Source organism: Lynx rufus, unplaced genomic scaffold (genome assembly GCF_022079265.1).
Source record: "Lynx rufus isolate CCGP_SWC_20201006 ecotype Redwood Valley unplaced genomic scaffold, mLynRuf1.p SCAF_15, whole genome shotgun sequence".
In the NCBI taxonomy this organism is placed as follows: Eukaryota; Metazoa; Chordata; class Mammalia; order Carnivora; family Felidae; genus Lynx; species Lynx rufus.
Genome location: NW_025814829.1, coordinates 39864173 through 40126362, shown reverse-complemented (window position 1 = coordinate 40126362; position 262190 = coordinate 39864173). Strand labels below are relative to the sequence as shown.

Below are 262190 nucleotides of genomic sequence, written 5' to 3'. Positions count from 1 at the left end.
CTTTGGTATCTTTTTAAAAATTTTTTTCATCACTCTGCCCTTTAATCTTCACTTTACCCCTGGGGGAGTGAATCTGGGAACAGGTTAAGGTATAGAAACAAACACTGAAGAGCTCCACAACTCAAATAGTGCCAAGGACCCTCAGAGCAGAGTTAGAGTTAGTAATTCACAGTGTCAATACTGGTTACATGTTTATGTTTTGAGTTTACTTATATTGAATAAAGTCAGTTCTTTTGACATTGTCATTTAAAGTAACCCCGAGCCTCTCCTGTTAATTCCAGTGAGGCCATTTCCTTTTAGCAGCCACTTTCAGATATGGTGATACTGTCCTCTTCATCTGTACTGTTCCTGGAGTTTCTGAGCACAGACATCTTGAAAGACCTAATAATAGTCACTAGTATCAATGGGTAATTGCTTTCTTTAAAGACGACCAAGTTGAGACTTGAAGTTCTAAGCATCTTACTCAAAGTTCCGCATTTGGTGACTGGGCAATGGGATGGGAGCCCTGGTCTGTTTCCTGTGCCCATGGTCCTTTCCGTGTACCTTCTCCCTTTCTCTGTCTTTACTCCTTCTCCCACCCCATTCCAGTTTCTGCTCCCCTTTTGCTCAGCCACTACCTTCCCACCTGACCACTTTCTCCTCATTGGGGATTGAAGTGTAGAAATGGTAGCATCCATTCTCAGGTTCTTTGGACATTAAATCTCATCTCAGCCTGCCTCCATTCCCCTAGGACAATGCACCACTATTTCAGGAATAGTTTAAAGGATCCAACAGCATCTCTTGGAAGATTTCAACAGGGAGGTTGCCTTTCTTTCCTGGGTAAAGCAAACTTAAGAGTTCTTTCTACTAAGGGGAGCTAAGTAATGTAAGGGTTGAGAATGGTACGTGTCAGCATCGACCTGCTAGTCAAGTTTCTAATTTCCAAAGCCTTGCTCTTGATTGACTCTAATAAGCCTAGTGGTCTGTAGTGTTCCTCTTCAGTGAAGTAGTAAATGGGAGGCCAGTGATGACCCTTGGGGAGGGATCCTCTTAATTCATAAAAGACTTCACCATCATTCCAGATGACAGAGAAATGCTTAAGTCAGTGGCAAGATGAAGTATAATGCTAAATGAAGAAAAATCTAGAACTGTATGTAAAGTATTAACTCTGTTGTATATGTGGAGACTCTTTATTCAACAAAGACTTAGCACCTCCTGGGTGCTAGACATTATCTGGGGCCTGGGAATGTGAACAACGCATAGTAAAGAAGATAGGAAATAAAATAGTTAAATATGAAAATGAGTTTATGAAGCAAAAGAACTTCCGGTGAGAGGATAGTGATGGAAATCAGCACGATGTAGAATTCTCTTTTAAACAAAATATCAATTACGGTTATCTGTGGATTGTGGGCAATTTCTGTTTCCTTATCTATAACTGTCTCTGTTTTAATAAGTTTCCAAAACAAGCATTATGACTTTAAAAATAAAAACAGTCTAGGTCAGTTAAAGGATGAAAGGGAGAAAGAAGAATATCACACCAGAACCCCTACCATCCTGTGGTTCTGCACAGTTCAAGTCCCTGACGTGCTAGACAGCTCTCACGGACAGAAGCCGTGAAGGAGAGCAGAATACGCCACCCCAAAACACGCCACTTTGGCAAATTGATTATTGTGAATTAAAGTCACTTAAGAAACAGCCAATGCAAAAACCGGACACTCTGACCTTCCTTTGTCCCCCTGAAAAGAGGAAATAAATCTCCCATGGGAAAGGTACCCTCCCTGAACCAGGAGGATAGAAGGCATCCTTATCAGCAGAGATAGCGAAGTTAGGGCTGAGAGGGTTGTCTGAATAAACCTTGTTACTTGCTACACCGGATCCAAACCCTTTTGTCATGCCAATTCTTTACATTTTTATGACTTCCTTCCCTAAAAGGTATAAAAAGCTGCCTGCTCTGGTCATTTCTTTGAGTCTCATATTTTTATGGGCTCCCATACATACAAAATTACATTTGATTTTCTCTTGTTAATCTGTCTTATGTCAATTTAATTATTAGACCAGCCAAAGAACCTAAATGGGATGAAGGGAAAAGCTTTTCTCCTCTGCAGCAGCATATAGCTGGGATTCAAAAGTTTCTCAGGAAGAGTATGTGGATGGAATAGGAAAAAGAAGGGGATCTAAAACAGCCCTGAGATTGCTGGCATTTAAGGCATAGGAGGAAGGGCTTGTATAAAACGGAATGAAAAAGGGCAGGTGGAGAGGGAGGAGGAAAATGAGGACAGAACAGTGTTACAGAAACCAGAAGGAAAGATTATTTCAGGGAAGAAAGCTGGCAAATAATCTAGCCCAAAGAGCTGGTGCGAGCAAACTCGCTACATAAGAATGTAGGTTCAGTGTGGCTCTATCATCTAATGTTTGAGAAAAGCCAGAAAAGTAGGTGAAATTCCACCTTAAACATTGTTCAGGTTGAAATAGATGTGACAACAAAGTCCTTCAGTTTGCAACCGCTGAGCTGGCAGATCCTGAACCTCCAAATGTCTGGGCTCCTCCATTTTCAAGGCACCATTCACCAGTCTCCTGTTCTAGATTTATTATGTGCCCCAGAGGCCTCCTCAACTCTTGAGATTTTCTGGTTTAGTATCCCAAATGGTGATTATGCGGCTTTCCAAATGGAGATTACTGGTTTAATCAGGCGGGTCGATGGGGGAAAAAGTCTCACCCATTCACCTTCCTACAATTCTAATGTCAATCATTGACACCTTCTTTGACCTGAGGCAGTGAAAGTTCCTCTCCTGAGCCCCATTCAGATTTCCACTCCATCAACTGGTATGGCCAGACTGCTGACAGCTTGACCCCAACTTCCTTCTAGGGCTTCCCTGTCTCCCACCCAGGATACATCTATCTGTAAGCCTCTGCTCAGCCCTACAGTGATTCCTTTAAATTCCCGCAATAATCTAAGAGGGCTAGTCCAGTCGGCTCTCCATTCATAGGCAGTATGATGACTAATGCCTTCTTCATAGACCAGATAATAAAAAGAGCTGCCACTTTTTGAATCCTCATGAGGCATAAACAAACACTGGGCACGCTATATTGGTGAGTCCTTACCCTTATAACAACCTTATGACATGTCCATAATTTCATAGGTCAGGAAAAATAAGATTCAGCAAAGTTGAGTGGCTTGCCAACAGGCACAAAGCCAGTTAGATGGATCTGGGATTTGAGTCTCGAGTAATCTAAATTTTTTTTTTTATCTTTATTTATTTTTGAGAGAGAGCGAGAGCACAAGCAGGGGAGGGGGCAGAGAGAGAGGGAGACACGGGATCTGAAGCAGTCCAAGCTGTCAGCATGGAGCCTGATACAGGGCTCAAACTCACAAACTCTGAGATCATGACCGGAGCCGAAGTCAGACACTGAACCAACTGAGCCACCCAGGTGCCCTGAGTCTAGATTAATCTAAATCAGATTACTACACAGGGTGCCTTTCCTAACTATGCACAGTGATCCATTTGAACCAAGGGTTATTATGGCTGCTAAACAAGGTCTAATCAGAGATCCTTATAAACAGTGTTCTACTGCTAACCAGCTAGCCACAGAAGGGATCTGGGAATTGAAGGTACTTTGCATTTACCAAAGGGGTAGGAACAGGAGAAAGGACTGCTTTCACATTCAAGCTTATGGCCTCTGAGACAAAGGATATTTACTTTATTGGAAACCCTTCAAAAGACAGGGGAGGTAGGTCTCCCTCTTTCCAAGGCAACTACCGGTTTCTCAGATCTTTGGCTGAAATATATTATCATCTCCAGCCAGAATGGCCAGACTTAGGAGACATCTATAAGCCATACAACAGTGGGTTTACCAGCTCATCAGGGGACTGGGAGCCCCTGGAGAAAACAGAAAAGTTTCTCCTACTCATCTTTTCCTCACCTCTACCAGTACCTGGCTCTTGGAAGGCACTGACTGAACATTTCTGGAGTAAACGGAATGAAATACCTGGTTGTGAACAAATGGACAGATGAAAGAGCTATGATTTGCAACCACTGAGAAATGTAAAAAAAAAAAAAAAGTGACGTACCAGCTTTGAAGACAGTTGTATGAAGAAATCCCAAACTATTTTTGTTGCTGTTGGAAGTAGACATTGTAGGGAACACAACTCATGTAGTGAGCTCAGCGATTTAGAGCCAAAAGAACTCTGTTTCTATACATCATGGATTCTCCTCATTGGACAGAAAACAGAAACCAGAGGTGGGAAGTGACCTGACCAAGGTCACACATACCCAGGACTGATTAAGTCTTCAGGTTCTGGCGCAATTGTTTTCAAAGTCATTCTCCATGCTTCACAGCCTCGGTACCTTCATTCCTTTGCGAGTTAACATTCAGCCAGTGAGATAATTACTAACTTCAGAGCTGCCTCTGAGGTGCCTTTGGAAAACTCCAGGGCTCCACTGAACACAGTTGAAAAACTACTGACTTAGATAATTTATTGCTCGTTATTTAAACTTTGAGCACGTTCAAGCAAAAACGTCTTTTAATTCCCAGAAAACTGGCTATTCTCATTGCCAGCATTTATTCTTCTCTTCCTTTCCTGATGAATAAACCAATTAATGAAAGAATACGCTGTGTACTTTCTTTTGTTCTGTTATTCATCTGAATTAATGTGTGTGGGCAAAGCTCAAAGATACAGATCTTTTTGCCTGGTGGGCCCTCTTGTGGGTCTTAAACCCAAGGGTTCCCAAGCTTTCTTTGTGGTGATGGCAGAAATGGTTCTCTTTAGACACAAACCATTGAACTGAAATTTCTAAAATTGAAATTCTGGGTAAGATACAGAACCACAAGAATAAACAACCTGTTTGTATTTGTATTGGTAAAGCAATAATGGAGAATTCCAGTCTCATGAACGTCTGGAGATGTCTCATGATTAGCCAGTATTTCTAAACCTCTGTAAAATTCTCTAATAGCTGATAGTAATAATGGTCACATAGTGGATGTTTACCATATGCATAGCACTTATAAAGCTATATGAAACAGGCATCATTATCGTTCCCATTTTATGAAAGAGAAAACTGAAGCCTAGCAGTTGGGGTTTTAACTCAAACAGACTTTGGCTAAATAAAGCAGGGTGGTGGGGAGAATTCTTTGGAGGGTTCTAGTTGTGGCAACAAGGGGGATCTGGGGGAGCGAAGATTTTCTCAATGTGGGAAATCTGAAGACTGAGCCAGACTGCTGAGATTAGAATTCTAGCTTTACCCCTTACTCTGTGTGACCTTGACCCGTGTCTCTCAGTTTCCTCATCTGTAAAGCAATATTATTAGAACCTATTGTTCACTATTGCGTAAAGTGCTATGTAAATATGCATTTAAGTCTCCTCCTGTCTGCAACTGCCCTCCCTTCCCCTCCCCAGAGATTGCTGTCCTTGAGCTTCAACTATAAATTCCAACTATATTAATCAATTTTGTGTTATTATTAGTAGGAGTTTTGGCCATGCGATGTGTCCTTGGACTTCTGATGGGTCCAGGTGGAGATGTGGGGAGAATACCCAACGGAAGAAACAGATCTAATCCCTCATTCTCTCAAAAGACAGCAGAAAAGATCCTTTGGAACAATAGAAGCTTTCAAAAGCCGTATTTGGGGAAGAAACAAAGGAGTGGCCTGGATTATTTTTATAGGTTTTGTGCAACAGGAGACCAGAGTAATAAATTAAATCTCACAATGAAACAAAGTACATACAATTGAGCAGGGCACGTCCTGGGGACTTTGGCTTTTGTTACTACCCCAAGAACTCCCAGGGGCAGGACAGCCATAAGGGGAATGCTCACTAGCTCTCCAACGCAGTCCCTGAAGCTGCCTCTGAATAACACTGGCAGAAATGATCCCGGAACAGCCCTGGAAGCTGTTACAAGAGAGGACCTCCACCACCCAGAATGGGTGCTGGTCTCTGCACAGACACAGAGAAAGAGCCCCTAACTGTCAAAGAGCTGTACTGGAACAGTGATGGAAAGGATTTAAGAAAGAAAGGAAAGGAAGGAAAGGGAAGGAAGGAAGGAAGGAAGACAGTAAGGAAGAAAGGAAGGAAGAAAGAAAAAGAAAGAAAAAAGTCAAGAAAAAGGCAATTATTCTGATAAAGTACCGACTTTACAAGGACAAAAACCACAAAGCCACTTTCCTGGGAATTCTCACATCACATCTTTCACCGTGTGAAAAAAGCACATTGCACAGCACATCTGCCTGGAAAAAGTAGGGGAAAATATCTCCCTCATGTAGCCTTGGGCCACACAGAGATTTATAGATTCAAGCTGGGACGTCATTTTTCTTTGGTTCTAGAGGGTTGCATCTTTTTAGTTGTTCCCCACCCCCGCCCCCCGCCCACACACACAAATTTTCCCTGTCACATATAAGAAACAAAATTCCTTCCTGAAGCCTCTCATTCCCATTACTTGCATTGGAAGTGTCAGATCTTTAATGCAAACCTACTTCCTTGTCCTATGACCTTGGCAAGTTACCTAACTTCTCTGAGACTTGGTTTTCTCCCCCATTGAATATTGGTTTTGTCTACCCAACAGGCCTTCCTCCATTTTCTCTGTTAAGTGGGCCCCACCATGGGATTGACACTCTAGAAATAAAAGCTATCAGATACAATCTTGCTTTGGTCGCCTGTCTGGCAGCCAAGAGGCGAGGTCATAGCTTAAATTCTGTGAGTTGGGACTTTGAATTTGAGGCAGGATCTCCTGGAATCTGTTCACAAGAGAGTGGGGTCAGCCACTACATTCAGTCTCCAGAGACACAATGACAACATTTGGGGCCAGGGACACTGACAGGTCTATCTATGTTGTGTGTGTGTGTGTTGTGAGGGACTTGTTTCCCACCCCTCATGTTTCTGTGGAGTAGGCCCTCTCTCAGGTAACACCCTGGCTTGCCTCTCCATACATTTGTTACCGGATTGGTGAACTAGAAGCCAATTTGTCTGCGGAAAACATTCTTCCTCGTCTACTTTCTACTGTATAGTAAAAGGAATCAGCCTATGAGTGAAAAGGGAAACCTGGGTTTTCCTGCTAAGCCAGTTATGGGGCAGGTCAGTCTGCCTAAATCTGTAATGAGGTATTAGCACTCCTATATTAGTCCACAAATTTATCACTTTTTTAAAACTTAAGTTTATTTCAGAAGGAAATTTTATATGAGCATCTTTAATGGAAGAAAAATTATTTGTAACTTTAAGCATGGGATAATCTTTAAATACTTGATTATTAAAAAATAATCATATTTGTGTAACACTTAAAATCATCTTCACATCAGTAGTATATGACTTTTACTTTGAAAAATGCTTTTATTATGCTTTACTTGCCTCAGTTGTTGTTGTTGTTGTTTTTAATGACAATAGCTGTTCTTGTCCCAAAGTAAGAAATGATCAGTTGCATTGAAATGAGGCTTAAACGATATTTATACAGCTACATCATTTAGTAGGTTTCCATGACAATTATGCAAATTTTACTTTCTCTTTATTACTCTAGCTTTCTAGTAAGTATTGAAATCAGGTAGTGTGAGTCCTCCAACTTTTTTATAGTTGAGATTACCTGAGCTATTCTAGGTCCTTTGCATTTCCCCATAAATTTTAGAATAACTTGTCAATTATTTCAAAATTCTTAGAAGAATCATGGAAAGCAAATGAGATAATGCATAGGGAAACACTTTTGAAAGAATAGCATGATATTTAAGTTATATTTATTATCATTAATGCAACAAAAAGAATCACTCCAGGGGCATGCACCTGTATTTCTACTAAAAGTTAAGAAAAATTCTGAGTCACTTAATTTTCATAGGCTTGCAGATGAGAAAGATAGTTCTTTATCCTCTTCCAAAGTATTCTAACTAAGCTTGTAATTATATGCAGTTTCATATTCAACTGATATTAATTAAATGACAATCATGTATATATTGGCACACAAATATGCCTTATCTTATTCAGTTTATTTCTCATAAAAATAGTGCCCTCCAATGTATCAACATGTGACAATAACTCAACATTTTTCGCACTTAGATTCCACTCTTAAAATTTTATCCTAAGGAAATCATCAGAGACGGCACCCAAACTTACGTGCAAAATACTTTTTGGAGACTTATTCATAATAATGAAAAATTGGGAACAACTAAAATAAACACACCTGAAGGATTTGTCAAATAAACTGTGATGCAGAAACATAATTCAATACTATTTAGTTGCTAAAAACATTTTCAGAGATTGTTTTATCACATGAGAAAATATACATAATATTGTATAAGAATAAGATTATTGGTTAAGCATCACGGTTATTATTTTGTTGAAAAATATGAATTAGAAAAAAGCTAGAAGGGAATACCAAAATGTTAATAATGATTATTTCTGGAGTGATACTATTAGAGATGTCTCTTTCTTCGCAGACTTTGCTGGGTTCTAAATTGTTCACAATGAATATGTAATTTTTGCTTTCAGTTTTCCCTTTGGATGCCAGAACACACTCTGAATTGGATTAATCTTCAACTCAGCAAATACTCTTCTCATTGGCCCGTGCACACTCATTATTTACTAATATGTTTATTATGATCAATATATAAACTAGGATTCAAACAAAAGTTAACATCTAGATATGGATCCTCTCTTAATCCCATTTACCATTTTTCTCTACCCAAAAGAACCACCTTCTCAAATCTCATCATCCCATTGTTTTCTTTTTTAAAAAGTTGTATCTAATTGGTACATAGCCCTAGAAAGCATGTGTTTTTTATTATTATTATTATTGTGGCTTTAATTCTTTTAAGAGGGTAGCGTGCATATGTTACCTTCTAGAAATTTTTTCACTTAATATTGTATTGTTAAGATTCATCCACTGGAGCTCATTTATTTTTATTTTGATGACTATTCAATATTCCATTTTGTGAAGGTATTATTGTTTATTCTGTAGGCTATTTCCAGACATTCTTGTATGTGTCTTCCCAGTGCCCCTTTGGGACAATTTCTCTTGGATATAAACCTAGGAGTAGAAAAGCTTATCATAGGGTATGTGAAAGTCTACCTTTCAAAGATGTTTTCCAAAGGGTGTTTTTCCAAAGTGGTTGCATCAGTCAATATAAATTCGCACCAGCAGTGTATTAAGAGGTCCTCCTACCGATCTGTATTCTTACCAGCATTTGGTACTGTTGATGTATTGCTTTTATATTTTGGAAAAGAAGAATGTTTCTAAAAACAAGAACAAAACCAAAACTGCCTTGCTCTCCTTTCCCCCAAATTCTGGGAAAGATTTGGGGCACAGGGGGTGGTATATAAAACGATTCCTCCACTAACAGCTTTTCAAAACCTTCTAGTTCTAGAAACCCTGCCCTAGCAATGAAGTGGAAAACAGTGCGGGGGTTGTGAGAAGGTAGAGAAACTGCAAAATTTTGTGTCATGGGGACTCTTTCCAACAGATGATGAAATTATTCTGCAGGTCTGAATTAGAAACCTCTCTCCTACTCTCCACCTCTCTCTCTCCTTCTCTCCCTCTCTCCCTCTCCTGAGATACAAACACTGGATCATTTTTTATTCTCTGTAATATGTTCCCAAGACATTCCCTTTGCAACCCTCCTTGCAAATATCAGAGAACTGACCTGCTTATCAAATGTTTTCCTTTTCTTGACTGCAGAGTGAGAACCCACCCGTTATGCTAAGTGGGGCGACGGCTTCCCTGCACAAGCACTGTAAAGAAAAAGAAACTCAGCACTGTACGAGTTTGAAGGCCTATTCCAATAGTGCACACTGCCTGCCTCTCCTTTCAAATCTGAGCCCTAGTTTCTATCACTTTGCAGTAGTCTGGGAAGTGATACAGAGCGCCAGATGGACATGAGGATGTGTGATGTGCCCATCGATTCTGAGAAAGGTAGGCAGCCTATTTTCAAATACACACACACACACACACACACACACACACACACAAACAGGATAAGCTTGAGGGCCAAACTGCTTTGCAGCCTGGGATGATCACTCAGCCCAGAGGGTGACTCCTGGAGGTGGAGCTCCAGGGCAATTTCACAAGGTAAATCAGCCAGCCATGAGACCGATTTTCCCAGTTCAGTTTAGCAAGGTGCTCTCAGTGCTCTAGGGAAAGTAGGGGAGTCAGGGAGGCAGTTAACATGCCACCTTATTTTAGATAGAAATAGAGTAGCTTCAAAATAGTCTATTTAACATATTTGGTTCCACAATTAATTTGCTTATGAGAAAGTTTCCTCTATTTTAAAGAAGGTTTAGAAATCATTGCTAGTGTTTAGACCTTGAGGTCTAAAGGAAACAGAGATATAGATTTGAAATTCACTTTGGAGCAGCAGAATTGCATGGAATGAGGTTAGATGTAGATTCCATGTTGCAGAAGGCAGGTCCATGTGATTTCAAAACCAACCAAGCACAAAACAAGGCTGGAACACTCTGATAAACATTAAGGAGGGAAACCCAAGACTCTTACTCCAATAGGAGGAAGATTAATGAGGGGGAGGAAACAGTGCCAATTTTACTCACCATTGTTATTTTCGTGCCTGGTACAGTGCCTGAAAAATATCGGTGTTGAAAATATTTGATAGAGGAAGAAAAAGAAAGATGGAGGCAAGCATATCATGTGGGCAGGGCCAAGGTCCCTTTACAAAATAGTTTTAAGACTTTTCTAAAAAATAAACATGCACAAACACACATGAACACACACACACACACACACACACACACACACACAGAACCTCTTATTTTTTCACCAGAGGGCACAATGAAGAAAGATCCAGAATAATAGCAAACATTTACTTCCTCTAGAGAAAAAAGCCCAACAACATATCTGTGACACATCCCATTTTAAACAGCATTGGTTCTTTGAACTTTCTAGGAAAAATTGGTGGTGAAGTGAACCTCTAAGAGTTGAATGAGCTCGCCTGCTATCTAGAGCTGTCAATGGAGAAATTACACTTTTAAGAGCAAGTGCCAAAAGTGATTTGGGCTTAGCAGTAATTGATTCTAAGCCATTCGATCTGGAGGTAGAGAAGTAAAAGCTCTGCACTTGGTCCCTGACCATCATCTGAAATCACCAGTGCATAGAAGGGCACTCTCCTTTCTGTTCACAACAGCAGGAACGGCTGAGTAGGTGGAATGCAGGCATTTTTTTTTTTTGCAAGGATCAAAAAAAGCCATAAGTCAGCACATATTTTAAGCAAAGGACATAAAACATTGCTCTATTTGGCATCCTCTTTGACAAAAAAAGAAAACTGTGTATATTTTCAAGAAACCATGCTTAACTGTCTGTAACTCTGAGGCAGTAGAAGATGCTGGTTCATTATAAGGACCAGTTACTGAGCTATTTTGAGGATAAGCAACAAAATCCAAAACTGGGTCTCAATCCACAGAATGAAAGGTTGAGGCAAGCTCAACATAGGGACAAGACCTGGTCTTATTTGCATTCGTGAGAGAATCCCACACGAGTTGACAGAGAGGCTGTGAAGGCTCCATGGGCCTGGAATCGGGCAGAGTGGCTCTGCAAATTTCAGGTTGGCCCTCACCAGGAAGGGAATAAGCACAGCATTGAGGCAATGTGTTTAGTAAACCGGTAGGGCAATAGTTTGAAGGGAATAAACTATATTCGCAGTGCTTTCCAGTGGGTTTAAATTGATAAGTTGCACTGGACCCTACCAGTCAGAGCAAACCACAAACACGCCTTCAGGGAAAAAAACCTTTATTAGATTATTACAAATTTTTGAGGTTTTAAAATAAATTAAACTAGATGAGAAGACATGACCAAAATCCAATCCGAGAGAAGTGGTCTGCAAAACTGAAGATATTTGTGCTGAGGTAGAGACGCTGAAAAAAGAGAGGTGTCAGTCTGGATTTGAGCTCCCGTGGTCACACTCAGCCAGTTCATGCCTGGTTGATTATGTCCCCAAATCTTACCTCATTCATGGTTGTATCTGCCAAACCCTGGGCCTTCCACAAAGATGTGAGTCTTTTGGATGCAGCAGTAAGTTTATATAAGATTTGAAGCCAATAAATTCTAAAGTTGACCCCTTCCAGATTCTATTAATACATGGTCTCGGCAGCTTAGCCAAAGTTTGTGTTCTTGCTAGTTCCCCGGCCTTGACAAGCCAGGAACATGTGGGTATGGCTTGCATCCACCCAAACATGGAACAGATATAACTCCTCGTTCACTATTTATGAGTCCCTAGTCTGTGCCAGGCACTTTGTCGGTCCTGGGGGACAACGATGAGTAAAGTAAAGTTCCAACCTCCTTGAAGCACCCCTTCTAGTTTTAGTCAACAATTCACTGATGGAGATTAGAGAAGAGCAGTGCATTTCTTGAGGGACCAGGCATAGTTTTCAAACATCCAGAGATCAGGTTTTTAAAAAGTCACTAGAAAGATTAGACCTTCTCTTTCCGCATCTTTTCTTCACCATTCAATCCACTAGTTCAGTTGTGGATGCAAGCCCCAGCACAACTATAACAAGGGTAAAGAGGAAGGGGACATTATTTACCTGACCCCAAATCTTCATCTTAAGAGCCATAAGTAGAGAATTTACTATTTTTTTTTTTGAGGGGGGAGAGATAGAGAGTGAAAGCAAGAGCGAGAGAGAGAATCCCAAGCAGGCTCCATGCTGTCAGTGCAGAGCCTGGTCCATCTCAGGAACCGTGAGATCGTGACCTGAGCTGAGAGTCAGATGCTCAACCGACTGAGCCACCTGGGGGCTCCAGAGATGAATTCATCATAATACAATGCTGACACCAACTGCAGTGATAAAATTCCCCCCAGAGAGTCCCCATTCTCAGATTCTCCTTATCCATAGATTTTCTGTGGAAGAAGGATTTAAGCTGTAGAAGTTGCAAATAAGCAAGGCATTTCCCAGAGAGAGTTCAGATTAGAATGGTGCTAAAGATGTGCCTTAAGAACACTGGGACTTCTCAATGGGCAGGGCATGAAAAGTCTGGATCAGAGCAGCAGTCTCCAGAGAACCAGGAGATAAAACAGCAAGAGACTGTGTTTCACAGAAAAGTTTCCAGCTAGAGTTAGTGTCTAACCATGTACGTGGAATCGAGAGGCTTTGGCTAGTAGAAGTTCATTCACGACAGGAAAGAATAGTTTCAGTCAACAGTTGGAGGAAAAACCTGGATGCCATGGGTTGAGGGGGAAAATGGTGGTAAGGCAGCAAGGGCCCTTGAGAGTAGACTCCATGAAGAATAACTGCACTCACCTCCTAACTGGCTTCTTTGCCTCTACTCCCTTCTGCACACCACTTGCTCCTAAGGGAACACTCTCAGGCTTAAAATCCTTTGATAGCACCATTATCACCTGCACAAAAATGTCACACTTCTTTTTTTTTTTTTTATTTATTTTGAGAGAGAGAGAGCCCAAGTGAGCAGGGGAGGGGCAGAGAGAGAAGGAGAGAGAGAGAGAATCCCAAGCAGACCCTGCAGTGTCAGCACAGACTGCAACCTGGGGCTCTATCCCACGAACTGTGAGATCATGACCTGAGCCAAGATCAAGAGTCCGATGCTTAACCGAGTGAGCCACCCAGGAGCCCCTAAATGTCACACTTAGCACAGACATCCCATCTTACCCAAACCTGAGTTTCAGTTATTTGCTTAACTACCCCTCTTTGCCACTGGATTGGTTCCTAACAGATATCATCCCTTAAATGAAGGTACCATCTCTTGTTCGACATTTTACATTACCCCAACTTCTACCCATTCCCATTTGTCACTCAACTCATGTAATTGAATGAATGGAAAAATACGTGAGAGATGAATGGATGAATGAGTGAATGATACCAACACTGACTGTCTTTGTTACAATGGATTTCTGAGTCTCAATATGGCGGTTGAAGATAATTTATAATTTTCCTTTGTGAAATGTCAAGTCGAAAGAAAGAGTTTCTGTATAAATCCAACATCCTGTTGTTACCTAGTCATCACTGAAGTGTTTTATTTTTGTAGTTTCAGTTACCTTGATGCTTCCTCGTTATAATTAGACAAGTTCAATTGGCATGAAGATCTCTGATTGGAGTAGGATTGTCTCGGTGAGATGACAAGGGTGTCTGGAAACACTACCTGATAGCGGGGCACTTAGATACGACACGTGTCCAGTTCTGTCGAACCTCTGAGTCATGCTTGTGGGATGAACCGAGTCACCAGGATGATAATCAACTTTGCTTTGTGATTCCCCTGTCGGCACATCTATTTTAGCTCTTCTGGCAGAGCTGGGGACTTGCTCTACTAATTCACTATGACGTTGCTTTCTAATTAGGTATCTTGACACAGCAGGCATTCTGGTCTTGAACATTTCCTTTGTTTCTTTAATGTGCCAGCAAGCTGTCTGACTTTGAGCTGCCTGATTTCAGATGTTCACCTGCAGTGTAAAATCAGAACACAGATAAGGCACTCAGTCCAGTGTGTGGCACCGGGGTGGGGGTGGGGGGGGTCTTCGAGAAATGTTTGTCACATTCTCCTGTCCGTCTGTGCCTTCTGACCTTCTGGTGTTTTAGTTAACCTCAAAGATAACGTATTAGCTTTGGAAGGCTTAAATTTTTCTGCATCCCCAAAGAGAGTCCAGTAATCCTATAAACAGATACTATGTGGATTTCTTTTTAGCCTCATTTCCTTTTAGCCTCACAGTAACCCTAGGGGGTACGCATTTTTACTTCCTTTGTTTTCTAGAGGGAGAAGCCATAGCCGAGAAGTCAAGTTCTGAGGTTACAGAGTGGGTGAGGAAGGGCGGTGAACAAGAACACACGTACGCCTCTTTCCAAAACTCTTGTGTTCAACCGCCACATATACTGCCCCCCACAAGACGCCCTGAGCGGCCGGCACTGCACTGGAGACTATGCAGGTCACAGATGGAGGAGACTCAGCCTTATCCTTAAATGGCATCCTTCCTGGCCAGAAAGAACTGTGACCCCAGGTGTTAAGTGCCAACACTCTCTGAGCCCGGGGAGATTCCAGTTCCAGAGCCCGGCCCTTCCTAACCCCTTGCTCTGGGCTGTGCCCTCAGAGCCCCATCTGGAATGTGGAGGAGGAACTGCCTGCTTGCCCTCCCTCTCCAGCTCCACCCCTAATATCGGCCAGAGGGGAGACAACAGCAGGTGCTGCTGCCCCCTCCATGTTCTGGGAGCCCATTGTCTAATTTTGCTCAGGCCTGGCCTGCTTCCCTTTCAGCCCCGGGCATGTGGGCAGAGTACAAGCTAATTGGCAGGGCTGCTCCAAATACTAAAGAACACGGAGCTGCCTGTTCACCAGCGGGAAGGCCGTGTTCCCAGCTTGTGCTCTGACATTTTCTGGGGCTTGGGCAAAGCCACCTGCCAACAAAGGTGTAACGGATAAAGGGCAAACGGGGAGAATCAGGTCCTGACGGCTCGGCAGAGATAACCCCCAGGGGAAGGGACGCAGCTGAAATCCAAGCTCAAGATGCTTTGTCCCCAAGGAGGAGGCACGACTTGGGGAGAGGGAAGGGGTCCAGCAGAGCCAAAGGCGAGCTCATCCACTCCAGGCCTAAGGGTTCCCATCCTCCAGGTTCCTGGGGGCACAACGGGGCTGAGGAAGAGGCTGCGGAAATGTCTGGGGCCCTGGTGACTGTCGGGTGCCTGTGCTTCAGCCGAAGGCCAAGTTCCCTGACCTGCACAATGAAACCCCTCACAGACGGGAGCCCTGAGGGAGAAAAGAAGTTTTGCACAGTAGAGAAGGTGTGGACTTTGGAGCCAGACAGATCTATCTCAACTCTCAGCTCTGCGGCTGACTGGAAGTAACAGTACCATGACTCTACTGATAACACTTGCGACAACCCTTTAAGGGAAATCATCTTTTAATCTTTATTTTATAAGAACTAGAAACCCTTGCCCATGGAGACATCCTCAGAGAGTATCGGTGCCTGGCCTGGGACTTGATTCCACCTGACAGAAGTCCACGCTCTTAACCACCAGGCCTCCCGTGCAAAGATGCTTTAAGTGGGAACGTGACATATGAGACAGGCAGTACCTGTCCTCATAGAGAATGAGTTTCTTAGTTTCATCATCTCGAACGTGGGATTAATAATATGCATCTTTGAGTTTTTTGTGAAAATTAGAGCTGATACAAAAAGGCATGGGGGAGAGGTCCTTGAGGGTGGAGGTGGGGCTGGGGAGAGGCCCATCCCTCTCTGGGTGAAGAACTGCAGGGCCCAGGCTTGTTACTGCTGTTCTTTTAAATTAAACATCTTTCAAGAAAAACACGCTTAATCAAAATGGAACAATTGTTGAGTCTGAATGATGAGGTCATGGTTTTGTTTTCATTTTTATGTTTTCCAAATTCAAATCATATGTATTACATTTTCTCCGTATAATTGGAATACATGTTGATGCATTAATTATGCAAAATACAGAAACTGAAAGGAAGAAAAATCTTTACTTCCCATTGTTCAGAGATGACTAGTGTTGAAACATTTTTTCTTCTTTCTTTTTTTCCAGTGTTTTATTATTTGCTTTTTTTTTTTTTTTAGGTTTCTTTATTTATTTTGAGAAAGAGAGGTTGAGAGTGCACATACATGAGAGCAGGGGAGGGGCAGAGAGAGAATCCTAAGCAGGCTCTGTGCCATCAGCTCAGAGTCTGATGTGGGGTTCCATCTCATGAACCCGTGAGATTATAACCTGGGCCTAAATCAAGAGTTGGGTGCTTAACCGACTGAGTCACCCAGGCGCCCCACTTATTTTTTTTACAGAATTGGTTTCATCTTGCACTTTCCTACTTTTAAAATGTAATATATCATGAACATTTTACCATGGCATCAAATACCTCTTAATACATAGGAGAATAAATGGTTGCTTTTAAATTTTCTTTGCAAGGTGGTTCATTACTTTTGTAGCGGGAAAAAAAAATCTACTTAAAAGAACTTTACTGTGTTAAAAATATATTTGTGCGTTGCTCTGGGAGTGCCCTGCTTTGCCCAAAGGTATAGTGTGCTAGGTTTTATGTCTAGCTCAGGCCAAGTGGAGGGTGATAATCCTCCGGTATTAATCATGATGTATGGAATGGAAATAGGAATAGTTGGTTTTGTGAGGACTAAATGAGATCAGGTATGTGATGTTCCCAGGAGACCATGGGCCATATCAAGTGCTCAGTAATGACCAAATTGTGTCAGTCAGCGACAGTGCACAGAGAACAAGATGGGTGTTGGCCGGGAATTGGAGGCCAGCCCTACGTGTGTTGTGCTGGGTCTAGCTCTTATGGGCTCTTACAAGCCAGTTGCTAAATTCTCAAGGACTTTTGAGCTGGTTTGTTAAATAAAGGCTGTGAAGCCATCTGTAGATTGAAATCAGTCTTAATGGGAGAATTTACACCACAGAAATGGCAAAGCAGCAAACGCTACAAATCAGGGCTGTTTCTTTGTTGATTTACTTATCTCTTTAGCCAGCACACCACTGGTAGGGACAATCCAGAGACAGGTTGTGCTATGCCCAGAGTGGTTGGAGGCCTGCAGAAAATGCTTCTGAGGGCCCGTGCAGTTGATTTCATACAAATGGTAAACATGAGCTGAAATCCTGGTCTGACTGCTGCTTTAACTGGCAGGAGGAACAGGGAAATGTACGCATTGGGGAGCCTAAAAGGGCAAACCAGAAGAGTTCTTGTTTATTCTCCCAGAACAGAAATAACTAGATGAACGGAGGAGGCAGCAGGAGATAGGGGGACTTGTCATCCAGAATGACAAGGACTGGTTAGTGTGAGTGAATGGAAAGTTCAGAGTTAGAGAGAAGGCTGTGGGAAGGGGTTGAGGAATGAAGGCACACAGAAAAGATTAAAAAAAAAACAATCAAAAGGAATAGTATAGAAGGGAAAACTTAACATCACAAAAGTGTTATTTTCCTCAATAGTAACATGTATAATTAACAGAATTCTAATTAGAATCTAGGTAGAGTTTTTACTTATTGGATACATAATCTTAAAATTCATGTGGAAGATTAACTGTCCAAGAATAGCCATAAAATTATGAGGAAAGGATAGTAGGGATGACTTCTTTACCAGAAAATAAGTATTTGCTAAGGCCACTGTAATACAAACAGTACATTGTAGCATAGGAATTTTTAAAAATCTATAAAATTCCTGGAACAGCCTAATGAGCCCAGAAATAGATCTCAATAAACATAGCAAGGTACTATACCAAATGAAAAGGTAATATTTGAATCCAGTAGGGAAGGATTGATAAATGTAATAAATGGTGCTGGCACCATGTGCAATCCATCTAGAAAAAAGTAAAGTTGGATCCCTATCTCACACCATATTCAGAAAAGGAAGTTTTGGGGCACGTGGGTGGCTCAGTTGGTTAAGCCTCTGACTCTTGACCTCAGTTCAGGTCACGATCTCGTGGTTTTGTGGGTTCCAGTCCCACATCGGGTTCTGCACTGAACAGTGCAGAGCCTGCTTAAAATCCTGCCTCTCTCCCTTGAGCGCGTGTGCAGGCACATGCATATGTGCGTACGTGTGCTTGTGGGCGCACGTACGTGTGCGTGAGCGTGCCCGTGCACTCTCTCAAAATAAACTTTTTTTAAAAAAGGAAGTTTTGATTGTACAAAGCTCTAAAGTAATAAAAAGACAGTTTAAATAGAAATTTCAGCATGCATATTAAAAACCTGCCTGTTGGGGAGAGTATTTTTATTAAGATAGAAAAACCAGAAGCCATATACCTCTATATATGAACAGTTGACACTGATAAGATAAATTCATATATTGGGATCCACAAAATGGAGGGGCCCCCAGTGGCCCAGCCCACATCACAGATTTAAATCTAAGTCAGCCTGGACTTCTGGGAGACACCCGTCAAGGAAATCTAACACACTAATCACAGTTCTCCAACTTTATGTGGCTTACTTTACCCTAGAAAATAGGACCCGCTAGCCTTTGCAGGACATCTCCTAGCTTCCAGCTAAGCATGCTGTTTCCAAATTTCTTTTCTGATGCTGTCTAAAACTTGCTCCTGCCCAAAATTCCTCAGGAAGAGCACTCCACTTCTTGTGAGGCACTGTACTTGCTTAATCCATGGATTGTTTTCCCTTGAATAAAGCACATCAAACTCGTTGCTAAATTGTTTTTGTTTTGTCATTTGATGGCACAAATTTTTAAAACTTTTGCATGGTAAAAAATACCATAAACAAAATCAAAAAACAAATTATACATTTAAAGGAAAGTATTTGCAAGAAAGATTATAGATACAGAATCTATAGTTAATACCTATGATATCAAAGAGCTCTTCAAATTAAGAGTCAAAAGCCAGTTTAGTAGGAAAGTGGGGAAGAGATACAAATCCGCAGTGTTTGGAAAAGCGATTCCAAATATCCATAAATGCATGAAACACTGGAGCCTAGTGTAGCAACTGGAGTGGTTAATCTTTTCTAGAGACAGACTAGCTTGTGGTGTGGCCTTGACCAAGTTATTGAACTTTCCTGTGCCTCTGTTAGTTATATCATCTTATAAATGGGGATACTCAGAATACCTGTCACACAGGGTCGTTATAAGGATTAAGAGCTACTCTATGTAAAATGTTCCATACAGTGCATGGCAGATAGTAAGCCCAGGGCAGAGTAAAGTATTATGTAAGCACTGACTATTGTTATGAGTTGGGGGAATGCAAATTCGAATAACTCCTTACCCATCAGGCTGGCAAACATTAAAACCGTGACTATATTACTGGTGGGAATTCATCGGAATTCATCAGAAGAGAGTTTTCTACTAGTGGAAATGTAGAATGTCATGATCATTCTTGGAGCACCTTCTGAGAGTATCTCTAAACATTTTAAGTTCATCTACTTGTTGACTTAGCAATTAAACTCTTGGGAGTCTATCCTGTAGAAATAAAGCCACTAGTACAAGGATATTCACTGCAGCCTTGTTTGTATTGGAAAACAAAGTGAAACAAAATGAGAACCTATCGAAAGGGGAAGGATTGAGTAAAATCATGGCATATTCCCAACCTTGTAATATTATGCAATCTTTAAATAGAATGACTTTGAGCTTTGCCAATTGACTTGGAGAGATTTTCACAATATGTTTTTAAGTGATAAAAGCAAACTTTACAGAAAGTATGGGGGAAAGTGTTTTTGTAAAGCAAATATTGGCACCCTTATATATATGTACACGTGTTTGTGTATTGTTATATAAACATGAGAATGTTAGAAAGACCATACAAAGGGTTATTGAGTGTCTGCCTTTATTGCATATTCTGGTCATGAAATATACACATGTAAGTATATATGCAATATATATATATATATATATATATAAGCTCAAAGAAGTATGAGGAAGAGGATTGAAAGGATCTGAAATCCCACCATCTGGAGATAATCACTACCATTAATGTTTTAGAGATCATCTTTCATACATTTCTTTGCACATATTCACAACTTCCTGTAGATGAGGTGTGTGATATCGTGATAGAAGAAATGTATATTTGGTTTATGACCAGGTTTATTGGCACAAGAGCCTCTAAAAGTCTTGGTGTTTCCAGAGTGGCAGGGGTGAGAGGGACAATTTCTGTTATTTATAATAAGCTTCTGTCAACCCCACCTGAGTTTATGCTAATGAGGTGACCTAAGGTACACCCCTACATGGTTTCAGGTCAGGGCTAGTTGCCAGAGGAACTAAGCAGTGATTACAGGTTTGGAACTTTCAACCCTCCCCCCCCCCCACCAACCCTGGGGAGGGGAGAGAGGCTAGAACTGAGTTAATTAACCAATTACCAATGATTTAATTAATCATGCCTAAGTAATGAAACCTCTATAAAAATCCTAAACGATGTGGTTCAGAAAGTTTCTGGATTAGTGAATGCATCCATGTGCCAGGAGTGCGGTATACCCCCAAATCCCACAGAAACAGAAGAAGCTCCTGTACTCAGGGCTCTTCCAGACCCTGTCCTATGTACTCCTTCATCCGGTTGTTTATTTGTATCCTTTATAGTATCCTTTATAATAAACTGATAATACTAAGCAAGGTGTTTCCCTGAGTTCTGTGAGCCACTAATAGCAAATTATCAAGCCTGAGGAGGAAGAGGTCATGGGAACCCCCGATCTGTAGCCAACTTGGACTGGAGTGTGGGTGACCCGGGACCCACCACTTGTGATTGGTGTCTGAAGTTGGGGCAGTCTTGTGGAACTTAACCAGTGGGGTCTGCACTAATTGGGTAGTGTCAGAATGGAGTTTAACTGTAGGATACCAATTAGAATTGGTAGAATTGGAGAATTGCTTGGTGTGGAAACCCCACACATTTAGAAGTGTTATGTGTAGAAACAGATCTTAATAGGGTGAATGCTGTTTTTATCATGTATTCCTTTGTGAGGGGATCCCAACAAAATCACACTGAGTCTTATGGTGAGACCCAGAAGAGACCCAGACGACAAGCCAGGAGATGCTGAAAAGTGATGGCTCTCATCCCCTAATTAACTCCATGCGTGGGAGTTACTTCACTTCTCTGGGCTCCAGTTCCTCCCATAAAATGGCGCTATTTAGTAGATGGTCTCTGAGGTTCCTTTTTGTTTTGGAGTTCAGCACTCCTATACTGTTGGCCATGAGAAAGTCAGCCTGGCGTACAGGAGGCTTCAGAATGAGACAGCCCTAAAGTTCAACACCAAGGTGATATTACTGGTACACTAATAATGAAGTGCTTCACTTGAAAAATGGGGAAATAATCATCACGTTGCAGAATTGTAAAGATTGGAAAATAAACATAAATCAGTAAACACAGCAGCATTCTTTCTCAGATTTAATGCCACTTAAGAGACAACTTATTTTTTAACAAACAAATTAAAATAATGGATGCTATATCATGCCTGAAAGGCTACTTTGTCATTTTTAAGGTGAAACAGTTTAAAATAGTCTATGAACTTCGATGAAGGGAAATGAAGAAATGATGAAACACAATGCCTTTGCAGTTTCTTCAGAGAGCTCATTTCAGAACAGTTTACTGATGGAAACTTTTGGAGGGGTTTGTCCAGGTCTACCCAGACAGGTGCTGCTATAATAAAGCCTTCCTGGGTTTCAGCAAAACGAAGAGAGGTTTGTTAAGTTTAAACAGAGCAAAGAGCCATTTTAGTCAGGATGAAAAATGAGTTTATTTGGGAATAGCAGAGGAATTGCAATTTGGGACGAGAAAGCTATGGTGACCCGCAGGCCAGTCCAACGAGATAAAGGGAAGGTCAGCTTTTTATTAGGTTTTAGGGGGAAACTGGGGAGGGTTGTTTTGAACAAAAGAAACAAGAGTTAGGTTGTGGTGATTTCCCATTAGCTGTAAATGGTGGTTAGTGCTTGCTGTTGCCGGGGGCATTTTCCTTCTTTTTCTTTCTTTCTTTTAACGTTTACTCATCTTTGAGAGACAGAGAGAGACAGAGCATGAGCTGGGAAGGGGCAGAGAGAGGTAGACACAGAATCCAAAGCAGGCTCCAGGCTCTGAGCTGTCAGCACAGAGCCTGACATGGGGCTCGAACTCACGAACTGTGAGATCATGACCTGAGCCAAAGTCAGATGCTCAACCGACTGAGCCACACAGGCACCCCCCTTCTTTTTCTTAAAATCAGGAGAGGAGCACCTGGCTGGCTCAGTCGGAAGAGCATCAATCTTGGGGCCCTGAGTTCGAGACCCACTTGGGTGTACAGATTACCTAAAATAAATAAATAAACTTAGAAAAAAGCAAGAGATAAAATTCCTGTGTGAAAAATGTCCTCCCTCGTTGAAATAATTCTTACCTTTCTTCTGTGCGTGGTTCTGTAGGCACATGGGGGAGAGCTCCCCCTTCAGGGCTTTTGGGATCCATTTTATTTTTTTTTTCAACGTTTTTTTTATTTATTTTTGGGACAGAGAGAGACAGAGCATGAACGGGGGAGGGGCAGAGAGAGAGGGAGACACAGAATCGGAAACAGGCTCCAGGCTCCGAGCCATCAGCCCAGAGCCTGACGCGGGGCTCGAACTCACGGACCGCGAGATCGTGACCTGGCTGAAGTCGGACGCTTAACCGACTGCGCCACCCAGGCGCCCCTGGGATCCATTTTAAATGAGGTTTCCTTTATTTTCACAGGTTACATTTTTCTCCCTGGTGCTAATGCTCATTTTCCACTAAACCGAAAGGAAAAAAAAAAGTTGTAATTGAGATTTCATCAACCAGGACATTTTAGACATGCAGAACCCGGACTTTTGCTCTTACACCGTAAATCTAATAAAATGCAGAAAACCATCATTTCCCACTCATGCTACCAATCACTGTGTACCTATAGGGCCGCCTTGTGCCCTGGGAGGAGGGCTATGGCATTTCATAACCATTATAACACTTCCTCTGAGGAATCTCAGAACCAGCCTGTCCAAGAACGTCCTTTGACGTTAAGTCAATGATTCAGCCAGAATCTGAAATATTCTTACAAAGAAAATCAATTAGAAAGTTGCATCACTGCAAACTCAATATTAAACCTTCAGCTTCTTTGTGTCATTAAAAGTACAATTCTTTAAAAGAAACTAAATGCACTGCACAAATATAAGGTATTATTTTGAACTGGCCAAGAGTCATGATTTGGGCAAGGACCAAGGAGAATAATAAACAAACAGGGTGGAAGAATTTGGGATGTGATTTTTTTCCTGACATAAATTCTTATTATTTATTAAGTGCAGAAGACAGGAAGTGTCATCTGGGCCAGGAGGACTCTGTCTCACCAGGTACCATCATGAGGTGTGAAAAGGCACCATTCTTTCCATTCAGGAAGAGAGCTGGATAGGCCAGGACCATTTTTTTTCTGCTGAAGAGTTGTGTCTTAAGACTGTCTGTACTGGATTTGCAGTAGTGGAATTCAGCTCTCTCTGAGGAATTTCTTCGAAGAGTCTCCCTTTGTCTTGTGTTCTGTTTCCCATTGGACCACCAGCCTTTGGCTCTGAACGAAAAGCTCCAGCCAGAGGGGTTCATCAACCAGCAGGTTGCTGTGTAGAAGAACTCATCATTTGTTTCTTTTTATTTCCCTTCCCGACACACATACTAAATTGAAATGACATTGAACGTATCAATCTGAGGGGCACTTGGGTGGCTCAGTTAAGTGTCTGACTTCAGCTCAGATCGTGATCTCAAGGTTCGTGAGTTCAAGTCCCACATCGGGCTCTCTGCTGTCAGCACGGAGCCCACTTCAGATCCTCTGTCCCCCTCTCTCTCTGCCCCTCCCCCATTCATGCTATCTCTCTCTCTCTCCCGAAAATAAATACATGTTAAAAAAAGATTTAAACAAGAAAGTACCAATCTGAAAAAAAGGAAGGAAGAGAGAATTTGTGGGATTTGCCCTATTTAAACAATATATGTCATTACTCTGGAGTATTAAGAGCAGGCAGGGCCACAGGAAAGCAGTTCCCAGCAGGTGAATAGGTGATAACAAACTGATCAGGTTTGATTTCTAGTTTTGTTTCATTTTTAATTTATAATAGTAATAGCTAACGTGAGCTACATACATGAGTATGAGTATGCCGTGTGCAGTTTATAAATTGCTTTAGCATGCATTCATGACCTAATGTGATTCTCATGGCAGTGTAATGATACAGATACCATCATTATCCCCCATTTTACAGAGAAGAAGACTGAAGCTCTGAGAGACTGACTTTCCCCAGGTATTCCAGGTAACAAGAGGCAGAGCTTGAAATCAAGTTTAGGTATTCTGACTTCAAAGTCTTTGTCCTTCTATTCCGTTTTTTAAAGAAGACCTAAAACTCTGGAATCCTTGAGCTGGAAGAGATCTTGTAGACCTGGTGGGCCAGGCTTTGCTTAGTCCTGCAGGGTGTTAACACAGGTCCCAACAAAGTTTGGGAAATGGCAGATTAAAAGATGTTGAATGGACTTCTTGCCCACAGAATGTCCCAAGGTCTTTGTTAAACTAATGGATCTTGATGCTTTGGCTAATCTTATTTGGTGATGGATTTCTTCTTGGGCAGCATCTACCTAAGACCCACAACCTTAGCCCCTAGCCGGTGAGACTCCTGCGTGGTATTTTGGGTGAGTCCCAGAGCAAACAGAACTAGAGCAACACTATGGTTTTCAACAGAATTGTAAAGAGTGATGGAGTTTCTTCTGACTCTTGGGTCTCTTCTTTGTTAATGCTGGTTTTTATCCTATGGCCCCTCAAACCAAACTGCATGAGCTACTGTCCACAGTCCTCCTGGCCACAGTCGCCATTGGAGGGCTCACCTGGACCTCCCAGGCTTCCTTACTGATACCTGCTCTCAACTTGGTCCCTAGTATTCCAGGCTCCATGGTGAGGTGTGTTGGAGGTCAGGCTCTGGATTGCTCAGGTTTAGATCCTGACTCTCCTGTTCACTATCTGTGTTTGCCAGATAAAAGGAGGCTAAACAGTACCTGTTTCACATGGTCTTATAAAGATTAAGTGAGATCATATAAGTAAAGCACTCAGTTTATTGCCTGGTCCCTAGCAGGTGTTCAAAAAACTCACATTATGATTATTATCATTTAATAATACACTGAACACTAGCTAAGTATTGCCAGAAGACATGTAGGCCACCTTCCATTAATTTCTCCAGATGTACCAAGCAGTTATGACCCCTGTAGAGTTGTCATTATCGAGTGATGTCTTGAGGTCATGCCCTTTGCATGTTTGTGGGATGCTATGGGTTTATAAAAGTCGCTGGACACCTCCCATAGGGATGGTCCTATATCCCTTTGTGCTCTAGGATGACTTCTTCATGAGACACTCCTTTCGGAATCAAGTTCTAGGAAAAATGTTTTGTATCTTCTTGTGACCTTGATGATGGTTCTTTCTTCATTTTGGCCTGGAGACAAATTTTTGCCTCAGCTTAATCTTATTTAACCTCCCTTAATTTAGCATTTTCCCCTTTCTTTTGATTTGTACTTTTCATATTACTGAGTTTCTGTTTGCATTTTAAAAATTTTGTTTTTAATGTCTTCATTTTGTAACTGATATTTTTGTAAGCCATTTGAGTCCTTGGAGAATTAGACAGAGCACATATACATACACATGTATACATAAATATCCCAGAAGGATGAGCTGAGTATCAAACAAAAATCACTGTATTGGATAAGCATTTAGTACCAAATAGGTGGTGTATCCTAAGTAATTATTTTTTAAGCAGTTTGTCCATTTTTTATACCATACAGTATACCAATTCATAATTCTTCAAAAATCAAAGACTCACAGAAGTGTCTCAGCATAATTTAATAACACCTGTCATTTCATGAATATTGACTGTGTGCCCAGAAAGAGACTGACACGCATTTTCTCTATTTTTCTTAGCATGTCAGCACGTTGGGTAACATTATCTCCATTTTAAACAAAAGAAAACTAAAGCTCTGAGAAGGAAAATGTCTTCCTCAAATTCAAATACATTCAGCTGGTAAATGGTGGGTTTGGGATTTAAGTCCTGGAAGGTGTAATTATTGTCCATGATTTCTTCAGTACATTGTGCCCCCTCTCACACAATCAAGAACCTCTCTGGTTGGTAATGGTCGTCATACACATTTCTCCTGCTGAGGCTATTTTGTCCACATCAGATAGTACAGTGGTTTGATTCTCCTAACTTTAGGAGGTGGAGTTTAATTTCTCTTAACTTGAGTGTGGCCTGAACTTAGTGACTTACATCCAACAAACAGAATATGGTGGAAGTAAAAGTGTGTGACAGCAAGATTAGGTCATTGAGCGCATTAGGGCTGCCTTTTTGTTCTTCTCTTGGACCGCTTGTTCTAGAAGAAGCCAGCTAGCATGTCGCACAGACCCTCAAGTGGCCCCATGGAGAGACCCTGCGGTAAAACGGAGGCTTCCCAGACAATGTCTTCACTGCAAGCCCATCAGAGACCTTGAACGAGAACCACCCATCTAAGCTGCTCCCAAATTCCCAACACACAGAAACTGTGAGCTAATAATGTTTGTCATTTTAAGCTAAGTTTTGGGGAGATAATGTATTATATAACAGCAGATAACTGAGATGAAAGATGATATAGAATTTGAACACCTTGCCCCAGGTCTTATGTGGGCCCTTGACAACAATTCACAGTTGTCTTCTACTGGATATACTGGATCTGCCTGTAGCTACTCCTGCAGCCCATGTTTCTGTTAAAGATGGTTGACTTTTCTGCAGATGAGACTCTAAGTCCACTCTCAAAAAAAAAAAATATTTATTTATTTATGAGAGAGAAGGTGCAAGTGAATGAGGGTCAGAGAGAGAGAGCAGTAGGAGAGAGAGAGAGAGAGAAAGAGAGAAAGAAACGGGGCTCACCCAAAGCGGGGCGTGTGCTCACCAGATGTGGGCTCGTGCTCACCCAAAGTGGGGCCCAAGCTCCCCTGATGTGGGACTCGAACTCACAACCCCACAAACCATGAGATCATGACCCTAGCCGAAGTCAGATGTTTAACAACTGAGCCACCCCAGCGCCCTGAGAGTCCAGCTCTTAAATATTTGCAGGTGAATAAGAATTTGCATTATTGTCTGGTAGCCCAGAAGCCCCTCACTTTAGACAAACAAGGACTGTACTAGAATACTTGCTGGAGAGGCCAGTTAGGAATGGACCCTGGGAGTGGTAGGCACCTGTAGTCCCAACTACTTGGGAGGTCGAGGGAGGAGGATCACTTGAGCCCAGGAGCTCTGGGCTGTAGTGTGCTGTGTCAGTTGGGTGTCCACACTAAGACTGGCATCAGTATGGTGATCTTCTAGGAGCAAATGACCACCATGTTGCCTAAGGAGGGGCGGACCAGCCCACACTGGCAACAGAGCAGGTCAAAACTCCTTTGCTAATCAGTAGTGAGATCGTGCCTGTGAATAGTCACTGCACTCCATCCTGGGCAACAGGGTGGGAGCTTTTCTATAAAAAAAAGTATATATATATATATATATATATATGTACGTGTGTGTGTGTGTGTGTGTGTGTGGTATGTGAAAAGAACCAATCTTGAGTGAAGATTTGTTAAAGCCCATTTAGGCCCACTGATGTTTGAGGCAGATGATAGACCCAAGAAGTTGTTAATGTTATCCATATATAGACCCTCCATGTTTTATCCCTGTATTAAATTGTTATAAGAAAGCAAAGAGCCTGGAACATGTTATCTCATGCGTCATCCATAAGAATCTCCTTTTAAAACCATGCTTCTGTGTTTGCCCAAAACCCTGGCTGAGATATGTCTTCGAATGATAATTCAGCCAATACATATTCAGTGCTGGCTAGGTACTAAGTGCTACTTCAGGGGTTTGGGGTACAGCAATGAAGAAAACAGACAAAATCCCTGCCCTCATGAATCTTACAGTCTTGTGAGAGAGACAGAGAGCAAGTAAACAAGCAAATACATAAGATGGTTCCAGAGGGTAAGTGCAATGCAGAGAAATAAAAAAGAGAGTGTGGTGCTGGGCCCAGGGGAGCCCCGGGGGAGAAAAGGCAGGGATGACTGCTCTGAGGGGACACTTCAGCAGAGAGACATGTGTTGAGAAGCTCCGTTGCCAACATTCCAGGCAGAGGCACAAGTCCTGTGGCAGGGATGAGTGTGGCTTCTATGAGGAAGAGCAAAATGACATTTGAGGATTTCTGTGTAAGGATTCACATAACAAATCCCCCTTGAGTTGCAGAGTTTCAGGAAAAGTTGGTCTCTGCTGACCAGTTTGTGTTCTTTTTGGCACAAAAATAACTTACAATGTCTCCCTTTCAGCCTGGGCTTCCAGAAAGCTCATAGCTAAATGCTGTACTGGCTGATGGTGGGTAATCATCTCATCTCAGGGGTCTGGGAGTAGCTGCTCACGCTGCTTCTTTATAGAGATAAATTCTCATTTGTCCTGGGCTTTCTCGGGGTATGCTTATGTTGTCACCCAGATGCCACCTGAAGCAGAGTTGAGAGGGGGTAGAAGAATTAAGGTATTAATATTGTCATTCAACAGATTTTCACTGGAAACAAGGAAGTAGAACAAAGTGGCAGATTTCATTGCCTTATTGATTCCTTGTACATTTATTACTTGTGTACCAGTTTCCAGAAACTGGGTGGGGATCTGTGTGGAAAGACGAGGAGGATGGTTCCTGCCCTCAATGTGTTCCCTCACATTCTAGAATGCAGCACAAACACAACAAGTAATTACAAACATCAGATATGAACTAGCACATGATGGGAGCCCAAAGAGGGAGGCAGCTCGTCCCGGGGAGGACTCTGATGGAGGAGGGGGTCTGTGCATGGGGTCCCTGCCCCTCATGGTAGGAGAAAGGCCACATCAGCCCCTTCACCAGCCCCTGTCCAAGGAGGGTAGTGACTGGCAGAAGATATGGGCACCTTCTGGGATCAATCCTGCCCCAGGGCACTGAGGGTCTGGGCTACACAGCAAGAGCTTTCCTGACAGGAAGAAGAAATAGATTGAAAATGTCTCAGCTCCACAAGTCGTATTTTTAATTGATTTGAACACAGACTCTTCAATCATGGTATTAATATTTAATTGTCCTGTCAGGTCAGATCCTTCCCGGTCAGACAGTTAAAAATGGCCTAAGACTGAGGAGGAAACTAGGTGGTGGGAGAGCATGAAATGAGGGAGGGGAGATACTGGCACAGGGAAGCAGGGGATAAGATATGAGGGCCAAGGAGGAGCAGCCTGGCCCTGGGGTCTTGACAGGAAGAATTTCTAATTCACTGTCGCTCTGTCATTGTCCCTTCATTACATACATCTGTAAGCATAGCAGCACTTGTCTACAAGGCCGTTTGGGGAGCCATGTGAGAGTTCACACAACACAGAGGCCTGTAGGGAAAATGGAGGTTTCTTCAAGGGGAGGAAGCTGAGAGGCTGGTCTTTTTGGAAGGATCCAGAGGAACCAAGCATTCAAGCCCTTCAGTTTTCCTAAATTTGTGGGGGTGCTGACTGGGATTTTGGGCCCCACCCCAGCCCAGGTGAAACCTGATTTACAGGCGTGTTCTTTTGAGAAACAGTGTCCATCTTGGCTGCCTGGCATCACAGCAACATGGAAAAATGACACGAGCACCATTTTAGGTGAACACACCCTCAGGAGCAGTCAGTCAACGTCTCCATACGACTCGTTCCAAGAGGCTATTATCAGGCAGGAGATGAGAGGGATGGGAGAATTGGCTTTCAGTTCAGCCTCTGGCTTTATTTATATGTCCTTTTTAAAAACAGAATCTGGGAGGTAAGGCCTCTCCCCCCAGAACCAGAGGGAAAAGTGAGTGCCCCCAATCGGGAGGGCCCCACAGTCTTTTCTGACCACTGCCAACTCCCTCCCTGAACGAATGTCTAACAAGTCTAGATAGTTGCAGAACATCGAGATGAGGTGATGTCTTATTTTCAACAAGCTAGAGGAAAAACTTGAGTCATCTTTAGGAGGGGCTTTAATATCGCCTTCACCTCTCTGTGTGTCTTCTTGGATTGAGGCAATGGTTCTCATGGGGGAAGAAGCATCTGCTGGAAGGAGCCTTAGGAAATGTGTGGGTGCGTTTGGTTGTCTTAATGGTTGGGTTGGGATGTTCTCAGTGTTCAATGGGGGAAAGGGCAGAGATGCTAGACAGGCTGAATGGCTCTGGGTGATGTCCCCAACCAAGAACGATCCTCTGTCTTGCATGACTCCTGGGTGCCCGTTGTGTGTGTTTGAGTGGAGAATGTGTTTGGGATGATCTGAGCGTAAACCTGAACTCTATTTTACTCATAAAGCATTTGTTGCACATTTTCAAATACACAAAGTTTTCCAGGAAAGCAACTGTTGTGGAAATCAAGGACAGACTGGAGTTGGAGGTGGGGGGGAGTACTTTACCAAGAGCTGTTCACCTTTTAGAAAAATCACATCCCTGATGGCAATGCCACTTGTGGTACCTGAGTTACCAGACTCACATACCTGTACCAGTCTGCATTCACAACTGTCAGATTCACGGGAGCTTCTGTTCCTGCCGGGGGAGCATCTGATACTTTGTGCGGCTCTTAAAGTAATCACAACAAACCTTGATGTATTGAAACACACGCAATTAACATAAGCGATTTTCATTTTATTTCTCCTTTGTATTGCCATTAGGGCATTATACGGAGTTTTACAATTATGTGTAAGGTGGCTAATATTAGTTTAATATCAGGAATATAAAAGGGGAATTGTAGAATATTTGTTTTTGGCAAGAGGCATTGGTTTTGATCTAGGTTCTAAACCAGGCTTGAGGTTACTGGTTTAGGTTTTACAACAGAAAACATCTTGAGAGAAGAATCAAGCAGGTGGTTTGTCAGGTATCAGACTCCCTGAGTCACATGCTACTCTGAGGCTCAGATGTTTCTGAGAACACAACCGTCTGCAAGCATTAGGCAGCTCATGGGAAAGAGTGAAGGGTCGGAGAAGCAAGAGCGCAAGGGTCCCGTGGGGCACCTTGGGGCACCTAAGTCACAAACCGGGACTTAGCTCCTGCTGACTGCTGCCTGCAGGAGTGTAGGCACGGTGTTGCTAGAGGTTTGTTTTTTTTTTTTTTTCCTGTTGGAAGCTGGCAAGCTGACATGTTGGCAGTTGCATTAGGTAGGGTAAGGCTAGTCTGCTCTAACAAAGGGAGCCAATACAATTGTTTTAAGGAACCAGGATGTTGATTTCTTCTGCAGGTCATGGTCAAGGCAAGGCCACAGCCCCCTCTGGGTGTCAGCAAGGAGAAGAGGGAAGAAGGCGTGGAAGAGAGTGTGTGAAGCATTATTAAGGTCCGGGCTCGGAAGTGGCCCACCTCAGTTCCACTGTGCCCATTTGGTGGGCAAATGTACAGCCATTGTCCTGCTATAACACGGCCGGTGACCGCCAGTGTACCTCATTTAAACTTTTTAAGAACACATCATGTGGACCAATGCAGTACGGACCACATGGCTGGACTTGACTCAAAGACTGCCGGTCCTGCCCTGCTGGCATTTATCATTTAGCCGGGGATTTAAGTTCCACACACAATTCACAATAGAGGAGGAAGGAGGAAGGTGGGTGACACAGGGTATTTAAGTTGGTGCAGGAGTGGCAAAGTCAAAGTAAACACTCTTAGATTGGAGGACAAGAATAGACCTTGAATGCTGGCAAGGGAGTTTTTGTTGAGGTTACCTGCCCCGCCTCAGGAAACCTTTCCTGACAAATCCCTCCGGGCCAGCCTCAGTGCTCCTGCGAAACACTCCCGATGAAATGCCAATCGCACTGACTTCTTGTCTGTTTTTGTCTTTCCATCTAGGCTGCAGTTATATTTTTCTCACTGTTATAGCCTCAGGATCTTTCAGAGTCACTGGAATATGGTAGGTGCTCAACAAATACTTGATGAATGACTGAAAAACATCCTCAGAGCAGTGGACAATGAATGCATATTAGAGTCTGTGTGAGGCAACATCACAGTGTTTTGGTAGGAAGATTAATCTTGCTATCTTGCTTAGAAGGCCTGAGTAGCAGGACACAGAAAGACTGGGTTGCTTGCGAAGCACGTGGTGAGCGGGGGCAGAGATGTCCTGTGGGAAGGGATGGGCTTGGAAAGGCTGATGGATTTGGTGGGGGGTGGGGGTGGGGCGCGGTCTGAGTGAGGAGTGGAGAATGAGAAACCCTGATTCTGGTGTTGACCTTCCCTTCTGAAACAGCACCAACAGAGGAGGCCGCTGTACCGGTCAGCCTGGGAAGGCCTGAATGGTGGAGACAGCAGTGAGCAGTGAGCCCTCGAGGGCTCTGTGTCCTACCGAATGGAATTAAAATAGAAATGTTAGGAGAGGCATCTGGTTTAAGGAAGCATTTACGATGGGCTTTGAGGCCCGGCTAACATGAATACTCTGAAAAGGCAGCTCAGCTTCATTAATTGGCCAGGAATACAGTAAGAGTCCAATAAGTATTTTTATGAATGAAAGAATAAATTAAAAATGGATGGCTGGCTGGCTGGCTTTGGTTTGTATTAGACTCTTTGGAAAAATGATGAAGAGGACGATTGAAGATTCTTCCCAAGTTAGAAAGTTTTCGGTTGCTATGTCAGGCCTTGGCCTCTTGAGGCAGTTGAAGAGACACATAATCTCTGAGGAACAGGATTCTGCTGGACGGGATGGGGGGTTCAGGGAAAAGTCAGGTCACCTCTTCCCTGAGCCAGTGATCTAGCTGGATCTCGCCCCTGTGGCCAAGGATCAACCCAACTGCCAACCTTGTCAGTCACACCAGCCAGGCTGGGAAGGCTTCCGCACCACCAAATGTTGGCAGCCGGCCCTAGCATCCGCTGTAACATCCTCACGGTGGTAAAAGACACAGGTCTTCCATTGTGTGCAGGCGAGGGAGGCTGCGGGTGGGGGGCCCCAGACAGAGAGCAGATACATATGAGAGGAGGCAGCCTCCACAATCAAACAAAGGCTTGGCTGTGTTAGAGGATCCCTCAGGGAGTCAGACATTCAGATGATCAGGCTTGAGTTAAGGAAAAAGCTTTCTCTGCAAATAGAGCAGGTGCCCGGAAGTCGGAGCACCAACTCAAGATGCTGTGGGAAGCAAAATTGAAAGGCCCAGGGTGACTGGTAGTCAAGGTCATGGTGCCACCAAGCAGGCCTCGGGAGCTAGGGGTGAGGAAGAATTGGGCTTGGTTTTAGTCCCTGGACAAGGAGGCTATGAATGTGGCTGGAGGTAAAGAAGAGGCAGAGGATAATCGTGTTGAAGGAGAACTTAGAGATGAGAGGTCAGAAGTCTTGGGGTTTAAATTCAAGCTTTACCGATTAGCAGTTGACCGTGAGTACATTTCCTTCTTTGTGCCCTCAGTTTTGCACCTGTTCTGCTCTGGCGCAGGATTGTTGAAGATGGCAGAGGAGAAATGGACGTGCCCAGAAGAGGAGCAGAGCCCCACACCACTGTGAAGGGCTTGGGCATCAGCGATCATGATTTCTCTGCATCTCCTCACGGTGCTCAACGAATATAAAACAGCAGCAGTTCCCAGCTCAGAGACCCCACCCTGAAATATTCCCCACCAAAGTCAAGCAGGCTGCAAATAACCTGAGGGAGCAATGATTTCCCCTCCCGAAGCCCTCGGGATCAATTAGAACTAATCAAAGATTTGGCCCAAGAATTATAAATTGGAATTGATATAAAGTACTTCACTTCCAAACACCTCATTCTTCCCAAAATGATGATTCAAATAATTGACATTCCGAATGAGACTGAAAAATGTGCTTTGGGAAGAAGATGAGATTCCTTTGCCAAACAATAGATTCGGTATTTTTGGAATGACTGAGAACAACAAAGATAAAATACCCAAACCTACCTCCTGAGTCAGTCAAACTAAAAAACCAGACGTTGCCATTATCCAAGTTAAGCGAACAATGCTTTCTTAATTATTTGTTCTACTCAGTCAAAGTTCAGCATGACCTAGGATCTGACTCTAAGTCTGCTGAAGAGAAAACACTTTAAAATTCAACTTTTGGGTTTATGGTAGGTGCTCAACAAATATTTGTAGGATGAATGAGTGTGTAGGCTAAGAAAGCATTCATTGAAATAGGTCCTATAAGATCTAAGAGCAAGGGCTGGGAGGCACCCCTTGGCACCCTTGGCACTTGTCATTGGGCCCTGCACTCACACAAACTCAGGGCATGATGGGTGGGGGAAAGATCAGTTATTATGATCACATTCATCATTTATAAAAATCAGTAATACAAATTTGTCCTGGAAAATAGCTGAATACTTATTTATCTATTTACTTATTTATTTAAAATGTTTATTTATTTTTGAGAGAGAGGGAGAGACAGAAGGACAGAGAGAGAGAGAGAGAGAGAGAGAGAGAGCATGAGCAGGGGAGGGGCAGGGAGAGGGAGACAGAGAATCCCAAGCAGGCTCCGCACTGTCAGCACAGAGCCCGACTTGGTGCTCAACTGTGAGATCGTGACTTGAACAGGAGTTGGATGCTTAACTGACTGAGCCACCCAGGCACCCCCGCTGAGTATTTGAAGCAGGTCTCTCCTGCATCCTGAAATCTTGTTACTGTAATTTCCCAAATCAATTCAACATCTACTGAGAAAGAGTGCAGATTGTTCAAGGATGAGAGGGAGCCATTCCTAATTCCCTAAGAATGGCAGTCTAGGTGGTGGTGGAGTTGGGGCCAGGGGCCCCAGAGGTTGGCAGAAGAGCTGGCTCTGGGCGTCAAACAGGCGTGACACTCCCCCCAGGTTGCTGCGTCTTTCAATTAGCGTAATACTTTCGAGAGTCACCCACGTTGCTTTATCAGTAGCTATCCAACTAGCATTCCATTATATGGATATACCACCATATGTTAAACTGTTTGCCAGTTGATGGGGATTTGAATAGAGCTTCTATGAGCATTAAGAGTATAAGTCTTTGTGGACATATGCTTTCCTTTCTCTTGGATAAATACCTAAGAATGGGATTGCTGAGTGAAATGGTAAATGGATGCTTATCTTTTTAAAATTCTGCCAAGTGTGTGCCATACCATTTTTTGCACCCCCATTGGCTATGTACGGAAGCCCCCATTGTTCCACACTCTTGTCAACACTTGGTGTGGTCGATTTATTTAACTTTATTTATTTATTTATTTATTTATTTTAGTTTTAGCCATTCTGGTAGCTATGTAGTGGTATTTCATTGTGGTTTTAATTTGTATTTCCCTAGTGACTATTGATGTTGAACATATTTATCAAATGTGTACATATATTATATACAGCCTTATCAGATATATGCTTTACACATATTTTATTGCAATCTGTGCTTTATCTTTTCATTTTTCTTACCACTATCGTTTGAAGAGCAGGGTTTAAAATTTTTGATGAAGCCTAATTTATCAATTTTTGCTTTGATGATGCATGATTTTTGTGTTCTGGCTAAATATCTTTACTTAATCCAAAGCTGTAAAAGCTTTACCCTTTGTTTTTCTTTCAGAAGCTTTACTATTTTCTTGCATTTAGTACTAGGATCCATTTCAAGTTCATTTTTGTGTGTGGTCTGCAGTAAAGGTCAAAGTTCATTTCATGAATATGGAGGTCCGATTATACCAGCACAACTTATTAACCATAGATGTGTGGACCCATAGCTGGACTCTTACTCTGTTGCACTAATCTATCTCTACTTGTGTGTCTATACTCTGTGTGTGTCCAGGACCACATTGTCTATTTTTGTAGCATTATGTTAAGCCCTCAAAGTTGAAAAACAACTTTGTTTTTTTTTTTTTGAAATTGTTTTTCCTAGATCCTTTGCATGTCTATATAAATTTTATAATCAGTTTGTGAATTCCTATACAAAAGCCTATCAGGATTTTGATTGAGATTACTTGAACCTATATAGGTATTCATTTTGATAAATTAGATGAATACCATTGCTAACTGCCACTGATTTTTGAAACAAGCTTTGGCATTTCAGTAAACTGGTCAATTTTCAACTAGGCTGAGGGTTGAGGAGCCTATGAGTCTCACCGTCTCTTCCGATCCTAGGATGCAGTGAGATGAGGCATCGCTGTGGTGATAGAAACACCACCCTGGAATGTACCCAAGGCTCCAGGGACCACCATTTTGTCCTGAGAGGAAAGCCAGCCTCCTCCTTCAGGGGAACTGTGTGTCTGCGATGGTGAGGTACAACCTCACAACTCAGGCCCAAGACCAGCTGTTTTAGGCATTTCCAAACAGCCACCCTTCCCTTGTTTGTCCAGAGCAAAGTTCGTGTGGTTTTGGAAAAGTAGTCTTACTCAGGGCCCAAGAACACCACAGGCCCCAGGAAGAGAGTATTCTGGGAAGGGGTTGAGGAGAGGCGCTGAGAAAGCCAGGGCGGAGGCACAATCTTCTGGAAGCATTGCCACCACGAGTGGGAGGTCTTCCAAATGGAATATCCAGAGCTGAGGCCACGATTGCCGCACGGCTCCCCTGGGGCGCACCCTCAGAAAGCTGCAGTTCGGCGGCAGAATTGTTGCCTGTTCTTTATACTGTGAATTGTTAGCAGCTTCTAAATAGACCATTCATTTTTCCTTTTAGCACAGAAGGGTCTCACAACTCCAACTACCACCACAGGCTTGAGTATTTCAAGTCAAAACATTCCCCGAACCACAGCCCTCGGGTGAGATGCAGGGCTGGCCAAGAGTTTGGAGTAAAAACAACCCCCCACCAGCCTGGAAATCACTGGGTACACAAGAGGCTGGGGCACCTTGCTTGCACGGGCTGGGAGCCTGAGCATTTTACCAGAATTAATCTGATAAAGCTACCTTCTCTACCTGCCTCCACTTCCCCTCTGCCCCAGGAAAGAAACCCATTCCAGGACCTGGATCCCAGGGGGAGTGGGGTGTGGGGCACAGAGTGGGACAGCCTAGGGCACCTGGAGAACCTGAGCCATTCCCTCCTTAATTATGGAAAAAAATAAAAGAGGCTTTTGTAACCACCGCCCCCCCCTCTCCCCCGAACCCCCGCGGCTGGGTTTGAATCAGGGAGCTGTGGATCAGTGCCAAGCCTCAGCTCAGAGCCTACTAGGTCCGCTGAGCAACTCCGGGAACAGCAGTGCAGTGGCAGCTGCAGGGAAGCCAGCCCCAGTCAACCGGGCGAAGCCGGGATCCCAGCAGTTTCGGCTCCTGGGGCCTTGGCCGCAGCCCAGCTGGTGAAGGAGATCCAGGAGGTCCTAGTGGACCCTCGCAGTGTGGCGGTTGCTTTGTGGGAAAGGGTGGCTTTATCAAGTGCTTTGAAATCTAGGTCTCAGGCACCAAGAAGGTATTTGCAGGCAAGATCTTGCCGAAGTCGCTGCTGCTGAAGCCACTCCAGAAGGAGAAGACGCCCACGGATATTGGCATTCACCACAGCCTCGTCCACCAACACTTCATGGGCTCCATGGCTTTTTTGACTACAACAACTTGTGTTGGAGCTCTGCTGCTGGAGATCTCGGGGGAGGAAAGCACCGAGCGAGCCCGCGGCCCGCTACTACCTGTGGCAGATGGTCCCTGGCTGCCACCACCTGTACCGAAACTGGGTTAATCACTGGGACCTCAAGCTGGGCTAACTCCTACTCAGTGAAGATCTGGGGGCGAAAATAGGGGATTCTCACTGGCAACCAAAGCCGAGTATGACAGGGATAGAAGGAAAACCCTGCGGTGCTGAGCCAGAGGGCACAGTTTGGAAATGGACACGTGGTCTATTGGATGAGTCGTGTATACCTTGTCAGCGGGCAAACCACCTTTTGAGACTCTTGCCTAACAGAGACCTCACGAGAATGAATACACTATTCCCACGCGCATTGACCCCATGGCCACCTCCTTTGTTCACAAGATGCTTTGGACAGATCCCACTGCCCGTCAGGCCACTCAAGAGCTGCTCCATGATGACTTTTTTTTTTTTTAATGTTTATTTAGTTTGGAGAGAGAGAGACAGAGAGAGAGAGAGAGAGAGAGAAAGAGAGAGCAGGGGAGGGGCAGAGAGAGAGGGAGACACAGAATCCAAAGCAGGCTCCAGGCTCTGAGCTGTCAGCACAGAGCCTGACGTGGGGCTCGAACTCACAAACCTGGAGATCGTGACCTGAGCTGAAGTCGGATGCTTAACCAACTGAGCCACCCAGGCGCCCCTCCATGCCTACTTCTTTACTTCCTGCTACATCCCCACCCTTGTCCACACCTGCCTCCCCATTCCACTGAGGTTTTCAGTTGTTCCCAGCAGCCTGGACCTGAGCAACGGGAAGCCTCTCATAATCCTCAGGGAAGGCGATGAAAACCCCAAGCCCCACCCCCCCGGGAAAGAGGGACGCGTGGTCCGGGGTACCTGTGAGGTGGTAGTCTGCCACCCTGGTGACACGTGTGAACAGCACGACGGCAGAGTGGTTACAAGCCAGGCCGCTGGGTCAGATGCCCTGATCCTGGCACTAGCACTTCCTTGCTGTGTGACCTTGAGCAAGTCACTCAATGTCTCTGAGGCACAGTTTTCCTCGCTGTAAAGTGAAGAATCAGCAGTTACTTTATAGGGGTTATTGGGAGGAGTTGGTGAGGAACATTTTGTCACTGGTCAGTGAGTGGCAGTGACAATTCGAAGGTGGAACACTGGGATCCAAATGACAGCTTTTATGCCCCACTTCCCTGGAACGATGCCGACTCTGCCGGTGTTTGAGAGACTCGGTTTCTACCAGGAAGCCCATCTCACCTGGGACTTGAGGGTGGGAACTCAGTGCTGACCACAGCCAGGTTTTGATGTAGGAAGAGGCTTCATTTTATGCTGGGGTCCTCCTACTTATTGCGATGACCCCATCTATTTGCTTATATATCAGAAGATCCTCAAGCTCTTTCCTTCCAATTGTGTGTCTGTGGTGGAGAGAGGAGAGGCGGGGAGAGGGGAGGTGTTTGAGGCCACCTCTGTGACCCCTGGCAGGAGCCAGAGGGGGCCTGGGGCACCAGAATACCACTGCATCAGCAGAGGCACAAATACCGGACAGATTATCCCAAGGATAAATCCCAAGGATTTAGGGTGACTTGATTTAAAGCTTCCCTTTCTCCTTTTTTGGGCAAAGCCCTGGTAGTTGGGTGGGACTGAAAACAGACAGGGCCTTGTTAGGGACTTGAACTTGCGTGTGTACAATGACAGAGTTTCAGAAAGGGATTTCTCCTTCATATGCCCCTCCGGTCATGTGCCATCCAACCCGATCTTTAAGTGTAAAACTCCATTTGTATTCCAGTGTGATTGTCTCCTGGGGGCTCCAGCCTTGGTTTGCAGCCGATGAGAAACATTCAGGGGGACCATGAGCTGACAACACAAGACTGTGGGGAACCGGCCAGCGTCCCTCTCAGCGTCCTCACCACACGGCTGGGACCCTGGGGGGGGGCAGGGTGATGGCGGATCTGCCTCTACAACCACTTTTCACTGGCTCTTCTCTGTGTTGGTGGTATTCACGGCTGCCAGTCCCTGGTAGGGACAGCAGAGCATGAGAACCTAGCGTCGGGTCAATTACCAAGTGTCCAGCATACCAATGACCAGAACCGTGTGAACAATTGGGGCAAGTGTTTGAAATTCCAGCCGTGAGCCCGGCTGCTCCATGTGGGGACAGGCATATGTCTTGGGTAACATCCCAGCTGGCAGTTTCCAAATTCTCCAGGAATTCAACCCCTGCAGCCCCCAGCTATAATAATGATAACAAGCCCCACCTCCTGCCCCACTAAAGGCACAGGGCATATAAATGCTGCTTTTCTGTTTATTCCGCTCAGGGGCTCCACGGAGAGGGCAGCACTCTTGCCTTCAGTCCCCTGAGACCAGGGACGACTCCTGCACACAAAGGCTTTCCTCCCGGCAGGGATCAGTTTTCCCTGAAGTTTGTCCATTTGGGGGGGAAGGGGTTCGTTTCCCGGATGCTGTGTTCCAGCCTGAATACACCTCCCACAATGAGGGGCGTCCCGAAGGCTAAGTGAGGGGCAGCAGCTCAGGGTCCGGGTAAAGCAGGGGCTGGCTGAGGCTGCTGCTTGAGATTAGCCACGGAGGGTAAACTTCCTGCCCGGGAGGGCCGAGCGGCCAGTGGAGGCGGCAGCTTTCCCATCGGGGTGTCTTCATGAAATTCTCTTTCTTTGGAACAATTGAGCAAAATCGTGCCTGGAAACCAGATGGAACCTGGAGGCCTTTCCCTCGCTTGAGTGCTTCATCGTCCAGGCGTTGACTCATTCTCTTGTCCCATATCAACAAGAGGGACGCCCTTTTTGTGTCATTGGGGAGTCCCCACCCATTCTCCCACTTGCCTTGCTCATTCTCCCCATCCAGAATGATCGCAGAGCTTCCCCCTGCCCCCCCACCCCGAGTGCTCACAGCCTTGGAGTGTGTGTGTACAAACCGGCCCGCTACTGTTGTGTAACCCCTAATGGGCAGGGTTTATTTTGTTCAGTTTTGTTTGCTGGTGCCCAATTTAGTGGCATGCTGTGTAGACACATGGTTCTGGAATCCTCCCTGTACCTCACAGTTGCCTGGGGAGATATTTAAAAATGCTCAGCCCCACTCCCAGAAACCCTGATTTAACCGACCTGAGGTCGGGTGGTGATGGGCTGAAAAGCTCCCCTGGGGTGATTCCAGCGTGCAGCCATTGTTGAGATGTCCCCAGAGTAGAATATCAATAAAAACTAGCCTTAGAATGACCCAGTCAGACAGCTTTGCCCAAGTAGCACTTTCTCTTTTATTTATTAGTTTTTGAGGGAGGGCTGGATTCTCAACCCCTATCACATCTTGCATGTGTTCACTGTTCGTGACATTTATTTGAGCCATAAAACTCTCAGGGAACCAAGTTCTGGAAGGCTACTGGCAGGCATTTGTCCTGTGATGTTTGGAACTGCACTTAATATCTCCCTATGTCTGATGAAATTCCTGCCTCCGACACACAGGATTCTCTCACCTGTCCTCTGGGTTCATTCCATGCCTATCAAATCTCTTCCTCAACGTTTTCTAGACTGCAGGCCACACCTTCTGAGACTTGGTGGCAAGTGGTCATGGGCTATTCTGAGGGGCTATGTGAGAGGTCCCAGGTGGGCCACACAGTCCCGGAGGGAGACCCATGTGGACAGGGTATTTTGTGCCAAATTGGAACACGCCCAAGGCCGGATAGAGTCTCACCCACGGCAAACGTGAGAGAAGTGGAATCAAAAAGTGAGGGTTGAGCCATTGCCAGGAGCTGAGGGGCTTCAAGGGAAGGCACAGTCCGGATCCGCCATCTATATGGGAGGGCTGGAGCGAAGACCATAGAAATGTGAGATGAAGGACACATTTGTCGTGCTACCAGAGCTCCTGGGGAAGGGAGATCCACTCCCTGTCATATCTTGAATGCTCTCACTCGTGTCTGACTGCAGCCTGAGTATAACCTGCTGCAGATGGTCACTGGGCTGAGGTGGCTCCTGGATCACTCATGTGTCCCTTTAAACATGATGAAATATTCCAAGTACACAGAAGAGTCTTTAGAGAATACCGTCCAAATAACACGGATACCCTATCTCCCCAAGTTTGCTTCAGCCATTTTTTTGTTAAGTAGACTCCATGCCAAGGCAGGGCTTAAACTCACGACCCCAAGATGAAGACCTGAACTGAGACCATGAGTTGGACTCTCAACCAACTGAGCCACCCAGGTGCCCCATCTTCAGCCAATTTTTAAAACGTTGTTAACCCTCCTCAGCACCATTTCCTTCCCTCTCTTCATACGCTGTTGCAATTGGTCTTTGTCTCTGCCATGCATGGTACTATACATTTCAGTATCCACACGTAATATACGACATGGTTTTGCAAGCTTTCCAAGTTTATATGCGTGTCATCATATGGTATCCTCTGAATGTTTTTCATTCACTGTTTTTGAGGCTTATCCATGTTGATACAAGATTGACTGCATTACTATTTATTTATCCTTTCTCTTTTTGATGGCCATTTAGGACTGTGTCTAAATCTTTTCGTTAGAAATAATGCTAAACATGATGTGAAATGTCTACTCTGGTACAAGTGTACTTGTGCACAGGCGTTCCACTCTCCCCCTGAATGCCCTTCTCCATGACCATTGCAGCTTTCAGACCCACTGCCCACCCACACTGGGCTCTGCTATGGGCTCAGCCTTTCTCAGCACTGGCGATTTGGCTCTCAGTCAGTGAATGTTTGCACTTGGCCTGGTCGCTGGGCACTTGGTGACCTAGTCTGACACCAGAACTCTCCATGGCTCAAGTCTCAGGGCTTCCACCCCAAACCCCACCACCATCTGGCCCATCCTGTAAGGGAGAGTTCTTTTTGTCAGGAAAGACTGGTGTATCTTGGAGCCATGAGGCAGGCTCTCATGCAAGCAGTCCATTTTAGACGGACCTCAAAGGAAGTTCAGTTTATGGTGATAGGGAAAAATGAAGAGTTTTCCAGACGAGGAGAGAGCGGGAAGCAGAAGAGAATAAACACGACAGGGTAGTGTAGGGGCGAAGACCCGGCAAAGAGCAGACAGCCCTGTGGAAGCTGGTTCTGCTGGGGAGCAGGCAGCTGCATTTGTAATGCAAGGTGAGTGGAAGGAGTTAAAGCTTCATGTCTACCTCCCGATGACTCTGTGTGAGCATTCTGGCAAGAAGTGGTGGATGGGCATTGTCAGTGGCAGGGTGACGGTGGCGGGGAGAACCCTGGGAGAAGCACCCGTCCCCCACAGCCATCCCCTGGACCAGCCCCGAGCTTCAGGATTGCTCACTCCTAGCCTTGTGGTCTGCCGCCTTATTTTCCTCCAGCCCACTGAGAGTTAAGGCTCCGGGAAGCCAGGCCTTCTTCCGGGAAGTTAAGGCTTCCGGGAAGCCGTGGCTCACAGGCCACTTCTCACCCCTCTGGCCTCCATCGGAGAGAACGTGGGCAGCCACACGCGGGGTTCAGCCCGGCAATTACCAGGGACCTGGAAGCTGACGTTGCTACCGAAGGCGTGGAGAGTGGACACCAAGGGGCAGTCTAGAGTCCTGTCAGCTGGACTCCTCTTCGACTTGAGGTTCAAGAGAAGCTCCCAAAGCCCCAATCTGGGGCACAGGAGAGAGACCAGCACATGTGTGGGGAGGGGTGGAGCAGGGTTGGGGTTAGGGTGCTCTTTAAGCTTGGCAGGCCTTGTGATTTCCTTTTTTTTTTTGAAATTAAAAAAATTTTTTAATATTATTTATTTTTGAAAGAGAGAGAGAAACAAAGCACAAGTGGGGTGGGGTCAGAGAAAGAGGGAGACACAGAATTTGAAGCAGGTTCCAGGCTCTGAGCTGTCAGCACAGAGCCCAAGGCAGGGCTCTAACTCATGAACCATGAGATCATGACCTGAGCTGAAGTCAGACACTTAACCGATTGAGCCACCCAGGTGCCCCTTGGCCTTGTGATTTCAAATGAACTTCCGCAGGAAGAAACAGGCTTGTGTTTGAAAGAATTTACCCTGAGCAGAATCTTGGGCTTTTGCCTTGTTTGACAGCCCATAACACTCGCCTGTAAATCTGAACTTCCAGCTCTACTGCTTGCAGGAAAAAACCTGGGAATAGTTATCAACTCCTTCTCCTTGGCAGGCTGTCATCCTCCCACGCACCACCTCCACCCCAACTCGCACCTCCACACCATTAGGAAATCACAAGGCAAATATTCCCAAGGGCAAGGGTGGAGGGCAGAAGGCTGGCTGGGCTGGCTGATGGACCAGCATCAGACGTGAACAGGCTGATGCATCAGGGAGGACAGAGCCAAGGGCAAGTGCTTTTGACTTCATGCTTGGAGGCTGTGTGTATGTGTGTGTGTGTGTATTTCTCTTTGGTAGAGCCTGAAAGGCCAGTGTAGTTGAGAGAATCGATTTTTTTGAGCCTCCCATACGTGACAGGTACTCACCGAGTTGGAGGCGGGCAGGAGAGAGACTGTAAGGTACCTGCCTCATTTTTCGTGCTGCTTCTCCTGCATTTGACTTTGAAGAGGGGCATTCTGTAAGTCCTCATGTCCCTGCCCCCCTATTTGGGAGACCCCAGTGCCTGTCATACACTGTGCAATGAACACACATGGGCTGGCTGAGTGCCTTCATGAAGCAGGTGGTTGTTCATTGAATGTTTACTATGGGATCTCCTCAGATCAAACCTATGAGAAAAGTGTCATTTTTTACTGATGAGGTGCATTGGGCTCAGGAAGGTTAAGTGACTTGTCCAAGGTCTTGCAGCTAGGAAGTCATGTGTGTGCGCATGTATGTGTGTACTGGGGAGAGTGAGTGGAGACGTACAAGAGATTTAAAAGGCTCATGGCATGATTTTTTATTATTGCTCATTCTTGCACCTTCATCAAACCTGTGAATTTGTGCATTTGTAGAAGCTGACGGGATTGAGTGGGCTGTCCCTGGAAACTGGGGGCAATGAAGACAAAGTTGGGGGCTTTCCAAGTGGGTCCTGGATGCAGTACATATCTGCAAAATCAGAACTTGAAAGAATGGATAGGAGAAGCCCTGTGTACCGAGAATAGGGAAGAAGAGAGACGCAGGGAGGGACAACAGGGACGAGATCTGTGACATTTAAATGGCCCCCTCCTGGAGATCCAGGAAAGAAGAAAGGCACAAAAAAAGAACAAAGCCAGGTCAACTGTTAAAAATTATTTAATAGAAAGTCCAATGTCAAAATGTAACAATAAACAAAAATACACATGTATAAATATGTATATATAATTAGACCTGTACACTTTCTCAGACCCTTTTCAAAATGGAACAGAATCATCATTACATCTTGGTGGTCAAATCAACAATAATATTCGAGCGATGTGGCTGCTGAAGCAGTTGGAGGGTTCAAAGAATTCCAATCACGAGAGAGCCGGGGATGTCGCCAAACGTCCTCTTCTGGAGACCCAGAGAGGGAACATGAGCAATCCCACGACTCTGGACAGTGTACCTGATCTTTTCTTAGCACCTGTAGCCACGACTGTCTGGGGATAGCTTTCCGGTCGGGCAGGTTTTTAATTCTTTAAATTATGTTGTGTGAAGAGTTTGCTTGCCCTGTCTCCCAGGTCAGAAGCTCCTGGGGATTTTATCTTAAGACCTTCTTATTCCGCAGGCCAAGCGCCAGCACGGTGGTTTGGCATGGACGCCATCAAGGTGTGCAGCTTTGCTCTTAAAACAGTAGTGTCCAAAGTGGGTGTGCACATCCCAGGGGGGTACTTGAGGTCCCCCTCAGGTGTTCAGAGAGAAAATACCAGAACCTCTGTTTATGATATTTTTTTATCTTATTCTTTTAAGATTTCTATGTTGTATACTTTTTATAATGTGTCTAATATATTAGTACAGGAGTATTATGAATATGCGCTTTAAATAAATTTCTAAACATACAGAGGAGGTGCTTCTCACAGAGTTTTTGCTGATAGGCATGTGCGGTGGAAATAACGGGCACCCACTGCTTTACAGAGTTCATGTGCATGCAGAGAGCTGGGGAGCCTGCCCAGCTGGGCTCCCGTGCCCGCCCGAGGAAGCTTTGCAGGTGCTCAGAAAGGCGATGCCCCGAGTCACCTCTCAGACACAACTGAGAGCTGATGCCTCCTGATCCTGCCACTATTATCTCCCGTGAATGTAAGGCCCTTCTCCCAAATAAAACACAATACGCGGAACAAATACACAGCCACTGACAACCAGCAAGGAGGCATTTGGATCTTTTCCCGGGGACAGTGAGGGAACTAGACCAGAGCTGACAATGGGGAGAGGATGCCCTAAGGCAAACCTCGCCATATCCCATGACCACCCCCTACTGCCACCGAGGGGACCCTCCAGGACCTTGATTTTAAGGTAGGTGAGTGTGAGGCCAAAGGTTCTTCAATTTCCGACGTCATGATAACCGCGGGCCAAATTCTAATTGAAACAGGCCAGGCCTGTGGGACATTTGAGTGGGAACCACAAGACACTGAATTAGAAATTCCTCAGCAAGGAGCCAGAGGAGCATCTGGGAAAAGGGTGGGTGTTTGAGCTCAAATCTTTCCAAGGTTCAGAAGGCTGGTGTTGCTGTAGAATATGCCAAGGCTGCGCCCAGGAGGCAGGTGTGGGGGTTTTGCAAGAGGTCAGTCCCCAGGAATATTCAGAACCCTTTGGGGTCCCTGAGCAGAAGACCAAACCGTACCTTCGGCCCCTAATTCCTCCAGCCTCTTGGGGAAACCAGCACTTGTTCGAGCCTTTTCTTAAGTTTCTAGAAACCGTGCTGCCTCATAGCTAGTATTTTGATTCATCGAATTCTTTCTCTTCTCTTTCTAAAATTTCTAATCATTTGTGGGGATGGGGGAGGGCAGAACCCAATGCTCTGAACTCCGAATGGGTTCTCTGGAAAACCGAGAAGGCACTGTGAATTGTCTCCACAGAGAGACTGCTTCTCCCCAAGCCTCCCTGCCTCATGACCGGAAGGCGCAGAGCTCTGAACTCTGGTGGCTCCTCGGTCCCCGTGAGGTCCATGGCAGCTGTCTAGGCCTGCAGGTATTTTCCATGTGCATACATTCCATTTGTGCTTTTTCTTTTTCTTTTTTTTTTTTTTTTTAATATCCCCTTTCTTTGGCAGGATTCAGGTAGGTACTCCGGACAGAGCAAAGGCTTGGCCACAGGGCGTGACCTAACTCGGTGAAAGGCTGCCCGAGCGCAGCAGCCTTTGGGTAGAATGAATGAAGGGGTCACACTAGGCCAGCCAGCCCTCTGCTGCTTCCCATGTGTTCAGCTTAGGGCACACCCTCATCACAGGGTCTAGGCCAGCCTCCTCCCAAGAGGTATTCTTAACCTTCGTGGCTCCACGGACAGGTCAGGATGGCCAGGCAGTGTGCCCTGTATGCCTCTAAGCAAGATCTAGCCCAGGTTAAAGCCCTTGAATGCAAACAGCTTTTGGCGGGAGGACAAGGTGCTGGGGTGGGGTGGGGGCAGAGGCAGAGGACACCTGGGAATGAATCATCTCAGCGAGCAACTGTGAGCTTTCACAGCAAGAGGGCTGAGCCTGGCCCTCGTGCTGCCCACACTTACCTCTCTGGGTGACCTCAGCAGTGACCTCTGACTCGGAGGGCAGAGCATGGCCTATAGCTCTTCTTTAACCCCCCACCCCAGGTCCACTGTGAAGCCTCTGAGGTCCTCTGGGACCGGCCAGCTGACTGCTTGTCCTCACCGTCTTTCCTCGACTCCTCAGCTCCCAGCTTCAGCGACTTTACCCCGACAGCCTACGCTGTCTCTCCTTTGGGCTGAGACCCACGCTGTTCCCTCAGCGTAGAAGGCCCTTTGCAACGCTCTCCCTCAGTCCTCTAACAAACTTGAGCTTTGATGTCACCTCTTTTGGGGAGCCCCTGATTCTCCAAGCCGGTCGGCTCTTACTCTGAGATGCTCCCGCAGCACCCAGTACTGATCCCACAGTGTCTTCCCAACTAATGGCAGGCTCCTTGAGGGCAGGAGCTATGTTTGGTTCAACCGGGTATTGCTGGCAATTAGCTCAGTGCCTGGAGTATACTGTGCGCTCTATAAACACTGAATGCATGAGTCCTCAACACTGGAGAAGGCAATGCTAAACATGCTACATCTGGGACAACCTGGAGGAAGGGCCCCAAATCCTACAGGAAGGGGCTCCAGCACTGCTGTTGGAGCATCCTAGTGGAACTGCCGAAATGCCAGTCAAGGTCACACTGGATGAACAGGAGAGCGTGTAGGAAACGCTGTAGATGCAAATGGCTGGACGAGGCACATACCCTGAGGGATGAATCCTTTATGCACCACGGATAGGGAAAGGAGGCCAGCCACGATATCCAGGCTAGAAGCCCAGGTAAGTCAAACACGTCAGCGGCAGGGCAGCTGGTCCAGAGGGGGCACAGGGTGAGGTGACCAGCAGACCTCTATCCTCCTGTTTCAGTCTAACTCAAACCTTCACGACAGGGATCACCAGCGTTTCCTGTTTTGTCATTATTAGAGTTACACCAATACTTTCCTAGATGTCATCTTAGAGATTACAAAAAGCAAAATACAGCTTTTCCTTGAAGTATTTCAATGATAAAGTAGTTATATTTTCTTTCTCTATGCATCTTTGTGCATGTGCATGTGAGCGTGTGTGTGTGTGTGTGTTAAGAAAATAGATCCAAATTTAGAGTCCTAATAAGGCAGCTGCCTGATTCTGTTCCAGGGAAATAGATATGAATTTTTAAAAATAAATTTGCATCTTGTTTTGAATGGAAAAGCTGGCTTGAAATCTATTGTGAAGCTTCCCTTCCCTCGCTCACTTGACTGTCAAGAAAGAACAGTCCCTGAAGGTCTGGACGGAAATGCCCAAAACACAGGGGCTGTTCGATCACCTCTGGGTCTAGGCCAAGTGGTCCCTAAGGTGCCAGAGCTATTTTCAATCCTAGGGACCCTAAGGCAGTTCTGGCTGAGTTTATGGAGTTCTTTTTACTGCCTCTAAGTCTTACTCAATCAAGTTCAAAGCCTTGGACTAAAAATAACTCCTAGAAAGGGAAAAACAGAGAATTCTGGGTAGAGGCAGAAGACAGTATTAGAATGAGGCCTTTGGTTTAGGAATGAATCTTGCTGAATTAAAGCCATTTCTCTGGCTTACAAGAGAGAAGAGCCATTTCCCACGTTATCTTGAAGGAATTTGACAGCTGCCGGGTTTGAAGGAGGTGAGATCTTGGGGATAGTTTTCACAGGAAAACTGAACTTAGCACCCCCTCTACACAAGGAAATTCTTTTGATTCTTTCAACCCAAGTGAGGGTAGGGGTGGGTCCCCTCTAGGCAGCACCTTTAACAGTTGCCATGGAGACGTGAGTCATCTTCTATCGAGGATGTGCCTTTAGAAGCAAGGAAAGGAACTCTGGGGAGTTCTTGGGCTCTTCTGACCTTGGACAAGTTATTTAAATGACTATTCAAGTCACTACATGACTATCCAAAACATTAAAGTCTTGAGAGAGATTCACATCTAGTTTCAGTGCTTATACTAGCCTGGAAAATACAGACCCCGGTTCAAACATCAAGAAGAGACATCAAGACCTAGCCCACAAGGAAGGATTGTAAGTCAATGGTTGAGGCCTTTCCTCTACCTTCGGAGCTCAGGTTCTCCCACACTTCTCTGCAAGGTTAAGGCTTTTCACCTTAAAGTGGTGCAGCCTGTGATGAAATAAGCCTGGGGAGCCAGGGAAGGAAATCAAGCATTCAAAGGTCTGTTCTGGCTGCATCTGGCCGCATCTGGTGTTTAACTGCAGAAGGCCCAGGTTCCTTTTCCAGATGCTGTCAGGATTCCAAGAAGAGAGACCTGTGCTTAAATTCCCAAAGCCTTTTTCTTGTGGACCCTACACTCCTGTTAGCCAGTGGCCTCTCCTGTTTGTGGGCAGCTCATCAGATACGGGAAGGCCAAAGAAAACATTCCCCATGGCAAAGCTAGCTGGTGACGAGCCAAAGAGAGAGTCTGGAAGGTAGATACCCTCAAAGGGTTGTTTTCACAGTGTTGCAAAGGGCATAGTAATAATAAAAAATTCGGAAAATACTTGAATGACATCTTTCCTTCTTTCAACATGGGCATTTATGTTGGATAGATGCATTCTGTACTTACGATACACTACTTAGAACACGAGGGGAACAGATTCGCTTCACAGGATTATGGTGAGGATTATACGAGACAATTATACAATGCCTAGCACAGTATCTGGCACAGAGTTGAGTATAATTAATAAATATTAGTTCCTTTTCCTCTTTCCCCAAGATTAGGATTAGATCCCAGATAAGGGACAAGAGTCTCCTGAAAGACGTGGTATAGATAGTCTTCAGGTTTGTCACAAAAGTAAATATATTCACCCACCATCTTCATTTTCTGCTGTAGCCTTTTGACCCTTTCCCAGAGACACACATAAAGGTGACTGAAGGACATATTTTCCCCTTGGAAAAACAGGTCCATTCATTGGCAAAAGGCAACCCATACAACTCATTCACAAAATTCCAAAGGTTTATTGCAAGGACAGTTGCCGCGGCGTGAAAGCCGACAGCCTTATCCAGCTTCACACCAGCGCGTGGGGGTCTAGCAGTCCACACGTGACTTCCAGAAGCCAATGTTCCTGCTTCCTGCCACCTTTTCATCATGCCTCTAAATATATATTCCCTTTCCTCGACCCGGTCTTCTTTTCCTTCTGGCGTTTCAAGCAACTTAACAAAAAGCTTTATTTCTGAGAGGTACAAAGAAATAAAGCTCTGAAAATGCCTTCCAGGGGCAGAAGCATGGAAGGCAGATTTTATGTAAAATCATACAGTGCAATCTAATACGCCTTTTTTTTTTTTTTAATTTGGGAGTTGGGAGGAGGGAGGCTGCCTTAGACACCAATCGTTTTGCCTTTCATATAGAACATACTAGAGTCGCGGAGTCCAAGATTCAGAGTCAGTATTTTCTTGGATTAAGAATTTGATCATTTTTCTTCCTAGGAAACCAACATATTTAACGGAGTTTCTTTTCTAAGGCCAGTAGAGATGGAGCGCTCTTAAAATCCTTGCCTAATGTCTGAGCAGAATTTGTAATCAATATGTTGGCCTGCATCACAGGCTCTGAGGTAAAATTCACGAGAGGTATAATTTCTGCTTTTAGCGGGCTTATGGGAGAGTCTGGCCCTCAGAGGAAGAAAGTCTTGATGAGGTTGGGAGGAGGACAGAGGTGCAACTCAAAGCAGGATGGCATCAAATGGGGCCAGGAAGGGGGCGCCACCGTCCCTGGGCTGCTCCTGGGGGCTCTGAGGTCACAGGCGGGTCACTTCGGACTCTGGGGGCGCCCCTGACTGGCGGCAGCTCCAGTGCAGAGCCCAGACGACCTGAGGCTACTCCTCCACCAGCTCATCTCATCTCTTATTCGAGTCAGAGACGCCCCGTCTCAGACCAGGGGCTCTGCAGAGGGGGAGAGACCTGTCTCCCAGCGGGCCTGTGGGTGGCCACTGAGGGCTGACCTAGTTTCCTCGTCTCTGGACTTTGTACTGTTCTTTGTCCCTAAATAGACCATAACACGGCTCTACGCTCCAGCCTGGGGCTAGCAGGCATTGCTGAGGTAAAAGCTTCTTTTGAGGTTCTCTGCCAGTAACAAATGCGTATTCAGTTATGACAGCAAGGACTCCAGAATCTTGAATCTCCGCCAACCAAAAGAAAGCAGCGCATATACTGCTGAACTTTTACAACTCCACAACTTAGAACACATAAAGCGTGTGTAATCCAGCTGTAAATCTTGTTGGCAGTCGGCCCCACCCACTGGCCGCCAGGCAGCTGGATTTTGAATTGCATCCGGCACTTGGCCATGCTATCGACTCTCTCTGCTAAAAGCTTCTCAGTCCATTTCTCATCCTTCCTTTTTCTACCTCCATCCGCCAGGCAACTCCCTTCCTTCCCTCCCTCCTTCCATCTCCCTGAGTCCTCAGCCAGCTGAAGCACTAGTTTCTGGATGATTCTTTTCATTGTATCTGAGACAATCTGCTTAATGTTCAGATACACTTGGGTGGGGGGGGGGAGGAGGGGAAAGGCAAAATATTTTTGCATTAGACCCTTTCAGAAGGCATAAAAAAAAAATAAAGTACAAACACAAATCACTTGACAATTTTATGATTAAAGCCAACGATGGAAAACAGACAAGCTTTGTGTGCTGCTAACATAGTCAAGCATCTCATGCCAACCCACTCAACCACCCCATTTCCCAGATCTATTTCTAGATACACCGATGTGTATGCAGATTTCATCTGCAGATGAAATCACGTCTGCACATCAAAGAGTTAAACCCAGGAGACAGAACTCCAGGTGAAGAGGCCCTGGTTCATGGGAACAGGCTTCTAGTTTAATGAAACACTCAGAAGTCAAATTCCCAGGACACACTTAGTTCCGTGTACATGTGTCTGATGTCAAATGTTAAAAATGACTGGAAAAAAACGATACGAGCATGTTTTATCTTTGGGTAGAAGGCGGTGATTTTCTGGGAAGACACTCTCTGAGACACCAAACAGAGGAGTCACAGGGAAGATGCTTCGTGTCAGCATCATTGTTGCCTGGTAAGAATAGGAAATCATCTAACAGTAGGCCAAGTCCCGAATGGACAGGTTTCAGGTGGGGCTCAGCAGCTCATTTACGGTGGAGGAAAACTATTTTAGTCACTTGGCCAAAACCGTACAAAGGGAGGGAACTTAGAACCCTAGGCGACTTGACTCTCTCTGCATTTTTCTGCTTGAAGCAGGATAAAAAGCCTTAAATTTTGGCTGCATCTCTATTTATGTAACAACCACAGCTGCTCCCCAAAATAGCTGCTGTCGGCTGAAAGAATTAAGGGCTTTTGTTGCTAACATTTGAGTCCATTTTCTGTAGCACTTGACTGAGTTTCCTCTCCCTCACTGTTGTGCCCCTCGGTCTAAACGGAGATAAGGACTCGCACCATTAGCACATGGATGGATTGTAAAGTCAAGGCTCATCTCCTCAGCAAGTGCAAATTCAGCTTCTGATTCTGTTCCGTGGCAGGTGCTGCTTGGCTACCCAGGACAAATAACTACCCACCTTGGGAGGGTGGCAGTGCGGCTGATAAACCCCACGAGAGAGATACACCCAGTGCTCCTTCTGTGTTTCTGTGGGACAAACCCAAACCTAGCATAGCATTTAATAGGGTGCCCTTCCCTGACAGTAACAAAGAGAACCCTCATCAAAGCTATCAAACGCGTTAAAAAAATACAAAAGTTATTTTCTCCTTTTTGATTGCTATTTACTTGTGACAACATTTGTTAAAAATATTACTTCTGTCTTCGAGAAGAGATCATTCTCTTCATATAATATGGAAAAATAAACTCTACCAAACCCACAGTCAACATTCCCCCACCACTGCCCTGGGGCTTTGGCTTCTGCATCTCCAAATATCATCACCAGTGTCAACGTGCTACATTTCCAGTAGGCAGACGCTTTGCACTGTCCTAGCCAGTGCTGCAGGTAAGAGGAGGAGGAAGTGGTAAGGTTCATGGAACATTCTGAAGGGAGAGAGTGAGGACGGAGGATGGCTTATTTGCTAACGAAATGAAAGGTAACAGGGTGGTTTCAGGCTCTCCTAAAAAGTCGAGGGGTGTCCCCTCATCTCTTCTGACCACTGACAGCCTGCTAATGGGTGGTGGGTGACGGATGGGAGGGCAGGGAGCCACGAAGGTCAATTATCAGTGTCACTGCAAAGGAGGGCTCATCTTCTGCGCCCGGGATCATCGTGAAACACTGAACTGGATGAATGGGAGAAGACAAGGATACATAAAAACAGTAAAATGTTTATTTTCTTAGAAAAAAAAGTGGGGAAGAGGGATTCAAAATGATTGTGATCACACTTCCGTCTGCATCTGAGCAAAGCCAGTGTTGCAAGCTTAATCCTTGATTAAGATCCCTAGTCAATGACACCTGCTGCTCACTCCCACGTCACTCCGGGAGTCACGTCACAACATGCTTTTAATGGATAAGAGCTTCTCTACTTCTTCTTAGCAGAGAAACAAAGCTTGCCATAGCAACCATCCCATCTCCAAAGCGCAACACTGCCAGTGAGAAGCAAGGCTCTGGACCGCTCGGGAGAGACAGGGAGGGAGGGAGGAGAGAGGGAAGGAGACGCTTGTCTTAGAAGCGGAACAGTTCTACAACAGGAGTTTGATATCTGAGTTCACCACTACCTCATCTTATAGAAAATAGGTTGGAGAGCATCTGTAAAACCAACAGTATCTTTAAGGTGAAATTGCAGAATTTTGCTGCATACCTGGACACAAGAGAAGTGAAAAGTTGCAACAAGTTTTAACTAGCAGCAACAAAGAAAGTTCGAGAACGGTTTTCTGTTTGTTTGTTTGTTTGTTTGTTTTTAGCAATATTCCTTTGCAAGTTCATTAAGAAACACTGTAATTTAATGGGGCATACGATATGGAACGATCTTCGTTTGCTATAGTGCTGTTCGTTGAAGAGAACCGACCTTTGCAAAGATTTCAACTGGGGTGTAACTTATTTACACAGTAGTAGCTCCTGGTTTGAGTGGTCGAATTGGTGCTATGTGATATCCTCTTCTTCCGAACAGTAATCTCGACCCTTGAGGGGAAAAGAGAAGAATAGCGTGTGAGTGAGAAATTCAAAGCAGAGTCCGAGACAAGTTACTCACCAGCAATTTTCTCTCAACGAGTCTGTGCCCTTGGAACAGAACTCAGGCTTTATCAGTGACTACTGGGCACAAGGTAGAGAAGGTGCAAATGCTTGTTGGCGGATTTATAAATGAACTATGCCTCGAGGCATGGGAGTTTTACCAAGTCCCAAAAAAGCCCTTACTTTATATTGGTAAGAACTTATGTTAGGCACATACGAGACTCAGTCTTTCACCAAGAAATTACCAAATGGACGAACCATTCAGGACACCAAGTTCTCATGAATAAGAGAAACTGAAATAAACAATGAACAAGCCACTTTTGTCTGGGGCTGGGGCTGCACATATTCTATGGTTACATCTCCATGCCTGGAATTTAGAATTTTACAGAAGGGGATGGTATAATCCAGGGATGTCGTAGTTTTAACCCACTCCCAATTAAAACAGGGGTTAAATCCCTGCCCCCCCCCCCACCCCGCCAAAGATCCACTTAACTATGTATAACAGATCTGGGACTATGCTTGGTATGTGTAGGATGCACAAGAAAGCAAAAATGCTTTTGATTCATTTGCTACCAAAACAGGTTACTTGAGGGCTTGAGGACTACATACAGTCGTTACTTTTGAACATTTTCCTCCTCTCTCTAGTGGGTTATACACTCTATGAAGGCATGGTTAGGACTGGGATTTAGGCTCCACATCTGCCCCAGCTGGGTTGTCCTGGTCAGAGCATTCAGCTTCTCGGTCTGTAATCCCTCGAGACAGCACAGGAACAAAAGTACCTGCCCACCATGAGATCACAATATCATAGATAAGGGCTTTGTAAAAGGTCATGTATTAATAGTATTTGTATCCTTCAACCTTTTTCTTTCTGAATACACACTATGCATTTAAATTCTGAGGGGATACATTCCTTTAAAAACAGATTTCTCTACTTAACTGGAACTTATTCCTGAAAGTATCTAAAACAAAGAAAAAAACAATTTTGCATGAAACTATTTCGCAAACGTATAACAGGATTCTTTATCATAATATCTGGATGCTGCAAATATTTCACATTGTCCTAATGGTTGAGCATCATCATAACCAATGACTGTACCATTTGACAGGGCAGTAATCCTGGCTCTGTGACTAGCTCTGGTGTATTGACGGAGTCACCTCTCTGCGTCTCAGTTTCCCCATCTGTATAGTGAAGACAACTATCCCTACTTCACATGGTTGCTGAAGATTAAACAAGTTAAGAGTAGTACGGTGATGGAATCGTGTCTGGCACATAATTGTAGTTATTATGTGTGTGTGTGTGCGTGCACACGTGTGCACATGTGTTTGATAAATAACAAAATGCTGCCACACAGTGAAATCTTCGGGGCCTGCGAGGCATGGGAGGTTGCCAGCTCCCACGTTAAACGGCCCCAGATTGCTCGTTCTCTTTGAATGTGATTCACGATGTTTGGTTTCCTCCTCCATCAGACTGCCAACTCTCACCCCTGCTACCTGCAGAGCGTCTGAGCCCCGTGTCACCACCACGCTTATTTTAGAAGTGGCATGAAATGTCTCCTGGGCAAAGAAACTGGGTAACCGATCTTCCTGAGAAGAGAGGCATGCACTCAGCCGTCATCGCCCATCAACAGCCTCCCCGGTGACACTGCACAAACAGATACCATCCCTCGCCGGGACCCCGACCACTTAGGAGACACTCTGAACCACGTGTTGGGGAGCTAGGAAGGAGAACCCCTTGGGCCCTGATGGCTGGGAGTTTACTCTCCAAAGTGGGAAACAGGACACATCCAGATGTACCAGCACAGTGCTAGAAACATATCAGGTGATGCTCTCCACAGATCCTCAACTCGTGCGGCTCAGGGAGGGTATTTGGAAATGGACACTGTTGTTTAGCTGGAGGGGAGAGGCAGGGCTCATGCAGTTTTCATCAGGAAAGGAAAGAGGACATTTCCAGTGTATATACGGACGTACACACTGTTGTGTGACAACAGGCAAATTGCTGGGCTTTGGTTTCCTGGGGATAATCATGGTCTCTGTCTCAGGGTTGTGATCAGGATTAAATGGGAAAAACACAGTGCCTGGCAGATAGTCAATAAAGGTTAGCTGCTGCTGCTATCATTGCAATCACTGTTATTACAAATCCCGAGTGTGGTCAGTCTCCTGGCAGGGGAGTGGGGACCTCCTTCCTTGTGGTCATAAACTGTGATCTGATGGGTGTCCCTTCCTCCCACCTCAGCCTCGTACCGCAGGGAGGCCAGAACCTCGTGACCTTGGATACACTTCTGTGGCAGACCCTAAGTCCTTTCCTTTCTTATATCTAAAAGAGGCCTCAAATCAAGGCAAAGCCCCAGCCAGCCAACGTGGTGTGCAGAAGGCACTTCATCCACAAGACAGAACTTGCATGCAATGACAGACAGAGAGCCACACGTATGTGAACGGATGTCCTCACTGACACAGCAGTGTCTCCAACTCTGTAAATGAGTTACAGGGTTAACACAGCAGAAGGAGCCTTTTAGACCCTCCAAGTTTACTGTTACCATAAGGGAGCGCCTCCTTTCGAGGGACAAAACTATATCAACCGTCTGTGTAAACCCAAGACTGCAATGATCACTTCCTGAGCATTTTCTTCTCTGAAATTATAACCACTATGAGGAGGAGGAGGAGAAGGTGGAGGAAAATGGCAACAGTTGTTTTGCTGACATTATTTCCTGACAACTGACACCTGCCAGGTGGGAGAAGCGCCATGTTACCTGCGGGGGAAACCTCAGAGGAGCCCAAGACCACAGACCACAGGGCTCATCCTCATCCTTTTTGTTAGAATTGTAGTGAGTTGACAACTAACTTCAAATTCTAATCAGTTCCACTTTTGTTATTGTCACTTGCCAGCAGCTCTGAGAACCAAATATTTCATGGACAGAAAACTTGGAAATCAAAGGCATGGAGAGTAAGAGCTCCCGGAGGGCCGGCATCATTCTAGAAGGGGAACCTGAGAACGGTTCCTGGCACATCCCACCCCCATGCGGGCAGACCTTCTGTAACATGACTGCACATCTCATTTAAATTTATAAAGAACTGTGCTAAAAAGAGAACCTGAAAACCTTCAGCTGTCAGAAGGCAGAAGTGGGAGTGAGCTGGGTTTAGAAGAATCACGGCAATTCTCCTGACCAAGGAGGCCCTTCCCTTTATGCGGCTACAGAAAGGGATGTCTGTAAAGACTGCTTTCCGCAGTCAGAATTGTGGCCTCGAGACACAATTTCCACCCTTGTGCAAAGGACCCATTGAAAGCTACGGGGAACAAGATCCCTGGGCAGAGGCTGTAAAGTCCCAACGATGCTGACAAGGAAGGCTGTTTCAAGAACCACAGAAGCATCTTGGTGCAGACTCAAAAATCTTCAGGAGCTCTTGCCTCTGGAGATTTCCCCCACTGTGCCCCTACTCTGTATGGGTTTTCTGTGTCCTCTTCAGCTGCATTATTTCCTTGGAACTTCAAGAAGTTTATGTCAACACAGAGCATACATTTCCAAGGTTCCAGGGTAGGGATTCTTTGTTGGTTGAAATGTCTGGGCTAAGAATTGGGGATGTGAAGGAAAAGAGAAGGGAAAGCCATTATCCTAATTTTAAATTCTGCTAGTTTAAAGACGGGCAGCCCAAAGAGTGAGTTCAGACCAAGGAATTGTTCCTCCGAAGTACCTTGGTCCTGAAGTTTAACTAGACAAGTGGTCAAGGGCTGGCCGTCCAGTTTCAGGTTTGATTTTATCATGGAAGTCTCTAGTATCTTTCTGTAGACCTGTGTGCTTTCAGCCTAATACACGCACCTCAAGCACCTAACAATCAGCCACGAACAGAGGATTTTCCCAGCGGGGTAGATGACAACTGGATGGATGTTACTGAGAGGACGCAGCAAGTCTCAGTTTCCCCATCTGTAAAATGGGGAAAGTGACCTAACGTGCAGTGTTGCTGAGGGAATCAGAAAACACATAAGGTGCTTAGCAAAGCTTGGCCCATGGGAGTTTATTTAATACATTAGCGCTCTTTTGATGATATTGAAAAATGAGTTCAACAGACACAGCAGTGAATAAACTGTCTAGGTGAGAAACTGGGCCCATAGCTGAAGGAGTCATTTACACCTAGGTCCTCAAACAAGCCAGGCAGGCATGTGGGTGCTAGCCCCTCCCCCTCCATCCGAGCCCCCCCCCCCCCCCACGCCATCAGCCCTCACCACACCCATCACTTCTCAGTTTCTGGATCTCTGCTCAAATGCCACCTCACTGTCTTCCCTGAACACCCCACCCTATACACAATAGCCCTTCTACCTCGCCTTCATTTTTATTTATATCATTTATCATTTCCTGGCATTATTCATATATTAGTTCCTTTCGCTATTGGCTGTCTTCTTTCTTGAACAGAAGCATCAAGTGGGCAGAAAGCGTTTTACGCAGTGCTGTATCTCCAGGGCTTTCGACCAGCGTCGGCAACGTGTTAGCTGCTCAGTGAATTGTGCCGCATTCCAGACAGGGAGCCTTCTCTTTGGGGATAGTTTTCCAAGCTGCCCATGAAACTGTTCAACAGCTGAACCCAAGCTCTGCCTGTTTGTAATTCCCAAAGGATGGCTTAATCCAGGCCTTTGGAACCAGAGGATAGGCCTTTCCAGACTGACAGCACACCTTGGTCCCTCGTCTGCGAATCACATGGCTCCGTCTAGATCTTCCCCCATTTGTATGGGCGCCACTTCCCCCATGCTCTTATTAAAATGGGCGCATCCAAAAAATCCCCGGCACAGAACAAGATACCCCAGATGTACAGCACAAGATACGTAAGAATCAAGTATCTGACAAGGGGGATCACCAGAAGTGACAGACTCCAAGAGAACTGATGTGCTGAATCTTTTTTTTTTTTTTAATTTTTTTTTTCAACGTTTATTTATTTTTGGGACAGAGAGAGACAGAGCATGAACGGGGGAGGGGCAGAGAGAGAGGGAGACACAGAATCGGAAACAGGCTCCAGGCTCTGAGCCATCAGCCCAGAGCCTGACGCGGGGCTCGAACTCCCGGACCGCGAGATCGTGACCTGGCTGAAGTCGGACGCTTAACCGACTGCGCCACCCAGGCGCCCCTGATGTGCTGAATCTTAACCATAATGTAACAGACCATCAAACTGAACTTCTGTTAAAGTTCTGGAGAGGGAAACAGCTCTCATGGAAAGAGGGAAGTAACTTATACAAAGCAATCGAAAAAGATCACAAGAAAATAAAAACAGGAACACATCTGATCATGTGGAAACAGACTTCTGCATGTCAAAAAATAACACAATGAAAAGGCACATTTCATAATGGGAAAAATACCTGTAGCATACAGTGTGTAAATAAGTTATAGGAGAAGCTCCTACCAATAATAATAAAAAAAGGACAGTAAGAGGAGATCAGTAAGAAGGATGGGTACACACTGGAAACTCATTCAGAATGGAATAAGACCAGTGAACACATAAATAGAAAAGTGGCCTGCTTCAGTCATCAAAAAATACAAATCCAATCATTTGATGGTATTGGAAAACAGTGATGCCCAATTCTTGAGAGTCCACAATGAAACGTAAATCCCAGGTTGCTGGCAGGAATGTAAAATGGTATGGTGGCTTCAAAAGGCAACTTGGTAATGTGTACTATGAGTCCAAAAAATGTTCATACCCCTTATTATAGCAATCATTGAAATCAGTATCAAAGATAAACCCCCAAACATATGTTATTTATTTATTAAAACATTTTTTAATGTTTATTCATTTTTGAGAGAGACAAAGACAGAATGCGAGTGGGTTAGGGGCAGGGAGAGAGGGAGACACAGAATCCGAAGCAGGCTCCAGGCTCTGTCAGCACAGAGCCCAACGGGGGCCCCGGCTTGAACCCACAAACTGTGAGATCATGATCTGAGCCAAAGTCGGTGGCTTAACGGACTGAGCCACCTAGGCGCCCCTCCCAAATATATGTTTTTTTAAAAAATATATGTATTGTTGCCCTGGGGCTGGAGGTGGGAAAGAGGATTGACTATAAGCAGGCAGGGGGGACCTTCCTGAGGTGATAGAGATGTTCTAGAACTGGAGGTTGGTGGTGGTTGCACAATTTGGTAAATTTACTATAAATGATTGCATTGTACATAGAAAATGAGTAAGTTTTATGGTATGTAAATTATAGCTTCATAAAGTTCTTAGGAGTGTATGTATAAATATTTTCATTGCAGCATTTTTACTAGGTGTGAAAAAACCCGCAAATATCCCAAGAAAAAAAAATGGTTACCAAGGTACGGCCCATGAACACTCTGCTACCAAACACACGAACAAAACAACAGGACCAATCACCCACCGCGTCTCACACAGGCAGGTCTTTCTTGTGCACCACTGTACTTTCACACACATTGTTCCCTTCTCTCAGACCGCCTTCCCCAGCTGTCTGCATGCAGCCACTCAGTCTTTACAATGTTGTTTCAACCTTGTATCTACAAGTGACATTTCCCCCAGGGCTCAGGGAGAATGGGTCTCTTCCCCTCTCAGTCGTCCTTCTATCCCACCACCAGGCTTTAGGGTGATTTTAACCCAAATGTTTGCCTCCCTTACTGCAGGCAGCAGGGTGGGTCTCTTATTCACCCTTGTCTTTTTGGTACTTAATGGAATCCTTGTGTGACCCACATCACAATGGTTATGAACACTTAGGCGTTTGGAGGGAGGCCGTGCTGTGTGTGTGTAGGCTGTTAAATGATGTTTTCAGGAAGTGTCTTGGGACTTTAATAAGTGAAGGAAATTGTCAACATTTTGTGAATCCCACAAGAAAAAGCAGTCCTCTTTAACAACACAGCTGAGGGGCACCTGGGTGGCTCAGTTTGTTTAGCGTCCGACTGCAGCTCAGGTTGCGATCTCCTGGTTTGTGAGTTCAAGCCCCATGTTGGGCTCTGTGCTGACAGCTCAGAGCCTGGCGTCTGCTTCGGATCCTGTGTCTCCCTCTCTCTCTCTGTCCCTCTCCTGCTCCCACTCTCTCTCTCTCTCAAAAATAAATAAACATTAAAAAATTAAAAGAGAAACAACACAGCTGACAAAGAGTAAGGTTTGAACACAAGTATCAGCAGAGACTGGGGCACAGTCTGGTTCTAAGAACAGCCTGGAACCTAGCAGAGGGCAGCAGGAATGCATGGAGGGGGAACAAAGGCTGATATCAGAATCTCACTGTTCACTACTCATCATTCTTATTTATATAAATAATACCTATGTATAAACCACAGAAGGAATCATGTCCGGTCCTCGCTCTTTTTTTTGGACAAAGCAAATGCACTTTTATATTTGGATTAAAAAATGTGCATCTGGACAGTTCAATTACAAGTGCCAATAGGAACACCAGCTCTCCTTTTTTAAAAAAAATTAATTCCAGTATAGTTAACATACAGTGTTATGTTAGTTTCAGGTGGTTTGGCAATTCTATCCATTACCCATCATGGTAAGTGTATTCTTACTCCCTTTCACCCATCTCCCTATCTACCTCCCCTCTGGTAACCATCTGTTTGTTCTCCATAATTAAGAGTCTATTTTTTGGTTTGTCTCTTTTTTTTTCCCCTTTGTTCTTTTGTTTTGTTTCTTAAATTCCACATATGAGTGAAATCATATGGTATTTGTCTTTATCTGACTTATTTCACCTAGCATTGTACTCTAGATCCATCCATGTTGTTGCAAATGGCGAGATTTCATTCTTTTTATGGCTGAACAATATTCCAGTGTGTGTGTGTGTGTGTGTGTTCCACATATTCTTTATCCATTCATCTATCCATGGACACTTATGTTGCTTCCCTATCTTGGCTACGGTAAATAATGCTACAATAAACACAGGGATGTATTTATCTGTTTGAATTAATATTTTCGTATTCTTTGGGTAAATACCCAGTAGTGCTATTACTGGATCGTAGGTAGTTATATTTTCCGCAGTGGCTGCACCAGTTTGCATTCCCAGTCTGGTTCTCTTTTTATAATATTTAGTCAGGAGTCGTAAACTCAGTCTTTGCTGTTGTCATGAAGTTCTGATTAGAAAATTTCACAGGGGCCAGGTAACTAAATACCTTAGTGAAGATTCTCATGTTTGTAGAAAGCAAGCATTAAGCTTGGTAAGAAAGGCCCATTATAGAGGTTTGTTTTAAGGAGGTTTATTTCTGTCTGGAACTGTGAGTTACACTTGTCATAAAGCAGGCTCTTGTTTGCTGACTGACTGATTGACTGACTGAGTCTCCTCTCCTTGATCTCTCTGGATGACACCAGGAACCTCTGTTAGTTTCTGGCCTGTATATTATTTTGATTCTCCTACTCCCTGTGTGCTTCCTTTATATGATTCATCTTCCTCCTCTCTTCCTAATTATGGGCATCCTGAGTCTCAGTTTCTTGACTTAGCTTTGCCCCGATAGACTTCTACCCGGCTTTGTGGGACTGGCTTTCAGGTGCCAAAGAACACCTTGATTCGTGAAACATAATTGCTGCAACTGTGTTTTGGGGCAGAAATTCAGTGGGCCATCTCCTTGCTCTGCGCACCGTGTGCCCCCCCCCCCCCCGCCCCACAAGTTTTTTCCCCCAACCTTTTCCTCCAGGCATCACCATCCACAGGCAACCTCAGACTCATGTTTCCATGGGAATTTGGACACTTATGCTCTGTCCCTGCACCAGGAATACAGGGGCAGAAAAGCTCATTCCAAAGCTAGAGCATCTGTGAATGATGAGCTAGAAACCAGAACCCCCATGATGTGGAGGAGGCAGGAGGTGGGAAAGGGAGACAAATGGAATGAAGGCCACCCCCAGGGGCTGTTATTCCAACTTCTCTCTGCGGGGCAGGGGGCGAGAAGCAGGCACCCTCCACCCCTTCCTCAGGGCTGCAAGTGGTGGGACCTCTATCAGTCAGTGTTTCAACAGCATTTTCCCTAACAGCCCAACAACGATTTAACCACACTTTTGAGGAAATGCCAGAGAAAAGCAAGAATAATTAGCTGTGCTGTTAAAGTCTCCTCCTCCGGCTTACCTCCTTAGAAAAATCAGTCAAGGCATTAATGGCCACCTCTGTTTCTAATGAGCTTTATTCTAATTAGACTCACACATTGTGATTTCAGTCGGAAGAAAGGTCTCATTTGTAAAGAGCAGTAGGAGTGTGACAGCTTCTGTTTCTTTGACCATACACAGGAATGATCACCACGATAACAGCAGCAATGACAGCCGTCCCAGTATATCAGCTCTTCATTCCCAAGGGAGGGCGAGTATTAACTAAATGGCTGTAAAACCCCCACCAAGCGTTTGTTACACAGGAATCCTCATTCTACGAACAAAAAAGGAGGACGTTTTAGAAGCTTTAAAGGCACATATTCCTTAAGCTCTTTCTGTCATTGGCACTTGGATGACTTCAGTGACGCCCCTTCCCCATGCAGAGGTGAGTGGGAGTTAGAATAGGGTGGGAGGTTCCTATCTCTAGGCCATTTTGAACTGATGTCCTACAGCAGGTGTTTGGTAACTTTCTCTGTGAAGGGCCAAATAGTAAATATTTTAGGCTTTGCATTCCATACGGTCTCTGTTGCAGCTCAGCCCTACTGTTGTGAGCATGAAGGCAGCCATAGATAAAGTAGAAGAATGAGCATGGCTGTGTTCCAATAAAACTTTATTTGTGGACACTAAAATTGGAATTTCACATACTTTTTCACATGTCAGAAAATATATCCTGCTTTCTTGCTTTTCCAAACCACTGAAATATGTAAAAACCATTGTTTGGTGAACTAGATTTGGCCCATGGGCTATACTTTGCCCACTCCTGTTCCAGAGAATAGAATTACCATCAGTGGCTAACACTGTCAAGGGTTTGGCCTTCTTCCTAGAAGCTCAAGCAACAGAGATAATTTCCATCTTGAGAGAAATGTCTCTCAAGATGGAACCAGAGTTCTCTTCTAAAATGTCATTTTACAAAATTGTTCTTATTTTACAAACAAGAAAAGCATCAAAATAAAAATTTTGCTACAATCTATCTTCCTAATAAATTGGAGACTTTCCAAGTTTCATTTAAATTTCTGTTCATATGTTATTTTTATATAGTTTCAATCCAATGATAGACACATCTTTTTTTGTTTTTTTCCACTTAATGTTATCTTATAAAATTTTTTCCTGTTTTAACTGATTTCTTCTAATGATAAATAGATATAACAAATTTTTGTGGAATTCTTTGTGGAAGATTTCCAGGCCATTTGATGGACTTAATTCAAAGGGATGTCTTAGTCTATTCTCAGGTGTAAGTGTTAAGATTTTTTTTAATGTATATTTTTTTTTTGAGAGAGAGGGAGAGAGAAAAGAGAGAGAGAGCGAGAGAGAGAGCGAGAGCAGGGGAGTTGCAGAGAGAAGGAGACACAGAATCCGAAGCAGGTTCCAGGTTCTGAGCTGTCAACAGAGCCCAACACGGGGCTCAAACTCATCGACCATGAGATCATGACCTGAGCCAAAGTCGTATGCTCAACTGACTGAGCCACCCAGGCTCCCCTGTAAGAGTTAAGATTTAAATACCACCCCCTCACCTCCAGGCCAGGACAACCTATTTGGTAGATTGAGCCTCATGGGTCCCCTCTAAGGTTCACTTCTTCTAGGACATAAAGCCTCATGGCTTCTCTAGGGTTCACTTCCTTGAGGACAATTGCTTTAGCAAGTTTGGGATTTCAATCCTTATGCCTCCTGACAAAGATGTGTCTTCCAGACAAACTCTTTAGAGCTCTCTGTTCAGAACTAATCGCTTATACCCCAGAATGTACATTGAACATGGCTGGGGGTTTGGGGAGACTAAGCACCCACTTCCTTTCCTTACAGCTTTTAACTGAGAACAGTCTGAAGGAGTCAGATGGGACTGAGCTCTCTTGCTGGGTTAGAGAACCCCATCATGCCCCCCACCCCCAACTGTCTCACCCCTGAGGCCCTATGGATGGATGGTGATGGTGACTAACCCAGTCAGTCACAGATGGAGAGAGTGGAGGACGTTTGCCCCTTACTGCTCACAAGCTAGAAGACGAGAGAGAGTGTGAAAGGTGGGTTCCTTTCCTTCCTCCCTACAGAGAGGAGCGACCTTATTTGTTGGATCAGTGCTCACCACCCCTTCCCTTTCTCTTTGCTTTCAGAATAGGAAGCACATGCATTTGGCCAGGAAGGGAACCACGGCTACTGATGGGAGGTCCCTGCCTATAAAAGGCGGAAAAGAGTGGATTAGCCAGATATGAGTGGACCAATGAGGAATGGGTGTCCTGGGCCCAGGGATGGGGAGAACATGTCTGTGTGGCTTCCCTCCTCATTTAGGACATGGCTAAGGTGGCCGAGCTGCACCCTGAAAGAGAAGGAAAAGCAGGGTCCTTGGGACTTCATTATGGATCCTGAGGGTCCCACTGGCGTGATGAACCTAATGCATTTCTTGGGAATGAGCCTTTTGCAAGGATGACAACTGAAGGAGGCCCACAGGACACATGACAGACGGGGGCAAGCAGAATTGACTGGATTTGTAGGGACTGTTTATCCTGATGCAAAGCTCTGATTAAATTAAAGATTGCCACACATTTGGCCAATTGGCCAATAAGCAAAACCATGAACAGAAGTCAACTGCATCTCTGATCATAACTATCAGAATCCTTGGAAGTAGTGATGCCAACTGAAGTCTAAACCAGGAGCATTTCAGGTGACTTAGAGCATTGCTTGGTGCCTGGATCTTAGTGCTTCTTGAAGCTTTTCTTCCACTGGGATGCAGTGGAAGATGTGAGCAAGGCCAGTGACCAGCATGTAATCAGACTTTTTTCCACCACATGTTTTGTCACATATTCCTGTTTTCATAGGCTTCTGTTCATTTTGAGAAATTTAAAGGACACAGAAAAGTAGAAAGAATGTAACAAACACTGTATTTCTATCATGCGGACATAAGAAGCAGTGATAAATTTGGAGCGCTTGGGTGGCTCAGTTGGTTGAGCGTCCGACTTTGGCTCAGGTCATGATCTCACGGTTTGTGGGTTCGAGCCCCGCGTCGGGCTCTGTGCTGACAGCCTGGAGCCTGCTTCGGATTCTGTGTCTCCCTGTCTCTCTGCCCCTCCCCTGCTCATGCTCTGTCTCTCTCTGTCTCAAAAATAAATAAAACATTAAAAAAAATTAAAAAAAAAAGAAGCAGTGATATTTTGTGACATTTGCTGCTGGCTCCCACCCTCCCGGATGGAAGTGCCACCCAGTCCTGGGCTCCTTCCCCATCCCCAGGGGCAAGCAGGGTCATGGGAATAGTATGTGTTCTTCCAGCCCATTTCTGATACTCTAGTGTTCATATCATATTCTTACTATATCAAATAAATTATACTTTATATGTATATGTATGTTTAAACATATAACAGATGTAAATACATTCCAGTTATAAATATATCATGTAAAAATATACCATACTAATGTGTGCATACACACCGTGTGTGTGTGTGTGTGTGTGTGTGTGTATCACTACATGGTATATAGCTGGTGCTTCATAAATACTTGCTTAATGCCCATCTATAAACAACGTACGGTATTTTCACTTTTTTTTTGGTTAAAGTTTATTTATTTTTGAGGGAGAGAGTGTGAGCAGGGGAGGGGCAGAGAGAGAATCCCAAGCAGATTCCGGGATGTCAGCACAGAGCCTGATTCAGGGCTCAAACCCACAAACTGCGATATCATGACCTAAGATGAAATCACGAGTCAGATGCTTAACCGACTGAGCCACCCAGGCACCTTTATTTTTACATTTTTAAATTGGCATCATATCATACCATTTTCATCATTCTGCATATTCCTCTGTTCACTTAATAATACGGTTTCATACTGGCACAAAAACAGACACTCAGATCAATGGAACAAAATAGAGAACCCAGAAATGGACCCACAAACATATGGGCAACTAATCTTTGACAAAGCAGGAAAGAATATCCAATGGAATAAAGACAGTCTCGTCAGCAAGTGGTGCTGGGAAAACTGGACAGCAACATGCAGAAGAATGAACCTGGACCACTTTCTTACACCAGACACAAAAATAAACTCAAAATGGATGAAAGACCTCAATGTAAGAAAGGAAGCCATCGGGGCGCCTGGGTGGCGCAGTCGGTTAAGCGTCCGACTTCAGCCAGGTCACGATCTCGCGGTCCGTGAGTTCGAGCCCCGCGTCGGGCTCTGGGCTGATGGCTCGGAGCCTGGAGCCTGTTTCCGATTCTGTGTCTCCCTCTCTCTCTGCCCCTCCCCCGTTCGTGCTCTGTCTCTCTCTGTCCCGAAAATTAATAAAAGTTGAAAAAAAAAAAAAAAAAAAGAAAGGAAGCCATCAAAATCCTTGCGGAGAAAGCAGGTAAAAACCTCTTTGATCTTGGCTGCAGCAACTTCTTATGCAACACGTCTCCAGAGGCAAAGGAAACAAAAGCAAAAAAGAACTACTGGGACCTCATCAAAATAAAAAGCTTCTGCAGAGTGAAGGAAACAATCAGCAAAACTAAAAGGCAACCGACAGAATGGGAGAAGGTATTTGCAAACGACATATCAGATAAAGAGTTAGTACCCAAAATCTATAAAGAACTTACCAAACTCAACACCCAAAAAACAAATAATCCAGTGAAGAAATGGGCGAAGAATAGACACTTCTCTAAGGAAGACATCCAGATGGCCAACCGACACATGAAAAAATGCCCAACATCACTCATCAGGGAAATACAAATCAAATGAGATACCACAATGAGATACCACCTCACACCTGTCAGAATGTCTAACATTAACAACTCAGGCAACAACAGATGTTGGCAAGGATGTGGAGAAAGAGGATCTCTTTTGCACTGCTTGTGGGAATGCAAACTGGTGCAGCCACTCTGGAAAACAGTATGGAGGCTCCTCAAAAAATTAAAAACAGAACTACCCTACAACCCAGCAATTGCGCTACTAGGTATTTATTCAAGGGGTACAGGTATGCTGTTTCAAAGGGACACATGCACCCCAATGTTTATAGCAGCACTATCCACAATAGCCAAAGTATGGAAAGAGCCCAAATGTCCATCGATGGATGAATGGATAAAGAAGACGTGGTATATATATAATGGAGTATTACTCGGCAATCAAAAAGAATGAAATCTTGCCATTTGCAACTACGTGGATGGAACTAGAGGGTATTATGCTAAGTGAAATTAGTCAGTCAAAGAAAGTCAAATATCATATGACTTCACTCATATGAGGACTTTAAGACACAGAACATATGAACACAAGGGAAGGGAAGCAAAAATAATCCAAAAACAGGGAGGGGGACAAAACATAAGAGACTGTTAAATACAGAGAACAAACAGAGGGTTACCAGAGGGGTTGTGGGAGGGGGGATGGGCTAAATGGATAAGGGTCATTAAGGAATCTACTCCTGAAATCACTGTTGCACTATATGCTAACTTGGATGTAAATTTAAAAAATAAAATAAAATAAAATAAAATAAAATAAAATAAAATAAAATAAAATAATAAAATAAAATAAAATAAAATAAAATAATATGGTTTCAAATCTATCAGTCCATGTATATACCTGATTCATTTCTTTTGAACTGCTGTATAATATTGCACTGTAGATTCCTACAGTTCAGTCTATTCATTCTTCTAGAGGTGGACACTTAGGCTGCTTCCAGTTCATTCATTCTTTTTGCTATCAAACACAGAATGCTGCAGTGAACTTTATTGTACAGATGTAAAAATAATTTCAAGCATGCAGACCCAGAGGTTTCATTGATGGTTTTTACTGGTTTGTATTAATTCTACTTCTTTATATATTCCAGCTACAGATCCTTTCAATGTTTTAAGTGTTACAATTATATTCTAGGGGTGCCTGGGTGGCTCAGTCGGTTGACTCTTGGTTTTGGCTCAGGTCACGATCTCACAGTTTGTGGGTTTGAGCCCCACATCAGGGTCTGCACTGATAGCATGAAGCCTGCTTGGGATTCTCTCTCTTTCTCTCTCTCAAAATAAATAAATAAATTTTAAAAGCAAATATATTCCAAACTAGTTCACTAGACGGTCTGGATTTGGGGATTATGAGGGTCATTCATAAGGGGGGCACTGATCCATGATAATTACCTGGATCCTTGTGCCTATCTTCAGTTTGTTAAGAACCCAGAATGGAGGCAGGGTATGATTAAATATCTTCAAACCTCCAGCAACTAATTTTGGGAATATGAGTTTAAAGAATTTTGGTATTCCTCTTTTGAATCTGTTTAGGGAAATGGGATTAAATGAGGGTAATCTAGAATTGCCTGCTCCAAGAATGCCTTCTCTAGGAATGAAACAGAATATGTTTCCACTCAACAGAACTTCAAAGAGAGGAATAAATATCCATAAATGACAAGATTATCTCAGAATAAAACTTCTCAAGAAATATACAGAACATAGTATGCTTCATAATTCTTTCCCAAATGATATAAATGGACATATGTCATTCTTTGCTGCAGAGGGTTCATAATACTAGTGGGAATTTTAAAGAGTTGGGGGCAATCTAAAGTTCCTCTTAACTTGAAATTTTATGCTTCTAGAAGTTCCCTAAAGGCAAGAATCCAACTTTTAAATTACGCACCTCCTACTGGCCCCTGACTCATTTCTGGATCCAGAGAACACATCCCAGATATGCTCGTCAAGTGAATCAAGAGGAGCCAATCTTATCACTTTAATGATTTCTGGGGAGACCCCTTTTCCTAACTTGTTGTGGTTTTTGTTGCTATCACAAGCATTTTGTGGCAGGTATTACTATTTGCAAAAGCAAGTTTTTAAAAAATCTGTAAGAGTTAAAAAAGAAGGAAACTTCCAGACACGAAAAATATATATAGGGATCCAGCTGTACCCGGGCCACTGACTCACTGACTCATTCTGTAATCACAGCTCAGAAGCTAGCACGAGGCTATTTAATGGCTCTAAAAATGTTCACATGAATCTAATTCCTTAACATGTATATACCACAGGAGGCAGGCTGGTCAGCGCACTGGAGAGTGCACTAACACTCTACCTATAAGGAGAGACATCTCTACCACAGGCAGGCACTTTTGCTCAAGGGAGATTCAAGCTGTTAAATTCTGCATTTTTAGTTTCAGGTTTAGCCCCTCGCAACCCCCCTCAATTTCAACAAATAGCCTTGATGATGAGGATACAAACAACTTCAACCAAAATAAGAGCTACCGATCACAGAGCGCATTTCAAACTCTCTGCTAGAGACTCTTTGGTGAATGATCTTGAATTTCCCAGACAAGTTGGTATTATTATGCAAATTTGTTTGGTGGCGAACCAGAGGTTCAGAAAGCTTAAACAATTAGCCTGGGGTCACACAGCTAAGACTAGAGGTGGCCCTCAGATCTGGCCCAGGTTGGAAGCACAGGTTCTTTCTCTTACCTGGTGCTGCTTCGTTCCTCGACCTCTCTCAGTCCAGGTCTCGGCATTGTCCCCGCTGTCTACCTGCTCTGCTGTTCTTTGTTAAGAACACTTCCAATCTTGCTGAGCCCTCTGCTGGAGGAGTCTGCCTGACCACACCTCCTTCCTTTGTAGGCTTTCACTTCTGCTAAGCCCACTTGTCTTATTTGTGCCATGCTCTCTCTCATTCAACAAGATTAGTAAGTATCTGTTCAGTCCCAGGCCCTGTGCTAGGTTCTGAAGAAACAAAGACAAATGAGACCCAATTCTTATCCTAAGGAAACTCCCTGTTTAATTCTTTGAGTCCTTTTAGAGACTCGTACACAAAAAAGCAGCAGTCATAGAGGTTGGCACCCTCTCTATCTCAGCAAACTCTCTGTAGGGCTAGGACAATGCCCGCGGCTGCTGAACGCAGTGAGTGGAAGGGCCATGGAGAGGAAGGGAAACAGCCTGAGAAGAGGACAGGAAGGAGAAACCGAATGGGCACAAGGGAATGACACACACCAGTGTCACCGTCTTTCTGTTCTGAATGGTACCTCCCCTGGCCTAAGTACTGCACCCACAGCAACATGACACCATCCACGGATCGTGCCCCACATTACCGTGGGGTTCAGAGCACTGCTGGCCACACTTCATTCATTAAAATGGAATGGTTCTTATTTGCATTCCTGTACTACGCTGTTCTGCACTCTGAACTCTTCTCCTCGGCTGCTCCCTAAAGAGCCAGGCCGACAGCACCTCAAGAACTCTCTGGGGGCGCCTGGGTGGCGCAGTCGGTTAAGCGTCCGACTTCAGCCAGGTCACGATCTCACGGTCCGTGAGTTCGAGCCCCGCGTCAGGCTCTGGGCTGATGGCTCAGAGCCTGGAGCCTGCTTCCGATTCTGTGTCTCCCTCTCTCTGCCCCTCCCCCGTTCATGCTCTGTCTCTCTCTGTCCCAAAAAAAATAAATAAACGTTGAAAAAAAAAAAAAAAAAAAGAACTCTCTGAACATCAAGCCCTCCGGAGAAAAGAAAGTGAGCAGAGACTGTGTGTGCTGCACGTCTTCCAGATCTGTCGCCTCCCTTCTCTTCCTTGGCTGCACTGTCTATTACTCTCAGCTACCTGGGAGCGCTAGGATGGGAGCCCAGAGCGTGCGCACCCTTTGCCAGTGGTTCCTACACCAACATCATCACCACGACTCTTCAGTACGGAGAAAAACAAAACAGGACTGAGTCACATCCTTACCCTTGTAATTATAGCTTTACATTGGCTGATGTATGAGGAAAGGTACATACAGGAGAGAGAGCAGAAGAGGCAGAGGGATGAAGGGAAAGGAAACACAAGGAAGGGTCTGGTTATTAGCAAAAGCAAGGCCACACTATGCTTAGCATGGAGCAAGACATTGCTTACTGAAATGCTACTGGCAGCCCAGCCCACTTCCAAAGTATACATGCCAGCAAGGGCCTCTCCGGCAGTGTTGAGGGCTGTTGAGGGTCTTGGTTGTTACCAGAAGAGAAAGCGAGAAGGGAGGTACACCCTATGATTTCCTCTGCACACACGGGCAGGCTGTGCCACATTCCTGAGGATTGGAGACAACAGTCCCATGTTTCTCAAGTATTGGGCACTGAGGAAGCCCTCAAACCCACCACCAAGGAGTAAAACCTGTCATCAGCTGCGCCTCTCAAACATTGTATGTGATTCTACAGTAGCTGTGAGGTCACACAGTCCACTCAGAGTTTGTAATTACAAGCCTGACCCTGTCTTCACCGGGTGAAAAGCAAACACCTTCTGATCAAGACATGGTTCACACTGAGCTGATGTTAATATTAAGAGGAGGAGCCCTGGAATAAATTGATAAATGCAGACCTGCTCTCTTACCAACTAGGTTAGTTTTGGGGCCAAGGGAATCAGGCCACTCCAGGAATGCAAACATTTTCTAAGTGTGAATGCCTTTTTAATAAAAGATGTACAGGTCTACAGATGAACATCTTTTAAAATCAGCTGATTTTAAATCCCAGACTGTTCTTTCTCAGACATTTCCCTAAAATGCTACAATGAATAGTGCCAGTCAACGGTGGTAGTCTCAAGCTCACACAGGAATAAGTGAGACGACACACTAGGTATGCTGGTGGCTCAGCCTTGGGGGTGAAGTACTTTCAGCTACTTTTGAGAAGAAGGAAGGAAAGTACGAAGAAAAGGAGAATGGCTTTGCATGGGAATTATCTGCACTCAGTTTTCTAATCTTTAAATTAAAAAAAAATTGTTAATGTTTATTTATTTTGAGAGAGAGAGAGAAAGAGAGAGAGAGAGAAAGAGAGAGAGAGAGAGAAAGAGAGAGAGAGAGAGAGAGAGCATGATCAGGGAAGGGGCAGAGAGAGGGAGACACAGAACTTGAAGCAGGCTCCAGGGTCTGAGCTGTCCACCCAGAGCTTGACGTGGGGCTCGAACTCACAAACTGTGAGATCATGACCTGAGCCAAAGTTGGATGCTCAACTGACTGAGCGACCTAGGAGCCCTAGTCTTCTAATCTTTAAAACCAGACGTCTATGTGGATCATTGCTGATAAGGTTCAAGGGTGCAAATGGGCCCCGGATTTGAGGGAAGCACATCAATCATATGAATCATAAAGAAATCCACAGGTTCTTGGCCTGGGGCCCAGGGATAGGCTCCAGGGAACTACACAACTCTGACATTTGACTTAAGAAATTAGTGTATATGATATCATGTGCATTAAAAAAAAAGACGTTTATTCTGAGAGAGAGAGGAGAGAGCGAGTGTGTGTGTGTGTGCGTAGGGGACGGGGAGAGCCAGACTCCCAAGCAGGCTCCATGCTGCCAGCACAGAGCCCAACATGGGGCTCAATCTCACCAACTGTGAGATCATGACCTGAGTCGAAATCAAGAGTCTGATGCTTAACCAACTGAGCCACCCAGGCACCACTAATGTACATTTTTATAGGGAGACTCTTTATCACTTTTACCAGATTCCAAAAAGATACTCACCACCAACAAAGTTTACAATTTTGCTTGAGAAAAACTAACCAGATGCATGTGGTACTGTACTGAGATATTCTTTATTTAATATAAAGGTGTTAGTGCGCCTGGGTGGCTCAGTCGGTTAAGCGTCTGACTTCAGCTTAGGTCACAAACCCATGGTTTGTGAGTCTGAGCCCGCATCTGGGTCTGCACTGACAGTGCAGGGCCTGCTTGGGATTTTCTCTCTCTCTCCCTCTCTCTGCCCTTCCCCCACTCTCTCTCTCTCTGTCAAAATAAATTATATATATATGTATATATATATATACACATGTATATATATATATATATATATATATATATATATATATATATACATATATATTATATAGACACCCAGAGGTATCTCGTGGGGGGAGGGCAACAGACTCCTTGGTCATCAGCTATTCTTATATCCTCATAAAGCAAATATATATACTTGTTTTTGCCTAGAGAAGATACTATAATTCCTATGAATACATGTATTTACTTGTTTTGCTTCTAACAATTAAACCCAAATGTATAGAAGAAAGCATATCTTAAAATCTTATGTGATCTGTATTTGGTAGTATACTCAGAATCTCCTCCATGGGGCCAACTTTTAATAATCTAGATACCTTCTTTCTCCTCTAAATACAATGAAAAACTAGAATTTAAAATCATTACCTTGCTCTGCAGTAAACTGTCATTTTCTCTAAGTTGCAAAATTAGACAAATGTCACCACTTCACATAAGGTTCAGGAGTCTGTGAACTGTCAGGCAAAACAACTATAGATTCCAATGGAATCAGTTAGATATCCGTGTAAAAAATAATGAGGTAAAAACAAATGAGGTGCCCCTGTTGTTTCAGAGGATTTTTACTCTCCAAAAAGGAAATGCAAAAGTAAATCAATCAAACAGAGCTCTTTGGAACTCTCCCTGCTCTCTGTCAAAAGCTCTCCCTTGGTTATCTCCAGATGAAACTCAGCGTCCTGGCCTCCTAACACACCACCAGAGCACCTGAAATGGTACCAAGTGTCCAAGAAGCTGTCCTGATTGCCTGGTTAACGGACCTCAAGTTTTAATAACTGACCCCACAGACACCTGTGTTCAGAACAGGAGGACCTGGCTCATAGTGACAATTGTGTGCTGATGGCAGAGAGTCCGATGTGGGTTCAGCTTGAACTCAAGGCATGATGAGATCACGACCTAAGCTCAAGTTGGATGCTTAACCGACTGAGCCACCCAGGTGTCCCAAGTTAGCTTTTTTAAATGTATTTTTGCAACTTTCTTCTCTTTGCCACCACTACTTAGAAAATGCTGGTCCAGCTGCGGTGCAAAGGTAAACTGCACCTCGGCACCATGATCACCTCTGAATGAGAGCAGTCCAAATTTAAGTTTCACTAGAAATATTATACCACCTAATAGTCCTAGTTTATTTTTTAAAGTTTATTCATCTTAAGAGAGAGAAGACATGAGCGGGGAAGGGGCAGAGAGAAAGGAGACAGTGAGAATCCCAAGCAGGCTCCGTACCATCAGAGTGGAGACCGATGTGGGGCTCGAACTCACGAACCACAAGATTATGCCCGGAGCCTACGTTGGAGGCTCAACCAACTGGGCCACCCAGACGCGTCCCTAGTTTCTTTATTCTAATGGTACTTTTACATCTATCTTGAGAGAGCAGAGATTTCTTTTGGTGTCAAGAGTTGAAGGGTAAATTGAAACCACATCCTGCAGACATTCAATAAATACAAAAGAAGAATCAAGGAAGAGCAGGTTTAAATCTCCGCACATTCAGTCAATTTTACTTCTTATCAGTTTAAGGAAGAAAAAGCAATTTCTGGACATTTTGAGAGAGATTAAATCTCAAAATCAAGCTCTCTTAGAATGACTCCAATTTTCAGCATGAAGCTCTGAGTTTTTTTGTTTTTTTAAATCAGCCCTAGGAAACCTACAGAACAGATCTGAGTTGCATGTATAGTTAGTTGTCCCCATGTTAACTTGTACCAAAGAAATACCTAACAATGGTGAAAAGTCAGGAGAATAATTTGTAAGAACCCAACTTCCAATTTGGGCTATATAAAATATGGTGAGGATTGTATTAAGCCAAACGCATATATTAAGGAGGAACATTTTAACTTTGGAGGCTCAATGGTCAAATAGTACACGGAACAGCATGTTCACAATATTCAGAAGGGTGAATTTTAGATAAGAGGGAAGAAACAGGAAAGCTTGGTTCAGAGCAGACAGAAAATTCCACTAGACATCTAGAACTGGGTGCATGTCACAGGTTATAGAAAAGCTCTTCTTCAGATATAAATGTATTTTATAGGGAGAATACTGTTTATGTTGAGTCTACAAATGTTCCTTTGTCCAGGGACGGTTCTATCCAACAAATGATCAAGTTATGCACTTTGCTTTTGTTGTGTTAGACACGTCATTACCCTGGATGCAAAAGGAAAAAGGGAAATCGGATTTCAGATGGAAACAATGAATTCCAGTTGTGAGTGCAAGGAGGTAGAATTTCTATTATGGAAACACACCAGAAAGGGATTAGATCATCTTAAATGCCTTGTCTGTAAGGGTTTGTAAATTTTGTTTAAAAAGATAACTTACTATTCAGGTTTTGGTTTTTACAGACTAACTCTGACTACTAAGATCTTTTTATTGCCAAAAAGCTAGTGGAGGAAAAAAATCCAAATAAACTGAGAAAGAAAAGATCTTCACCATTACAGTGGGAATGAAATATTTATTTTATGCCTTTCTTTATTAAAACAAATGCTATTGACACCTTGAACAGGTTTTGAACCAATACATGAAACTTGGTAATTATTCCCAGATGAAGTTTTCAACCTAAAAAGTCATATGTGAGCCAGGATTTCACTAATAATAAAAAAAAAAAAATTACATGCAAATCAGTATTTATGTATAGCCAAGTGATACTATGCATTAAAGTACCATTTTAATTCATCACCCATCTCTACCTTTCACATTGGTAACATCTGCTGGTCTTGTAATGGTGCATTAGAAGATTATACAATTATTCTTTAAGGAGGTCCATTTCAGAATGGGGTCTGCTGCTGAAATACTGGCGAATTTAAGCCCTTCTTCATTATTTTCCATTGAGTGATATGTATCATAACTTAGGAATTTGTGAACAAATGCTCAGATAAAAGGGCCACAAAATGTAAAAAATAAAAATAAACATGGAAAAAATTCAAAGGCAAAACTGGCCCATGATGCCTTAACCACAGTTGTGCTATGTTCTGAATTTAGGATTGTACTCTTCTTCAGAACAAGGTTTTCAAATGACAATACTCAGATTTATAACTTCAGTATTTAAATTCACCCCCTGCGGTGATGCATTTAAATTCTGCAAGTCTGCAAGTAAGCCTTTAATTGTTACCATCTTCCATACTTCATTCAGTTGATTAGCATATGGCACTCTGAGATCCTAAGTATGGGTTCAATTTTCCACACAGATCTTCTTGTCATTGTAAAAGGCACACACTCCTAGAGAAGCAACTTGGGAGTCTCGGCTTTGGAGTGAGGCAGATGTGGGCTGAAATTCCAACTGGACCACTACCAGCCTTGCAAACCTTGGTAAGTTATTCAAATATTCTGAGCCTTAGTTTCCTTGTCTGTAAAAGGAAGATAAAACCTGTCTCAGAGCCATGTCCCTGAGGTCGGTATTGACTGTAACAGGTTTGCGATGTTTGTAGGAGAACTCAGAGCAGTGTTAGGTATACAGCAGACATTCCGTAAGTTCTGGCAGGTACTAAGAACCTTCTTGCCTGCAGTCTTAAGTGAGAGCAAGGCATCACGTGCAGACAATGTGCACTGAGAGCAATGTTCTGTCTCTAGGCAAAGGCTCTTACTAGCACTGCTAGACCCTATCTGGCCCTACACACTTTAATTAATGGTCAACAAGCCGAGAATCTTGGATGCTCTGGTATACGTTAAACATTCTCACAGTCACATTTTGTGTGTGTGGCAGGGGGAGGGGGCTTCTTTTAACTCTCTACCCATACTCTTACAGGAACAGCTTTGCAACACAGAAACCAGAACATTATTACCTTAACTCATGAGGCAGTTAGCATATTTCCCTTGAAACAAGGAATTTATTTTTACTTCTTACCTTTTCAATTTTTTCATCCAGCATTCTGAAGAATTCTTGTTGGCTTTCAGAGATGTGCATGCTAAAAAAAAACCAGAGAGCAGTTAAGTGCGTATTTCAATGTTTTCTTAAACCCAGCTCCCTCGAATGAAAAACGCTGAGTCCCTAGACTTTGAGGCAGACATTTATTTATTGCCGACTTTTCCACTGAGATAGTCTGAAGTCATATTAAGGATAAATGCCATTACGGTAATCCTCTAAATGTGTTGCATAAAAGTCTACGAGTTCCTATGATTTAAGAAATACAATTTCTTTTCAACGTACATGTTATTTATAGTGATGTTACTGGGAGGTGTGTGCCAAATGATTTCTTCAGATACACATTTGTTAAAAAAAAAAAAGGCGTAGCCAAGCAGTACATGGCATATTTCACACTGTGTGTAACTGGAAAAAGAAAATATATCCAAGTTGTTACGGTGAAATGTGTATTTTATAAAGACTGGTATCTAGCATGGTATTCAGCTGAGCATAGAGGTGTGGGCTGGCAGCAAACAGGCAAAGAACTTGACATTGTCCCTGAATGCTTTGTGCAGTGGTGACGGCCAATGCACCTTTTGGGAAGTGCAATTCCACTGGGATGTGGGAGTGCGTCAGGAAGCATATCTGAGTAGCGCTTGCCCTGTGTGCTTGCTTGTCTAATGCTATTTAACAGCCTACTTAGTCAGATGGACACGGTTTGGGGCGGGGGGAGACAAAACAGAAGAAGGTAAGGAGAACAGAGGAGAATCACAGATGGGAAGTACGTGGGGAGGAAAACGTCTTGGAGGCAACATGGTCTTAATGACAGGAAATAGGTGTAGGTGGTCCAAGGAGGTTCAGGATTCTGGGCTAAGAGACACATCACTCAACGCGCTTCTTTCACTGTTAGTGTTTACTTGTTGCAGTGGCTGGGGGTGGGGGGAGGGGTGGCTCTGGAATAGCTCCTTCCCTTCAAGTCTCGGTGTAGGGGACAGCCCACCTGACATACCCCTTAGCACTATGCCTCCTCCTTTAGGGGCCGCAGAGAATGGCACAAGGGACCCCACACCGTTCAGGCCTCCAATGACAGATAATGGGGCTTGAAGGAGGTTTTCCCCTGTGTGTAAAAGCAAGACTTAAAATCTGGGGGCACGAGGACATTAGCTCTGATACAAGAGGAAAATGACAAACTATTTTATACCAGCAATCCACTTTCACTTCTGTATCATGTCATTTTTCCTGTCCTTGATAACTCAAGTGAGGTATATGTCCTGTTTCAGAAACAGGCCTTCTCTTGTTGCAGGCTAGAAAGGCAGGCCAGAATCTGGGAGCATGAGAATATATTAAACAGCCTCCTTTCCTTCTCTGGCTGGGTGGAGAAGCCATTTTGCCTACCTGAGTTTTCCCAGATTCCCCATGGTTTTACTTCTTTAAGTGCCAAAACATTTTTCATTTGAGCCATTTTGAATGCAAACCTTCTAAACTTTAATAGAGGATCTATCACAAACATTACTTGACTTTCACTTAATGACTAGCAGCCACTCCCAAGGCCTTAAACCACAATCTCTCTCTGTGATACGGGAACACTCCCTGGAGCCTCTTAAGATGGGGAGAGCTGGCTCTCCTTAAGCAAAGTGGCCTTAAACTATAGGCTTTTGTTCTCTGCCTGCTTTGAACCGCTCTCATTTCTTCTGGTCAAAGAAGGTATTGGTTCTCTTTCAGTTTTCTTCCCAGCAGCTGCTTCTGCCCCATGCTTAGCACACCCAAATCCATTAGAGTTGTGTCCAAAGTTAGTGCAAACAGGATCTGAGGGAGAGCCTGGGGGGCTTCCTGTGAGTGGTGAACAGGCATATTCTGGCAGTCAATGTGGCTGCTCAGACATGTTCTGGGCATCCTCCCTGTTCCTGGCCAAACTTTCAGCAGATGAGGTTGCTGGACAGCTCTGGGTCCCAGATAGAAAGGCATGTAGACATATAGACATAGATACATCTTAATAGATAACCACATACACATATGCACGCATATACACACATATATCTTAATATGGATGACCACACACACACACACATTAGTTTCCCTGGGAGATTCCAAAAGACCTCATAAAAATGGCATTTTTAGGATCAGATGTCCATTGTGGAAATTTTTAGGTTAGAGTTTTTTACATATATTGCTTTGCGTATAATGGAAGGGAAATATTTAATCAATTGACTGAGTGGTCCCTATTTCAATTCATGTGATTCATGACCCCTCACGAGGCAGTTCAGTTTGTTAGCATGGTGAAGTGTAGTCCCTTCCGGCACTAACGTTGGATGATTGTTACTAACTTCCATTAACCCTTTATTGAAATATCAAAACATGAAAACAGGGGTGCTTAGTTAGTACTCAGACATATACATATTAGACTGACAAGATCCCTGGGATCAGGAATGCAGAGCTCAGGGTCCATAATAGGAGCTTGATGCCGAAGGTAACAGTGAGGACCTCAAGATGCATGTATAGTAAGCAAGCACAAAAACCTTAGTGGTTCCAGTTTTGTGTAGTTTACCTACTTTCTAACCATTAAAAAAAAGAAAAGGCATTCCTTGATTAAAGCAAACTGAACAAAAGCTACTCAACCCAGAATTAATTAGTCAAGACAGGGTGTTTTCAACCCTACCTGAATCCTGAACCAAACAGTAACCTCACTCTGGGGTAGAGGGTATAATGGTTGAGAAGTAAAATACCATTTTCATTTTCAGGTGTGCCTTAAAACAATTCTCCCCAATTCTACCCAAACACAGGCACCTTCCATCGGTGCATCTCTACCATCACACCCCACTGATACAGGAATGTTGCCTGCTTTCTCTTTGTCTAAGAGCAAGAACATCCCGGCCTGCCTCTGTCTCATTTCAAAACCTACCAAGAAGTGTCTCCCAGCAGACAGACTGACTTCTTGCCACCTTGAAATATAGTATGTGGGCTGTGTTAGCCAGAAAGATGAATGGAAAGGTGACTTATTTATTATCAGACCCCGATGCACCAAATGAGCTCTTTCAGATAAACTCCGCCATCCCTGGGAGTGTGGCAGACACGGCCGCTTGGAGCCAATGGCACCAAGAGGTCCTTGCTGTGTGTACACCACCTTAAGTACGGTGTGACCTGAAAGCGCGAGGTTTACTCTGCTGTTCTCTGTGGGTTTGTTTCACAGGCAAGCCCTGAAATCCCTTCAACAGGGAGAGAGATGGCATTTTCACTCTGATGAAATAAATGATCCGTCTCAGCGGTCTCCTGCCAGGATAAACACGGATGCTCTCTTTTCACGTGGAAACTCTATCAACACAATGGCATTAATATTAGTTTTTACCTTCAAACTGCGCTGTGAGAACCAGTCCTTAAGTAATAACTGGATTCTTAAGCCCTTTCTGCTGCACAATTTGGTGGCTGTGAATGGTGCGGGAGAAAAAAGCACACCGGCCTGTCTTTCCTCAAGGTATTAGAAAGGGATAATTAGACTGTTTATGAATCCACTTACAAAGTGAGTATTTGATGCCAAGATTAATTAGATCTAAAAGTCTTTTAGAAAAGTCTGTATGCTGGTACTTGATTTAACTAATCAAACTTAACAATTTCAGTAATTCCTATTTCTTTCTAATAAACTCACTCGCGGAAAGCACAACGTTTTCCTGGAGCACTTCCCATGCCCCCAGTTGGTGCTGGCAGAGCTCTTGTGAGTTAACCTTGAATCGTCAAAGACTCTTCTGTCTGTGATTTCTCAGTTTCATGAGACTAGGGATGATAACAGTATGGAATCTTAAAGACAAGTAATCAAAGGAATGAAGAGGGTGGGCAAGATGAGGGTTTGAGCTGAAAGATATATGGCTTTCATTTTTAGGGACTTAAAAAAAAGTTTCCAATAATAAAAGCCCAAGCCACAAAAGTATCAGAAGACAAGGTCCTAACTCCCTAATACTTCACCTGCAAAAATGAAATGCAATTACTCAGTGGGTTCCTGCAAATCTTGGCCTGAATAGTTATTTCTTCAAAATCATCATCATCATTGCTCAATTGGATCTCGGGCAAGTGGCTTAATCCTAATCCTCACATTATGACACACCCTTGCTTATAGTCACGCACAGCTACTTTTATTTAGTCGAATATACTTTTTTTAAGTAGCATAATATGCACTCATGAAGCCAAAGTAAAAAACGAATGCGAGGACCTTGACAACAACCTAGAACTAATTTACTTCCTACCCATGTGTGTTTCCTCAATTCAAGGGAACCAACATCCCCTTACTTTCCCTTTGTATAGCTTTACTGCCTCTACGTGTGCTCTAAAAAGCAGATGATTTATTTAGTTGTTTTTAACTTTACAAAGAGTGCATCATGCTTTCTGTAATCTTTCAGGATTTACTCTTTTCTCCTATTATTATATTCCTCGGTCCCTCTAGTGTTGTGAGTTTTAACTAATATTTCACTGTGTGAAGGCAGTGGGGTTCATTTACCCAATGTCCTGTAAAAGGGCATTTGGGTTATTTCTTTTCTTTTCTTTTTTTTTGAAATAAAGTTTATTTTATTGATGGGGGGAGGGGCAGAGAGAGAGAGGCAATGAGAGAATCCCAAGCCACACTCTGCACTCTCAGCACAGAGCCCAATGCAGGACTCACAAACCGTTGAGGTCATGACCTGAGTTGAGACCAAGAGCCGGAAGCTCAACCGACTGAGCCACTCAGGCGCCCCAAAGGGCATCTGCGTTGTTTCTAACTGTTAAGGCATTCTTACCAGCATCAGATACTGTGACTGGCACTGGGTCATACATTATTTCATTTATAAATATCTCTAGCCCTGTAAGAGATGACGATTCTCCTCTATTTTTCTCTGAGAAAACTGAAGCCTGATGACATTAGGTCACTCTCTTGAGATCCCAAAGTCAGTAAGAATGTGCTCTGCATAGTACCTCAGATGAAGATGTGAAGACCATCTACGTTTATTATTAATAAATCTCCTGTTATCAGGTATGGGGTTGTTCTTCCACTTCTGGGGAAAAGAAACTCATTAACTTATGTATACACTGCATAATAAATAATAGTTTCTTAATCACCTGTGTCAGCAAGGAGGAAAAGTAAAACTTCTTGTGGCCTTCCAGAAAGATTTCGTAGTTGAATTCCAGTAACCCAGGTTCTGACTCATAGTTTAAAACTCATACACACACACACACACACACACACACACACACACACACACACGAATAACAGAGGATTTTCTTCCTAATTTTAATGTAAACACACAAGCCAATTTAGTCAATTTCTCTGAAAGCTTCAGCACATATCAGTTTGCAAAGGAGGCTGCTTCAGTATGTCTAAATTAAATAAGTATTCACACTAAAGGGAAAAAGAAATTCTCCTTCTTATAGTCTCTTCTTAGAACTCAGAGATATGGGAAACATTTAAAAATAGCATATATTGAATGGCTTGGATGAAAACATGACTTGGTTGTATCATGAGATATCTGCTGTCTCTCCAAGGCAGATACAATTAGTGTTGATAAAAGTGATTATCAGTGAAGTGGACAGGAAGGTTGTGATTATGACATAATGTGTACCTAACGGTTCAAAAATCGGCTTTACTATTCCACTGACATTACAGATGATAAGTGGATTTTAAAATGTCCAGTTTCCTTTGAAAGTAAAAAAATTAAATCCTTGAGCTCATCACCACCCTCTGAAGAGGCCTAACCACCTGCATCACCTCCACAGACACCGAGCCAGGGTAAAGTGATTATGAACTGGGTTATTTTTGTCTCGATTTCCTGGGAAGAATCAGACATAACACAACTTCTTCTGCTTATGGCATGGATTTATGGAACTACTATTACATACATGAATTTATTTTAGGGTGGGGGTGACTGTGCCACCAGTGTGATCAGCACCCTCAGGGAATTTGTTCATATTTAGATGGAACACCACAAAACAGATTTGTAGCTCTGGGAAAATGGAGCCTCTTTGAAGGAAAGGACAGATAGCTTGAGTGTCACACAAAGTGCATTTTATCGCCAAGGTAGATTTGGTTCTAGAACAATCTAGAAAAATACCCATTATTCTCTTTAACTTTTTAATTGTGCAATTCATAACACATAGAAAACATATGTTATTTGTACAGTTTTACATAACAATAGTTAAAGGAACACCCATATCATCACCACTCAGATTAAGAAACAGAACCCCTGGTCCCACTGTCTTCCATCCAGTGAGAAAGAACCACGCTTCCAAGTTTAATGCCTTTTCATTTCCTTGCTTGTCTTTATTGTTTTATCACAGACATATATAATAGGTTGATTCATTCGGCTTGTTTTTGAACTTTATGCAAATGAAACTATAGCAGGCAGGGACTACCACTTACTTCCCTTCCCGTGCAACCTTACATTTATGACCTTCTTCCATCTTGACAGGTGCAGCTCTAAGTCATTCATTTTCACTGATATGTAGAATTCTCCAGGTCAACTAGGTCTTCCAGCACCCATGTACAAGTTTTTCTAGGGTATATACCTGAGAGGGGGAATCGCTGGTGGGCAAGGTATGCCCAGGTACAATTTTCTTAGAAACTACAAACTTTTCCAAAGTAATTGTACCAGTTTATACTTCCACTAGGGTAAAGAGGCCTGTTGTTCAACATCCTGGTCAACCATTTGTATTGTCAGACTTCTAAATTTTTTGCCAATCTTGTGGTGTGAAATGGTATTTCTTCCTAGACGTTAGCTATTCATGTTTCCTCTTCAGTAAAATGGTTGTTCATATCTTTAGCTTCTTTTTCTATGAGCTCTCTGTTTTTTACTTATTGATTTATAGAGTTACTTTACATATTCTGGAAACCCAACCGTTGTCAATTATATGCGTGGTAAATATATTCCATCACTTCCTTCTACTCTCCTACAGCAAATTTTGATAAAAAGAAGTTCTTAATTTTAATGCGGTCATATTAATCATTTTTCTTCAAAGATCTGCATCTTTTGTGACTTTTTCAAAATTCTTCCCTACCCCATAGTCATAAAGATATTCCCTTTTATTTTCTTCTAACTGATTTGACATGTCTGTTCTGTCAGTTATTGTGGGTCTTTTTTGGCATTCTCTGCTCTGTTCCATTAAACCAAATCACAGTGTCTCAATCACTGAAGCTTTATAATACATCTTGATTATCTGGCAGGCAAAACTGAGCTCACTCTGAAAATATTATTAGCTTTAAAAACAATATAAGGAAAAAAGGAACTAGAACTCACTTTGCTCTGGGTTGATGAACTAATCCTGGAATCTCTTTATTAGTTTTAAGTCTCACATTTGAACTGGCACTTTTTTCCTGAAAAACACAAACAAACACATAGAAGACAAGATGAGAATCGACAATTAAACAGCAGCATAAACTGTCATCACAGAAATGTTAGTTTTGCTTGAGACCCTTCACAGCTGGTTGCTTCACAAGGACAAAAATCCTTGCAAAGATATCACACTGTAAGGTGAAACCGCCAAAGATTTTGGAACACTGTCGTGAAAAGAGGCGGGAGTTTTAAAAACAGCTATTAACTATTTTTGAAAATTATGTGCAACTCATATGTGATTTTTAGGTGTTTTTAGGAGTTACTAAAAATAGGAAGAGACTCAAAGAACAGAAGATTCTAGTGTCAAAGAGCTGCCGTAGTATAATCACAGACACTGTTCACATGCCCAGGTCAACTAACTTCAGTGCATTCTATTTATAAAAGACATCTGTAGTTACTGAGACATGAAGTTTGCACAAGGCCCTAGCAGTGACAGAGAGAAGAACATGATTAAAAATAACTAAATCTATTCCACTCATAACAAATATTGTGAGATTGAATTCAATTGAATTAATAAAATTCACTACCAACCTATATTCGAGAAGCACTTCTTTGGCTTTTAGTCTGATCTGATTTCCTATTCCCAGTATACTAGCCACATGGGAAAGAAACACTCTCAAATCTTAAATGCAAGTATATCCGTAAGCACGCTGCCTCAGTCGTGGTACTGCTCTGTATTTAGACCATCTCAATAATGGCACTGCTTTGTATTTATACAACATTACCTTTACAAAATATTCAGGAGGCGTTATAATTGGCTCCCAAAACACACCCCCAAAATGAAAGTCAGGGCTGTTCTCAACCTATTTAACAAGTGCCGGTGTGCGTGCAAGGATCTTGATGTGCAGCAATAACTCAAAGCCTAGGCTGGGGCAAGGAATAAAGACTCGCATGGGCTGGCCCGCTGTTCTTCCCAGATGCAGAGGGATGTGGGATGACAGATAAAACAGATGGCCCCCAAATGAACTCTTGTTTCAAGAGTTCATCTTTCTCTCAGGATAGCAGAAGCCATTTAAATCCGTGAACCTCCAGTGATTTACACACTGTGGGTTTTTGGCTATTCACCATCAAACGTGAGCGTATCTGTATAACATCGGTACTCCACAACAGAGGGTAATTTTGTCTGTGATCTTCTAGGAAAAGAAACAACCATTACGATTCTTTGGCAGTCTATCTTACCTTCTTTACCTCACACTAAACTTTGGAGTGTTTTCACAACCTTTTAATGGGTATAAAATATATAACTGTTCCTTCTGCTGACACAGTCAGGGAACAACAGACAAAGTACCTTCGTGTTTACAAAGCAGGGCACCGGCTCCGGGAGGGCGAGGCCCAGCACTTGACGGGAGCTGCGTGTCACATTACTGGTTGCACAAGTGAGCAAGGTCAACATGTGATGAACGTCTTTTTAACAGTGAGAGAGAAAAATAGCTCACATGTTGTCCCTCTGGAAGGACTGCAGAGGTAGGTTCCAAGTTAGTCATCTTTTTCCCCTTAAACTTCCTGTCAGCTTGGATTAAGCACTGAAAATAGACATATGACGGGGCCTTCCACTTTTTCTCAACTAAGTTCCCAAACACTGAGCTAAAATGATGTCATTTTGAACACTGGTGAGGCAGGAACGCGGCTTCTAATACTAAGACTAGAAACTGTACACAACTGTATTCTGTTTATACTCAATCTATTAAACCGTACCCTTCATAATGGCACTGAGTCACCACATCTTCCTTAAAACCACACTGTGTGGTTGCTAGGAGAAGAAGGAAACCCCAAGCAACAGAGGCTGGACGGACGGGCCGGGCACTCAGTCCCCGAGCGGGAATGAGCCAGCCCCCCGGACACCATGCACAGGTGCGCACTGCCAGGAAGCGGGAGGGCCAAAACCGAGGCAGAGGCTCGGGAAGGAATCTCAGCTTCAGATTTCCCAGTTACACAAAAGGAAAAAGAAAGTATACATAATTACACACACATTTCTATGGATTGCACATGTAAAATGCATTAGTTTTTACAAATCGCCACTCACCAAGATCGTAACAACGACCCAATGACCACGTACTCTAAGTCAGGCACTATTCTAAGTGATTTCCGTATATGAACTCATTTTAATATTCACAATTATTTACATATATTAATTCATTTTTATGTCCACATTTCTGAGGTAGCTACCGGTTTTATTTTTACTTTCTTCTTCTTATTTTAAAGTTTATTGATTTACTGTGATAGGGACAGAGACACCATGAGTGGGGGAAGGGCAGAGAGAGAGGGAGAGAGAGAGAGTCCCAAGCAGGCTCCATGCTGGCAGCACAGAGCCCGACATGGGGCTCGGACTCATGAAACCATGAGATCATGAACCTGAGCAGAAACCAAGAATCAGACACTTGACCAACTGAGCCACCCACGCGCCCCAATAGGTACCGTTTTTATTCCCATTTTATAGATGAGAAAGCTGAGGCATTGAGAGATGAAGCACTTACCTGAGACCACACAAGAAATAAGTGATAGCGTTGGGATTTCAACCCAAGAAGGGTCCTCCGCGTCCACGCTATCGGCCACTAGGCTGGCAGTTCTCAAACCGTTTTAGTATCAAGCACCCTTTGCCCATATTCTCCAAATTTTGACACATTTCATTATACAAGATGAAAAAAGAAATCACATTTGTTAAAATCACCATCGATCTCATCAGGAAAATCTTGACAGAAGCTGTCAGAATCCTGACAGAAATCTGTCAGGAGATCCTGACGGAAGCTTGTGGTGGTATAAAGTTTTCCAAAATTCTAATTTTGGTTTAACATTTGAATTTTATGACTGGCAACACATACTGCCAATTGTTGTCTTTGAAGTGACAAGTTCTCTTCATTCATTCTTGAGACGATGTTTGCCAAATACCCAAGTCTGAATATCCATAATTTATCTGCCACACATTTTTTTTTTCTAAAGTAGAGACGGTGTTCCATAAAAACAATTGCTAGTTCAGCCTGCAACTCAATCAACTGCAGAAGTACTTTTCCTTGGGATAACCGTCCTACCTGGGTGTGCAGAAAAAATGTTTTATGTGTGCCTATCTCCCATTTCATCGCATAGACTATTACAAAGCTGTGCACAGGTGTGCCTGGGTGGCTCAGTCGGGTAAGCGTCCGACTTCGTCTCAGGTCACGATCTCACGGTTTGTGGGTTCAAGCCCCCCGTTGGGCTCTGTGCTGACAGAGCCCGGAGCCCGCTTCAGATTCTGTGTCTCCCTCTCTCTCTGGCTCTCCCCCACTTGCACTCTGTCTCTCTCTCTCTCTCTCTCTCTCAAAAATAAACATTAAAAAAATTTTTAAGAAGGTATGCATCCAAGGCACAAGACAATATCATTAAATAAAATTTACTGCTTCATGAAGGACACTCTGAAGTGACAGTGGAACATGTTCTTCCATTAGAAGCACATGGTGGTGGTGGATACGATGACTGCTGACGAGGTTTGGTGCCACCGCCTTGACTGGTGTTAAGACACCAGCAGTTTCACCCGCTGCCGCTTCTGCATCATCAGTGCAAATGTCAACACAGCAAAAAAGGCAAAATGCTTCTTAGCGTTGTGAGGAAAATGACCTCGAGGACATCCTGAGAATGTTATAGGGACCCCGGGGCCTGCAGGCCATACTTTGACTTGTATCTATTTCTTTTTTTTTTTTTTTTAACGTTTATTTACTTTTGAGACAGAGAGAGACAGAGCATGAACAGGGGAGGGTCAGAGAGAGGGAGACACAGAATCTGAAACAGGCTCCAGGCTCTGAGCTGTCAGCACAGAGCCCGACGTGGGGCTCGAACTCACGGACCCCGAGATCATGACCTGAGCTGAAGTCGGCCGCTTAACCGACTTAGCCACCCAGGCGCCCCTGTATCTCTCTATTTCTTTTGCAGAGAAGAGAACAACTGATTCTTTAATTTGCTATATGCCTTGTTTTAAAAAATATTTAACCACTTTATCGTGGTAACATTTATATTCCATAAAATTCCATTATAAATGTGTGATTAAGTGATTTTGGTAAGTTTACTGAACTGTGTAATTACCACCACAATCCAGTTTTAGAACAGTTCCGTCATCCTAAAAAGTTTCTTCAAACCCACTGGCAGTTGTTTTCTGCTCTCCTCTGTAGCCTCAGGCAACCACAAATCTGCTTTCTGTCTCTCTGAGTATGCCTTTTATAGATTCATGTACATGGAGCCTTATAATATATAGCCTTTGGTGTCTGGCATCTTTCGCTTATAGTGTTTCTGAGGTTTATCTATATTGTCGCATCTTTTAGTATTTCATTTCTTTTAACTGCTAAATGATATTCCAATGTATGGATATACCGTATTATATGCATTCACCACTGGACGGATATTTGGGTTCTTTCAAGTTTGAGGATATTATGAATAATACTTCTATGAACACTCATGTGTAAGTCTTTGTCACTTCTCTCGGGCAGAATTCCTAACACTGAAGAGCTCGATTATATGGTGAGGTACATTTAACTATTTAAGGTATCACCAAACTGTTTTCCAAAGTGGCTGCACCATTTGACATTCTCACTTGGGGTGCAAGACGGTTCCACTTTCTCCATGTCCCCGCCAACACTTGATAGTGTCTTTTCAATTATTGCCCGTCAAGTGCTGTCTGATTGTGGGCTTCATTTATTTTTAAAAACATGACTCATTTGGATTCGTTCTCTGTATCCCTCAGAACATCCAGCACCTTGCTACACAGGATCATTGACGTGTTTATCAGTTAGCTGTGTTTGCACCAAGATGTCAGTTTTATATTTGCTGATAAACATCACTTAACTCTCCTCAGGGTTTGTTGGTTGGGGAAGGGGAGGTTTAAAGAGGTCTGCTTAAACAAAGAAAAAGAAAAAGAAAAGCAAACAGAGAAAACCAGAAAGGGCTGGAAGGACGAGGGTATTGGGAGCCTCAGATAGAGCAGACTCACCAGAGAGCCGAGAGTCATGCCACATCTGGAATGCTCCAGACACAGGAACGCAGAATTTGAGAGATGAGGAAGAGGTAACTAAGACAGCATTTTCCCTGGCAGAAAAGCCCCTTTTATTGGTATATGACACTTGTAAACTAAGTACCTAAAATAAACTGGGACCAAGTGGGGCGAAGATGAAGCCATTGAATAGGCCACCAGAAAGCAGTCTGTAGAGCAGCGGTTCATGACCCATCCATGCTGGTATCAGAATCATCTGGGATGCATGATAAATACAGATTCCCAGGCCCTACCCAAGACTTCCTGAGTGTGAGTCTCTGGGATTGATGCCCAGAATGTGCATTTTAAAGAAGAGTCCTAGGTGACTCTTACATTCAAAAAAAGTTTGATAACTTCTGCTTTAGAGAAAAGATACCTTTGTGCTAAATATGCTGCAAACTGCTCTGGGGGTCCGTAGAGAGGCCCACCAGAGCAGCAACCCCTTTAACTGTTTTATACTTAGGGGCTCTGTAAGTTGGAAAAAAGCATTCGTTTCTCAAAAATATTTGCAAACGAATGCCAGGTAGTGACAGGTTTATGTAAACAGTAAATCAAACAACTTTCTCCTTTGCTTGGAGTAATTTTCTCTCTTTATGAACAGAACACACTTGCCGGTGTCTAGAGTAAACTTAACATTCTCTTAGTTCCTCTGAGGCCGGAGACAGTCAAACCAACTGTATTTATGCTGCTTCCCCAATCCCTGGGTGGCATCTCCCAAAGGGAAAGTCAGAACCCTGAGAGAAACTGACAGCTTCTTTAAAAAATTTCCCCAAACCTCCCCTTCTTCTTCTTCTTTTTTTTTTTTTTTGAAGATTTTATTTTTATGTAATCTCTACACCCAACACGGGGCCCAAACTCACAACCCCGGGATCAAGAGTCGCATGCTCCACTGACTGAGCCAGCCAGGCGCCCCACCCCTCCTTAATTCTGAAGACGGCCACACAGTGTGTCTAGGCATCTGACAGAAAGCTCCCTCCCTGTTGGTGAGAAATGGAACTTCTTTTCTTCCATCACTTCTTGGCCTGTGTTGTCCCCTGAGTCTGAGTGGATCTAGGTAGCTGTCACCCTGTGAGGCTCCCTGAGCTGTTCCTGGGTTGGAAGCGTGGGGAGGAACCTCAATTTCTTTTTCTGGGCCCAACAGTAGGATGTTCAGTCTTATAAAGAAATCTCAGGGACCAGATGGATGCAGGAAGCTGGAGTCCTAGAGACAAGTAGTGGGGGTTGGAGAAACAGCCCCTGGAATTGCTAGTGAAGGAGCTGTTCAGAGCAAAGACACACAAGCACTCACTCAATGTGACTTTGCAAAGAGTCCTCCCTACATACAGATCGCGTGTGTGTACAACGGAATCCCTGCATTTTAGAAAGTACATGAAAACCAGAAAAGATTCAGGGTGTGGGGGAGGGGGCGTACACATATTTTTAAAACAGGAAGACATCAGCTATAAAATAAGTAAGTAATTATTCCACTTTGAAGGAGTAACCCATAGGATGTACTCTCTAAGAAAACAGCCTCATTTGATGTCTTATATGTGATTTCTCATGTGGTATTAACATGGGATAGGATACTGCTTCTTTCAAAAATAAAGGGGGGGTGCCTGGGTGGCTCAGTCGGTTAAGCGTCCGACTTTGGCTCAGGTCATGATTTTGCGGTCCGTGAGTTCGAGCCCCACATCACTCTGTGCTGACAGCTCAGAGCCTGGAGCCTGCTTCGGATTCTGTGTCACCCAAACTTTCTACCCCTCCCCCGTTCATGCTCTGTCTCTCTCACTCTCAAAAATGAATAAATGTTAAAAAAAAATTAAGGAATTTTAGCTTTTGTCTTTTGAATGATGGTGATTAGCTGAGCCACATTCATACTACCACAATTTTTGGATATTAAAAAATAGCAAGGTCCCAGCCACCAGATGCAAGTGTTGACTTAGATCCATCTACATTATCATAATTTCATGAACTCAACACTTCCATCCATAATTACCTGTCCAAGGAGATTATTCAAATTATTGGTATTTGGTTAGAATTTTAGTAGTGATGGAAGTGACGTGGAAAGTATCAGCTTTACGGAAATTCTTTTTCTACAAATTAAAATACAGCCATGTATCTCGTTTTACACTGAGCAAATGTCAAGTGCGGCAAATCACTTTTAAGGCTCCTAATATATTTTGCACTGTTGTTTCTCCAGATAGATTGTAAACATTTAAAGTAACTTTAAAAAGTAAACAGAGTTGTAAGAAGTTGCTCAGAACAGATTAAGTTGTGTACTGACAAATTTAAGACAAAGTCATTAAAGTCACTATGCCAGTATCTCAGTAATTAAAAGTAACAAGGTATATACAATGTTGTCAAATTACACTGAGACTTGGAAACTGAGGATGTTTGCAATAAGATGAGGTATCTCCAAGTTTTTTTTTTTTTTAAAGCTTATTTATTTATTTTGAGAGAGAAAGAGAACATGAACAGGGGAGGAGCAGAGAGGGAGACAGAGAATCCCAAGCAGGCTCCATGCTGTCAGCGCAGGGCCTGATGCGGGCCTTGAACTCACAACCGTGAGATCATGACATGAGCCGAAATCAAGAGTCGGACACTTAACTGACTGAGCCATCCAGGTGCCCCTCTCCGAGTTTTTCAAAGAAGTATTAATACATACCCAAATAATTAATTAACTTGTCAGAACCACATTCAGTTTTTGTCTGAGACACTGAATATCACTTAGAACGGGGGAGATTACACCGCGGTAAGAAATAGTCCCCAGTACTGGTGGTTCAATAAGATACAAGTTTACGTCTTGCACATGCTATATGTGCAGACGAGCAGCAGGACTTTGTGTGTCCCCGCTCCTCAGGGATTCAGGCTCACAGAGGTCCCATGTCAGCACGTGCTGTCATAATCAGCATGGCAGGGGAGGGAAGACCAGAGCAGAACAGTTAAGTGCTCATACTTACGTGGTGAGAGCGGATCAGAGAACCACATGAAAATTCAAGAGAGTGGAGAAAGTATAATCCTACTATGTGTCTGAAAAGAGCTAGAACTGGAATATTCATGAATAGTCCTAATGACCACCATAATGCTCACCTAAAAAAAGAAAAAAGTATGTTTTCTTGACCACAGAGCCACCTAACATTAATCACAGCAGTCTTCTTTTCTGAATAATCTGATGTACAACTGTGTCATTATGTATTTGTACTAAATTACGTGTGATTCATAGGAATATGGAAGAAACTTCAGTGCTGCAAGTTTAAATTGGGCTAAGATGCCACTCAGAGGTTAGAATGCAAAACAAAGGTGAAAGTGCTTGACACGCTGATGTAGTGGACAAGCGTTAATAAATCAGGCTAAACGCTCTCTGGATCCAGGGAAGAGGGAAGAGAGGCACAATCTGTGGTTTATACCCCAGAAAACTGCACCTACACCCAACCCCACACACTCGTTGACTTTTCCGTTTCTCACATCTCTCCAACCATCAAACGAAACACATATGATGCCAATCGTATTCATTGTCATCCATAGCAACAAGATCAAGCATTTTAGGAATTCAACTACCAATGGACTGTGCTCCCTAAAAGACTGCATGTAAGAGAGCTGTCTGGCACAAAATAACCATGCTTTATGACAGACGTTTCTGGTGGGTAAAAAAAACAGCCACAAAAATCGAAGTATATTGGATCAAAGTTAATAAAATATTAGAATGAAGAAATGTATCATCCCTCATAAAAAGTCACCATTTATGCAGAGTTGCTGAACTTTTCCCGTGATGAACCAAAATCTTGACAGGTTTTCCTCACTAAGTCGAGAGACTGCAAATGTCAAAGCTAAAAACAAAAAGTTAAATGATCCAGTTTTTCTTCCAGGCACGATTGTTTTTCTCACACTCACTGTGCTGTAGAAGCCAGCCAAAAATCAGACTCCAGCCTTCCTGAACTCGCTGGACACACCCACATCTCTCTTCAATTCCAAATTTGTCAGTGCCTGGAAAATCTGCTGTTCTCCTATTGTGGCCGTAGCAAGTTAACACGAATGTAGGGGCTGAAAACCACACGCATTTATTATCTTACGCTTCTGGAGGTCAGAAGTCTAACAGCAGGCTGCATGGCTACCTTCCATCTGGAGGCTTTAGGAGAGAATCTGTTTCCTTGACTTTCTTGTCGTCTACACGTTACCTGCACTAGCTGGCTTGTGGTCCCCTCCTCCAGCTTCGAAGCAGCACTGTAGCATCCTCTCTCCTGACTTCTGCTCAGTCCTTACATCTTCTTTTTCTTTAAATGTTTATTTATTTTTGAGAGAGAGAGAGAGAGGGATACGCTGACAGCACATAGCCTGATGCAAGGCTCAAACTCACGAACTGCGAGATCATGACCCGAGCCAGAGTTGGACGCTTAACCGACTGAGCCACCCGCGCGCCCGGCATCTTCTTCTTCTAACTCTGATTCTCCTACCTCCCTCTTGAAAGGATCCCTGTGATTATATTGGGCCTATTCAAATAATTCAAGATAATCTCTCCACCACGTCAAGACCCTTAATTTAATCACACCTGGAAAGTCCCTTCTCCCGTGTAAGGTACCATATTTACAGGTTCCACGGATTAGGATGTGGACAGGAATTATTAGGCCTACCACAGGGTTCCCCCTGGATTCATACCAAAGATTCATAAGTCTCCCACATACAAAACAGGTTCACCCCAATGTGCCATAGAGTCTCAACCCTATACAGCATCAACCCAAGTCTCAAGTATTAGGCAAATCTCATCAGCTCAAAAGTCCCACACCTCATTATCTAAATAATCTAAATTAGATATGAACGAGGCTCTGAGTCTAATCCATCCTAGGGCAGAATTCCTCTCCATCTGTGAACCTGTGGAACTAGAAAACAAGTTACCTGCTCACAAAATACAACGGTGGGGAGGCAAGAGATGACAGCTATAGGCATGCCCATTCAGACAGGGAGAAATGGAAGAAAAAAAGGAGTCCCTTGTCCCAAGCAATTTCAAAATCCAACTGGGCAGACTCCCTTTGCTTCTAAGGCCTGGTAATCATCCTCTGTGGATTAAGACTCTGCTCCCTGGGCCCGTGGTTCTACCCTTGTAGAGTCATTCTTACTTCTTGAAGGATAGCAGCATGTTTGTGGCTGGGCGGTCTCATCAGCCTGTTTCCTGCCTGTACGAATTTTGGGAGTGTGACACCTTATGCACCCTCTCTCTGACCCTTTTGGTTCAAACTGGTGTAATATCTTCAAGAACGCCACGGGCCTCCTGTGTGTGGCACGGGGGTTCACTTCATCACACAGGGGGTTCTTCCACAGATACTTCCTAGACAACCCCATCTCTAAGCCTGGCTTCTGCTGAGACAGCTGAGGGGATACGTGCCTCATCTCTTCAAAGAGTCATCTGTGTGACTGAACACTTTGACCTTTTCATTTTTACCAGAGAGTAGCGAAAGATTGTTTGGCCACACCCTTGGCTGTCTCCCCAGAGCATGTGTTCCTGACAGTGAATCTCCTAGTTTTAGCATCTTTTGCAATCTGGACAGACTAAGAGTTCCCCAAACCAGTAAGTCCTGGCTCTTTTTCCATTAATAATTCTTCCTTCAATTTAGCTCCGTCCTGTCACATTTCACTAGAAGCAGCGAGAAGAAATTATGCCCTGACTTCAACACTCCAACTTAAAAGTCTTCTCAGCTAAAGATTCAAGTTCATTGTTTACAAGTTCTGCTTTCCACATCCTTGTAGGACAGGATTAGCTAAGCATTTGGCCACCGTATTACAAGTGCCGCCTTCCCTCCAGTTTCTAATAACATGTTCCTCATTTCCTTCACTTACCGGTGGTAACTTTCACGTCCGTATTTCTTTTTTTTTTTCTTAATTTTTAAAAATGTTTAAATGTTCCTTCATTTAACAAAATTTTCAAGTTGATTTTTGAGACAGAGAGAGAGACAGAGACAGACAGACAGAGAGAGAGGGAGTTACAGAATCTGAAGCAGGCTCCAGGCTCTGAGCTCTCAGCACAGAGCCCAAGGCAGGGCTCAAACTCACAAACTGTGAGATTATGACCTGAGCCGAAGTTGGACGCTTAACCAACTGAGCCACTCAGGTGCCCTGATGTTTATTCATTTTTTGAGAGACAGAGCATGAGCGGGGAAGGGGCAGAGTGAGAGGGAGACACAGAATCTGAAGCAGGCTCCAGGCTCCAAGCTGTCAGCACAGAGCCCAATGCAGGACTTGAACTCATGAACAATGAGATCATGACCTGAGCTAAAAAATCGGCCGCTTAGCTGACCCAGGTGCCCCTCATGTCCAACGGTTCTACCAACGGTATGTTTATGATGACTTGTATTCTCTGAGGTGATACAGGTTTTCTTCACCATGCTCTTTTTTCTGAGCCCTCCCCAGAAGAATCTTTAAAATCCCTATTTCTACGAACTGTATGTACAAGGCAACCTAGGCTTTTTCTATCCTGCTCCTCATAATTCTTCCAGTCTCTGTCCACTTCCCGATTCCAAAGCTACTCCACATTTATAGGTATTTATTATAGCACTACTATATTTCAAGGTGCCGGATCTATATTGGCTTCCTATTGCTACTTAACAAATTACCAAGGACTTATGGATTTTTAAAACACCAATTCGGAGGTCAGACGTCTAATGCTGGTCTGTAGGATGGTCCTCCTTCTAGTGGCTCTAGGAGAAAACCTGTTTCTTTGGCTCTTCCAGCTTCTAGAGGCTGACTACCTTTGCATACGGCTCCTTTTTCCACTTTCGAAGTCAGGAATTTAGCATCCCTCCTCTTTGATCTCTGTTTCCATCCTTATATCTTCTTTTTCTAACTCTGATCCTCCTGCATTCCTCTTATAAGGATCCCTATGGTCTACTGGACCCACCTGGATAATCCAGTATAATCTCTCTGGGTCAAGATCCTTAATGTAATCATACCTGCCAAGTCCCTTCTCCCACATAAGGTGACATAGCATTCACAGGTTCCAGGAATTAGGATGTGGACGTTTTGGCGGCAGCGGGGGGGGGGGTCATTCTTGACTCTATCTTCTGTTAGTCAAGAGCTCAGGCATATCACGTCTGCAAAACTCAGTCTTCTCAGGCCAAGCAAATATCAAAACCAGGTCCTTGGATCACAACGGAAAGTCATATAGGGACAAAAATATGGGTTACTAAATAGCGGTGGAAAATCATCATGGAGAAACCTAATGGCCCATTCTTCACTAAACACTGCTTAACAATCCTTGGATGCCAGACTGTGCTGGAGAATTGGGAGACATGATCCTCATCCACCACAAAATAGAAGAGTGAACTGATGTTTAGAAATGATTGATGTATGTGTAGTAGAAGCACTCAGGATGACACAACTCAGAGGAGGAGGTCAGGGGAGCTTCTTGGAGATGGAACCAGGCAGGGTTGGGTCTGGAAGGCGGAAGAATACCCCCTGACAGGGAAAGAGAACACGACATGTACCGGGAACCATACAGAGCCTGGGAGAGCACGAGGTGCCAGGTGTGCGAATGAGAGAGGAAGTGGCGAGGCGGGTAGCGGTGGGCCACAGAGGGCTCATACTCGGACACTGCGCTTTCCTATGAAACAAGGAGGAGCCATTGAAGGAGTTTATGGATCTTCTGGCAAACTGTTCCAGAGATGGAAGCACAGAGCCAATCCGGAAGCTGAGCCAGTAAATCAGAAGAGATTCTACAGCAGCTAACAAAGACAGGAGGGGCTCAGCATGGCAGACAACAAGGGCACAGGCTCTGGAGTAAGACGACCTCTCCACTTTCTACTTGTGTGACTTTGAGCAGATTCTGTAACCTCTGTGCTCGTTTCTTCAGCTGTGAAATGGCGACGGAAGTAGTATGTACTTCACTGGGGTACCTGCTGTACAGGAAATGCATCACAAAATGATAGCTTGTATCAATAAGATGGTTGCTCTGGAAATAAGGATGAGGAAACAGATCTGGGAGTTGTCACTAAAATTACTGAGTGCCCACTACATGCTAAGTGCCTTGCTTAGCCCTGCCCTCATGGAACAATTGTAAATGTCAGAGGAAAAAAAAATCCCCAAATACTAAGTGTCGCATTTACAGATCATTTAGATATAAACATCTATAAATAAATAGATACACATATATATACACATATACATACACATAGACATAGACGTATACATATGGATATAGCATTTACAGGGTAGGTGGAAGAGGACAAGGTTTAGCTAAGGATGACAGCCAGATTTTCGGCTTAGCTGACAACAGGAGATGTTGGGGATGAAATGGGGAAATAAAGGAAGTTTAGGGTTACTGATTAAAAGGGTGAAATATGGCTTCAAAAAATTGCTTCTTCTTCCTTGCTACCTATGTGTGCCTAATGGGTGGGCTGACTCCAAGTCAAGGTATCTTTCTGGGCAAGCAAAGGACAGGTGACACGGTTTTCAACGCAGAAACACAGCTGGGCAGACATGTGTTTCTCTTGAAGGGAATTAAATGTAAGCTTCAGGACCTATACCAGGTGGCCCAAACAGTGAGAAGAAATTAGGAGAAAATGTAGTCTTTCTGAGTGGATACATTAGAATGCGATTATTTCGAGGGTGCCTGGGTGGCTCAGTTGGTAAAGCATCCGACTCTTGATTTCGGCTCAGGTCATAATCTCGCAGTTGTGAGACCAAGCCCTGAGTCAGGCTCTGCACTGAGCACGGAGCCTACTTGGGATTCTCTCTTTCTCCTCTCTCTGCCCCTCTCCCACTTGCACTCTCTCTGTCCTCTCTCAAAATAAAAAAAAAAAAGAAAGAAAGAATGCAATTATTTTTGAGACAATGTCCTTTACTTATCACATAGTCTCTATCCAAGTGGAGCCCAACCAACATTCATGTAGGAGCGAGGCAGGTGAGAGCCAGGCCCCATGCGTGTGGGAGGCAGAAAAGCACCGTAGATGGCGAGAACACAGGTCTGAAGGCCTGGAACTTACTGGTTTACCTCACAGGAGTGGATCTGATCTCAGGCCTGACTGGATCCAGGTAGTCAAAGAATGCCCCCTTCTCTCCCTTGCTTTCATCTTTGCTTATCACCTTGATTTCATTTTTTTTCCATGACCCTACAGCAATGCCACATTCGGTCCTTATAAGCCTGTGACCCAAGAGACAAGAAAGTCTTCCCTGTTAGGGCCATCTTCAAGGATCTCAGGGAAGCACCGATAAGCCTGCCTTCTGTCCAGTGCCGACCACTCTCGAAACAAGGATGTAGTCTCTTGGCAGGAGAAGAGAAGCAACACAAGACCACATCTTTTATTCTGCCTGTGAGCTCTATGCATGAAAAAAGGGTTTTTTTTCCCTCCTTTCTATTACTGTACATATTTACGAAACATAAATTCTCTTTTGCATGTATTTCTGTTTTTAAAAAGTGTGTTTTAAAATAAATATATGTTTTCACATACAGGAGTTCTAAGTTTTGGACTGGTGGCAAAGAACTGATTTCATTTTTCTTCTATTATTTCTTCCATTGCTTCTATGATTAGTCCTGGCTAATTCTAAATTTAGCTCCCTACCCATACATTTTCTTCTATACCCTTCTGCAACCTCTCCCACCAGAAGTTGGTGTAAATGAAGGGAAGTCGATGTTTTAACAGTGCCCCCAGGCTTTCTAGTGAATACAAGCGTCAATTCTGTCATGGCATGATTATTTTACAATGTGGAGTCAGTCATTAGGCTTCTATACACAGTCTTGACAGTCAATAATCAAATCTGGCAACGTTCCATTATTGATGTAACTTTTAGCCCAAGGCTAGGAAAAGACTGGTTGGTTGTAACTAGCATTTGGGTTGAAAAAGCGCTTTAAAATTGAACCATGGTACTTAGGCAATAAAAAGTAAGCACTATTCTTCCCGCCGCTCCCGGCCCCACTTCTTTTGGAGAAATGGATTGCTTGCGAGGAATATCTTCATTCTAAACTTTGCAAGCAGAATTGATCCTGAAATGCTTTAATGGATTGTGTTTAACCATGAGTGTCTTTATTTGCTGATCTCCCTAGTCTTCTAGGAGCTTTCTGGAAAAGTTTCCATACTCTCTTTCCACATTTGCCTTCACCTTTGGTGTATGCTCCCACAACACTTCTGAGCTGAGCACGTACTGTTGATGTGGGACCGTGAAGGGACTGACTCTCCTCTGCCAGCCTGACACCAAGACGGGGAGAAAAGTCTAGAACAAATGATCTGTGTCCTCTGCCGCTGTCACTTCTCATCTCTCTGAGGTTCTTTTATTAGGCTTTGCATGGAGGGGCTTATTCATGGCACCACAAGCCTCAGTTCACTAAGTCTGCCTTTTGTAAAATGGTTTCTGAATGTTTGTTCCCATTTTACCCATTCGTCTAACACTAGATCCTACCAGGCAAGTAAGTCTTGGGAACCAGTTTGCTGCTTCCCTCCTTCTTTACCTCTCAACTCATGTGAAAGTCTTTCCTGACCTGAGTGAAAGGGTGGGGAAGGGGAGAGGGGGAGGAGCTGGCAATGAGAGAAAAACACGTTAAGCTACACATCTAAGAGTTTTAATGAACCACAGAGAAAAAGGAGATGATCCCCATTCCTCCAAAGTGAAGATACTCAGAAATGTGTCTTGGCAAGCTTAACTACATAATCCTTGGGGAATGGAGCTGAAACCTTTAGGTGACGACTTATAGTAGTTTATTAATTCAGCTACACTAATATTTATGACCACATACCGTGTAAAAAATTATATGAATTTAGAAATATTCCTTTTGCACACTCGTCTTTCACAAAACAACTTACGCGTCCCAGGTGCATCTGGCATCAGTGTTTTCATGACCAGTCACCCACTTTTTGAGTCTTCTATTGTTTTCAAGGCATATTATGTTTGCTTCCAATTGGTTGAAATACAATGCAGTTCAGGTTTTTGTACGCTGCTGTGCTGGACATTTAATTCCAAGCCATAAATACCCAGGTAGTGGTGATCTCTGTGCTGCTCACCACTTACTGCATTATTCTCGCAAAGTAACTGTTAGAAGGCTGTTATGATGACACACAGAAATAGTACTAAGTTAGAGCGGTATTCTTTTTTCTCATTTGGAAACAAAAGTGATTCAGTCAGCAGGCCCCTCTCTATAAGCATCTAAGGTGATCACTGAGGCAAGCCAGCGCTTTAGCCTAACCTTTCCCTTAGACACTGTGTTCATAATAACAAGAGTGCCCTGTACCACGTGATTCATATATAAAATGGCATCCACTTTTCTGAAGGACTTAAAAAAAATCCTGCTTGTATTCCGGCAAATACCATAACGTAGTGGAAATTGATCATGTGAACCTGATTGAAAGGGTATCTTTTACCAAAGTCCAAGATTTCCGGATAAAACTTAACAGAAATATTAGAGACCTTACCCCATTTTTCAAATGGAATACTGAAATGAAATCTCAGCACCGCATCTCCTGTCCAATAGTCATTTGGCAGAAAGCATGATGAGACCAATAAAACAACCCCAAACAACTTGTATGTATAATGATAGACTTGTCTGTATGAATATTCTCTGACAGTTACTGTTACAGAAGATAAACTCCTAAAGTACAGATATAACCATGGTTAATTTGTTTCTTATGTGAGGCCATATGTATGTACTTAACTGATGGTCCTGTGATAATCTGACAACAGAGAAACACAGTTTTTGATTCTTTATCGCTATGGTCTCTTATAGTTGCACAAACAATAACTGCAGTAAAAATAACAGCTATCACTGACGACACCTCACAGGTGCCAGCTACCGCACCGGGGCCTGCAGACATTGATTATGTTAGTACCAAGGAAAGGCCAAGCACAGGCCCTGCCGTGTGTAAGAGCCTAACAGAGGTCGGCAATTGTTACTACTGTTATTATTAAAACTTTTCCTTATTTAATCCTTACAACAGCTGTCTGAGGCAAGCATTCAAAGCGGAGAACATTAATGAAACCATCAAGGACAGAGCCTCTGAGAGATTTTGTACGTTGCCCAAGGTCAGAGAGTTATTGGCCAAAAGTGGATAGGAACTATGCATAGGTATCTCTCTTTTAAAACTTTTTTTTTAACGTTTATTTATTTTTGAGACAGAGACAGAGCACAAACGAGGGAGGGTCAGAGAGAGGGAGACACAGAATCTGAAACAGGCTCCAGGCTCTGAGCAGTCAGCACAGAGCCTGACGTGGGGCTTGAACTCACGGACCGCGAAATCATGACCTGAGCTGAAGTCGGCCGCTTAACCGACTGAGCCACCCAGGCGCCCCTATAGGTATCTCTTTCAATAAATATTCTGCATTCTTAAAAAAGTCAAATCTACATAAATTAAAAAAGGAGGGCGAGAGTAAGAGTAATCCACATAATTTTTAATACCCCCTTTGTGTTTCCATACCAAAAAAAAAAAAAAAAGAAAAAAGAAAAGAAGCCTGAAAGGGACCCAATTTTAAAGACACAGGCAAGGACCCCAGGGCTACTGTTGAAAACAGCATCTGTACCACCCATGCCAAAGCAAGTCAAGGCCAGGCAGGTAGCTGAACAGATGATACACCTTGAGTAAGTAATAGGGAGTAGAGGGACCAGGTATAACTGGGAGGAAGAGCCATCAGCGAGTATCTCCCCAAAGGCATTCAAATTCAATTTTTAAAAACTGAGGTATAATCGACATATGACATTAAATTAGTTTTCAGGTATACAATGTAATGATACAATATTTGTATATACTGCAAAATGATCACCGCAGTAAGTTTAGTGAATGTCCACCATCATACATGGTTACAAAAGTCTTTCTCTTGTGATGAGAACTTTTTAGATCTAGTCTTCTATGAACTCAAATATGTAATGCAATACAGTATTATTAACTATAGTCACCAGGCTGTACTTCCCATCCCCATAACTTATTTATTTTGTTGTTGGAGGTTTGTACCTTTTGACCCCCTTCACCATTTTGCATACTTTCCACCCTCTTGCTTCTGGCAACCACTCAAATTTAAGTTAAAAAAAAAAGTATTTGGGGGCACTTGGGTGGCTCAGTTAGTTAAGCATCCTACTCTTGATTTTGGCTCAGGTCATGATCTCACATTTCATGAGTTTGGGCCCCACTTTGGGCTCTGCACTGATAGTGCAGAGCCTGCTTGGGATTTTCTCTCTCTCTCCCTCCCCCCCCCCACTTGTTCTCTCTCTCTCTCAAAATAAATAAATAAACTAAAAAAAAAAAAAAAGGATATTTCTACTGGCCAAATCATACATGTAGTGGTATGCTGGAGCTGGCCATTACTGGGAGAGCCAGTTGTTAAATGCTCAGGAATCTTGTTAGCCAACTGCTGCCAGTTTGAAATCAGCCTTTGTGGGAGTCATGACACTGTGGAAACTGGTGAGTCTGCCAGCACTGTCTATATATAAAATCATAGATGGTTCTGTTTCAGATTCGTTTGCCATCTCTACCTGAGTCCTTCTTCTTGGCTTGAGACAGGTGTTCATGACCAAGGTTAAGGTGGGCTTACATATTTAAGTAACAGCTTTTTCCTCAAATAAGTACCCTTTATATGTGGTCAAGAGGAAACTACAATCCAGTGGAATGTTTTAAATGGACCAGACTGAAGTGTCATCATGCTGCTATTAAGGGAGCCTACATTCTTGACTCCCTAGGACAAATCACTATGTCATGTCCTCTCCTCAGCATAGTGACTTCTTCCTGAACTGATGACATGGGATCCTTTTCCATCCCTAGCTCACTGTCCTGTCACCCTGGGTCCTGGTCTCCGTAAAAGCACTGCCTGCCCACAACGAGTTGCTATCATATTTGTGTCTTGTAGGAAGTTCTATTATTTCTCCCCCAAATCAGGCAGTTGTCTATTTACAGATTTTCTTTGAAAAAACACTGTGATCTGGAAATGAATTCAAGGTTTTTTTTGTTTGTTTGTTTAACCTTCCAAAGAAGAGAAAAGTTCAGCTTCTAACAAAATGTGAGACAAATGAGAACTTTCAGCTAACGTGTGTACCATAGGACTTTCCATCCTGCTCTGCAGAATTCTCACACTTCCATTTAATGACTGCTGAGGGTGGAAACGAGAACAAGGGGCAACGGCAATGGCGGCTTCCTTGTCCACATTAATGAACCACCACCTGCCCCACTGCTTCTGTACCATCCCCACAACTCCAAACCCACCCAGACTAGAACTGGAGGAGCTGCAGAAGCAAGTCAAGGTAGGAGGGTACACTTTATCAGCCTTGTGAAGAAAGGCAAAAAACTCCACAGAAATCTGCCATGATGACTGACATCCTCAGCCTCCCATGTAGAACCACCTTCTCCCTCACGGTTCCTGGCACAGGCTTCTGCCTTAGGCCCTCAGCTCATCTGTTTATACATAGCTCTCTTCTTACCACAGGTTGTTTTAACTGCTGGAGTCTAACAGAATAGAAGCCCCTTGAAGACAGTGAGAGTGTCTTATCTACCTTTACTTGCAGTATGTAATGATGGTAGGCACTCCATAAGAATTTCAGGAAAGAATGAACAAACATTTGTCTTCCTTAACTTGAGTGCTACGCTGTTTGGCAACTTTAATCCTACTCAGAGTACAATGTTGGGCACTGACAGGGCAGGAGGTTCTTAGGAATGAACTTTGGAGCTGGGGGATGAAGGTGGGGGGACCAAAGGGAAGAGGAAGGGAGCTTTTATTGCAGTTTCACTAAAATTGTGTTTGGGGCCCCATGGGAGAAAAGAGTGAGGACTTGTATCTGTGCAAGCACACAGGACCATCACTTAAAAAGCTGAATTATAAGAACCTTGGGATGCTTAAAAAATAGGTTGTAATTTATTTCAAAGAAAGAAAAGGAGCTTAACATGTTATTTCACTCTAGAAACCTTTGTAAATATTCACCATAAACCCTCTGGGTAGTAGTGGTAATACGTGACAACTGTTACTCTCTTAATTACAGTACTGATCATGATGTCATGTTAGAACTTCTACAAAATCCACAGTAGTCAAATTCACAGAGAAGGAAAGTTGAACGGTCATTGCCGGTGGCTGAGGGTGGAAGGGTGGAGAATGGGGAGTTAGTGTTTAATGGGTACAGAGTTTCAGTTTTGCAAGATGAGGGAAGTTCTGGAGATGGATGGTGGTGATGTCTGCACAAAAATGTGAATATTTAGTGGCACTGGACTGTCCACTTAAAAATGGTTAAAGTGGTATATTTTATGTTTTGTACATTTTACCCATTTTTCAAAAACGCACAGCAAAAAGTTAGAGGGAGTTCTCACCTCCAGTCTTCCCCAGGCTTCTTCTAAAAAGATTCTTCTTGATGCTTCATCAAATCTGTTTTATGTTCTCTCCTTATTTTTATAACCTCCAAAATTAACATGAAACAACAACCACAATCTATGTACAAAGATCTGTTACAGTATCTACTTATTAGTTGATATAGTCTGCAGTCTCAAAGGACAACTGGCATGTCACAGAATTCACCAACCAAAAGTGACCTGCAGGTTTGGTGCCACTGGGAAAAAGGACACATCTAATCAAGGTTTAGACAGGCAGGAATTTTAACAGTGTAATTTCGCGCAGGTAGATGTGGGGACTTTTAAATGGGGACTTTGAGGACTCAGAGCTTTGTGAGAGGAACACAGGGCTTAGTTTGTTTCTGACTCCAATGCCAATCCACTTTACAGGGGAAAAACATAATTTTCCAGTGGGAGGCAATGACGCCAGACTAACACCTGAAAACAGCCAAGGGACCCCAAATGAATATACTGCTCTTACTGGGGAAGTGCCAGAGTTCAAAAAAGAGATGCAAGGTGAGGTCTAGAGAGCTGGGTCTCCGGAGGGGGCGGGGGGCAGGTCTTCCAAAACCAGACTCCGCCACTTACTGTCTGTAAATTTTACGTGTACCCTCAGAGCCTCAGTTACCTTCTCTGAAAAGTGGAGGTAAAAGAATTATCTCTCATAAAGCACTAGTATCCCATTAAATGAGGTTAAGTAGGAATAATGCCAGCACCTGGAACATGGTAGATACTCAATAATGCTTAGATATTATTTATCTCCGTGATGTATTATTTATTACTAATAATACATTTATTATTAGTAGTTGTATGTACACTTCTGAAAAGTAACCAGAGTAATCAGAGACTTCTCCTGATGTCCTGGGGTGTTTGGGAGCAAGGAAGTCACCTTTAAAAAGATGGTCTAGTCTAGGGGCGCCAGGTGGCTCAGTAGGTTAAGCATCCGATTTCAGCTCAGGTCATGATCTCATGGTCTGTGGGTTCGAGCCCCACATCGAGCTCTGTGCTGATGGCTCAGAGCCTGGAGCCTGTTTTGGATTCTGTGTCTCCCTCTCTCTCTGCCCCTCCCCTACTCTCTAAAATATAAATAAACATTAAGAAAATTTAAAAAAAAAGATGATCTAGTCTAAAAAAATTTTTTTTAATCTATCTCCTCTCCTTCCTTTTACATTGGTAGTAACTACTACTTAGAGAGATTACATGACTTGATTGAAGGTCATTCTGTTGGTGATAGAATTAAAAAACCTGTTCTTGGGATGCCTGGGTGGCTCACTCGTTCAACCATCTGATTCTTGGTTTTGGCTCAGGTCATGATCTCACAGTTCTTGAGTTCGAGCTCCAAGTCAGGCTCTGCACTGACCATATGAAACCTGCTTGAGATTCTCTCTCGCTCTCTCTCTGTTCCTCCTGTGAGTGCACTCTTTCTCTCAAAATTAAATAAATACACTTAAAAAATGAATAAAAGGGAAAAAACAGCAACAAAAAGCCGCTGTTCTCTAATCCAGGGCTTCTTCCTCTCTAACGTGGAACTTCTACAGGTGGAAGAGTTATAGAAGCAGCTAAATGCTCAAACCTCACCTCCTAAATGTGACTGCATGCCTGTAAGAAGTAAGTGACTTGCTACGTCCTGTGATGGCTGAATGAGTAATGGTACCAGCTGACATTTACAGAGTGCTAGCTATGTGCTAGGTGTACCTGAGAGGAAACCTGGGACCACGCTTGGCACATGCTAGGAATGAAGCAATAAATGGATCCTACAACATCAACAGGCATACTTAGGAGCCCTGTACAGGGTGATTAGATAATATGCCTAACTGTGCACACCACACAATGATCCACTGTCCGGAGACCTTGCTCTGGGGTCCCTGGCTATCTGTCCTCGTTGGCATAGAACACTGGACAGCTGACTGGAAGCTCCACGCACACAGGCTGCACATGTGGACTGTGGGATTCAGGGATGTGACAGGCTTTTTAGTTACATAATGTCCAAGGGCAGTATACTTGGGTGTATCCACTTGGGCTGGTAGGGATCCCAGAGAAGGCGCATCTCATCTTGTCTTGGAGAGTGCAGACCTCCTTGCCAGCACCCTGGGAGCCAGATGGAGGAAGACAACAGAGGATGTCAGCATTCAGAATGCAGACATTCATTTAAAAACCCTGATTTCGGGGGCGCCTGGGTGGCTCAGTCGGTTGAGCGTCCAACTTCGGCTCAGATCATGATCTCACGGCTCATGAGGTCGAGCCCCGCGTTGGGCTCTATGCTGACAGCTTGGAGCCTGGAGCCTGCTTCAGATTCTGTGTATCCCTCTCTCTCTGACCCTTCCCTGCTTGTGCTCTGTCTCTGTCTCTCAAAGATAGATAAACATTAATTTAAAAAAAAATGCTGATTTGTCTGGTGTCCTGTCCTTAATAGTGCCTGGCTGCAAGGAATTAAAAAGCTGGGTTTCAATGAATCCTCCTGTTTTTAGCCATAGTCTCACCTCCGTCTCCAGCGATACCTAGTGCTAACAATTCCTGAGCATTTTCTTCATTCTACAGTGTAATTGCTGAATCAGTTTCTACTTTCTGCTTTCCACCTTACAGAATGTTGATACTGTGGTCTTCTGTTGGTCATAGAAGATTATTATTATTCTGTAGAGTCCTTTTACTGTTGTTTTATTGGAATTTCAGAAGGAAATGAAGAGAGTAACAGCTATGTTCTACCTAGTCTAATCTAGGCACTTTGCATACACTGTGAAACTCTACAACTGTATATATTATCATCATCCCTATTTAATAGTGGTGAGGAAACTGAGTTTCAGCAACTTGCCCAAGGTCTCTCAAGAGGGTTTGGACTCAGGTCTCTCTTTCCTTTTTTTTTTTTTTTTTTAAAGTTTATTTATTATTTTGAGAGAGAGACAGAGAAAGCGTGAGCGGGGTTGGGACAGAGAGGGATGAGGAGAGAGAATTTCAAGCAGGCTCTGTGCTATCAGCACGATCTCAAAAACCAAACTGTTGAGATCATGATCTGAGCCGAAATCAAGAGTCAAATGCTTAATGGAGTCACCCAGGCACCCCTGAACTCAGGTTTTTCTGATATTAGAATCCAAGCTATAGATCTTGACCATATGCAATAATCCATGGGGAAATAACAACAACAGCTGTCTATCATCACTGACCATTCATTATGTGCTAGACTTCTAAAGTGCTTTGGGCATATTCACTGCAACAGCACTGTGAGACAGGTACCCAGTACCATTCACCCAATTTATGGAGAAACAAATTAAGTCACAGTCTGGTTAAGGAGCGCACCCAATGTCACAAAGCCTAGGGAGTCTGGCTTCAGAGGCTGTGTTCTTAACACTTAACAAATTGTTAAATACGCATCTACCTTGGATTTCCAGGATCTACTTTAGGAATCTCCCCTAGCTCTGCATTTATCTTTTCCCTAGATGACTACTCAAACCACCCCCACCCCCAAATCTCTTTAAATTGGCCAACCAAAGCAGAGAGAATGAATAGAAGACAGCCAGATTTAAAGTAAAATCACTTTGAAAATATTTGCACAAGAAATTATTCTACTAGATCATGCTATCCTCTGTTTATACCTGCAGACATTCAATTCAGGAATAATGTGAAGAACATGCCAATATAATTAGACATATTAAAAAGCATATGCTTTTAAGAGAAGAAATGACAAACAGAATTTGCTTCCTAGTCTGGTTGTCTAAAATTATGTATGCTAGGGGGTGCTATTGAACAATTTTAGGGGTTTTGTCCATTTTGTGTTCTTAGATTTGCATGGGATAGTGCTCTGGGCTAGGTGAGCTTATAATTTCTAATTAAAGTCTCTTTAACCTCAGTCTGCTATCAACGAGCAGAAGAAATTTTTACTGCAGAAGAAATTTTAAAGTAAGTTATATTCATTATATGTACAGTTAGTTCTCAGTCATGCAGGAGCATTAATCACCCATTATTTTCTTTTCCACTTGCATGTCCGAGAACTCAATTAAAAGATAATGAAATGTAGGTATTAAACCCAAAGAAGGTGTCACTGTCTCCAGAGCCATACTGATGGCATAAAGACCTGTGTCTTGGGGTAGTTCACAGAACCTGTGAGCTGAAGGAACCACAAAATCAAACTAGTGGAACCAAAACATTAGCCATCAGGAAATCTTAGTTCTAAGTCTCTTGCCCCACAATTAAGCCAAATTACCCAAGTAGTTGTTAATAAATTATGATGCAGGAAATCCACAGGATTAGGAATGCCAGCACTTATACGGAAGACGGCAGTGCTTATACTGAACTGATAGAATACTGGCCATGCAAGCTCAGTCTAAAATAGAAAATGTGATGTACTTAAACACAGAAAAGGCCAGAGGACAATGCAGAACCACCGAGCAGGCCCTGCAATTAGGCATTAGGCAGCTGTAGAAACATCATCCTTTTCTAAACCTCCAACAGTGGTATAAAAAAGGACTTGTTCTAGAATTGTGCCTAGTTCTACACAAAACAATTTTAGTGGTGGATGCTTACATCTGTTTTGAATGAATAAAGGCTATCTGGTAACTCCAGCACCTCCAAGTCTACAGCACTTGAAAGGGAAATGAAGAATCACCTGTGTAGGCTGAAAGGCACTATGTGGTGAATAACAATTTATGAAGATTTCACTATTTCCTTGATTATTCCCTCACTGCGTCACACATCACCTCCTCGGATGGAATGCATGACTTGAAGGAGGAGGCAACGTGTTATCCCCACTGTTCTGACAGTTTATGCATCTCCGAGGGCAGTGCCAGGCAAGAGGAACTCAATGAACACTTGTTGACTGACAAACTGTACAGACAGAAATATGAGCTAGTTCTTGTGGGGCCGATCCAAGTTCATGGGAGCATCCCCCTAGTTCAGGGAGAGCCATGGCTCTCTAACTGCTGTTTAAAGGTGACAGTGAACAGTCTAACACAATTTCGCTAAAAGAACTATTTACTTTCTAAGGTAAACGTTCCTTAGAACGTTACTAAGTCAAACATAATTTTTTCCTTCCAGCTCTCAAGTCCAAGATAATTACTGCTTATGATCAGAAGACTCGACGGCCTCTGGATTGCTAAGGTAAAGTGGTTTGGCTGCTATACATGAAACCCCGTGAGTTACTCCCCGTACTAGTTTTCTAAAGCCATTGAGTTTGTGCCTGGAAATAGCACAAACTGCTTTCAGCAGCACACACAACACATAGGTCCTTTTGCTGTTGGCAAGTCTGAAACTACTATTCTGGGACACAGACTAAAAAAGGAAAACCCTAAAAGCCTTTTTGGTTGAACACTGATTTTTAGATGATTTTTTTAAAAAAGAAACCAAGGAGAAGAAACCCAAAGTATCATATTTAAAGAAATCCTAAAAATATATCTATTCAATAGACAATGTCAGACTTTTGGAACCAATGGTTACTTTCCAGGGAGTGATTTCAAGGATTTGGGAGAGAAAACAGTTCACGGGTATGGGACTGGGGCTAAGGCAAGTGATCCGATTATGTCTTCTAACTAACTCACATCCGTTAATCCTAAAATGCCAAATTTGGCTTCAGCTGGTCACTCAGGTGACACCTGACTGTATTAGGACAGGGGCCTACAGCTCTGTGCAAGGCTTGCCCAGGTTTGGCAGGTATCCTGCCCACACTGCACCCTTGCAGCCAGGTAAACTGAGGGGCACATTCATATGTCTTTGGGGTGGCCAGAGCATCGGGTGAGGGAACCAGCTCTGAAATACATGAAAATGGCTCCTTGCTCCAGCACTGGTAGGCTTACCTGCGGCTAGGCAATCCCACTGCCCTGCAATTTATTCTAAATATGGGAAATGCCTTGGTCAAGATGATCTCCAGTGAAATTGGACTATTCCACAAAGGCTGGAAATGATGCTTATGTAGAGAAAGTTTTCTCATAGAGAACACACATAGCATTGCAAACAAGAGCACTTAGGCAATGCTTAACAGAAAATCAACCATTTTCAAAAGGCCCTTAAGCACATCGGAGAGCATCGTTTATATATAGACAGCTGAAGCACTAATTAAAAATAATTCCTGGGGCGCCTGGGTGGCGCAGTCGGTTGAGCGTCCGACTTCAGCCAGGTCACGATCTCGCGGTCCGTGAGTTCGAGCCCCGCGTCGGGCTCTGGGCTGATGGCTCAGAGCCTGGAGCCTGTTTCCGATTCTGTGTCTCCCTCTCTCTCTGCCCCTCCCCCGTTCATGCTCTGTCTCTCTCTGTCCCAAAAATAAATAAACGTTGAAAAAAAAAATTAAAAATAATTCCTATCTATTCATTAAAACAGGCAATTGAAGAGCTGCCATCAGTCACCATCTCATTAATCTACAATCAAAGAATCATTCAAGGTAAAGTGAAGAATTAATTTCATAGGGGCATCTTTGCTGGGGACTGGCTACTTTTAGAGGTGCATGGATCAGGGATCATGCCTGTTACCTCTGAGGATTCAGGAGAGCCTGCTCCTACGGGCTCAGGACTTGCTGGTCTGGAATGTCTGCAATTAATGGTGGGGAAGAGGCTAGTTGCCCTGGCTAAGTGCTCCTTTATCTGCAGCAAAGACACCTGACAATGACTCTTGTAGATAATTACAGATTCTTGAGGAAGGAGGGGGGGTGGTTCCCCAAAACTTGAGGAGAAAAAGCCTGAATTTCCTTAAAAATATTCTGATTCGACTTTTTTTGGGCTCATATGAGCCAGTACAGTTTGCTTTCTCATAAAGAGAAACATTTCCAGAAATTCTGAGTTTATACACATCAGAGAATCTCACACATTCAAGTAGATTAACGTAAAAGGCTTTTAATCTGTAGGTTTGCAAAAATCTCTCGTGTCCTGTCTTTGGTTTTTAGAAGCTCTAAACATGCATTACTACTCAATTTCATGCATTACTCTCCTCTGAGTAAAATAATCCAATATCTATTAAGCACTAATGCGACAGGAATAGTGCTGTACTCTCTCTTAAGGCAAAGCAAACATAACCTTCTTTTTTGGCCTCTTCAACTAAATAGAAGTGTGATGAATCACGATTGTTTAATACATGTCTACTCTACTGGGTGTCTTACATGAATTCTCGATAACTCTCTATATCTCTTGGCATTTTACTGACAGCCTGCTCTCGCACATACATACGGAGGACTCCTTCTTCCCATGTTAGAGATAAAGAAGTTCAAGCTCAGAAAATACCAAACCACTTAATTGTCATGTTCACAGGGCTAGGTATCCACAGGGTCTCAACTCCAACCAGTTGGCCTTACTTGCCCCTACCCACAGAGGCAGCGTTACTGGCTAGCAGTGACTGGGCGCTCAGTTCTTGCCAGGACTGTCCAAAGGTTTTACATGTATTGACTGATTTGATGCTCATAACGGTTCTATGAGGAAGTACGATAATTATTACAGTCACCATTTCAGATGAAGAAACAGAGTTTAAACACCTAGCCCCAGCTCACACAAAGCATCCGAATCCAGCTCCCCAACAACCACAGTGGGCAACCTGGTGACCTCAGAGATTCCTCCCCTCACCGGGGAAGACAGTGATTTTGCCCAAGGACCTATCTGGGGGGGGGCTGGAGAAGGGTTTCTGCTCTGAGATGACTGCACTTGACCTCTGACCTTCCAGCTAAAGATTCCTAGATGCTTCTGTTCACAACCTAATGGTTTATGCATATTTGACTTCAGAATTCCTGGCATATAAAATGGGTGTTTAAAAAAAAAAGTCCTAGCAACTACCCCAGGAAATAGAAGAAAAAATGTACAATCTGTCACTTTGCCGAGATCAAATATTCTGAGAGCCCGAGTGAAATGAGCAGTCATCATTCACACAAGTCAGGGCCACAGGAATCATATGGGTAGGTTCTTGATGGGCCCCGGAGATTGTGTGTTCTGTGACACATGCTAAAAGCTTCTCATAGCCGAGTGTGGGGAGAAACGTCAAGAGGTAGTTGAAGAGGAAAATGGAAAGCTAAGGTGAAAACCGTAAGCTAAGCTTCCCCTTCAAAGGCTGCTAACAAATGAGTGGGAAGAGGAGGCAGGAAACAAACGGGCTGCAATGACCTGGCCCTCGGAGAGAAGTCACCGTTGCGGCAGCCAGTGGCTCTTTGCTCCTATCGTCTTGAACGCCAAGCAGGTAAAGGGGGATGACATACGTTAGATTTTGTATGTAGACCTGGGCCTGAATTCATAGAACACAGGGGTTTATCCCAATACCCTTTTAGGTCACCTGCACGCTGGTGAAGTTCTACCTGAATCTCCCACTTCACATGTGAATAGCAGAGTCAAATCAGGGTGCTGTCGTCCAGGACGACAAGCCATAGGTGCTGCCAAGCCATAGGTGGTGGGTTTTTAAAGTTAAAGTTACTTAAAAGAAAACTAATATATAATCAAAGAGCACCAAAGTCAATCTAAATGCTTCCTAAGTGGAAATTAAAATTTGAAGGAAATGATGATTTTTTTTTTTTTTTTTAAGAGAGAGAGAGAGAGAGAGCATGAGAGGGGTGGAGGGAGAGATACAGAGAATCTCGAGCGGTCTCCATGCTCAGTGTGGAGCCTGATGCAACACTTGATCCCACAACTCTGGGATCAAGAACTGAGCCGAAATCAAGAGTCGGGTGCTCAGCCGACTGAGCCACTCAGGCACCCCAGAAATGATGTTTTAAATTGGGATTCTCTCAGGGTTCCTGCCTGGCTCAGCTGGAAGAGCATGGAGCTCTTGATTTCATGGTCATGAGTTCAAGTCCCGTGCTGGGTATAGATCACTTAAATAAAAATTTTAAAAATAAATACATAAATTGGGATTTTCAGGTGAGCTGAACACTGTAACAACAATAATGGATGGATTCATGACCCCTACTGATATTCGTGAGAGTCAGGTATGCCGCTGGGAGCTCCAGCTTGACAACAAAGATGGGGGTACAGGCCAGCTCACACGCGTGCAAAGCTGTCAGTGATAATTTTCAGTTGATGTAATGTTTGCCAATGAGGAGAAACGTTTAAAAAAATTTTTTTTTTTACTTTTTAATGTTTATTTTTTGAGAGAGAGAGAGAGAGAGCAAGAGACAGAGCGTGAGTGGGGGAGGGGCAGAGAGCGATGGAGACACAGAATCCGAAGCAGGCTCCAGGCTCTGGGCAGTCAGCACAGAGCTAGACGCAGGGCTCGAACCCATTAACCGTGAGATTATACTGACCTGAGCCAAAGTCAGATGCTTAACCGACTGAGCCATCCAGGCGCCCTGGAGAAACTCTTTACTGCATGAAGCAAGACAAAAACTGACAGAAAAAAACCTAGCAATCTTGGGAACGGAGTGGGAGGGGAGATGGCATAAAGGTTAGTAAGTCTTGTGATGTTCGGGCCACTTTTATCACAGAGTGACTCAGCTGGACAAAAAATAGAAATGGATCTTCTGAGCCCAGACAGTCTTCCATTCATCTCTGTCTTTCTAAAATTATAGCCATCCTCCTTAACAGTAAGGACCATGTTTTTACAACGTGTGGAGCACGGCTTTCCCCTGGGCCTCGGGCTACTGTGCCCCGTCACTATGCACGTATCCTCTCCCTTTCTACTTCTAAGGCCGGTTCTGTCGTACCTTCCTTCGCTCTTCTTCAGCATACTGAATTGTTCCAAAATAAAACAGAGCAGGCTTTTCTGGTGAAAAGCATTATATGAGTACACAACCTGAAAAAGTAATAAACAGTGGTCACCATGGGAGTGACGGTCGAAGGTTCTTTCCTTCCTGTTTTGTTTTTCAGTAAGGAGGGAGCTGCCCCATTCCTTTTCTCTGGGTTGGCCAGGCCTCCGGCAGAGGCCCTGCATTCTTCTCCTTAGCCCAGACCCAAGAGAGGCCTCGGCCCTCTTGGAAAGAAGACTCCTTTGCCTGCAGGGGCTCTGTGACTGCTCTGGAAGCAAGAACAGGTTTTTGGATACAAGTTGTCAAAATGCAAGGGGCGCACGCAGTACAAGGCCATGCATACCAACAGACACTGCAGATTCCTGTTCTCAGGCTGGGAGACTGGAATCCTACCACTGCTGCCAACTCTCATCTGCCTCAGTTTACTTGTCCAGGAAGCCAAATAACCCCCCCTGAGAGAATATATACTGTGGTGCACACTGTGTGTGTGTGTGTGTGTGTGTGTGTGTGTGTGTGTGTGTGCGAGCAATTACTAATTAGGTAACATTTCTTAGGTACCTTTCTAGAATATAGTCCAAAACAAAGCAGAAAGGAAGCAGCAAAGCTTTATCTCCCTCTAGCAGCCATCCTAGCCTGGAGCCACAGTGAGTTCACTTCAGGGGTCCATTGTGTCCAGATGGCCTCGAAGACCAGGAGGCTGTTCCACACAGGGACAATTTGCATGAAGCACCAAGTTGCCTCCAGGGAAATTATTTTTCCTGCCAGAGGCTTGTTAGCTAAGTCAGAAGAATGGCTCTGGGTTGGAGGGATGCAGTGATGGCTTTTTCCTTACTCAAAACTTTTGATTCAGTCAAGGCGCCCACCCCACCTCACACACTCCCCTCACCCCCACCCCACCTCCGTTGCTCCCATCCCCTCTCCAGTCCCAGTCCCTGTCCTGGGAGTAAAATCAGACGGGGAGGTTTCACCAAAAAAAAAGAAAAACCTGAGAAAAATTTGGGAACACAAAGTAGCTCTGGTCCAAAACTCAGGGATAGGAAGGTAACAGATGTCTTTTGCACGTGGGTGTGAGTGTATGCGTGCATGTGTGTGTGCATGTAACTGTGTGTATGTGCTCATTACCACACCAGCAGAGAAGACTCATGGCATAGTTCCATGGAACAGTGAGTGGACTTTGCTTAGGATTCTCCCACAGTGAAAGCAGCAGCATCTGGCTACGGACATCTGTGCCCTCAGCTGGACCCTGAGGGACTGTGCCCATGTAGACATCAGTAGTAGCTCAGAGGGGCCTCTGCCTGGCACAACAGATAGGATACACGGGTCTAAGGGTCTGACAGGAGATCCCACAGGAAGCCAGAGTAGGGTGGGTGAAGGATAGAGAGACTGGTGGTGGCCAATGGTAGTGTTGGGTAGTGTGTGCAAAGTCACCTGTCAGATATCTCCTGGAAATCCCAAGAATAGCTCAGGAACCCCAATGTGGTGGGGAAGGATCCTGCTCCCACATACCTCATAGAGGCAGAGAAATTCATTCATCCATTAATTCCATATAAATTAAACTGAGGAGTAGCAATGTGCCAGGCATTGTTCTAGATGTTCAGCAGGGGAAAAAGGACAAAGACTCATGCCCTAATAGAGCCTTCATTCTAGTGAAGGGAAAGGCAATAAAAGATGAGCAAACACGTCAATACTATGAAGCCAGGTGGTAAGAAGTAGTAAGAAGAAAATACAACAGGATAATACAGAGTGGGGGTTGGTGGAGAAAGTCAGTCTTTGGAGTTAGGGAAATGTTTATGTTGTTGTCAGATATATACACAGACACATATACTTTTGGATTTTATAGTGAACAATAAAAAGCCTCATTTTTTGTTTCCATTTTCAAGAATCTTCCAACCATTCAATTAAAAAAATCCTATTACACTCCAGTTTAAGTTATAAGAAATTTTTAATGAACTGCTCATGATTTTTATTGTTTTTGGATTTTATTTTATAAATTATGATGCAAAGGAAGTGTGCCATAAACTAAAGTTTACAAATTGTTGCTAACCATAGACTTTCTTGATGTCTGTTTTAGCCACTGTATGAATGAATGAATGGGGGTGTGATAACAGGTGGGTTCAAAGCTATCAATTATTAGCTTGACTCTCAAGCCTCTATTTCTGTAAAATGGGAGTAAAAACAATGCATTTAAAATGTGTAGCACAGAGTTGGACAAATGTTAAATAGGTATTGACTTTTTTTGATATAAGAATAAATAAATCCTCGGATGTACTTTATGTGAATTCTAAACTTTTGTTTAATGAAAATTATTTAAAGACAGTCTGTTGAATAACTTCTGAGCCTAGGATTATTCATGGAAACTCAGCAGGCATTCTCAAGGAAAAAACGGAATCAGTTTATTCCTCTAAGATTTATCAATAGAGTTTAAAGCTAAATGTTTTTTCTTAATCTGAAACAATAAAATACATCTTCCCTCATCCTGGTATCTATGAAAAGCTGCACCCAGACTGCATTAACAAATCAAGGAGATCTCTTCAGCAGGCTTTGGGGCCCTCTGGACATGTACAGAGATTTGGGATTTGAATATGCTATGGACATTTACTGAGCAACTATTATGAGTACTAGACATGGACCAAGAAAATCTGGAAATGGATTCTCTAGTTTAATTCTACTTTTTTTAATGTTTATTTGTTTTGTGAGAGAGAAAGAGAGAGCGTGCAAACATGCACATGTGAGCAGGGGAGGGGCAGAGAGAAAGGGAGAGAGAGAGAGAAAGGAATCCCATTCAGGCTCTGGGTTGTCAGCGCAGAGCCCCACTCGGGGTGGAATTCAGCAACCAGGAGATCGTGACCTGAGCTGAAATCAGGAATCGGATGCTTAACTGACTGAGCCACCCAGGCGTCCCTCTAACTTAATTCTTTTTTTTTTATTTTAATGTTTATTTTTGAGAGACAGAGAGAACAAGCAGGGGAGGGGCAGAGAGAGAGGGGGGCAGAGGATCTGAAGCAGGCTCCAGGCTTCGACCTGTCAGCACAGAGCCCAATGTAGGGCTCCAACTCATGACCTGAGCTGAACTGGACACTTAACCGACTGAGGCATCCAGGCGCCCCTGAATTCTTTTAAGCTAATATGAAAAATATATGAAAGCTACTTCTGTCCTGAGCAGGTATGTCCCTTCTCTAGGCCAAATGATAAAAATGTCTATTTTACTTTCATGTAAATGCCAAATACATCATTGTTGTTGTCTTTCTGATAACCAAAGTAATATTTTCATTGCAGAAAATAAATCACTTGTTACCTCCAGAGTGCCACTACCAACTTGGAATGTTTCCTATGTTCATTTTACATCTCTTTGTTTCTCTTTTCTTTTCTCTCCCAGTTTATCTGCCAAACTGGAATTATGTAATGGTTTTTAATGGCTTTTAATATTTCATTATATGGATAAACCATTAAGTAACTCTAAAGGTAATATTGGAAATTTAGGTTATTTCCAGATTTCCACCATTACAAATAATGTTGCAATAACTCTCTATATATCTTTGACTTCCTTCTTCTTAGAATAATAATTTGATCAATAACATGAGCATCTTCATGGCTCAAAATATTTTCATCCAGGAAAGTTGTAACAATTTATACCATCAGCAGAAAAATGTTAACATCTGACCCACCCTACCTCTGCTAGAATTGGCAACATGATTTTAAACACACAGGGGCGCCTGGGTGGCTCAGTCCTTTAAGCGTCAGACTCTTGATTTTAGCTCCTGTCATGATCTCACGGTCAGTGGCGAGACCGAGATCCGTACTGGGTGTGGAGCCTGCTTAAGATTCTTTCTTTCCGCGCCTTCTGCCCCTCCTCCACTCTATCTCTCAAAAACAACAGCAACAAAAAACCACGACCACGTACACAACCGCAAAATGGTACAAAAAAATGTAAATCTCCTAGCCAAAAAAAATTGTTATTTTCTTAAACCCGCTTTTTTTAAAAAATATTTTTTTTAACGTTTATTTTTGAAAGAGACAGAGACAGGCATGAGCATGAGCAGGGGAGAGGCAGAGCGAGAGAGGGACACAGCATCTGAAGCAGGCTCCAGGCTGTGAGCTGTCAGCCCAGAACCTGACGTGGGGCTCAAACTCATGAGCTGTGAGATTATGACCCGAGCCATAGTCAGATGCTTAACCCACTGAGCCACCCAGGTGCCCCAAACCTGCTTTTATTGTTTATTTGTTTGTTTGTGGGGTTTTTTTTCTAGTAATAAGGTTAATATTACTTCTCCACTTCTGTGCATACTACTTGCTTCTTGTTTTTTTTTTTTTTTTGGCAGACTGTCTATTCATGTCTTATGTTCATTTAAAAATAATTGGATTATTAGAAAATCCTTATTGTCCTATAAAAACACTTTCTATCTTAAAGACATTGAATCTTTTTCTCTGTAATATTTGTTGAAAATTTTTTTTACTCAGTGAAATTTACCTTTTAAATGTTTACTGTACTTCTTGACCTAAGGAATTTCAAATTTGAATATATTAGGCATTATTCATCCCTGCCCTGCCTGGAGCCCCTTTCTGTCCAACTGACATCCTTTTGTCAGAGAATTTGCTCCTGCCCAGAAGGAAGCAGACACACACAGGTTATGTGACTGAGCTCAGATTCAGCACTCAGACTTCTGGTCCTTCCAGAATCCAGAGTGGCTTCTCTGTCTCACCCTTGGGAAGACCCCACCCAATCACAATCCTTGTCCCTGGATTAATCTGAGCTCCTTCTCAGTACACCCTCCATTTATTTGTGGTATTTGGAGTTACTCTAGTTCCTTATACTCATAATCTTTACTAAAACATGATGAAATAAAATAATTCTTTCCCTTGTGGTTTCTTCCACTGCTTTTAGATTTCAAAATCCTTCTCCATTCTAGTACTGGTTAAATATTCACCTACTTCTTTCTCCTATATTTTAAAAGACTGTTAAAAAAAACCCGTATAGTTCTCTAATCTTCTAGAGTTTATTCTGGTATGTGGTTTGCTGAATAATCCATTTCCTCCTCCACTGGTTTGCTGTATTCCAGTGATTATATACTTGTGTGTGTGTGCGTGTGTGTGTCTGTGTGTATTTTAATGCACTGTTTTAATTATTGTAGCTTTATTATATGTTTTAATACTTGAGATAGCAAGTTCTTTTTCATTGCTTTTTAAATACTTTTCACAGCTATCCTGTTCCAAACTATTTTGTTATCAGAAGATATCTTTTGGGGGGCTTGGGGATAGGGGAAAGGGTTCAAATTCTCAGTTATAAAATAAATGCATTCTGGGGATCTAATGTATAGTATGTGGGCTATGGTTAATAATATTGTATTGTACACTGTATTTGCTAAGAGAGTAAATCTTTGTTCTCACTACAAAAGAAAAGGTGACTGGGTGAGGTAATGGATGTGTTAACTTGATTCTGATAATTATTTCACGATGTATACATATATTAAATCATACTGTATACCCTAAATATACACAAATTTTGTCAATTATACCTCAATAAAGCTGGAAACAAAATCTATCTCTTTCATTATGTCAGTAACTGGCTATCTCAAGCTTTTGAAAGCCAGTTACGGTTTAAGCAAGTCTAGTAAGTTGGTCCTTATAAAACCAGAAGAGACTTTACTTCTGGATGGCCAGATCCAGTTACTGCCACACTTCTGGCTCAGCAGTCCTGCCAGACTAAATTAATAAGGCAGCTACAAGAAATTTAGCAAATATGCTGCGGGCAGCATTATAATTTGCCTTTTTTTTAATTGGGTGAAGAAAATTGGGTAGTCCACAAAATTAAAACAAATTGCTTTCCTTCCAAAAGTTTTTCTTTTTTAAGTTTATTTATTTTGAGAGAGAGTAAGTGTGTGTGTGTGTGTGTGTGTGTGTGTGTGTGTGTGTGCGTGCTCATGAGTGCACAGGGCAGGGAGGGGCAGAGAGAGAGGGAGAGAGAGAATCCCAAGCAGGCTTCATGCTGTGAGTGCACAGCCCAATGCAGGGCTCAATCCTGCCAACCGTGAGGTCATGACCTGAGCCAAAATCAAGAGTCAGGACACTCAACCGACTGAGCCACCCCAGGTGTCCGCCCCCTTTTTTAATAGACAGTAACAGGTCTAGCACCATATGGTCTCCTTGATACTGAGATCTTTTAAATTTTTAGACATTTTATTTCTATTATTTGTTTTTTACAATAACACACAATGGTTATTGGTACCTTACAGAAAAATATCCATGCACATCTCCAATCAAATACTGTATTTTGTCTTTCACCATAGTTCTCAAAGCATTTATATATATATATATATATATATATATATATATATGATTAGATCTTTTCAATGACATATATTTATTTACAATTACATGAAATACACGTGATACATGAAAATAAATAGAAAAACTAGTCATTTGGAGACTTTACCGATACATTTCTCATTAAAAAGAAAAGTGATGGACTAGGGAATAAAAACACCTGCTAGTAATGTTCCAAAACTGCCTGGTTGAGAGTACCTTCCCTGCTGCTCCACACATGAGTTTTTATGCATCACAAAAGCAATCAAACAAAAGGAAAGAAGCCCACAAGAATATTATTTCACAGGCTGAGAATGGGTAAGGAATGCAATGTTATTTCCTTAACAGAAAACTAGGGACTAAAATATGTAAAATGCAACAACTAAAAAGGTAAAAATGTTAGTGTTTATATACTCACTTTCTATATTTAATATACATATTTAAATATAAATGAATTATATTTTAAAACACTGCTGTTGACAGAGAAAACAAATGCAAAGGAACAGATTTGGGGCTGTGACGTGATTTCTTAGTGATGCTACTTTGTCAATTTAAAAGCAAAGCAAAGTACTCTCAATGAGTCTCACACTTTTCAATATTACTAGAGGGAAAAGACAAAGCCCTTTCCCTTGACTGACATTTTCACTTACTTCACCTAAACCATCACTATTACTAGACCATTTTGCAGATGACAAAATTGAGGCTCAGTGGGTACAATGAATTCTATGGTGACGGAGCAGAATTTGAGCCTCGAAAGCAAAGACTTTCCACCCCACCAAGGGTTCTTAACCTTTTTTGTGCCACGGACCCCCTCTCTGGCAACCTGGTAAAGCTTACATGCCTCTTCTCTTCTCTCTTCTTAAATTCTTAAAATAAATGCACAGTGTTATAAAGGACAAAAATTATGATCAAATAGTTACCAAAATACCTTTAGGAAAAAAATGTACGGCATAGCAACATATGTTCTTTGCTAATGTATTAAATAAAAAGATATATTATTAGTGGGTCTGATAACTATGGCAATTTTGAAGCAAGATGAGCATTAATGTTTCAACTACTTTAACACAAGAGCTATAATAACTTTAATGTAATATGAAAACATCTGTGATTTCTATTGTTGAAACAGGTACTGTTACTGGTTTGTTGCCTACGTTCATAGTTAGCATGTTGTTTCCTGCACACACCTTACAATTCCTTCTCCAGAGGAAGATATCCTAAACACTTATGCTAATCAGAGGTTTAAATTTTAAAGGTTAGTGAAAAATAAAAAACTAATTTTTTTTCTCATTCAAGTTCACAGACTCACAGAATTCTGCCTACAGCCTTAGGAACTGGCTAAGTATTCAATGTATATTCCAGGTACTCCCCATGTAGACTCCTATAATGAATCTGTGAAGAGTGTGAGTCAAACAAATAAAGACATGAAAGTCCCCACTGAAACACCGAGTGGGGTCAGGCCCTGTAGATTGATGGTTCACTTCCTGTTTTGGGGCCAATTTAACGAGCCCACCCTAGAGTGGGTTTGTGTGTGCACACGTGTGCCTGCGTGCGCGCGCGTGTGTGTGTGTGTGTGTGTGTGTGTGTGTGTGTGTCGGAGGTGGGAGATCAACTACCACCCTTTTAACCAGAAGGCACCTTTTTAACCTGCCTGATCAGCACCTGGTAGCTGCTGACCCTCTCTCCTTCAGAGCCTGTAGCAGATGTACTAGCAGAGGGTGTCAGCAGCACTTTGGGGAACAGACCCTGTTAGGTTGCCTGCAGGAGGGGTGAGGTGGGGAGCAAGGAATGAGGCCCAGCAGAGAGTAACGGCCTTCTCAAGGCTGTAACCACCTCCAGCCGCAGTCAGCAGGGGCAGGGGCCACCAGGGTGGGTGCTGATGAGGCAGCAGGAGCAGGTGTCTCTTTCCAGTCACATGGCTCACCCACCTTGCGGCTGCACATTCTGATGTCCTAGGTCAACATCTCAGATTGTTATGAGTGTCAAACACTCCTTACTGAGAGGTTCTTTTCTGATATTTACCCACATCATCTTCCTAGAGAATCAACATATTCATTTGGATCATTCTCCTCATAAATGATGGGATAGGTTCCTTTAACCTATTCAAGTTTTTAAATTAATGTAAGATGTTAGCTAAAATTTTAAATACCTGAAATGCTGCCAAAATAAAACAGACAAACACATTTGGCTTTATTTCCTCAGCTTTGTATGTGGGAGAGAACATTCCAGTGGTCGTACATGTTTGTGTGTATACACGGGTGTGCCAGTCATGGGGAAAAGAACAGAGCTTCTTTACGATTTTCTAGACTTCCTCCCTCCCTGTGGTTCTCAGAGACCGTGTTCCCTGCAGCAAGCCCCATGTCTTGAGCATGCATGCCATCTGCAGTTTTTTAAGAGAGGAAGACGTAAGTTTATGTGTCTCTTTAATTGGCAAGGAAGTAGGATCATAATTACAAATGCAAATGAACAGAGACCGATTATACTTGACAAAAAGGCACAATGATTCAGACCCTATCTACATGGAAGAATGGTACTCCAATTCAAATTCCTTAGCTTGGCATTCAAGGCCATCCTCCATCTGGGCCTGCTGACTCATGCAAGGACAGCCTCCCCTGCTCGGTCTGGAGGCCTTCAGCTGCTCTGGTTTCATCTCAACCCACCTTTACCCTCACTCTCCTTCTCTAGTCTCAGTTCCTGAAGTATCCCAGGCTCTGTCCTATTTTGGGGACTGTCACACAGTTTCCCCTGCCTGGAAGACTCCTGATGGTTCCCCCCCGCCTTCCATCATCCAGTCAACACCTACTTATTCTTCAGGTCCTATCTCAGGGCTGCCTGGATCCTCCAGATTTGATTGGGCAGAAGGTGCTCTAAATAAGGGTTCCTAATCAAGGCGGGGGAAGGAGGAAGGCTGCTCTCCTGTCCAAGTCATGTGCCCTGGTACTGGGCTGTACCTGCCTAGAGAAAGAGATTCCTCTGTGTGAACCACAAAAATCCTCCATCCATCTGCTACACTGTGTGCCCACTGTGTGCATCTAGCTGGAGGGGCCACCTTTTAATCTGTCTACCCGGAGGAGATGGCTTTTTCCAATTTGCCCAAAGGCACTACCGTTGGCCTTGCAAGTCTTCCTGCTTTACATTTGCAAGTGGACTTCTCATTCACAGCCCTGATCGGTCTGCAGTCACTGCTTCCTATGTTCAGTCGGGTAGTGGTGGCCTGCCCACTAGACAGTAGGATCCATTTAGGGCAGGGACCATGGGTTTTTTTGCTGCCGAGATTCTACTTCCAGTCTCTAACACTGTGTCTGGAATAGAGGAGGTGCTGTATGCATATTTGTGGAATGAATTAACAAAAAGAAGTGCCATGGAGGTGCTGCAGTGGAAGAAATGGCCAGACTTAGGGGGCAATAGAAGTATCTAGCAAGTTTACTTACTCTTACTGAATAAATCAGGATTCAACGGATAATAAGTAGAAGTGGGCAGACCCAAAGATAGACTTTGTACCTTAAAGCAGAATTTTCACTGAAGCATTTCACCCTAGGGCTAGAAAGAAACATGCTGCTTCTAGAAGAAAGCAGAGTTAGGCCAGTAGTACACCAAGAGCTTGCTTGGGAATAAAGGGAGTTTCAGACAGGAAAGCAAGCTGGGAGGAAACCTAAGCGAGACAAAAATCTAATGACTCATGAGATTCCAGGTAGACCAGGCATCTTGAAACATGCTAAATTTATTGAAATAAAAATTCTTGCCCAGTTAGCTGAAGGCACTGAGGCAGAAAGCCTCTATGTGTCACTCAGTCAGTGTACTACACTACAGGAAAACAGGCTACAAATGAAAAGCTGAGGCCAGGGTAGGAATAGTTACGGCCCTGGAACTCCTGCAGTTCTCAGGGACTTAGAAAAGAAAGATCTGTGTGGTGCAGGGCCTTGGTGCTGAGGGGGCAGGGCAACAGGACTGTTAGTGCAGACATTAGTGCCTCAATCCTAAATTTTAAAAATTACTCAATGGGGAAACTGAGGGAGGGAAGATGATGAAAGGCAATCACAGGTCAGAGTTTTTAATTCTAGAAAAAAAAATGCTATACCAGATTACATATATACCATAAAAATCTACATATCATTGTATACAGTTTTCTCTACCATAATTTTTTATTTATTTCATTGTATATTTTAGGGATATTTTCATATCTGTACATATAGACCTTATTCTTTTCTTAAAAAGTTTATTTTGAGAGAGAGAGAGAGAGACAGAGAGAGGCAGAGAGAGAGGGAGACAGAAAATCCCAAGTAGGCTCCCCAATGTCAGCACAGAGCTTGCGAACTCATGAATTGTGAGACCATGACCTGAGCCAAAACTGGAAGCTTAACTGACTGAGCCACCCAGGCACCCAATCTTATTCATTTTTTAAAAACCTGTAGCACATTCCAGAGTTTGATGCATCATAATTCATTTAACACAGAGACAGCCATTCAGGGCAATGATACAGCTCAGGTTTTTGTTCATTTTAAAGTGGCCACGTGTGGTCGGTAGCCTTCAAGAGGACCTCCAAAAATTTCTGCCTCCTGGCTCTCATACTTGTGTCGTCCTCTCCCACACGGTACGTGGGTTGTTGTACTTGACCCTGAGCCTAGGGTGGAAATGATGATGTATTTCTTTCATTTCAAAAGTTCTTTTGGGGGGCTCCTGGGTGGCGCAGTCGGTTAAGCGTCCGACTTCAGCCAGGTCATGATCTCGCGGTCCGGGAGTTCGAGCCCCGCGTCAGGCTCTGGGCTGATGGCTCGGAGCCTGGAGCCTGTTTCCGATTCTGTGTCTCCCTCTCTCTCTCTGCCCCTCCCCCGTTCATGCTCTGTCTCTCTCTGTCCCAAAAATAAATAAACGTTGAAAAAAAAAATTTAAAAATAAAAAAAAAAGTTCTTTTGGGGCATCTGGATGGCTTAGTAAGTTGAGTGTCCAATTCTTGATTTCAGCTCAGGTCATGATCCCAGGGTCATGGGATTGAGCCCCATGTCGGGATCTGCATTAATCCACGGAGATTGCTTGGGATTCTCTCTCTTCCTTCCTCTCTGCCCCTCCCCTGCTTTTGTGCTCTCTCTCTAAAATAATACAAGTAAAAAAAAAAATACAAAAGTTCTTTTGGACACATACCATGCATCACCGGAATGCAAAAGAAAAGGTGCACTGTAGGGTTCCAAATGATTAATTACAAATGACAGACTGTGGGCCACTGCACTTCAACCTTCAAGCCGCTAAGTAATTATTTAAAATTTCTATCAAATGATTAATTTTATAAAAGTAATAACCACTGGAGTTGAGTCTGGGAGTGGAAGTAAGCATCTGGTTTTGATTAATTTCTCAAAAATGCACAGAACATTAAGTAATTGTAACAATAGGCATGACCTTGAATCTCAAGCTAGGAGCCCTAAATTAGAAGTGATCAAAATCCAAATATTAATTTTGTTTTAGTGTTTCTGAACCAGAAGTTTAAAAATAAAAACTGAGTGAGTGGGATCAAATGGGATCTAAATGTCCGTATTTTCAAAAACTATTTGAAGGAAACATCACAGCAGTCTCAAATCAAATGTAAGCTCAACTCAGTCTTATTTGGCTTCAGTTGCCAGTGAGAATGAGTGGTTTTGGGACAAATCCTTTATATGTTATAAAAAGCTAGAGAGGGGATTGTAACTCAGTGACGTTGGAGAAAAGCAGAAATCACACTCGTGCTAGAGAAGAGCACCAGTCTTCATCACAGGGCTCCCGCTGCCACACTCAAGCTGCATAAGAAAGACAAATGCATATTTGGCTATTTAAAAAAATAAACCTTATTCTTGATGACATTTCACTAAATTATTAAATATATTGGTTTCTCCTGCCAGAAGTCATAAAAACTATTTCTGGAACAACAAATCTGGGGTGCCTGGGTGCTTGCCGTGTGACTTTGGCTCAGGTCATGGTCTCGCAGTTTGTGAGTTCAAGCCCCACACTGGGCTCACTGCTGTCCGCACGAAGCCCTCTTCAGATCCTCTGTCCCCTTCTCTCTCTGGCATTCCCCCACTTGTGCTCTCTCTCTCTCAAAAATAAATAGCAAGAACATTACAAAAACATTACAAAAAAATTAAAAAAAAGAACAAACCTATTTCTTTGTAATGATACAGTGGACATACACCAGGGAAATTCTAGAAAGTGTTCTAAAATATCCAAGTATCTAGGATTGAAAAGCAAGACAAACTGGTTGCAGATGATATCAAATGTTCACTTTAATCACATCAACGAGCAAGGTAGAAGGCTTCGTATGGTTATTAAGGGAATTAAGGTTGACCTTTGAACAATGAGTTGGTTAGGGGTGCTGACTCCCCATGCAGTTGAAAATTTGCATATAACTTTTGACTCCCCCAAAACTTAACTTCTAATAGCCTACTGATAATAGCCTGGTAGCCTTACGGATAACATAAACAGTTAACACGTATTTCATATGATATATGTATTATATACTGTATTCTTACAATAATGTAAGCTAGAGAAAATGCTGTTAAGAAAATCATAAGGAAGAGAAAATACATTTATAGTACTGCATTATATTTATCCCCCAAAGTCCTCCTCTAAGTGCACTCACACAGTTCAAACCCATGTTGTCAAGGGTCAGCTGTAGTTGACTTCTCACTTAGTATATGACAAGCAGATGACAATGTAATGATCACTATTGCTCCCCTAGGCTACACTGGTCTGAGGAAGGATAATAGAAGGATGTGGGTAAAAACAGGGTCTCCTCTCAGGAGACTCGCTGGGACCCCTATGTCTCCCCTTCAGTTTTCCTGGCAGAGGAACCCAGGGTGGGCAACAGGGCACTAAACTTTCCTTGCTGCTCTGCCCTGCTCCAGGGATACATCTAATGGGCAGCTTCTGACCCACCTGGTCCTGACAGGAGTTGGCCATGCTGGTCTTGCCACAGTCATGGGCTTGTGACAGGCTCCAGCCATACCTCACCATATACCAGCTTGCGTGTATGTTCTTCCTGAGCGAGGGAGGGCTCCCTCCCCTGCACTGGTGCATGTGGGCCGCTGACCAGCGTGAGATTGCACTTTCAGTGACCCTTGGCCCTCTTATTAACCAAGGAAGGATGGCTGCCATGCTCTCGGTTCTCCAAGGTTTGGATGGGAGGACATTTTAGTCTTACTACACAGTATCTGTCATCTTCTGAAGCATTCCCCCTGCTCACAGTTGAAGAGAGTTTTCGATAAGGCTATGGAACTGTATCTGTCTTTCCTCCCTAGGATGCTGCGGCCATGGGACTGAAGCAGCCTCTGAGCACTGGCAGGAGCTCTGGGCCCATTTACAGCCCATTTACTCTTTCTCACTGAAGGTCTGAATCATCCTCGGGCGAACACAAAGATGATCACCCCTGTCTTGCCATTGCTACACGTTCCACACGTGGCATGCACCCCAAAGAGATTTACGAACACTCTGTTACGGTATCCGCAAACTCTACTAACTCCCCAAGTAGAGGTCATACAGGATTCTCCCACATGGAAGTGTCTCATCCAGTAGCAGCTCAGAATTCGGACCTGCTTGCCAGGTACCTTCCGATAACAAAAAAAATTGTATTTTGCTAAAATACGTCTTTCCTTCTTCTGAAACATCATTGATCCCATGATTTACCATTTTCCAGTGAACCCTACTTTTGTGTGATTGGGTGTGCCATTCTCATTACTGGCACTAGACTGCCTGGGTTTGAATCCAGCTCCATCTTCTATGGGTTGCATGTCCCACAGTGCTTAAAATGTCTGTATCTGTAGAGTAGGGATATCAAAAGCATCTTCTCCATAGCTTGTTACCAGTACTGAATAAGTTAATGCACGTAAAGGGCTTAGAATCATGCCCAGCACACAGTGTTCACTGTTAGTGTATTACATGAATCGCCTGTCCTATACCTCAGGATTCCCACAACTGGCAAGATCTGCAGTTGAGATCAGTTATCTATCTAGCTATAAGTACCTAAACTGACGAGCCTCCCAACATGTTGTGACAATAACATGCTGATAAGCTAAAGACTGCACCCTGTTTGGAGGAAGAATTTGCCTGAAAGCAAAAACAGGAGCACAGTTCAGGCCATTAATCACTATCATCCCTCTTCTCCCAGAACATTGAACTTCAGCAAATTCAGGAATTTCTGCGCTTAAGAAATTGTAAAAGGATAGCTGGCCAAGCTGACACGCCACACCTGCTAGAAGCCACGTGGAATGCTGTCACCTTCCCGTTCAAGTTGGGGCGGTGCTGACTGAGCAACCCTGCACATCAGCCTGCGAAACACTCTGGCTTCCAGATTATTAAGTGAAGACACACACCTCGGCACACCTTTCTCAAAAGCCAACCAAGATCGTGAGCTTCCCACCTGGACTGCCAGGTCTGCTCTGCTGATCACACATAAGAAGAGAGCCAGGCACTGCTTTTAAAGTTTTAACTGGAGAACACTGATGAATAATTTTGGATCTCTGGGCCCTCAACATCAATAGGAAACCACGATGAGGTTTCAGTAAACACCGAAGGATCTGATGTTTTCTCCCTGTCAGTTCTGCTAGGGTCTGAGCACGAGATTCATACCCTTATTCTGTCACCTGAAGACATCCAGACAAGTCCTAGTCTTGGACCTAAAAAAAGCGAGGTTATAATTCTATCTTCTGGGATGGGGAAGAGCCAGCCAGACAGGCAGGAGATCCATTGGTCAAGGCTATTTCTTCCAATGATCATAGGGAGCATAATCGCTTAGGACGATGCTCCAAGTTAGTCTTTTTCAGATGTCTACTTAAAGTAAGTCAATGAACAAAAAACCAAATAAATAAAACTAGCATTTCAGGATGGGGGGGGAGGGGAATCATGCACTGGTTGTTGTCAAAAAATGAGGAAGGAATTGTAATCTCTATTCGGTGGCACCTCTACATATGCAGTTAGGCAAAATCAGCAAGGGACACAGGTACCTCCAGGACTTCCCCCCCTCCCCGACCCCCTCCAGGAGGCAGAATGACCCTGTGGATATAAACGGAGGCTCGGGGGGCCATACAACATAGGTTCAAATCTGAATTCCTTCACTCCCGACTACGTGGGCATCCGTAAATTTCCTAGTTTTCTCAGTGCCTTAGTTTTCGCATGCCCAAGAGGACTCTTACAAAGATTGAACGAGATAATTTATGTAGATCATTTAGGATATTTCGTAAATAGGAAGCATGCAATAAATGTTAGCTACTATACTTTGTTTTTGGAACGGACTTTTAAATAAATAAAATAACTTTTAGAAGTAATTTTTAAATTTACAAGTATACTTTGACACATCTTATAAACAGTTAAAAATGATAAACATTTGGAGAAAAAACTAGTATGACAGCATTAACATTGTTTGTGGTAATACCATTCACAGGTTACAGGTCAGAAAGTCACTGTTTCTGCTCTACATTTCAGGACATCAAAACCACCAATAGAGCTTTATAGCATAATAAACTTTTCCTAAATCTAGATTACAAGTTTCTATTTGCCAAAATACTGAAAACTGCCAGACTCAAGTATATACTACAAGTCTGTCCATTTCTTTTAAAACGTTGGTGTATCTTAAACAAAAACAAAAAAACAAAAAACTCCACCTTGGTGTATTTTATAGTCTAATAGTTACATTAAGGTGAGAGTTTGGTGCAGGGCACCTCGGTGGCTTCAGTCAGTTGAACGTCTGACTCTTGCTTTCAGCTCAGGTCATAATCTCACGGTTCATGAGTTTGAGCCCTATATTGGGCTCCACTCTGCTGGTGCAGAGCCTGCTTGGGCTTCTCTCTCTCCCCCTCTCTCTCTGTTCCTCCCACACTTGCACTCTCTCTCTCAAAATAAGTAAATAAACTTAAAAAAAAAGTTAATCTGAGGAGGAAGAATATTTAAAAAAAAGATAAGAGTTTAGGGATTGGCATTTACTTAATATATTGCCGCTAACTACTATGGAAAGACAACAACTAAATTAAGCCAATGATTTGAGCATTAGCTACTAGTATTTGGGTAAAAGCTTTCAGATGAAACTAAATGCGTGCATTATATACACTGGATTTCTTTGGCATTTATTTATTTATTTGGCACTTACTAACAATGATGGGCTTTTGTTTAACGACTTCACTTTCACCAATAGAGTAGTAACTGCCTCCGTCTACTTGTCATCCACTGGTCGGGTATTTTTTAGTTTCTGTTTGTATAAGTCAGGGGTTTCTGTTATGGCAACAAACATCGCCCAAGCTCAAGGGCCTAAAACAACAAAGGTTTATTTCTCACCATCACACGTCAGCAGGGGTGTTGCAACACGTCACCATGTCATGTCCTCCTTCAGGGACACAGACTCAAAGAGACCAGCAACTGAGAACTTTGCTGGTCACCATGCTAGGAGGTATGCAGTATATGGAGTTCTACACTGGCTCTTAAGGTTTTCCCTCAAATGTGACACATATCACCTCTACTTACATTCATTCCATTAGGAAAAGTAAGTCATGTGGTCACGTGGGCCAAAAAGCTATCCCACAGACTCAGAAGGAGACTTGGTGAATATCCCCAGTGACTACCACACTGTTAAAAGGAGCTTTGTAGGATTCTTTCACTTTAATTGAAAGGTTACAACATGTACCTGTATCTAATTCAGGTATCAAATATATCATGTCTGCCTTTACAATGTCCCCTTGCTATACAGAGCCCATATTCTAGGCTATGCAAGGGAGGGAATTAGTAATTTGCATCCAATAGGAACAAACTTGATTTTCCCTCTGAAGGAAAATAAAATTTGGATAAGAAAGGAGAAAAAAAAATAAGGTCCCAGTTAATTTGTTTCTTGTTGAATTATAACATGTAAGTAGAGAGAGGAACAAATAGGTTTCTTTTGTTTTCCCTTTTGGAGGAAAAGTAATCAGTTTTTTCACACAAAGAACACACTTCAGCAGGCTACTCTCCAGGACTTTACAATGTCACCCTCTGCTGGACCTTTCTCCACCTGCCCCCTCTGCCACCAGCTCTTCAAACAGGCACCGGCAGGAGAGGGATATGGTCTCATTTCTTTTCCCCACAGTTGATGGGGAATTCGACTTGAACTTGCACTTACTAGCACTTATTTTAGAACTGGAAAGGACTTCAGATGTGTTGTGGGAGACCGCTAGCTGTCTTCATAGATCTATCCCCTGTAGCACACATGACAACCATGTGACATGACAGCCATCTCACACCTCTCTCATAGTGGGGGGTGACCACATGACCATGTCCTGGCCAAAGGGGTGGAAGCTGTGTGTCACTGTTAGATCATGCCTTTGAAAGAACAGGTGCGTCCTCCCCCGGGCACCTTCCCTCTTCTCACTGGCTGGTATGTGGACATGCTGGCAGGTACCAGAGTAGCACTTTGAACCACAGGATGGAAGCTGTGTATTGCGCATGGCAGAGCAACAAGGTAGAAGGGATCTGGGTCTCTGACACTAGAAAGCTTCTGAAAGAGCCCTGGAGTGGGTATGCTAAGACCTGATGTAAGAGAAATACATGTTTATAATAAAGTGTTAACTATTGCCATGTCAACTGGCTCAAGTCTCTCATTTTCAGATGAAGAAACTGAAGCCAGAGAGACTAAAAGATGGATCCATGGTCATACAGCTATCTTCTCTGTAGACCGTTCATCAAAACGATGGAAAGTTACTCATCTCTTAGGTTAACGACCATTACAAGTTCTTTTTATTGATTGAATGTCATACTAAGCGGGAGGAACAATAGAACCTAATGCTAAGAGCCACACCGTTTCAAGTTTCGTAGGATGATCAACATATCCTATTAATAGACAGTATTTAATTCAGTGTAGATTGCTAGGGTCAGAGCTAATGAGAAATTCTCAAGGTTGTGATGGAAGCAATAGCCAAACCGTCAGAAGATATTCCTGAAGTACATCTCCCAAAGTCCACAGGATCAGTGGGCTGTACTGTATTTGTACTTCTCTCTGAGAAGGAATAGTAAGCCTTCAGACGTGACTGGAATTTGGCTCTGATGGTGTCAGTAACCAGATTTAAGGAGACATTCAAGAAACCACAGGTTTAATGAATTAAAATGAAGGCCACCCATTGAACACACTTGCTTTTAGTTAACTTTTTCATAGGAAAGGAAGAAAAAAAAGTTCTTAATTCACCATTTCTTTGATATTCTCAAAAAATATCATTTAAAATGACATCCAACAGGAATTATGCTGTTTGACGTGGTTTGTACATCTGATGCTCTAAGGAGTTGCAAAATGGCTGGGAACTGTTTCAGAGAGCAAAAACATCTGACGTTGTTGGTTTAAGCTTTGGCTATAGTTTACGGAGAACCAGAATTCTTTGTCTCCTTTGGAATATAGCTCAGAGGCATTTCTTTTAGGTTCAACTTAGTGTCCTCGTGCTTGGAAGGCTGATAATGAGTCTTAACATCACTGAATCAGGGACATCTAAAACTGGAGTAAACCAGCCATCAAAATGCAAGCCATTTGGTTCAGTTTTCTCCACCCCTCCTTCTGCGTTCCCATACAGCTGACCCGAGGCCTTTTTTGTCACTAGCAGAAATCACAGTCGTGTGAATGGGGTGTACTTTCCTATACTACATTGTTCTCTGCTTCACTTCTCTTCTACTTTTCAGTCTTCGGTTTGGACCTCAGAATTTCTAGAAGGGACACACTAATGCCGGTTACTTTTTTTAAATCTGGTGTCATCTCTTTGCTTTAAGAAAAATCAAGAGCCCCCTTTTGCCTAGAGAATGCCTGAGCTTTAAAGTCTACCTATACTTCCTCTCAAGACCTACTTCCTTCACTGTTCCTCTTTTCGTTCCATCTTTCGTGGTGAGATAGAAAGAGGGAAAAAATTTATGATGTAGAAAGTTGGATGAGAGGCAACTGATATCTTACACTAGGAATCAGAAGACTCAGATTTGAGTTTCTTCTCTGAGTTTTCTGCCTCCTTAACTCTGGGCAACTCACATTTACAGAATTGAAATCTAAATCATACCGCATTCCAAAGTAAATCTCAGGCAATAGTTGGCAAGGAATATTCCTCTGAGATTTTCTTTTCCTTTTAAAAATTAGTTTAAAATAGAGATGAAAATACCTGCTGTACCTTCCTCACAGCATGTGAGGTTCCAGTGAGCTGGCGGCTGTGAAAGCGCTCTGTAAACTCCTGGGTGACATGTAAATGAAATGCATTATTATCACAACAAGGGAAAGAAAAGGAAACAAGTACACTTCACTCAACAGTCCTCTTCAGAGTGGTTACTGTGGACCAGGCAAGGCACCAGGTGTTAGGGATTCAAAGAAAACCTGGAGACTCAGGATTGCCCTGGCAAGGTCTCCCTCAGACAAACCCACTATTCTTGGATAGACTCTCTCTACAACTAACTTCAGCCTCCATGGGTCTGAGCATTATGGCCTGTGGGCAAGTCTACATATGGCAGAGGAAGAGGTGCATCTCCGAGGACAAGATATACACCATATACAGTCACCACCAACCCCCAATCCCACCCCAATTTGACAGGATATAGCACAGTTGGTAAGTTCTTCCTGGAAACAACAACTGCAATATAATTTAACTTCTTTTCTTTTGTGAAAAAACCAATAATGCAAATATCATGTCAGAACAATGATTTATGAAATTGTTTATGAGGCATTCATTATTCCTTAGCATCCAACCTGCGTAAGTCTTGGATCTATAGGAAGTATTAAAAATCAAAGACCATGCCTCCTTTAGCAATATGTTCAAGATTATATTCATCCATTTATTCATTCATTCATTCTACAAATATTTATTTAGTGCTTATGACATGTTAGGCAGTAAGCAAGGTGCTGGGGGAACAGACGTTGACAACCAGAGGTGGCTTAAAGCAAATGGTTACCCAGTAACTTTAATGACAACTGTGATAAGGGTAACAAAGGAGAGGTACAGGGTTCCACGCTACAGGGAAATCTGTGTGTGTGTGTGTGTGTGTGTGTGTGTGTGTGGCGGGGGGGGGAGGGATGTTGGAGGGGTGAGAGAATGCTTCCAAAGGCAAGGATATTAGGGCTGAGACAAGGGAGATGGAGCTGGCCAAGGGAAGGACAAGAGAAAAGCAGGAGGGGGCAGGAAGTACAGGAGTGCAGGATCTAGGTGGGAGAAGCCTGGCCAGGAGGGGAGGAGAGGGAGGAGTCCCCAAAAAAGGCAAATAACATGATCAGATATGCAATAAAAAGCAACACCAAAAGGCAACTTTAATACCAGGATAGTGGTAAGAAACAGACAGGGCATACTGGCAGAACCTCCTTGTTCTGACTCTTGGTCCAGTGTTTTTGTTTTTGTTTTTTTCTATAATGGCACCTTCCATCCTATAACTGAATTTGGAGTCACGGCTTTCTCACTCTCTGACTCACACCTACATAATCATAGAACTGACTTTGCTTTCTCACCTCTTTGAACTGAATGATACTATTAATAAGAGCAATAGTCATTTATAAGGAGGCTGCCATGTGCCAGGCAACTTGGTAGGTGCTTCTCGTTTCTAACCTTCACAACAATCTTGTAAGGGAGGTGTTATTTTTATGGTTTTACAATTGAAAAGATGGAGGCTCAGAAATATTTTGTAAATGGCCCAAGGTCACATGGGTAGCTCAGTGGGATCAGGGTCCACAGCCATTTCCCTCTCTCCAAACCTTGCCACCACACCATACTGACTCTAGAGTTTACCAGTATCAAATGCCAAATTCTGGTCTTCTGGGAAAAATCAGAATGGGAAGGGAAAACTTTCTCTCCAAGTTAAAAAAGAACTTACATGAAATTTTCTCAAAAGCTAACTAACGAAATACATAAGTACATACAGCCACAAGGAATAATAAGAATTGAGAAAATCCAGATGAAATTTTTCATTTTTAATCTATCACACTAATGGCACAAAATATTTTTCAATGCTCCACCACTTTGTTTCAGGAGATAAATATTGGCAGTAACCACATGGCTGGGCAAGATGAAAATGTCCCCTTTCAAATGGTCTGATCCACAATCTCAACTGGAGATTACTGCACTGCTGATTACTCACAAAGGATAGGGCAGCAGAGATAAAAAGAGTTCATCTCTGACAGATCTGATCCCAGTCTCCCAAACAGGTGGAAATGGGATTTAAAGTCACCTTCCATATAGCAGACACTCCAAAAATTAGAGAGACAGTTTAAAAAAATATAGATACAAAAAATGTGGCCCTAATGAAAAAGTTATGTAGCTCAAAAGAAAAATGAAAAAAAAAAAAAACCAACAACCAAAAACACAAAAATTAGGAAGATCTTGGAAACAATTATAATCCCCTGAGATAAACATTGCACACCATGTGAGACATCTTCAGGAAACAGCTGTTATTCATTCTCAAGGAGATAAAAAGAAACATCCCCGTTAAGAAACAACAACACAGGGCCACCTGAGTGGTTCAGTCAATTAAGGGTCTAACTTCAGCTCACATCATGATCTCCCGGTTCATGAGTTTGAGCCCCACACTGGGCTCTGTGCTGACAGCTCAGAGTCGGGAGCCTGCTTTGGATTCTATGTCTCCCTCTCCCTGCCCCTCCTCCACTCATGCTCTGTGTCTCTCTCCCTCTCTCTCTCAAAAATAAACAAACAAACAAACAAACAAAAGAAACAAGAACACAGCAAGGTGCACTCACTCTAGAAGAAATAACATCATCAACACATACAGTAAATATTGAAAGCAACACTGCAGAAAAATTGAGTTAGTGAATCTGAAATAGATACAAGAGACATACATGGAAGGTTGAAAAATAATCAGACATTGGAAAGAAGGTAACAGAAGATGATAGACATAGAAAATAGAGTGTGGAGACATAACTGGCAAGCAAGGGGAGTCTCTAGGGGAGAAGAACCAACAGAAAATAGTCAGTTTTCCAGAACTTAACAGCAAAGCCAAATGCAAAAAAATCTATGGACTGGAGACTGGAAATGCTCACTCTGTTCTATGTTATTTTTGTAAGAAAGAAAAAATACACTCAGAATACTTATTTAAGATACAAAGCATTCTGAAGTCTAAAGCCAGAAAACCAAATCGCTTTGAAATAGGTGAAAATTAGTAAAGCTTCAGATTTTCCCTGTAAAAATTGAATCTAACAGAGGAGTGGGACAACAGGAGTAGAAGAGCTTGGGGCTGTGTGTGTGTGTGTGTGTGTGTGTGTGTGTGTGTATGAAACCTACAAGAATAATTTTTTAATGTTTTTTTTAAATTAAAAAAATTTTTTTAATGTTTATTTATTTTTGAGACAGAGACAGAGCGTGAGCAGGGGAGGGGCAGAGAGAGAGAGAGAGGGAGACACAGAATCTGAAACAGGCTCCAGGCTCTGAGCTGTCAGCACACAGCCTGATGCAGGGCTCGAACCCATGAACTGTGAGATCATGACCTGAGCCAAAGTCAGACGCTTAACCAACTGAGCCACCCAGGTGCCCCTTTAAAAAAATTTTTTTTAACGTTTATTCATTTTTGAGAGACACAGAGACAGCATGTGAATGGGGGAAGGGCAGAGAGAGAGGGAGACGCAGAATCCAAAGCAGGATCCAGGCTCCGAGCTGTCAGCACAGAGCCCGATGTGGGGCTCGAATCCACGAACTGTGAGATGACCTGAGCCGAAGTCGGACGCTCAACTGACTGAGCCACCCAGGCGCCCCTGAAACCTACAAGAATATTTAAATGGCTTCTGCATGGTAGGAAGGCTGTATCATCTCAATACCATTTCTACAAAAGTCAGAGGAGTCAATTTTCCATTCAGCAAGACCACTGACTGAGGAAAACAGCTATAGATAAAAAAAGAACCATAAAGAAAAATCCTAAGTAATGATTTTGACAAATCTAATAACTGATGAAATTATTGAAACAAAAAAGAAAAAAGAAATGTAAATGAAACGTCAAGAGAAAGAAAAAATAATTTTAAGATCCTCAGAATAAATTAATGAAGTATGGGAAAAGGGGAGAGTAAAGATAAAGAGGAAACGTCAGAAGGCACAGAATGACTCATATTCTTAAAATATAGTTACTTTGTCCAAAGAGGTAGCCATCATCATCATCATCATCATCATCATCATCATCAAAGCTATCACTGAAACAGTGCTTACCATGTGGCATTCTATTTTAATCCTTAAAATAAACCTATGTGGTGGGTGCTAGTATTGTCTCCATTTCACAGATGAGGAAACTGAGGCCCAGAGTGATAAAGTCACTTGCCCAAGGCCCAGAGCTAAGTAAGTGGCATTCTAACCCAGCTGTTAGCCACTTCACTCTCCTGTTCCGCTATGACTAGTTATGACTAGAAAAACACAGCGGTACAGCGTATGTTTAAAAATAATCACTAGTACATTTGAGATAATAATGATCATTATAGCAACTACTATTTGCGGAGGACCTATTATTGCCAGGCATTGCATTAAGCATTTTAAAGGCATCGGTTCGTTTAATGCTAAGAGCCTGTAAGATAATGTAAAAGTAAAGAGTTTACGTAAAGGCAAAGATACTGTAAAGATCATAAAGTTGTCCAAGGTCACCCAGCTAGTAAGTAGCAAAGCCATGATTTGAACTGGGGTCTATTTGGCCCTGAAGCACAGACTCCTTTCTCTACTACGCTGCATCCCACACAGGCACAGGTCTTTATGTTCTGAATAACACTGAAAGATAAAAGAATATCGGGCTCACTCTGTTTTTTTTAAAAAGGCAGAGCGACTGTTTCCTTCCATCAAGGTTACCAATGCTAACAGCTCAATTCAACAGCTACTTCCCCCACTCTGTTGTCCGCTGGGTTTACCACTCCTCCCTTCTTCACATTCCCTCCTCCCACAGCTATCCTCTGATTTTCCTCCCACCTCACTGCCCTTTTCTTTCCATTCTTTTACCGCGCTGCTGCAACTCTGGCTCCTTACTTGTCAGTGCTTCTAGCTTTGGGCAAGCGTCCCTCTTGTCATCCTATGATAATGCTGACCAAACATTACATGCCCCCAGATTTTTGTCCACATACATGTATCTGCATCTGCCTGCTAAGCACACTCACACACGCATGTGTACATACAGCATCTGTATCTCTTTCAAAGCGACTCGAGCTATTCCATTCAAGAAGTTTGTTCGTCCTTGCCCTCTGCATCCCTACTATATGTAGTCCTATCATAGTCCTTATCACATAAAGCCAAAGTGGTCTTTAACCCACTTATCTCTCCCGCCAGACTGTAAAATCCCTTATCTTTCACTTCACTTCTGTTTCTAAAACAAGGGAATCCAGGTCTGGTACAGATACCCAACAAATGTTTATTAATTGAATAATAAAAACAAGAGGAGCAAGAAAGCATAAAAAGGGCATTAATTAGATGACCATCCATTCTGAAGAATGAAAATAATCAAAACCTGCCAAAAATATAATGGTCTTGGGTGTCATTTTCATTCTCAATTCAATTAGCAGGAGTTTTAAAAAATAAAATTCACATTGCTGGAGAGGCTATCCATTTGACCTCTTTATCTTAGTGTTGAAATTGGCGGTCTCCAAACACTGCTGGAGGAAGGCACTAGACAATGTATATCAAAAACAATAAAACTATTTATAACCAAAAACCCAATGATCCTGGAAACTTATAGAAGGAAATAAATCAACAGAAGAAGATGGCTATATTTGGGGATATGCTTACAGAGCAATATATACTATATAATAATGAAAAATAGGAAATAGACTAATACCCAACAGCAGGATAAAAGCTAAGGAAATCAATTTGAAGTACTTTTACACATCCATTAAAATTTAACATTATGACTATAAAGGGTAATGGAAAATGATATAATGCTAAGAAAAAGCTGGAATGCAAAATTACATGCTGGCTATGACTGCCATTCTGTAAAAACTATTACTTGTACCTGAGCAAGGACGGAAACCATCTGACAAGAATTCACAAAAATGAAAAATGTTTTGTGATGACTGGATTTTATTTATCTTTTAAAAATCAAATTTTAAGATGCAGGTGCCTGGGTGGCTCAGTCAGTTAAGTGTCCGACTTTGGCTCAGGTCACGATCTCATGGGTTTTGAGCGTGAGCCCCGTGTCGGGCTCTGTACTGACAGCTCAGACCCTGGAGCCTGCTTCGAATTCTGTGTCTCCCTCTTTCTCTCTGCCCCTCCCCGGCTCACGCTCTGTCTCTGTCTGTCTCTCTCTCAAAAATAAATATACATTAAAAAAGTTTTTTAAAAAAGATGTAGTTGCTCTAATATGAAATGAAACACAGGGTGAACACCGGTTCCACACTTAATTAGCTGTACTACCTTAGGGAAGAAGCCTAACTTCCCTGAACTTAGTTACTCATCGATAAAATGAGAAAACTCTACTTCTATCTCTTAGCAGATTAAATTATGTGATAAGCACTTTACATAGATGTACCTGGCACTGTCCTTAGCACTTTACAATAATACCTTGTTTAACTATCAAAACAGCTTCTCAAGATGATGCACAAGGAGGTTCAGTAATCTACAGTGACAAGAGCAAGATAACAATAACTTTCAATAGCGTTCCAATGCCCATTCAATCAAATCCAGCAGCAACAGCAACTACAAACATTTAAATGCGTGTCTGCTAATGTGGTGAGCATTGCGCTAAGGGCTTTATTATTCTATGTAGCCCACTACCACAATCCGTTACAGAGGTACTATAATTGTGTCCTAGGACATTCAGGCTCAGAGAGGTTACGTAACATGCTAATGAGTGAGAGAGCCAAAATTTGAACATGTGTCTGTCTGAGTTCAGAGCCAACCAGGTGCTTCAACACCATGTAATGATGTCTCCAATTTTTGCTAGGATGGTGTACACAGCCCTTAAGAGCTTGAACGTGGCCCACACTCTCCTCACTTCAGATCTGGGGGAGTTTTCAGTTGCCACTATGACATTTTAAGTCCCTAGCCTTAGCTCCTGCTCTTCCTCATTTGGTCCTGCTCAAAACTGCTCTTCATCCCTCAAGGGTCTACCTCCCTGTTCCTCAAGAGGCATAATTAATTGTTCCTTTATTTGCTAGCTACCTACCTACCTTACCTACATATCTATCTATCTATCTATCTATCTATCTATCTATCTACCTACCTACTTACCTACTACCTACCTATTTTTTAAGTAGGCTCCATGCACAATGTGGGGCTTGAACTCACAGCCAGGCACCTCTGTGTGCTGCTCTTTTAGACAGTAATTTATATTTGTAAGGCAGCATATACTATACTGTCTCTCTGCTTCTTTACCAGGCTGTTTCATCCCAATTATGTTTCACAAAGGCAAGACCATGCTTTATACAGTTTTGTGTTCTGCTGTATCCCTGGCTTTAAGCACAGTTCCCAGGACATGATAAGGACCCAACTACTACTTGCTGAATGAACACTTCCAGCTGGGAAGATGTTTCCAAGCATCACCAGTCAACACTGGAGCACCATATGCTATGTACAAAGGATGGAACATCAATCAGGAGCTTACACTTCTCTATAGTGTTTGCCACAGAGCTTTGATGAAGGTAGTTTAGCTAAATGAGAACATAAAGGAGACCCCTCCACCATTCTGACTTCCCAATGTACTATGTCTGGGTTAAGTGTGCATAGTACAATGCATTTACTTGTTAGGCCTGTTAGCATATTCCATGGAAATTGCTTGCTCACTGGCTTGCCTTCCCCTTCTAGATAGGACTGTAGGTCTTCCACATACCCTAAAACCAAGGACAGTAACTGGCATTAATTGGTGATTAAGGAATATTTGTTGAGTGGCTGACTGAATGAATAAATGAATAGGGTGAAAACATTTTTCTCTTCCTGGGTTCTTGAGAAAATATTTCAACTTGTAGCATGCTCTACCATACCAGTGCCAGACTTAAAAAAACCAAAACAACCTATCAATTCCATAATGCTCCTAGAATTCTGTATAAATATTATATGAACTTAAATAGTTAAACTACTTGTCCATCTATGTTAAATCTTTCTACACTATCTTCAATGACTAGAAAAATCACTGGGAGCTCTAACTCCATAGAGGATCTATTTTTCTCTAAAAACAGAATGGAACCTTTTTAGAAAGTAAAAATGTTTCCCACTTAACATTCTTTAGAAATGCACAAAATAAAAAGATTCATTTGGTGGACATGTTCTCTTTATTCTGACATTGGTTCAGTGCTGAGGAACTATTATTAGAAAGCTCTCAGTTGAAGAACATGCCTTCAAAAAGGAAGATAAGATGTAGGATACTGTGTGCTCAAAGCTAATTTTAATTACACAGGCTATAGGGTTACTGAGATATGCCAAACATTTAGCTAATTAGCAGACTCTTGAGACAAGAGGGCCGCCTAGAGACAGACAGTTTTCCTCATTAATGAGTGATGACAAATTCTAGTTAAACACACATTTTTTACTTGTACTATAAATTTACTTTATTCTTCTTTCTTAAATTTCAATAACATGAACTAATTGAAACTTGAAATTTAGACATTAAGGCTAAAATGGAGATCTTCCACTTTAAACACAACGATCCAATGTCAACTACCATATTGGGAAAATTTAGGGTGGAGGGCGTAAGAAGTTATTAATGTTATGCCACTATATTTATAAGCTCAAGGACTTGAAATTAATTAGAAGACTCCATTTAAAAAATTCTATAGATGATGTCTAACAGAATAGTACAACATTAAGTTAACAAGCATGGAAGCATTTGGAACCCTCTAGTAACTGGTACGTTTTGAGGGCCTATTACACAAAGAGAAACGAGGAAAACAGAGATTGAAAGAAAATAGCTATCTTTCATGAAGTATTTACTATGTGCTGCAGTATACTAGGTGTTTTACAAAAATCACCTAATTTATTCCTCAAAACAACCCAGGAAAATATAAATCATTATTCTTATTTTATAGATGAGGGATCAAAGCATATGGAGTTTGAGTAAGGTCATCTGGCTCGAAAGTAGCTTGGCTAAGTTTGATATCAGGCTCCTTTTCTTAGGCTCATTACAGATGTGAGCCTGTATCTGAGGAGACTTTACGAACAACATAACTGGCTTTTTGTTTGTTTGTCCCCCTGGATTAGATACATTTAGCTCTTTAGGTATTTGGTACTTACAAAGGTGCCTTCCTCAGGACACATGCATGAGGCAGATGTGTTTCTCTGTCAGCTCTTCTTTCAGAATAAAAATTAGATCCAAGGACACTACCTAAATTTCCAACATCAGTGGGATTACCCACAATGCTTTTCACAGAAAGTGGTCCCTATGCATCCTGACATTTGAACAGGTTGGTGGTTGTAGCAGGCTGCAGTTCCCAAAGATAGCTCCGGTTATCTCCTCTGCCACGCAACCTTGGTCCCCATTAGGACGCGAAGGTTATTTTTCCACTCCCTTGCATATGGGCAGGCTCTGTAACTGTTCTGACAAACAGAATTGGAAGAAGTGCCACTACCTCTAGGAAGCCAGTTGTCAAGTGGGAAGCATGACTACTACCCTCAGACCACCATGTTGTGAGAAGCCCAAACTATGCTGAAAGTTATGTGTAGGTTTTTGTTGATGGCCCCGGTTGAGCTCATAGTTGACCTCAACTGCCAGCCCTGTGAGGGAGTCATCTTGAATATCCAGCTGGGTGGAGCCTTAAGGTAACTGCAACGCCAGCCAACATCTAAATGTAAGCGTGTGAGATATCCTAAGCAGGAACTGCCTAGCTGAACTCAGTCAATCCACAGAATCACATAATGATAGCTTCATATTTTAAGGCACAGTGTTTTGTAGTGGTTTGTTACACAACAGAAAATCAGAACAGTGGTGTTGGTTTTCTTCTAGAGTGAACCAACTATTTCTTTAAAGCAACTGAGAGTAGATTTGGGGGGGGGGTGCATATTAAAATATCACACATACCAGTTGTGGCTATGCAATTTTCTAGTTGAGGGTATTCCTATAAAGAATAAAGGGACTATGGAAAAGTACCTATACAAACATTCTTACATTTTAGGCTACTTCTCAATAAATTGGTCACACAGAGGTATTATGTTTTCAAAGCTGATGTTTTATCAAGAAAAGAGAGTGGATTCTCAGCAAAATGATTAGAAAATTCGGGGTTAGTTTACCATAATGCTGTCAAACTATTCTCCTTTTTTAATGCAATAACCAAACATGATTTAGTCCCTTGAACAGCTTCAGAATGCCAATAACTTGATTTACTTTTGCATTATCTGCCAAATTCCACCTGAGCTGATGAGAGAGAATTCAGCATTAAGGATCCCAAGCAAGAAAATAAAATGCTGGGAACAGAAGGATGTTCCAAAAACACTTGGAGGTTAAGTATAAGAGAAAATAATGTTTAGATAAAAAATACACTCTTTTCTAGGGCATGTCACAAGGCTAGCATGGATTTTTGGCAAATCTCTTCAGCTTCTGAATCTATTGCTTGTTTTTGTTTGTTTGTTCGTTTTAACAATGACCTTAAGGCCAGGTAAGATACTGAATCATGAAAGAAAAATTTACTAGTATTCAAAATCCTGAACTTATTGGGGTGCTTGGGTGGCTCAGTCAGTCAAGGGTCCAATTTCGGCTCAGGTCATGATCTCATGGCTTGTGAGTTCGAGCCCTGCCGTTGGGCTCTGTGTGGACAGCTCAGAGCCTGGAGCTGCTTCAGATTCTGTGTCTCCCTCTCTCTCTGCCCCTCCCCCACTCACACTGTCTCTCTGAAAAATAAACATTAAAATTTTTTTTAAAACAAAATCCTGCACTTATTAACCAAGACAGGGCAATGATATTTCAAAAAACTTTCAAATAACAAGGCAAGAATAAAGGAATTATGGTGCTTGATTAGCACACTCCATTCCCAAGGGGGGAGGAGAGGCAATTTTTTTTAACTCAAGTTTTCTGTCCTTAACTTTAACAATAAGATTTAAAAATTATTGCCATTTTGCTAAGTAATGGAAATAGTTTCACAACAGTACTTTCATTGTATCTTTTGAAGATAAAAAGACAAAGCAATTTGTCCACATGGTGAATGTGTTTGCTTTCCTTGTTGATGAAGTAAGTCCTGAGAAGCTGTATGATGGCTGGATTCACTCGTTTACTACACCACCGGCAGCAGAATGAAGTTTCCCCTGCTTCTCAATGGAGATGGAAGCTGGGTGAATGTTCCTTTCCCCTCCATCACAGAAACATCCATGACAAGAACAAAAGCCACAAACATTTGGTAGCATGAGGTTTTGCTCTGCTGCAACTCCCCGTGTTTTAAATGCTTTTTGCAGAATTTCCTTTTCCTCAGTTTTAAAAGTAATAAATGTTCACTAATGAGGAAAACATTTTAAATACAGAAAGGAATTTAAAAAAGAAGAAGACTCTTCCACAACCCTGTGACCCAGAGAAACAACCTTTCCTCCACTCCTTTGATCAGTTAAAACCAACACCACTGTTCTGATTATCGAGTGTTGCCTAACAAACCACTACAACTACTCTTGTTGTTTAATCTTTAGATGCAGTTCATGATCTTATCACAAAACTCCTGCGTATATCACAACGCTGATATGGGTTCTGCTTACACAATCAGAGCCCTAGGACAACCTTTCTTAATGCTGATGTGATTTCTTGGTTTAAAACACACACACACACACACACACACACACACACACACACACACACACCCAAATGATGGAAAAGAAAAATGTCATGAAACAACAGGATAAAATTTAAATGAACAGATAAAACTAGAAGCTCAGTGAAATACAGTAGGAAGAGTACACTGTATAAATTTAATGATAATTTTATGACAAAGTAAAATTTTTAAACTAGAAGTTAATTTTCCATGGAAACCTATGGTATAAAAATAATTATAATAATTTTAATATTTTCAAATAAAATTCTAAAAATAAAACAGAGGAAGTTTTTAATAACCAACAATACATTTACAATAAAAGCTATTTTTTCTATTTCTCCCTGCAGGTACGTTTGTCTTTGCCGTAAAACAAAGCAAAATATCACACTATATTGCAAAAGTTTAGATGCAGAAGAGTCTTTGTTTAAACAGTAAAAAATTCACCACTGTTCCAACTCAGAAAATATTGTTATTATTAGTAGGTAAGTTCAATGTACTCCCAAACTGATGGATACTTTTAAGAAGTAACTTTTTAAAATAAATAAATTTATTTATTTACTTATTTATTTTTAGAGAGAGTGCACACACATGAACAAGCAGGGGAAAGGAGTAGAGGCAGAGGGAGAGAGAGATAGGGGGAGAGACAGAGAGAGAAAGAGAGAGAGAGAGAGACAGAGAGAGAGAGACAGACAGAGAGAGAGAGAGAGAGAGAGAGAGATAGAATCTTAAGCAGGTTCCACATTCAGTTTGGAGCTCAACATGGGGCTCGATCCCACAACCCTGGGATCATGACCTGAGCCAAAATCAAGATTTGCATACTCAATCAATGGAGCCACCCAGGCGTCCCAAGAAGTAACTTTTGAGAATATTTTCTACAACAACGTGAGTGAGACCAATAAGGTCCAGTTCAAAGAGTTTGTCTCCGCTCGATTATCTCATTTACAAGGCTACGAGCTACCCTGAGGGTAAGGCAGGAACCTTGTAAGTTTTAACGCTCCTGGTCTACAACACTGAGTAAAAGTGTTCTTCTTCAGGAGCTTGAAACCTACTGAATGACCCAAACCTTCTAGCAGCCAATGAAGTGATACTTGTCCAGCTGTATTTACACATTTAATTAACACTGTTCGAATACATGATGAATACTTGAAAACTGTTTAAAAAATACTATTATCACTTCTGTATCCTAATTGATGGAAGTGTAATTGTAAAACCTTGGTTTGCGAGCTCAATTCGTTCCAGAAACATGCTTGTAATCCAAAGCACTTGTATATCAATGCGAATTTCAAGAACCATTGGCTCAGTTGTGATCATGTGACACTCGGCGTCACTACTCGTATTGCAAGACATAGCTCATTTACCAAGTTAAATTTTATTAGAAATGTTTGTGCATCTTGCGGAACATTTGCAGAACAAGTTACTCACAATCCCAGGTCTTACTGTATATTCAAATGATATATTCCCAGTGTGTACAGGACAGGTTCATCTTTTTTTAATTCCAGTATAGTTAACATACAGTGTTATATTAGTTTCAGGTGTATAAAACAGTGTACTCTTTAATCTCCTTCACCCATTTCACCCATCCCCCCACTCACCTCCCCTAGGAAAGGTCTATATTTTATACTTAATTAACTGTCATAATTTAGAAAAGTTTTACATTATAGACAGGTTGTGAAGATAGTCCATAGAGTTCCCATATACTGGACACCCAGTTTCCTCTATTATTAACACCTTACATGAGGATGGTACATTACTTACAATGAATGAAGCAACATTGATAAGATATTTCCTTAGTTTTTAGGTGGTGTCCTTTTTCTGTTCCAGGATCCCATCCAGGATGCCCTGTTACATTTGTTTTTCACATCTTCTCATGTTCCTCTTGGCTGTGACAGTTTCTCAGACTTTACTTGGTTTTGATAACCTTGATAGTTTTGAGGAGTACTGGCCAGGTATTTTGTAGAATGTCCCTCAAGTGGGGTTTGTCTGATGTTTTTTTCTCATGATTATACTGAGGTTATAGGTGTTTGGAGGAAGACTACAGAGATAAAATGCCACTCTCATCATGTCATATCAAGGATACGTGCTACCAACATAACTTATCATTGTTAATTTTGATCACCTGGCTGAGGCAGTGTTTGTCAGGTTTCCCCACCATAAAGTTACCATTTTCCCCCATATCCATGAAGTATTCTTTCTAAGAAAGTCACCATGCACAGCCCACACTTAAGAAGTGGGAAGTGATGTTTTGCCTCCTTGAGGATAGACCAATACATAAGTGATTTGGAATTATTCTGCATAGGAAATTTACCAGTTCTTCTCTATTTATTTATGCCGTCACTTATATCAGCATGGAGTCACGGATATTTATTTTATGATTTGTATAAAATCAAAGTTCTTTCAGTTGATTCTTGTGTCCCTGTGGCACACTCCATCATTGCGCGTAAGTGTGTATAAGTGTGTGCGCATGTTAGCACTTCCTAATTTTCTAGCACTACAAAATGCTCCAGGATCATCATATATATTCCTTAGCCCTATAATCAGCCATTTGTCCAGCCATTTGTCAGCCAAAGGAGTCCTGATTTCTCTTTTTTTTTTTTTTTGGAGAATGGTACTAGACACAAGATCTGGGTGGTAGGTATGCTCGTTGCTGCTGGGGTATCATTGCTCTTAGGTCCTCTCAGCTGACAGAGCAAGAAAATGTGCTCTCTACATGTGCACATCCATTTAGAGACACATGTATCTACATGTATATGCATATATGTATACGAATATGTACATGCTTACTTATGCATGTGTGTTTACACATCTATTAATGGTTCTACCCGTATCCATCTGTATCTACATTAGGCTAAACATCAACTCACAATGATGTCTCCAACTCTGACCCCATTACCACAGGGTGCTTCTAGCCACTTCCTTTGTGTGTCCACAACCTCTCAACAGTGAGAAACCTGGCTCCGCTATTCAGCCACCGCAAATTAACTACAGTGGTTTTAGAACTGTTAACTCTTAGCTCCACAGTACAGAGTATAGTGCTTACATAGGGTTACTTTTACTTACAGTCTTAACAGATTCCATTCATTTCCAAAGTTACTTAGGCCAGCACATTTTACCCCCACCACCTTCAGTGAGGTTATTTCATGTATTTGTCATACTATCACACTCCTTAGTCTACATTCGATGCTGGGATCTCCTGACACGTTTTTTTTGTTTGTTTGTTTTTATTTTCAAACATTAAAGTTCACTCTCTTTGTTGTAGGTTTCTATGCGTTCTGACGAATGCAGTGTCACGTATATACCATTACAGTGTGCTACAGAATAGTTTCACTACCTTGGGGCACCTGGGTGGCTCAGGTGGTTAAGTGTCCAACTCTTGATTTCGGCTCAGGTCATGATCACAAGGTTCGTGGGTTTGAGCCCAGCGTCAGCCGCTTGGGATTCTCTCTCTCTCCCCCTTCCCTGTGCACTTACACACACACTCTCTCAAAATAAATAAACTCTCTTTTTAAAAAATAAACTTTTTTTCTTTTTTAGAGAATAGTTTCAGTACCTTAAAATATCCCCTGTGAACAGACTCCTAAATACAGAGAACAAATTGGTGGTTGCTAGAGGGGAGGGGAGTAGGGGGAATGGGTAAAATAGGTGAAGGAAAGGAAGGGGTACCAATTTCCAGTTATAAGATAAATAAGTCACAGAGATAAAAGGTACAGCCCAGAGAATACAGTCAATAACACTCCAATACATTGTAATAACATTGTATAGTGGCTATGCTTCTCCTGGTAGGCACCAAATAATACACAGAATTGTAGACTCACTGTGTTGTATACCTGAAACTCATAAAATGTATGTCAACTATACTTAAACAAAAACAACCCTGTGGTTCATGTAATCAACCTTCCTTTTCCCACAAACTCCTGGAAACTAAGGATCTGTTTACTATCTACGGTTTTGCCTTTTTCTGAATCATACAGGTAGAATCATACTGTATATATCTTTCAGGCCAGATTCTTTCACTTAGCAACATGCACATCAGATTAATGGCTTTGCATGGTTTGGTAGCTCATTCCTTTTTATCACTGAATGATATCCCATTACGTGGATGTGCCAGTCTGTTTACCCACCCATCGAAGGATATCTTGGTTGCTTCCTGTTTTTTGGTGATTATGAATCAAGCTACTAGCAATGTTCACGTGAAGGTTTCTGTGTGATCATAGTTTTTCTTTTTTGTTTTTTTAAGATTTTATTTTTTTTAAGTAATCTCTACACCCAACGTTCAGCTTGAACTCACAACCCTGAGATCAAGAGTTGCACACTCTGTCAACTGAGCCAGCCAGGCGCCCTGCTCATAGTTTTTCAAATCACTTGGGAAAATATCCCAGGTCTGTGATTGCTGGACACATGTTAAGACTATGTTTACTTCTGTAAGAGATTTGAGTCCATACTGTTCAGAAAAAAATTATATTTCTATGTATATTAGACATAAAATTGTAGTCATTCTGTGATTTATGACTGATTTTATTTATTTTTATTCATTTCTGTATTTCCCAAGAATGTTTTAAAGTAATTCAGGCAAGTAGCACATAGATAATCATGGCAAAGTTCATTTAAAAAGTACAATTAGATAAGAGAATGACAGGAGTAAACCAAATCCAATCACTATGTACCGTTTATCTTGTTTCACGAGACCACCAGCTCCCAGCCGGCAGATTCTCTGATACGAGCTTACCCACTGTGAGTGCTAAAGTGTCACACAGACTGTGAAACATTTCACTGTAATGAGATTCTCTGTTCTTTCCCTACAGCTGGTGTTCCTTGACATTCCTTTTCGGGAGAAGTCAAGGAACCTGGCTTAGCATTTGAGAAACCCAGACTCCTGTCAGGGCTTCTGGGCTTCACTTCTGATAATGAACCTTCTGCTTTGTTTCTGAGACTAATCCTTACTTCCTTTTCTAGTTCCAATCAACAAATTCCTATCTTGTTTCTGGTCTAAGTGCCCTCAACTGTACAAATCCATAAAGTATTAAAAAAAAGGAGGGGGGGTTGTCTCCAATTAAGCAAGCCCTGAAGTGGTTTAGTTATGAGAAAAAGTCTGTCAGTATATGAAAATCTATAGCATACCATCACATGCTGACAGGAACAAAAAAAATGGAGTCAGTTCATTACGTTTTGGAAAATATCACTGTCATTATCAATTGTTTTAATTTTCAAAAAAGGAGGAAATTTGGCATCTCTTACCATACAGAGCACTGAGGAAATAAATTAAATTCGACTTATTATGAACACAAAGCAGTTACAATGGCATCTTCATATATTTATTATAATGTTGACAGGCTAAAACAATACCTCCTCCTCCCTCCAAAAGATGATGTATAAATTTTTTATGCCTGGTTATTTATTTCCATCTTTTCTGAACGACAGGTATAGAATCCATTGTTAGAATTACTAGGAACTTTTTATTTGTTTATTTTTATTTTAAAAAATGTTTTTAATGTTCATTTATTTTTAAGAGAGAGACAGAGAGACAGAGCGTGAGTGAGGGAGGGGCAGAGAGAGAGGGAGACACAGAATCTGAAGCAGGCCCCAGGCTCTGAGCTGTCAGCACACAGTCCGACGCAGGGCTTGGACTCATAAGCCATGAGATCCTGACCTAGCTGAAGTTGGACACCCAGGCCTGATTGAGCCACCAAGGCACCCCACTAGCAACTTTTTTTTTTTTTTTTTTTTTTTTTATATGAAGTTTATTGACAAATTGGTTTCCATACAACACCCAGTGCTCATCCCAAAAGGTGCCCTCCTCAATACCCATCACCCACCCGCCCCTCCCTCCCACCCCCCATCAACCCTCAGTTTGTTCTCAGTTTTTAACAGTCTCTTATGCTTTGGCTCTCTCCCACTCTAACGTCCTTTTTTTTTTTTTTTTTTTTTTTTTCCTTCCCCTCCCCCATGGGTTCCTGTTAAGTTTCTCAGGATCCACATAAGAGTGAAACCATATGGTATCTGTCTTTCTCTGTATGGCTTATTTCACTTAGCATCACACTCTCCAGTTCCATCCACGTTGCTACAAAAGGCCATATTTCATTTTTTCTCATTGCCACGTAGTATTCCATTGTGTATATAAACCACAATTTCTTTATCCATTCATCAGTTGATGGACATTTAGGCTCTTTCCATAATTTGGCTATTGTTGAGAGTGCTGCTATGAACATTGGGGTACAAGTGCCCCTATGCATCAGTACTCCCGTATCCCTTGGGTAGATTCCTAGCAGTGCTATACAACTTTTTAAAAACAAATCATGAGGTGGGCAAATCCTGTATCTCTCTTAATACTGGGTATTATATGCTCACAAATAAAGTCCACAAGAAGAGACACTTACCAAAGCCCGGACTCGGAAACATCACGGTGTCTTCTGCTACTCTCACCTCCAGGGCATAAATGATTAATTTTGAGTGAAGCTACCTCACTGAGTTTGCCAACTGATGAGTGAAACTTACAGGCTTTGGTTTTATTTTTAGCATCACGCAGGAAATAAGAGAAATACGAACAACCTGCAGAAAAGGCACACCACAGTGTTTTTGTTCTAGATGCTCTAATAACGGTGGGGGAGCCTTTGATGGCTCTCCCAGTAGTCACTCATTTCCCCTCACTCTGCTCTTGTAACTGGGCCACTTGAGTAAAATACACCCATGTTTCACTGAGATAAATAAATCCAGTGTCTAGAATGACCATGTGCACCACACAGAATCAAGCTTTGAAGAGGGTTCCTTTCCACTTTCTGCATAAGTATCAGGGTACCGCTCTTGGAGAAGAGGCCAAAAATCTAACTCTAAGATACTGTTTGTGTTGGCTGTATTTTCCAGGGTTAAATGGGGAACGTTTCAGAGGGTACATTAGAAGCTATCCTTCAGTGGGCCGGAGAAGGTCAAGAGTAACTATGTTCAACAACTTTTAGACAGCACCTTGCATCCAAGGAAAGCATATTTAAAAGCAATCACATTCTGCAACAATGCTGAGAAAAGGGAAGTCATTATCAACACCCTCGATCTTTAAATTAGAAAAGCAGAGGTCTGTTCTATTTATTCTGTAGTTACAAATGCTGCAAACTGGCTAAAGCATGCGGTTCTCTGTCAACCAGAAATTAATGTGACTGAAACAAAACAAAACAAAAATAATAAAAAAAAAAAACCCAGATGAAACACACCAACTAACCAAAACACTTCACAACATGCTCCATCAGCCTCTCCACCCACTCATTATTCGTGCCACGTCTCCATGCTTGGCTCATACCATTCTGTTGCTTGAAATCCCTTTCTCAGCCTCATCTGCCAATGAAAATTTGTTTCCATTCAAGGCCCTGCTGCAATTGTGAGCTCTGTGAATCTTCTCAGATATCTCAGGAAGGGTGCCCTATTCCATTCTGGTTCTCCTCAGTGACTTTAAGGGTCTCTATCCTCTAATACAGCGTGTCTGTCTCCTTGTTTCTTGAGAATTACAGACCTCATATTCTTTTTGTGCCCAGACAGTGACTAGCTGCCAGTGAGAATTGAGTCCACTGAAATAGGGATTTATTCAAGAGATAGGATGTACCTGGACCCTACCACTGTGTTCACCTGCAACAGGTCAGTTCAGTGTATTAATATGGTAAAGAGAAAAGGCCATTTGAAATAAGATTTCAGTCATGTTTTGCTATGCCTAGCTTTCTGGATGATTGTAGTAGTTGCTCTAAAAGCCATCCTTGATTCCTTGATTTCTGAATCTATTGAATATACACTTTGATGCCCTTTCTTTGTGGGAGATCGAAGGGTGCTATGATGATGTATGCTGTGCCTTAACTGTGTTTCTATCATGGAATAGCAACTAACCTCAGGAATGCATCCAGGTGTCCTTTTAACTAGTATCAACAATAATCACTATAATTTGCATTGGTCTTTATGTTTAACAAAGCACTTTTGCGGGCATTCTTTTGTTCTCATAACATTCTGTTCCTGAATCAGGAACTGAGCTTCTGTTCAACACTTAAAACTCAGAAGGCTGATTCAACAAATTCCTCATCCTCAGAGAATTAAACTCTACTTCTGTTCTACTCTAAAACAAATCACCACAGTGCCAGAAGAATCTGTAAGACCTTGAACGTGCCTGGCTCAGCGCTCATGAGAAAGCTAGCTGGAAAAAGGACGTCTTCCAAGAAAGATGAAGAGGTAGGATTCTTCCCTCCGATTGCTTCTACACCACAACAAACATAACAAAAGAGTATCATACTATCCAAACCCTCCATTCACAGAAGCTGTTATTCCCTCAGGAAACTCAAAGGTTCCAGTGATGAACCTCTCTACTTATGTAGAAGAACAGAGGCTGATGTCAACATGATAAGCATGAGAGAAGAGGGAGCGAATGGGGTCTCTGAGTTAGAAGCAAGTGAGCTTGGGGGAAGGGTCTTGTGCTAAAGTGACTGTTTCTGAAACGGTACCAGGAAGAGGTTTCTCTTGTCTAAAATCAGATACCCTCAAACCACTCTCCATCCTCACTTTTGGTTTGGGAACCCTCAGCCCTACAGAATTTCCACAAACCAGAAATTCTCTACCTCTGGTCCTGATGTCCCCCCACAACCCACCCATTCTAGCGCCAGCCTGAGCTCCAATCCAACCGACACCTGGAAAGAGGGTGGGGAGGAAGAAGAGGTGCTTCACAGAGCTGGACCCTCTGTCTGGAATATCAGCTTTCCTCTTGTTGGTTTATTTTACCTTCTTCTCAAGAGTGCTAGGAATGTTGAAATGACTTGGGAAGTTGGGACAATTCAAAGTCATGGCCTTTTGCATTATTTGGTTTCTAAAAACAATTACTTGACCTTCCATTTGAGGATGAGCACTCACAGATAAACAGTCATTCCTGAGGGCACCCTAGCCCCTTACCGGGAACTGCTTTGGCTGGGGGGCAGGGCCACTTTCCAGTTTTGGCCAGCTGGAAACCACTGCTCTAAAGACAGCTCTCATTGGTTTCTGGAGCATTTCCTCTAATCAAAGGTGTCTCCTAATCTCCAGGTTTTTAATTCTGCAGCTGGTGCTCTGACATTTATTGGAAATGTAATGTACCGGAGATATGCATGGGCTCTCACAAGCTCAGCAAGCAGGAGGAGGATGCGGCCACACCTAAAGTTTGATTCCATTCTCCTTTCCTGCTAAGACATATTAGAACATTCTTTTCATATCGTCATTTGATTGTACTCAGGAAGTGGTGACTTAGACAAGCTTGCTTTAAATCAGTCCTCAACTCTATGGATAAAGATGAGGTCAACAGCTCTACCAACTATGACACAGATACTGGATAGAGAAGAATCTTCTCATTATACAAAGATATCTGGAAATAATCAAAAAGCAATGTAACATGTGAAAATCTAGGAAATACATATCAAAAACAAAAACAAAACACCTCTCATAATCAAAGAACTTATCTCCTAAGGAAGATAGCTTAAGAAGGACAGATGTTATGGAAAATGAGATAACGTTTTAGCAAAAAGTAAGAGTAATCACTTTAAAACTAAAACTGGAATGTCTCTTATTAGTCAAGACATGTACTTTGGAGAAGGAAGGGCCTGAATACTGCCAAGTCTGGAGTAATTTAGCTTTAAATTATTTATATGCAGAATGGTTAACCTACATAAATAAAGCTGGATGATCCCTGAGCTTTCTTCTGCTCTTTTTCTGACAACAAAACTGAGGATACTTAAGATAATGAGAAAATGACATAATCCCACTTATATTACAGATTCCCAGGTAGTTAAAATCGGAGTTTTGTTATTATCATTCCCCTTTTAAAAATTAATTTCAAATCACACAAATAATGTGCTCATATTTTCTTTAAGAAAAACACTGAGTTTAAGGGTAAAAAAAAATCCCCTTTTACCACCACGTACAATTCTTTCTCATCCTTCCTACATAATCCAGCTCCACTGCTACCACTAGCCAGCAATGGCATTTTCTATGCCAGAAACCACGCTAAGAGTTGACAAGCATATCTTATTTAGTTTTCACAACTTCCTGCTAAGGTGAGTTCAGTTAGTATTCCCACTTTCCAGAGAAGGAAACTGAGCTTTGGCGTGTGTACATCCCCCATTACTCAGGTACCCACTGTTAATAGTCTGGAACACATCCACCCTGGGTTTTTTATGAATCCCTATACATCTATGAATATTCACTGAGAATGTAGAGTGTTGCTGTTTTGTTTTACTAAAAATCTGAAATGGTATCATACTATACATACGCAGTCTATGCTTTGCATGATTTTTCCATGACTGTTCATAAAGCTCTAACTCATTCTTTTCTAATTGCCTTCTAGTATGTACAGCTATACCATTCCCCTACTGACAAGAAGACAGGTTATTTTCAGTTTTTCAATAGAAATCATGCTGTAGTGAACAGTCTTGTGTAAGCTGCCTCACGCACATGGACAGCTGCTTTGGGTGTATACCAAGATGTGGAAGTGCTGGGTCAGGGGTGTGCATGTTTACATTTTAACAGATAAGCTACATTGTCCTCCAAGATGTCTGCCACTAGTATGTGAATACAGGTTTTCCTCCACCTGTGCCAAAAACTGATGTTATCAGACTTCAAATTTTTGCCAGTCTAAGGAATCATGTTTTAATTTGCATTTCCCTGATTAAAATAAAAGTTATATTAGGCAATACCATCCGGACTGGTTATTAAATGGTAAAGTGAGTTAAAGCAGGGCAATGTAAAAATGTATATATACATTAAGCATACGATTTTATTTTAAAATACATAGATGTTCATTTCCTCTCCCATCTTCTGATGTAGGAACAAGGCTTCTCCTTTATGTAAGGAAGCACAGACAGAGGGTCCACATGTACTTCCTATACTAACCACACCCTCTTAATGCACGTCCAAGATTCTCTGATTTGGTTTCTTAATTGAAGTGAGAATGTAAAGACCTTATGAAATAATGTGAGTGCAGAATTGAATTTAGTTTAACAGCAAGCTTTTTAGTAACGTGACTTCATCAAGACTTTCTAAAGCACTGGCTTTAATTTTCAATGAAACAGCTCTCTTTCACACTTGTGTTTCAGTGGTTTACATATTACTTAACTCAATTACATAATTACAATGACACACAACCAGTATAAACAGGTTTGGGAACCTCACCCTGGCTCTTGGGAAACACAATGAACTGAGGAGAGCACAAGCACAGAGGTGTTCTAGCCAGTAGCCCATGAGCCATCTGGGTGAGCACGCCGCGGGCTGCAGTCAACATCTTTCAGAGAGGGATTTAGGAGTCTTCTAATGCAGGGAGTTGGATAAGAAGAGAGTATCCACTGTACCAATGATGTGGAACATCTTTTCATATGTTTAGTTTACTGCCCAGTATCTTCTACTGTGAGCTGTCTGTTCATTTCATTTACCTGTTTTTTCTCATGGATTATCTTTTTCTGAATTATTTATGTGTTCTTTATAAATCTCAGACATTAATTAATCTTTTGCCTTTAATAGGTCATAAATATTTTCTCCCGGGCTGTTGCCTACCTACCTATTAACTACTTTTTTGTAGTTACTCTGTTTTATGGGAAGTATTCAATTTTGATCTAATGAAATAAACTACTTTTCTTTCTTCTTAGCTTTTGCTTTCTAGGTCTTGTTTAAGAAAACCTCCCTTGGCTAAGAATCTAAACATATTTTTTCTATGTTTCTTCTAATACTGGAGTAATTTTGTTATTACCAAGCTCTAGATGAAGAACTCAAAGTTGAGAAGTTTTAGATGTTTGACCAAAATTATAAAGCTAGAAACAACGAAGCTAGGATCTATACTGATCTGCATCTATATATAATCTTCAAAGGCAAAGCAACAACTTCACATCACCTTCTTGAAGAAGGAATTAAAATCTGAAAAAAGGAAAGTGGACGTTGTGGATGTCTGACAATGCTGAAAATTGGGATAGATGCACATCTTCATATTGGGAATACATAAATGGTTGACATAGAAATGATTCATCATCACCCTCAGAAAAGCAGCACAATTTCCTCCACCCACAGAAACTGCAGCGAAAGTGCCCGAGAGGGCCACCACTTTGGTTTAGGCTCATTGTCTCTTGATAAGCTGTTATAAACGATCTCCAGCCATGGCTCCCCACACCAATCCACGTTACACCTACAGCTGCTGCATAAACTTTCCTGACTCATAATCTCAGTCTGCCAATCCCTTGCTTCATTCAAATCTTCAAAGGCTCCCGATGATCCACTGAATTAATTTCAGACCTCTCAGCTGGCCATCAAGGCTCCATATAATACTCCATTTACATTTTGATTGTAATTTCCTGCTGCTGTCCTACTGACACCTTCTCTTCTTTCCTCCCACTCCCCAAACAGGACCACGTGCTTATGAAATACACCTTGCATTTTCAATCTCTGTCACTTCTGCCTGGCGCAGCCTCTGTCATTCTATCCTCAAGACCCACTGCAAGCACCAGCTCTTTCGTGAAGTAGGTCCTGACACCCCAACAGACAAAGTCTCTGCCTCCTTTGATATTGGCAGTACTTTGTATTGTCTTCTCAGAACCAATCTTGCTTGCTTGCTTGGTTGATTTATGTATTTATTTACGTATTTAATCCAGTTTTATTTATAGTCATTTGGTATCTACCTTGTGTACTACCATATAAGGACCTTAAGGTAAGGGTCAGTGGTTTCTTTATTTTGTGCTTTTCTGCAGAGTCTAGTACGGAGCCTTGTACCCAGGAGGCAATCAATAAAATATTTGTTGGAACTGAACTGTTCTCTCAACTTTACTATAAGCTTTTTAAGAACAGTGACTTTAAGTATTGGTATGTCTCTTGATACAAATAAGGGCCTTGTACATAGTAGGTGATTAACACATATTTGCTTCAATAACTTCATAGTTCCGGAGCAAGATTTTTCAAAATACATGTAATACTGGCATTAACCTAAAGTATTCATTTAGAAATCTCTCACCAAGTAACATAAAACAAAAAGGAAAGAAACACTGGCCCTAACATTCTTTTCCTTCTATTTTATATGATAATGCCTAACTCTCACTAGATGCTTATCACGTGCCAGGCACTGCACTCCAAGCCTTGACAAAGATCATCTCATGTAGCACCACGAGGCACTGCCTTTGTCTCCACTTGACAGGCAGGAAGGTCAGAGACATGAAGTAACTTGACCCCACAGTGAGCAAGGGACAGAGTTGAGATTTGAACCCAGGCAGTTTCTGCCTCCAGAGCCCATGGTCGTCAGTCACCATCATGCCACGCTACCTGGACTGAGTTTGCTCAGCCCCTTAATTTTAACACCTTGAGTAAAACAAAACAAAACAAAACAAAACAAAACTTTTAAAAATACTAAAAACAAGAACTTCTTGTCTTTTAGATTACTTTAATGGATGGAGGAATAAAGGATCATTAAACCTATTTCATCCACCTCAATGTAAGCTTCAAATTTAGGAGACCATTAGTTTTCTCAAATAACATGCATGGTCCATACTCTATGATGTATCCCAAAGGATGGAGTAGGTGACAAGAGAATATACTACCAGTTAACTGAAAAAAAAAAAAAAAAAAAAAGCATTTAATTTTGGAAAGCAGTCTAGAAATGTCAGAATCAAAGGTAACCATTTATTCCCCATTCTTTCTGCAAGTCTTTACACAACTGAAAGCTCTTCTTGGTGGTCTGGACTCTGACTGGCTGGCAGAAAAGGGGTGGGGGGTTGTCACAGATAGTCTACAAGTAAAGAAAAAAGCAGCCAGGAATGTCTCTCTTTTTGAATTTTCATTCAGTCTGCATAGAAAAGCACTCACATCAATTCTGGCCAAGTACTGGAAAAGAATATAGTAGGCACCAAAATGTTGAGAGACTGAAATTAGAGAGAAGGAAAAATCTATATTGGCTTTCAATCTGAGGGCACAGTGAGGAAATCACAAGCTGTAAGACAGAAGCCATTGCTTCCCTTAGGACTTCAGAGATACAAGCACGCTAAGCAGGATGGACTCTAGTGTTAGATCCAAAGAACAGCCAGACTGGCCACCAGGGTCTCTTTAGCCTCCGGTGGAAACATTAAAGATGAGATTTATAACTCAGCCTGGAATTACGTGAAGCAAGGACAGAGTCTGACTTTTAGCAAAATAAAGTAGAAAAATGACCACTGATGCTTCAACTACTAAGGTCTTCTATTTATCTATTCAAAGTTAGAAAAAATTCACGTAAAGTCTGATCAGAGTAACTTCCATGCTTAGTCATAGCTACTGTTTTCTGGATTTAAGTGTTAACGTTAAAATATACCACAGGTGTGATGAATCTCTGTGACTTAAGCAATATCTTAAAATCCAAGTCCCATTTATGAAGAAAAATTTGATTACAGAATATTTTCACTTTTTAAAAATGATCTAAAATATTCAGTTGTTGACAGCTTCAGTATTTCAAGTTGTAGTTCAGACGTTCAGAAAAGAACAGAGGAGAAAGAATTAGCCCATTATATTCATTAGTGTGTCATGGAAAATGACAGCGTGAAACACCCATACGCAGTGACCAACTCCCTCTGCTGTAGCCAAAATCATAAAAACAAAAACAAAGCACATAATGGAAAAAGGAGCTGAAGTCAAGCAAAACATTATATGACGTTTCCACCGTCTTAAAAATACATCCACTCAAACATGAAAAACATAGCAAATAATTAATCTCCAAATAAAATATAAAAACAATTTTGCTCTAACACAATGGAGTAAATGCATATCCTTAACAGTTTGTTACCTCTTTTAAGAAATCAGATAATATGGCAATTGACTAAATGTTTTTATAGAGATGGAATATTAAGGTGTAATATGTATACTGATTCACATGAAAGAAGGAGACTCCTAATTTCCTGTTTCAGATCATTACAATTCTCACATTAACTCAAAAGCCCCAATACCTTTAACACTGTGAACATGAAGTGCTGACTATTTTGATAGAGACCTATCTTAAAAGTACATCATTTTCTTCTCAAAGGCAACGTTATGAACAACACTCCATGTCCAGAGTCATGAAGCTTAGCCATTCATTCTGAATGGGTCAGAGCTAAAGACGTGGAAAAGAAGAAAAAAAATATATTGGTCCTCCCTCCATAAATCTCAATCTGACTTTACGCCTTTTCCTTTAAATTTAAACACTTTAAGACACTACTAATTTTGCAGCATTTCCCCTGGAGTATTCTCCATCAAGATTAAAGAAGGGCTATTCAGAAATGTACAGGATACAGAAGTGATGCTTGCCACTTCCAGGCAAGCTATAAATAGCAATGGCATTTTCAAGAAATCTTGTGCCGGCGTGTAAGTTACAATTTAAACATGCAGTACAGATTTTATTACAATGGTGTCACCAAAATTCATTGTTATGTGAGCAATTCGATTCTTACCAAGTTTTCTTGGTTCCTGGCTGCTATTTTCTGCTCCTCTTCTGCCCCATTTTTCATGTATTTGACCTCTTCCACCGGTTTGATCCTATACTCATCTGAACACCAAAAAAAGAAAAGACATTTTATAACTTTCTCACAATGGTAAAAAAAAAAAAAAAAAAAAAAAAGCGTCAGTGAGAAAAGCCCCCAATAGCATAATTTGTTAGAGCCTTTTCCTGCAGCCTTTATTATGTGGTACATTTGAAACAATCTGGAAGACCCTTAACCAGCCTCTTTTTACGAGGTGCTCTCCTCTGCCTACTGGGAAGAGCTCAGCGCCATGAAGGCAGCTAATAAACGTGGCACTGCCTGGTCCTTTCACAGACAACCAATGGCAGCAGAGAAAACAGGTTATTCCATCTCTAAAGACCATCTGGAATCTGTACACACCAGGGCATACCACATAAGGGTCTAAAGGAAGATTCTTTTCCCCATGAGAACATCAGTTCAAACTGCCTGTGGCAGCAGTATATTCACACCTTAATTTCTCTCTTTCGGAAAAGTATTGTTTAAGACTAAAGAGTTTAATTGATCAAGAAATAGGTACAAACACTAGAGAACTGAGATTTTCCTATTTGTGATCCCTATATTAAACATGGAGCAGTCTGCAATGACTTCATATGCTACACACACTTGCGCGCGCGCACACACACACACACACACACACACACACACAAACTTTGATCTCTCCATAAAGTCACATGCATATAGAGCTACACTATCCAATGGACCTAACAGGTGTATCACTCAAGGCTGGAGAGGTAGTGGGCCCCTAGGTAAAGGGATCTAGACTTCCCAACAGCCAGGGAGGGAGTACAATAAACCTCAATCTCAATATATATCACAGGACAAACTCTAGACGACATGTAGCTAAAGCTCTCCTCCAGGGCAAGTGGTGATGCCGATGACGCTTTCATCAGATTCCTGTCAACAGGAAATGACTGGGGCACCCTAAGGTCCAAATAGGCGTGACTTCGAGTCAACCCATTTGTCGGAAAAAAAAAATCACAGAAACTGTGCAAGTGGAAAATTACACCAATCAACAAACTGATGATTGCCTAGCATATGGCAAGGAATAATGTCTCTGATGGTCCACCTGAAAGACAGATGTTTATTTCTAAGAAAGTCTGTATTTCAGTTCATGAAGTTATAATATATTTTCTTATTGCTTATGATCAATTTGATACAATGACTGTCTTCGTATGTAATTTCCTGCCTTATTATTTAAAGTACCATTTTCCATCTAATGTCAGGTTTCCTCATACTACCCCTTCTCACACTACTTCCAAAGATGTTTGCTAAAGTAACATTTTCCCAAGTAATTATACTGTTCAAATGTTTCTCAATATTATCATCCTTATGAAGGTACTATATTTGCATGTATCTGAATAAAGATTCCATGTTCATGATTAAGCTAATTGTTTTTTCCACCTGACAATTCAAGGTAGTTATTGATTCTGCTTCTTTCTTAAAAAAAAAAAAATGAGAAAGACCAGTGTGAGGTTACAGTAATGAACCTTTCAGGAATACTGAGTCCTAATGGATTATTAACAAGTTAATCAGTGGACTCTGATCCACAATCACCATACAGAAGAATTTCACATTCCAACTCGGTATTAAAAGAAAAAAAAATGAAAGTAAATTAACAAAACAGACACATTTAATTAAGGATTACTTACTAAGAAGTTAGAAAAGCACTTGGTTAATTACCAAAAAAAACAAAAAAAGACATTGACAAATTATGCTTCCAATACAATTACACAGAGATAAAAATAAAGGTTAAAAAGTAAAAGTTAGAGATGAGCCTTCTTAACTTCAGTTTGGGATGTTAATATTTATAAACCATGGTTCACTTGGATAAATACTAACAATTTAACTGAACTAAATGGTGATCTTAAAAAAATTTTTTTCAATGTTTATTTGTTTTTGAGAGAGAGAAAGAGGGAGGAAGGGGCAGAGAGAGGGGGGAACAGAGAATCCAGAGTAGGCTTCGTCCTGACATCAGAGAGACTTACGTGGGGCTCAAACTCACCAACTGTAAGATCACAGCCTGATCTGAGGTCTGATGCTTAACCAACTGAGCCGCCCAGGCACTCCCTAAATTGTGATCTTAATTGCTTATGGTGAGTCTCTAATTATTTATATGTAAATTACATACACACACATATTTTTTTAACATAATTTTGGTAGATTTCTATGACTTTGTCTATAGTACCTTAACTCTCAGGTGACACAATGAAGAAAGCACAACATTTGAGGACCTAAGCAGAACCTTCTGAAAGATGGTACTTTGCGCACCACACAGCGAAGCGTCTGTTCTAGAGAAAATCCGCCCTTGCCTTGTTTCCTCCTCTCCATCCACCAAGCCACCACAGCCCACCATCCACAATCTCTGAGCAGTCCAGCAATATTCAGTCTTCATTTGCTTTTTATCCCTCCAAGGAATGCAACTGAATTGAAAGCAGTAGACAAACTATTAATATTTTCCTAATATTTTTCTTCAATGAAATGGGAAAGCCGCTGGCTACATGACTTTCAGAGCAGCATTATCCCCAACATAGGCTTTTTTTTTAAACACCAAGGCAGAATCATCACCAATTCAGAAAGAGGATAGGTTTTTAGTGTCTCAGTAACAACCACAGCTGGCCAGCCAATGGTGGATACGACTGGATACAAAGAAAGAAAAAAACACAGAGCCACGACTACAAAGCCGGACCTATCATTATTACTTACACAACACACTGCATAAAATCCGCTGTGGTATAAAACAAAAAAAGCCAGCGAGACCTTTAGATAAACCACAATTTGTACAAAACAAATACTTAAAAATGATTTGTTAAATTTCTCAAAGGCTGGTGCTGGGAATGAGGATGTCCATCTGGAAACAGACAACTCATCAACAAACGTGTCACACATTTCCATGGCGATGCAGCCGTCAGGAGTGGCACTCGCCAACAAGCCTCTGTGCAGACGAATGGAGTATTTCGGGTTCTGACAGTGAAACAGCCAAACAAAAATCCAGTTTTCCTTTTGTTTAAGGCACAGGGGAATCAATGTGGGATTCTGGGTCCCCTTAATCAAGCCCCACCCTAGAGGCAATTAGCACAGCCACCGGTATAAGCCAGAGAATCCTGGCAGCAAAATAATGTGCCAACTTGATTAAGAGGAGGGACAAGTAGGACCATCTCCCTCTGGCTCCCTCGCACCTGTTCACAATTTTTCTTTTCTTCCTGTTGATCTTGTCAGGTGGCCTATTAAAATGCACGTCAGGAACAGTAGGCTGATGCCCCGTTCGGAACCTGCTCCCCCTTCTCTCTATGTAAACAGTCGCAAGCTGTGCTAGTCAAAACAGATCTGGGGTAAAAGCAACGCGTTGGTGATATTTTTAGCATTTTATTCCCCCAGATTACATCAGAGAGGGGCCGGATTGTTTTCATGGCAGCTCCAACATCAAGAAACACAGTTTCCCACCAAATCTCTGGGCTTCATTTTTGATGTACAGTATATCATATACACATGTATACAATATTACAGTTTTTAGAGCTAGGAAGGGATCAGCTGGCTGGACTTGCTTTAGGCAGTATAGAATCACCCCATTTTCTGGATCCTGTCAATTCTTCCATTATCAACAACTCACTGGTCCTACCCCAGTTCTTCCAAGCTTTGCTATAAGGTTACCTTTATAATCAATGACACTGGCTTTAAAATGAGCCAGTTAGAGGTCACGATCTCGCGGTCCGTGAGTTCGAGCCCCGCGTCAGGCTCTGGGCTGATGGCTCGGAGCCTGGAGCCTGTTTCCGATTCTGTGTCTCCCTCTCTCTCTGCCCCTTCCCCGTTCATGCTCTGTCTCTCTCTGTCCCAAAAATAAATAAACGTTAAAAAAAAAAATGAGCCAGTTAGATGGAGATAAGTGCTGGAGGGAGCTTACGATGCCAGAATTATTTTTAAAAAAGTTAAGTTTTCATAAATGGATACATTAGATGGGGAAGGAAGAAAAGCAGAACGCCATATATGCTACTCTCTCTGGTCAGAAGGGTTCTCACAGTTGTTTACTAAAATGGTGAGGGGCGCCTGGGTGGCGCAGTCGGTTAAGCGTCCGACTTCAGCCAGGTCACGATCTCGCGGTCCGGGAGTTCGAGCCCCGCGTCAGGCTCTGGGCTGATGGCTCAGAGCCTGGAGCCTGTTTCCGATTCTGTGTCTCCCTCTCTCTCTGCCCCTCCCCCGTTCATGCTGTCTCTGTCTGTCCCAAAAATAAATAAACGTTGAAAAAAAATTAAAAAAAAAATAAATAAATAAAATGGTGAAATCTGCATCTACTTTCCTACCTTCTCACCCAGTCTTGTTTTGACCAATGACACATATGTGATAACAAGTTTTTTTTTCCAAGACTGTTCCAATTCCATAAATTCTGTGTGGATGTCCTCATATTAAAGATGTCCAACATCTGGGCATTTTAACTGAATGCTCTGAATTGCCTCTTCATCCCGAATCTGCACGAAGATTCTCTGGTAGACTATTGTTATATGCTTAGGAAAATACGAGAGCTTGGGAAAGGCATTACGAGAAGTATTTGCAAACATAAGGCAATGAAAGGGGAAAAACTATCCTACCTTATAGCATATATTTGTTCCCCCTGGGTTCCTCCCATTGAACAGCCTGTCTCCCAAGCTAACTAAATTTGAGCCTTAAAATCCCAGCACAACTTCAAATTCTTGCCTAGGGCCTTTATTTCCTTAACTTGGTAGGTAGGATTTTTCAGGGGACAAGTATTCACCTGGCTAAAAGCTCAGTTAGCTTCTAGAGCTGGAATGCCTAGCCATATGACACCTTTCTGTGTCTTGATTTCTTCACTGGTAAGATGTGAGTATTGCCAGTACCTAATCTCACACAGAGTCACATGAAGTAATACATGTGCCTAGTCCATAGTAAAGACTCAATAAATGTTAGCTGCTGCCTTAGCAAACTCTGGTTCTGCCAGTAATACTATTGCTAATGTACAAAATCCATCAAGGTATAAAAAGAAAAAGCATAATATAAACATCAGTAATTAACCAAAAATTGTGACTTAACTATGTTAACAAATGAGGACAGAGGAATTAAGAAGGGGGCTTATCATCCATAATAAGCCTTACTATTTTTTTTAGCCATGTGATATATTAATTTAGTCAAAATACCAATTAAAGTACCATATTACTTTAGTTAAAATAATTTTTAAAGAATAACTTTTATGACTGGGAAAAGAAAAGCGATCATAGGGGCGCCTGGGTGGCTCAGTCGGTTAAGCGTCCAGCTTCGGCTCAGGTCATGATCTCACGGGTTGTAAGTTCAAGCCCCATGTGAAGCTCTGTGCTGATAGCTCGGAGCCCGGAGCCTGCTTTGGATTCTGTGTCTCCTCCTCTCTCTCTGCCCCTCCCCTGCTCATGCTCTCTATCTCTCAAGAATAAATAAACTTGAAAAAATTTTTTTCAAAAAAGAAAATAAAAGCGATCATTATTTAAGTGAAATCAGGGGTACAACAAAATAATGCTCCCTCTATCCTCCTTTATATCCTCACTCAGTGATTGCCTTTGGGACAGCCTCAGCATAGCCTACCTTGAGGGCCAAGAGTGAACAAGAAAGATTCCAATTCAGAACAGACAAAATGATTGTTTTAGAGCAAGAGCAGTAGAGGCAGCTCTAAAAACTACCCTTTTCTGGGAAGACAAAGAGGAGGACTCTCTAAAACTACAAGCCAAAGATGGATAGATGGGTCAACCGCTTTAGGAAAATGTGGGTTCTCACTCTGGGGGGCTCTAGCTCATCAGCTGTTCCCGCTTCTATCTGTTTTTCATTCAACAAACAGCAATTAACATGTGCTATGTGCTAAGCCCTGGTCTTCTTCGGGGGTCACCAGATGCAGTCCACTACGTAGACTACATGCCTGCACATAGTCTCTGGCACACACAAGGTATTTAATAAAACTTTCTCAAAAAAGAGAGAATAAAAACAGAGAGCTGACTTTAGTTCATAAATGAATGTATGTTTCCCCTCATCAGTGAGTGCTTTTAGTCCTGTTTGTCTCAGGGGTCCATCTTTTTTTTTTCCCCTGCTAGATTCTCCAAGGAAGGAAAAGGATCTCTAAATGGGAAAAAAAAAATCCTATTCTTTGCATTTTTTTGCACACAAATGCAATGGGTGTGAAACTGCTCTTTCGAGTCTACCTCTGGTCTATGGATGTACTCCATGTGGCATTCTTAGCTGAGCTCTGAGGCACACCTCAGACGTGGTGCAGGTTTAGTTCCACACCACTATAATAAAGCGAATATTGCAATAAAGGGAGTCAAATACATGCTCTGGTTTCCTTCTACTTTGGGGATTACATTTACATATACTGCAGTCTATTAAGTCTGCAATAGCATTATGCCTAAAAAATCTGTGTACATATCTTAATTTAAAAATACTTTACCTGTAACATTTTCTGCTAGGCCCATGGAGTACAGTGGATATCAAATTGTTTTGATATCAGAAATAATTAAGGAATAATAATTTTAGATCATTTTCAAAAACAGCAACCCATGTATTTCCTACAATTTGACTTCTAGGACCCTAACGTAAAGAAACTGGAACCCAAAGATTACAGGTGAAGTCCGTATTCAGTTGGAGACCAAAGAAGCTGAAAGAACTGTGGACTGACAGTGACAAATGTGGACTGAGCCGAAGTTCTTTTCAAAAGGGCTATTTTGAAGATTATGATTCTGACTTTGAAGGCACAATGGTGATTGGCGGTGGAAGGAACCACATGTAAAATTCCTTCAATAAAAATGTGTTAACTTAAAAAAACAAGAAATAGAAATAAAAGTACTTTATTGCTAAAAAATGCTAACCATCATGTGAGCTTCTAGCAAGTGGTAATCTTTTTGCTAGTGGAGGGTCTTGCCTTGATGTTGACGTTGGCTGACTGATCAGGGTGGTGGCTGTTGAACATTGGGGCGTCTGCGGCAGTTTCTTAAAATAAGACAGCAATGAAGACTGTCACGTCAACGGAATCTTTCTTTCATGAACAATTTCTCTGTAGCATGTTTGATAGCATTTTACCCACAGGAGAACTTCTTTCAAAACTGGACTCAATCCTCTTCAGCCATCTTTCGTTGCCATTTCAACAATCTCCAAGGCATCTTCACCAGGAGTAGATTCCATCTCAAGAAACCACTTTCTTTTGCTTATCCCTCAGACGCAGCGCTTCATCAGTTCAAATTTGATCGTGAGATTATAGTAATTCAGTCCCAGCTTCAGGCTCCACTTCTAATTCTCATTCTCTTGCTATTTCCACCAAATCTGCAGTTATTTCCTCCACTGAAGTCTTGAAGCCCTCCAAGCCATCCATGAGGGTTGGAATCACTTCTTCCAAACTCCTGTTCATGTTGATATTTGGACCTCTTCCCGTGAATCACAAATGTTCTCAGTGGCATGCAGAATGGGGAATCCTTTCCAGAAGGCTTTCAACTTACTTTTTCCAGATCCATCAGAAAAGCCACCTATGGTAGCTATTGTGCTACAAAATGTATTTCTTAAATAATAAGACTTCAAAATCAAAATTATTCCTGGTCCACAGGCTGTAGAGTGGATACTGGTATTAGCTGGTGTAAAAACAACATTAATCTCATTTTATGTCTCCATTAGAGCTCCTGGGTGAGCAGGTATATTGCTAATGAGTGGTAATATTGTGGGGAAAAAATATTGAGCAGATCTCAACAATGGGCTTAAAATATTCAGTAAACCACACTGTAAACAGATGTGCTGTCATCCAAGATTTGCTGTTCCACTTCCAGAGCATGGGCCAAGTATATTTAGCATAATTCTAAGAGCTGAGGGTTTTCGGAATGGGAAATGGGCACTGGCTTCCACCTCAAGCCACCAGCTGCATGGGCCCCTAACAAGAGAGCCAGCCTGTCCTTTGAAGCTTTGAAGCCAGACACTGACTTCTCTCTAGCTATGAAAGTTCTAGATGGCATCTAGAAAGTTTTTGTAGGCATCTCGAAGGCTGTCACATCCATGCTGGAAATCTGTGGTTTAGTGCAGCCACCTTCCTGGATTATCCAGCTAGACCTTCTGGAGAACTTGCTGTAGCTTCTACATCAGCACCTGTGGCTTCATCTTGCACTTTGTTACAGAGATGGCTTCTTTCCTTAAACCTTATGAACTAGCTTCCGCTAGCTTCCAACTTTTCTTCCGTAGCTTCCTCACCTCTCAGCCTTCACAGAATTGAAGAGAATTAGGGCCTTGCCCTGGATCCGGTTTTGGCTTAAGGGAAGGTTGTGGCTGGTTTGATCCTCTATGCAAACCACTAAAACCTCCTCCATATGGGAAACTGGTCTACTTCACTTTCCTATCATTTGTGTGTTCACTGCGGTAGCACTTATAATTTACTTCAAGAACTTCTCCTTTGCACTCCCAACATGGCTATTCGGTACAAGTGGCCTAGCTTTTGTGCTTTCCTCCCTAAACTTCAACATTTCTAGCTTTTGATTTACAGTGAGAGACGTGTGACTCTTCCTTCCACCTGAACACTTAGAGGCCACTGTTGGGATATCCACTGCCCTAATTTCAATATTGTGTCTCAGAGGCTCGGGAGGCCTGAGGAGAGGGAAGGAGATGGGCGAACGGCCAATGAAGCAGTCAGGACACACAACATTTATCAATTAAGTCACCATCGTATATGGGTGTGGCCTGGGGTGCCCCAAACAGTCACAATAGTAACATCAAAGATAACTGATCACAGGTCATCATACAAGTATAATAATAACGAAAGGTTTGAAATATTGTGAGAATGACCAAAATGTGACACTGAGACACAAAGTGAGCAAATGCTGTCGGAAAAATGGCTCTGACAGACTTGTTCAATACAGGGTTGCCACAAACCTTCTATTTGTAAAAAAAAAAAAAAAAAAAAAAAAGGCAGTATCTGCAAAGTGCAATAAAAAAAGCACAATAAAACAAAGTATGCCTGTATATCACTGGACTATGCTTTTGAACTGATCTCACCTTTCCTATCATCCTCCTCTTAAAATACATTTTGTGATTCTTATTTTTACAGGAATAGGTCAGTGCCTGATAAGCTAGACTGAACAGGATTTTGTTACGGAGACATTAAAGAACAGAGAATAGTGAGAGCTTTGACGACTTCAGCATATCTAACCCTGGTTCACCTTCTACACTGTCATCTGGAAATCTTGCACCGACTACGTCTGAGAACCTGCTATGTGCTGGGGTCTGTGACAAGCAATAAAGGGGTTATGGAGGAGGCCAGGGACACAGTGCCCAAGGAAAAGCAGCTGTCTTGAGGGGAAGACTCACGCTCTGAACACCCCTTGGCTATCTGGAGCACATTCCTCAGCACACACAGACTGACCACATTCCACTGAGCCACTGCTCACCAGGGCTGATTCTAAATCTGGAACAATCTTAGGCAAAGCCGAGACGCAACTGAAGGAACTCATATACCATTCTCAATTTCTCTGAGTCAGGCAGTCCCTTAGCGATAATTACCATAGCCTCACTTGTAGAAAGTGATTTTGCTCCTTCCAATATAATAGTTTTTATTAAGCAATTTCTAGGGTAATTGCAAACTGCCCATTCTAAATGTTTTGAACACTTCAAAATAAGGCATTGGTACATTTAATATAAAACACTATCAGTTCTTTTCAGAATATGTCTCAAATCAACCTAAGAAAGGAAAAGTAATTTCAAATTAAGATTGTTTGACACATTAAGTTCTAACGATCTAAAAACAGAAGCTGTTCAAAACTAACAAGCAAGGAAATTATGTTTTCAGACTTTATATCTGTGGAAATAAGACATGGAGATGTCTGGCCCCTGGGCTTCTACCAGGAGAAGTATGAAGATTGCACGTATTTGCACATATCCCCCTTTATCTTATCTCAAAATCCCAACATGTTAATGTCATGGAGACAGCAATTCTCATATGCCTACTGCATCCTTATTCTCTAGTGAAACGTAATGCTTGTTTGTATTTGAAAACCAGAGATAAAAGGCCTTGGGGAGTGCTGGCTCCATTTAGTCTTGCTTCGGTGGAGTTAAACTCATTTCAGGACCTCATCCATAAAGGGTACTTTCCTTTTCAGAAATATGCAATGAACTGAAGGGCACAAGTGGTACCTAATTTTTATTTGATCTTGATGTTTCAGAATTTACCAGTGACACTGAGTGCTTTTTCCATATATTGATATCACTCATTGCTACTTCCGTCTATGTGAAGTATCTCTTCATAGGCTCTACCTTTTGTTGTTGTTGTTTAAATATGTATGTATGTATGTATGTATGTATGTATTTTGAGAGAGAGAGAGAGAGAGAAGAGAGAGAATCCCAAGTAGGCTCTGCACTGTCAGCACAGAGCCGGATGTAGGACCCGACCCCATGAACCATTAGATCGTGACCTGAGCCGAAATCCAGAGTCAGACGCTTAACCAACTGAGCCACCCAGGCACCCCTGCCCTTTTTTTTCTTATTGGAAGCTGTAGCATTTCTTTTACTGACCGCTATGAGTTCTCTGTAAATTACAACAATGTATGGATACATTTCTGGCCCAAAAAGGTTTGGGCAAAAACACCTCTTGATTTTAGTTCGGACGTGAGAAAGTGGAAGGAACTAGCTGCTTTCTGTCTTGGAGTCAAATGCTGCTTTTCTGTGTTCCCTTCCTTCTTCACTTCAGCAGTATTTACCAGGCACCTACCATCTGCCAGGGAACGTAGTTCTCAGTCCTGGGGTTATGTCTAGGAGGAGGAAGCTGTCTCTTGTGAAGGAGCTCACAGCCTCCTCTGGGGGAGTGGGTGAGGAAGGATACAATAAAATAAGGGAATAGAGCACACAGCGTCTACAGCTATGAAAGCACATGGATGGGATAGATCCATGTGCTTAAGGGACCCCCTAAGCAAAGTTGGGGAGGGCTCTGGAGGAAGTGATATAGTTCAGTGGAGTCCTGAGGAGCACTAGCGTATGGGGGAAGGACTCACAGGCAGCAGGTCAGTGAGTTCAAAGGCCAGAGAGAATATGGCAAACTGGAACTACAAGTAATTCAATATGGCCAACACGAAGAATTCCCAGGGGCACAGAGATGTAAAGAGAAGAGGCTGATAGACCCAGTCCAGGAAGACCTGATATGCAACTCCCACTGAAGGGTCAGGCTCTATTCTGATTTGGACTCCCCCACCAGTGCCCAAGCACTGAGGCCCACCATTTAGGTCAACTGTGTGTCCTTTGGACTGTCCATAACTATCTCTTCTGAAGAGACCCCAACCACCTCAATCCAAGGCTTTCTGCTTCTCTCTGAAAGAAGGTGCAGCAAAGGAAGAATGAATGTACATCTTGGGATGGACCAGTCGGTTGAGGAAGGCTAGGAAGAACACATGAATAAGACAGGGAAGGAGCCACAGAGAGTATTCACAGAAAGTCTCAACAGGGTGGAATCTTTATCCTAGATTCAGCCGATGGGGTGATGCTGGGGCCCTGGGGTACAGGGAGCGTAAGGTGCAGCATCTGCCAGAAACTGCTTCCTGCCTCCCTCAACAGGCATGCCTGCAACTGAGCATGGGAAAGTACTGCAACATTAAGAATAAAGAGTGGTTGAGATGGGGGTGTATAATCTCCCAGGAGCAAAAGAGAATGCCACTGAATCTGATGCTAGCTCCCTCCCCTTCGACTGGACAACAACAGGTCCCTGGACAACAGATCACTCCAGATGGAACACTGGCTGCAAAGGCCTTTCTATCCTAGACCTGCCTTTGTGGCTTCCCAACTGTGTGCCATGGAAACAGGGTACCTCTCTGAGATGTGTGCGTGGGGTGCTCACGGTCTCTTAGCATTCTTAGGTCTTGTCCATGTCTTCGACAGAACAAGACGAAAGGTGCCCACAGCTGCAAGGATGTGAGGGTGAGAAAGCCTCTCTTGCTATAGCACCTTTAATAATTAATGCTCGACCTGCGGGCCCCATTCCCAAATCATTTAATCATTCCAGAGGCCAGACAACACATTTCCTTCATTCATTTGGGGTTCATTATTCAGTGACCAGGGAACTATTATCAAGTCATTAAGGGCCCCTGGACATTCATCTTCTGACAAGCTCCAACAAAAGACCACACAACCAGATCCAAAACCAGCTTGGATTCCTTTATGAATGCATACACACACCAAGGCTTTCATGCGGGGAGGGGGTTTAATTTCTATACCATACAGTAATAGTTTCCAGTCAAGAAACAGAATGAGTGGTTGAGGAAGATTCAGAGCTGCTTTTAGAGAGGGAGGGCATGCATAGTTGTTCTGACAGCAATAGATGAAGTTTCTCAAGAGCCCTGCTCTGACTCTTCCGTGGAGCTGGTTCCCCAGCCACCACTGAACCACTGGGAGTCTTGAAAAGTTGGAGGCCGGCTAATTCCGCTCTGCTATTCTTAGTAGGCCTCCTGTTATCCTAGATGAGAATTCGTGATAAAAGCCTGCCCGGTCACCTATTTTCTCTCCTGCTTTGATTTAATCCTCACATCAGCTCCACGAGGTGGGTATTATACCCCCTTTTCTACACATGCAGAGATTAGTCTCTGATTGGCTGGTCAAGTGGTAACAATGGTTCAAATTCAGGTTGGCTGAGCTGGGGCCAAGTTCTTAACCACCAAGTCAGTTGTTGCTGTTTAATCTTTTTTTTTTTTTTTTTTTTTTGAGAGAGAGCCAGAGTGAGCAAGTGAGTACAAGATTGGGGGAGAGGGGCAGAGGGAGAGACAGAGAGAGGGAGAGGGATAGGGAGAGAGGGGGAGAGAGACAGAGAGAGAGAGAGAGAGAGAGAGAGAGAGAGAGAAATCCCAAGAAGGTTCCATGCTCAGCATGGAGCCCAACACAGGGCTTGATCCCACAACTGAGAAATCATAACCTCAGCTAAAATCAAGAGTCTAAGCCACCCAGGCGCCCCTGCTGTTTTTTGTTTGTTTGTTTGTTTGTTTGTTTGTTTTTTGCTTTTTAAACCACAGAACACAGTAAATAATTACTTTGGGAGATGATACAGGCATAAAGTATGAATGGATTCCAAAAGGATTTGGATGAACTTGTAAATCACAGAGATACGAATAAAACTTATAAAGACATCCAACCTTCATGGAAAGTAACATCAGGGAAACTACTAGACCCTCCCTTGTCAGGTCTCTGGAGCCTTTATCAGTGGGAAATAGCATTCTGTGCTAAGTTAGAAACTGATATGCCATACAAAGTAAGTGCTACAGGAAACCTTTTGTTAAAATGGCTATTTGACCACCACTGTGTTTAACAGAAGAAAACTGAGTTTTTATTCAATATATAGTAATAACTGCAATGTCTTTACAAAAACTTGTTATTTTTATTTTTTTAATGTTTATTCATTTTTTGATAGAGACAGACAGAGTGCTAGTGGGGGAGGGGCAGAGAGAGAGGGAGACACAGAATCTGAAGCAGGCTCCAGGCCCTGAGCTGTCAGCACAGAGCCTGAGGCGGGGCTTGAACTCACGACCCCGTGAGATCATGACCTGAGCTAAAGTCGCATGCTTACTGAATGAGCCACCCAGGCGCCCCTTAAAAAAACTTATTTTTAAGAGAGAACTTCATTCTAAGGCCTCTGCTATACTACTACAGCTTTGATATATGATCACTAAGACCAAACCATATATCAAGGATCTCTGGGGCACCTGGACGGCTCAGATGATTAAGCGTCTCTTGATTTCGGCTCAGGTCATGATGTCACAGTTCATGGGATTGAGCCCTGTGTCGGGCTCCACACTGACAGCACAAAGCCTGCTTGGGATTTTCTCCCTCCCTCTCTCTCTCTCTCTGCCCCTCTCTCGCTCACGCTCATTCTCGCTCTCTCTCTCTCAAAATAAATAAATAAACTTAAAAAAAAAATCAAGGATCTCTTCCTTCACTGGAGTAAGGAGGAGGAGGGGGGGGAGGAAGTACAGAAGAGAGAAGAGGAGGGGGAGGAAGATGCAGAAAAGAAGAAAGGAGAGCTATCACTTATAGAGTCCTTTTTTTTCCCCTAAGTTTGTTTACTTATTTTGAGAGAGGAGGGAAGGCTCCATGCTGTCAGCATGAAGCCCGCCTCAGGGCTTGAACTCAAGACTCAGGAGAGCATGACCTCGGCTGAAATCAAGAGTCAGACATTTAACCAATTGAGCCACCCAGGCACCTCTGTAGAGCCCTTTTAATGTTCCAGATCCAGTTCTGAAAACCTGACATACAACAACCCATTTCATACCCACAATGGCCGTCTGAAGTAGAACTATTAATGTCTTCATCATACCAAAAAGGAAACTGAGGCACAGAGCATTCATGCATCTAGCTGCACCACCTAGTAAGTGGTGGGGCTGGGGCCAGGCCTTGAACCCAGGTGGTCTCACTCAGACCCCATGCTCTTATTCAACTTTCCCACAAATAAAGTGAATTTCTGATAAAAAAAAAAAAATGGAATTCTTTCTGTACACAGAACTATTACATGTTTTCACATGTATCCCCTCTCCCTGAATGGAAGGCACTCTTAAGATAAACCTTTTCAAGTCAGGCATTAAAAAATGTATTATCATAAAATAAGACCTCAAATAACACAGACAGTAATATTCTTTTTAGGGTAAACTATAAGGCAATAACAAATATCTTTGAAGACATACTAATAGAGTGGCCAACATGCCCTCCTTTGCATATGAAGTTGATAAAATTCCACTGTTCTTAAAAGGGCCTGAAATGTGAGTTGCTTTTCTAGGGCTGGCAGTATATTTCTGCTGATTCATCTGTAGTCAGTTCCTCAGTACGTCCAAGATCAATGATCATGAATTTGCAGGATGGCTCTTCAGGATGAGGAATCTCACTGACCATTCCGGAAACTCTCCCCCATTTAGGGTGGCTGCCACAGCCATCCCAAAACACTGAAGAATTTGTTCAGCGGGTATGTGTATGTGTATGTGTGCATGTGTGTGCTTGGGGAAGAAGTACATTTTAATGTCCATTTGACTTAATTCCTTTAATTGGGCTCTGACTTCAGTGGATTTCTGTTAAGATTCTCTGATAATAACCAGCACAGAGAAAAGTGTTAGCACTTGAGCCTCCCAGCACCCCGCTCCACCAACCTCACTGATGAGCTGCGTGAAGCCAGACAGGCTTGTGTGCTTTCGTGCTGCAGTCTGATGGAGGGGTGAGGAGGTTAGTGGGGGAGCTGCAGCTCTCTGGAAAGGGGAGGGTTAACAAGAGAAGAATAGTTAAGGCCAGGCACAGAACACCTCAGGTGCGCTAAGCTGGAGGGTAAAGTTTTGTGCAAGAAGAAAGAGAGAAAGAGGGAGACTTCTGAGGTGGTAAAAAAAAAAAAAAAAGTCACCAGAGTGACAGAGAGCTAGAGGTTCACAGAAGCAGATTTCAGGATGTCGTGCTGCGGTTCATGAATGGCAATGCCTTGCGATTCTTTGAGATCATTCAGTAAAAATTTAAGTTGTTTTTCAAGGATGTGTAATGTTTCTTTTAATATGCCTCTGGACTGAAGCTGGCTTTCAGGGGCCTGACTTGATCTGGGTTAGACAACCATTAGTGCCACAAAATCATTAACAAGAACAGAAAAAGACTGGACAGAGTCATTTTCAGTTAAAGTAATTCCCAAGTTTGGAAGCACTGCCACTGAATTTTGAAAATGGGAAAACACAGCTAAAATACACTTTGTGATAAAATAGTGCAGCCTCGGGGCGCCTGGGTGGCACAGTCGGTTAAGCGTCCGACTTCAGCCAGGTCACGATCTCGCGGTCCGTGAGTTCGAGCCCCGCGTCGGGCTCTGGGCTGATGGCTCAGAGCCTGGAGCCTGTTTCCGATTCTGTGTCTCCCTCTCTCTCTGCCCCTCCCCCATTCATGCTCTGTCTCTCTCTGTCCCAAAAATAAATAAACGTTGAAAAAAAATTTTTTTTAAAAAATAGTGCAGCCTCTCTACTTATGAAAAATACTCACGACCTGATCTTCGTGGCAGATCTCATGAAAGAAACACTCACGCTCATGAAGCAAGGTCCTGGAGTGTGAGAGGAAGCACTCGTTCACATGTGCACGGACGGAAGACAAGGGTTCCTGCTCCTCTCTCCTTTCAACAAGTCTGTACCTCTTCTCTGGAGAGCTTCATTCCCATAAAACAAAAGATCATTTCCTGTTGCTATGAATTGCCAAGTTATTTACCCCTCAGAGATGAAAAGTGTGCTCTGAGAGCGACAAAAAATAGCTCCTTAGGAATGATGTGTCTGGGTGAGGGGGAACAGCATGTTCGAGGATAGTCTAATGGGGAGTGGCCCAGTAAATAAGATCACAGACCTGTCTAGTCTGAACAAGCCTGTTTTAGTAGCCCGTTCTGCTCCACTTGTTGTAAAAGACAGTGGCAGTTTTGATGATCTTTTGGGGAGCAGGGATGAGGATTAATTCATAAGGGCATCTGAGCGGTTCAATTAAATTCAAATCAGCTAAATATGTGTGGCAATTGCTAGGTAGGCTCTGTAGTGAGACCTGAGGATGAGAGCTGATGGAGAGGTGGTCCTTAGGGACTCCCACCCACCATCTATATGTAAGCTATTTAAATGTAGATTAGGATCACAAAGCTTCTTCAAGCTAACATTCCATTTTGCTTGCTCAGGAGGGATGGATAAGAGCAAACGAGTACCATCTAACACGTTGCAATGGCAATTATCAAAAAGACAAGAAATCGCAAGTGTTGGTGAGGATGTAGAAAAAAAACTACACGCACATCCCATGTTCACTGCAGCCCTGTTCACAATAGCCAAGATATGGAAACAACCTAAATGCCCACTGACAAAATAATGGCTAAAGAAAATGTGATACACACACACACACACACACACACACACACACACACACACACACGCATACTGAAATATTACTCAGTCATGAGAAAGAAGGAAATAATACCATTTGTGACAACATGGATGGATCTTGAGGACATTATGCTAAGTGAAATAAGTCAGAGAAAGACAAATATGTATGATACCACTTATATGTGGAATCTAAAAATGTTGAATGCACAGAAATAGAGTAGAATGGTGGCTGCTAGTAGCTGGGGGGTGGGGGAAATGGGGAGATGTAGGTCAAAGGGTACCACTTTCAGGTATAAGATAAATAAGTTCTGGGGATGTAATGTACAGAATGGTGATTATACTTAACAGTACTGTATTATATACTTGAAAGTTGCTACGAGTAAATCTTAAATGTTCTCACCACATACACAAAAAAAGATAATTATGTGAGGTCACAGACAGACATGTTAACTGACCTTATCGTGGTAACCATTTGGCAATATATAGGTATAGCAAACCATCATGTTGTAAATCTTAAATTCATACAATGTCATAAGTCAATTACATATAAATAATGCTGGGAAAAAATAGTAAAAAAAGAAAAAACAGAACTGCAGTAATTTCTAAGACTCTGCCTGATTTAAATCAGACATTTTTTAATATATCGGAAAGTATGAAAGGCCCACACAATTCTATACAAACAAGCCAAAAGAGAATTTGGGAGGACAGCTCACATAGAGGCACAAAATAGCCATAGTTTCTTAGCACATCTCCTGTACTGCTTTCTCTCTGCTACCTTTCTGAGATGTTGCTTGTATTCAAAGGCCTGAGTTAGGCAAAATCTGAGAGTTCAAGGATTTTCGAGTAGAATGCATGGCTTGGACATGTTTCAAAGTTTCTTTTTCTTTGGGTTACACCTGAAGCAGCACGTATAGTGTGCAAAGGGGTCTCGCACCCACTCAAGGGGTGATTATGGCTCCATTGCCTTTTACACCCGCCACCACATCAGTTTTCAGAAACAGTATCGCCACTTGGGGCAACCGTTCCCTATGGAATGAACCATACCACCCACTCTAAGGTGTGAGTTTCAGGTCTTGAAATCCCTTCTGTGCTAAGACTTCAGAACTCCCCTTACCTGGGGAGGAAGGGCCTAGAGGTTTTCCACTCATCTTCTTAGGATGCTCTGTGGGTAGATCCGGCCTTGGCCTACCAAACCTACTCTCATCACCCCTCTCTTACCTGCTCCCTTTTCTACCCTTTGCAGTTGGTCATAATCTCATCTTCTATTTTCAGTCAACTTCTCTTCTCCCCACAATCTGGAGGCAAATCAAGCCCCCACACCAACTAAAGCCTAACTTTCTGTAAAAAATGAAGCTTACATAAAAAAGCTATTCCATATCTTTTTTATAGGCGACTTTTTTCTTCTGTAAGGTTCTGCCAAGCACAGAAGAGTATCTTTTGTGGAGTACCTCAAAGAACACGATGCTGTTGCATGTTGATGGAGGCCGTAGGGGGAGGGTAGGACAATGAGTAAAGGTATTGACATAATTCTCTCCTTGAAAGGTAGCAGTACAAACTGGAAACGAGATTCACGATGGGAAATTATCTGGGGGCTTGGTTTGCCTCCACAGAAATGTTTTACTGGTGTATCTGTTCTCACATCTCATAGGATGTGGCTCCTATTCTGGGGAGATGTAAAAGGTAACTGAATTGGGATGGTGGATGTGTCAGAGGCAAAGGGAATGGGAACAGGGAGGGACCACAGCTCAGAGCAGGTCAGGGAAAAGAAGAAACTGGAACTCAGAGCTCCATGAGGAACAATGAGTGCAAGAATAAGAGTTGGTGTTGGGGAGAGGGAAGAGCCAGGGGAAGGGGGGAAAGGGCAATGAAGAGAAGGGAGGTGAGCCCAAACATGGGCCTCCTCAAGCATCCATGGCCTTCAACCAACTTGCTAAAAAGGAAAAAACCAGGTCATGTCTGAAGGTCCCTTCACAATTCAGTTGGTGAAATGAAACATGGTGGTTTCTATCAGATCAGAGGAAATGCTTTCTATCAGATCAGAGTAACACCTCATGGCAGAAGATTCTGGAGTCCTGAAGTGATTCTCTTCCTCTGGGCCATGCCCCGTACCTACATACAGCTGAGCACTGTAAACCAGAGAACAGGACAGAGCCATCTTTTATTCCTCACAGCCCTGTCTTAAAAAGGTTTCTATTTGCACAATACCATGTTGCTAAGCCTCAGAATGCAGTCACTGCTTCAGAACTTAAAAACCTTGCATCCTGCAAACCACTTAAGAGGAAGAGCCTCTATTGGTATATAATTCCACCTACCACTTTCGCTCCCTCACTGAGAAACCTGCAGATAAGATGTGCTATAATGAAGGCCATATTTAATCATTCCTCAAATGTACCCGGAATCTGCCCACATCACCACCTGCACTGACACCTCTCTCGTCCAGACCACCATCCTCTCTTGCCTGACCCAGCCTCTAACCATCACTTGCTTCCCTTCTTGCCTTGTACAGTCTATTCCCTACACGGTGGCCAGAGTAAGTCTTTAGATTAAAAAATAAAGTCAGACTACATCGCTTCCTAACTCCCTAAACCCTCTCCTGGCTTCTATTACATTCAGGATAGAATCTGGGGGCACCTGGGTGGCTCGATCGGTAAAGCATCTGACTCTTGATTTGAGCTCAGGTCATGATCTCACAGTTCATGAGATCGAGTCCTGCGTCAGGCTCCATGCTGGGTGTGGAGTCTTCTTAAGATTCTCTCTCTCCCTCTCTCTTTGTCCCACCCCACCCTCCCCCTCAAAAAAAAAAAAAAAAAAAAAAGAATATCTGGGGTCAATACCTGAAGTTGCTGCCTCTCTGAGTTTATCACCCACCACACTCCTGGCATGAGGGCCTTAGGCTTTTCCCTGGAATCCACCAGGAGGCTCCCTCTCAGAGATTTGGCCCTGTTGTTCCTCTGTCTAAAACACTCTGTTCCTGGGTATTCTCGTGGCTTTTGCTCCCTTACTTCAGGTCTCTTCTCAAAAAGGTCAACAACTCAGATGGACCTTCTCTGACCTATGCATTTAAAATAGCCACCCGTCACTCTCTCTCCCTTTATTTATTTTTTTGCATTGCACATATCCCCATCTGACAGTTTATTACACATCTCTCTGCTTATTGCCTGTGTCACTCCATAGGACATGAGCCAAATAAAGACAATAATCATCTCACTACATGTTAGTTTCCAAGTAAAAGCCAGGTTATAGCAATCGCTCAATAAATATTTCTAAAATGAATAATTGTGATTTTCAGAGTTCCATCGGAGCTAAAAGCATATTGTTTTTCATTTTAACACTTGGCAATTCAGCAATTGCATTAAGAGAAACAGCCAAGGAACAAAGGAAGAAAGGTTCGGTCAAAACTCAAGGTCTCAACGCTTTTATTTATTTTACTTTTTTTAATGTTTACTTATTTACTTTTGAGAGAGAGAGAGAGAGAGAGAGAGAGCATGAGTGCAGAAAGGGCAGAGAGAGAGAGAAAGAGAGAATCCTAAGCAGGCTCTGGGCCATCAGCATGGAGCCTGATGCAGGGCTCAAACTGATAACCCATGAGATCACGACCTGAGCTGAAGCCAAGAGTCAGATGCTTAACCGACTGAGCCACCCAGGTGCCCCAAGATCTAAAAACTTTAAAGGAAGTATTTCTTGAGTGAAAGAAGGCAACCAGAAGTTAAAGACTAGTGAAAAATACTGTATTAAAAAAGCAGACATAATAAATGCCAAAATGATGGGTGCAACATTAAAAATAAAATCCTATTTCATATATAATTTGATAATATCTTCTTTGGTTATAGATCAAAACCAACAGTGACATTTATACACTGAAGCATGGATTCATGTAGCTAGAAGGGAATTTAAATACAATTTAGCTTGTTGTGAATATGGTTTTCAAAATGGAAATGAAACATCACCTAAATAGAGATTTGTACCAGTTTGGCTTTGTTTCAGAATTTGAAAAATTCATTATTTTTATAGACTGCTATTTTAGCACTTTGCTTTTTCATCTCACCCTTAATCTTTTGACTTCCAGTTTTTGTTGTTTTGTTTTTAAGTAGGTTTCACACCCAGCAAGGAGTCCAACATGGAGTCCAATGCGGGACCTGAGCCCATGACTCTGAGATCAAGACCTGAGCTGAGATCAAGAGCTGGATGCTTGACTGACTGAGCCACCCACGAGCCCCTTGACTTCCATTCTTAATAGTCATACACATAGCTTTTGAAATATATTTTAAATGACAATGTAAATAAGCACTGACATTTTATTTGTTTTTAATTAAATTGTTTATTATTATTTTTGAGAGACAGAGAGAGACGGAAAATCCCAAGCAGGCCCTGTGCTGTCAGTGCAGAGCCTGATACGGGGCTCAAATCCACATACTGTGAGATCGTGACCTGAGCTGAAATCAAGAGTCAGACACTCAACTGACTGAGCCACGCAGGAGCCCCTGCATTACAACTTAAGCATGGACTATTACTTTTAAGGAAGTGAACTGCACACATTGTGTCCCAGGCAGGCTTCCTCCCTCTCTATCAATTTCTCTCCCCAGCAATGGCCCTTCTATCTAAGAAATTTTAACTATGCAACCTTTTAAAAACAATCAAAGACCAGTTTTAAAATGTATTGTTAATTATGTTAGCAGAATATTATTTATGTATTTAACATCACAACTACGAGATTTTATCTCTGTTATCCTTTAGAATTTGACTTTCTTTAAGTTTTCACTTTCTCTTGCCCTTTTAAAATCTGTCTGAACCAACACAGTATAGCTATGTAAGTGAATAAACAAAATTGTACCCTGAAAGTGGCCAGCCCACAGTACAGCAGTTTTTGCCAAAGTCAGCAACCTGGGAAATTAAACATTCTCTTTTTGCCTAAATTTTATTGCAAACTATCTTCTATCATACATTTCATTATTCCTTTCAAGCAACAGAACCCATGTGCTTCCCCCACTACTTCTAATAAAACTTTAAAACAAAAAGTCAGCAACGTGAATGTCACACTGACTAGCAGCCGCACCGACGCAAGCATCACTGGATAATAAATAGAAAACCAGCTAGCCAAGATGGAAGGAGGGATAGTAACCCACACACTTCCAGCTTTCTCACCTTCTAGCTTGTGGGGATGCTTTGAAGCTACAGAAGATATTCGTGATTCTTGTTTCTAATTTTTTAGAAGGGAAAAAAAATGATCTCAGAAAGCAATCAACACCTTGGTCAACTTTGAACCATAAAGCTGGCAGCTGTGGAACACTACCATCTACCCTCATTTTTCTTTAAAAAAAAAAATCATCAACACAGTGTCATTTGTAATCTTTTCAAGGATCCCCAAGGCTTAAGAGAAACCTAGACCATAGACTTGTGTGACCACAGTCTGGGGAGCAGGCAAAGTAGAACTTTTGAACATCAGTGCACTGAATACATCCAGAGGGATCGCCTAAGTTCAACCCACTAACTCCCAAGACAGAGAAAGAAGCTCCCAGGTCACCTGGGGGCAGTTACTCCACAGCAGAATCCAAACAAACCAGGACCCCAGCCACCAAGTCAACAGCTCCTCCATAAACTGGGTTTACCAGGCTACAGCCAACTGTTTTGTTCGTTTAGTAAAACCTTATGCAGTACGTAGCCCACTATCCTCTCGGGAAGAAGTATGACCTTCAAAGAATTACTTATCGTAGAAAATTCGAGAAGAACTGAGAGATTGAGCCTCAAGTCACAAAGGGTGAGGATGGCTCAACTTGAAGCTGGTAATCCGTCAGCGCTCACCTCATCCTGTGCTCACTGCTCTTCTTTACGCTTTGAAATGAAGAGGAAGATGAGTCCCATTCGCTACAAACTTAACATAGTTATTTCCCACCTTTCAACTGATCCTCACATTTTAAGCAAAAGGTTGGGTGCAGGCCTGAAAACAGGATGAAACCGTACTGCTTAACCTGTGAACTGGGAGTTGGCCAATTTAGCTCTTTTTTCAGAGCACTGAAGTTGTTTGGGGCACCGTAACGGCTCACGATGGCAGAGCAGGTACTGAGAGGCAGGGGACCAAACTCTGCCATCAGTAACCATTCCCAATGTTACCTCTAAAAGTGAACAGAAGGGCTATGCATGCTAATATTTTCCAGTGGCAACAGGTATATGAAACTACAGAACTTTCTTTGAAAAAGCCAGCATCTTCACTACATTGCTTTTCATATGTTGTAAAAGCTACATGGGCAGTGATTTTAAGAAAAGACTTAAAGATAAGGCAGCATGGCCTAGTGGTTAAACATACAGGTTTGAGGACTTAACTGATATGTTCCTAGTAGAACCTACCTCCTAAGGTATTATGAGGATTAAATGAATTAATAAATAACAAAACACTTGAAGTAATGCCTGGCACACAAAAAGTACTCAATAAATACATAAACTTCTCTAAGAAAGTTTTCTAGATTATTCCTTTTCATAAATAGTACATTCATCTTTATAAAAGTAAGGTTCAGCACAGTGCGTTTTGAAAAACAAAACCATTTATTTAATTAAAAAAAAAACAACTTCCTGTAGAAAGAGATGTGGGATATTTGGAAACCATAACAGAAGCACAAAGACCCACTGGTAATCAGCACTACCCAGAGATAATCATTATTCACCTTTCCCGGTCAACACCTAGAGGCTTTCTTTTCAGTCCATGCACACATATATTGAATACATGTTGTCATTTGATGTATGGAGTCACTCTGTATGTACGAGTCTCATATCCAGCTTTTTCCATTTAACATCAGAGTATTTAATAGAATGAACAAATAGAAATATCCAAATAAGGAAATGAAGCATTAACTATGTTAAACTCTTTTATCTTTACATCCCCAAAGTCTAGAGTTTGGGATTATTTGATACAATTAGGTTTTCATTGGTTTCAAGGAACTACAGAGCCAGACAGAGCCAGACATGTGGATGAGTTCCAAGCCTCTAAAGCAGAGGTGCTCTTGACCTTTCTTTGGCTCCAATATAAGTTCTCCAGACCCCTGTCAACAGGAGTCAGCTCAGGAGCATAGTATAACATGAGTGGGTATTTTCCTCCCAGTATTCAGTGCTTCTTTTTGCCAACAAGAACAAAAAGAAATTCAGTGTAAAACATGGCCATAACATCTGTGTGCCTTCATCAGAGCCCTGTAGTTCACTGTCATGGGATGATTCATGGTGGTCAAGTCTGCACTGAGAGCCATGGGCCAGATGACTGCCATCAGTGCACAGGGTGCAGGCCAGGGCCAAGAGGCCTCCCATCTAACAGGGCGCAATAAATCAGTGCTTGAGGAATGGACAGTCCAGCTGAGAAAGGATGACGTAGGTGACCTAAGGCTTTGTTCTTCCATTAGATTGAAAGTTTCTAGAACAGAGGAACTGTATCTTGTACATTTAAAAAAATTCCTTACTATGCCTGAGTGCCTTCCTTGCTTCCTCTTTCAAAGCACACATTTGTGCACTGAAGTTCTTAAGTCAGATACTGCTGTGTTCCTGACCAGACTCCAAGTTAACATATTACCTGTGTACACTTAGGCAAGTTACTCAATTTCTTATTGGCCTCCACTCCCCCACCTATAAGTGGGTGTGACAGCCCCCCATAAGCTATCTTTATTATTAACAGCTGGCCATTATTTTTTTGATGTTTATTCAATTTTGAAAGAAAATGAATGGGGGAGGGGCGGGGGGGGCGTACAGAGGATCTGAACCAAGCTCTGCGCCGACAACAGCGAGCCCAATGCGGGGCTTAAACTCACGAATCTTAAGATCAAGACCTGAGCTGAAGTCGGATGCTCAACCGACTGAGTCACCCAGGGGCCTCATAATATCCATCCATTATGATCCAACAACTTACATGTTAGGTAGGCACTTGGTTACGTGAGGCAAGAGTGGTGTGTTATTAAATTACAAGCATTATCTTGAAGGAACTTAGTCAATGATCATAAAAGACTTACGATTTACTGAATAGTGGCTAGATTTTTTTCTAAGAAGGAAACATCTTTATTTTCCCATAACATTTTATTCTTCTCTCTAAAGACCCCTAAAGCAGTCTATATTTATTTTTCCATTGTCCACGGTATTCATGGACGTGTCGTGCCAACAGACACTCAATGTAGCACTCATTACAGGCTTTCAAGTCTCTGTTTCTTGCTGAACTATTTCCTGCGCATAAATGGTGTCTTTTCTAAAATAGGGTAAACTCTTTGTGGGCAAGTTACCTGATTCTGCTTCTATTCCATCCACCACCCACCAGCTCACGGGTCCTGTTCATAAACACTGATTCAACTGGCACCATTCTAACCTCGTAACTGGCCAATCAACAACCACTGATTGAGGATTATTGCTTTAGGAGTTACTTAATAGGATGAAGCAATTTTCCTCACCATTTGGAATGCTGTTATCAGAAACACAATTAAACTGTGACACCAATTTATGATCACAAACTACTCAACTAGAAATATATTTTTTTAATTTTTTTTGATGTTTATTTATTTTTGAGACAAAGACAGAGTGTGAGCAGGGGGAGGGGCAGAGAGAGAGAGGAAGACACAGAATCTGAAACAGGCTCCAGGCTCTGAGCTGTCAGCACACAGCCTGATACGGGACTCAAACCCACAAACCCTGAGATCATGACCTGAGTTGGAGTCGGATGCTTAACCTACTGAACCACCCAGGTGCCCCTCAACTAGAAATATTTAACAGCTGAACTCTTAGGAAGAATGGGTGGGTGAGTGAATGGTAGACCTAATCTTGTTCTGTTCCAGGGGGATGGACATTGCTACCTCCCACTGTGTCCCAATCCTCCCCTCTAAGATTGGGGCAAAGACATAGGGCTTATCTGTAGCAACAAGTTCCTTCATGCTTCTGAGAGTAACTATTGCCATGTTTTTGTATTTCTTATTTCATCCCATGTGAAGAATTTACGTGTGACATGTGATGTATGTAGAATCTACTCTGGAGATACCACAAGTGTGCAGTAATAAATAACAGAGTCATGCTCTGATTCCTACATGGGACAAACACCACACCATCAAATTCTGTCTCAGCTGGTTTGATGGTGTTTTAATGATAACACAGTCTTTAAAAAAAAAAAAAAAAAAGGATAGTATAGTCTTAACATGTATGCGAGGCAATATTCTGGCAGTAGTGTTTCAGGATCTATAATTATTAAAACTGAAGTGAGGCTAACCGCTTCGACAGCTTAAGGAATTAGCATCAAATCTTCTAGACTTTCTGTCCATTGTTTTCTAAATTCTCAGCCAATTGTCTGATCTCTGACATAATTATGATTCCTGTGTCAGCTTCTCAGTGTTTTGGAAAAAATTACAGTGTAAAATTTCCAAATATCTAAAACATCTGTCCTGATGTGAGATTCTCTAAAGTTATTTCCTCACCGGGTTGGTAAAGCTTCCCAGTCTCCCCTCAACACACCTGATGCACAATGTACCTGTGAGCCTTTTCACTGTCTCTCAGTCTCTCACTCCTGCCCTCCCTCTGTTTTTTTGTCTGTTACTCATCTTTTAAGACTCAGCTGAGATCTTCATCGTTCTCTTTAAAGTGTCTTCTACTCCTGGGATAATAGGCCTTTTTGCAGGATCATCATAGGATACTGACATTTTTTTTTTTTTCTGTTGAGATGCCCATCTGTTGCATCATATCAGTTCCTAAAAGGCAGGGACCACATTTATCTAATAGTCTCAGTGCCTAGCACAGCACCAAAGTCAGTAAGTGCTTAGTAGACAGAAAGAACTGCTAGCTGACAAGCGCCCATGATCAGACTCCAACTGTTTACCCAGGCAAACAAGTCTATTAGGCTAATCCCTGTTGCCCCGGGGCTTTCTCCTATGGGATAGATGTCACATTGTCCTGAAAGCACAACTGTAGGTCTTCAGAAGATGGAAACATAAAATTCTATTTATCAAAATACTAAGTGGTATTGAATGATACATGTTGACCATAAAAGATTCAAAGTACACACAGAAAAAATACAAAGAAGAAATTAAGAATCACCTGAGACTTCACAATAGACTTAACATTGTTAATGTTTTGGTGAACAGACTTCCCAAATACATTTTTAAATACACCCACACAAAATTTTATGTAGATTTTAAACAAATAAATTCTACAAACAAGATATGCTATGATGCTATGTAAAACCGTTTACTGTTTTCATTTATTAACATGTTGTAGATCTTTTCTCATCTCCATAAGTACAGAGCCTTGATCTTTAATAGCTGTATCTGATATATGTTTCATCAGTGGGAAAAACCCTGAAGCATACAGGTTTGTATGCTCGTCCAATTACCTGTTTATGACAAATTCCTAGGAGTAGGACTGCTGGGGCAAAGGGCATGCTCATTTACATTATATATATATATATATATATATATATATATATATATATATATATATATAATATGTATGTATATGTATATATATATGTATGTATATGTGTATATATATACACACATACATATGTGCATACATACATACATACATACATCTACATACATATACATATATACATACATACATAATTATTTGGTGCTCCCTCAAAATTCCCAGTTATAGTGTGAGACAGATGCCTGTTCCTGCCAATCTGAGTGATGAAAAAGGTCTTGTTCTGTTTACTTTGGTGTCATTTATTTGATTTCTAAGAAGCTGAGTATCTTTCTGTACGTTTATTAGCCTTTTGCATATATTTTTTAATTGCCTGGTCACAAATGCTGTCCATTTAAAAAAAAATTTTTAATGTTTATTTATATTTTGAGAGAGAGAGAGAGAGAGAGAGAGAGAGAGACTTGGAGGAGGGCAGAGAGAGAGGGAGACACAGAATCTGAAGCAGGCTCCAGGCTCTGAGCTGTCAGCACAGAGCCCCGCGCGGGGCTCGAACTCATGAGCCGCGAGATCATGACCTGAGCCGAAGTCAGATGCTCAACTGACTGAGCCACCCAGGCACCCCAATGTTGTCCATTTTTCAATTGAACTGTTCATTCTTTCCTTATAGATTTAAAAGTCTTTTTATATTAATCATATTAACCTTATCTATGTTATGAATATCAATGTCACTCCATCTGACATTTGTCTCTTAACTTAGTTAAGGGTGGTTTGTTTGTTGCTGTGCAGAGAATTTTATGCAGCTAAATTTATCAACTTTTTTTATGGCATTGGATTTTGTGGCATTACAAACCTAAGACTATAAAAACACTCACTGGTATTTTTTTTCCATCCATATTTTTTATAGTACTTTTACAGTTTTGTATTTTACAGTTCAGTCTTTAGATTCATGTAAAAAGCTCTAATATGGAGAAAGGAGTTAAGGAATTCAATTTTTAATATTAGACTTATAAATAACAAAGTATTTTTGAAGAATAGAATGTGAATTAAAATAGTATCTAATTTGTACATCTTTATATTTCAGTTAGTTATGGATGCACTTATTCAATTACAATCACTGAGGGCATCAACTGTGTCTGTTGGCTCTTGGCCTCTCTACAGTGCTTCACAAAGAAATGTTCTTTTTCTATAAACATCCTCACTGTGCATGATAAACCCAAGAGTAGGAAAATGCTGTACTCTACTGCACACACGTATGCACTCACACACACACACACACACACACACACACAGATTTATGTTTGTTAACTTTTTTATTTTTCTTTTTTTTAATGTTTATTTTTGTTTGGGAGAGAGAGAGAGAGAGAGAATGCAAGCAGGGCAGGGGAAAAGAGAGAGGGAGACACAGACTAAAAAGCAGGCTCCAGGCTCTGAGCTGTCAGCGCAGAGCCCAATGTGGGGCTCAAACCCACAACTGTGAGATCATGACTAGAGCTGAAGTCAGATGCTTAACTGATTGAGCCACCCAGGAGCCCCTAACTTCTTTTTTTCTTTAAACAAAGTTATTTTTTTTAAGTTTATTTATTTTGAGAGAGAGAGAATGCAAGAGTGGGGGAGGGAGGGGGAGAGAGAGAGAGAGAGAAAGAGAGAGGGAGAGAAAGTGTTCCAAGTAGGCTCTGCACCATCAGCAGAGAGCCGGAGACGGGGCTCAAACCCACAAACCTTGAGATCATGACCTGAGCCAAAATCAAGAGTTGGAGGCTTAAGTGGCTGAGCCACCCAGGCTCCTTTACGTGTTAACTTCTAGGAAGGGACTATTTTTTTAAACCACGCTTTCATAGAAATAGGGCATAATATTATATTCACTACTCAAATCATATACTTTAATCTTCTGATTTAAAGACATACACCTGGTCACACACATGCACATCTTATACAGAACAGAAGCTGATCTAGGACAAAACAGAAAAAGCACAAATTACAGGAATACAAATATTTTAAAATACAAAATAGGGGCACCTGGGTGGCTCAGTTGGTTAAATATCCAACTGTGGCTCAGGTCATGATCTCCTAGTTAGTGAATGCTGACAGCTCAGAGCCTGGAGCCTGCTTCAGATTCTGTGTCTCCCTCTCTCTCTGCCCCATCCCCAACTCCTGCTCTCTCTCTCTCCCTCTCAAAATAAATAAACATTAAAAATTTTTTTAATTAAGAAAATAGAAAATAAAAAGATAACTATTATGTGGGTAACTGATAAACTTTTAATGATTGGAGAATTACACATCTGTAATCAATGGGTTATGCTTCCCCAACCCCCCAGCATAATTATGGGAAACTAAGGCTGCTAATACAGTGATGATATTAATGAATGGCACTCACCCAGTGCGTATTATGTGGCAAGTTCTATTCTTAGGGCTTTACATACACTGATACATTAAGTCTCATAAAAGTCCTCTGAAGACAGCTTAAGTACTAGTTCTCCCCATATTATACAGATGGGGAAACTGAGGCAAGGAGAGTGATTTGCCAAGTTACACGTTAGCGAGTGGCTGAGCCAGGATTTGAAACCACTTTGCCAGATCTCAGGCCCATGCATTCAGCACCACAGTGAATTTCAGGGCTACTGATAATAGCCCTAAATACAACAATAGAGTCTTCAGACCTTCTCGATGAAAAGCTCAGGCTAAGTAAGCTCAAGCAGCCAGTTACCAATGACTCCTGAGCAGAGGCTGGTTTAGAGTTAATAGCAAAGACACATCTTACTCCCAAGAGGGGGCTCTCCCTTAGAGTCAAGAGTCTACATCCTCAGTTCTAGCCACAGTCCTGCTTCCTTAGTTAAGTGAACTGGCATGGCTTTTGGCTTCATTTTCCTTTTGTATCAAATGGAGATAACAATAGAAACTGTAAAACATGAGTATCATAGTTGTGCTTTTCCTGTAACAACTCAGGGGCAAAAGAAACAGCCACACTTCAGGCTCCCGGTGCAGACGGAAGGTGCTGTGCTGGTCTCTGGAGAGGAGAGGCAGGTCCTAAACGAGGTCTAAGCATCAGAGAGGTGCTGTCAGGAGGGCGGTTCCAGGCAGGTGCTTAGGGCAAAACACATCCTTTCTGCCACATTAGCCAGGATTCTGGGAAGAAGCCATTGTTTTGAATTTCTGAATTCTGTGATGTCACTCAGCAGAAAATAACTCAGAGGAGACGTGCTATGGGTAAAAGAAAGCCTCCCACCTTCTCTCTTGCTGCTGAGTCACTGTATGAGAACTTCCCCCAGCAAAGAACAAGCCTTGCCTGGGGCTCCAGTCCTCTGTGCCTTTCACTGGAAGGTACCAGAAGCATCTCCACTGCCTTCTCCAGGGCCAAGTTCTTTCTTTCTTCTTCTCCTTTTTTTTAAGTTTATGTATTTATTTTCAGAGAGACAGAGCACAAGCAGAGGGAGAGAGACAGAGACAGAAACAAAGGATCTGAGGTAGGCTCTGCACTGACAGCAGAGAACGTTCTTATTTTCTGCCTGAGGAAGGGCTCCAGGCAGCTGCACAGAAGACCAGGCACCCAGAGGGCCAAGAGAGCAACTGAAGGAAACCCTCTAGACATAAAACCGGAGGGACGCCACCAAGGGCTCAGCAAGCATGCCCCTGCCACTAGTGTCTGTGAACTCAGAGGCTCCCTCGTCTTGCAGTCAGGCTGCCCTGAAGCCGTAAGTGGCAAATGGCCCTACTTTTCACTTCTCTCTCCCTATATATAACATTAACAGGTTCCTGATATCAATGGCAAGGGAAGGAAAAATACACGTGGATTTTTCTTTTTTTAAATGTAGAAACAAGAGTATTTCTTGACTTTCTGTTACAGGAAATTCTTCCAAAGAGAAATTCAGACTGACTCTACCTCAGCTAGATTAAATTCTGCACCATGGAACATTCTGGCAGTGTTTATTTTGAGGTGGCTGAGGGGCAAAAATGAAGAGGTGGGGCAAATCTATTCATATTTGTAATTGGTGCTTGAGTGTTAATTAGGCAGCAGACAATGTTCTAAGCGCTTTCCAGTGAAGTTTATCTCCATGCAACTCCAAGTGCTGGATTCCATTATTATCCCCCTCCCCCGCAACACAGAGGAGAAAATGCGGGCACTAATGAGGTTAAGTTACTTGCCAAAGGCAACACAAGAAGGGAGGAACTTGGAACAAGCTCCCGCTAGTGCGCGAACTCACAACCACTGCTACGAGTGCTGACGGTTAAGGCTGTCTTGTGTCAAAGAGGAAAGAACCTGTCAGAATGGCCCAGCACTGTCTAAAAGAAGGAAATGAAACTAAGCCACTTTGAGCACCTCCTCTGAGTCAGGTGCCGGGCTAAGCACTTGTACTTTGGAAGAGTGTGGTGAAAACTCCTGGCCAAGGTGGGCTGGCTTCTATAATTTCATGAGCTCCATGTGCACTTGAAGCCATTGTGACCTTTCTGAGGCTCAGCTCAAAACACCGTGGGGTCTTCAAAGACAATATTCAGGGCCAGGTTCCTCATTCATCTTGACTTACATTTTCATTCAGAGTATGGCCCGGCTCTAGTACAAACCCATCAAACCATTCTCCTGCTCTTAAGGTTATCAACTTAATGAAAACCAAAAAAAAAAAAAAAGGGGGGGGGGCAGATTTCCTCTCTGACCTTCAGAAGTAACTTCAGAAGTCAACACAAGCTTCCCTAGGCCAGCAAAAGAAGTTACTTGAGAGGGAGCTAAATTAAAGACTACCACTAATTAGTGCAGAGAGATGAGCAAGTTAGAGACTTTGCTCTTCCTCACCTCCCAAGCTGCCTCCCTGTCTCTGCCTTCTTAGCTGTCCTGTGTACCCCAACAGCCTGCTCCCCTAGAGTGCACGTCCCGCCTATGGAGAGTTGAAGCAGAAAATGAGGCTGCTGTCTCAGCCTAACTAACTCCTTTTCTCTTGGATTCCAGAATAAGTAAACCCCAAAGCCGAAACTGGGAAGGAAAGGGAGCCCTAAATACCAACCCTACCTTTCAGTGACTTAAATTAGCACCACCAAATAGAAAGACAATGCAAGTTTCGGACATACTTTAAATATTTCTAGTAGCCACATTAAATGAGCAAAATGAAACTGATGAAATTAATTTGAGTAATATAATTTATTTAACCCAACATATACAAAATATCACTTCAACATGCAATTAATAAAAATTATTCATGGGCTATTTTATACTCTTTTTTTTTAAATGTTTCTTTATTTTTGGGGGGAGAGAGAGACAGAGTATGAGCAGGGGAGGGGCAGAGAGAGAGGGAGACACAAAATCCAAAACTATCAGCATACAGCCTGACTCAAGGCTCAAACTCACAAGCCATGAGATCATGACCTGAGCTGGAGTCGGAGCTTAATCAGCTGAGCTACCAGGCACCCCTCTTTTTTATACTAAGTCCTTAGAATCCTGTATGTATTTTATGCTCATAGCAGATCTTAATTAGAACTAGGCATATTTTCCATGCTTAACAGACAGAGGTGGCCTGTGGCTACTGTACTGGATGGGACACAGGTAGCATTATTCTGTTACTGTCTCATAAACACAGATTACTTTTAATTAATCTTCACTTCATGCCATTGGAAATTACTGCAGAAAGACTGAATTACTACTTTGCCTTCAACTGCTTGAATTTCTGAATGAATGTGATATATTCTCTTATTTGATCTTCACCATAACCTGTGAGGTTGGCCCTTACAGTATTTTAGATGGGTAGCAGATTAGATAACACCATCTCTCTCTCTCTCTCTCTCTCTCTCTCTCTCTCTCTCTCTCTCTCTCTCTCTCTCTCTCTCTCTCTCTCTCTCTCTCTCCCTCTCTCTCTCTCTCTCTCTCTCTCTCTCTCACACACACACACACACACACACACACAATCCTGTTAGATGTTCCCAATTTACACAGTTGAGGATCAGAACTTAATTGAAGTTACACAGCAATACAGAGCCTAGAAGAAACCAAGTAGCCAAAATCTTGCCTTACTGCTTCCCTTTTACACTCAGTCTTACATTGTTATTCCGGGAGAATTTATTGCAATAGTCCAAACACCTCCACTTAAGGGAATATTTATAAACTTCAGACTCTCTTGGTCCTTAAGCCAAACTCAGCCACCTAGTCATGCGGGGGAGCTGGGTGCAGGCAGGGCTCAACCTGATCTCCAAACAATCTCTTTGCCTCCAGCTCCCGGCATTCTGGGGACCCCTGTTCCTCTCAAGACCATACAGTCCCTGCCTTCAGGGGGCTAACCAGCTCATAAGACAGATGACACATGTACCTAAATAATGAGATGAGACATATAAAGAAATAAACCAAATACATAAGTATGTAAAAAGGTATTCTGAGATGGCAGGAAAGAGATACTTTCTGAAGGTTTTAGAAAAGCTTCATGCAAGTTTGGGTGAAGTTTGAAGAAGAGCAGGATTTAAAAAGATGAAGGCAGGAGAAAAGGCCCACGCCAAGAAGAGGTCATGGCTCACCAGAGGGCCTGGGAGACAGAAGGCGTGTTTGAGGTCACAGGGCAAGTTGTCCAGTCTGGCTGAAGAACAGGGAACATGAAGGGACAGAGTATGAAACAAGGCTGCCAAGGTGGGTATGAGCCATCTGAGAGGTCTTGTATGTTCACTAAGGATTTGGGATTTTACTGGCTAAGAATGAGGCACAACAGAAAAGTTCTGGAGCATGAGAATGAACATGGGCAGAGGAGCACTCAGTACAAGCTGACAGAATCGGACACCGGTACAAAAAACGGAGAGTTAAAAATGAACAACAACATAAAAAAAAAAAAAAGCAAACAAGCAAACAAACAACAAAGGGGGCTAACAGAAATCAGTTTGGAAGGCACTGCACTCTTCCGGGTTATGGGCCCTAACAGCCTGAACTGTGATGGCGACCGGAAAGAGATTTGTGGGGGAGAACAAGAGTCACAGGAGCTGGAAACTGGATGAGACAAAGGCCTCAAGTTTAAAGCCTTTTCAAGATTAAAGCCTTTTCCTGGAAGAATGGTGGTGACCTTCAGGCAAATAGTAAAGTCAATATAAGTAAAGAGCTTGCCCCCTTGGGGTGGGTTGCAGAAGAGATAATGATCTCTGGTTTGACATGTTAATTTTCCTAATAAGGCCTGAATCTGTTGTGAGCACCTACTTTAATAGTCCAAGTGAATGCCTGTTGAAAGAAATCCAGTAAGCACTTGGCTTTCCTTAGAACTTGCTTAACTAGTTCACGATAACTTGAATGTGTTGGTCACTTATTTTATGCAAGCTGGCTTTGGCAATCTGCTCAGCTGTCCTCCGAATGACCTCAGCAGATCTGCTGACCACTATTCACATATGCCCTTACCACTGAGGGAAGGAAAATTCCAATCTGGAGATGGAGCTTTCTGGTCTGGGTTTTACTTCTGAAAGGGCCACATGTATGTGAGGCACAACTTTAGATGGGAAACTTTTTATGCTTCGATATTTAAAGTGAAAGAAAGTCTATAGGTAAATATCAGTGATAAAGTTCCTTGTCAATGACCTCCTGAATTCTATGAAATCTAGGAGTCAAGATGCCCACTTGTCAATGCTCCACGGTGGAATATTCTACAGATATTCCGTCACGCACATTTGGAGTGATCGATCTCCTAAATAGCCAAAACATTATGGAGACCAAACTGCGTCATAAAAATGGAAACTACCATTTGTTAAAACACTCTGTTTATCAATGCTCCCCAGCATGTCCTTAGAAGCTATGAAATTAAATTCACACTTTTAGGAAAAGGATCGAAGGTGTGTGTGTGTATACACACTCAGAGACATACTTCAGAGCCATCCCCAAATATTCCATCCTTCACAGACATTGTCAACTCTTCAACAACAAGCAGTAATAACATTTTTTTAAAACATTTAAAAACGGCTTCTAAAAAGTGAGTGAGGCGACTTTATTCAGTGAAAAACAGAGCAGTGATTTAGAAAGCAGATTTTAATGGTCTAGGTTGGAATATAATCCAGTCATGGGGTTCTCACTGCCTCTCTCAGTGGCTGAGGTAACTAGTCTCCAAAGATGGCTCCCACCAATTCCTCCCGTCCCAGAGGTGCAGGTTGAATACATGGAGACGTCCAGCTCTCTCGACTCTGGGCTGGTTTTGTGACTTGCTTTAATCAACAGAATGAGGCAAAAGTGACTTCTTGGGCTTTTGAGCCTAGGTCTTCATTGGCCTGACAGCCTCTACTTCCTCTCTTAGAAACCAGCCACCATGTGAAAAGTTTGACTTCCTAGCTGAAAAGAGAGGCTAGAAGCCCTCTTGGTCATCTGAGCCCAGCTGAGCTCCCAGCTAAATGCAGCTACCTGGGTGATCCCAGGCACCCTACAGAATTGTGAAAAGTAATAAATCGGTGCTTATTTCAGGCTGCTAAGTGTGGTGTTCTTTCTTAGGAGGCAATGAGTTACAAACAGTGGGTGACAAAGATATCAAATGGTTAAAAGTGAGCCACATCTGCTTTTCACCTGTGACTATCTGTGATCATATTGGGATTTTGTACACTCACTCTGCCTGCAAACTAAAATTCACATGGAGAAACACAGATAGGACCTCCTCTTGTCATAGACAAACTCAAGCATTCAGTCGCATCTGGGATACAGGCACTGAGGTTCACACTGCACTCTGACAATTCTAGAGCCCCGTGAGACTAGCCAAATCTATCTCCCTTGACCGGTTCAAGAAGCTCTCTCCCTCCTTGTTCTGCTTTATCTAACACCATGCCACAAACCCACAAATGTTTACGCTGGAGAGTAACGAGATGATGAATGCCTGAGTGGATGAAACTTCAGTATGAGTACCAGGAGGATGACAAAAAAACTAGCAGAGGTCTTGAACGCACTTTATGACATGGACTGCGTGGAGCCACAAACATAACAATGACTGTGCCGGCTTGGGGTGGACTGAATTGTTAGCTCTAATTTTTTTAAATAACCTTTTATTTATTTATATTTATTTATTTATTCTTCGAGAGAGAGAGCACACGTGCAAGTGGGTGAGGGGTAAACAGAGAGGGAGAGCATCTTAAGCAGAGCATGGAGCTCGATATAGGGCAAGATCATGACCTGAGGAGAAATCCAGAGTTGGACGCTTAACCAAGAGAGCCACCCAGGCACCCCATGTTAGCCCCAATTCTTGACCTTCTCTGTATCCACATCCTTGTCACTAATGCACTGTGGTCAGATATATTTCTCTGCCTCTTGTCTTTTGAGCCTGTTCCTGTGACTTTTTTTGGCTACTCAAATGTGGGTGCAAGTGACGGTGTGCCAGATATAAGCCCAAGGTTAAGAGGCATCTTGTGTACTGCTTGCACTTACATCCTCTGCGAAAGAGAGCGTATCTGCCCTTCCTCCCACAGCCCGCTGGTCCCAGGAGGAAGATGAGAAAGACGTACAGCAGAGCCACTCCAGCTGACTCACCAGCTCGTGATCAAGAAAGACATGCTCATTGTTGAATACCACTGAGATCTTGAGGTTGTCCAATACCCAGCGATAGGTGACTAATACAAGGTTCCTTTATTAGATGCCAACATTTGCCAAACGCACATGGTACTTTAGAATAACAAAGCCTCCTCGCCTATAAAAGCTGAAACTAAATCACCAACTGGATGGTTAAGTGGTCTCACTGCCAGGCTGTATAGAAGTACAATATATCAGATATCACTGGTTTTTGCTCTTAGTTTATCCTTCCAAAGGTTGTAATTTGGTATTCAAATTTCTCTATAATTTAACCCTAATTTAAGTTTTCTAGCCAATTCTCTCACTTAAATTTTATATTCCATTCAAACTGGATTATTTCTAATTCTTGAGTAAGTCTCACGTTACCTCTAACCTTTCCTCATCCAGTACCTTCCAGTACCCTTCATCTGACAGGCTTAGATTCTTCTGGTCCTTTAAGGCCAGGTTCAGATGTCACCTTTATAAGAAATCTGCTCTGATCCCACCTTTTAAGGCAGTCTCTCCATGCCCCTGACTCTCATCACAATATATGTCTTTTCCTTTTCTGGTATTTGCCCTATTCTGCCTCAAAACATTTTCCTCATCCTCTTAGAAAGTCCTAGAAAGGACTTTCTAGGAGGTTTATGTCTTACTCAGCCCTGAATCCTCCAGGGCAGTTAGCAAAAGGTCTTGGCCCATAGTGTACAGGCCAGTCAATATGTTTTCGCACTGAAGAATGAGTGGCTGATGGGATGCAGCAAGGCAAGTGGGAACAACATCAAGAAAGCAACAGGGACTCTGGCATAGAGACACCTGAGTCTATGGCTTTGTAGCTGGGCATCTAGGGACCAGTTAGTTTCTCTGTCTTTCAACTTCCAAACATGTAAGATCGGGATGACACGTCTTTCATAGAACTGTTGTGAAAATTCACCATGAAAATGAATTTAAATACTTCTGCATATTTGACATATGGTGGCTGTTCCATTATGGTAGCTCTTATTACAAAAACAATAACGACACAGAATATCATCTAGAAGTTAGTTCGAATAAATCCTTGACACTAGATTATCACTAGATTATTATGTTCTCTCATTACTTTTAAGTTTACTTATTTATTTTGAGGAAGGGAGGGGGCAGAGAGTGAGAGAGAGAATCCCGAGCAGGCTCCGAACTGTCAGCACAGAGCCCAACATGGCGCTCGAACCCACAAACCACGATCACGACCCCAGCCGAAGTCGGACGCTTAACCGACTGAGACACCAGGCGCCCCCACCATTCAAAATTAGGCAGTCACCACTAGAAGTAAATCTGTTCCAGGCAACAAATACATTTCCTTAAAATGACACAAAACAAAATCCTCTTCCCCTACATACTAGTCCACTTTCAGCAGAGCATTAGTCTTCCCACAGCACACCAATTCTTCACCAGGGACCCACACGACCGTTACAATGGACCAAAATTGGCAGAATTACATGACAGTGACCGGACAGTGCCCTTCAGTTGTTTGTATGTAAACACGATTTCAGCGAGGTTCTTTATCGAATGAGAAAGAGGCACTCGTTCAGAGGACTGCCATGAACGTGTCCGGGAGCGGGTTATCGTTGTTGAAGTGATTCAGCAGAACTGCTTCACCTGCCTCACTCACTCGGGTTTTGTACTAAGCTACAGCCATGTGGCATCGGAAGCACAGCTGACTGTCCAAGGAACAAACTCATGTCTGGGCAAACTCGGAAGCCCGTAGGTGGCCCGGTAGGTGACGTTAATGCGTGAACGGGGACTTGACGTGCGTTCAAGAGCAGGCTCAACAGTTCCCTGGAGGCCACAGCCTGACTGAAGGGGCAACTGCTACCTCACCCCACTGTTGCTTCAGCCGGTATAGCCAGATTTTCTGAAGAAATTTGGGATTTTACGTGAAACATCCTGATTTTTTAAATGCTGCCTTGCTTTTTACTTTATAATTCTCTGGGAGCCAAAGAAAACATACTTGCAAGCCAGACATGGCCATGAGTTGGCAGGCTGTAATCTTTGCACTGGATATTCTAAAGTCACTTTGCATCATCAAAGATAGGTTAAAAGACGATTGTTACGTTCATTGTGTTTGTATTTTTTTAATCTGAAAATTTATAATTCACATAAAAAGTAACTATTAGGCCTAAAAAATACCTCATTCTCTTATGCATAAATCCTCACTCGCTCTACTTTTGGACCTCTGTGTTTTCGGTCATACAGTGCTCTCTACCTGGACGCCCTGTGGCTGGTGTCCCATGTACCTATTTAAGTCCTACGGGTTATTTAAAACTTGATTTCAATGCTAGCTTCTGTATAAAATCTCCATAATCGTCCTCAAAATCCTGTATATATAAGTTATTATGAAAATTGCGCCATGTAAAAGATGCACGTTGATTTCTAACCATATCTCATCAGCCCTTTACCAGCAGCCCCCAAAAGATGCAACACCAATAATGCTACAAATATTCACTCCCGAGAAAGTGAAAGGCCTGGGTCACCGGGTCAAGAGCGAAGTTCAATGGCACTCACCGCCAAACACATCTCCGTTCTGGTAGTTCTTCCCTTTCTGGGCTTCCTCTTCATTTTGAACAGTGGCAACATGCTTGGCGGAGGCACAGCCCATAGTCTCATTCGGTCAGCTTCAGCCGGGCTGAACTGCAAATCATCTCTACAGACACGGGGACATTTTTTTTTTCTTTAAACACAAAGAAAATCCACCTTCCTGCTGAGTCGGTCAGGACGTGCGCACCTGGGAGAACAGAAAGCTAGATCAGAATGAGTGAAAACAAAACCTCTGTGTGATCAGCAAAGCACTAGGATTCCTGCAAGAGCCCGCTGCACTGGGGGGTGGGGGGTTGGGGGACGGACAATTGTGCTGAAGAAGGAAATGCAATAGGGCCTGTTCTCATCTGATTCTCACTCAGAAAGCAAGACCAGAAGGCACGCCCCCTGCACAACACATGGCTGAACTTTTTGAGGACATAATAAAAAATGTGTATTTGTTTATTCAAATAAATATTTGAGCACTACTACCTGCCACACAGAAAGTGCACGTATGTTTGCTAATGTTCTGGAATCTCAAAAACCTTCAGAGTGAGGAAAGCACAGACAGCCATGAGATCTACCCAGTTCAGGAAACTGGGAAAAATTCTCCATCTTCCCCCTCCTGCCTTGCAAGCCAGCCCTTCTCAGATGCTCCATTCCCCCCCCACCCCAGGAGCAAATGGCCCTCCTCCTCAGGCTAATTTATACATTTTTGGTGGGTTCTGTAAGGAATTCTATATTTTATTTTACCTGAGGTGACAGTGTTTTGGAAGATAAAGGAAGAAGATGGGGGCAAGGATTTAAACTTACTTTTCTCTATTTTCTGCTTAGCTAGCAGAATGCTTTAAGGATTGACCAGATGTAGGAAGATCAAGAGAAGAAAACAAAGCAATTGCCCACCTCCTATCAGAGCCTCTGTGCTTCTACTGGACCACTCATAAAGACTGAAAGAGAATTTATGGATAAACCACAATAGAGCTGGTCCTCTAGTTAACTTCAGTAAATATACCTTCCCTGCCCCACCCAAGGTCACTGCCCAGATTCTCAAGGGTTTGCTCTGTCTTTATTTTTCACCATCCTTTTCAAGCCATTCCAGAGATCACTTACTCCAGTCTCGTGGAGGTCTCCTTTGAACATCTGCCCATTCCTTCATCTCCATCCATCCCACTGTAGGACGGGCCCTTACCTCCTCACACCCAAGCAGAGCAGAAGAATCGTGGAGCCATGCACTTGACCTGCAGTGGCACCCGTGTCTCCCTATCCACCTCTCCCCTTCATGAACAACTGGTGTTTCTCAGCCTCAGGAGCAGTGGGTACGGAAACTGAAATGCAGCTACAGGCTTTCTCTTCCAACAAGACTGCTGCCCCTAAGCCTCCTTCCTAGAGCTCTAAGGACACCCACGGACACAGAAATCTAATCATTTAAGCCATAACATCTCAGCAAAGGAAAATGTTCAAATTAACCGAACGCTGAAAGGTAATTCCAAATCAATTTCATAAACAAGCTTAGATATAAAAGTAAGGATCTTAAATGAAGGCAAGCAAATGCAAAATGCAATACTGACTCTATGGCTATAATACGAGTCATATACTTTGTATAGTTCTTCATAGTATTTTCTAGCACTGGTTCCGTCAAATCATTAACAGGAAGTATAGGGTTAGTAAAGTTTTACCAAAAAGGAAGATTATTTTTCCCTAGATCGTTAATGTTTGTAGTTTCTCTACACAGGTAACCTCTTGTTAGCACATTTTCATATTTTTAAGGCTCTATGGAGCACACACACACACACAACACACTTAGCAGTAATGCCATTAAAGCTACAGTATTTTGATTTTTTTCTTAACAGTAGTTTAATTTGCTGGTCTATTCATACTGGTCTATATAGCTCAGGGGCCTGATGGGGGAAGTGCACATGGGAGAGGCATTTTTTTAAAAAACGTACACAATATAGTGTAGTAAGTTCCATGATAGAGGTTTCACAGGAATCTATGGCAATGCAGAATTTAAAAAACAAACATTAAATTATGACTGGGTAAAGGCAGGAATTAAAAGAGGAAGTAGTATTTTGTAGAGACTTTAAAAGTTTGGTACAAATCTGCAAGGCTGAAAGGACACTAGCATCATCTTGCTATAAAGAACCGCCAGAGGGAAGACACTAGAACGTGGAAGAGCGCAGCATGCGTGTGCGCATGACAAGTGCGTCTGCGCCTGCGCGCGCATGCAAGAGTCCATACTAACCCTTGTCTCGCGGGACAAAGTGGGAGCAGGGCAGGGAAGGGGACTGCACTGCTGATGCTTTGTGAAGGGGCTGGAGGAGGCCCTGCTGACTTTATCCTACTTGAAGATAAGGAAGTCTCTCTGGTGCAAATCTGAGCGCACTTTGAGAGGTATTACATTAGGAGCGCAGAAATCCATTCTGTCAACCTACCATAGTTTTTGAAGAAACATCACTGAAATATGAGACAAGAAGAACAGGAGATGGGATTCAGTTCCAAAGGCAGAAGAAGGGGAACATTCCTCTCCAGCCAAGGGGCTGCTGCTGCTGCTGCTGCTGCTGCTGCTGCTGCTATGTGCTCCCGCCAGCACTTTCTCCTTGATTCCCACCTCCAGCATCACCATGTAACAGGTGTGGCCTCCCAGCATGAATTCCTTACTTTTTAAAAAGGAATGTGGGGAAACAAGCTCACAGGTACACAGGAGAGCAAATTGAAGTGAGAGGGGAAACCTCCCATCACCTCCCTGTCGGCTGCCACCTCTTCAAAGCAAAGTAAAACCAGAAGGAAAGTAGGAAACTCTAACAACAATCCCCCACGGACAGTGGTGATCCAGAGGCAACTTAATCGTCCTCTCTGGGAGTCCCTCTCACTTTTCTCTTCCTCGTTCCACATTCATGTTTACAGCCTCGTATGCTATCCAAGAAGTTAATGTAAGAATATAAGATGTGAATTTTCCTTTGCTACCCACTGAAAAGCATTGTGTGGTGTTTCTTCTGTGTTTTAAAGGCTGTGTTTATATCAGAAAGTCTTATCTAAATTTAAAAAGTGGAAATCACACGAAAATAAAAAAAACTGCAAAAGGCTTACAAAAATAAAACACGTAAGAATAACTTTTAGAAGGACTTCTCTGTTATCCAGGCATGGGAGTGAGGAACATGTTAATAAGCAGATTAGACATGATTTACATCCAATTCGAGTGATGACTCAGGAAGCTTCCATTTAATTATACATTTTAAAATTTTAAATATTTATTTATTTTGAGAGAGAGTGGGCATGCAGGTTGGGGGGGGTGTCGGGGGAGGGTGTGGGGGAGAAGGGCAGAGAGAGGAGAGAATCCCAGGCAGGCTCCCCGTTCAGCGCAGAGCCTGACACAGGGCTCAATGTTGGGCTCGATTCCATGACCATGAGATCATGACCTGAGCCAAAATCAAGAATCGATGCTTAACCGACTGAGCCACCTTGGCACTCCTTTATTATATTTTTAAAAAGGCGCTGTTGCTCAAGAGGAGTTCTCCAAATTGTAAGTAAGTAGAGATTTTGTTTTTGAAACATAGGCACTCTGTATTTTACAGCAGTAATTTGATGAGTGGTGTTTTCAAGTTTTACAGCTTTGTCAAAAACATATTTTAATATTTTGCCCATTTTGAAGGCTAGAATTATGAAGTCACCTGAGAGGCAGAAGGTCTGTAATTCATAAAGTTACCCATGGATCAGTGGGGAAAGCTTTTTACTATGTCATCTGGATCCTGCACAGAGACAATTGCCCAATCATTTGTTCATTTAATCAACAGATACTTATTGAAAACTGCTACGTGTTTAGAGATGAACAAGATACAGCGTTCCTCCCTATCCCCATAGGAAGATGAACATTTGGAGAAAAGAATGACCAGTTTCACAGTGGTGCTGATAGAGCCGCTGCAGGTTAAATATAGAGAGGTGAATTCACCCCGTAGGCACCTGATTCAGCCTCGAGAGAGGGAATGGCAAGAGAGGTCAGGCTTGAGGCCAGTTGAAAAGTCATCATTAAGACACCCCCAAAGTGCATCTCTTTTCATAGCCTGATGTAATGTCAAGGTTTCATTTCTACTGAAAACTCTCTCATTTTGACCTCGTTCCAACCGAGCCCTCAAGCTGAGCAGATCCTCAGAAATGTACCCCTAGAGTCTGCCACAATCATCTGCTCCCAAACACCTCCGTCTGTTTGGTAGTATCCTTCACAGAATCCTTAGTTTTTTGTTTTGTTTTGTTTTGTTTTTTTGCTTCCATTTTTCCATTGGCTTTGCTCAGCTTTTCTCTGCCAACCTCCACACCTTCTGTCCACTCCCCTTCCTGAAACCACACCACTTAGCGAGGTAAGTCTGAGGGTGCAAATGAACATGCAGAGACCACAAAGCTGGACAGAGCAGCCTCGTCTCCACATATTGTTATTAACAGCATGCTATTTCTGAAGTCAGGTCACAGTGTGAGAATTAACCTGAAGTATCTCTTTGATGTCTGATAGAATCTTCTAATAATACCAAGCCCAGTAAGGATGGTTTTAAAAACTAAATAATCTATATCATCAGGCACCTCTAAAAACATGGGATCCAATTAATTGTCCATGGCTTTGTGCAAAAGTCTCCCCAAATGGTTGTATGGGTACATTAATTACCCTGCACCATGAAATTAGAAGTTGTAATCCCTATTCACAGCACTATGAGCCAACTGAATTTGGGACCATCTTTATAGGGTATTTTTCCTGCTTTTGATAAATAAAATACATTAGCAAATTTGAAAATCCATTAAAGTATTTTTAAAAAGGACTAAAATAGGACACCTGGCTGACTCAGTGGTTGAGCGTCCGACTTTGGCTCAGGTCATGATCTCATGGTTTGTGAGTTCGAGCCCCACATTGTGCTTACTGCTGTCAGCGCAGATCCTCTGTTCCCCTTTCTCTCTGCCCCTCCCCGCCATGCACACATGCACGCTCTCTCTCCCTCAAAAATATATAAACATTAAAAAAAAGAAAAAGGACTAAAATATTTGTAACCACGCATGTTTATCATTCCTCCCCTTACACTATGCTTCAAGCCTCTTTAGGTAATGCTGTAAGTATTACTTACTAGTGTAACTATCCCTAGGGTATTGCTGTTTGAGAACAGCCCACATTGTAACATGAGAAAGTTCTTTTCTATACACAATAAGTCCATTATCTTTCTATTAATACATATCACATACATGTGATACATTTGTCTTTTTATAAGAAAAGATTATGGATTATGATGGCTTTTTTTTAATGCCTGTGATTTCTCTTTATTTTTTGTTTTCAGCCTTCTTAAGATATAATTGCCAAGACTGCAATGTATTGGGGCACCTGGGTGGCTCAGTTGGTTAAGTGCCAATTCTTGAGTTCGGCTCAGGTCATGATCTCACAGTTTGTGGGTTTGAGCTCCACATCGGGCTCCATGCTGATGGTGCAGAGCCTGCTTGGGATTCTGTCTCCCTCTCTCCTTGCCCCTCCCTTGCTCTCTCTCTCTCTCTCTCTCAAAATAAATAAACATTAAATTTTTTTTTTAATTTTAAAGAAAATAAAAAGACTTCAATACACTGAGTGCTCAAGCTCCATAAAGATGATCTGATATATGTACACATTGTGAAAAAGTTCCCACCATCAAGTTAATTCACACATCTAGCACCTCATATTCACCCTTTTTCTTTCTTTCTTTCTTTCTTTCTTTCTTTCTTTCTTTCTTTCTCTTTCTCTCTCTCTCTCTCTCTTTGGTAAGAACACTTAAGTTCTACTCTCTCCGCAACTTGCAATTATATAATACAGTATTATCAACTACAGTCACCACATTATACATTCGATTCTCAGACTTAATCATCTTATAACTGAAAGTTTGTATCCTTCTACCAACTTCTCCTTATTTCTCCCACCCCTCAGTCCTTGGCAATCACCATTACACTGTTTCTGAGTTTGACTTATTTCACTTTTAGATTGCACATATAAGTATTACCATGCAGTATTTGTCTCTCTCTTACTTCACTTAGCATAATGCCCTTTAGTTCATCCATGGTGTTGCATATGGCAGGATTTCCTTCTTTTTTTAAGGCTGATATTCCAGTGTGGGTATGCACTGGTGTGTATCACATTTTCTTGATCCGTCCACCCACTGATGGACACTTTTTCCTTACCTTGACTATTGTGAGTAATGCTGCAATGAACATGGGAGTGCAGACATCTATTTAAGATAGTGATTTGGGGGGTGCTTGGGTGGCTCTGTCAGTTAAGCATCCAACTCTTGATTTTGGCTCAGGTCATGAGCTCATGGTTCATGAATTTGAGCCCTGCGTCAGGCTCTCTGCAGAGCCTGCTTGGGATTCTCTCTCTCTCTCTCTCTCTCTCTCTCTCTTTCTGCCCCTCCCCTGCTCTCTCTTTCTCAAAATAAATAAATAATAATTAAAAAAAGATAGTGATTTTGTTCCCTTAGAATATCTACCCAGAAGTGAGATTGCTGATGGCTTTTCTCTTTACCTTAAGTTTTTAAACTGGATGTACAGTTTCATCAGAAAACCTACTCATAAAATTGGGAAGGAAAAAAAATACACAAATTCAGTTTTGAGAAAAAACAAAAAGATATCTGACCTTTTTCCAAAAGAGGAAAAACACAGAAACATATTTCTATTGACATAATATTATGGACGAATTCACTTTCCATCAATTAGATACAGACTTTTTCATTTTGGATGAAAAAGCCAAAAATACTGTAGGCCGTTTCCTTGTCAAGAAAGACACCTCTAAAAAAATGAATTAAAAGTGATAAGCTCCATAAAGAAATCCTAGGCCAGAAAGAACATGAATGCACCACATGCAGCTTGGAGGACTGGAGAGAAATAAAATTCTGATTGAAATGGGTATATAGAGAGCTATGAAGTCAGCAGTTAGGAAAAGGATATAGCCACATTATTAATAGATCAGGAGCAAAGTGCCCCCTTTCTTACTCTGATTAAAAAAGGGAAATCAAGACAAGGCAACATCTAAAAACTCCTTTCTTTTATTGAAGAAAGAACCGACATCTAAGCTCCATAAAGAAAAAATATATATATAAATAACTAATCAGTCTGTTTGCCCATCTGCTCTGCTTTGCTATAATGAGTGTTAATACAGCAAGCCACTGTGGTGGGGCGGGGGGGGCGGGAGAGAAAGCCTAAAAGTGATTTCTAATCTTGAAGCTTTGGTATCCTTGAGCTTCTGTTAACACCATTCCATATTTCATTGTGAATGTTAAAAATAATACATAAAGAGATGTCACATTTGACATGAGGATAATCTGGGAAAGTCAAATCTTCTTGTTACCAGCAATTGCAAGCATCACAGAAAACACTCATTCCTTGCCTCACACTCATTTGGTGGCATGACAATCAAAAATGTGCTATTAACTTCAAAGAAATAGGAATTCTGGCATCTGCTTGCTTTATGGGAAAACTCTCACTTCCGCAAATGAGAACTGCAGAGAGGTATCTCTCGGAAACGTAAAGATAACGAGTCCCGTGCAAGACGACACAGTTCTGCAGGGTTTCGGTGGCGAGGCGTGGGGATGAGGAGACACGGAGGCATGAGCACTGCAGGGGAGTGAGAATCCCAGCGCTGGTCTCAGTCATCGCACACAGGCCTGCCTCACTACCAAGGCTGGCTGGGCTTCATCTCTCTGAGCTCTCTCCTTGATTCTGTGATCTACCCGTTCGGAACATATGTCCAAGGGATGCCAAGGATGAAATTACCACTTACAAAAAGCCCATTCTCTTTTTTACCTAGATTCAACTTATTTACAAACTTTGTTTTCAACACTTACCTAGCTAGGATATCCTAGCAAGTCTGAAAGCTCCCAAATTTTGAGAAGCCCTATGAAGTCTATGGATTATTACCAACGATGTTTTGGCCTGAGGGTGTGGATTTCAATGGTGTATAAAGTGGGAAAAAAGGAACAGGGCTTAGCTCTCTTTCCTCTTCTCTATCCTGCCATTAATAAACAAAAATAAATCTTAAAAATATTTCCTGTAGGGAACAGGTTAGGAAAGCTTGTAGAGTAATTGTTCTTCAGCTAAGGATTCAAGAGTTTGATGCCTTTATCCTACACCTGAAAACTCCACACTTGTGTCACCGGTACCTGTTCACGCAGTTCATGATGGCTGACACTTTCTGGGAAGCAAGAGAGGAAAACAGCAGATCCTGATTAAAGTCACCCACCCACACCAGGGTGAACCCATGCAGAATTATGCTGTTTCTAGATTTCCTCCTCAGTGATCAAGGTCAATGGCAGATATTCCAGAACTTGGAGTTCTCTTTCTTCCATTTCCAAGACTGAGAATACCAAGGGTACGTGCAGGAAGTTGTCAACCTGTATCAGTAGGGAAACTTCTGTACCATGCCACCGGTGACTGGGATCGTGACAACTGTGTTGCTGGTTCACCATGTCACTTGAGCCAAATCTGTATGATTTCCTGTCAGTATTCTAAGAATAACAATAGCAGATCCCTCTTCTTTTTTTTGCGGTGTGTGGGGGGGGGATTGTTTTGGAAATCTAGGTAGATAATGAAATGCTTACAAAAGCATTCATAAATGAAAGGTAATATTCTTCTATGCCAGGTGCAGGACATTATCTTTCAGGAGCATTGGGTAGAACTGGTTTATCCAGAGGGTTCCCATAGGTGGCCCCAGAAAATGAGAGAAAACAGATGGTAAAGGAAAAATGAAAAAGCAAGAAAAAACTAGAAAGTGAAAGTAGAATAAGTTCAAATTGCTAAAGAAGCACAATTTGATTTTATTCTAAGTCAGTAAGTCATGATCCTTCCTGAATGGTCAGTGAAGAACATGCTGGGTGATCTGCATGTTGAAATATATTGTGAAGAACAGATTGGGTTCCTGCCCTTGAAGGGCTAGCATTCAAGGAGGGCTAACCCATCATAAACATAATATGTAAAGTAAAATAAAATTCCAATACCTAATGTACACTGCAGGAAAAGGAAGGATCGGACATGTTCTTGAAAGTCATAAGACATTTCAATCTAATTAAATTCGAGCTTGTCTCAGCTTTATTTTATGCAACAAGATACACAGGAACGTCAGTATAATGCGCTACTCTTAGCAGACCCTCGGTAAGCATTTACCGATGACAGTGGAACAGATGTCATGCTAGTTTTGAGCTGTTGATCCTTTTTAACACCATACACTACAATAGAACTGCAGCTGGACTAATCCCCCAGAAATCTGAATGCTACTCTCATGGTGCCGAGGGGGCAAGAGTTGAATGCCACTGATCCTTGTCCGACGTGTGCAATGGAAAAGCACGTATGATGTTTTCCTCACTGAATACAAAGCCTCAACTTTCGCACAAGACTAGCATGTTCCTCATTTTTTATTCAATACGATTTCTAAACTTAATGCTGACACAGCATATCTGAGACTTAAGCTGATTACTGGGGTGGATAAAATAAAATAGGACCAATCGACACAAAAGATATGAATTATCTAATCATTAGGAGCAAATACAAGAATTGTTTAAAAACAAAAAGGCCTGCTTATATTTTCTTTGAGCACTTTGGTACTAATATTTGAGTAAGAATATACTTAGTATCTTCAGAATTATAAATACTTCTAACAAAGTCGTTTGGTAACACTGTGAAACGTGCTAAATACTAGAAGTTGAAAAATAGTGTTTGCCTCAAAATCTAAACATACATCCCTTTTCCCTCTTAAAATAGCCTCTTTTCCCTTTTTTTTCCCCCTCTCTGCTAAAATATATGAAATCATCCCTGAGAAACAGGTGCAAACTCTGGCCTAAGATCTCGCACTCCCTGCGCTCGGTCTCCAGCCAGAGTATCCCAGGTTTGAGAAGTCAGCAGTGACCCAGTGATTAAGGAAACCCACCACTCTCCAACTAGCAGAGAGCTGCTGACTGAAATAAGCATCCCCAAGGGAACGCTGTGGCTACCTGAAATTCTGCCTTCTAGAACCTTCCAGTTCCATCCAAAACAGCTCAAGATTTGAAAGTGCCCTGAAAACTTAGAGGAAACAAATAAAACTCGTCTATTGGTGAAGGACTTTGTCTCTCTCTTTCTCATGCATGTGCGTGTGAGTACACACACACACACACACACACACACACACACACACCCCTACCTGCCACAAAAGTAGAGATGCAAAGACTATACCCAATATTTTGTGATTTTGTAAGGGAAAGGAATTGTGTGGCTTTGGGCAAGTTATTTACTTCACAGTAGCTTAGGTGCTCATTTATAAGATGGAGTAAGAGTCCCTGAACTTTGAGAGAAGTAGGTGAGATAACATACATGAAGTGCTTAGGACAGCACCTGATAATTAGTAAGCAATCAATATGTGATTGTTATTGTCATTATCGTTACTATCATCATTATCATTTAATGGGATGGTGATGAAGCTTGAGAAGAAAGGGGCAGAGGCAAAAGAGACTAGAAAGGAGACACGGGAAGAGAGGAGAGGTTAACTGTGATAACTTGATAGTTCTTAGGAACTGCACCAAAGATAAGCAGGCAAACACAAGAAACACAGAACCAAGAGACAACAGTTCTGTATCAGGAGAAGCTTGCGGTCCCTGTGCAGCACCTGCAGAGGGAGCCCTAAGCAGTGCTCGTGTTTCTGCAGTGGTGGAGGTGGGGAGGTCAGCTTCTTTGGGGCACATCCCAGGACTCTGAAGGCCAAGGCTGCTGTGTGCAGACAAACTGAAGGTCAGTGAGCTCTCCCAAGCTTTGCCACACCCTTGATGAGTGTGCAGCTCTCATCTTGCTGCTGTTATGTGTTTATGTGTCTATCTCCTTCACCAGGCAGGATTTACGAGGTCATGACCACGTCCTAATTATTCCTCTCTATATTCCCTCTGGCGCAGATCACGTACACAGTAGGTGTGCAATGTATTCTCTTAGAAACCTTTTTTCACAGAGATGTCCAAGGCTTTTAAGGCAGGGAGTTCTGCTAAGCCCCAGTCCCTAGGTCATCTGCATGGACAGTAACTTTCTTTAGTACATCACAAGAACAACAGTCAAAGATATTCATCTGAGCCACCACAGATGACTAAAAATTATGTTAGTACATACTTCCTAAGAAAGACAGGAAGGGAGTAATCTCAATATTATACTGGTATGATGGAATTTTGAAAGCTTTTGGCACTTGTATGGTTGGTCCTAATCTGCCTTGGAAAACTATGCTATTTATTTATTTCAACATTTTTTGGGATCTTGTTTAGTTCTCAACATTCCACTAAGGACAAGAGATTCCAAAATGGGTAAGTCAGCTAGTCCTTGACATGCATTTTCTGACTTTCAGTTAAATCTAGAGATGTTTAACAGTGATTCTAAAATTCATCCATCGGAAAAAATCAAGGTGTTTTTGTTTTTGCTGAGACTTAAATCTTTGATTAACTTTCCAGGACAAAGAACTATTTAAGAATGGTGTCCTTACAAGGCCAAAAATGTGAAATTCTGAATATCATTTTCAGGTGGCATAAATCAATGCCCCCTCACCCTACTGAGTTTATTTATTTATTTATTTATTTTTAATTTTTTTTTTCAACGTTTATTTATTTTTGGGACAGAGAGAGACAGAGCATGAACGGGGGAGGGGCAGAGAAAGAGGGAGACACAGAATCGGAAACAGGCTCCAGGCTCCGAGCCATCAGCCCAGAGCCTGACGCGGGGCTCGAACTCACGGACCGCGAGATCGTGACCTGGCTGAAGTCAGACGCTTAACTGACTGCGCCACCCAGGCGCCCCTTACCCTACTGAGTTTAAAAGGGCGGGGGCACATCAGTTCTCATACTGCTCTCAAGCAATACACAAGACTTCTGGGAACTTCGATTTTGTAGAGCTCAGCCAAAAACACATTCTGTGCAATTATCTTCTTAAAGAAAGAAAACAAAAAGAAGCTGAAACAAAAGACCCAACTGACAAAGCAAAGTCAGTTGAGTAATGGCCACTTCTTTCTAATGTACCAGGAGAGGCTCCCTCCTGCCCCTCATGAGTTCACACAGGACTCTACAATGCATGGTCTTCCCTCAGTAGCCACTACCATTTCTGTGACGTGTAGTAGGGTTTGAGTAGCGAAATGTAAAAGGGTGGGCAAAAAGCTCCTCCCTGGCTTTGATGCCCACCTTCAGCCACTGAAAAGCTATTAAAGAACAGACAGGGTTATAGGCTATGAGCTATTATGACCTCGTAAATGTTACCAAAATTTGCAGTCTACTCTGTAATAATTATTTTAAATCAGCCCAGTGTTCCCCATTTGAAGTAGCATAATTGATGAACATGGTGTTCTTTCCTACTTGTCCAGCAAAATGTATTTAGAGCAAGAGACCAGAGCAACATATTCAATAGGACTGGAAAGAGAGGGCAGGAGCAACAGCACTGGGGCCCACAAACAGAAGACCACAGTTGAGCATAAAGACATGTCAGCCAGTCCTCCTTGGCATCAACACTCTCCAACAGATCCACATTCAGTTCCAGTCTGACACATGCAAGTTTCAAGTCTTCATCTGGATAAAGAACTAAATATATGGCTTCGTGATAAACCATTTTATTGGAGAAAAGAAGAACAGAAGTAGGTTACATATAGGATTTGACCACATCATATTCTAACAAGGCCTCTGTCCAGCTGTCATCTCTGTGGGACCTCCACAATGGGTGGATAGGCTGAGGTGGTTGTGGTCCTGTATATGACAAAGGCACATTTGGCAAGCTGCTTAGTATTCCTGTATCTGGAAGGATTGCCACCCTATTATCACCTCTATTACATCACTGCCATGACCACCATAGATATGGTACTACAAAAATAAAAAGACATTTTCCTTTAAACAAAGTTTTTTTTAATGTTTATTTATCTTTGAGAGAGAAAGAGAGAGACAGAGAGAGACAGAGTGCAAGCAGGGGAGGGGCAGAGAGAGAGGGAGACGCAGAATGGGAAGCAGGCTCCAGGTTCTGAGCTGTCAGCACAGAGTTCGATGTGGGGCTCAAACTCCAATGCCATGAGGTCGTGATCTGAGCCAAAGTTGGACGCTTAACTGACTGGGCCACCCAGGAGCCCCAAAGACATACATTTTCTAATTCTAAAATCTCCCTGAAAACTTTAAAGAATTATTAGGATCCAAATTAAAATTTGTATTTGTAGATCACTTTTTGGACTTAGCCTTGCCTCTCCCTTATTCATCAGGCCTTTCTAGGCCATATTTTTTGTTTGGTTTTTGCTTTTTTGAGAAAGAACTCAAAAAGCAATGTGCAATAGACATCAGGTTGGTCCTATTAGCAGTTTTAAAAGCATCAGAACATGATTAAAAATTTTAGGAAAAAATTAGACTTCTCATAAATTAGTAATTATCCCATTAATTTTCTACAATAAAGACAAATTAATCTTTGTTTTATGTTTATCTTTTGAGAGAGACAGAGTATGAATGGGGGAGGGGCAGAGAGAGAGGGAGACACAGAATCTGAAGCAGGCTCCAGGCTCCAAGTTGTCAGCACAGAGTCTGACGTGGGGTTCAAACTCACAAACTATGAGATCATGACTTGAGTTCAACCAATTGAGCCACCCAGGCACCCCCAAATTAATCTTTTAAATGCACTGATTCTATCAGGTCCCTCCTCTGTTTCAAAATCCTCCAGAACTCACTAATGCCATGAGGGCAAAGCCCAAGACACCTAGTCTTTCAAGTTAGACATGCCCTCAAGGACCACTGAGGTAAGGTTCCCAGATTTACAAATAAGAAAACTAAAAGAAGAGGGTCCATCCAATGGGACCCAGACCTCTTGACCCAGGGTCGTCTCTTTCTACTGCTCCAAGGTTACTAGCATCACATCAGGTGGGTCTCACAGAACCACCCTTCTCCCTCAATATTCTGCTCACATGCCCAATTCTCTATGTCTCTGCTTCAGCCTTAACTTTTGTAGGAAGAAGCTTCCACACTGTTCCACCTTCCTTCAATTTTCTCTTTCCTAAATCTGACTTGTAGACCAATGATTTGGTGTTTCTTAGACATCCTTCTCTAAAAAGACACTAAGTGCTTTGGGGCAGAAAGCATCTCCTGTATTTGTCTCCCCCACTAGTGGAGGGGGTGTGAGGCTAGGCAGACAGTAGGAACTCAATAAACCCTTTTCAAAATGGCAAGCAGCAGGCTATCTCTGCCTTCTCACCTCCGTCTGCACCTGCTATTGCCCCTGACTAGAAAGCTCTCCTTCCTCATCTTTACCTAACTTCTGGTTTGCATGAGCTGTCCCTTCCCAAAGGTCCCAGTGTGCCTTCATAGCACCCAGCACACTGCAGGATATTCTTAATTCCTAATTGCATATCGCTTCCACAGGTCTAGAGTGCACACTCCTTAAGAGACACAGACTGTGTCTTTCACTCCCTAGTGTATTCCCATATTCCCAGCTTCTCACAGTGTTTATTCAAAATATGCACACAATGAAAAAATATAAAATAAACATCTCCAGATAAAAAGTTAAACTCCTTCTCATGGAAATCCTTTCCTCCACATCTCCAAACTTGTCTAGCTTTCTATGCATACCTTGCTCTAGCCAGTCTAGTCTCCGGCTACTAACCCGTGGACCTATTTTCTTGGCTGAACCCTAAATGCCTCTGGTCACAGTCTCATCTCAGATAGAAAGCTCTCCCCGTTGGGTGCTTGGGTGGCTCAGTCAGTTAAGCGTCCAACTCCTGGTTTCAGCTCAGGTCATGATCTCACGGTTTGTGAGTTCCAGCCCCACGTTGGGCTCTGCACCGATAGCGTGGAGACTGCTTAGGATTCTCTCTCTCTCTCTCTCTCTCTCTCTCTCTCTCTCTCTCTCTCCCCACCCCTCCCCTGCTCACACACTCTCAAATAAATAAACTTAAAAAAAAAAAAAGGAACTCCTACCCATTAATCTCTGCCTGTTATTAGAATCCTACCTGTCTTTAAAGTGCAGAACAAGTCTTTGCATCTCTAAGAAACCTTGCCCCAGGCCACACAGGTCTTCCCCTTCTCCAAACTCGTCAGCACGCGTGCACAAGACCATTCATCGCCTACCCATGTTGGCACCTGTCCGCAGTAATCTTTCCATCTCAGTCTAACTTGGCCTGTGGGAGGCCCCTCCCTCTGAAGTCACTCAGGAAAGCATCACACACACAGCTTTGAGACATCTCCTATAGTGTTGTTTTACATTGTTAACTTTTGTACATTTTTCTCTTGGCATCCTAATTCATTTTTAACTTTTTGAGGTAAGCCATGCTTTCCATGTCTTTGATCCTGTGCAATTCTTGGCACAAAGTAGGAGATTAATGAATATTTGTTACCTGACATGTTGGCTAGAAAACAAAAGTGTGCAGGATGAGAGAATTATAGAAATTATAAAAAAAAAAAACTTTTGCCAAATGTGCAGTTGTACATTTCTGATTATTAGAGGCTGTTTTAAAAGGTCAAATGTTGATAGTATAATTATACCATAATTTGGTAAAATTACTCTCTGGATAAAGGTTATTTTTAAATAGAAACTTCTGTCCATATGATAAAAAATTACAAATACAGGAGAAAATTCAGTAAAAAAGGAATCAAAAGGGAAAGAAAGAAAAACGTACAGCCAAAACTGCCACCCCCACATGCACCCCAGATCAGGAGCATTGGCTAGAGCATCCACAACTGCATCAGCTGACTTTTATTACAGAGTCTAGGTCATGACTGAGTTCACATAATGGCTCTGTAGAGGCTGGCCCAACAACTCCATGAACACAAGCTAAATAAGTCTCCCAATGTTGCAAGGGGCAGAAAGAGGAGGAATCAATCTCTTTCCTAGTTTGCCATAAACATTTCCTTATAATTACTGTTTGATGTACTGTGTCTAACGATTTAGTTTCATTTATTTTATATCTCACCATACTCTCCCCCCAAATATGCGCAGCAGCTGCTTTCAACCATAAATAACAATTTTAGAACACAAATGCTACGTTCAGGGTTCAGTAATTCAGGGTTCAGTAACCTAGCAACAGAATGTCAAGACCCCCTAATCTATACCCTCCACTGCGCAATATCCACATACCTCCAAGACATGGGCCTGCAAACTGCTGTTCAAATCAGGTTTGGCTAATCACAAATCAATACTGGCTGGCACTGGAAGTATCACAAAACACCTCTTGCTGGGCTCCAAAAGCCCAAGTGTCAAGGAATATAAATAGCAAATACACACATTACTAGAGACTAGCGGCCACAAGGTTGCCAATTTGGCCCTGGGAAAATCCAAATTAGCCAGCATCTGGAACCTCTAACAACTAACACCTCACTTGTGTTTTAGATACCAAAGGCTGAACACATGTTCTTAGTGGAAATGAATGAATGTGCCCATTACCAGGAACATTTTGTCAGAGGAAGACGGCAAGAAGTTTTGCTTTAATGAATTAATGGGAGCCGAATCCTCACCTCCAAGACATATTACAGGAAATAAAATGAAGACGCAGTTCTCCTCCCTCTTCTTTAGTTTGGTTTTGTCATCATCTCATACATCTCCTTAATGGACCTGGGTTTCTAGGGGTATTTGTAGCAAAGGATCCCTCATTTCCTAAAAAATATACGTACTTTATTGGTTTCTCTTCCTTACCCAGTACTGAAGGTCATGATATAGGAAAGCAGAATAACAATGTGTTTTTTTAATCAACCATTCTAGCAGTGGCAAAAATAAATGAAATGTGGGAGGCTGTTTATTTGTATGTCAAAGAGAAAGTGAAATTCTCTATAGGGTGACATAATCATTTGTTTTCCCCAATGAAGCAAACAAATCAAATAGGAAGAAAACAGGAGCCACCCTTCATCATTCATGGTGTAATGAGTTCTTGCTAGATTAACCATTCTCCTTCCTTGTTACACTCACTCCAAAAAACCAGATGTACAATGACATCAGCAAAACAGCCCAAGATCATCAATCCACAAGACGGGAAATGCAGCAGCCAGACTTGCATTCTTTTTAAGTATTAGCTGACTCCTGGCTGATGGCTCTAGCTCACCAATAGGATACATCTTTGGGTAGCAGCCATAATCAGGAGGATTTATCAGTAGCAGTGCCCTAGGACAGAGACACAAACTGGCCAGGGCTCTCCAGATCAGGAGGTTGCCTATGCAGTGTGCTTAAGATCAAAAATCTTAGACTCACTGATCCAGTGAGATTCTCTTCCCTCTAACTCAACCACCCATTATTAGAAGCTGGGTAACAACAACGTTCTGTCAAGAAGACTGAAAACCAAAGACAGAGTATATAGGGCATTGGGGAGTCCTGTCCACTGGCATTAGAAGAGTCCCTTAGATAGATGAGGCCAGCACACTGCATACAAAGAACAAGCCCTTGGTTCAAGCCCTGACTGGCTGAGCACTCTGAAGTCCTAACCAAAAGACCTGGCCAATGGAATGGATGATGTGGGTGCTCCTGGGTCACAGGAATGGGGAAAAGTGGTGAAACGGACAAATGCTACTTCTGACAGTGATATTCAGAAGATGACAGGCATGTAAGTATCAGCATGTTCTGCGGATAAATGGAGACGAGGAAGAGAAGGCAAATGGAGACACGATGGAGAAAAGTAAGGATACCAGTCCTCAATGTCAGTGATGGACAGCTATGGAATTAAGAGCACCTGCTGGCATCACAGATGCAGAACAACTGATTTTATACACCACTTTACCACTTGCAGAGCCTTTCACACAAATTGGCCCTGTTGATCTTCCAGGGTCTTCACTAGTGTCTTAGAAGACACCACTAATAAGACTCTAGATACCTGTAAAGCTAATCCAGATCTAGGGTGCTCCCCATGTGTGGAAGAAAGGATGTGCTACTTTTAGAAAAAGGGGTAGTGAACCATTTTATTTCCTTTGCTTGAGAGTAACAGAGTTTTAGTGAACAAAAGAAATCAGTAAGAGTATCAGAGCATATTTGATGGTATTTATAACATCTCTGACCTTAGTACCTCTTGTTGGCACACCCACAGCTCAATTTCTATTGAATGTCTACACAAGCTGCATTTATTTGGGATGTAAACATCCGTAAAGGGATCCTGCGTCTCCTGACAGTGCTAGCAGAAGCTTGAATGAGCAGAGTGATGGCTGGGATTTGGGGATTCACTGAGTGACTTCCTTTGACCGCTTGCTAATCCCTCCACTTCTGATCTATTTCTATCACTAGCTACCAACATGATTTTGAATTCACTTTGTGCCTAGGATGTCTAAAGAAAAGTGGTGATGGTTTCCAGTCTACTGTGGAGGAAATGTGTCTTTCTCTCAGGACACCTGCTTGCGCTGCATTCTTTGTTGTGGAGGGGGGCTGTGTGTGGAGCCCCAGTGTGGAAAAGTCCTGAAGAACAAAAAGAGCTGAAGAGAAATGGGGTGTGAGGAAAATACATGCTGGGCAGCTGTAGGGGGCTGAAGAAACTGGAAGCAGCCGGGCGGGGGGGGGGGGGGGAGAAATGACGGAAGAGAAGGGAATGGATGTAAAAGCATTTATGAAGATTTTCCACACCAAGTCAACTCAACCTCTATACTCTGCTCAAAAGCATCAGGTTTCTAGGAAGGCTTTGGTGTTTCCTGTTCCCGCTGTTTGCTCTCAGCTCTTCACTGCATCCTCACGGCCTCCTATGTTTGTTTCCTGAACTAGACCATGAGTGACAAATGCAGGGACTCTTACTCACTTAAAAAAAAAAAATCTATCCCCCACTCCCAGTACTGACTGATGGATGCATAGAAGATGTTCAACACATGTTGCCAAATAATGTGAATCTTAAAAGTGGAGAAGGTGCTAATGAAGTATGCCAGCCATAACAATCCTAGGGCAATTTTGGGATCTTAAAGCAATATACAGCACAACAAATAGTCATACAATCCTTTTATAAGAAAGGAGAGGCATTCAGTCACTGGGAAGTAAACAAGGAAAGCTGCAAGCAGTCCCTTCCAATATTCCACAAGGCCAAACGAGGCACTTTTTATAAACGGCATCAATTAATTCCTTCAGGACACAGATTTAACAGGTTTTACTCTTTGACCTAAAAGTGTTCAGGCAAACCTTCAAAGAGTCTGATTTACTCTTCACCTTCTCCAGGAACAATTTACATTTTGGAAAAATATAGCCCAATCTGTTAAAGTGATGAACTTCTTAAAAGTCAGGCTATTTACCAAATAAATTATTCCCCAGATCACTTTGTAATCTACTCCTCTAGGGAAGATGGTAGAAGCTAACGCTTAAAAGTCTGGGACCCTGGAAAAGTCTCTATAATGTCATCATTCTCCAGAAAGGGATCAAGATTCAGAAACAAAAGTACTTCACAACAAACAGCACAATGCAATACACATAGGAGGCAGTTACATGATGTTTAAGTAAATACAAATACTGCTAAGATTCTGGGATATTTTTAAATGTTTATTTATTTATTTTGAGAGTGAGAGAGTACAATCAGGGGAGGGGAAAAGAGAGAGGGAGAGAGAATCCCAAGCAGGCTCCACACTGTCAGTGCAGAGCCGGATGTGGGGCTCGATCCCACAAACCGTGAGATCATGGTCTGAGCCAAAATCAAGAGTCGGACGCTTAAGAGACTGAGCCACAGTCTAGTTTTTAATAAAAAAGCATATACTTAACTTTATTTAAGGAATGGGAAACCCTCTAAAACAGAGAAACTTATTACAAATGCTATCCTGATTCCTATTTATTTAAATTTGTCACAAACTCATTTATGAAAGAGCTAACTCCTCACACTTTGTAAAGTTCCAGCATGCTATCATTTTGTTTCCTGACATAAACTTTAATGCCCTTTAACTCTGAATTAGTCTGAGTTTGATTCTCTCAAAATTATTTTTATAGCATGTATTTAGAAATCAATAAATGAATGAATTTATTATGAGAAAATTTCCAATCTTCTATGATAACTGGCAAAAAGCCAGATTGTTGGAAAAGCCAGAGCTGGTATAAATAAATGAAGATATTAAATTGAAATACTTTTGGAGTTGTTTCAAATTATAGCAGAGTCAAAATCATATCCATTTACTATTCAGTATACATGTGCCAAGCGTAATACATAGTTTTTTACTGCTTCAAGCAGTCTAGACCTAGCAGTATATATGTTAATTCCTTTTATCGGTTTCCCCACTGGGACCCAGCACAGATGAATGAAAGACTAGGAGACTGTGACAAACCTTTTTCCCCTATCAATCTTATCAATCAATCCCCTATCAAAATTCCTGAAGAGAAACAAATATTAGCAGAAGACAGACAAAAAGGCAAACACCACTGGAATAATCTGTACACACCACAAAACAGTAATACTTCCTCTACTGGGATCAGTTATCCAGGCTTCGAATACCACAGCCCCCAGCTAAAGCTCCATAAAGGAAGGAACACAGTCCCCTTGACCAGGTGACTCAATTCCACCTACAAAGGCTGAATGGGACAGTTAACCTAAGTTTTGGAGTCAGACAGACTGGGGAAAGAATGAGGCTCTACTGTTTACCAGCTCTGAGACCAGCGTAAGTTAATCTCTTAAACCTCAGTTTCTTCTTCTATAAAATGGATATAAACACCATCAACCCTGTAGGATAGTTCTGAGCATTTGAAGCGATATCTACAATGCAACTGCCATGATACCAATCAGTTAGTAGACACTTCACAGAAGACAGCTATCATTAAAAAATAAGTGAAAATGTATCAGGAAGTACAGGCCTTAGATGATAAAAAATGGCTTTCTACCCAGCTTCACTCCCATAAAAAAGCCTCAGGACCCTTCCTTTATCTATTTAACAGCTCAGAACACACCAGACTGAACATGGGGAAAGCAAGCATACTGACAGCCGGCAAGATACCCATCCAACGGGCACAAAAGAATCCTGCACAGATGCACGAGTCCAGAAGAGTCTGGGCAAGGCAGTACCGGGAGAGCAGCTTGCAGATGACCGAGCTCCCACACCAACATCCATGTGAATGATCACAAAGAGGTCAGACTGCCTGTGGCAGATGGATTCTACTTCAGACACCACTGAGAGACAGAATGTATGGAAAACATTTCTATGTGACTCGTTAGCTTCTACCACCTCCAGCTGGAATCCGTGCCTCCTCCCTCTGGGTTCTGCCAGCACTGGGCTCGCTTTTCCACAACAGAGCTCCTTATAGTCTATTTGGTGTCAGTCTACGTGTCAGTAGGGCATGAACTCCTGGAAAGTGGGTAACCAGTTTTACTCATTGTTGCTCACGAAGTATTTGTTGAACATACCAACCTTCCTTTCCAGATGACAGATGCAATTCTAGACACTTCTATGTCCCCCCAAAAGCTCCTTCCTTTGAGTAAGAATTAAGTTCAGAACATCTGTAAATATCTTCACAATTTGCTGCTTTATGCAGCAACACCGTCTTCTTGTGGAGCATTTATACACAACTCTCAAATACTGGCAGCAGGGCTATCATAATTATAAGGCAGGAGATAGCGTCAAACCAAATGAGCATCATCACTTTTTCCAGAAAGCTGTCCCAGATAACTTCTGCCTGGTTTGGTCTTCTTTCTCTCGTTAAATGCTCAAACCATTCATTCACTTCTTCAGTCAACACTTACTGCTGCTGTGGGCCAGCATTAGATTAGGCACACCTGGACATATAAAAATATACAGATGAAAGCATTTCTCTCCGATGGAGTGACTGTTGGGACAGTAAAAGATGAACAAAGACTGCAATACAAGAAGCTGATATGGCCGGCACCAAACCAAGCACCGGAGATCAAGTTACAAAGCGTCTCTGGATGGATTCCAGAAAGTCTGCGCAGAAGGTACGGTTTGAATTGACGCTTAGAGAATTTTAACATGAAAAATATCAAATCTGGGACTTGTGCTATCATAGCTGTTTCTAAACAGGAAGAGTAGGAATATCTTTATGGTGAATGAATATAAACATATCATAACCTTTCCAAAGATTATCAAGTTTCTAACTTGTAAGTAAGTAAACTCTTCATACTGCCCTTGAACTCTTTGCTGTCATAATGAGATTGCCTAATTTGATTAATTAAGGAAGCTACATTTCAGTGGGAAGCAATGAAAAGAGATCAGGTATCAACCTGACAACTCTCATCAAGGAAGACCCAGGATCCAGTATGTATGTAATCTACACTCTACGCTATACTTACAGAGAATTAGGTACTTTCTTCATGTGTTCCTGTGGGGTATTAAAAATTTCACAGTGGAAACTCAAAATGAATAGTACTCATAATGTCCCCAAATCTGAATGTTATATGTGTATTCACGTATGACCTCCTTCAGCAGGTATTTATTCAGGGCCCAGCATGTGCCAGGAGCCATTCTACGTGCTTGAAATACAATGGGTACAAGAAAGGCATGGAGCTTTTAGTAGTCATGTTGAAAGAGGTTTACAGTAAATCTTAATATTAGCAATCCCAGAAAGGTAACCATTTGTGCTTGACTTTCATCAATGACCCCAAAGCAGGAAAATATTGGTGCCAACATAATACCCATAAGGGAGAATGTATAAAAGGAGAATTCTTAATTTGGGGTGTGGGTTGGCCATTTCACGGCTACTTTTTAAGACTTTGTCTTCTCAAAGTATGACACGGGGGACCAAGAGGATTGGGATTCTACCTAGGATCTTTTCAGGAATGCGCAATCTCAGGCTCTACCCCCGGGGCCCCAGAATCTGCATTTCTGACAAGATACCCAGGGATTAGTAGGCAGGTAGAAGTTTCAGAAGCACTGTTCTCAGAGGTTTTATTTACAAGTCCAATTACAAACAGGTCACTTTACATCTGTGGCTAAATAACACCTCGAGGCTCCTTCCAACTTTGGAAACAGCCCTGTGAACAATGGCACTGAAAGTCTGGAGAGAGCTCATTTGTTCTTTTTAAAATGTCAGGTCATAGGTTAGGGACAAACTTACAAACATCTTTGTTATTTTTAACAGTGGAGCTTTGAGAAATCCAAAATTCAGATGACAGGATAGTTATATTAGACACACAGGACATATTATACTTCATTAAACTCTAATTCCTACTTTCAGAATCTAGACTGTATTGAAATAAGGATATAATTAACTAATTTAAAACGGCCTATATAAAAGAAATATACTTACTACTCCCTAATTTCTCCAAAGAATGCAGGTGTCTGAGAACAGTTTTGATTTGCTTGAGATCAGTGGCTTCTAATTCATAAAGAGTTTAGGGAAATCACAGCGTTGAACTGGATGCCTTTTGAGAGATCCTTAGCTCTTCCACACGCTATTGATACTGGGTTATGTTGCCCACTGCTATTTGGACCTACCATCAAATTCATCTCTAAATATCTGTGACTGTAATTACTGATTCTATTTATAGCTACTCTGATAATATTATCCATATAAAATTAAAGGTTTCACATCTACTCAACCATATCATAATGAAGTGTGTCAAATATATCAAAACTTGAATGACTTTTTTTTTAAGTTTATTTATTTTGAGAGAGAGCTGGGGAGGGGGGAGAGAGGGAGAGGGAGAGGGAGGGAGGGAGGGAGAGGGAGAGGGAGAGGGAGAGGGAGAGAGAGAGAGAGAGAGAGAGAGAGAGAGAGAGAGAATTTCAAGCAGGCTCTGCAATTGTCAGCGCAGAGCCTGACATGGGACTCAAGCCGACGAATGGTGAGATCATGAACTGAGCTGAAGTCAAGAGTCAGATGCGCAACCGAATGAGCCACTCAGGTGCCCCCAAATAGATTGAAACTTGAAATATTCTCCTTTTTCCTTTGATTCGCAGTTTCCACTACTGGATAAGAATTTAGTTTTACACGTACACAATTTCCCTCTCGCTGCCTTTCCAAAAGTAAAGAAAACAAGAGAAATGTACTCTCTGTATGTATCTTCAAGTGTTTTCCTTGTGGATCTGCTACCAATGGTACGTGTTTAGTATGGCTCACTCGCAGCCTCCACATGATGCATGCCATCCTTTGACCCATGCAATAGTTTGTTTCCTATGTTCAAGTTGAGAAAGAAACTTCAATCTCTCTAGCTGCTGGAAAGAAAATTTAAATATAATCTCTCTTCTCTTGCACAGTTGACTTTCCAAAATTGCAGTTTAAAAGCACATTCTGGGAAAAGCAGGAAAGCAGCTTCATTCATTAAACTCTAACTTATACAGACAAAAGCTATAAAATATCTGGCACTCACTGTCCCTTAATCCCTAAAGTTTCACACATGAAAACAAACAGCTATTTCTTTTTTTTTTTCAAACAGCTATTTCTTGAAGAACAAGTCAAACACGGCAGATGTAAACAAATAACCTACTTAAAAAAAAAAAAAACAGTTTGGGCAAAGATTTCTTCAGAGATTAAAAAGGAATATAGGTGGCGGTGTCCAGCAAAGTCAAAGCTTTGGAACATAAGAGAGGACGTTAACATCGGTGCATTCAGCAAACTAATGAAAAGACAAAACACTGACACCTAGACCAATGTTTACACTGGGCTGTTTCCTTCAGGAAAATGAAACACTAGTCTCCAGAGAAAGGCAGATCAAGTAAAAATATGTTACTAAACTGCGTATTTGTCAATACTTCAAAATCGTGTAGAAAGCAAAGAAAGAATCACAAAGCAAAGTCAGAAGCATTGCTTTCTGCTCAACCTGCACCCAAGACACGATGGTGCATTTACCTGGGACTTCGTGGATGCCAAAGTCAGTTAGTACTGAGTTCTCCCCTCTGCTCAGAGAAGCTCTGGAAAAGAGGTTATCTCTTCAGGATAAGCTTGGCTCTAACACGACTCCAGCTGCCTTTTCCCAAAGTGATGTACACTGAGGTCTTCACCACTTAGAGGCATTTCATAGCGTGCTCCCAGCTCTAAGGTTTTTCTAGAAACAGACTGTGGCTCCTCCTCAGCCAGCTTGTTTACCATTTAGGAGGGAAATGACCCTGGCTGTGTAGAGACCAATGGGCTCTAGAACACAGCAACCCTCCCAGCAAAAGGCTATATGCTTCCTTCTGACTGAATGTTTTCCATTCATGAGGCCAGGGAAAGCTTTTAAGGCACAAACAACAGAGGTGAAGCAAAGCTACTAAATTTTTTAAAGGGCTTAAAAATTGCTCATCAAATTATGCTGGGTCACAAGAAAAGAGAGCTCAAGAGGGGACAGGCTGAGAGAATAAACAAGCAAGATACAGTTTTTGTTCCTACCAGGTATAACCTGAACAATGTCACCAATCCTGTGGGACACCGTAAATAGCCATTCACAGAATTTCCTAGAGTTGTTAGCACAAAAAGATCAACCAAAGTCTGTTCTGAGCCACCAGCCACATAGATGTATCACATAAAGATATACAAATCATGGCTTTCTGATGTGCAAACAATGCATGGAGTGGTTACCCCTCTTCTGACCACCATATGAGAGTCAGGATGATGAGGCAAATAAGACCCTACTACTATACGAGCAGAAAAACACATAACTTACTTCGCAGGGAACCCTTAATTCTTCTGTTTCTCACAAACACAACATTATCCAGTCACCCATATGCAATGGTGACCCACCGATGAGATGAGAAGTTCGATCTCCCTTTGGACTGATAAGAGAGCTGGTCTCATACCCGCCCTTGCAAAGGAGGGGAATTTTGCTCTGCACCAGTCTTTGGAGACCCTAGAATCCGAAATCTTTTTAAAGGGAATAATAAGCCCTTCATCAGAGATATGACAATGATACCATCCTTCCTGCCAACCAAACCTTTTACCTTGTTAATAAAAAGTAAGCTCCATAGGGCACCTGGGTGGCTCAGTTGGTTAAGTGTCCGACTTCGGCTCAGGTCATGATCTCATGGTTCGTGGGTTTGAGCCCCGCGTCGGACTCTGTGCTGACAGTACAGACCCTGGAGCCTGCTTCGGATTTTGTGTTTCCTTCTCTCTCTGCCCCTCCCCTGATCATTCTCTGTCTCTCTCAGTCTCTCAAAAATAAATAAACGTTAAAAAAAAAAAAAAGTAAGCACCCTCCAAAACTCATTCCACAAAATTCTCATCAGAAACACTTCTACAACACACACATACATGACCAGGACTTTAAGAAGCATTCCATCCACTACCCAGGGGTAAATTTCATCTCAGTAGTTAGGTTTGTCTTTGACTTCTGATTTCAATGTCACGAAATATTTTGCCTCCCAGGAAAAGCAAAAGATCACTTGGGGATTAATGCTTCCATTCATCTCCAATAACAAACTAACGTTAACATTTATTTCTAAAAACACAATTATTTATAAAGAATGTAATCACTCAATGGAGCATTTGCTCATTAAGTTTATAAACATGGAAAACCTCAGCTTCAGATGCTTATAATTTGCTAATGCCCTTTCCATGAACTTGGAGCAGAGGAGACTTTTGGTGTGCAAGATATTCACTTCGGGGGAAATTCTGCTGCTTTTAATGCGTTTGCTTTTGAGCATGTGGTGTAACCACGCCTAAGTCTTCAGAGAAGTGCGTATGTGTATAGAATTCTCTAGAGCCACAAAGCGTACAACTATTGATGGGTACGCTGAGATTAAAACCAGTGTTCCAAAATTGGTGAAACATATAAAATTTTAAAAAGAACAGGTATGGCAATTATTTTTATGCGATTCATTTTCTTCAAATCACAGCTTTAATGAGCAATTTCTATACTGGTGAATTCAGAGGTCATCTGAAACTTCTTTTTTTTCCCCCCATCCTCATTTCTGATTTCAAAGAATAAAAGAACTCATTAGCACAAAAAAATGAGTTAGGTTTTCTCCCTGACCTTTATAAAGACTTTCATCCAGATGAAATTTAATTAAGTTTAATATAGCCATGGACATAGCAGAGGACAGGAGAATTAAAGCAAAAGGACAGGCAATTTGGTTCTATGTTTATTTTGACAACTTTTATCTAGCTGTGTGTGTGTGTATATTTGTGCACACCTTTGGGGTATGCCATAACCTACAAGGTAGGTAATTTACTGGGAATAGCATCTCTGCTACCTGTCACCATAAAACTCAACAGATTTTTCTTTCTTTGTATGATGACACTGTTGACATCCACTAAAATGCAACATTATTGGGAAGACAACATATTCTATCATGAATCCCCTTCCCTGATTCAGTGCTACAGGTTAGCTGGTTAGGCACCTAGCACGTTCTAAGTGGGGGCCAGGGGAGTCCAGGAAAGGGCAGTAATTAGCATCCTACCTGGAGGGGCACCGGGCTTGGAGGGCTCCCCAGGGGCCTGCACCCGATGCTCTCCATTTCACTGATGCCGAGGAAGCCGGCAAAGGGGCATTTCTCTGATTAAACCCTAAGTGAGGTGCCTGGGTGGCTCAGTCAGTTAAGTGTCCAACTTTGGCTCAGGTCATGACCTCGCAGTCTGTGATTTTGAGCCCCACATTGAGCTCTATGCTGACAGCTCATAGCCCAGAGCCTGCTTCGGATTCTGTGTCTCCCTCTCTCTCTACCCCCACCCCCACTCACGCTCTGTCTCATTCTCTCTCTCTCTCTCTCAAAAATAAATAAACTTAAAAAAAATTTTTTTTCATAAATAAATAAACCCCGAGTGACAAACCCTTCATGGGGCCGCTCTGCAAGGTGACCCACACACCATCCCCTCGATGACTGTACCAGGCATCCACCTACTACGACCTCACTGTGCTATCTTCAAAAAAATGACTCATACGCCTGGAATTGAAGGCACCACACACCCCAATTTTACCAGGAAGATACCTCCCTCCATCTTGTGTTCTGTCTTTACCCATATCCTGCACACTAGGCAGGGAGACTTTTCTGTGATTACAAAATCCAATGCAAGCTTTCCTTTCCTATTTTCAGGACTCAGGAGAGTCATGCCTTTTCCACCATGGAGCTGGCAAGATGAAGTTAGTTAACACTGATGGAAAGCTATATGGAGGCACAATCACACAGTAAGATACAAACTCACAGTTGCCAATCTGTGGACTTATGAATATAATCGAGATCGAGATCTTAATTTCTGACTGGTATAACGTTAAGATCATTACCAAAGGCTTTTCCAACTAAAAATGTTCTCAGAAGATTTAAATAATAATTTTCTGGAAAAAATGGGTCCATTATCAATACCAAGTTCAGTGGCCCCAGGGGCAGTAAGAAATCTAGTTAAGTCCCTATTTTCATTGCTTTTAAAAATACTATAAAATACGTTAAAAATGAAGTTCAATCCACTAAATTCATTTTTAAAATACATATATTTAGGCAGAAAGTTTAGGAAAAGAGTAGTCTTATTTCAAACCCTTTATTCACATATTTTAAAGGAGTCACTACGAAATGGGAGAGAACAGAGAAACCTAGAAAGGGAGGAAAATAATGGAGTCACCAAAGAAGAAAAACTTCTACTTGAAAATGGTCTCTCACCTTCCCCTCCCAGTGGCCACTCAAGACACATCTCTTCTTCTCAGAAAATGGGATCCAAGAGAAAAAGAAGCCCTGTGGTCTCTCTGCCACTATCTCCTTGAAAGAGCTCAAGATGGCACCCACATGTAGGAAAGGAAGATTCTCTGGATGCTCAGGTCAGCATGCATTTGGCAACCACTTATTAAACGCTCATTCCACCAGTATTGGACAAAAGCTAGTCTCAAAGATGCTCTGAAGGTATTAACAGGGTATTAACAGGCCCTATAAACACTTACAAGGCAATTAAAAACAACACTTAGTGGCAGGATGTACAACTGGCAGGGTGAGCATATGACAGAAAGCACCCGAGTGCTCTAGGGGACCACCAGGGAAGCCTCTGAGAGAAGGGCCATCCTTAAGACCTGAAGGAGAAAGTGGTATTTCCCATGTTGTCAAGATGGGTAGGGCAGGGTAGTGGTAAGGTGTGGTGACTTCCACGTAGAGTGAATATATAAGCAAAGCCTAGGAGATTTGACAAATATGTTGTGCTCTAAATAGGTCTGAGGAGGAAGTGTCAGGAAATTAGACTGCCTAAGTAGACCAGGGCTGCCTAATGAAGAGCCTTGCTAAGATCTTATAAGCCACTGATGTCAACAGAGAGGCAAAATGGCCAGATTTCTGTTAGTAGCATCACTTCTGGGAACAGAAGGCACTGAGCGAAAGGCAAGGAGATCAGTAAGAAGGTTCACGGTGGCAGTCCAGTAGCCACGTGAGGGGCTGTGAGCATCCAAATGAAGGCATTGTACGAAATAAGAGCAGGACACAGGGGTAACCTTTAGGATGATGACAGTCTGATGACCACTTAGATGCAGGTGTTCAAACAAACAAAAAAGTGAAATCTGGGCTAGGTCAGAGGTATTTGACATGGAGAGGACAATGGGTATATGGTAAAATCATCACCCCAACGTGTTATCTTTGAGGTGGTGGTGGAGATAAAGACCAGACAAATGGATGGATGAGGCTGAAGCACAGGACAGGCTGAAGCTGAGGACCAGACAGCAAATATGAAATACCAAACATGCAGGTAGAAGAAAAAGTCACAAGGTGTTCTTAAACTTCTTAAATCATGGACCCTTAACCATCTTAGATCGTGGACCCTTAAGTTCTGATAAAAGTCATGAGCTTAACCTCCTAAAAAATGTACATTTGCAAATACAGAAAAGGCACTAAATATCACAAAAATTATAGATCTTCTGACACCCGTCAATGAACTTGCAGGCTAAGAACTCTTAGTATAAAGCAAGAAGAGAGGGGGGCTTAGGAAGGAGACAGTTAAGACAGAGGGCACAGAAGAAACAGCAACAGCTGCCAACTATTTCCGACTCTATAGTGAGTGTAGACCACTCTTTCCAGAAATGTATATGAAGTAATGGGCAGTATGGACAGGGCTAGGTTCAAAGTAGAGTTTTGGTCTGCTGTTGTTTTTTTAAAAATGTTTTCTTACAAGACATGTTAAATATATTCAAGGTAGAGAGAGCATCTAATGTAGCCCCTTGTACCTATGTCTAAACTTCAACAATTATCAGTTCGTGTCACTGCATTCCTAAATATCAGTATGTACCTCTAAAAGGACCACACTAAAAAGACAAAACCATGTTGGCATTATCACATCTTAAAAAATGAACAGTAACTCCTTAAAAGCATCAAATATCCAATAGTGTTCAGCTTCCCCCCATTGCCTTACATGTTTTTATTGTATTTCCAGTTTGTTTAAATCAGGATCCAAATCCAGTCCATATGTTATAACTGGCTGACAACTCTTTCAGTCTCTTTTAACCTACACGTTCTCCTACATGACTGACTGACTTTCTCTCTCTCTTTCTTTCTCTCTCTGTCTCTCTCTGTCTCTCCCTCCTTTCTTTCTTTCTTTCTTTCTTTCTTTCTTTCTTTCTTTCTTTCTTTCTCTTTCTTTCTTTCTTTCTTTCTTTCTTTCTTTCTTTCTTTCTTTCTTTCTCCCCTTGGTCATTTATTCTGTAAAAGTATTTTTTTTATGGTCGCATCCTTGAAGTAACATGTAACATTCATCTGATTCCTCTATATCTTATAAACTGATATCTAGACATAGAAGTTTGATTGGATTCTGGTTCAATATTTTGGCAAGAATACCTCCTACGGGGTATTAGATTTCCACCAGGAGACGTATAAGTAAGATTTTTGAAAACATGGGGCTGACAAGTCAATGCTTATCTGTTATAGGAAAGAAGCCCATGAAAAAGGTGAGGGTGAGGAATGGGAAAAAGGACAGCCTGAAAGACAGTGGATGGTAAGAAAAGAAACAGAAAATGTAAAAGTAATTGCATATCCTACTCATAAAGCACTGCTCTGTAGGACCATTTCAAGCAACCCCAAGCATCTCTCCATAAAATTAGAGGTAATAACTGGAACCCATCACAGTAATCCTAAAGGCTTCAATAAGAAAACTTCTGGGGGTGCCTGGGTGGCTCAGTCAGTTAAGCGTCCAACTTCAGCTTAGGTCATGATCTCATGGCTCATGAGTTCAAGCCCCGCATCGGGCTCTGTGATGACAGCTCAGAACCTGGAGCTTGTTTTGGATTCTGTGTCTCCCTCTCTCTCTCTGCCCCTCTCCCTGCTCATGCTCTCTCTCTCTCTCTCCTCTCAAAAATAAATAAAAACATTAATAAAAGAAAAAAAAAGAAAGAAAGAAAGAAAGAAAGAAAGAAAGAAAGAAAGAAAGAAAGAAAACTTCCCAAGAAAATTCACAAAAAAGGAGTATACCATTTAGGAAACTATTCTGCTTGTAACCACATATCCCAAATAATCACATCTCTCGACTTTACAAGGCAAAATATTTAGCCAATAATGTAACATAGATGTAATTATTCCAGCAATATGGTAATAAAGAGATCGATCCAAAGTCATATAACCCTTTTCATTAATTTTCACAATATCCTCACATGACATTTTTTCTAAGGACCAAAACTTTCTTTGACAAAATGCACTTACACAAAACACAAGCTCCATGAATAGATGCCCCCTAAGGGACACATTCATTCCATCAACATGGCCTCTCAGAAAACCTGCCTTACTGTCTGTGACTTTACTCCCGTCCCTGCCTCAAAAGAACAAATTCTATTTCAACATCTATAGCAAGTATGTTCCGACTCACCGAGTGTTCCTGTGCACTATAATTACCCTGCCATTAGAAACAAACGCCAGGTCTAAAAACAAAGCATGTTTTAATTTGGAGTGCAGTAGTATCAGGTAAAAGGGGCCTCAGATAAATGAATAGGTTTTTCATCATAAAGTTTTATATTCTAAAAAGATTCATCTGAAAACAAGCCTGTTTTTAATGCATTTACAAATGCATCAATGAGGGGATTTCATTAAGGATGAATGGACAAGTGAAAAGTTAAGAAATGCTTCCCAGATGTCAGTCCAGAGACCAGTGACAGTCTACCATGGAATGAAAAAAAAAAAAATAAGGGCAACATATTAAATTTTTCATAAAACTTTACTCATCCATTGAGGCCCAATTCAAGCATTGCCTCTCCTGGGAGGTCTTTCCATACCCATGAGGTACAAATCCGCCATTTTGCTACTGTCCCATATTGGTCCACATGTAATATAGCACAGATCACACTACACACAACCATTAAACAAAGACCGTATTCATACTAGGTGTTTACACACTGAGAATACAGTAGGTGAGAGGAATCGTTTGGCGTGAAGAGTGCTCTGTCTCCCTGCACGGGGGACCATGTGATACCTGGGTATTAGACACAAACCTCTGCTCGGCGTCTATCCCGCGTTGTTGAATGTTTGGATAAAGCATTTTCCTCATGTTCCTCACCACAACCTTGTGAGGCAGATGGGAAGGATAAAGATTTTATATTCTTTTGTACATAAGGACATCAGATTCAAATGTAACATGACTTCCCCAAAGTCCCACAGCTCATAAGTAGTCCCCTAGAAACCAAGTCCATTTTGAGTAGATGAACGAGAGGGCCAATGGACCAAGGTGAAAGATTTGAAGTCCTCCGTTGTACAGACTGCAATGATCAGGCCCTGGGATCTCGTCAGGATTGTCCTCCTTGGGAAGCAGAGCCCTCTAGGAACATACAGGTCAAACAAATTGGGATGAAAGGCATTTTAGGAAGCTGTACTCCCCCCTGCACCAACCCCAAAGCAAGAATTTTTAACTGAAAAAATTTACAATTAACTGGCCCATTCTATAAAACTGCCCATATACAGCCTCAACCTCAGGACTGGGCCTTCTTGCCTCCTGCCCAGGCTGGACCAGAAGGCTCTAAACACAGTGGAACCCAGTGCACTTGGGCTTTGCTTGGATTTCTGTGCCTGATACCTCTATTTTAGGGACTCCAGGCCAATGGGAACCCACCTTGCCCTACGATCCCCTATGCAGCTCTACAAATGGGAGCTAAAGGGAAGTGATAGAATAATGCAGTACTAGGGACTCATAGACTGTCCCTCCAGGGAAACATGGGTGCTGGGGAGGAGGGATGTGGACCCCAGAGGAATAAATCACCAACAGTGTAATTAAAAAGGTGAAGAATTTTCCCAATGTCCCTTAAATAACACCAAGTAAGCAAACCATCTTTAAAGGTACTGTGTTTATAAAGGAAATTCTGCAGGGTGCCTGGGTGACTCAGTTGGTTGAGCATCTGACTCTTGGTTTTGGCTTAGGTCATGATCCCAGGGTTGTGGATTGAGCCCCACATTGAGCTCTGCGTTGACAGTGCAGAGCCTGCTTGGGATTCTCTCTCCCTCTCTCTGCCACTCCCCTGCTCATGCTCTCTCTAAATAAATAAATAAACGTTAAAAAAAAAAAAGGAAATTTTGCTTTGAAGGCTCCAGGAGCCCACCACAGAACATATGTTCATGATGACCATCACTGTCACTTAGAGAGAAGGGAGGAAAGTTAACATGCAATTGTTAGCCAGTAGAATATTAAATCTGGCATCCAGCGGAAAACCCAGAATTCTGGATTTTAAAACCTGATAAACTACTCACATCAGAACAGCCATAGCACTCCTAGTTCCAAATGTTGAAAAGCAGGTTAGGTAAGATCTTACATTACACATAATAATCTCACCCAGGTCTCTTTATGCAGGGCACACAGGAACAGCCCACAGAAATAAAATAAATTTGCACATAAGGAGTAGAAATGCCAAGTATATGATTAAGGGATTTTGCACCTAAACCTCAGGGAAGATTCTGCACACAGGGGAACTCCCTTCAGGAAAAGGAGCAGTAAAATTATTTAGGTGCTTTTGTTCATGCTTTCGCATTCATGTTTCACATTTCAGCAACAGCATATTACTATTATTATTATTGACTTCAAACTGCAGGGCTTCCCGTGTGGTTAGAGAGAATGGAGCAAAGTACATTAAAATGTCACACTTAGCATTAAATTATTTAAAAAGTTGATGATCACAATATTACGTTCTGAATCACTGGCAACAACCACACAGAGCACTGATCTATCCAATCTACACATTAATGTGAACTGACATACAGTCACAGTCTTTTGATTCGGAACTTTTTCCCTCATGTACACAAATATTTTTGTTCCGCACAGAACGTCTCCAGGAAAAAGGAGATAAAGACCAATGGTAGAAGAATAAGAACTTCAATCTTAACCATCAAGTAAGTGGGTTAGGGTCCTGACAGTATTTCTAGATATAATCAAAATCATGACCCAGTGAACAAAAATAACTTTCTCAATCATTCAGATCATGGGATTGGAGCCAGGCAGGTAAATGTCACAGGGAAACTAATGTTCAGTGTAAGTAAAGCTCTAATAATCCCAGCTCCCTTGAGCTGCTCTGTCCCTAGAGGTTGTCAAAGGAAGAGAGTCATCACCATTTATGAGGGTCAATTGGTGGTAGACACTTTACAGATGTCACATGTCACATAATCTTTATCATAATCCTGTGTTAAATACTATCTCTACTGAGCGGATGAAGAAACAGAAACTCAGAGATGCAAGCTACGTGACTAAGGTTAATGCTGGTAGAACCAAACCCTGTGTCAAGTCTATCTGACCATAAGATCCTTCTCAACTCAGAGACTCTATGATTATGACAATTGTTATTAACAACTACCATTTTACTGACTACTTATTCTATGTGAGGTTCTAAGCAATGTACATGCATTTTCCCATTTAACTTAACCACCACAGCAATAAGAGATACTATTATTCCCATTTATGGATGAATATACTAAGGTTAGAAGAGCTGAATAGCTTTGCAAGGTCATCCGAGAGTGGGGAAAAAGTCAGGATCTGAATCAAGTTCAATTTGAACTGAAAATCCATGGTGCACTCAACTCTAGGGCTATTCCAACCATTGCCCAAAACACAACCGAACAGAGTGCAATTTTGCTGTTTCTCTGTGCCATTCACAGACACCTACACGTAATATTGCTAATAAATCCCAGCCCCTATAAACATCGCGGGCTGCTGGACATGAACCACTGCTAAACAGGCCTCCACATTTCTTTTACTGTTGTCAATTTTTTTGACATGCTTCTAAACCAAGTCAAGAAAATTAATCTTACCTTGGGTTCATAGCAGCTTTAAACACACTAAGAAATTTCCAATGAGCTCAAAACTGTAAATCTACTAGACAGGATTGTCCACATCATTTTCTTGTGCTATTCATCTTTTATTTATTCTTTTTTCTTTTTTAAAGAGAGAGAGAGAGAGAGAGAGCAAGCACAAGCAGGGGAGGGGCAGAGGGAGAGGGAGAGAGAATCCCAAGCAGGCTCCACGTTTGGGGCAGAGCCTGATGCAGGGCTCGATCTTACCACGTGAGATCGAGACCTGATCCGAAATCAAGAGTCTGTCACTTACTTGACTGGGCCACCCAGGCATCTGTCTGGTGCTGTTCATCTTAAAGCAAGTTTCATTCATGCTAATTTTTACCAAAGCAATCAATATCTATTGTGGAGAAATCAGATATCATTTCCTAACATCCTAACAACAACCATTTTAATATCCAGCTCAATGGCTCCTCTGTTTCATGAGGCTCAGCCCCAGTCAGAACTCAGAACAGAAGCAAGAGGGGTGTCTGGGTGGCTCAGTCAGTTGAGCTTCTGACTCTTGATTTCAGCTCAGGTCGTGATGCCCCAGGATCAGGAGATGGAGCCCCATGTGGGGCTCCGTGCTGAGCATGGAGCCTGCTTGGAATTCTCTCTCTGTCTCTCTCTCTGTCTCTCTCTCTCTCTCTCTCTCCCCCCCTCTGCCTCTCTTCCCATCACTCACATCCCTGTCTCTCTCTCTCTCTAAGGAAGAAAAAAAGTAGAAGCAAGAAACCTAATATTAATTCTTGGGGGTTTGGTTTCTTTAGAGAAATGTATTTATTACCAAGCTGAATTCTTATTTGTAATTTTTGCTAAGTTAACAACCACAAAAACCTTAAGAATATCATCAGGCTCACTTTTTATCCTCCCTTTTCCTATCATCTTTTTTAGGACCATCTTTCTAACCCCAAAGCATAAGATAATGCTCACTAATAAATGTTGAGTGATTGAACTCAGGTGCTTTACAAATCTAGCCATTGTTGGCCAATAACTATTTTAACTAAACCACTAAACTTTCTCTAAAAAAAAAAAAATGCAGTCTCTGAACTTCTCTAGTATCTTATAAATGTGGTTGTATTAATAAAAGACTTCTACATGGGAATTCTGATGGAGTGACTTGGAAAAAAGGCTTTGGAGTCAGATAGCTCTGGGGTAGGGTCTGGACTCTGTTGCATACCAGAAAATATTACCATCCTCACTGTACCAATGAGGAAACCGTGGCCTCAAGAGATGAAACAGCCAATGAGTGGTCGAACCAGAACTCAAACCTGAGTGGTGCAACTCTGGAGATCCCAATGATGTATCTTCAGTGAGCAACAAAGCTTGGAAAGAATTCTCCGTAGTTATCTCCCAGCGAAGATATCTGTGTTGCTTTTAAAGCAACCATATTCATGGGCTCTCTGCCAGTTGTAAAAAAACTTCTCAGAAACTATTCAAGAATGAATACAGCCCCTACTCTCAAGGGGCATACAATCCACTCAAGGAGTCCAATCTATCAGTAGTGCTTCCTGACCAGGGGCCACCAGCAGATTCTACGTGTGCCAAGATATTGTCTCCTTTGTTCTGTGCATCCCCCCCCAACCCAGGCCCGGCCAGTCACGTCTGGCCTTGAGCAACCCTGTCTATTAACCCCACGTGCCTTGCCAAAATGACCCTTGTCTATGTGTACTGTGGAGTGAGAGAAGACCGGGAGGCACACACTACAGCCCTGGAGAGGCCATGCACGAGAGGGAGAGCTGCGTTCAGGGCTCAGAAGGCAAACCTAGGGACCTCTCTGGGTGACCCAGACATGCCCCAAGATCCCTCTGGCTCTCAGATTCCTGAAGGGGAAATATAATAATCGGCAAATGAAATTTTTCTTCTCAGCACGATACCTGCTCAGGACTCCAGGGTAACACAGAGTTTGGAATTAAGTTCTAGCTTACATTCACCAGGAATGAGGAGGAAAGTTGACTTTTGAGAGAGCTAAGAACATGACCTCTTTATCGGCCTTTTTGTCCCCCCTGGGAAAAGTCCATAAAATGGTGTTATGGCTGCAGATTAAACGTTAAGTTCCTCTGTGCCCCACCCAACAGGCACGCAAACAACCTGAGAAGGCCAGCCGTCCAGTCCACCATCACCCCACAGCTGCGGCTACCTTTACCCCCAGGGTGTGACACCAGGGAAACATAAAGAAGGCCCTCAGATATGATAGGAACCAAACATACAGTTAAGATAGGAGGAAAAACAGGAGCAAGGGAAGGCCTGGGTGGAACTTCTTACTGAGAGAACAATTTCCTTATTCATTGTTTGCTTGTGTTCCTGACACAAGAGCTCTGATTGTGTGTTTCAGGTCAATTTTCTGAGTGCCTTTTGGAATGGGCCTGATCCGAAGATCAAACCACTTTTTGTACTTCCAGGATGATTCGGTTTCCTGAAATGAATAGTTGTTGAAACGTAGGGCAGTGAGGGAAGGAGGAAAGACGGGAGATACAGAGACTCCTTCCACAATGAGATGGAAACATTTTTAACATTTTAATCTTCTGAACAACAATTTCCAGAGGACTGCCCCACCCCATCCCAATGTCTCACCCCTACAGGATTTCTCTTTCATCAGGTCTCCTCCTCTCCACAAGGACTAGAAAAGGCTCCCAGCTCTCAAAGATTGCGTGTGGCTGGCTTCTTCCTGCCCTTCAGGTCTCAACTCAAAGGCCATGTCCTCAGAGGGACCTTCAAAAGTAGCCCCTTGCAACAACCTGGTCACTCAGTCTCACCGCCTGGCTCCTGACTTCACAGCACTTGCCAGTATCTGAAATTATTATATACAATTGTCACTTTACTGGGTTATGGCTGCCACCCCCTCTTAGAACAGATGTTCCATGAGACGGGGCACCTCTTCTGCCTTTTTCACAGCTGTATTCCCAGAACAGAGGCCAATGCCCGCCAACGCTAGGTGTTCAATGCACGAATGAGGGAGAGCCAGCGGGGTAAGAGAACGGAAGAAGTCCCAGGAATGGTAACAGGGGGGAAAAGGCAGTATGTGTTCTAACAACTAATAGACTCAGTGGGGAAAGAAGCAGTATGTGGCAGATCAGACTGAGGTTCCGACCTTCGGGGAAGCGTGTTGCTAAGTCACGGGCCCCTGTGGTTGGGCAGAACAGGGTTCCAATGCCACACTGCCCCAGATCCACACAAGTGATGACTTCTCTGGATATTTCTAATGGGAGCTCAACTCCGCACACACTCCTCCTCCACCCCTCCCAAACGCACACTTTCCAACGCTCCCAGCTCTTCAGGGCTCAGACTTCAGCCCTCCCTCCTGGCCGTAACATTACACACATCGTAAAGAAAACAGGCGCCACAAAATGAAAACTACCCTCTCTTCCCAGCAACAATGTCACCAGCCTGGCTGCATCTATTCCACGTCCTCTACCTTCCAACTGATTACAATACAGGAAGTGTTCCTTCTGCTAAGACCACCCTCCCTACCCCTCCTCACCTACCAGGGACTTCTCTCCTGTAGTCATCCCCTTTCTCCTACATCACCAGCACCTCCTTTCCCATTGGATCGTCCTCATCTTCACATTCTATTTTCTTCTGTTCGTAGCCCTGTTGGGCCTTAGTCCCCACCATGCTACCATCATTAGATTGTTATAACTCTCCCTGCAGGTCACTGGAGCCATTGGAAGCATCCACGTAGGCAAACAGTATGTTTGCTGCACTTTACAAAGATCGGCATATAAGCGACCTCACGCACGCACTGCGTATTTTCAATCAGACTTTTCTCAGCTCCTGGCAAAGAGGAGATTGGGAAAGAAAGCCTTCTGCATACTGACCCTTCTCTCTGCCAGCCCAGCAGGGAGCTCTGAGCAGTGGCCTGGGCAGCCTCAGCAGAGGGAAAAGGATTTGCCATGGGCTATGCTACCAGAGCACAGCAGGGAAGACTCCAGGGCGTGGGTGACCACTGTGCACGCACCCCCCCCCCCGCCCCCATCCTCCAACCCCCCAGAGGACGAACTGCCAGAGCCACTACGCCACTGGAGGCCGAGAGGTGGCCGGGCACTGCTTGCCTCGTACCTGCCTAACGAATGCCCAGAGTGAGGAGGAATCCAGAGCCCTGAAAGAAACTCACCCACCTGTGTCTGGGGACAGCTCAGCAAAGGGCTCCCCGTATGGCTCCCCGCTCTACAAACTGGAGACAACAGAGCTTGTACCTCTCGGGTCTGATTTGGATGCCCCTGACCCCAGTGACAAAACTCCACGACCGAATTAAGGTTTAAAAAAAAAAGAAGAAGAAGAAGAAAGAAGAAAGAAAGAGAGAAAGAAAGAAAGAAAGAAAGAAAGAAAGAAAGAAAGAAAAAAGATTCTCAGACCTGCCTTTTGATATCAAATACAACAATAAAAAATGGCAAATTCAGGACTCCGTATTCTCTTTCTTTCACTAAAAACAAGAAAAGCAAAGCAGAGGGGTTCCTAATAATCTCAAGGATTCTGCAAAATCTCTCTTGTTCTCCATTTCGTTCTTTAGCAAATGTCTTAACTCACCAAAAGCTTATAAATTTTGCAAGGATGTGGTGCTGTATTTTTCCTCCTTCCTCACAGAGGCACCAGATCTCAAAAGAAGGAATGATGAATGGGTATAGTTATAAATACTCCAAGGCTAATGAGAACCAAAGATGGACTGTAGAAAAAGCTGGTATTTGGAGGCTAGCTCCTGGTGTGTGATTGAGCTAACAGGTCCTGACCTCATATAAATTCCAGAGCTATTTTATTAGATAAGAAAAACAAAGCCGAAAAGCACTCATAAATTACTGTAACTTCAGATTTCATCAAATATTATTCAATCAAAGAATGATGATTTTCAAAACATGGGTAACAGACAGCTAATTAAGATATAAATTATATTTATGGACATTTTAAGCATTTTAATAGAATGGCTATTTGTCACTCCATTAGTAGTGGGGGAAAGAGAAATGTCAAAGTCTTACAGTGTTCTGTTTGAAATAGCAACTCCTCTTACATGAGAAGGGGCTCAGAGCAGAGGACACTCAATGGAACATGAGGTAGGGTTGACTGACCGGAAAGTTTGCCACCTGTACTGATATGTTCCTGAGATCACAGATTCTAAGTGGATGCCGTCTTGGGTTGCCAGAGTTAGAGGGGGAAAAAAATCACCAGTTAAATGTGAATTTCAGATAAACAACAGATAATTTTTCAGTATATAAGTATGTTCTAAAGAATATCACATGGGCTATGCTAAAAAATTATTCATATCTTAGCATACTGTATTTTATCTGGTATACCTAATGCTACCTGCTGTTTGCTAAGCTGCTGGAACATTTCAACTGAGTATTAGAATAGCAGATCCCTCTCAGTACCTTGAGTTGCCCTCAGACCAGAATCCAGTAATTCCTTTGTGCCAGATGGTGCCAAATGTGACTAAGCAGACACCTCAAGACAACATCCACAGTGTCCATGGAAACACGCTCAAAAACTGTCTGACTGCTTTCCTAAATTAATTTAGAATCATACAATCACAGAATTTTAGAATTGGGAGACTTGCACAGATTCCTCTTTTTTAAAGAAAAAAATTATGTCATTCCCCAGTGCAAATAACTTTCCTACAACCAGTTACCAACGTGGGAGTTAAGGAAAGTGACGTGGGCACCACATTTAACCACAGGAGAGCCAAGAAGATGCCAATGCCTCTCCTGCCCCAGAATTTATTTATTTTTCCAATGCTGGCAACTTAAGAGCCCTTTTCATAAGTGGTGATACAAACAGAGAAGAAATGGACTATGAGCTCCTTGAGGACCAGGTGGGTATTGAACTCATCTGTGCAACCCAAGTGCTTGGTACTTGGTGGGCACTCAATGAATATCTGATGAATTATTGAATGACTGTGTAGTCTGGAGTCACTGAGACCACATGTATTGGTTGGGAGAGATAGGGAAATGGGGAAAAGCAAATAGGAGGGGAAATCCAGGAACAGGGTAATAGGAGAATGCAGGAGGAACATAGCTCCTGCCCTCAGGCCATCTAACCAGGTTCTCTTGTTTGTCCTATCCCAGTAAAGATGCAAAGAGTCATCACCCCCTACATTTGGGCCCTCAGGAAAGCAGCCTGACTATAGCCCAGGGTCAGCTCAGACCCAGCTGCTTACCCCCCCTAGGACCATTTTATCCACCAGGGACACAGGCACAGGTAGTGGCCCACAGGCTCCCACCAACCTATAGAAAGATTTGTGACCCGAGGGAAAAAGAATCAGTTCCCGAATACAAAAGGAAATTGGAACAATCAAAATTAGCAAATGTTTGCTTACATGTCTACAAAACATTACTTAAAGTCAACAAACACAACTCAATGCTCACATTGTTAAATACAAATCATATTTAATGTGGAATATGGGTATATTTTATTAATTCTGATACAATGTTAAGTATGACTAGCCTTCACCAGGTTCCTTCCTGCCCCCATCTGAAGCTGTTCTAATGTAAATTACCAGGTAGACCACTTCTCATGACGGTTAGAAAAAGAATAATTTCTTCTGGTCCCTCCTTGCCTCTGATCTGTCTCTTCCTCAAAGCTGTTCATTGACTTTAAATACATCTTCATGCAGCAATCTGTCTACCTGTGAGGTCTTATACAGTCTCCTGCACAGTGATATGCCACATGAAACAGCTAAAGAATTCAGTACAGGTCCACTGGGAGACCACTGGAAAAAGTTCCAACGGTTGAAGAGGTGCAAATACTCAACATGGTATTTAAAGAGCACTCACCCTGCGTAAGGTACTACGCTCAGTCAGTGAGATGCTGACATCTCATAACATCCACTGAAGTGGGATCTAGTCTCGTCTTCATTTTACAGACAAGGAAACTGAGACTCGGAGAGGTTAAGTATCTTGCCCTAGGTCACACAGCTGAGTCAAGATGTAAACCTGGACGACATGATCCTGTTTTAGGTAAGTTGTTAATGGTCGCAGCTCTGGAGTCAAATGGACAAAGGGTCATTGCCCAAGAATGGTTCAGACCTATAAAAATGTTAGGATGGCCATGGCCCAAATGAGCTAAGTGTCTGAGGGAAAGGGCACGGGAGTGAGGGAGAAGAGAGACAACCAAACAGATTTTTCCAAGCAAGGATGATCGAAAAGGATGATGGAAAGGCCAGATGCACATTCCTCAAACTGAAGGCAGAGCTACTCAGCCTGCATTCTGGAGCTGGAGGGTCACTACATTAGGAAGTGGAGCTTCCTAAGGCCAGGAGTTGGAGGGAGACATCGAATTCTTTCATTTCAACCACCTCTGTCATCTTCTTTTCTGTTTCTCCCTGAAAAGTTTCTACAGCTCTCTCTTCTCAGCTATATTTAAATGTTTATTTATCTTAAGAGAGAGAGAGCATGCGTGTGTACTGGCGGGGGGAGGGGCAGAAAGAGAGGAAGAGAGAGAAAATCCCAAGCAGGCCTTGTGCTGTCTGCACAGAGCCGGACATGGCACTTCACCCCATGAACCGGGAGATCATAACCTGAGCCAAAATCAAGAGTCGGAGGCTTAACCCACTGAGACACTTAGGTGCCCCCATACTTCTGTTTCTATGTTCATTATCTACTGAGTACCTACAATGTGCCAGGCATTGGGTTAAGCACCAGTATGCCTTGCTTAACAAGACAGACACGATCTCTACCCTCAGGGAGCTTAGAGTTTTCCGTGAGGGACAAGGACATAACAGATAATCATACAAATAATTATTAGAGTTACAGAGGGTAACAGATGCTACTGAGGAAATGACATTTAAGCCAAGAATCAAGATAGGAGTTAGCAAATTAAAAGACAGGGGGAAGGACAGCTTCTAGAAGAAGAAAGAGCCAGAGTAAAATCCCCAGGGCAGAAAGATGCAGGGTGCATAGAGAGAAGTGAAGAAGCCCTGTGGGGTTGGAACGAGGCACAGCAGAGTGAGCCCCAGTAAGAGGAAAGGGCCAAGTGAGAGAGGGCAGGGCCCTGAGGATTCCTGCCTGGAGAGCAAGGGGACATGTTACGGAAGGGCTGACAGCAGAGAAGCCACATGATCAGACAGGCTTTTTAAAAGACCACTCTGGCTGCGTGTGCAGAATAAATTAGAGGGGGGGGGGGGGAGTAAAAGAACGCCAATTAGGAGGCTCCCACAGTAATCCTGGCAACTTTTGAATGGACAGACAAGTTGGTAAGAGCACTGTTTTGAGGAGTCACCATTACATAACAATAACCCAAGAGTTCATTTATGCTTGAGTGACAACTTCAGAAAGATCTTCATCATGCAGGGCCACAATTTCTCTTTGGCTCCACCCTTGGTCTCTGTCCTTTCCAGCATGTTATCTCGATGGGGATGAGGCCAGGAGGGAAATCAGCCAAACTCTTAGTACGTAAATCAGGGAGGGAGGGCCAAGATCAGAAAGTTCACTGAACCACCACTGGACTCTCCTGTAGGCTCGGGGAAAGGGAAGGTTCATAAACACGGGAAACAAACAGTCTCATTCTCACAGAACTCCCAGGTTCGTGTGGAAGTGTGGGCACGGCACGCGCTAATAGAAGGCAGACAGAGATAAGGGCTGTCACAGTGCTATAAACAAAGCTGTAGGAACATGCAGCAAGAAGAAAAATTAATTCCGGAAGGGAAGTGGGGCAAGTTTCTTTCAAAATTGGCCTCTAACCTTGGCCTTTTAGGCTGAGTAACATTTTGAGGAGTGGAAGAGGGGAGGGAGGGGGCATACCTGGGAGCAGGAAGAGTCTGAGTAAAGTCAGAACAGAGAGGAGTGAGTCTGCCAGAGCCCAGGGGCAAGGCAGGCCTCAATCCATAGTGAACAGTATCAGGATTAGCATTAACTCGCCCATTTACAGTGCCTTTCCACACATGCTGTCTCATTTCATCTCACACATCCAGGTCAGTGAGGCTCATCTTGACTGACAATGAAGCCCACGGAAGCTCCACTCACCCAACCACAAGGGATAGAGCCAGAGGGCACGCCCAAGTGATCAGGCCCCATTCCTGAGCCTGGTTCCACTCTTAGCCAGGGAAACCACACAAAACCAACAGTGTGCCATTTCACAGAAAGAAAAACAAAGGCCACCATTGAGGCTAAAAATGTTCTCCATAAGTGTGCGGTGACCACAAATATAACATACTCTCACAAATACGATGCTTCAGCTAATACAAGCTTCATTAAGGTACAATCAGAAGTGACGGCAGGGGCGCCTGGGTGGCTCAGTTGGTGAAGCATCCAACCTTGGCTCAGGTCGTGATCTCACAGTTTGTGAGTTCGTGCCCCACATCGGGCTCACTGCTGTCAGTGCAGAGGCTGCTTGGGATCCTCTGTACCCACCCCCCCCCCCCACTCCCCACTCTCTCTCTCTCTGCCCCTTCCCTGCTCGCGCTCTCTCTCTCAAAAATAAACATTTAAAAAAAAAGAAAAGAAATTACGGTAAATAATGGCCTTTCTGCGACATTAAAATCACACAGCCCTCAGTCTGATTTCCAGCACTTTCACTTACTAGCTGTGTGGCTGTGGGCTGGAAATTACTTCACTCCTAAGTGAAGTGTCCCCTTCCAGAAATTGGGAGTCCTAAACCCACCCTACAAAGACTGAATGAGAAAGTGCAGGAATAAAGCAGACATGTACCTGGCACATCCCGTTAATGTTGGCCTTTATTAACTCTCATTACAACTCTCTGCCAAGGTCAGAACACACGTGAGGCACCACATTCAACTGCATGTTCCACATTTTATGAGAGATAGCGAAAATTCACAGACCGTTTGGGAAGGGTTATCTGGAGAGAAGGTTCAAGAAAGCACTAGTCTTGCAAGTACGGACACCTAAAAGCCTGAGTTTTTGCCCTACCTTGGTCACTAACTGGCTCCGTGAGCTTAGGCATGTTACAACTTATTTGTGACTCAGATCCTACCTGGAAAGTGATGATGGTTGAGATATGAATTCTAAATGACTCCCAAAGTCCCATTCAGCTCCAAAACTCCTTAAGTTTTATGAATCCTGCCTTACGAGGACATTTTAAAAAGGGAAAGCAAAGGGTGCCTGGGTGGCTCAGTCCATTAGGTATCCAACTTCGGCTCAGGTCATGATCTCACAGTTTGTGAGTCTGAGCCCCGTGTCAGGTTCTGTGCTGACAGCTCAGAGCCTGGAGCCTGCTTTGGATTCTGTGCCTCCCTCTCTCTCTGCCCCTCCCCAGCTCATGCTCTGTCTCTCTCTGCCTCTCAAAAATAAGTCAACATTAAAAAAAAATTAAAAAGGGAAAGTGATTTCCAAAAGAAGAGATGATTAAAAAGCTCCATGATCGAGTTTTTTAAATGATTAAAAGCAGTCAGATAAAAGAAGACTACACTTAGTGTGTTTTACAAGAAATAATTAGAAAAGTAGGACCGATAGGAGAGAAGCTTACAAGGAAGCAGCCTTTGACTCAAGCCAAGGAAAAATCAATTTTCCAACAATAAAAATTATTCAATAATGGACATACCTAGCATTTTGCTCAAAGTGGCACAAAAGAAACTCAAGAAATGATAGATAGATAGATAGATGGGTGGATGGATGGGTGGGGAGGAAGGAAGGAAAGAGGGAGCTGGCTCAGGAGGGAGTGAACTTCCCCTGCTGGGTGTGTTTAGGTATCAGCTGGGTGACCATGTGTAAGAGGACTGCAGAATGAACTTCTAGCCCGAGTAGATGGCTCCACTGAAGGTCTGTGTGATATTTCTTTCCTCACTTCTCTCCCCTAACTCACACATATTTTATGTATGTATATTTTAATCACATTAATTTTCCTAAAGGGCAGTTCTGTTGATGTCACCCTCCTATTCAAAAAACTTCAATGGCTCCCCATTGAATTAAGTCTGCAATCCTGGTATTTATTTGAGGGCTTTATTCCAGCTCCTACATTAAGGACTTACACTCATCTTTCAAACCCCAACTTGGATATATCCCCCACCAAGAAAATCACCACTCTTAAACTCCTCCCCAATTTATCTGAACTGTATCTATTGTTGTATGTTATTGCACACAATTATAATGTGTTAGGTGACAGTTCTTCTCTTCCATGAGACTGTGAAGTCCCTGAATGCAGGAAGAATCGTTTATCTCTGTGCCTCCAACAAGTAACAGAATACTTGACTTTTAGCAGTTATCCAATAATAATAGAAAGTACTTCTTATTTATCATAAGCCAGGCATTCTGTTAAGTTCCTGATATGCAATATCTACCTGGATCTTTGTAATAACTCAGTTGTCCCCAGTAAATAAATAAGGAAGTGGAGTAAGGGAGGATAAATCATTTGCACAAAACACAAAGCCAATAGTGGAAGGGGTTGGATTCAAACCTGGCACTACATGCCTTAAAGTCCTGGACAGGAATCGTTCCACATGCTGCTTTCCTGCTGCAAGACATCGAAGACAGCTAAAACACATTATTCATTCATTCAACAAAGCATTTACCAAGCTGTTAGGGGACAGGTTCATACCCTCAAGGAGTTTGCATTTAATGTGTGAAACAGACAAACCAACAATTATGGCGCCATGCAATAATGTTATCAGAGAGGTATATATAGGAAGAAAAACATTTCAGTCAAATTGGGGAGACAGGAAATGTTAATTATAGCAATGACTTCTAATTCTCGAGCACGTACTGCGTGCTGAACATACTGAAAATCGTATCACAAGGCTTTACAAATAAGTAAACAGCAACCTGGCAAGATTATAGTGTGGTTAGTGGTTGAGACAACGTTTCTGGAGGCAAAGTGCCATCGTTTTACTTTCGGTACTGCTGCTGTCTAGCTGTGTGCCCTCCTGTGCCATCCATACCTCAGGTCCTCCATCTCTAAAATGGGAATAGCCCCTATTTCATAGGGATGTTTCAGTGACTAAGCCTACGCAAGGCACTGAAATGCTCCCTGATTTCACATAGTTCACTTATAAGTACCTGGACCAAGAGCGTATCAAGAAAGTATCTGATTCCAGTATCCATACATACAAAGCCTTTCTCAGGAATGCACTATATGGGTAATGCTAGAGCTGAGCTCTGAAGGCAAATGAAGAGCAGGCAGGGTATGACTGGCTGTAGAAACAGCCAACATCCCACACTGCCCTATTGCTGCACTATTTCTCATTCTTTTCTCCGTCTGATATTCTTTCTCCAGGAGTCCTGACCCAATGAAACTCATCCACCAACCAACACAGCCATCCCATTACACCTCTTCCATGAATGTGCCCCTGATCTCCCTCCCAGAAACTTGGCCGACGCCTCTCAGGTCAGGGTGGGTCTTGTGTATACAGTTGGTATTTACACACTTTCACCCATATAACCATGCACATACGTGTGTGCATATGAACAGAAATCCATGGGGCTTCTAGAATGCCTCACACTCACAGGGCAAGTACTTTGCCAAGCACCACAAGACAATGATCATCAGCTCAAGTTCAAAGACATTTGCTATACTAATTTCCATTCCAAAATTAAAATTAGAAACCATCCCCAAACTGCAGACAGCTCTACTGTAAACAGTATTTCCTACTCATCCTAACTCATCATCTTGAATTTCTCACCAATGGGGGAGGTAAACTATGGTTTATTATTTAAAACTGCAACTCCATACAAGGAGTTTAAAAATGGACAGGAGAAGCCAAACTAGAGAAATCTCTACCCTCCCTAACACGTATTTATCTGAAATGGCTTCCAGAGTGGAAGAAAATGGGAAGCATTTTTGTGTTAAAAATTATCAGAGGCATAATAAAAATTTCGTAATGTCAGCCTATGTCAAATATTGTTTTATTTTAAAAAATAAAGGAATTTTATTTTTCTCATGGTCAACTTTCGATCAAGAATGCAATCAAACCAAAGTGTGATAGCAGATCTGGGGGAAAATGCACCAAAAAATGATGAAACTGTGAAGTTAATGAGTGGAAGAGACGAATATGAATTCCATCTCTTTCTTTCCTTTCAGCCCAATTATAGAAGCAGGCAGATTTGTGGTCACAATGCAGGCAAAGTGACAGAAAAGAAGCAGAAATATCAAGAAGATCCAAACATTAAACAATCTTCTCTCCTACAAAGAATTAATTTGGCCTCTGAGCACTGATTAACCTTTCTTTCTTTTTTTTTTAATTTAAATTCTAGTTAGGTAACATACAGTGCAATATTGATTTCAGGCATAGAATTCAGTGATTCATCACATACATACAACACCCAGTGCTCATAACAAGTTCTCTCCTTAATACACATCCCCCATCTAGCCCATCTCCCACCCAGCTCCCTCCATCAACCCATAGTTTATTCTCTATCATTAAGAACCTCTTGTGGTTCTGTTTCCATCTCTTCTTCCCCCACCCTTCCCACATGTTTATCTGTTTTGTTTCTTCAATTACACATATGAGTGAAATTATATAGTATTTGTCTTTCTCTGATTGACTTATTTCACTTAGCTTAATACATTCTAGCTCTATCCATGTCATTGCAAATGGCAAGATTTCCTTCTTTTTGATGGCTAAGCAATATTCCATTGCATATATATGCCACATCTTCTTTATCCATTCATCTAATCTTTCTTTATTACAGGTCTCCTTATTAAAAAACAAAAATCATGGAGGGATACATGGCTGGCTTAGTCGGTAGAGCATATGACTCTGGATATCAGGGTTGTAGGTTAGAGCTCCATGTTGGGTGTAGAGATTACTTAAAACTAAAATCTAGGGGTGCCTGGGTGGCTCAATCGGTTAAGTGTCCGACTTCGGCTCAGGTCATGATCTCATGGTTCACGAGTTCGAGTCCCGCATTGGGCTCTGTGCTGACAGCTTGGAGCCTGGAGCCTGCTTCTGATTCTGTGTCTCCCTCTCTCTCTGAACCTCCCCCCATTCATGCTCTGTCTCTCTCTGTCTCAAAAAATAAATAAACATTAAAAAAAAATTTAAAAGCTAGGAAAGAAAAATCATGGGCTTAAAAATACCTAAAAAATTAGAATTGAAAGAAAATTAATTATTACGTTTTGGCTTTGGGGTTAAAACATTAACTTATTTTTAGCAACTTAAGGTCAAGCAACACAAAGCGTTAAGGTATATTTTTATGCCAAATGGTACACTTAGGGGGCTTCTCCAAAAGCAGAAAGGTGGAAGCATCAAGTATTGGCCAGGGTTAAAAATGAGAAGGACTAATGGGAAGGCAAGCCTATCAAACTAAGTCATTTTTTTTTCCTCCTAACGGTCTAAAATTAGATCCCTTGGCAATACTTTCTTTCTTTAGGTAAAAATTATATATCACAAAACTCCCTCCTAAACACCACTGAAGTATTTTGGTTCCATAAGTACTTGACAGCTAACTTCACAGCTAACCAGACCTAGAGATTTTGAATCTAATAAAATGTCACAGCCAATCCAGTGAAATCCCAACTCTCATTTGAGGTGTCCAATCTATAAACGTAAAGTGATATGGACAAACACCCCAAAGGTAATTTTAGGGTACAAAAATGCCTCAGGTTTCTTCCCCCCAAGGTACATTAGTCAAATAAATGGAATCAGCATTTTTCCTTCTTTCACAGCCTAAACCTTGGCTCTTGGAGAGTAGTAGGACATTTTGAAGATTTCCTTCACTTTTGGATCTCTGCTGCCCACAGTGGTACAGCAGCAGACCCACAGTTCAAACCCCAATTCCAAGTTCTATTTTTTTTTTAACTTTTTTTTTTTTTAACATTTATTTACTTTTGAGATGGAGAGAGACAGAGCATGAGTGAGGGAGGGGCAGAGAGAGAGGGAGACAGATTCTGAAGCAGGCTCCAGGCTCTGAGCTGTCAGCACAGAGCCCGACACGGGGCTCGAACCCACAGACTGTGAGATAATGACCTGAGCCAAGGTCGGACGCTTAACTGACTGAGCCACCCAGGTGCCCCCCAAGTTCTATTCTAACATGAAGGAATTAAAGATGACCCCCAAGATCTCCACTCTTTATCTCCACTGAGCTCTGAGCAGCACCAGAGTGATCCTATTAAAAGCAAGTCAGGGGCACCTGGGTGGCTCAGTCAGTTGAGCATCAGACTCTTGCTTTCAGCTCAGGTTGTGATCCCAGGGTCATGGGATCAAGTCCCATGTCAGGCTTCACACTGAGGTGTAACCTGCTTGAGATTTTCTCTCTCTCTCCTTTTGCCCCTCCCCCACTCAGACATGTTCTCTCTCTCCATTAAAAAGTAAAAATATATTAAAAATAAAAATATTTAAAAAAATTAAGACTAAGTCGCTCTTGTCATCCCTCTGCTTAGAACTCCCCCTTTGCTTTCCCTATCAGAATGAATTCCAAAGCCCTACAATGGCCTCCAGGCCACTACAGACTCTGACCCCTGTGCCCTCACCTCCTGATATTCCCTTTGCTTGCCAACTCCAGCCACCCTTGTTTCTCTCTGCTCTGGCTGCTCCCTGCCTGAAATGCTCTTTCCCCAAATATCTGCACGGCCAACTGTCACCTTCAAATATCTGAATGAATGTTTCCTTCCAATTAGATTTAAAATTACATGGCGCCTAGGTGGCTCAGTCGGCTAAGCATCCAACTTTGGCTCTGGTCATGATCTCATGGTTTGTGAGTTTGAGCACCGCGTCGGGCTCTGTGCTGACAGCTCGGAGCCTGGAGTCTCCTTCAGATTCTGTGTCTCTCTCTCTCTGCCTCTCTCCTGCTCGCAGTGTCTCTCTCACTCTCTTGCTCTCAAAAGTAAATAAACATTTAAAAGTACACGTCCTTGGGGCGCCTGGGTGGCGCAGTCGGTTAAGCGTCCGACTTCAGCCAGGTCACGATCTCGCGGTCCGGGAGTTCGAGCCCCGCGTCGGGCTCTGGGCTGATGGCTCAGAGCCTGGAGCCTGTTTCCGATTCTGTGTCTCCCTCTCTCTCTGCCCCTCCCCCGTTCATGCTCTGTCTCTCTCTGTCCCAAAAAAATAAATAAACGTTGAAAAAAAAAATTTTTTTAAAAATAAAAAAAAAATAAAAAAAAATAAAATTACACGTCCTTTAAACTCCATTGTTTTTCATTTTCCATGGTACTTATCACTCTCCAACAAATGATATATTTGATTGATTGTGCTTCTTGTTTATTGTCTGTTTTCTCCAGCTAGAATGAATGCTCCTTGAGGGCAGGGATTTGCCTGTGTTGTTCTGATGTATCTCATGGGTTTTGTATGTGGCAGGTGTTAGTAAATGTTTGTAGGATGAATAAATAAGATCTTTTATTGTTTTACTTTCTTATGATTCCATACAGTATCCAGTGCTTTCTGCTTGGTGAACTGATAGCTGGTTATTTCCCCATAGAAACAACCCAAGAAACTGATTTACTGAAGTCCAAAAACATTTGATTAATTGCCACCATTTACTGAAAATTTACTACGTGCCAGGTACCATGTTTTATGTTTTCTCATTTAATCATCACCAAAAGCCAGTGAGAAAGACATTACATTCCCCCTTAATTTAAAAAAAAATGTTTTAATGTTTTATTTTTTCTTGAGAGGGAGAGAGAGACAGAGCGTGAGCTGGGGAGGAACAGAGAAGAGAGAGACACAGAATCCGAAGCAGGCTCCAGGCTCTGAGCTGTCAGCACAGAGCCTGATGTGGGGCTCGAACTCACAAACTGTGAGACTACAACCTGAGCCAAAGTCAGACACTTAACTGACTGAGCCACCCAGGCACCCCTTTCCCCCTAATATTTTAGGGAGCCTAAGGAAATTTAGGCTCAGACATGATAAGTAAATACCTCTGAGTGCCCTCGCTGGGTTATCTGCATACCCAGGGCCATCTGACTCCCCATTCTGCCTTCCCCATTATCAACCTGGCTCACCTCTTCACTAGCACAGACAACCAAGAGACCCCGTGGACATGTTATGGAAAGACTCTAGGGTACAGTTAATTATACAGAGAAAACCTGGGCAAATAAATAAATTAATTGAATCAAATAATTAATGCAACAAAATTGTTGTGAAAGAAGATGTGCTTTTATAATAAAACATATGGTCGTTCTTATAAAATCATTCAGATACTGTTATAACCAAACCAATAATAACAAAATTTGAAAGGGAGAAGGCGACACCTACTAAACTTAGTGTTGGTCTCCCTAAAGACTTGCTGTGTGACCAGGACAGCCCCTGACCTCTTCACTGAGCCTTAGCACACAGGTGTGATGCCACCCAGCCTTATATATTGCCTGCAGATTTTGAGACGGAGAAAAATCTATCTGCAAAATTAATGAATTTACAGAAGAAAGGCACCCTATAAATTCAGTTATCTCCTGATCACAATTTCTGAGGTCGGTAGGATTATTTTGAGAGCCATTACACAAATTCAATAGAACAAAACCCAAGTCAACTCAGACAGCTGAGTCCAGCAATTCTCAGAGAATGACAGAAAAAGGATAACTCTATCACGGGCCACCAACCCACAAAAGATACAGGGTCTATGAGCAGAAGTTTCTGGAAGTGTAGGCTTCTCTTTGGGTGGAGGGAGAAACAGCCCAAACCCGCCAGCCACTTCTATGGCTTAGGATAGGCTGTGTGGTTAGACAAGGCTGGGATGCCCATCCTGGGGCTACAGTCCCCACCTTAACCAACTCCTGAACCACAGACACTGGGGGGAAAGGGGAGAAAGACCAACCACAGGTTCTCCCGATTCCTATACAACAGGGTATGACAATGTTTTGTCCCCAGGCAGACCTGGCCTTATTCCAACACAGTTCTTCCGATCTTCCTACCCAAATTCGCCTGGTGGTTTCTCTACCAGACACTGCTTGTACCTTTCTGAGGTGGGAGGGGGCAACCTCTGTGACCGGGGACAGAGGTACAAGGAGAAACTGGCCTGTCGATATTGCCTCATTCAGATGAAATGTCTGAATCTTCAAAGTATCACATGGAGAACTGAAGTTTTTTTCTCTACTCGGCAATTCTAAATTGTGAGTTCGGTATCTAAAATTAAATTACACATAAATGCCAAGAATTCCTTTTGTGCTAATTGTTAAAAAGTCCAAATTTAAAATCCCTGCTTAAACTGTTTTAATCAAGATAGCAATCTAAAGTCTTAATTTTTAAGGTCTATTATTTGCAGAAATTTTTACTTTATTAATAATGTAAAATATGCAGGCAGTCCCTGGGAAAAAAAAATTTAATTAAAAGTCTTCACAAGCATTCCATAACCAGTCTGAGAGCTGTCTTGATGCATGGATGCCTTTGGGGGAGGGGTGTACCTAGGCTCTAACTGTACTTGAAAAATAGCATTGTCGCTATGGAAGCAGCTCTAAATTTTGACTGTTCTTCCTTATGCTAGCAAAGGCCATATTCTTTATATGCAGCTTTTCTTTTCACTGAAAAGGGCTTTGACAGTAATCCACCTGGCGTCCAGCTTGCCCTGCCTTGCCTAGGCATCACCCTTCTGTCTTGCTGTAGAGCACCATGCTTTCAGCGGAGCCCCAAACACGAAGGTAGAATACAGATCAACTGGAATACCAGCCTTCACCCAGAAAACAAAAACAAACAAACAAAAAAGAAGTGACTTTCATTTGTTCCTTGAGGGAATCACCCGTAAGGCCCATTCATGCTCTTGTCATTGGCTAACCTGGCCTAATTCGGATCTCTCTTTTCTGGACTCTTCATTGGCAACTTGTCAATCAATATGGAGTAAATATCACCGAGGGTTGTTTTGAAAACAAATGCTTCAGAAAGTTTACACTTAAGAGTACAGGTTTTGGGGGCACCTGGGTGGCTCCGTTGGGTGACGGTCCAACCTCAGCTCAGGTCGCGATCTCACAGTTCGTGAGTTCAAGCCCCGTGTCGGGCTCTGTGCTGACAGCTTGGAGCCTGGAGCCTGCTTTGGATTCTGTGTCTCCCTCTCTCTCTGCTCCTCCCCCACTTGAACTCTGTCTGTCTCTCTCTCTCTCAAAATAAAATAAACATTAAAAAAATATTTTTTAAAAAAAGAGTACAGGCTTTTGGAGTGGTCGCCTTTAGAAACTAGCACTTCTTCCGGTAACATGGTGAAGAAGGCTGCTCAAGTATGTCTGAAACTCCTCTTTCTGAGCTGCCTCCATTTCAATAGCTCAGTGACCGTAAACTGTCACCGTCTGAAGATGTACTTGATTCTGGGAAGCAGCCAACGGGCCCTCAGAGCCAAGCATATCAAATAATGTAGGTAATCATGTTGAGTAATACTATTTTTCATAAACATGAGGTGTGACCATTAAAGTAATAAAACCGGTTTTCATACGAGGACCGTCACTAGACTCTGAAGGCAAATTCAAAAAAAGTTCAAAAAAGTGTTTGGTGATGGATATTCTTAGTTTCTGTTTGTCGTTAAACAATGGCGAGCTCTTTAAAATTAGTACAAAATGAACCAAAGCTACTCTGGAGACAGTTTTTCCCACTTGGACACACATGTGAGCACACACAATACACTATATGAATAATTTCTGCCAACTGCCTCCTGATTTAACATTTTGATTCATTTTCACAAAATCTTACCCTTGTACTATCATAAATTTAAATCATCCACTGTGGCAGCAAAAAATATTAAAATATATGATTCCAAATTCAAGGAGCAAATAATCAAGTGAATGAAAGAAAAGTCTTCTTTAGCATCTTAGAATTACAATGGCCTTAGCAAGCATTCATCCAAAATTGAGTAATTTTTGAGTAAACACTAGCAAAGAGAGAGAGATGTTCAGTTGGCCAAGAATATAACCACCTAGCTCAGTGAGTAAATCGTGTCTTTAGGAGGAGGATTTTGTGGCCGTGAAGACGGAGTTTATCCTTAGCAATCTTTTTGGCCTGGGACTATTATTTTATGTTACCTAAGTTGTTTTGAGTATGTGGAAGGGAGCAGGGCTTCCTATTATATTCTTGAGGAGAAGACTTAGAAAAGATCCTCTTCCTCTATGTTATAATGCCAAGAAAAGGTTTTCCCTGCCAACAGTGGAGGCACCACTTTTACCCTGGAGCAGCTGGGGCGGTATTCAGTATTAAACCTCCACCTCAGGTCAATTCACCTTCTTGAAATAATCAATGCTCCTGGAAGGAGATGAACTCCACATCTCCTATTTGCACATTCAAGTCAATTAGCAGGGAGGGCGGGCCTAACAGTCTTCTGGTTGCCTGGAAGCAGGGTGCTACTCTAACAAACCCTTAAAGACGAAGACAGTGGCTCTCACATTTTACTTACCTTTGTTCCAAGATGCCTCTGATATCTTCTCTTCTATTTCATTTTTAAAAGGTTCTTCAAAATCTACTAAATTGATTTCATGACTCATTAATGGGTCACCTCCCCCAGTCTGGAAAACACTGACCTATACCAGATGTTTTTGACAGTGTGGCCCACAGTCCACGTCCATCAGAACAGAACATGCAAAAAAAGCAAATTCCTGGGCTCCATCCCAGACCCACTGTAACAGATGTGAGCTTCCTAGGTCATTCTGATGTGCACTCAAGTTTGAAAACGCATCGAGACCATTACCCAGTCATAAGTCATAAGGAAAGTAAGTGCAAAGAGGCTACGTGGTTTTTCAAGATCGTACTCCTAATCAGTAGCAAAGCCAACAGTGGGGACCATACCTCCTATATTCCTAGGGAGTGTCCTTTAAATACATAAGAACACCATTCATGCCCATCTCTGATCCAGTATCGCCCAACTTTACTTGATGGTCATGCCCACTGCTATATCTTCAATGCCTAGAACAGTGTCATGTCTGGGGGCAGGGGTTGGGAAGAACCACAGAAATGTATGTCTTATCATTTTGAAAATTAGTGTTCCGAGAAGACAGGAGTACAAAATCATACATATGGCCGATCCAACAACCAGTGCACTGTTTAATAAGTATTGACCTTCATCAAATGCACCTCTGACCTAACAAAACAAATGATCTGAAAGATTGAAAAATAAAATAATGGAGGTAAAGACGCTTTACTCTCCCTTCAAACAGGTAAGAAGAAAACGTTACATAAATGATCCAAAGGTAGCCAAAAGAGGGGATAAACTAGTAATAAGAAGTGTCAGTTTTAGTTCCTAAATCATAAAACTTTTCTCAGATTCTAACAAAGGAATAATATCAACATAAAGCAAGTCATTCCAGGATACTAAATAAAACTATAGGTAAAAGAATAAAAATAGACCATGGAATTGGGACATTTACTGTCAAATTTGTGGTTTGGCTAGGCTTTCTGAGTTTACCTTTCTAATATCAGTTTTTCCATCTGCAGTGCTCCTCCAGTTAGTTCAAGTTTACATGGGTCAAGCTTTAGGGTCCACAGTCATACAAATTCCTGTAGTATGACCAGTGCTTATGAGGATGCCACTGAATAATGTTTGCCCTCTCTTCCAGAAGCAGCCCAAGGGTCATTTTCCCAGAGTCTAAAATCAAATTAATTCAATATGATGCACTGAACAACTCTTAACTTCTGGGTCCAGTGGGAGGCTATAGGAGTAGAAAGAGATGTAAGTAGACTCTGCGGTTCTCAAGTCACATAATTTATTGCAAAAATCTCTCCGTGTGTACATAAGTATAAGGTTATTATTAATAATCACACAAGCAGGTACACAGTGACCCCCATAACTACCTGGAAGGAAGGTGCAAGCAATTGTAATGTATACACAAGAGGACTTTTTTTCAGGGAAATATGCAAATATGGGGCAGAGTGATCTCCCACTGGCCCTCCTTCCTGGCTTTGAGACCCCTCCACCCTTCCCCTTCCTTGGCAAAGTATGGGTGGAAAAAGAGACTTGGAGGTGCCACCACCACACATACATGCACGCACATGAGCCACACTTTTAAGGGCAGAGAAAGCAGTAAAGGCAACGCGGACACATCCTCTGACTTTCCCTCCTGCATCCCTTGCCAGGATCCCACAGCGTTCTCTGTACCCGAGGGGTTGATGAGATAGATAGTCAACCATGTCTACAGATGCAAGGCCTTGAGCTGTTGAGCATTTTCTCAGAAACATACTTCCCTGCTGACTCAGGTCTGACTGGAGTTACTTCAGAGATTTATTGCCAAGCTCTGTAGCTGTTCAAAATAAGAAGGAAATATTCTACACATTTCAAACAATTTTATAAACCTAAAAAAAAAAAAACCCAAAAAACCCGACACCATTAAAATGCTAACACAGAACGTCTATCCTGACCCAAACCAACTACTCACTCCCATACTCTAATCATCATTAATTCTGTGAGATTTAGTTCAAATATACTTAACACCTGACTGCAAATACGCTGTTAAAATTTTTATCAGGATTTGAGGCTGGGCTACACCTCTGGAGTTTGATGACAAATACTAGTGTGTTAAGAAATTCTCCCACATACGTTTCATCAGGCATGTACATACATCTACATCAAAACATGCATGAAGCCGCAACGACTCCTTTGCTTGAAGAATTTAAAAAACTACTCATGGCGAACCCTGCAGGATCACACCGGTAACACAAGTCCTCCAAAAGAGATAACAAAAAACAGCAGAGATTAGATTTCTTTCACTTGTTCTCAGGGTTTAAGGATGACAATATCTCGGGAGTTAATCCCTCTCAATGCATAAATGTGATGTCTTACATTGCTCCCCACCTGCAGTAATCAGCTAGAATTATCTCTAGAAAAGGCACAGGAAGAAATCTGGATTTTCCCAAGCAAAGCTCAACTGTCATCACTCAGTGTCTTTTTCTCTCTGTATGAATTTCTGTCTGTATGAGTAGCAGTAACAGTTGCATTTGTGCAAAGCAATGATATATTTTTATCCTATAACCGAGTCTTGTCATTGATAGTGTTTCTTCCTCTCATATGGCTGCAGGAAAGCTCAGAGCCAGGTTTTCAGACTACCTTTAATATAATTAGGCAGCACCTTACAGAATACATTTCTAGATTTTAGCACTCTTCTGGTTTCATCTGTTTGATCCATATGCCACTTTTGTTCTGCTTTCTTTGTCCTTATTAATGTGTTTCTTTAAGAAACACACAAATAAGTACCTAAGCATTGTTTACCCAGTACGAGGCTTCCCCTAAGTGTTCACCACCTGTCAGGATGTTCCCAAGCATGCAGACATGTTCACATTACCCTGAGTCCATAATTTCTATCTTTAAGCACACATTCCTTTAAACAAGAAAACCCATCGCTGGCCTGCTGACCATCCCAAGGGGTTGGTTCATCCTCTGAGTTTAACAGTGGATGGTAGTGCTATCTTCTTTTAAGTGGTAACTAAACCTAGCTTCATGGTTTCCTAAGAAAATCCTTGTTGTATCTGAGAGGATGATAGAAAAATAGGGATTCGGGAAGTAAAATAACTGAAAACACTGAAATATAAAAAGCACCTAATGATGTCATCTTTGTCACATGGTCCAACCCATTAAAAAGCCATCTGTATTCTACAACAAAGGAAGACAGAGTAGAGGTAAAGACTCTACATCCCAGTTCTCTCTGAAATTTTATTCGGTGATAAACAGCCATATCAAATAGTTCCTAAATATTCACTCATCTCTACGTAATATTGGGTGTCTCATTGACATGACTGGCACCAGGAAAGCATCACATAAATTTTGAATCTTGCATACAGGTCCCGAACAGTGAGGCAAACCAAGTGGACTGAAAAATCTTAACTTGTGACAGAAATAATATACAGGACCTGGCGATCTCTAATAATAAACTCAGGATGAGGCATTTAAAAAGAAATTCATATAACCAAGAACTTTTAGTGATGATGGTTTTAAGAAAAAGACAGCATTAGGGGTGCCTGGGTGGCTCGGTTTGTTGGGCATCCAACTTCGGCTCAGGTCATGATCTCACAGTTCGTGAGTTCAAGCCCCACATCAGGCTCTGTGCTGACAGCTCAGAGCTTTGGAACCTGCTTTGGATTCTGTGTCTCCCTCTCCCTCTGCCCCTCCCCTGCTTGTGTTCTGTCTCTCCCTCTAAAAAATAAACATTAAAAAAAATTAAAAAATTAAAAAAAGAAAGAACAAGATAGCATTGAACTTACCATGCCCTAATTTGAAAGCTACCCAGTAACCACACTTTACTGGAATAAGTAGACAAACATTCTTGATTATTTTGCAATCATGAATAAAGGAGTAGCGTTCTCTAATCCATTTGCAGAAGAGCCCTCTTACAGCCTAGAGAGCCAGCAGGTTTTCCAAGCCTTGTTTTTGCCAAAACCAAAACACTAGATGGGACCTCACTGACTCTTCCAATTCAATCAAAACTTTCCCATAAGGCACATATATTCATGTTTAAGTCTCCATGTTTATTGAAACCAAAACCTTATTGGCAATAAAATACAGAGAATCAATAGGGGATTTTCTCTAAAATAGAGATATTTCATTTATATTATCTCTATAAGATTTTAGAACTGCCTGAGAGAAACAACTCTAGTTGATACAAAGATTTAGGAGAAAAAATATTTTGGCAAATTAACTTTTTATTACATCAGATACAATTAATCCACAGTATATATTAAAAGAAAATCTGAAAACTGATCACAAGTTTTCATTCAATACTGTCCATATACCGTTAGCCACCTCCATCCACATAAAATTTGTTGTAATTCATTTCAATGCACAGAAATACACTGGAAATGGGGGTGCTTGGGTGGTTCAGTTGGTTGAGCACCTGACTCTTGATTTCTGTTCAGGTCATGATCCCAGGGTCATGGGATCAAGCCCTGCCATGGGCTCCATGCTGAGCAAGGAGCCTGCTTAAGATTGTGTCTCTCCCACTGTCCCTCTCCCCTGCTCACACTCTCTCTTGCTCTCCAAAATTTAAAAGAAAGGGGAGCACCTGCGTGGCTCAGTCAGTTAAGCGTCTGACATCGGCTCAGGTCATGATCTTGTGGTTTATGAGTTCGAGCCCCATGTCAGGCTCTGTGCTGACAGCTCAGAGCCTGGAGCCTGGTTTGGATTTTGTGTCTCCCTCACTCTCTGCCCCTCCCCCACTCATGCTCTATCTCTGTCTCAAAAATAAATAAACATATTTTAAAAATTAAATTAAATTAAAAAAAAAGAAATACACTGGCTTTGGTTGTTGTTTCAACACTGCCCACCAAACCAAAGGGTGAATCTAAGATATTTCTTGAGATGCTGAAAATTTGATCAAAATCATTCAACATGTTCAAAAATTATGATGAGAGTATTAAATCCAAGATACACACCTAAAGCACTTCCTTGGTCTTAGTTAGCATAACTTCTCCTCCCAAGACAAATTCTGATATCCTGAAACATCCTTACCTATCCAGACATAGGCGTAATTATCAGGACACTGCTTCCAAAGCCGTACTTCCTAGATTAGCAAACTAATCACAGGGTTTTTTTTTTTTTAATCTATTACAGTTCTTTTTCTTTTCTTTTGCTTACCAGAACAATAAATTCTTTAAGAAGAATCTTGCAGCATATTTATTAGATACTATTTTAAAATTTAAGAAGGGAGACCTCATTTCTATTATATTGAAAAACTAAATTCCCTGCTGTCCCTATCCTTTCTTCTCCATAGTCTATCACTTTTACTTCTCATAAGTTTGCCAGTTTTTCATACTTTATCCCTATTGTGATATATGTCTTTCCCTGACATTATACAAATTTATATAAATGTTTTGATTCTTTTCTGCGGTAGCTACTCTGCCGTGCTGCTTGAGAAAAGGGCATAAACAAGAGCAAAGCCAACTGACACTATAGCTTAGAAACAGTAAGGTATTACTCAGCAACCCACAGAGAAGGGAAATGAAACAATGAATACCCAGAGCCCCTGGAGTCACCACAACATTTAATTCAATTCTCTACGATTTGTCATTTGTCAAGGCCTGCCATGAACCAGGCAATGTGCTTGGTAGACAGTGAGCTATAAAGAAGGGGCAGGCCATGGGGACCAAAGGCCTCACACCACAAGGAGTTATTAATTGGTGGTCTATAAAGAACCATTAATTCATGACCAAGAGAGTTAAGTTACTTTGGTAAAGTTCACTTTCTTCTTATTCTTTTTGCTTTAATTCACCAAGATCCATCAAGAATCCCTTTGTTCCAGTCGGACACTTGGAAAGCGGGTTGTGTTACACGACACCCACCATCTTCCCATTCACCATCCTTTTTTTTTTTTAATGTTTATTTATTTTTGAGAGGGGGGTGCAGAAAGAGAGGAGGACGGAGGATCTGAAGTAGGCTCTGTGCTGAGAGCAGAAAGCCCAATGTGGAGTTTGAACTCACAAACTTTGAGATCATGACCCGAGTCAAAGTCGGATGCTAAACCGACTGAGCCACCCAGGTTTCCACAACCGCCCCCCCCCCCCCCGCCAATCACCATCTAAAGCCCACATCCCACCCCACACTCCACCTACATTCCATTACTACCTCATTTCATTTACTTCCTCTGCAATAGTGTGAGGTGATTTCCTTCTACAAAGGCTGAAGATCAGAATCAATTCCAACACAAGAGCCCACTCAGTGAAAAACACAAACAGAGCAGATTTCTGAAACTCACCTGGACAAAGAAACTACAAGCAAGTAGGTTAGC

General features: G+C 42.3%; 1 protein-coding gene and 1 pseudogene across 1 annotated transcript; one reads left to right on the top strand and one right to left on the bottom strand.

The window, feature by feature from the left end:
• The first annotated feature begins 33524 nt into the window (after positions 1-33524).
• On the top strand, positions 33525-38811 carry LOC124509855 (serine/threonine-protein kinase PLK1-like; annotated as a pseudogene).
• Positions 38812-53542: 14731 nt separating this feature from the next.
• On the bottom strand, positions 53543-200937 carry CUNH1orf21 (chromosome unknown C1orf21 homolog). The gene is made up of 5 exons (XM_047076895.1): positions 200719-200937; positions 161461-161555; positions 85185-85261; positions 77938-77998; positions 53543-54355 (listed from the first exon to the last, which is right to left on the bottom strand). The coding sequence occupies exons 1-5, from the start codon at positions 200810-200812 to the stop codon at positions 54317-54319; spliced, it is 366 nt and encodes a 121-aa protein (XP_046932851.1). The 5' UTR covers positions 200813-200937; the 3' UTR covers positions 53543-54316.
• Between the last annotated feature and the right edge of the window lie 61253 nt (positions 200938-262190).

Coding starts and splice junctions, on each gene's coding strand:
- CUNH1orf21 (XM_047076895.1), bottom strand. CDS start 200,812: ATGGGCTGTGCCTCCGCCAAGCATGTTGCCACTGTTCAAAATGAAGAG. Junction 85,262..161,460: donor CCAGGAACCAAGAAAACTTG/GTAAGAATCGAA, acceptor TGTGTTTTTCAG/GAAAAAAGTGCCAGTTCAAA. Junction 54,356..77,937: donor TGGATGAAAAAATTGAAAAG/GTAAGAAGTAAA, acceptor TTTCCCCTCAAG/GGTCGAGATTACTGTTCGGA.